The sequence below is a fragment of the Salmo salar genome, chromosome 05 (assembly GCF_965601325.2).
Source record: "Salmo salar chromosome 05, fSalSal1, whole genome shotgun sequence".
Taxonomy (NCBI): domain Eukaryota; kingdom Metazoa; phylum Chordata; class Actinopteri; order Salmoniformes; family Salmonidae; genus Salmo; species Salmo salar.
The window spans coordinates 35,733,227-35,963,015 of NC_138295.1; the positions used below are offsets into that span (position 1 = coordinate 35,733,227).

General features: G+C 44.3%; 3 protein-coding genes and 2 long non-coding RNA genes across 9 annotated transcripts; 4 read left to right on the forward strand and 1 right to left on the reverse strand.

Moving 5' to 3' along the window:
- Positions 1-8,995: 8,995 nt before the first annotated feature.
- LOC106604739 (uncharacterized) lies at positions 8,996-52,877 on the forward strand. Of its 2 annotated transcripts, XR_014392313.1 has the most exons (5): positions 8,996-9,307; positions 40,083-40,203; positions 47,861-48,103; positions 48,481-48,583; positions 52,284-52,877. It is a non-coding gene; the product is annotated as an uncharacterized LOC106604739 (long non-coding RNA). The 2 variants fall into 2 exon arrangements; XR_006769864.2 differs by lacking the exon at positions 48,481-48,583.
- On the forward strand, positions 24,201-26,026 carry LOC106604738 (transcription factor Sox-3). The gene has a single exon (XM_014199709.3). It carries the CDS (start codon positions 24,436-24,438, stop codon positions 25,336-25,338), a length of 903 nt encoding a protein of 300 aa, XP_014055184.1. The 5' UTR covers positions 24,201-24,435; the 3' UTR covers positions 25,339-26,026.
- A 49,748-nt stretch (positions 52,878-102,625) lies between the features above and the next one.
- Positions 102,626-169,285, forward strand: LOC106604740 (phospholipid-transporting ATPase 11C). Of its 4 annotated transcripts, XM_014199710.3 has the most exons (30): positions 102,626-103,164; positions 136,348-136,467; positions 137,833-137,922; positions 143,212-143,292; positions 143,935-144,042; positions 144,533-144,661; positions 146,011-146,099; positions 146,991-147,041; positions 147,473-147,537; positions 147,623-147,704; positions 150,971-151,121; positions 151,387-151,584; positions 152,902-153,072; positions 153,517-153,710; positions 153,846-153,917; positions 154,022-154,095; positions 154,197-154,300; positions 154,575-154,756; positions 155,319-155,585; positions 155,826-155,997; positions 156,251-156,353; positions 156,473-156,618; positions 157,829-157,888; positions 159,848-159,975; positions 160,212-160,413; positions 160,498-160,601; positions 160,757-160,913; positions 162,877-162,979; positions 165,754-165,785; positions 166,156-169,285. In XM_014199710.3, exons 1-28 carry the CDS (start codon positions 103,138-103,140, stop codon positions 162,973-162,975), a joined length of 3,426 nt encoding a protein of 1,141 aa, XP_014055185.1. In that variant the 5' UTR covers positions 102,626-103,137; the 3' UTR covers positions 162,976-162,979; positions 165,754-165,785; positions 166,156-169,285. The 4 variants fall into 4 exon arrangements, with proteins under 4 accessions (XP_014055185.1, XP_014055189.1, XP_014055190.1 ...); XM_014199714.3 differs by lacking the exon at positions 162,877-162,979; XM_014199715.3 differs by lacking the exons at positions 162,877-162,979; positions 165,754-165,785.
- A 3,588-nt stretch (positions 169,286-172,873) lies between these two features.
- Positions 172,874-202,341, forward strand: LOC106604741 (proto-oncogene DBL). Its single transcript, XM_014199718.3, has 30 exons — positions 172,874-173,599; positions 182,276-182,344; positions 182,603-182,717; positions 183,181-183,271; positions 185,069-185,188; positions 185,316-185,432; positions 185,650-185,799; positions 186,150-186,265; positions 186,601-186,715; positions 186,885-187,004; positions 187,285-187,476; positions 187,635-187,826; positions 188,118-188,289; positions 189,473-189,552; positions 189,928-190,013; positions 190,114-190,180; positions 190,264-190,379; positions 194,074-194,143; positions 195,161-195,253; positions 195,430-195,522; positions 195,917-196,045; positions 196,181-196,402; positions 196,722-196,814; positions 197,096-197,174; positions 197,369-197,432; positions 198,710-198,808; positions 199,102-199,214; positions 199,427-199,539; positions 199,879-199,964; positions 200,083-202,341. Exons 1-28 carry the CDS (start codon positions 173,485-173,487, stop codon positions 199,441-199,443), a joined length of 3,105 nt encoding a protein of 1,034 aa, XP_014055193.2. The 5' UTR covers positions 172,874-173,484; the 3' UTR covers positions 199,444-199,539; positions 199,879-199,964; positions 200,083-202,341.
- Positions 202,342-203,111: 770 nt separating this feature from the next.
- Positions 203,112-206,085, reverse strand: LOC106604806 (uncharacterized). Its single transcript, XR_001328735.3, has 6 exons — positions 205,962-206,085; positions 205,667-205,836; positions 205,162-205,269; positions 204,745-204,866; positions 204,300-204,406; positions 203,112-203,985 (listed from the first exon to the last, which is right to left on the reverse strand). It is a non-coding gene; the product is annotated as an uncharacterized LOC106604806 (long non-coding RNA).
- Positions 206,086-229,789: the final 23,704 nt, after the last annotated feature.

A 229,789-nucleotide genomic window follows, 5' to 3' on the forward strand; every position in this document is an offset into this window, starting at 1 on the left:
AGTTGATTCAAAACGTTTCAATATTATCTGAGCCGCCTCGTTCGTTGATACAATGTTGGCAGGATTGAAATAAACCCAACTCAATGGATACTGTTACTTACCCTATATTCTCGCAAATCGATACTGACTTTGTGACCAACATGATCATATTTACACTTTGTAGTTCATTTTGACACTAGAATAAATGTTTCTGACTCATATCGATACCACATAGACCGTTCTCGACTAAGAAGTTGTTTGTTTTTGGTTCAGTTGCCGTTTAAATATGTTTCGAACGGTCTGAAAAAACGTTGTCTTACAGACAGGGTATCAAGAAAGAAGCAGCAGGAGGCCTAAGAAATATTTCATTTGGCAAGTGACGAATATCATGTCTGTGCTCTTGAAATTAGGATGTACAGTTAGACCCATTTTAATTAATCTCCTATGAGACGGGCAAATCAGGAGACCGCCTGAAAAAAACGCGCCAAAACAGCAGAATTGAGGTAGGGCTAGCCCGTGCCCTCCAAATCCACTCACCCAAATCGTTGACATCATTTGTTGAATAATTTCACCATTGACTTTTGTTTTGTTTAATACTTTTGGAATTATACATGTTTAATGTTTATCAATTACAACCAATGTTCTTATAATTTGGTGCAGGGCGAGTTTGGCAGAGAAATTATACAAGCCATGAGTGTTGGAGAAGATAAGAAAACTGATGCATTGCTGAACAGAGGTCAGTCTTGGAGGTCGGTGTTTTGCCTAATATGGTTATTTGTTAGCCTACTAGAAAGCATAAAATGAACACTGGAGGCTATCTACCCTTTTTAGTTTTATTTAATGTATTTTCTAACCAAAAATGGTTTTTGAGTATTAGTATTAAGTAAATTAACTTGAGTTTATGTTTAGATTTCTAGGATTTTTATCAATATCCCATATAATAGGCCTATCGTATCTGTGGAGCTTCAAATCTCTTTCTCTCTCTCTCTCTGTCTGTGTTCTTGTTTGGAAGAACTATTTGGAAGAAATTCAAGATTTCAAGGACGCACGGATTTGAATTTAACTGGAGGGGCTGAGAGCTGAGGGGAAGAGTGACATAAAGAAGAGAGAAGTTCATTATCCAGCTGAAAAGGAAACCAATGGCTTTCACAGTCTCCATGGGAACCGGCCTTTCTTTTGCTGTCAAACCTATGATAAGGTACTTCACAGCATTAAGCACAAATGTTGCAAGGTAAAAAGAGGAAATATTGCTTTCAAATGCTAATAGATGTTAGATATTGATTGGCATGGTGATTCATGTAGAGCTGTGCCCTAAATGATCACCTGCTCTCCAGCCTTTTGGGAAATGGCGAGTTTTGGCATGAGTGGCTCGGAGGTTATCCATGATGGCTCTGTGAGGCACTGAGGGCCTAGACTGCCCCTGATAACTCTCTCTCTCTCACTGATAATAACATTTGGTAGGGAAAAACACAGACTAGCCACACTAAACTCACTGGAAAAGGCAAGCGAGTAGCATTGCCTTTGTGCATTTGTGTGGAAGCTGAATTTGAGCTGAAATTCATAAGCCAAGGATGATATCTGTTTACTTATTTTCTTTACTTGGTATGGTTAGGTACTTCCGCTCTTTCATCACTAACATTATGTAGACACAAATCTTAATTGGACAAGTACAGAGGCAGATATTCATAAACAACCAGACCCCCACCCCCCCCCCACCCCTCCATCTTCTCTCCTGTTTTAAAATGTAAAATCCCATAAATACCAAAAACAGGCTGCTCCGTGTCATCAGCATGAGTGGCCTTCAATGAGCTCCACAACACAATGGTGTTCATAGCCCCGGGAGCAGCAAGGTCAGGCCCAAGCACAAGGGCAGGCTGTGGAGGGTGGTGGAGGCCTAGTTAGTGGGGACCAGGGATTAGCATAGCAAGAGGGAGGCAGACAGGCAGAGGAGCCGACGGCGGGCTTGCTTGCTGAGGGGGCGGGTGGGCGAGAGGGGGCTGTGGCACTCCTGGCAAATAGTTTTAACCCCTATTATAGCAACGGTATGGTGCCTTGTCTTATCTGGGCCACTGCAGCCACCCATTAATATTCCGGACATATGGCAGCGCTATCTGTGTCATTGTCTATTAATGGGAGGGATAATCACTCATTCAATTATCAGCCAAAGAGCAATCCCGCCTGCCTACCCTTGGTTCTCACCAGCGCTGGAGCCAAAACAGAGATGCACCAGTGAGAAGGGGCGAGAGATAGTAGGGATTACACCATATTAGCAACTTTAATTAGACAGGTGGCAGGCAGCATGTGAACCAATAGGAGACTGACTCTGCCGGCGAACAAGAAGAACCTCTACTGAAATCAACAAAGGTCCCTGCATGAAATGATAAAGTGCCGTAGCTTAAAACAAAGTATTTCTTATGTTAATCTTGAAACTCTGCCATAGAGATGATCAATGTCTTCTTTGGCATTGGGCAGTGTATTGTTTTTGAGACAGCTCTACAGTCAGCTTTAGAAGCATCAAAGTAAGTCAGATCCTGGCTTTACCCCTGGTCAGAAGTGGAAGCTGATAGATACGACTCTTAATCGCTTCCTCTGTCTGCAGCCTGACCCTGGTCCCCGTGGACCAAAGGTTTGTGAAGTGATCCACTGCAGCATTCATCCCTGTTCATCTCTTTGGGGCCCCGGATCCTGCTCTGTCTGTCAGCCTGCTGTGGAATCCTGCTCTGTCTGTCAGCCTGCTGTGGGATCCTGCTCTGTCTGTCAGCCTGCTGTGGGATCCTGCTCTGTCTGTCAGCCTGCTGTGGGATCCTGCTCTGTCTGTCAGCCTGCTGTGGGATCCTGCTCTGTCTGTCAGCCTGCTGTGGGATCCTGCTCTGTCTGTCAGCCTGCTGTGGGATCCTGCTCTGTCTGTCAGCCTGCTGTGGGATCCTGCTCTGTCTGTCAGCCTGCTGTGGGATCCTGCTCTGTCTGTCAGCCTGCTGTGGGATCCTGCTCTGTCTGTCAGCCTGCTGTGGGATCCTGCTCTGTCTGTCAGCCTGCTGTGGGATCCTGCTCTGTCTGTCAGCCTGCTGTGGGATCCTGCTCTGTCTGTCAGCCTGCTGTGGGGCTCGTGGCCTGGATATGAGGGGCGACTAAGGGGCTACCACTATGATGACCTCTGGCCAGCTCCTGGCCTCTGGATGCACTCTGTTGCCTTTACCCACACAGGCATGCACTTAAACACACAAGAGGGCAAACACACGCACGCAGACACGTGGACTCTCTCTCTCTCACTCACACTATCGCAGTGAGTTTATTTCGTTCTCCTGTGTGCACCCATTCCCTTCAGGAGGTGGGTCATAAGATTGGGGTCACAGGGAAGCTGCAAGTAGGGAAGTTGTAGGGAGTGTAAGAAAGGTAGGAGGTGAAATGTTAACAAATTGTATAAAATCCAGAGTTTGATAAATTCTCACATTTTAAATTAACATAGGTGTCTGTGGCTGTGGAAGGCCTTTGTTGGAGGGCCCCTTTTTTCCACTGGAGTTGCGCTCTCACAGGGTCAGCAAAGTTACGAAAGTAATTAAAGCTCCATGATTCACCACTTGCTGCAGTGAAAAGAAAGCAAGCTGTCATTCTGATTTAGAAAAATAAATTACAATTTTAATAATGGTGTAGGGTGGGGGTACGAGGATGTCGGGAGTCTTGCTTGGTTGAGAGGAGGTGGGTAGTTACACATGGGGGGGGGGGGGGGTCCAGGGGTTGCTGGCAGCCTACTTATCAATAGTTGCAATTTTTTGAAACCGCATCCGTAGTACATTGCAGAGAGCACAAGTGCCCTTAAAAAAAGAAAATCCCGGAACATTAACATACTGATTTCATGTGCGTGGCAAAGGGCCTGAGCCAATATCAGAGAGGACTCAGCAGTCCTATTGTCTGCTGGGACTCTGGTCCCCTCTGATATGAAAATTCAATTATTTTATAACTAGATCTGGCGCTGCGTTTCGACAGTCGACGGTAGCGCCTTGCCAGCTGCATCAGTGTGGGGGACCACAGGCTCCTGATAGCGAGAGGGAGGCCTTTCACGCCATTGGTGTGTTTTTGGGGGACAAGATTACCTAAATGTGTTGCATTTAATGAATGAAAGTTAATTTAATGCCCTGCCATTATCTCACTCAGGTAATTCCAATACCGTCCCCAATCTATGTTTACACACACTCACTCATTCTTTAACACTTTGAATCTGATTCCCCTACACGCTGTCTGCCTCCAAATATGTTATGTATATATTTATTTTTCCCTGGTGTGTATATGCTTTGAAAGGTAGAAACTATATCACACTGAAGTCCTTTTCTATGAGATGTCAGTCATTTCCAGGAAGCAATTTCATTGGTTTAGAATAAATGCAATGTACAATATATTTATTTTGAAGGTGCATGAACATTGTTCAAAAATGCACACGTTTCCAGTTTGTCCACAAGGTGTCAAGGTATTTGTTTACGAGGTGATAAGGTTGTGCTTGCTTTTATTTAACGCATAAGGAAAAGGTTTTGGACCTTTACAAATCCAAATGTCCTTGAGAAAAGCAATATTGTAATAGGTGAAGTGTAGCGATTTACTATCTTGTGCGAGGCGGAAGTCTTTGTGACGTTACAGAGCTACAGAGCTGTATGTTGCTGCGTTCATTATCTAAAGACCGGCCTTGTCCTATATTTTCCCATCAGATACAGCAGTGTCGTCACCGTTACATATCCATGTTGTTGACTGAGGCTCCACTGTGCTGGCCCCCTCGACACCTACAGTCCTCTCCAGTTTGGGGGGGGTTCTGTTAGGAGCAAGGGGGACCGGAACCCCCCCCCCCCCCCCCCCATCTTTACCCAGCACTCCCCAAACCCTAACATGGACCTCCTTCTTTACCCACTTGGAACATGGTGAAGACAAACCTGCCTCCTGCCTCTGCTCATTAGGACATGGTGGAGTAGTGGAGTACATTCATACACACCCAGCAACATTAATTAGTATTCTCTGCAGGGGGACTGCCATTAGCACTTCATTAGCAGTAAGAGTACCATTCAGACAGGGGACAGTCAGTGTCCAACACAATATGTTCTGTCTCTGTCTCTGTGTGTCACGGCAAAATGCTCCAATGTGAAGAAAAAGGCCTCCTTTTGTTAGCACATGTGTGTTTGGTGTGTGTGTGTGCAAAGTACGCGTGTGCTACGCTTCCTTGCATATGCCTGCCTTCTTGTCTTCATGGTTAGCTGAGGGATAAGATTTTGTTTTAAATACCCAGGAACTCATATCCCCTCCAAACTACAGCCACGAAAGGGCTCATTTTTCCCATCCTTAAGAAAAGCTGGCCACACAGGTCTGTGCTGTGTAAGCGTGTGTTTATTTTAAGAATAACTCTCTCTGCCCTCTCCCTGCTCTGGTCTGCTGTAAGGCCAAGGGCTTTGCTATCAGCAGTGTGTAAGCTCAGATAGTGGGGCTGGTTGGTGTGTAAGCTTTTTACCTCCGGTCACAGGGAAGATCTGATGAGCAGGCATTCTGGTCCCCTTTTCTTTTCTCTCTACCTGCACACCAGAACTAGGGAACAGACATGGGGAAGAGACAGGAGAGTTCCAGCCCCCCCTCCTCACCCCTCGAACGTACCGCCCCCACCATCAGCTCCCCTGTTCCCCATGGCTCAGGCGGACGGTGGCGGTGGTACCTTTCACTTCCCTAAATCCTAGAGGCGGAGAGCTGTCATTTGCCAATTTGGCCTGAATGAGGTGGCGGCGGATTGAATGTCGTTTTCCCACCAGGCTTCGCCATCCAGCCCAGCAGGAGAGGGAGGGGGGCAGTGGGGAGGCGGGAGGGCGGCAGTGGGGAGGCGGGGAAGGGGTGTAATGCTAGAGTAAAATGAGCGCTTTATGGCATCTAATAGTATGTGATGGTGTCACTGATGTGGAACTTCCAGTAAAGACACCGCAGGTTGTTTGCCTTGCTTGCTCTCTCTCTCTCTCTCTCTCTCGCTCTCGCTCTACCGGCTGGGCGCTGACACACCTGTAAGATTATATGGGCCCAGCCTCTCCTCTAAGAGCTGTAATTTCTCCCTGATCAATATAATTATACATCTCCACATCACCCTCTCTAATGTCAATGGGCCACGACTGGTCCTGTTCCGTGTTGTTGATAAAGCCCCCTCAGTACACACACACACACACACACACTATATACATATATACACTACATAGCCAAAAGTATGTGGACACCTGTATTTCATATTCAGTGTATTGCATTGGGGCTATGTGGGGGGGAGTAAAAACATTTTATTCCAAACATCTCATTCCAAAATCATGGGCATTAATATGGAGTTGGTATCCCCTTTGCTGAAATAACAGCCTCCACTCTTCTGGGAAGGCTTTCCACTAGATGTTGAAACATTGCTGCAGGGACTTTCTTCCATTCAGCCACAAGAGCATTAGTGAGGTTGGGCACTGATGTTGGGCGATTAAGCCTGGCTCACTGTCAGCGTTCCTATTCATCTCAAAGGTGTTCGATGGGGTTGAGATCAGGGCTCTGTGCAGGCAAGTCAATTTCTTCCACACCGATCTTGACAGACCAATTTTGTATGGACATCGCTTTGTGCATGGGAACATTGTCATGCTGAAACAGGAAAGGGCCTTCCCCAAACTGTTGCCACAAAGTTGGAAGTACAGAATCCTCGAGAATGTCATTGTATGCTAAGATTTCCCTCCACTGGAACTAAGCCCTAGCCCGAACCATGAAAGACAGCCCTAGACTATTATTTCTCCTTCACCAAACTTTACCGTTGGCACTATCCATTGGGGCAGGTAGCGCTCTCCTGTCATCCGCCAAACCCAGATTCGCTGTCGGACTGCCAGATAGTGAAGTGTGATTCATCACTCTAGAGAACGCGTTTCCACTGCTCCAGAGTCCAATGGCGGCGAGCTTTACACTACTACAGCCGACACTTGGCATTGTGCATGTTGATATTAGGCTTGTGTGTGGCTGCTCGGCCATAAGAAACCATTTCACGAAGCTCCCGATGAACAGTTCTTGTGCTGAAGTTTCCAGAGGCAGTATGAAACTCGGTAGTGGGTGTTGTAACCGAGGACAGACGCTACGCGCTTCAGCACTTGGCGGTCCTGTTCTCTGAGCTTGTGCAGCCTACCACTTTGAGGCTAAGCCGTTGTTGCTCCTAGACGTTTCCACTTCACAATAACGGGATTTACAGTTGACCGAGGCAGCTCTAGCAAGGCAGAAATTTGACGAACTGACTTGTTGGAAAGGTGGCATCCTATGACGGTGCCACGATGACAGTCACTGAGCTCTTCACTAAGGCCATTCTACTGGCAATGTTTGTCTATGGAGGTTGCATGGCTGTGTGCTTGATTTTATACACCTGTCAGCAACGGGTGTGGCTGAAATAGCCAAATCCACTAATTTGAAGGGGTGTCCACATACTTGTGGCCATGTAGTAGGTTTGTGTTGTACTGGTTGTATAAAGCACACAGGGAAAGGGAGGGGTCACAGGAAGTAAAGGGGTTTCCTTTAGGGTTATTGTAATCTTCATTAATCCCAGGTAGACTGGGAGCTTTGAATGTCCTCCTCTCGCACTCCACTCCAACCTAGAGATACGGGGAAGATGAAACTTAACACTGGGACATGGCTCAAGGCTACGAGCCTCCCCTCACCCCCAACACACACACACAGCCTACCTCTCTTCACACACACACACACACACACACACACACACAGACACACACACACACACACACACACACACACACACACACACACACAGACACACACGCCCAAACACAGACACACACACACGCACACACACACACACACACACACACCCACACAGTCAGACACACACACACACACACACACAGTCAGACACACACACCCAAACACAGACACACACACGCGCACACACACACTCAGACACACACACACACACACACACACACACACACACACACACACACACACACACACACACACACACACTCAGACACACACACACACTCAGACACACACACACACACACACAGAGTCAGACACACGCACCCAAACACAGACACACACACCCAAACACAGACACACGCACACACGCACACACACACACACACACACCCACACAGTCAGACACACACAAACACAGACACACATACACCAACACACACGCACACACACACACACCAACACAGACATACACACAGAAACACACAATCAAGCATTTCACTGACTGCCTTATCGATTGCTAGCATGTTAGTCTAAAGCCTCATTGGGCACTCATGCTCTGACAGATGGGAGGTTAAAGGCTTCTTAAATGTCTATATCAATCTGCAGGGTTGTCACGGTGACAAAGACTGGAAACAGAACATCATTAGCTGTCAGCACGTGTCACGCAGGATCATCAGAACAACATCCTAGAAGTGGATGGATGGCCCTCACTGTCACTATCTCTATGGACATTAGGGCTAGATCAGCTTCTAATGGTATTGCTGTAAATACCGTTTCTGACCCCAAATGGTTTTATAGTTTGAACTCAAATGATCACTAATGTATTTGTACTTAGTTAACCTGCTCAGATGACATGAGTACGTCTTAGAAATCCAGAAATGCAATATCCAGTATTACAGTGGATCTAATAGCACTGGATTACATTGTTTTTCTTAATACAATCTGTTGAATACTAACATGCTTTTGACCCAGTGAGGGTATTGTCCTTTCTCAGCCACACAACGAGCATTGTAGTCCATTCTCCTGGGATAGGAGACATTTTGTTTTCGTGCTCTTTTCACACCAGCACTCCCTTTTCCCACAGAAACCCTCTCCTTTCTTCCGTTCCAAGGCAGCCCTTTTCAAACCGGGAAGCTCCAGGTCAGTTTCCCTTTCCAAGTTTTACGGCCTGCCATGTTGTCTATTCTGCTCAGCTATTTAAAAAATGTTGAATATCAACAATGGCTTTCACTGGTGTATTGTCAACTTTTGTATGAAGCAATCTTGGCTGAATGAGATGGGTCCCAGAGCAGGGAGGGCTTGGCTGCGGCATGCACCGCAACACCACTGGCGCCTGCCTGGCTCTCTCTCTCTCTCTCTCTCTCTCTCTGCTGCAGGCAGGATCAGGGAGGCAGGAGCAGCCGTCCCTCTAGTCCCTGTCTCAGCCCAGCCGTTGGGGTCTGCATGGGGCTGGGAAAGCCACCCCCTCGTCAGTCCACTCCGCGAACCCATCCTCATCCTCCCCCTGCCTCTGGCCCTGTCGTCTGGGAGCCCCCGAAGGTGTGACACCTCACACAGGGATCGGAGAGCAGGAGCCCCGGGGGTCAGTCAGAGCTGGGTGAGTGTTTGTGCGTGAGCTAGTAGTGGTTGGGAGTTGTGAGGGAGGGAAGTGGGGGGGTGGTGTAGGGAGAGCTGGTGTGTGTCGCTCTGTTCTGTTCTCTGAGTTCGGTTCTCTATAGCTCTATGCAGTTCGGAGGTGGCAAAAAAGCTAAGGGCAACACGTTTTTGGCCTTCATGATTCACAATGTTTTTATTTGCAAATTCATCGAGTAGGAATGCATTTATTGTACGATAAATCATGGAAACATTGTCACGTCCTGTCTGGCAAAAATATCAGCTGACTACAGATATCTAATTCTCTGTAAAGGTATTATCTGTTGGTCCTGATGCCATCATTGTGTATTGTGTGCCTATTGAGTGACAAAGTTAGTAAAAATTGTCGGGCAAAAATTCAAGTCACATGGTGGACACGGACAACAGAAGAGGTAATGTGATAAGTATGGCCTTCAGAGCAGGTGTGTTGCTTTAGATCAGAGCTCAAACTAATGGCCAGTTGGTGATATTCCTAATAAATACAAAGGTTTGACAGACACAATACAGCTTGCTGACTGTAATGTACTGCATTGTATTCATACACAAATTACGTTAGCCTAACTCACATGGATTCAATCGGTACCACTTTTAGAGGACTCTAAATCGAACTTCAAAACAACTCCAAAGACAACCCTCGTAACAGTTTATGTAATGCATGGCATGATTCACTATTCCCTTCATACTGAATACCTTTATGCGTTTATGCTGCTGATCATGTGTTTGTACAAGCACGTGCGTCCGTGTTTTGAGTGAGTGAGTGAAGGAAAGAAAATATAAAAGTGAGAGTGCTCCAGTGTTGCTGTCAGTGAGGAGTGCAGTGAGTCTGTGAGATCTCCTCTCCACTGGAGCAGCAGCTTGTATCTGTCATTGACATGTCAGTCTCCGGGGCATTGAGCTGTCCTCATCTCACCCCTGTTGTGGGACACTTGCGTGCGGGCACTATGATTCAAGTCAGCACCGTATGCAAGTACAGTTGAAGTCAGAAGTTTGCATACACCTTAGCCAAATACATTTAAACTCAGTTTTTCACAATTCCTGGCATTTAATCCTAGTACAAATTCCCTGTTTTAGGTCAGTTAGGATCACCACTTTATTTTAAGAACGTGAAATGTCAGAATAATAGTAGAGAATGATTTATTCAGCTTTTATTTCATTAATCACATTCCCAGTGGGTCAGAAGTTTACATACACTCAATTAGTATTTGGTAGCATTGCCTTTAAATTGTTTAACTTGGGTCAAACGTTTCAGGAAGCCTTCCACAAGCTTCCCACAATAAGTTGGGTGAATTTTGGCCATTACTCCTGACAGACCTGGTGTAACTGAGTCAGGTTTGTAGGCCTCCTTGCTCGCACACACACTTTCAGTTCTGCCCACAAATCTTCTATAGGACTGAGGTCAGGGCTTTGTGATGGCCACTCCAATACCTTGACTTTGTTGTCCTTAAGCCATTTTGCCACAACTTTTGAAGTATGCTTGGGGTCATTGTCCATTTGGAAGACCCATTTGCGATCAAACTTTAACTTCCTGACTGATGTCTTGAGCTGTTACTTCAATATATCCACATAATTTTCCTCCCTCATGATGCCATCTATTTTGTGAAGTTCACCAGTCCCTCCAGCAGCAAAGCACCCCACAACATGATGCTGCCACCCCCGTGCTTCACGGTTGGGATGGTGTTCTTCGGCTTGGAAGCCTCCCCCTTTTTCCTGCAAACATAACGATGGTCATTATGGCCAAACAGTTCTATTTTTGTTTCATCAGACCAGAGGACATTTCTCCAAAAAGTACGATCTTGGTCCCCATGTGCAGTTGCAAACCGTAGTCTGGCTTTTTTATGGCGGTTTTGGACCAGTGGCTTCTTCCTTGCTGAGCGGCCTTTCAGGTTATGTCGATATAGGACTCGTTTTACTGTGGATATAGATACTTTTGTACCTGTTTCCTCCAGCATCTTCACAAGGTCCTTTTCTGTTGTTCTGGGATTGATTTGCACTTTTCGCACCATAGTGCGTTCATCTCTAGGAGACAGAACGCTTCTCCTTCTTGAGCGGTATGACGGCTGCATGGTCCCATGGTGTTTATACTTGCTTCCTATTGTTTGTACTGATGAACGTGGTACCTTCAGGCGTTTGGAAATTGCTCCCAAGGATGAATCAGACTTGTGGAGGTCTACACATTTTTTTTCTGAGGTCTTGGCTGATTTCTTTTGATTTTCCCATGATGTCAAGTGAAGAGGCACTGAGTGTGAAGGTAGGCCTTGAAATACATCCACAGGTACACCTCCAATTGACTCTATTCCTATATTGTTAGTACTGCTAAAAGCATATTACCCTCGGTCAGTAATGTTCAGAACCTAATGTCCTGTAAGTGTGATGCCATACTGTCTGTTTTATTTTCCAGAATGGTGTCAGTTCTGATTTAGTGCTTGTGTGGTGGGAAGTGTCTTTTTGAGGGGGTAGCTGTATTTTCTAATATAGGTTCCATGTTGACCTCTCCCAAAAACATTTGTCCTCATTCCAGATATGCAGAAAAGTTTATGTAGACCACAGGAGGCTGCTGAGGGGAGGACAGCTCATAATAATATCTGGAACGGCGCGAATGGAATGGCATCATACACATGGAAACCATGTTTGATGTATTTGATATCAGTCCACCTGTTCCACTCCAGCCATTACCACGAGCCCGTGCTCCCCAATTAAGATGCCACCAACCTCCTGTGGTGTAGACTATGCACACGTTCATGTGCTATTGCTTGTATTGTACATGTTGCCAAATGTTTTTATAAACTCTGTAGTTTGGGTCCTGGATGCTGATTGGCTTAAAGCCGTGGTATATCAGACATGATAAACTGGGTGGTTCGAGCCCTGAATACTGACTGGCTGACAGCCATTGTATATTAGACCATATACCACGGGTATGACAAAACATTTATTTTTACCGTTCTAATTACGTTGGTAACCAGTTTATAATAGCAATAAGGCACCTTGGGGTTTGTTATATACAGCGCCTTAGGAAAGTATTCAGACCCCTTGACTTTTTCCACATTTTATTACACTACAGCCTTATTCTAAAATGGATTAAATAAATGAAAATCCTCACTAATCTACACACGGTATACCATTATGACAAAGTGAAAACAGGTTTTTTGACATTTTTGCAAATTTATGAAAATTTGTAAAAATTATTACCTGATTTACTTAAGTATTCAGACCCTTTGCTATGAGATTAGAAATTGCGATCAGGTGCATCCTGTTAAGTTGATCATCCTTGAGATGTTTCTACAACTTGATTGAAGTCCACCGGTGGTAAATTCAATTGATTGGACATGATTTGGATAGGCCCACACCTGTCTATATAAGGTTCCACAGTTGACAGTGCATGTCAAAGCAAAAACCAAGCCATGAGGTCGAAGGAATTGTCCGTAGAGCTCAGAGGCAGGATTGTGTCGAGGCACAGATCTGGAGAAGAGTACTAAAACATTTCTGCAGCATTGAAGGTCCCCAAGAACACAGTGGCCTCCATCATTCTTAAATTGAAGAGGTTTGGAACCACCAAGTCTCTTAGAGCTGGCCGCCTGGCCAAACTGAGCAATCAGGAGAGATGACCAAGAACCCAATGGTCACTCTGACATAGCTCTAGAGTTCCTCTGTGGAGATGGTAGAACCTTCCAGAAAGACAACCATCTCTGCAGCCTTTATGGTAGAGTGGCCAGATGGAAGCCACTCTTCAGTAAACGACACATGACAGCCTGCTTGGAGTTTGCCAAAAGGCACCTAAAGACTCTCAGACCATGAGAAACAAGATTCTCTGGTCTGATAAAACCAAGATTTAACTATTTGACCTGAATGACAAGCGTCACGTATGGAGGAAACCTGGCACCATCCCTACGATGAAGCATGGTGGTGGCAGCATCATGCTGTGGGGATGTTTTTCAGCGGCAAGGACTGGGAGACCAGTCAGGATAGATGGCAAAGATGAAAGTACAGAGAGATCCTTGATGAAACCCCAGACCTCAGGTTAACTTTCCAACTGTACAACAACCCTAAGCACACAGCCAAGACAATGCAGGACTGGCTTTGGGACAAGTCTCTGAATCTCCTTGAGTGGCCCAGCCAGTGCCCGGACTTGAACCATGATCGAACATCTCTGAAGAGACCTGAAAATAGCTGTGCAGCAACGCTCCCCATCCAACCTGAAAGAGCTTGAGAAGATCTGCAGAGAAGAATGGGAGAAACTCCCCAAATACAGGTGTACCAAGCTTGTAGCTTCTTACTCAAGAAAACTCGAGGCTGTAATCGCTGTCAAAGGTGCTTCAACAAAGTACTGAGTAAAGGGTCTGAATACTTATGTAAATGTCACATTTCAGTTTTTTATTTTTAATACATTTGCAAAAGATTCTAAAAATCCGTTTTTGCTTTGTCATTATGGGGTATTGTGCATACATTGATGAGGGGATTTTTTTTTTTAAACATTCTAGAAGACTATAAACTAACAAAATATGGAAAAAGTGAAGGAGTCTGAATGGTTTCCGAATGCACTGTTGGGCCAATGCACATTGTGTCGTGCTTAAGAACAGCCCTTAACCGTGGTATATTGGCCATATACCACAAGCCCTCGAGCATTAATGTTTAAATATATCACGGTATGACGCAAAATTACTTGTTTACTGTTCTAATTATGTTGGTAACTAGTTTATAGTAGCAATAAGGCACCTTGGGGGTTTGTGGTATATGGCCAATATAGCACAGCTAAGGGCTCCATCCAGTCACTCTGCGTTGCATCGTGCATAAGAACAGTCCTTAGCCGTGGTATGTTGGCCATATACCACAACGCCTCTGGCTTTATTGCTTAACCTCCCTGGGCAAGGTCACAACAGCCAGTGGAATCGCGTGGCGCGAAATACAAATACCTCATAAATGCTATAACTTCAATTTCTCAAACATATGACTATTTTACACCATTTTAAAGACAAGACTCGTTAATCTAACCACACTGTCCGATTTCAAAAAGGCTTTACAGCGAAAGCAAAACATTAGATTGTCAGGAGAGTACCCTGACAAAAATAATCACACAGCCATTTTCAAAGCAAGCATATATGTCACAAAAACCAAAACCACAGCTAAATGCAGCACTAACCTTTGATGATCTTCATCAGATGACACTCCTAGGACATTATGTTATACAATACATGCATGTTTTGTTCAATCAAGTTCATATTTATATCAAAACCAGCTTTTTACATTAGCATGTGATGTTCAGAACTAGGATACCGACCGCAAACTTCCGGTGAATTTACTTAATTTCTCACGATTAACGTTTACAAAATACATAACAATTATTTTAAGAATTATAGATACAGAACTCCTTTATGCAATCGCGGTGTCAGATTTTAAAATAGCTTTTCGGCGAAAGCACATTTTGCAATATTCTGAGTAGATAGCCCGGCCATCACGGCTAGCTAATTTGACACCCACCAAGTTTGGCCCTCACCAAACTCAGATTTACTATAAGAAAAATTGGATTACCTTTGCTGTTCTTCGTCAGAATGCACTCCCAGGACTTCTACTTCAACAACAAATGTTGTTTTGGTTCGAAATAATCCATAGTTATATCCAAATACCTCCGTTTTGTTTGTGCGTTCAGGTCAGTATCCAAAGGGTGACGCGCGAGCGCATTTCGTGACACAAAATTTCAAAATATTCCATTACCGTACTTCGAAGCATGTCAAACGCTGTTTAAAATCAATTTTTATGCGATTTTTCTCGTAAAATAGCGATAATATTCCAACCGGGCGACGTTGTATTCATTCAAAGAGAAAAAGAAAAACATGGAGAATTCACATGAATCTCTAGTGTCATTGTTCTCAGCCTGACCACTCACAAAATCTCCTGCTGTTTTTCGCCCAGAGACTGGAGAGACGTCATTCCACTTTCTGGCGCCTTCTGAGAGCCAATGGAAGCCTTATAAAATGTCACGTTACAGTAGAAATGCTGTATTTTCGATAGAGATGCCACAGAAGGAGAACAAATTGTCAGACAGGGCACTTCCTGTATGGAATCTTCTCAGGTTTTGGCCTGCCATATGAGTTCTGTTATACTCACAGACACCATTCAAACAGTTTTAGAAACGTTGGAGTGTTTTCTATCCAAATCTACTAATTATATGCATATTCTCGTTTCTGGGCAAGAGTAGTAACCAGTTTAAATAGGTACGTTTTTTATCCGGCCATGCAAATACTGCCCCCTAGCCCCAACAGGTTTTAAATAGACCCTGGTTAAGTTGTGAGTTGATGTGTTGCTACCTCTGGAGGTCCAGCAGGGAGCACAATCTCCTGTTTCACCTCTCAAATTGAGCTAAACTCACCCCTCCTTACCACAGACAAGGTGACCACCAGCAGCACCCTCCTCTGAGGCCAGCCCATCCATTATCCTGTCAACATGCCCACTTCCACACCTTACTTTGGGCTCCGCACAGAACAATGGCTGTAATGAAATCATCAGTAATCCCCCAAAATCATCTCGTCACGCTCAAGGTAATTAATGTATTTGGAGGGCGATGGCTAACTCTTAATTAAATTGTGCCCTTTTTTAATGAGACCATGACTGAGACAAAATGTATGGTCACTATCTCCATTATCAAATGCTTGGCGTGCAACAGAGATTTGTCATATTCACCCAAATTATGCACAGATTAGGCATAATGACGCTAATGATTAATATATCAATTTATACTTGTTTGTTTCTCTCTTAAAGATTTGTTAAATTACCTTTTGTAATTACCTCAGCCAGCTCTGGCTACTGTAAAAGCCTCCATTTCTGCAATTAATGCACAAGGTATTCCTATTCCGCATTTATTTTTGGGGAAAATACAGATAACTTCATGGTATTAATCATATTACAACATTGGGTTTATTTAATTAATTAAAGATACACTCTGCAAATTAATTTTGCATTCTCACAATATTATCTTAAACTAATGAAGGCTTGACAAAGAGACTGTTTCATTTTTTTAAAAGGTGCTAGATTAGTGGTATCTCAATTATGGCTAAAACAAAAAGCAGCCGCGTGCTGGCGCATGACGCGAAGCAAGAAAGTGACGATTCAGCACTTTCTCCCAAACAATAAAGGAGAAAGTTTCTATTGTTTTGGGAGAACTGTAGAACATGCCAATGACTCAAAAGATACATGGGAAATAATGAGTGCTGTAATTAGCCATGAAGCAGGCAATAAGAGTCTTTAAATTGATAATGCAGAGTAGACAGAGGTGGTTCATAAAATGTGATTTACAGGTGGCAACATCACTAAACAGGAAGGCATCATCAGCCTGCAGACAGACAGGGTATTGTTTTATAAAGCCAGCACCCTAAGTTAGAACAATGACATTAAGCATACCGTACCCAGAGTCATATACACTCTCTATGGCTCTGACTGTACTTACCCCTCCGTCTCAGCACACATCTTTTGTGCTGACTGCATAGTATTCACCACATAACACATATAGTGAAGGCATCCACAAGACTAATAGACCACCACAGATACAGGGCTACAGTTCATCCAGAGAGGAGATGGCTGGATATGATTTGCCCATAGGGTCAATTGAGATGACAGAGATTACAACAGATTATAATCTAAAGGGTTTTTTTTCAATTGAGGAAATTGTCAACTACAGAATCTGCTCTGAACAAACATAGAAGTAGTCATGATAGGTCCTCATTCTAAAACAATGGGTTGTTAGAACCCCCGGCTTGACTCACTAGCTCAGAAGCAATGAGCATATTTATAGAAATGTTCTGCTTAATTAAAACTTAATCGAAATTAGCTTTCAATGGTCGTGATCTTATAATGCAGGGTAATTCTTCATTTAACGCACCATATACCAAATGTGTTCTTATGGCTGTTTTTTTAAATCATCCATACTAAAAGTAAGGAATTATTGTTTTAAAATGTGCTCCAGGGAGGAAAAATAATTGAAATGCTTCTTCTCTAATGCCCTTTTTGTGCCCTTTTTTTATGACATATGTTAATTATAACTTTGAGTTTCATTGGTTAATAACCCTTATATGAAATGCATATTTTGCTTAAAGGCCCAGTGCAGTCAAAAATGTGATTTTCCTGTGTTTTATATATATTTCCACACTATGAGGTTGGAATAAGGCTGTGAAATTGTGAAAATTAGAATAATGCCCTTTTAGTTTAAGATATGTTTGAAAAGACTGCCTGAAATTTCAGCCTGTTTTGGTGGGATGGTGTTTGCCTTCTATGGTGACATCAACCATGCGGTAAATTAGTTAACAGACCAATAAGAAGGAGAGTTCCAAACCTCTTTCCCAATAAAAGCTCATTTTCAGTTTCCCCCTCCCCACACAAACTACTCCCAGACAGTCCTAGCAAAATTCTTGCTTGAGAAATGTCCCTTTGCTTAGAGGCCATTTTAGTTTTTGACCCTTTTTAACCATTTAACAGTAAGGTAATTGTTACCCAGAAATTATATTGAGATAAAAACAGCTGCATTGGACCTTTAAGGAGTCCTTCAGGAGTGACTAAATGATTGCCTAAACTGTCTATTCAACTTAGTCACACATTAAGTGTGTTATTTATTCTAAAACACAAGTAAACAACCCATTACACTTTAGTGTTCAGGATATTCATTTGAAATAACCTTTTCTGGAGAGGGAGAAGCTATTGCTACAGTCCATTTAGGCCTGAGAGTTGTAGCTCAAAGGTGACTGTATCTTATGTCTGTAAGGTGAATGCTGTCTCCTCAGTGCATGTGTGCGTGCGTGTTCACACGTGTATAGGTGAGTAAGCGAGTCTGTGGGTGTGCTTGAGAAAATGTGTTTATGTATGCAGCCACGAATACGACACCAAGTAAGACAGATAAACCCAGAAGTGACTAGCCTCAGGACACTCTATTGGCTAATTGAGATGGAGCAGAGAGAGTGCTGGGTGGTCACGCCTTGTCTGCTGATGACAGTGGTGGGTTAAAGAGATTACACCAGGGTCTGTGTGTGTCAGCAGCCATGGCCCGGCCTTGCTCACACTGGAACATAATGAGCAACGACATGCTTGGGCTGCTGGGAAAAAAACAAGCCTCCATTTCAGGCATTCCTCACAGACAGCTACAGGAGGGACATAACATGTTGCATGTTGTCTTTGCGTCCCAGCTCAATTGAGATGGTTACATTCCAGAGGGCCCAACAAAATCAAATCACATTTTATTTGTCACATGCGCAGTTAAGAAAAATATTTACTAAATAAACTAAAGTAAAAAATAAAAGGGCAACAATAAAATAACAATAACGAGGCTATATACAGGGGTACAGGTTAGTCGAGGTAATTTGGGTAATATGTTCATGTAGGTAGGTGTAACGTGACTATGCATAGATAAACAGTGAATAGCAGTAGTGTAAAAAAAAAGGGGGGGGGGGGGGGGGGGGTCATTGCAAATTGTCCAGGTAGCCATTTGATTAGCTGTTCAGCAGGCTTATGGCTCGGGGGTAGAAGCTGTTAAGAAGCCTCTTGGACTTAGATTTGACGCTCCAGTACCACTTGCCGTGCGGTAGAAGAGAACAGTCTATGACTAGGGTGGCTGGAGTCTTCCTTTCCTCTAGAGGTCCTGGATGGCAGGAAGCTTGGACCCAGTGATGTACTGGGCCGTACTCACTACCCAAGGTGCAATTTGGGTGGTGGTGGTGAACGTAGGCATAATGCCTCAGAGCTGAGCCTCACCGGTGCAATGAAAACACAACAAGTGACTTTTCTGCAGCAGTGAAAAAAAAATGCACCTCTCTCCATTAGCTCCAACAGACATATGAAACACCACTAAAGGTCATTGGCCCCCTGTGAAAAGGGGAAGTTAGTAATGTTCTAAGTGTTGGTTTTGTTTATTTTTGAAGGTGTGATGGACAGTCCCTCCATCGAATGACTGACTGGGTCATGGACATGGCTTTCAATGACATGATGCTCTAACAGTCACACACTGCCTCTCATCCTCTGGTTCATGAAAACCACTTCCCCCAGCCCTCCTTTACACCCACTATGTGATGCATTGGGAGCAGTGATGCTATACATACAGGCATCTCTTGCATCTTTAGCCTATGGAATGACCAAATGTTGAGGAGTTGTTAGATCTGTCTGTTCTCTGCAATGTGTTAACAAAATCTGGGCATTATATTGTTTTCGAGAGAGAGAACAGTCTTTTGTTTCTTTTGGAAATTGACCCTCACATATTTCCCAAATATGTATTTATAGATGGCATACAATCCTTGACATAGACTGTTTTTCGAAATGTTGCTATTGTGACAGATAAATCCTTAAAGATGCCAGCTAAATGAACCGTGGACAAATTAATCACGGCTGCTCACTGTCGGCTACTACTTGATATGCTTGGCTACAACAGTGACGTAGGAGTTGCCGCGCACATGATGCAAACTGGTGTGATATCGTTAGGATTAATAAACAGCCAGTAATTCCCGTCTGCTGCACTGATGCTGTTGCTCGTTAGTAAAATAATAATAATAATGATACGCACAATTGAGGAATATTGTCTGACACTGGCACACAGTTCGTGATAACCTTTGGTGTTCCATCGACTATTATGCATGGCACATTATGACATTTTTAAAGGGTCTATAGACAGCAGACTGAAAACATACTGTACAAAAATATGGAAATAGGAATACTAAACCGGCTAAATGTAAATTAATTAACAATAATGTACGCCCTTTAGTTTTATTCATAGACATACGGAGTATGTATCCTGGTTATTTAACTTTGCAAAAATCTTTAATTTGGAGGATTCAAAGTTGTGGTAATTTTGCCAATGCAATTAGTACATTATGTAATCTCTGGTGAAATGTGATTAGAAGCTAAAATGACCCTGCATTACATCCAGACATTAAACACATGAAAATATAGCCTATATGCAGCAACGCATGCGGTTAATAACATTAAACATCTACAGTAGCATGACTTCGTACAAATGTTATGACTTTTACAATAAACGAGGGTAATAATCCCACTGTCCTCCTCTTCCTTGAAGTGACCCATGCATATTATTTTAGGACTCAGCCGTTCACACTGGCACAATGGGAACAGCAGACCGTACGTTAATTGCATCTTCATTTGCATTCCTGGTCCAAAAAATCATGCAAATCTTAATGAGACAGTCTCTATTGTGGTTGTAATTGAAAACCCATTCTTTATTAATTACTGTTTCTCAAAGGCCTTGTCCGCAGTCACTGAGCTGAAACAAAAAAGTTATTGATTCCAGAGGCCGTGGGGTTTAAATGGACATCTAATGCAATGGTTTATAGTCCGTTTGAGGGAATATCCATATTTTCGCAGGCCAAATGTAGAGTTTTCCCTTATGGATTAAATAGAGAACTGGCGGATCAGTTTCACATTTATAACACATTTCTTTTCACTTTCATTGTATGCCAAGCAACAAACCCAGCAACTAAAACCACCACAATGATTTATTTACAGGTATATTGATAAGGCTAGTTAAATACCACAGATACACCTCTCTATTCAGTTTAGGGGGTTTAAATCAGCCAAAAGTCTTTATTTAAAATGATAAACGCATAAACGGACACGTCTAATATATTTATTTCAGTGGGGATATTATGTTTTTCATGCGCCTTGCAGCACTGCTCCAGCACATTGTCCGTCCTGAATTCAATTTCTCTGACCAAAAGCTTTATTCAGTCAGTTACGCTAAGCTTGCATAGGGAACTGCGTCTCCTTTCAATGGGGGAATTAATGCAGCTTTTGTGTCAATTAGACCGAAGTAGAATGAATTTTAATTAGCCTAAAGCCCTGCGCAAATATCGTTGTTCATTATATACTATTTAGTATATCTACCCCCTTATCATATTGTGCGGATATGCGATAGCGGGGCTTTCTGCCATTTCGATATTGTTTATTTACTGCTCATTAACCAGATTCAGATAATCACTGAAATAGAGATTATACATGAACGGTTGCAAAAGTATTAGTGTAGGCTATAGTGTTTTATCCTGAATTCACCATCTGGGGAATATGCTTTTACGCAATACATTTTATTAAAAAAAGATTTTTGTATACATTGGGCTATAAAAAAAAACAGGCTTGGTTGGCCAATGAATGGGAGCTCTTGGCCAATTGTTGATGAGAGGGCTTTTGTTGGTGCTGGGGCAGGTTATCAAACGAGGCTTTAGTTGGATATTTCACAGAAAATATCTGTGTGTGTCTTGGATGATATACTATATTGAAGACATTTTTATAAAATAGGCTTTTTTATTTGCCACTCAATTGCTGCATCTATTGGTGATGCATGACAAGTTGATCAAATTAAAATGAAGTTTATTTCTGAACAGGACCTTATCAGATATGGCTACTATTGTTTGCATGCTCGTTGCAGATGACTCTGCACACTTGAACATTCACAAATGTACTTCAAATACTTTCAACCGTGTGATTCTGAAAGCCGTGACGCTCAGGGGCCTGAGGGGCATGGAGCTCGCTGAGGCCGAACACTGGCAGGCTTTGCTGGTGGTCCTCCTCGCCCTCCGCTGTCCTTAATTAGGAAATGAGGTGCACATCATAGGTCCTCCTTACTGAGCCCGGAGTTTTTATTTTCCCGTTGTCTGGTCGATTTCCATAAAACGATTACAAGCGGATCAGTTTTTGAATCTTCCCAGATAAACAAATGACTGGTTTCTGAGAATTAGATGGGTTAACTCAAACACAGAGGTCCAGCGACATGTCCTGTGCTCTGTTAATGGCGGACCAATCAACACAGCTTTTCACTGAAATGCGCGGGGTGATGATTAACGTCGAGGCAAATCAATATTTTTTGTATCTATGAGCTGGATAGCAAGTGTAGAACTGCGTTTCTATGGCTATTAATTTATTTTGTCTTCAACTAAATGAAATGTACTCTTTCTCTGACGGACTTGATTTAAATGTGGATTCCATTCAATATCCCCTATAGACACATGTTCAATGTTCGCCATCGTCAGATGTCATGTTGTTATTATGTGGTAGGCCTATATGGACTATGGATACATTATTTCATGTCAGGCCTGTGTATTTTCAAGCCTTGATAATAATTATGTTGAAAAAAGGTTACAATATTTAACGTTTTGATATCGAACTATCTAACTTCTCGATTTTGAAATCCAATTCATAAGCATAAATATGCTTACACAACTCCAATATGTTAATGTGAATTGAGATTTTGAACTTCTTTAGGTGAAATAGTGAAGTTATTAGTGTGGAGAATTCCTTTTCGTGAATATTTGAAACCCTAGATTGCTCACAGATCTGTGGTACTCAATATTGAGTGGCGGAGATGTTAATTGAGGACGTTTTCGACTGGCGAAGGCTTGTAGTCATTAGCAGGTGTAAAGTTTGCCTGAGGGCTGCAAGAGAATGTCATATCGGTTTAAACTGCTCAACAGGAGCGGTGTTTCAGGTCGTTTGTAAAGCAACACATGTAAATCAATGACTCTCCGCGGTGACCATTTTAATAACCATTAGCACTACAGAGCGAAAACGTTTTACGCACACGAGCTGTCGAATTTTACGACAAGGTAAATCGAAATATTAATTTTCTCAGGGCACCATCAACCCTTCAAAATAAACTTTTCGAGGAGGTACTTTGTTCGAGCTGTAGGCAGTCCTCTCACCACAAGAGGTCGTTGATGTATCAAGGTTTTGTCTCTCGCCGGTGTGCCAGTCCCAATGTTGGCTGTTTTTAGAACTGGCTACTGAGATAAACCAAAACTAGTGGAGAAATAGCAAGTGAAGTAGCACTTGCAAATATAAACGGACACGGTAAACTGACATTTTAATCCAGTCTATTGTGACAATTACGCACACTTACTGTGCAGTTTATTCCAAGTAACCCACATTTATATTTCCAAAATGTTCAAGTTGATGCTTTTTTGATTAATCAGAATTTGTCAACATATTAACAATTGAATAAATGAATTTTAATTAAATTCATGACAAATCCCCATTTTGAAAATGATAATCAGACACATTTTCAATAGGCCTTTTTTTTTTTTAACAGATTGGCGTTTGAAATTGGCTGCAATTGAAATGGTATTGACACAAACCCTTCCGTATGAGGGAGCACGATAACCTCAAATTCTATAGATGCCAGTCCAACACAATAGTATTATCTTGATATTTAAAGGACGTGAGAGAATTCATGAATGAAGGGAGAGAATACCACTTTTCTGCCTCGATATTTGCCTTGCACTCATTTAGGCCCTTTGGAACCCCGCCTCCATGTCGCCACTTGAATGGGATTATTTGATTTCCACCTTTTTCTTTACCAAGACCGTTTACAAATTAAGAAGTTACGCCTGGCGTATTTGCTCTATATATAGACAGGGTGTGCCATAATTAATTTATAATAAAGTTTTATACGCAAGTGTTACGTGTAAAATTGTATAGCACTTACAAATGCAATTTACAAACTCCAACCTATATATTGAACCATTAGGCTAATATATTTGATGATCAACTTAAATTGTCGACGTGATCCGTTCCATCAAATGTATTCGTTTTATTTTAAAACGCTACAGGCTAAGATTCCGTTTGTTTCAGTCAGGTTTCAGACATATTCTACAACTTTTCATGCATGTAACTTACATTTTAACATGTCGAAATACAGATATACATTTAGAGTACACTTTGATTACTTTGATGAACTAAAATAGAATTTAACTGCCTTATAACGTGTTCTTTATGTATAAAGTTGAATATATCTCTAACTCTGCCCAAAACAGAGCGCTGTGATTGGTCGAGAGCCACTTATTGTTACACTGTCAATCCAAATCACATGGCCCAGGCACTAATAACAGCTGAGGTTGGCGGACAAGTTTGCAGAGTTCTGTTTTAGAGCGGTGGTGAACAGAGCTTGCTGACGAGAAGTGAGACATTGGAAGCACCTGGCAAACTAGCAATACCTAAGCTTCTTTTGACAACTTTTTTTCCTCACATGAGACTGGTGGTCAGTACTATTTCTACCTCTCTTTTAGTCTGAGGGTATTTTGTTATACATTTTCCGCGCCTGAGAGTGAACATTTTAAAGCCGTTTGAATGTATAACATGATGGAAACCGAGATCAAGAGCCCGCTCCCGCAGTCCAATTCGGGCTCCGCTGCGGGCAACAAGAACAACAGTGCCAACGACCAGGACCGGGTGAAGAGGCCTATGAACGCTTTCATGGTGTGGTCCCGTGGACAGCGGAGAAAGATGGCACAAGAGAACCCTAAAATGCACAACTCTGAGATCAGCAAGCGGCTCGGTGCAGACTGGAAACTTTTGACCGACGCGGAGAAGAGACCCTTCATCGACGAGGCCAAGCGTCTGCGCGCCATGCACATGAAGGAGCATCCGGATTACAAATACCGTCCCCGCAGGAAGACCAAAACCCTGCTCAAGAAAGACAAGTATTCTTTGCCAGGAGGACTTCTGGCGCCAGGTGCCAACGCTGTTAACAACGGCGTCTCGGTGGGACAGCGGATGGACAGTTACGCTCACATGAATGGCTGGACAAACAGTGCGTACTCCCTCATGCAGGACCAGTTGGCCTACCCTCCGCATCACAGCATGAACAGCCCTCAGATCCAGCAGATGCACCGGTATGAGATGGCAGGGCTTCAGTACCCCATGATGTCCTCGGCACAGACCTACATGAACGCAGCGTCCACGTACAGCATGTCCCCAGCATACACACAGCAGACCTCCAACGCCATGGGCTTGGGCTCCATGGCCTCCGTGTGCAAGACCGAGCCGAGCTCACCTCCACCGGCGATTACCTCCCACTCCCAGAGAGCGTGTTTGGGGGATCTGAGGGATATGATCAGCATGTACCTGCCTCCGGGTGGAGACGGCGCGGATCACTCTTCTCTTCAGACCAGTCGGTTACACAGTGTACATCCGCACTATCAGACCGCGGGGACTGGCGTGAACGGAACGCTACCCCTAACCCACATTTGAAAAAATGACTAAACTTAAGTACTTCGGATACTTGAACATTTTGATTGCTAAAAGAGTCGACGTTCAGTAGTTTTGTTTAAAACAATGAAATTGTATTTTTTATCTCAATGAGTTGTCTATGTTAAAAGCATTTTTAAAACTACATATCCTGGACTGAAGTTGAATGTTGAGCCCACCAGAGTAAATTGCATTGCAAAGAGTCTTTTATCATGAGTATACGCAATCAAATTCTGTAGGAGAAATGGACTTCTATATTTTAATGCCATTTTTTTTTTCTCTATGAAAAAGGCTTGTGGCCTCATGAAGACGCCATTGTATTTCAGAAAAGCTGGATGGAGAGTTGGATCATAAATGTTTACACTTAATTTGTAGAATGTCCGTTTGTGTCGGCTGTGTCCAAATCTTTGTAGTCTTTTTCTTTATGACCTAGGTTTTAATGAAATGTAAGACTGTGCGGGGTCGCAAGCGCTAGTTTATTTATAGTACGTTGTTTTTTAAGCTTGTGAACCCTCTGTAGGCCTACGTCATGTTCCACTTTTTTGTTTTGTGACAATTTCCCTTTCTGTGATGTTTTGACAGTGTCAGGTTAACCCATATCATGGGCCAAGAGGTTTTATTTAAAACTGACGTTTCTACTTTAAGACCATCCTCTATTCTTAAATGATGAATAAATTTGTACGAAACAAGATTACTGACTCATGTTTTTTTGGTGATTTGTGTGGGGTATGAGCCACCTGTGTTGTACTTGTCTATAGGGGATATGACGTGAGTTTGATGGGTGAAATCTGTCAAGTATCCTAGGAGATGCCGCCTCAGAATGAAATGAGCATAACATTGAACAGCAAGTGATTTATCTTAGACGATGGGTGTAACGAAGTGTGACTAATAAACTCAAACATGCTGGATGAACGCGCTCTATAACTCAAGTTTTCCTCAAAAAGGCCTACTGTAAACAAAATGTGAAATCTAGGTCTAAAGTAGCGCGTAGCCCAATATTTTGGGTAATTCTGTTAAATTTAATGACTAGTCAAATCTCTTCCAATTATCGAAATATACACCTATTTTAATTAACTTTGGTTGCAGAGTACATTTTTTTTGACTCCATGAATATCTAGGCCTATTCCTAAATAAGGGGTATCAATGATTAGCCTACTGACTTGTACAATTTTGTTGGGACATAGGAAAACAACGCGGCACCTTTTCAATATCTCAATGTAAAAGATAATGGCCCTATAAAAAGTATGCCTAACCATTCCAAGTTATTGCTGACATTTTTCCATACTTATCTGAGACGGGAAATTGTTTAATTTACTCTGTCCTGAATTTAACTTCTTACTGATTTGCTTCTAGGCCTATTGGACAGCTTTAATCAATAGTATAACTTTAGTTTCTTACCAAACCATGCAGGCTACTCAATATAGTTTTCATTTCGAAAGGGAATGTTTGTAAGTTATATTTACTGTGGTCTATAGTTTATTTTATGGAATGTGCCTCTGAATGATTCAATCAGATAAGTTATGGTGACAACTGCCAAGCTGGTGACCTATGAAAGTTGTGTTGACTTTCTTTTATAATGTAATTGTTTATACCGCTCATTTTTACACCTTGGAATTCAGCAGTCTTTCTCAAGTCTTTCCAATATTGACTTTGGATCAATGTATATCAACATTTTACATTCATACATATTATAGTGGAGAGTGGGATAAGTTGAGTCGTTTTTACATTCAGCATCACTCTGACAAGGCAGAGATAGTATTCTTTCTAACAAAGATATCTATGTGTATTCCTGGAAATAATCAGAATTCATGTAAACATTACAGTTTTGAAAACTGGTCTCTTGGCACAGGGTAAATTAAGCTGCCTTAAAATTTCTGTACAGAATTAACTATTACCACTACCTTTTAAAAACCATGTCAATCTTTATTTCCAAAAAATAATTCAACACAATCACAATCTCTTTTTTTGTATTTTTATAAGTTTAAGCTTAAAACAGGCTTATCACCTAACATATTTTACTTTTTAAAACACGTTTAACATAGGCCCTGTTGTTACTTCATATCCCTACGATAATGCATTGCATTACGCCTGGGAAGAAAACTCAACTCAACTTGCCATTGGCTCAACCGTTGGCTCAATTTTCCCCATGGGCATTTGCTCAACTTACCCCAAGGCAAACATTTTGATTAGCCCACACAGCTGCAACAAGGATGCACTTTCATGCTAGGTTTAGGACCTCATATTGAGGCTTATAGAGACCCCCAGCTGATATATAGAAACATCTTAAAAGTATCTCCTTTGGTTCAGATACAAGCATAATGAAACATCTAACACTAAATTAATTTGATTTGGTGAAAATTACAAATATTTGGTCACATTATTAAGTTTCTGTATGGTTTCCTAGAAACAAATTTACCCCTTTGGCTCAACTTACCCCACTCTCCCCTACAATAGTAGCAGATACAATGTGGATATAGGCCTATACCTGTAAATCCATTCCTTTATTGCATACGGTTTATCATCAACATGTTCAATTGGTTGGATAATGAGTGTGAATGGTCATATATTAGTCAATACTATTTGAATAAATGAATTAACAAGCAAAATATACAATTCATGTAGGAATTCATTGGTCTATACATTTTATTGACAAAGTATAAGCTTCATTAAGCTTTTTCAAATACTTCATTTCCAGACACAATTATTTTTGTTTTTTTGTCAGAATATTCAAAAGCAGAAAAGTATTAGATTAAATAAAATAATTTAAATATGATGTAATTTAATTAGTCATCCTTGTTTTGAATGTGACTTGACAAACTGAATAAAACGCTTGACTGTGAAACCGACTCGTACTCATACACAGAAAAGGTTTCCTTCAGGTTTCTGCTTAGGAATTGCTGCTGTTAGGAAGTAAAATACTTAAAGAAGGGATAGAGACCATTTGGATGCAATTCCTTACTACTTATAACACACACACACACACACACACACACACACACACACACACACACACACACACACACACACACACACAAAACAATCTGAGACCCTGTTTCTTGGCATTCCAGCACACTCCTTCTGTCCAACACCCTTACAGCAGAGGTATGGAGCAAGCAGGCAGGTCTATACTGGTGCAAAGCACCCTGGGATAGGCCACCCTGGCCACCAAGAGGGCCGGAGCGTTGGCTGTCCCGCTGGCCTTCCCACACTCCCTGTAGGATTTGATCCACAGCTCAGCAAAGCGGCCTGGATTAGCCCCACGCACCTTTGTGGAGGGAAAGATTATCCAGACCTCCCTGCATTCACTGAAAGGGTCTTAAATCACTCTAGTGCGCTAGCGGCCGGCCGTCAGCTAATCACCCTCTTCAAGTAATTTTTTTGCAATTAAGCAGCTTTTCCCTCCCCGGTCGGCCATGTCGGAGGTGTTTGCACTGAGCCGGAGTCAGAGAGAATGGTGGTTCTGTGCCATCTGTCAAAATGTGCTAGATCAGTCAGTTGGTATGTGATCCCCGAGCGGAGCGGCCTCCAGCCCTCATAGTTTGTTTGATAACCGGGGAGGATTCAGTTCTGTTGTACTTTTCCATTAGGATAGCAAGGCCCTACAGGAAATATGATGCAAGAGTTATCAAAGATCTACTGCTTCATTTGATGTAAGAGTTATCAAAGTTTTTCTGGTGCATTTGGGTGTAATGCATTGTTTTCCCATCGGAGTTCTTTGAAAACCGTATACAGTACATTTAGCTAAGTAGCCAAACTATTATCTGTATTGTTTCTCCTGAGGACACTTATAACATGGCTAATCCTGATTTAGTTCTGAAATGAGATCTTGGAAAACCGTATACAGTACATGTAGCTAAGTAGCCAAACCCTGATCTATTGACTGGGTGTGAATGTTCTGGCAGTGAGAACATCGGTGGTGTGCTGTTGGCCACCGTCAGCCCCCCCCCCCCCCCCCACCCACCCGCTGATCGCCCACAGGGCCTCTCTCAGGGCCTGTCATGTGGAGCACTGTGCACACTCAGCAAGTGCAGGCATATCCCCACTTCCATCTGCCTATGACCTCACTGGGCCTGTTTGTTTAACCCCCCCCCCCCCCTCCAAAAACTAACCTAATTATACCCCTGTAGAACACGGATTCAGCGGATTCCCAGAGGATTCTATCTACTGCTGTGTGGTGCTTGTTCTGGTTTGTGATAATGCGTGTTTAACTGTTTGTGTGTGTCGTCATGCTTGAATATCATTTTTTTTTTCTGGGCATTTTTTATTCTCTTCCACTTACGTACATGTATTACATTTTTGTATTACAGAGCTTCAGTGTCATATTTGAATTTCTATCAGTTTTTCCTGTTGTCTTTTCATTCAGTTGTGATAAGGCATGACACACTTATATGGGTGTCATAGTATGTTAACTAGGTGTTGTGAGGGAATATGAGTAGGTCTTTTAGAGGGTTCCGTCTACATCAATATCATAAATGGAAAAGTCATTCTTAAAGTCTGTGACAGGTCGACTGACTGATGTTGGTGACATCACACGCCTACTATGTGGCATGAACCTGCTCAGCAAGTCTATATCAGGACACACCTCGTTCCAAAAATGAACACACTTTTACATACCTAAATCACGCTCTTACTCTTCAAACAGTCACTATGTGCGTCATCCAACATGGAAAAGGGGTTGATACTGATTTGTGCCATATAGTGTAGGTGACAGTTGTAGTGAGACAGAAACTCAGATGAGATGTTAGACTTAGTCTGTCTATCAGGCCTCATTCCAGTCCAGAAGCAGACTTGGGCTGTATTGGTATTGATCTGCTATGGCTGGGATCTTCAGGAGGTCCTTCCCTCTGATCTCAGCTGGCCTGGCCTGGAGCGCCCTGCGTGTCCAGCTTGGGGCAGGCTTGTCCGGAGAGGTGACCCTCGTGTGGGACCGGCAAGACTGACAGCCAGCAGAGGGGTGTGTTTGTGTGTGTCAGTCTGTGTGTGTATGTGTGTGGAGGTGTGGGGGTTGGGGCGATGTGGTGGGGGTTAATCTTCCTGAACTGGGGCAGATGTTGTTAACAAGCTCCTCTCAGGTTGGCTCCCTGCGTGGGAAAATGGCATCAAATCCTCCTGGGGTCAGGGCTTTGGGGCTGACCCTCTGAGAGCCATCCATCCAACCAACCCTCTCTCCTCTCCTGTCCAGACACTCACACTCACTTACTCACAATGGTCCGAACTGACTGATAGACAGCCCTCAGTCAATAAACAGAAAATGAAATTGGACATTTTCTCTGTTCTCTCTCTCGGCCCTCCCTGTGGCTCAGTTGGTAGAGCATGGTGTTTGCAATGCCAGCATGGTGTGTGCAACGCCAGGGTTGTGGGTTCAATTCCCATGGGGGGCCAGTACAAAAAAAAAAGAAGAAATGTATGAAATGTATGCACTCACTACTGTAAGTCGCTCTGGATAAGAGCGTCTGCTAAATGACTAAAATGTAAAAAATGTCAAATGTCTTTTCTCCTCAGATTTTATTTTATCACCTTAGTTTAGAATTTTAGTCCTACCCTCCCTGGGTGGATATTCAGTGCGTTCGGAAAGTATTCATACCCCTTGACTTTTGCTACATTTTGTTACGTTACAACCTTATTCTAAGTAGCTTTCCCCCCCCCCCTCATCAATCTACACACAATACCCCATAATGACAAATCAAAAACAGGTTTTTAGAAAATTTTGCAAATGTATAAAACAATAAAAAAAAATTACATTTACATAAGTATTCAGACCCTTTACTCTGCACTGTGTTGAAGCACCTTTGGCAGCGATTACAGCCTCGAGTCTTCTTGGGTATGTCACTACAAGCTTGGCACACCTGTATTTCGGGAGTTTCTCCCATTCTTCTCTGCAGATCCTCTCAAGCTCTGTCAGGTTGGATGGGGATCGTCGCTGCACAGCTATTTTCAGGTTTCTCCAGAGATGTTCGATCGGGTTCAAGTCCAGGCTCTGACTTGGCCACTCAAGGGCATTCAGAGACTTGTCCCGAAGCCTCTCCTGCGTTGTCTTTGCTGTGTGCTTAGGGTCATTGTCCTGTTGGAAGGTAAACCTTCACCCCAGTCTGAGGTCCTGAGTGCTCTGGAGCAGGTTTTCATCAAGAATGTCTCTGTACTTTGCTCCATTCATCTTTCCCCCAATCCTGACTAGTCTTCCAGTCCCTGCTGCTGAAAAACATCCCAACAGCATGATGTTTCTACCACCATGCTTCACCGTAGGGATGGTTTCATCAGACCAGAGAAAATTGTTTCTCATGGTCTGAGAGTCCTTTAGGTGTCTTTTGACAAACTCCAAGCGCCTTTTACTGAGGAGTGGCTTCCGTCTGGCCACTCTACCATAAAGGCCTGATTGGTGGAGTGCTGCAGAGATGGTTGTCCTTCTGGAAGGTTCTTCCATCTCCACAGAGGAACTCTGGAGCTCTTTCAGAGTGACCATTGGTTTCTTGTTCGCCTCCCTGACCAAGGCCCTTCTCCCCGATTGCTCAGTTTGGCCGGGCGTCCAGCCCTAGGAAGAGTCTTGAAGGTTCCAAACTTCTTCCATTTAAGAATGATGGAGGCCACTGTGTTCTTGGGGACCTTCAATGCTGCAGAAATGTTTTGGTACCCTTCCCTTGGTCTGTGCCTCGACACAATCCTGTCTTTGAGCTCTACGAACAATTCCTTCGACCCTATGGCTTGGTTTTTGCTCTGACATACACTGTCAACTGTGGGACCTCATATAGACAGGCGTGTGCCTTTCCAAATCATGTCCAACCAATTTAATTTACTACAGGTGGACTCCACTCAAGTTGTAGAAACATCTCAAGGATGATCAATTGAAACAGGATGCACCTGAGCTCAATTTCAAGTCTCATATTAAAGGGTCTGAATACTTATGTAAATAAGTTACTTCTGTTTTTGCTTTGTCATTATGCGGTATTGTGTGTAGATTGATGAGGGAAAAAATGTACGTAATCCATTTTAGAAATAGGCTGTAACGTAACAAAATGTGGAAAAAGTGAAATGGTCTGAATAGTTTCTGAACTCACTGTAAGCACCAAGCCACCAACAGACGTGCTCCGTGATGCAGATGTCTCTTGTTAATTATAGCTTATGGTTGCATTGCCGTGCATTACACAAACACAAAGAATGCAGATTGGGAGACGCTTGAAAGGCAAAGCCACCGCCACTCCAGAATCAGAGTAGAGCCTTAGGACCAAATTACTTCCATTGATGTCAGTAGGTAAAATGATTAAAATGAAAGGTTTATAGACGTTGGACAGCAATCAGGTGTAAATGTCAAGACATGCGTGTTAGGGAATGGTTCTTTGAATTAATTCAATTAAAAATAATGGTTTTATTTGTTTTTCAATCAAACATACACACTGTGTATATTCTTTCTAGGCCTGTACCATTTTCTTACTGTGATATTCTGTTATCAGGGCGAAAACAGTTGGCAGTCTTTCAGAGTGTTAATCTAGGATTGTTGCCCAACAGCTTCGATTGAGACTCCTGATAAGGCGTGAGGAATCTCAGAATGAAGACATACTGTCTCTGGCTTAGAGTGACTAATAATATCCAGTCATTCAGGGTTGGGGTAAATGTCAATTCTATTCAGGAAAAATATGAATGAAAATAAAAACGAGGAAATTGACATTCTGATAGACAACATGTGCAAACTTTATTTATAAATTTAATTTTAATTAATATCTTCAATTGGCATGCTTTACTCAGCATAGTCCTGCCCACTCAGACATAGTTGGAAGGCAGGCCAGAGTATCTCCTCTTCACTCATGTCTTTATGCATGCCTCACCCATGACTCACCAGTGTAGGGGCGTGCCATGCTACCAGCCAGATTACCTTACAGATGCCTCAGATGTCACTAGAGTTACCTTTCCTCAACAACACCCAGCTCCCAATTTCAATATTTCATTATTTAGGAACCTAATTTGTCCAAACACTTTTTTGTTGTTGCAATTTCACTTGTGATTTACTTCCTGAACCTTATTCTAGAGTTCCAGGGCGTCCAAAAAACATGAACAAAGACTCCAAAAACAACCAGAAAGAAGTGAGAATGTCACAACTTCACGTGTACAACATCTAAAGACCTGCATCACTATACTGAAAGCTTTGCTGTTTGTAAAAGGATGCATTTGGGTGTTTTTGGAGTCTTTGTTCATGTTTTTTGATGCCCAGGAACACCAGAGTGAGGCTGGTATGTGTGACTATGAGACTCATCAAACACGAGACAGGCTTTACAGTCCCTTTGTCCACAAAGATAACAAACACAAATCATACCCAGGGCTGGAAGGTAGAATTCGCTAGGGGTGGTTGGTATAGTGAGGTGATATTTTTAAAGGGTTCTCCCTACAGGGATTCTTTGGTTTGTGTCCCAGAATGCCCTGTTGTTGACATTCACTTGAACTTATTTGGGAGGATGACTGTATGTAATTGGTGGATGACACACATACACAGCCGATTGGGAAACAGGGTTAGGGAGCTACGTTAGCCTATATACACTATATATACAAAAGTATGTGGACATCCCTTCAAATGAATGGATTCGGCTATTTCAGCCACACCTGTTTCTCACATGTGTATAATATCGAGCACACAGCCATGCTATCTCCATAGACAAATATTGGTAGTAGAATGGACTTACTGAAGAGCTCAGTGACTTTCAACGTGGTACTGTCATAGAATGCCACCTTTCCAACGAGTCAGTTCGTATAATTTCTGCCCTGCTAGAGCTGTCCCTGTCAACTGCAAGTGCTGTTATTGTGAAGTGGAAACTTCTAGGAGCAACAAAGGCTCAGCTGCAAAGTGGTAGACCGCACAAGCTCACAGAATGGGACCACCAAGTGCTGAAGCGCGTAGCGCGTAAAAAAACGTCTGTCCTCGGTTGCAACAATCACTACTGAGTTAAAAAATACCTCTGGAAGCAACCGTCAGCACAAGAACTGTTCGTCAGGAGCGTCATGAAATGGGTTTCCATGGCCGAGCAGCTGCTCACAAGCCTAAGATCACCATGCGCAATGCCAAGCATCGGCTGGAGTGGTGTAAAGCTCACTACCATTGGACTCTGGAGCTGTGGAAATGCGTTCTCTGGAGTGATGAATCACGCTTCACTATCTGTCAGTCCGACGGATGAATCTGGGTTTGACGGATGCCACGAGAATGCTACCTGCCCCAATGCATAGTGCCAACTGTAATGTTTGGGGGAGGAGGAATAATGGTCTGGGGCTGGTTTTCATGGTTCGGGCTAGGCCCCTTAGTCACAGTGAAGGGAAATCTTAACGCTCCAACATACAATGACATTCTAGACGATTCTGTGCTTCCAACTTTGTGGCAACAGTTTGGGGAAGGCCCTTGCCTCGTTTCAGCATGACAATGCCCCTGTACACAAAGTGAGGTCCATACAGAAATGGTTTGTTGAAATTGGTGTGGAAGAACTTGACTCGCCTGAACACCTTTTGGATGAATTGGAAGACTGACTGCGAGTCAGGCTTAATGCCCAATATCACTGCCCGACCTCACTAATGCTATTGTGGCTGAAACAAAGCGAGTCCCCGCAGCAATGTTACAACATCTAGTGGAAAGCCTTCCCAGAAGAGCGGAGGCTGTTATAGCAGCAAAGGGGGGACCAACTCCATATTAATGCCCATGATTTTGGAATGAGATGTTTGACGAGCAGGATGTCCACATCCTTATTTATTTATTTATTACCCCTTTTTCTCCCCAATTTCGTGGCATCTAATTGGTAGTTACAGTCTTATCCCATAACTGCAACTCCCGTACTGACTCGGGAGAGGCAAAGGTCGAGCACCGTGCGTCCTCCGAAACACAATCCAGCCAAGCTGCACTGCTTCTTGACACAATGCCTGCTTAACCCGGAAGCCAGCTGCACCAATGTGTCGGAGGAAACACTATACACCTGGTGACCGTGTCAGCGTGTACTGCGCCCAGCCCGCCACAGGAGTCGATAGTGCGCAATGGGACAAGGACATCCCTGCCGGCCAAACCCTCCCCTAACCCGGACCACGCTGGGCGAATTGTGCGATGGCCCATGGGTCTCCCAGTCGCGGCCGGCTGCGACAGAGCCTGGTCTCGAACCAGGATCTCTAGTGGCATAGCTAGCACTGCGATGCAGTGCCTTAGACCACTGCGCCACTCGGGAGGCCCCCCGGTGACCACATACTTTTGACCATGTAGTGGTCCAATAACACATAGTAGTAGTGAGTTGGTAAAATCACCGGGGAAGCCAGGAAAAAAATGCCATATTACAACCCATGTGTTGTGATAATTGCGATGTTTGCTCTATAGCCTGTTAGTTCATATGCCTTGCCACTGTGATATATAGGCCTAAGGCAGAGACAATAAGAACACAGTGGCAGAATAAATTCAACCGCACCTTTGTTTCACCACAAAACCGGAAAGCAACATCTGTCCGGTGGATTCCAGAAAGCACATTGCGTGTAACAAACCGTTACATGACCAATGGGCGGCAACAATGTCATACTCTTTTTGACCAGACCTATTGTGCGTGACCTAATATGTCCTATTTCACATTGTCTACGAACACTGGAGCATGTACCATGATTTCACCTAATTTGCAAAGAGCAGTGGTATTTATCTGACCCTAGTTGACCCCGTCTTGAGAGCCTAGAAAACGGGGCCAAGTGTGTGTGTGTGTGTGTGTGTGTGTGTGTGTGTGTGTGTGTGAGTTAGGCCCGAGGTACATATGCGATATGTCCAGTGACAGCGATCTGATTACGGGATTCTATAGCGACGATACAGTTACAATGCAGCGATTGGGGCGCGGGGGTTGATGGAGGTAGGGGGCGACGCAAGGGGCAGATTAGGCCTCTCATCTAGGCCACAGATATTGATTAGTGATGGTTGGGGGACAGTGAGAAGGAACACAGATTGACAGACACACGATTGGCGCGCGGTGCCTTAGACCCGTCAGATGGCTCCTGATCGTATTCGTATTGTCACGATCTGTGTTCATTAAGCTCCTGGCTGTAACCTGTCTCAAACTCAATACCCATGCCGCCCCTCCATTCAACACCCTCCCCCACACACACACACACACACACACACACACACACGTGTGCAAACGCACACTCAAATCCCCCCCACACAACCCATACACATACAAAGCCCCCCCAAACATATATATATATACACACACACACATACATCACACATCACCCCTCCACAAACACCCCACCACCACACTAAGTCTTGTGCAGTGGGGGATAAAATTCCCTCCCTGATCTGTGAGGGGTTTATGGGGGTCCCCTCCTGCCCTGTCCTACGGAGGAGGGGAGCTTTGGTTACCCTGGGAACGTGGGGGGAGGTGGGACAAGCTCAGCCGCGGCTCAGTTCTGACTGACTCTGTCACCTATTGATTAGTTGCCATGGTGAGTTAGTCAGTGCTCTCTCCCTCCCGGACGGAGATGTGTCTTGGAGAGTCAGGCAGTGCTACCCAGATGAGCCTCATTCTGCCCAGGCTTTGTCTGGAGGGAGCTGTGACCTCTCTCCTTCTCTCCACCTACTCCCTTTTGTTTTCTCTCACTTGTTTCTAGGACCGTGTCATTAGGCGAGTGTCTCTCCCGAGCTTGGTTCAGTTCATCTGCACTAGAGCCCTGTCCATCTCCTCCATCTTGGTTACAATATGCCAGTCTCATGGGGACGGATTATAATATAGATTGTAATTAAATACTCTTAAGTTATTGAGCTGTGAAATCCCCCTGCACCACAGGGTTGCTATCTTGTATGATCCCTCTTCACTTATCAATGTACTGTCCTTGTTATGGTCATAAGTGGGGCCATGAGTTTTTCTTGACTATGCGACGTAACCAGAAAAACTCTGGGCCGTAGCTTTAGGCAATGACTAGGGTCCAGAGTTTTTTCCCCCAGGCAAGGTAATTTGAGATCAGGAAAAACTCCTGTCCCTGGTCATTAGTTCTGAGGTATGGTAGACCCATTGGAGGAGAGGGTCCCTGTGGTGTCAGGGTTCCACCTGCAGTAGCTAAAACCTACACAGTAGCTGACAGCCCGGTTGGAGCCCAGAGGCCGTCATCCACCAAGGGCCAATCTGCACTTCACACCTCAGGGGCCATTAGCATGCAGCAGGGACTTGAAGGGAGGCCTGCTATGGACATCCAGGGCCGAGGGCCCACAGGTGGGGAGCAGGAGACAAGAGACATGAAGGAAGATGGAGAGTATAAGACAGAAGATAAGGAAAGCCAAAGCGCAGCTTGGCCACTCTGGAGTGTTTATAGTGCATTAGATCTTCCTATCACCTTCCTTGGCTCCTCTTTCTTCAAGACTGCCATGAGTGCGTTAATGTGGGCTTGGCCTGGAGGCCTCACCTGTCAAAGCGATGAAGTGTAGTCTGCTTTATTTCCATTTTAGGAAAAAAAGTCATGGGGAAAAAATCTGTTTAGTAGGAGGCTGTTTTTTCTTCCTTATAAAAATCTTGGCAGCCTGTATTTAACTTTTTGGTTGTTCAAGAAATGCTCACTCTTCTCTCTATTTTGGAGCTGTGCACAGTTCATCAAGTTTAACCTGAAGCTTGTCCTCCCCAATATCACACCTCAGACGCATAAACATGCTAGTGCTCCCCATCTCACCCCACCCAGGGGGCCTCCCAGGGGGCCTGCATGGTTTTAGTGCCTGAGCTGTGACACCAATCAGGAGAGATGGCGGGCTCCTTTGTCATGCTAACACCAATCGCCTCTAGTTTCTTATTCAAATGCCCCCCTCCTTTTCTCCTCTCCCTTGCTCTCGCCCCGCTCCCCACCCTTCTCTCCCTTCCTCTCTCTCTCAAGTCCAAGTAAATCCACTACTGAGCGAGGGGGAGAGAGAGAGCAATAGAGAGATAGATAAGGGATGACAGAGAGAGAGGGAGAATGCCTGGCTACTGAGCTGATCTGATCTGCGGGAGACCCTCTCTCCTGGGGACCAGCCCGTGTCTCAGTAGTCTCAGAGCATGGGGCTGTTACCATGCCCAACGGAGGCCAGCCATTTCATATTCAAACGCTACACTCAGGCCTATGACCCACGGGGGGCTCTTTATGGCCTAGGCCCTAGGTCAGGGGTCAAGATGGTGATTTAATAGCCCAGGCTAAAGAAGGGAAAGAGCGGGGGAGCAGAGTGATTTAGGGGCTGAATGAGTATTAAAAAAGCATTTTTCCTAAGTTGTCATGTAAATTGGAATCCCTCTCTCCTCGCTTTCCTCCTTGCTTGCATAACTCCTCTGTGTTCAGCCGAGGACTTACCCTTTGAAAAAAAAGTCAACTTTCGCCAGTCTAGACGCCATTCCCGCCCGACTTGTCAGACCTGTAAAACAGTAGCTGTGGAGGAGGAGAAGTTGATGGTAGTGAAATGGATGAAGATTATAGATGGAGATAAAGAGATGTTAGCTAGGGCTTTTTAACACATCTGCTCTGTGCGGTGCCACTCAAGTGTCCGATGTGCTGCAGCTGCAGTGGCCTGTTATTCCAGTCCCTCTGGGTGTGTTCTCCTCTGCACTGGGAGAGGCTCCAGTGACATAGGACAGGTGTGTGTGTGTGTGTGTGTGTGTGTGTGTATGTTGTAACGGGGAATACAGGTGACTAATACAATTTTTCTGGCAGAGTTCCTGACTTGCAGATGTAATTAACATGCTGACTACACCAGGCACGCGAGCATGCTGATTTTGTTCATTCACACCAGACGCGATCAAGACACACAGGTTGAAATTCAAAACAAACTCTGAACCAACTATATTCATTTGGGGACGGGTTGAAACACATTAAACATTCATGGGCATTTAGTTAGCTAGCTTGTTGTTGCCAGCTCATTTGTCCTGGGATATAACATTGGGTTGTTTTTTACATGGAATGCACATTGTCTTTTTTTTTTTTTATGGATCATTGTAGAACAAAATCATGTGTTCTCTACTCCGACAATTAATCCACAGATAAAAGGGGAAACCTAGTTAGTTTCTAGTAATCTCTCGCAGTCTTCTTCTTCTGTGGACTTTATATGGTGGTTTGCAACCACCTTTAAGGTGCATTACCACCAACTGGACCTCAGTTCATCTTTCAATCACCCAGGTGGCTATATGCTCCTGAAAACCAATGAGGAGATGGGAGAGGCGGGACTTGCAGTGCATCAAGCATCAAAAATAGAACCAAGTTCTATTTTAGCGCCTGGCTACGCAGACTTGCACGAGCAGTTAGGATGAAATGATTGAATAACATTTACGTGTACATTTATTTTGCAAGGCTTGCGCATGCAACGCGGGCAGTGTGGTCAGCATGTAAGCCACCTCTGTTATCCTTTACCAAAACGAAATATCTTGTTTTAACCCTTTCTAGTTACTGCTCCCTCCTCTGTGGCTCCATACTGTCTAAGCATTTGTGACTCATACAGCTTTCCTTCCACCAGATGCAAAGGCCTTCCTTCATTATTTGACTCCTCAAAACTACAACACCATATCAGCTTATAAGTAGTGCTGCAGATGAGGCTTTGATGGTGAGTGGATGTGAGGGAAGCTAGCAGAGGATAGATGCTGTCCTGAAAGACTTTGGTCACATAGGAACTGTGGTATTTCTGTCTACCTCGGCCTAGTACTCTTTTGAGGTTGTGGACAAGGCAATGACGTCTAGCTTTTGTGCATACATCCTTTTTTTCATGAAACGTTGTGTTTATTGCTACATTAACAGGATATTGTGTAATCTGTTTACAGGTAGCCATGCCAACCCCATTGGAGATGTATGTTTGAAGATAATCATAGGAAATCCTCCACCTAACCCAGAGAAACCCTCTCCAGGTCAGCAGCAACCCTGGAGTACCCTACTACCTGACAGGTGGGTTGTACAGGCCCACTCAGGCTCTGACATGGGCTTTGGTGGACTTCTCGTTCTAACTCCCACACCATAGCTAGGGTCAAGGCCATCTAAATTCCTGCCAATTGAGGAACGGACTTACACTCCTATGATAAAATTGACTCCAACTCTGATGACACAATGATCCTATCATGGTGGTCTGGGGTCAGGGGGGTCAGGGAGCTCACGGTTGTTGAGTGGTGTGTGTGAGGCAGGACCAGGGGTAGGGGAGTTTGTGTTGGGAGTGTGGTGAGGTGCACAGCTGCAGCCACACTGTCATTACTGATCCTCTGGTGGCTGGGAAGAAAGGGGCTCCTTGGCACATTGGCCGCCCTCCCCTTGTCCATGCCTGCCTACCCGCCCAGCGCCAGGCGGCACCACTCACAGTTCACACTCTGTCACGTGTTGCAGCAGGGAGGTATGGAGGGAGGGGGGGGTTAAAGGGTAAAGGAGGAGGGATGGGGTGTAGGGGTGGGCTCCCTCTCCTCTCCCCTCTGACCATTCTGTTTCCCACCCTTCACCCCTCTCTTTCTCCTTTCTCCTTTCTCCTCTTCCCTCAACCCGCTCCTCTCCATTCTCTCCCATGCACCTGCAGCACTTGTGTCCAGGCCGTAGAGCTGAAGGATTGGGGTGTTCTGAGGGTTTGGAGGGGGACACCGTCAAACAGCATGGGGAAGACATTTCTAACTGCTGCTTTTTGATATGGGACAGTGTAATATCACATTGTTTAGACTATATGTAATGTAGTTAGACAGAGAGGGAAGAAGTTTACAGTATTTGTATGGCAGGTCTTTCTAGCTGTCCCATAAAGTAACCTTTATGGGTTAGTGTCAATACTCATCTTTATGAAGTGACTGCTAACAACTGATTAACCCTAAACATGCCTGTTCTCTATGCAATCTGGTGTTGCAGCTCAGGTCTGTTTAGCTTATAGCTAATAATACGGTAACTTGATCAGATATGTACTGTAGATAGGACAGGTATGTATGACAGTGGTCCTTACAGTACTGAAACATTCCTTATTTTTGAGCAGATTTTCACAGGGTAACCCAGTGGTTTAATGAATCACATTATTAATTTACGGTACATTGTGTTTTATTACCTTGAACCCCGTGTTTGGATTTCAGCCTCACAACTTAAACACATGTAAATCATATCAAGTCATGATATTCCCGTTGATCATCATATGTAGCGTTGCTCTCTGTCTATTCCCCACCTGTTGTAATGTTCAGCCATGGAGAACTTTTCACTCCCTCCCCATGCACACCAGACCCCCCACACTACAATACAGCTATTTGGAAGAAGGAGGGAAAAAAAATCTTCTTTTCGAAAGGAAAAACCACGAAGGCTGATGAAATCACTTTAAACGGCCCTAATTCTGCCATTAGGCGAGCAGCAACGAGAGGCAGCACTGAGGCGATTGGCTGGGCCTGCACTCCATATTCACAGGCCCAGGATGAAGCTGGGCGGCCTGCTGAGAAAATGGTGTCGTAATCAGGAGCCGCATGTTCTGCCTGATCCTGTACGCCAGCCCCCACCCCCGTGCCTCCCTTTCCTTCCCTCTTTCTGGCTAGTAAGGAGATCCTAATGAGAGTTTGGATGTACTGAGCTCCTCATATGTGAGGAACTTGGCAGGAGGGAAGGGAGATGGGGCCTGAGGTGAGGGCGGGAGCTGGAGGTAGAGACTTTGGGAGTTGGAGGGTGGGAAGGTGTTTTTTTTTGTTCCCACATTTGATTATTCAGGTTGGCTGAATTAAATTCTAGACCCATAAAATTCGTATCCCCTCTGGGATCTATTTGCATATCTTTCAACACCCCCCACTTCCCTATTCCCCTTTTTACCCCAGAAAGTGAAAGAGATGGCGAAGCAACCAGGCCTGGCTTTAAGACGTCACCATGGTGTGAAATATGGGTGAACAAGCAGGGGCTTTGAAACTCAAACTGACCCCTCTTAGACCTTTTTACACACACACACACACACACACACACACGCACAAACTTTTATTCAAATGATCATTTACAACATTCAACAGTTATGTGCTTTGCAGTTTTTACACAATGGCTATAAATAATCACTCAGGGGAATAGTTGGTAAGGGGTACATTATGCCAAAAACACTTGTTTGAATCACAATGTAACAAATGCTTGTGATACGGAACAGTGGTGTAACTTGACGTGACATCATTGAGGTAAACCTACAGGAACATTATACAAGGGACATATTTCATAAATATGTCTAAAGTCCATTTTATTTGTCCCAATTTAACACTCAGTGGAGAAAGTTGGGGATTAATTTTCAGACAAATGTTTTGACGCCAGGTCTTAAAATTCCATTTGGGATGTGTGCCCAATAGCGTATATAAGATGAGGGGAACACACAGGTAGCTAGGCAATGGGCACATGTTCTGTCTGAGAAGCTAGCTGGTTATAACAACAACAACAACACAAAGCCATGCAGATAGCCAGCCATAGGAGACACCTGTTAGTTTGGATAGCTGAGTTGAGCTTTTTGTTGTGCCCCGTGCCATGCTCTGGCCTAATGGCACTTGTTTTATGGCCCATCTGTGTGGAACTGTGATGGGGCATGAGGGCTGAAGTTGGATGGTTATGGCGGCGTAATTGATGGCATTTAGTCACATGGGGTGTGCTGTTGCTGTAAGCCCCCCCCCCGCCCCCTTGCCCGCACCCCGGTGCACAGGCAGAATGCAGTGTCAGGAGGCTGAGCACTGAGCGGCCATTGTGTGCGCTAACCAAAGCGGAATGGCCGGGTGACAAAAGGGGGAGGAGTGGGCTCAGGGCGCACAAAGCCAGGGGGAGGAGAGGAGAGGGTTAGTAGAGGAGAAGGAGGAGGTGTGGAGGGGCGTACTGCTGGAGGCTAAATAGACCCACTCAGTCCCAGAAACTCCATGCACCCCCAAAACTCCCTACAACCCCTCTCAACCCCCTCTGTACCCCTCTCTCTCCTCCTATGGTGTGTGTTGCCTGGTTAGGTTGCCCACTTGTTCAGAAAGAAAGTGGAAGGGGGAAATACAACACCTGAAACGGCAAACTCGTTGCTGTTTTGACATTCATGAATCATGTCTTCAAACGGGCTAAAATACGTAGACAGCACGTAGTAGTCATCATTGACCTGAATCCTTATCAAACTGTCCAGTGAGCATTTTTTCTCACTAGCAGGTGTTGCTGGTATCCAAAAATAGACTCAATGACTTGCTGCTCAGTTCACCCACGTTCAACATATACTGTAAGTTTGGAGTAAAAAGGTAACTGATAAACTGATCATTCAACATCTGAGATCCAATCTGACATCTGACCCTAGGTTAGTTTGAGGAACTTGTTCTATATCCTCCTTTTATAACTTCCCCCCCAACACAGCCATGTGGATGTGATTGATTGCTGAGGGCCTGTGGTGTTTGAGAGAGAGAGAGATGGAGAGGGGTCTGTGAATCTGTCTAAACCAACCAGTAACCCTCACCAACCCTTCATAGAGATACTTGAGAGAAGAGACCACTCTAAAACACACAACACCAAACCCCTACCCAAATACCATCATCCACCCCAACCAGAGTTCTATTAGTAATATCCCTCTCTGGCCTACGTCAATTGGCTTATTTGGATTCAACTAGATATCCCTCCGTCTGTCCAAAAGTGAGTGTGGGGACAGCTAGCCAGTGAGATGTCTGCGTTAGATCCCTGTCTTTGTGTTACCATGGAGATAACCTCAGATGGCCTCCAGTCATGGATATCCCCTGTCCCACCCCTTGGCTGGTCACCAAACCCACAAAGGGCCACAGGGCCACTTTGAAGAGGCCCCTCTTCCTTGTCGGGCCCTTCCTCTCCCCTCTCAGATGCAAGGTGGACTCAGGAACATCAAAGGGATGCTCTATAGAAACTCCCCTCCCTCCTTACCATTTGAAAACCTTCTTTATTGCTGCGAGCCTCACTCTTTTCTGTCTATTTACAAACCCCACTGTAGGGCCCAATCGTAGATTCCCTTTTTACTGGTTGTTTGCGGCCGAGTTAGGAAGTAGCTTGCTGGGTTGTTTTGCTTTATCTTTTGTGATGTAACTAGAGGGTCAAACCCAGGGGCATGCATAGGTCATATAGCAGTAGTGAACTGGTCGGGTCAACCCTGGAACGCCACAGCACACATCCTTCCCCTACAGGTGTGTGTGTTGTGCCCAGAGCTAGTACATACAGGTTGTCTTGGCCCTCCCTCACCTCCAGCACTGCAGTCAGAGCCCTCTCCATCAGAGCCATGACCTCCCCAGCCATTATCCCCATGCAGCCTGTAAATCAGCCTGCAATCAGGGCCCCTTGGCTCCTGGAGCCCTCACCTCGCCACTCCAGATGATTCCCCTGGCTGATTGGGCTAACTGGACTCCTGTCTGTGGAGACATTAGCATGGATTGTTTTCTGGATGGCACACAGATGGAGCTGCGTTAGCATTCACACCTCACCTCCGCCACCGCTGAGCGACTGAGACTGATACAAGGGAGACATTTCTGTCATTTTTATTTACAATTCCATCTTATCAAAGCAGGTGTGACTGCAACCCTACTATAGTAATGATATAGTTCACCCCCCAACCCTGTGTCTCACCCACGAGGGCCCCATAGGTCCTCGGCAGCAATCAGAAACTGACCCATGGCATGTCTTACTGTCATGCCCGAGGAGAAGACCTGATAGACTCCGTGTCTGTGGTATTAGATAGGTAGGGATGATAAAATGGGTTTGTGAGTGAGAACATCATCTAGCTTTCATACAGGCTGTCTTGGCCCTCCCTCACCTCCAGCACTGCAGTCAGAGCCCTCTCCATTGAGTTGGTTTCCATTCGTGAGAGTGTGGATCTGTGAGAAGGAATCAGAGAGTGAGTGGTTGAGTGAGTCTGTTTGGCTTGTGATTAGTAGCCCTCCACACAGGTCCAAGAGGCTTCTAAACAGCTTCTACCCCCAAGCCATAAGACTCCTGAACAGCTAATCAAATGGCTACCCAGACTATATGCATTGCCCCCCCCCCCCCCCCCTTCTACGCTGCTGCTACTCTCAGTTATTATCTATGCATAGTCACTTTAATAACTCTACCTGCATGTACATATTACTTCAATTACCTCGACACTGGTGCCCCTGCACATTGACTCTGTACCGGTACCCCCTGTATGTAGCCCCGCTATTGTTATTTCCTGCTGCTCTTTAATTAGTTGCTATTCTTATCTCTTACTTTTTGGGGGGGTATTTTCTTAAAACTGCATTGTTGGTTAAGGGCTGTAAGTAAGCATTTCACTGTAAGGTCTACACCTGTTATATTTGGCACATGTGACAAATACAATTTGATATGATTTGATTTGACACACACACACACACCAACCCCCTTCTCCCTGGATAAATTATGTCCGGCGACAGCCATTGTCTATAGCCTCGTGGAATCCTGACGACATCACAGTTGCCCAGGCTCTACTGCGCTTAGTGACCACTCAGCTCTGGACAGGCCTCATGTCTGGCCCGAGAGAGAGAGAGAGAGAGGGTGGGGAGAGATGAGAGGTGGGAGGAGTGGAGAGAGGGGAGGGATGGGTGGGGCAGACAGGGGGATGGGGAGGGAGGGAAATATATAGAGAGGGATAGTTTGAGAGGTGGAGTATTGGAGAAAGAGGGGGCCGATGGGGGTGTATTTTGTATGGTATGTGCTGTATGGAGGGAGTTAGGGTTCTCATAGTCAGCAAAATCATTCCACAATGTACAGACATCCAGCAGATTTGTCTCCCATGTGGAAGACACCAAAAGCTACATGTAGGGCAAAATGGAAAAAAAACGAACTTTCTGTATTTAAAACCAAATCACCTTATTCAGCTGGTAAAAGTTCTGTCACTTACTCTTCCATTCTCATTCTCATCAGAAAAAAGACTAGCACTTTAGAAATGGAATAAACCACTTTTTTTAACAGCCACTATCAGACATATCTGGTTAATCAATGACGGGAAACTAGAAGGGAAGCTGGTCTCATGTTCTACCTGACCGTAGAAAGAGAGGAGATACTCAAAGTATATCATTTATTTTCACAAATAGGAATCACACACAGATCCTCTCTAGGAATTACTGCGTGCGTGTGAGAGAGACTAGAGAGAGACTAGAGAGAGACTAGAGAGAGACTAGAGAGAGACGGCTAGAGAGAGACGGATAGAGAGAGACAGCTAGAGAGAGACGGATAAAGAACAACAGAGAGAGACTAGAGAGAGACGGCTAGAGAGAGACTGGCGGAGAGAGACTGGCGGAGAGAGACTGGCGGAGAGAGACGGCCGGAGAGAGACGGCCGGAGAGAGACGGCCGGAGAGAGACGGCCGGAGAGAGACGGCCGGAGAGAGACGGCCGGAGAGAGACGGCCGGAGAGAGACGGCCGGAGAGAGACGGCCGGAGAGAGACGGCCAGAGAGAGACGGCTAGAGAGTGACGGATAGATGGATAGAGAGAGATGGATAGAGAGACGGATAGAGAAATATAGAGAGAGACGGATAGAGAAATATAGAGAGAGACGGATAGAGAAAGACAGAGACGGCCGGAGAGAGACGGCCGGAGAGAGACGGCCGGAGAGAGACGGCCGGAGAGAGACGGCCGGAGAGAGACGGCCGGAGAGAGACGGCCGGAGAGAGACAGTGAGGGAGAGAGCAGAAATGTGGCTCTGGTGTCTGAGCTGGTCTCTTTTTACGCTTGTTAGAACTGTCTCTGATAGTAATTATGGTAAAGTGTACTGCCTGTTTACACCATTACATGTCACAGAGTTGTATGTTTCTGAGGGGAAAAGGATGAGAGTCAGAATTTACAGCAAAAAAGTGGAAAATATTTATAATTGTGTGGTTATAATTTATAGTGAGCGTATGTGACTGCTGGTATATTTGTATAACAGGAGGCTGCTGAGGGGAGGACAGCTCATAATAATGTCCGGACAGAGCAGTGGAATGGCATCAAGCACATGGAAACCATGTGTTTGATGTATTTGATACCATTCCACTGATTCCGCTCCAGCCATTACCACAAGCCCGTCCTCCCCAATAAAGGTGCCACCAACCTCCTGTGATTTGTGTGTGTGTGTGTGTTTATTTATCTGTATGTCTGTTTTGCTGTGTGCGTCAGAGAGAGAGAGAGAGAGTGTGTGTGTATTGTGGGGCATGGAGTGTGGGATGCCAGCTCCAGGAAGCTCAGCACTATAGAAACCTGAGCCAGCAACTCCTGAGACAATGAGAGAAACATGTGAGGTTCTGGCACATGGTGGCTTGGATTACCTACCTGTCCTGCCTCACTCTCACTCACTCTGCCTGCCTGCCTGCCCCCCTCCCACACTGAACTTTTGGCCCAGGGAGCACAGCTGCTGTTAACTCCCCGCAACACTCTATCTTATTTACTATTTTCATACTTTCCTTCATTACATCCCTCTCATCTCCCCAACTCTTCCTTTCCCTTGTTATCTCTCTTTCCCTATATCTCCCCCTCCTCTTTTTTCTTCCACTCACTCACTCTCTCTCTCTCTCTCTCTCTCTCTCTCTCTCTCTCTCTCTCTCTCTCTCTCTCTCTCTGTTTTCCATCGTTCTCTCTCTCTCTTTCTCTCTCTCTCTCTCTCTCTCTCTCTCTCTCTCTCTCTCTTCCATGCAGGTGGATCTGTCAGCACCCTATACACTGTGCTGTGCTCTGGGTCTTCCCTCCCTCCCAGTCCTGATCCTCAGGTGTCTGGCTGACTGGGTCTCTGGGTCTTCCCTCCCTCCCAGTCCTGATCCTCAGGTGTCTGGCTGACTGGGTCTCTGGGTCATCCCTCCCTCCCAGTCCTGATCCTCAGGTGTCTGGCTAACTGGGTCTCCAGACAAAGGGTGTCCCCCACCATCCATTCACAAGCCACAGGTGAACTCTCATACACGGGCAAACCTGACTTTCAAGTCTCCCACAGACATTTACACCTACATATTGGGCCGGTCTCCTCTCACCTGTGCAAATAGAACTGGTTAGGGTGAGAGAGAAAGAGAGAGAGAAAAGAGAGGGGGATGACAGGCAGTGTGAGGTAGGGATATATACACTGCTCAAAAAAATAAAGGGAACACCCGGCATCACAGGGCTAGCTATTTAGACACCCAGCAAGTTTAGCCTTCACCAAACTCCGATTTACTATTAGAAAAGTTTGATTACCTTTGGTGTTCTTCGTCAGAATGCACTCCCAGGACTGCTACTTCAATAACAAATGTTGCTTTGGTCCCAAATAATCCATTGTTATATCCAAACAGCGGCTCTGGACACTACACTACGCTGACAGACACAGCAAACCTTCTTGCCACAGCTCGCATTGATGTGCCATCCTGGATGAGCTGCACTACCTGAGCCACTTGGGTGGGTTGTAGACTCCGTCTCATGCTACCACTAGAGTGAAAGCACCGCCAGCATTCAAAAGGGACCAAAACATCAGCCAGGAAGCATAGGAACTGAGAAGTGGTCTGTGGTCACCACCTGCCTAACCACTCCTTTATTGGGGGTGTCTTGCTTATTGCCTATAATTTCCACCTGTTGTCTATTCCATTTGCACAACAGCATGTGAAATGTATTGTCATTCAGTGTTGCTTCCTAAGTGGACAGTTTGATTTCACAGAAGTGTGATTGACTTGGAGTTACATTGTGTTGTTTAAGTGTTCCCTTTATTTTTTTGAGCAGTGCATATATATATAAGGGTAGAAGTTGAACAAAACAGAGAGAGAGGAGAGGGGGAATGAGAGAGAGAGAAATGGTGATAAGAAGAGGTCTGCTGAGTTTTAGTTAGAGGGTGGGGCCCAGAATACCTCACAGCTAAGCAAACCTCCAGTACCACAACACCTCACCTAGGCTCTCCTCTACCGTTCACTCTGTTTTCTCCCTCAATTTCTACAACCATCCGTACTCTCATTAGAGAGTGGGAGAGAAACTTCCATGAACCCTCAAAAGAGTTTCTTTTTGAGGTTCAAGAGTTCATACATTTAAAGTCACTTTTTTGTAATCTTCAGAGTCTTAATTAACCTCTTACATCTAGATGTTCCGCTAGCGGAACACCTGCTCCAATATCCAATGATAGGCGTGGCGCGAATTACAAATTCCTCAAAAATACAAAAACTTCAATTTTTCAAACATATGACTATTTCACAGCATTTTAAAGACAAGACTCTCCTTTATCTAACCACACTGTCCGATTTCAAAAAGGCTTTACAACGAAAGCAAAACATTAGATTATGTCAGCAGAGTACCAAGCCAGAAATAATCAGACACCCATTTTTCAAGCTAGCATATAATGTCACAAAAACCCAGAAGACAGCTAAATGCAGCACTAACCTTTGATGATCTTCATCAGATGACACACCTAGGACATTATGTTATACAATACATGCATGTTTTGTTCAATCAAGTTCATATTTATATCAAAAAACAGCTTTTTACATTAGCATGTGACGTTCAGAACTAGCATACCCCCCGCAAACTTCCGGGAATTCGCTAACAATTTACTAAATTACTCACGATAAACGTTCACAAAAAGCATAACAATTATTTTAAGAATTATAGATACAGAACTCCTCTATGCACTCGATATGTCCGATTTTAAAATAGCTTTTTGGTGAAAGCACATTTTGCAATATTCTAAGTACATAGCCAAGCCATCACGGGCTAGCTATTTAGACACCCGGCAAGTTTAGCACTCACCAATATCAGATTTACTATTATAAAAGTTTGATTACCTTTTGTTGTCTTCGTCAGAATGCACTCCCAGGACTGCTACTTCAATAACAAATGTTGGTTTGGTCCAAAATAATCCATCGTTATATCCGAATAGCGGCGTTTTGTTCGTGCGTCCCAGACACTATCCGAAATGGTAAATCAGGGTCGCGCGCATGGCGCAATTCGTGACAAAAAAATCTAAATATTCCATTACCGTACTTCGAAGCATGTCAACCGCTGTTTAAAATCCATTTTTATGCCATTTTTCTCATAAAAAAGCGATAATATTCCGACCGGGAATGTCCATTTAGCTAAACAGAGGAAAGAAAACAAAGCTTTCGGTCGACGCGGGCACGAGCCTGAGTCTCACAGTACTGTAACCAGCCACTACCCAAACGCGCTACTTTGTTTCAGCCAGAGCCTGCAAAGCCACGATTCAGCGTTTTGCCGCCTTCTGAGAGCCTATGGCATCCGTAGGAAGTGTCACGGGACAGCTAAGATCCTCACTCTTCAATAAACAGAGACAAGAAGAACGACACCTTGTCAGACAGGCCACTTCCTGCATGAAATCTTCTCAGGTTTTTGCCTGCCATATGAGTTCTGTTATACTCACAGACACCATTCAAACAGTTTTAGAAACTTTAGGGTGTTTTCTATCCAAAGCCAATAATTATATGCATATTCTAGTTACTGGGCAGGAGTAGTAACCAGATTAAATCGGGTACGTTTTTTATCCAGCCGTGAAAATACTGCCCCCTAGCCATAACAGGTTAACCTGAGAAGTAGTGAGAAGTAGTGTTTCATCTTGGCTCTTTTTATTGAAGACTCAGGATCTGTGCAATAACGTGACACTTCCTACGGCTTCCATAGGGTCTCAGAGCCCGGGAAAAAGTTGAACGATATCGAGGCAGGCTCTGGCTGAAACACTTTATCGCTTTTGGCAAGTGGCCACTCAGAGTACTATGGGCTTAGGCGCGTGCCCGCTTCGACCGAATGCTTTCTTTTCCTTTGTCTGTTTATCTAAACGCAGATTCCCGGTCGGAATATTATCGCTTTTTTACGAGAAAAATGGCATAAAAATAGATTTTAAACAGCGGTTGACATGCTTCGAAGTACGGTAATGGAATATTTAGAATTTTTTTGTCACGAAATGCACCATGCTCGCCACCCTTATTTACCCTTTAGGATAGTGTCTAGAACGCACGAACAAAACGCCGCTGTTTGGATATAACGATGGATTATTTTGGACCAAACCAACATTTGTTATTGAAGTAGAAGTCCTGGGAGTGCATTCTGACGAAGACAACAAAGGTAATAACATTTTTCTTATAGTAAATCTGACTTTGATGAGTGCTAAACTTGCTGGGTGTCTAAATAGCTAGCCCTGTGATGCCGGGCTATCTACTGAGAATATTGCAAAATGTGCTTTCACCGAAAAGCTATTTTAAAACCGGACATATCGAGTGCATAGAGGAGTTCTGTATCTATAATTCTTAAAATAATTGTTATGCTTTTTGTGAACGTTTATCGTGAGTAATTTAGTAAATTCACCGGAAGTGTTCGGTGGGAATGCTAGTCACATGCTAATGTAAAAAGCTGTTTTTTGATATAAATATGAACTTGATTGAACAAAACATGCATGTATTGTATAACATAATGTCCTAGGGTTGTCATCTGATGAAGATCATCAAAGGTTAGTGCTACATTTAGCTGTGGTTTGGGTTTATGTGACATTATATGCTAGCTTGAAAAATGGGTGTCTGATTATTTCTGGCTTGGTACTCTGCTGACATAATCTAATGTTTTGCTTTCGTTGTAAAGCCTTTTTGAAATCGGACAGTGTGGTTAGATTAACGAGAGTCTTATCTTTAAAATGGTGTAAAATAGTCATATTTTTGAAAAATTGAAGTAATATCATATCTAAGGTATTTGAATAACGCGCCACAGGATTCAACTGGCTGTTGAGTAGGTGGGACGCAAGCGTCCCACCTAGCCCATAGAGGTTAACAATGTCGATCGACTGATGTGGAGTGATGCCTAAAGGGGGGCCGTGGTGCCTTGGGCATTGCTATTCTAGGTAGTAAGACTGTGTAGCAGTTGAAATGAATCATATCAAATGCAAAATTTCACCTCTCCCTCTGTGTCTGTCTGTCTGTCTGTCTGTCTGTCTGTCTGTCTGTCTGTCTGTCTGTCTGTCTGTCTGTCTGTCTGTCTGTCTGTCTGTCTGTCTGTCTGTCTGTCTGTCTGTCTGTCTGTCTGTCTGTCTGTCTGTCTGTCTGTCTGTCTGTCTGTCTGTCTGTCTGTCTGTTTGTTCTGTTCTGTCTGTCTGTCTGTTCTGTCTGTCTGCGTGCAGGTCGGGGCCTGAAAGATGTGCCAGACCTGCCAAACATTGGCCTCCACCTCGCCCTGCAGACATGGCTAAACTCAAAACACACAGATCATACACACACACACACACCACGCGCACCTTTCAACAAACATACCGTAGTTGATCGTACAGACACACACCGTTTCACAATCACACCCATGTTCACATGCATGCAAGAACACACATTCTTTACATTGACATTTTTTGTCATTTAGCAGATGCTCTTAGTCAGCAATTAGGGTTAAGCGCCTTGCTCAATGGCACATCAAAAGATTTTTCGCCTAGTTGACTGGCCCAACACTCTGAACCACTAGGCTACGTTCCGCCCACACACACGCACACCAGGTGCGCCACTTTCGCTGGGGACGAAAGTTGCATTTTTGAAATTATATTTTTGTCCCTGACAGTTTTATCATTAGAATGTGATACAAAACAAGGCAACAGTGTGCTTTAGGACCATGCGGACGCCTCCGAGCGGTCGGGTACACATGCACGTACGTACGCACACACACACACACACACACACACACACACACACACACACACACACACACACACACACACACACACACACACACACACACACACTCTTTCAACATTCAAGAGAGACATGGACACTAATTCCCATTCACACCCATGTAAACACACTGTCACTCCTTAACAGTTAATCTCCCACAGTCACATGCCACATCTTTCAGGCACAAACACACAAACATGCTGCATTTGTCTGCATTCACACGGTCCCCCACACACCCAAACATAAACGCTAAACATGCACTCAGCCTCTCACACATAGCTTGGCCCTATATTTGAACACCAACACACTATACACACATTCTTCCATGCTCCAACACACCCACAGGGGCCCTGCCTTAGTCGTAGACACTCCTACCCAATAATGATGAAGCGAAAATTCCAAAAACCTGTTTTGGGCCAATTTATAAAAAATAAGGAACAGAAATACCTTACTTACATAAGTATTCAGACCCTTTGCTATGACACTTGAAATTGAGCTCAGGTGCATCCTGTTTCCATTGATCATTCTTGATGTTTCTACAACTTCATCGGAGTCCACCTGTGGTAAATTCAATTGACTGGACATGATTTGGAAAGGCACACACCTGTCTATATAAGGTCCCACAGTTGACAGTGCATGTCAGAGCAAAAACCAAGCCATGAGATTGAAGGAAGTGGAGCTCCAAGACAGGATTGTGTCGAGGCACAGATCTGGGGAAGGGTACCAAAAAATGTCTGCAGCATTGAAGGTCCCCAAGAACATAGTGGCCTCCATCATCCTTAAATGGAAGAAGTTTGGAACCACCAAGACTCTTCCTAGAGCTGGCCACCCGGCCAAATCGGGCAATCGGGGGAGTAGGGCCTTGGTTACTACATGATTCCATATGTGTTATTTCGTTGTTTTGATGTCTTCACTATTATTCTACAATTTAGAAAAAAGTAAAAAATAAAGAAAAACTCTTGAATGAGTAGGTGTGTCCAAACTTTTGACTGGTACTGTATGTATCCTGAACCTTCTTATATCTCCTGGATATAGGAAAGACACTTCAAAACCTTATTCCTTATGATTCATTTTTGTTGACTTTTTTTTTTTTTTTTTTGCCATTGATGAATGTGTTATTCAATGCGTTTCTATGGGATTTGGTACTAAAGGCCAAATTCAATATTTTATCAAATATATATTTTTAATGTCTTTTTTTATACCTAAAGGGGTCCTAAAATTCAACATCAAATAGCTAAATGATCCATTGTATGTACATCTTAAAACAATTCCATATGTCAGTTTATAACCCCCCTCACATCTTAGACTCTAGAGAATTAAAAACATATACACTTCATTCTCAGCATCAACAACACTCTCTCTATCCTCTATCTTGTTAAGTGTGTTAAGATGTAGTAGCCGCACCCACTTATCGACCACACTTGATCTTAATGAGTGCTTGTTTCCTTTGAAACGGGGTCTGTTTGGCATGGTAGCTCTGTCCTGGTGGCGCAGTGGACTAATTCCATGAATAGAGAATGGAAGATCATAGGTTCAAATCTCACTGATGCTGTCACAATAAAAAAATACATGTGTTTGCATGATCAATTCCTTAGGAAATGAGCCTACCTGCAACCTACCAAAAAATGTCAACTCTTGGTCGTTTTTTCATTAGTCCACTGTTGATATGGTCCCAAAATGCTGCATCATCATGTTGATGTGGCCGGTGACACTGTGGTTCTTGAAAGTCCAATATCTTGAAAACCTGACTGCTGACATGCAAAACATTTTGGGACTGTATCAACAGCGGACTAATAAAAAAAAATATGATTGATTTTTTTTTTCTCCCCCACTTACCTTCCTTTCTGCATTACTAAGTGCTAGTAACATCAGCATTTCGCTGCACCCGCTATAACACTAACTAAACTGTGTATGCAACCAATAAACTTTGATTTGATTAAGCTGGATGCTTTTGGGAGACGTAAAGTGGTAAGCCTTGTAAGCTATGGTGTTTTGTGTGCCTGTGTCTGTTTGTGTTGGTATAGCAGACTGGGTGTAGTGACACGGCTTGTTTTGATACTACTCAAACAATGTTTATGATAGTATTTCTATGAATGGGTCTCTCTGAGTGTGGTTGTGGGTGCAGCATCTGAGGTTATGTTGTCAGCTGTGTTTGTGAGGTTGTTATGTAGTGGTTATGAGATAGCTAAGGCGGTTGTGAGGCGGTTGTTGTTTTTCCACGGCCTCTGGGCCTTCCTGTGTGACAGTAACGTGAGGTAAACCCCAGTAAATATGTCTTAGACCTCCTTCCTCCCATCTAATTCCTCATTACCTCACAGTAGGCTGTCTCAGGGGAGATTTAGAACGCCCCCAAGGCTGTGGTGTGTTTGGCTATGTTTTAATGAGTGTGTGTTAACCCATGCGGTGAGTGTGTTGGACCACAGAGATTCACTGCGGGAAGCAGGTAGCCCTGCAGCCAGGTGTGTGACCGTTGACCACATGGGTCATGCAGGTGACACACTCTCTGGGGTCTTCTGCATATGTGTGTGTGTGTGTGTGTGTGTGTGTGTGTGTGTGTGTGTGCTCTCTCTCTCTGTGTGTGGTTTCACAGCATGTTCGTTACACTGGCTTTCGTAGGTCCACTGTGTCTCTGTCCTGTTCTATATAGAAAGAGCTATAGAAAGACTTCATCCAGAAAGAAAAACGCACTGACTTAAGCCAACTCACCAATCACGCCACATGACAGTGTTAGATACAGATGAGTTAGTCTCAGATCTTATCCACACTAACAATCTTTGTTCAACGTTTAGAGAGGACCAAAAGAGGTGCGAGTCGGAGACACACTTGTGTGCTCTGTTGATTTGTTGATTTGATATTAGTGCATTTGTCGGTGGACTCGGGGGTTTGCTCATCCTTTCAGCGTTTATCAGCGTAACTGAACACCCAGCCTCATCAATCTACCCTCTCCACTTGTCTACCTGACTGTCTGTGTCTTAACCTTGGTCAACCCTTGTCTTTAAACAAAGTCATAAAAATCACAGTTTGTTCCCAACACTGTTCAAACAAGGCCTAGGAAAAGCCAGAGGGAAGTCTGTCAGCCATGTTCACCAGCCCCCATCAGTGGAAGGACGAAGTACTGCAGGATGGGTGTTTTGATATTTTGAAGGAGAGAGAGGATCTACATTTTCATGTGCGTAGTTGTTTTACAATCGTTGATATTTTTGTTATTATCAAATGTTTGCTTGTTGTTCAATCTCGCAGGCTGATTCCCACCTTTGGAGGGGACGAACTACATGTTCAAGCTCAGCTTTGAACTGCATTACAATAGCCAATGTTATCTATAGCCAATGTTTTCAATAGCTAATATTATCCAAAAGATAGTCTTCCCGAACATCAAAATTGTATTCCTTAGTGCATACCACGATACTACAACCAAAATAAATGTTCTGTTAATTCATATCATTAACATTCCTTGTAACAAGAGCCATCAAGTTTTCCCTGAAAAGTCTTTCTAATGATGTTCTGTAGTCTGACAGAGCCAGCCACGCTGTGTAAGCAACTATAGGCACGAACTAGTGGTGTTGAATTGAATCCGTTTGCGATATGTGTGATTTCTCCTCTGGCATTGTGTCTTCTACGACAGTGTTTACTGATAATTGAGTAATTAGGTGTAAAAGATAGCACTCCCATGGCTCAGTACAGCTAATCTTACCTGCCCGGGTTCCACTGCAGATCAGGTTTCATCACCTCAAGAGGCTAAACACAGCAGCACCTCATCGCTTCCCTAAACGTGTGTGTGTTAGCGGCTTTAAAAATGCTTAACTGTCCTTATGCTATTCACCAAACAGGCCTCAGAGATGAGGCAATCAGCAACAACAAAGTGTTTAGAACTCATTTTCCCCTGAGAAAAGATGATTGTTTGCCTCCACAATTGCAAAAAAAAAAGGGAGTTTCAAAATCGCATCCTGAAAGGAAAGTTGTCGGGCACACTTCATATAGCTAGCATCCTCACCCGCGTAGCTATTCCAAAGACAAACAACAATGTGTGCTCTTGGCCACAGACAGAGAAAGTGGTCATTCTTTTTTAGTTACAGTGGCCATTGAGGTTGTAAAAGATGTTCAACATAATGTGCATGTCATTACAGAGTAAAGAGACTTTTGTAAGTCACTCTACTCCCCTTCCTGCGTTCGTTAGGCTCTCAGTTGAAGGGCTATCACACACACACACACACACACACACACACACACACACACACACACACACACACACACACACACACACACACACACACACATTTACCAAACAGATCAGGCTCTCTCACACCTCTGGCATGGGCAGCCATTACAGCACCATTACAGCAAACCCACAGAGTTATATGCTGCAGCGTCCTGCACTCCGCTAGCCTACTTTCTCTTCCTCTTTTTTTACTTTCTTCACCAAATACCAAACTCCACCCGGGCCTCCAACCAGAAGTGGATCCGTTTACCGATGCATTTCCATTTGATTGTCCCAAAAGGGGACTCGAAGCAGTAAGCGGTATGACTGACTACGGGGGATCATATTTATGTAACACACACACACACAGTAATCCCACAGGACTTCCATTCCAAGCCACACCCAGGAGTAGTGGTAACAGGAGAACGAACACCATTCACAGGGTCAGATTGGAAGAGGTGGGAAAAACAGGAAGGCAGAAAGGTGCACAAAGATTAGTTTCACCTATCCATACCTGCTAGCCTCCTGTCTGTCTGTCTGTCTGTCTGTCTGTCTGTCTGTCTGTCTGTCTGTCTGTCCCACCTTTTCTTTCTCACTTTCTCTCTAAAGTTAAGGCTGCTGCAACATATCTGATCCATTTGAATATTCGTATCTGCTGTTAATTTGTGGTGTCTTTCTTCTCCCCCCTCCCGTAGTGTTTGCCTAAGAGTTGGCTCCTCTCAAAGGGGACAGTAATATCCACTGATGTAATGAGTGAGATAGGGATCTTTTGTGCACAGCGTTATAAATTGTCACCGTAATGTGAGTGAGTGGGGAGAGCGGGAGAGAGGGGAGGGAGAGAGGGGTGGAGGGAGGGTTGGATAAAGCAGTACGGCTGGAATCCACAGTGTTGTGAGAGCCCATACCTTTCAGCTTCATTAAACCAATTTCACGCCGAGGTGAGCTACGAGAGGAAGCTCCGAGTCTCAGCGGCAGCAACAATGGCGCATTGAAGGGATGAGGCGAAAGTAAATTAGGTACCACTTCACAGACGGCAAATTAAAATCTGAAAGTTGGATAGGAAAAGTTGAGGGGAGATGATTATGTCTTTATTGTGCCCCCCAATCTGAGAAAAAAAACTTCCTTTTACCAACATCCTTTGCCCCCCCACCTCCCCAACCCAATCCTCAGAGAAAAAATGATCTATTTCTTGTCTGATAATTGGTTTTGAAGATGCCCCCACTCAAAGCCTTAGTAAATCTCAAACAGCAAGCTGCGTGTGGACCTCCTTTCAGACACTTAATTTGCTTGAGCTTAACAGTAACATTTCATATCCAGGAAAATCCTATCAATTGAACTTTAATGTGCTGCTTATTTCTGTGCAATCATTGACCTCCTGTGGCCAGTGAGCTGTTCTATTGGGCAGGGGGCTGGCTGTTTCTCAGTCAGCCCCCTCAGGGTGCAGGTTTTAGCCTACTCTCTGACACAGACACAGTCCTCTCTGCTTATGGAGTTAGTATTACTATTTACCATGGCATTACATGGAAATCCATATTTGTTTGTGCCAGATGTTGATTTGATACATGTACAAAGTATATCTCTTAAATTCCATTGACTCTAATCTGATATGTAAAGTTCTATGTTTTGACACTGTTTTTCAGAAGTGTGGTGAGGGAGAGGAGCGTCAGAAACATGAAACTTAAGATAGCAGAGTGGAAGAAGAGAACAAGTCGTTAGCACTTTGAAACCAGACACCGGGAAGGTAGCAGATCCATTGGGTGGCTAAGGATCATGTGTGTGTGTGTGTGTGTGTGTGTGTGTGTGTGTGTGTGTGTGTGTGTGTGTGTGTGTGTGTGTGTGTGTGTGTGTGTGTGCGTGAATGCATGTGTGTGTGTGTATGGGGAGGTGGATGCTGACAGGGTCTCTTTCTCTCTCTCTCTCTGGTTGACTGGGTCACTCGGGGGGCCCCGGACCCCACACAATGCCCTGGCAGCAGTGTGGGCTTTACTGGGCCTCTACAGAGCAGCGCTGAGCTGCTAGCTTTACGAGAGTCAGACTGATGGATCCCTTCACCTCGCGCCATAAAGCCACCAGTCGGGGATAAAAGAGGGCAGGTGCGAGGGGAAGCATTGAGAGCTCACCTGCACCCAGCAGGGAACAGCCTCTATCCAGCCAACCCAAGAGGGCCTCCACATTCAGCCTCCTCTCACTAACACCACTAATGGGGAGCAGGGACACTGTCAAAGAAGAGGAGAATCCTTCCTTGTTTTGGATGGCCTGGGATCCTTATTAGCTATTAGTGCTAGAACACAGCTATAATGGTGAAGAGTTCAGTGCATTTAACACAGATGTTGACAGTGCAGTGCAGAGCAGGCTGCAACAGGTTGCTGCTAAAAGCTGTAATTACAGTATGATCTGGAGACTCTAGTTACTGGGAGAGTGAGAGTGGTGGGATCCTTGTGAAAAGGGCCAATACTGAATCTATTTTTAAGAGGCACTTGTTGGAGGGAGAACATGGTTAGGTAACAGGTTGATCAGTAGTCTGACAGGGAACGGGACATACAGACAGACTAACTGACAGAGGGTCAGGATTGGAGACAGGAGGCAGGCAAGGTGGCAGATGGGCTAAGCGACAGACAGAGACAGGTAGGCATGGAGTCATGGAGCCAGGCAGTCAGGGAGGCAGGCTGTCGGCGAGGGCAGACCCACCCTGGGTAGCTTCTTCCTTCCCTGTTGAAGTGACAGATGTGTGGCGAATCTTTAGCTCTCCTCACAGCTCCTCACTCCCCGCTGTCACCGCATCTGTCCCTGGCGATGTCCCCTCCTCAGTCCCCCTTGGCTCAACCCCCTCCTGTGTAAATGCAGGACAACAAAAATGAGTTCAGTGGACTTATTGATTAGTCCAGCCTGCACCGGCTAGCTTCATTTAATGACCTCTGGGACTCATTATTGACAAGGCTTTGTTTTTGTGATGAGTTCAAAATTTCACTGGGCGTATGGGAACCCTGTGTCTCACTCAGTAAGACAATTTAAACAGAACATCTGATCTGTTTATGTTGATCTACAGTGCAGAATTATGAGCATATTTCAATATGTTGACATGGATCAAGCAGATAAACAAACATTTGGACAATGGTAAGTGGGTCATGTTTGTGGGACAACAGAAAAGAAGAGGTCATCGTATGCTCTCAACCGAACACAACGTCCTGTCTAATTGTTTGCCTTAAACCCCACTGTAAAAAACATATACTGCCTCGGCCATAGTAGATGGTAAGTAGCATTTTATCCTCATCAGTCTAATCTTCTCAGACGCCTCAATGTTAAAGGGTCTGGACTCGCTGTCCCCCATCCCCTGTCCCTCTCTCCCACTCAGCTCAGCTCAGCCTGGCCCTGGCGAGAGATGGTTTATTTAAATTGAAAATTAGCAAAACAAAACAAGGGCAAGAGGATCCCTGAATGGGGCCCCTTTCTCTGGGAGCTCCTGTGTCGTTGAATAATGCATATGGGAGAAAGTAAACAGCAGCCTCGGGCTCCGTCCAGGGAACAATGGGCCGCACACAGCCCAACCACGGCGCCTGATTTTATTACGGGCCCTGTCAGTCCCTCCCTCCCTCCCTCCCTCCATCCCTCCCTCCAGTATCTCCTCTAGCCTGGGAATCGTGGGACGCAGGCCAGGCAGCAGCTGCTGACCGCTCCACACTGACCCAACACACTCCGCGACCTGCAGGATAACTCCAAACACACGCCCTCCCAGCCAGCACACACCACCACTGCATACCTCCACTGTCACAGCCTGCATGCCTGCCTACCACCACTACAGTGCATACATATACACAGTCACACCAGGCAGCAACTGGTTGGCCACATCCAGATGGTGTCTTGCGAGGAAATGTTTGAATGCGCTGAATGTTCGAAACATATGGAATTTATGTTTTGGTTCTTGTCATGAATGACTGACTCATTTAGACTCAGGAAAATATCAGACTTTACCAACTCCAACCCCTATTTCTGAGATCTTGGCTTGGACAGTGACAGGAACTTTTCTCTCCATTAGAACATTCTGTGTGTGTGTGTTCTCTCTCTCTCTCTCTCTCCGATCAGGCTGGCATTGAGATTCCGGTCTTGCTTCTGGCTTCAGCCTGGGCCGGTTGCCATGCCGACAGGCAAATTGGCTAGCAGGATGAGTAGTGATGTGATGTGGCTGTGGCTTTAAAGTCCCAACAAAGACTGTATTACAACCCAATCTTTGCATAACACTACTATTGTTGTCACGTGCTACTGATATTAATCCTCCTCCTGCATCTGGAGACGCGTGTGTCTCTCTGTGGAAAGGTGTTGTGTGTGTCTATGTGCATGCACGTGTGTGTGTGTGTGTGTGTGTGTGTGTCTATGTGCATGCACGTGTGTGTGTGTGTGGCTGGCTGGACACCAGAAGTCACACTAAAGATTATCTACAGTCACAACGACTGAAGATGCATACTGAATAAAATAAAGGATTTTGATAGTGAAGTTAATGTTTTAGTCAGTTTGCTGACATTGCTCTCTCTTTCTCTCTCTCTCTCTCTCTCTCTCTCTCTCTCTCTCATACTGTTGTAGTCCAGGTCTGTGTCTTTAGTCTGGCTTGAAAAAACTCAACAATGTTCATGAAACCTCCATACTCCCCACCTCACCTCAGCAAACATCCCTGGGCCCTAGGCCTGAGACGAGTCTATAGCAGCCTGGCCTTATAGCCTAGTCCCTGAGTGTGAAGAGAGGGGGGGAGGGGGGGGGGGTCCCTGTAGCAGGAGCCCATGACACCGGGTGGCTGCAGGATGTTTGAGTTGGTTGTGTTTGAGTTGGTTTAACAACATCCTCTGACAGTGAGGGGACAGGCGTGATCCAGGTCTTCACCTCTAGTCCATTGTTCCCCTTATCTCATCTACTGCTATCTGGGGAGGGGATGGAATGAGGGAGGGGGGGGGGAGGAATATTGGAGCATGGCCACTGATAATGAAGAAACACCACTTTTGTGTTTAGTGTGACACGCACACACATGCACACACAGACACACACTTCAGCAGCCAGTAGTGAACACGGTGGTATGGGTCAGTGGTCAGCTAAGCTAGGATTGTGCTGAGTCAGTCAGTCGTTGGATGTTCCACTACTTTACACATCAAAAACAACACGGAGCCATGACTTGGCAAATATCCCAGCCTTGGCAGAGAACCTGAGATTTCAATGAAACAGGATTTATCCATCTGAAAACCAAACGAAATATGATTCCTGTCAGTGTCACCTATGTCAAGCAGTACGCGTGTGTTATTTGTTGTGTGCAGGAGCTCTTAAATGGATTGTAGTGATGGAGCTCCCTGTCTCAGGCTGATGAGGCGTACACTCAGGTGTAGAACACAGGATGTCTTGTCTTGTGTTTCTCTGGCCCCGTCCTGGCGGTCAGGAGAGAAGTGCTCCATGGGGGTTATCAGCCTGCAATCCCCACCCCACTCCAGACTCTGGTGCGTGGGATGGGGAGAGGGACCTGCACCCCTGCGATACATCACTGTCGCTGTGGGATTCCACATCTATCAAATAAAGTTAGGCATTTGCCTGTGTGGCTCAGGTGACGGTGTGGGGGGTGGGGGGCTGAGAGGGGTTGGGGTAGTGGGGTGGAAGCCCAGGGGTGACAGAGGCGGGGTGGAGGAACCAGAGAGTTAGCCAGCCCGGCGGAGGGAGGGGGAGGGAGGCCTCGGCCCCATGGCCTGGCCCCCTGCCTGGTCCCTCTGTCCTGGAGGCAGACTGAGACTGTGGGAATGTTTCCTCTCTAACAGGGCCAGCTGGTCCCAGGGGAGCAGTTCCCCTTCCGGGAGCGACAGCAGCAGCTCTCCCACCCTCCTCACCTCAACACAGCATCACATGCCTGGAAGAACCGGTTCAATCACCATCCAGATCACAATCACCATTGACTACGGGTCATTCTTGAATTGCGGGGGCATTACATTTTTCTAGAAAAAAATATATATATATTTGGTTACTTCTTCCCATTCCAAATGAACTAATATGACAGCTTAATTACTTTAAATAGTCTTTATCATTATGATAATATCAGTGCCACCAGTAGGTGTAGTAACACCGATGACTGTAACACCAATGATAAATTGGTAATTGAGGATTTTCTTAAATGGAGGCCACATATGCTCAAATCTAAGGTCATGAACCCTTTAAAGGTAATTTACAAAAGTTGGGATTAATCATTTTGTTCACAATTTCATTTCCCTTCATTTAAATTGGGTAACACCAATTACACTTTTTATTTAGAGACACCAAATTATCAATGGACTCCTCAAATGTATGACATACTAAAAGGGTGTAAAAAGCTAATACTTTTCTTTAAAGACCCGATAACAGTTTGCCACTGCAGGGAATGCTCAAGGTCCTTGTATATATTCATAATGACTGATTTTCAAGGTGGTAACACCAATGACATAAAATGTAAGGGATACAGTACATATTATATTTGTAAAAAAATGAAATAAATATAAGGTATTTTAATAGCCTTCTTTGTTTTTATTGATCTATACAATATATTAAATACTTTGTTTACTTTCTAGCATTACAAATAATAGATAGCTAACTTTAAATCTCCAAAACATGTAATTACAACTCAAGTACTTTAAACAATGCATACACATACAGTTTTGCATTAAGAAGGACTTGATAAACAGTTCAGTATAAACAAAAACATATAATGTGTAGCTATTTGTCATTTTAAAGTGTTTTTCATGGTTGCAATGGTGAGGGACACAAATGCCACCGCAAGTCAAGAATGACCCCTACAGCACAAGGATGGGATAGGGCTACAGGTATTTGTCTGTTGGTATGACTTGTAACTTATGTATTCATGTGTGTGCGCGGGCGCACACGCACACACACACACACACACACACACACACACACACACACACACACACACACACACACACACACACACACACACACACACACACACATAGTACTGTTGTGGTTGATGACAAATTCATCAGGAGTGTTTTTGTTCTTGTTTCAGATCAAATATCTCTGGTTCCCACCAATGACAAACTCAAAAAGATGAGACAATGAACGCAATGCATTTTGTTATTGTTGTTGTGAGAAACCCCAACTCATCTCCACATCTAAAGGGGAAGTCTCACTCTTGTGCCACTGGTGTCGATCTCCCCTCACAGAGACGAGAGACGGACATGGCATCACTCAGTTTCCCCCTCGGACTGGACAACAGGTCTTATGTAAAGGAGCAGAGTGGTAGTTTTTCTGAGTGTGTGTGTGTTTGCTTATGTGTGTGTGTGTGTGTGTGTGTGTGTGTGTGTGTGTGTGTGTGTCTGCATACACGGTGGGGGTAAGAGGTTTGTAAGCTGATCAGGCTGTGTAATGATGTGCTGTGATCATCAACTTTGTCTCATTTCAGAGCGAGAGAGAGAGAGAGAGAGAGAGAGGGGGAGAGGGAGAGAACTCCTGTCTTACTACTCTGTAGGAAATATTTCACATATGAATCACCTACCGCCCCCACATTTATTATCCACATCAGGATAGATAGAATAATTAATTACACTCTAAAGCCATTAAACATACAGAACAGTTACGCATTTTAATTATCATCACCTTTTAAAAAATCACATTTTAATTGATTTAGTTTCCATTACTTAAGTGTAGAAATACTTTTCTTTTAAAAATACTTCCAGGTTTTGAACATTTCTGTCACATAAGACGTATGATGTGTATTGAAACCCCACTCCCATAACTCATTGCGGTGACAATGCAAAACAGAGCCGAAGACACCACGGCTTGATAAGCAGGATATACGGTTACACCTGCTGATATGTAGATAAGATTACATTTAAGACAGAGGGATGAGTGGTGGAGGTGTAGGAGCTGGGTAAGAATGGGGGGATGGGGCTCCTCAGTGATGCATGAAGAACAACATCCAGGCTAGGGTAAGGTTGGGGTTGGGGCCGGGGCTGGGCGGATGGCCACGGGGTCGCGGGGTTGTGTTTACCTGTGGTAGGTATTTCCTCTGGGAGCTGATAAGACCGACGGAGGGGAAGTGCTGCGTTCCAGGTGAGTGCAGAGGGTCCTGCAAAACGACACCAAACACCACCAACCCCAAACCTATACCTATACCTACCTCTCAGACTCCACCCCTACACACACCCACACACAGATCCCGCCACTCCTCGACATTCTGACGCACACCTCACGCTCTGGCACGTTCTCTCACTCACCAAGACACATTAAACACACACGCCGGGCATGGTTTCTCGCAGTCATTCACACACATAGGCCACTCATGTTTAGCTAGCCATGTTATACTATGTCATACTGTAGCAACGGTAAAAAGGCAATGCAATGGGATTGCATCTGTATAAGATGTCCCATAGAATTCATAATATCGTATAATAAAGGTCGAATAGCTTATAGGTAAAATCCACCCTTGCTACTTTCATTCTGGACTCATAAAGGGATTATATACTGTATACCCATTGATTGTTGAAGAATATAACTTATTAAGGCCTAATGAGCTAGTTCAACTGTTGTACCCCATCAGAACCCAAAATAGAAGCTTGTTTTACTCCAATGTTTGGAAACAAAGAAAATGTAAACAAACACTGTATAGTCTAAAAACATGGTTACAACTATAATTTTGATACCACAGATGGTCAGTCCTTGTATCAATAACTTTGTCTATGAATTTGAGAGTGGTTACATTTCTCCAGCCCCATCCCTCAGCTTTTACCAAAACAGTGGTGGGGTGGACACTTTGTTATTGTTTCAACTGCGGATTGGTCTTTTAAAACTGCATGAGAAAACTTCAGCAATTCACAGTCTGACCTGTCGATTGAATAAAATACGTAGACATAAATTATGAATTCTTCCACCCTGCAGGAGTGTCATAGGATTAGGCAGCTGTGATATGGAGTCCCTCTTAGTTTGTTTGTTATGATTCTGTCTTCCCCTTCCTCACCTGGCCCAGCTATGAGGCCCTCCCCCAGGGTGCTGAGAGGAGTCAATGAGCTAGAACATGTTAACAAGGGAAGCCTAGACCAATGTACTGACAGTCATACAGAAAGGGCAGGGAGGAGGAAAGGGCCACAATGACAAAGCATGGTGCAAGAAATTATGCAAGAAATGATAGGGCTGCCCTTTTAGAAGTTGAATGGTAATCAAATGGTCCATTAAGTGTTGTGTACCTGTCCTTTGTTGTTGATGGAAACCACACAGTGCTGGCAACCTGGTGTTTGTTTTTGCAGAGCTTGGTAACAGGACTGGAAGCTCAGGTTCCCATAATAAACCGTTCTACCTGACTATGACTAAACTTGTCTACATTTAATTTCCTTGTTGTACCTCATATACTAGAATAGAAAACATGAGCTGGCGCACACCCAGATTTTTTGTTGTTGTTGTGGAGGTGCTGACTAACGGCGAATAAACCCTAAACTACAAAAATAAAGAGAGTCGCACACTCCATATATAAACTCCCAGTAATTTATTGGGTAAATCACCAACGTTTCGGCATCACGGTGCCTTCTTAAGGAGTTTATATATGGAGTGTGCGACTCTATTTATTTAATAATAAAAAAATATATAGTTTATAGTACATCATATACTACACACAGCAAATTGGCCAATGTTGATATTTTTCAGTGTAAAATTTCCTGTGTTGATTCTGGAGTTACATTCACTCTGTAATATTTAAATTAACACTTAGTGGTGTATAAGAACCCCCAGGTTTGGTGTTAATAACCAGAGTTATCGTTTTACACTGTGGAGAGTAAAACAGCCCCATCAAAACCACACCCATTATTATCATATTTCGCAGCACGCAGCACGCAGCTGCAGGTAGATTGTTTTGGGTTGTTTTTAATATCTGTGCGTGTACATTGATTGATTAATTAATCTCGCAATACACAAAGATAAATAACATAAAAAAAATTTAAACGAATCCAATCATTTAGTTACATTTATTGCACCCGTTACTGAAATGGTTGTTCTGGTTTAAATGGTTTAGGTAGTGGGTTTTATGACGTCTCACTACCCTGACAGTCATTCTGAATGCAGGTTGTGGGTAAATAAAACAATCCAACTCTTGGATATTCTAACTCTGGCTGGATTCCAATAGGAATTACACATCACTTTGCAAGCCAGCCTAATGTTATTTGCAGGCCTATTGTGGCCTGTAAACCAGGAGTTTCCTAACACCACTGGGTTAGGGTTAAACTAAGCCATCAACTAGGTCAATAAGTAAGACCTTATTATATATGTAATGTATTGTAATAGCGTTTAATTTTAATGATAACATTTACCCAGGAACTCATTTGGTGAATGCCACAGGCCTTTAAAAGGAAAAAATTGAACAACCATATCTCTGTCACTAACAAATACAGTCATTGGTGTTAACTCTATAAAATTACTCAAAAAGAAAAGGCACCCTGGGAAATATGCAAATTAGGCTTTATACCATACAGTTTTAAAACAACACCCAAAAATGATTTACTGTAACACTACAGGTGTTAATTTCTTACACTAAGAAAGTGTGTCCAGTTTACTCTAAATCAAGTGTTGTGTTTTACACTGTATTACTCTACAATAGAGCTATGCAAACACCACAATCAAGTTCATTTGAACACTTTAAGAGTAAAATGGGGAACACTGCAACAAAGTTACATCTTTAACACTTTCAAAAGTATTACTTTTACACCCGTACAGTGGGACTCATATGTTCACTGAAAACAGTGTACATTTTACACTTTCAGAGTTGAATGTACACCATTGACTTTGCCATGCACCATCATTATAATACATTGTTCAAAGCAGTATGTTTTCAACTTAGATTTCAAATGTTACGATATTGAGAATGAAATGAAAGTAGGCCCACACTCATGCCATATGTGAAATGTTTTGTAAAAAAAAAATATATATATATTTCTGGATTTTGGAGGCGTCGTGTGGGTTTATACGCTGGTGTGCCTGTGTGTTACTGTGTGTGTCAGAGTAGCGTGACTGTTTTCTGCTAAGGAGATTAAAGTAGTGTATGAGGTAGGTGTGTAGTGGCACCCCCCACTCCTCTCCTCCTCCACTCCTCCTCTCATCCTCCTGCGCTGCAGAAAGCCTCATTACTCTTAAGGAGCTGGTGAGGTAGCACACGGCTGCCATTGTAGCCAACCCAAACACGGGGCCCTATCCAATCCCTCTCCATCCTCCAGGCCCCCCACTTCAGCTCAGCCCCCCGGACCAAATCCCATTTTCAGGCTCCACAGCTGCCCCTGTTCCCCTAGACCAGTTAGCCATGTCATTCTATGCGGCCCTTCAGGGTCGGGCGGGGAGGAAACAGGCCCGTTTTGTTGCTTCGCTGTCTCTGATATGACTCCAGAAATGGAAATGAAGCCATGGATCTTCATTAGGAGAGGCAGGTGTCCACATGAAGCGGGCCCAGGTGAAGAAGGAGCAGGGAGGGCTGTGGAGGAGGGAGGCGTGGGTGGGGGGGTGTGTGTGTACGTGGATGGGGGGGGGGGGGGTCCTTAGACCGCCAGGCTGTCCCCCATACCCCTCCATCCCCCCCACACCGGGTCTCCGTAATGTACGTAATGCACCACCGCCTCTCTACCACCCCACCGCCCCCACCCAGCACTTAATTGCCCTTGTAATGAGCTGCAGTGAATGGGATTACTTGTGTGGAAGCACTTGAGGAGCCTGTGCATTGGGGCACCTCCTGCAGGCCCTTAATCTCCAGGGAATACATTGAGGAGGAGGATGCTCTGTGTGTGTGTGTGTGTGTGTGTGTGTGTGTGTGTGTATAGATGGATGGATCACAGGGCTAAAAGCTTACCTCCTCCTATGCATCTGGCCTGTTTGCCTTGGTCTGCCTCTCCTCCCCCCTGAGCCTTTGTTTCCTAATTATTCACCTAGAGAGACGGCCTTCATTTGAAACCTGTGGAGGCGGATGATGAGGCTCGTTGCTGACCCACGAATCACACAGAAGCATCTTAGAGCCTGAGAAGCCCTTGTGATGGGACACCTGTTCTTTTACCATCTCTACCCTGTTGTCTTGATCAAATCTTATTACCAACAGGAAATATATCACATTTTATTTGTGTGGACCACTGTTGGTGATATCAAGGTTCCAGAGTTTCATTTACCTCATTGTGTACAGCTATATATATATATATACATGCTGTTGTGCGTGCGTATGTATGAAATGTACGCATTCACTACTGTAAGTCGCTCTGGATAAGAGCGTCTGCTAAATGACTAAAATGTAAATGTAAATATATATATAAATAAAAGTGGCCTATGAATGGAGTCTTTTTTTAAATTATAAGACTTGACTGGAATTAATGTTTGCTAGCGGTTGAATGGACAAACTTTTTAAATGTGCTTTTCTCCAGATGGATGTCTTTGTGGAGGTGTGGTGCTGTTTATGTGTGGGTCCCATTAACAATGATTCCATCCTGCAAATGATGTGAGTAAATGATTGTAAATCCCTACTCTCCTCTTCTCCGTCATCCCTCCTCTCCATGGAGTCCCGGCCAACTCCACTTCTCACGCTGTTTGGTGGTAAAATATTAGCCCCCTCAGTCCCGGTGTGGGGCGGCTGACAAATAGAGGGCCGTTGTCCCCCTTCTCTCTCAGGGCTTGGGGTTAATGATTGTTGTTCCGGGGGGTTAGAGCCTGGTGATAGGCCCTTTCTCCTGCACCCCAACAGATGTTGCTGGGATTTTAATGTGGTTATCAAATCAGAGTGCCCTCTGAGCCCTGGGAGTCTATTGTGTGCTGGTCGCATTCCGGGGCCCTGCCGTGGCAACAGGGCATCCTAGGGGCCAAGCGGGGCTCCCGCTGAGTCTTCCAGCAGCCTTCAGCTCTGACAGGTCAGGGCAGCCCCTCTCCCACACCATGCCAGCTCCTCTACCCCCCCCCCCCCAACCCTCTGTGTCATAAAGAGCCCCACACATCCACCCTCTCTCCCACACTATCCCCTCTGTCACAGTAGTGATGAGTCTTTCTCACAAACAGCCCCACTCACTCACATTACCCCACCCACTGACACTCACAGCCCCTTCACGCACATACGCCCATTCCCAAAATCTATCATCCCCTCACAAACACATTACTACTACAATGCTACACCACTACCCAAACATATACAGATTTTTTTCTCTCACAGCTTCACACTCCCCCATTCTCATAGTATGCCAGTCACATAATAATTAAACAATCACTCAGTGCAATACCCAACCTCACATCTATTAAGGCTATCCTAAAAGTGGAGATAGCCTGAATACAATATACTGTAATCTTGGGGGAACAAACCTCCAGGCCTCTCCTGTTAGAGGACCTCTCCTCTACCTGATGCTGCTGTTGTTAATGTGAGATTTCCTTCTCCGGGGCCTATCATCTCTTAAGGAAGTGTCCCGTTACAACAGTGAATAGCAGATTTGGGGCAAGTGGGAGTTTACACTGAAGCTACAGCTAAAAAAGGGCTGTATACCCTCGGCACCTAGCCACGTCTCCTGGGCTTTTTGCATAATGAAACAGACCTTTACCCAACATTCTATGTCAACAATGAGCACACTCTGTTGCCAGTATATGACAGTTCATTTGAAATTGTAAACAGGTTCAGTGTTCCGAGGTGTCACAGATACCTCACTGTGATGAATAGAGGCACGGCACCCATCTCACAGGCGATACTGGGGCCCTGGAGGGCGACCTGGGCTTTCAATCTCCTGCACTGCATCTACAGTATCAATGCCAGCAGCTGTGGGATTGTTTGTACACAGATGCGGGGATGCTTGATGATAATTGCCTCGCAGCTGCACTCCAGGCCTGGAGTCGGCTGGGTTTTTTCACACAGGCTCAGGCTCGTATTGTGTTTGGAGGCGTCCTTGCTCACGAGCAGGAATGTTGGAAACTGCCATAATTAAAGTATTCTGTAACCCAATTAAGGGCCCTGCCCTTGAGCACCACAGTCTCAACGCCAGTCACAGTCCTACCTAGCCCCAGCAAGTGACTCGATGCTGGGAGAGCTTTTAACCCTCTCCGTTGCCTCTAGTTTCCCAGCCACTCTCTTAGACCAGGGACTAAAGTGTTTAACTGAACTGGTTAGACTGAGAAAGGGGGGATTTTGGGGGTTGAATGTAAAGGTGTAAGGGGTTTGAGGTGGAGAGAGAAAGAGGAGGACAGTGAGGTGGAATAAATGGGAATGGATGCTCTGTGGTGCAGGGCTGTGAACCAGGCTTCTATTCTGAGGTGACGGAGACACTCATTAGACCTATGATTTATTTGTCACAGAGTGTTATCGCCTCACAGTGCACAGAAGATGGATGGCTGACTATTACTTTGGTGAAAACCTCATATGCCCTCATCATTGGAAGATAAAGAACAGTTTCGTAGTGTAAAATTGCATCAACAATTTCAAACACCCAAATATAGATTGAGTTTCTGAATTCGCTATTATCGAGGAAACCTCATTTTGAGTTATACATGTAGCCACATTTCTAAATCTATTTCCAAAAGTCAAAATGGCCTTGTTGACATTCTCAATAGTATGACTAATATATTTGGCAAAGAATATACATTTGTTTGGTTATTTATGGGAATGGGAAACACAACTCAAATCTTTTGTCCAAACCCACCCAAAGACTTGGGCCGGTTGCTGGGCAGTGTATCTGAGCACCAGGAACAATGAAAGGCTACAATAGATGTGCTCAATTAACTGTAGAACACTGCCATCAATTAAGACATCAATTACTAAATTGATTGATGAGGCCAAATGATCCGATTCATTTTCTCCATCCAGCGTAAAAATTGGAAGCACCAATATGGGGAAATTAGTTGATGAATGTATTTAAGTACATGGAAATCTTTTGAGCACAGCGAATGGTAATGTATACTGCTCTCTCTCTCTCTCTCTCTCTCTCTCAATTTTCTCAGCTCACAGTTCTGTAGGAAATTAGTTCTTGATAAAAACAACTCACAAATTATTTTCTAGCTCTCACACACACAGTAAGTTCCATAAGAGTTGCATTTCTAGGTGGTATTTGTTGAATTACACTATAATTTTTTAAAAACTATTCTTCATTAAATTATACAAAAGTGTTCCAGCACACAGCTGTTTGAGAAGGTTTGAATCCTAAGCAACCTACCTACACATTGTTTGAAGTACAATAGACCAACATAGCTACTGTAGTAGGTCAAAGCTGTGTGCTGGAAAACTTTGGTAGAGCATGGGTGGAGTAGGCATTGTGATGCTCATGTGAATTTACTTTATTTTTTGGCTTCAAACCAATGCCTACTTCTCACTTAAAACATAGTTTTTCCTTTTAATTTCCATGGTTTTTACACCGGAAGGTGATTTTTTGTTGAAGGCGCATTATACAATATTTCCACATACAAAGCCAATTTTTTTGGGAGCAACCAAAAGTCTGTCATTGGCAGTGTTATTGTAACCTTTAATTCGGCCTCTACCAAAAGGTCTGGGCCTTAATGGCACAGGTGGTATGCTTGCATAACTGTAAGGGTTGCTGGTTTAAACTCTGGTCTGCTGGCTGTTGTCCTCTAATAGCTCAAATCAGTTTTGAACTAACTATTAAAGTATGTAAAGAATTTATCATGGACAGTCAAAAGTCATTGTCTGTGGTTTTCAGAAGGTCAATTGATTGCAACAGTCTTACATTGTAAAATATGACTACATTCCCATTGAAAGCAACGTAAAAGAAAACAGTTTTAAGCCATTGATTTTGAAGGTCGTATAGACTAAACAAAGATACCCCAATGTACAGTAGAGCTGCATCTTTCTTGTGCCTTTTACAGCTTGTTTCTAGTCTAAAGCATTGCGGAGTTATGCATCCTATACATTTCTATAATACCGTTTTGGGGGGGGGGGGGGGGGGAGTAGCCCCCTCCCCCCACTCTAGCAAGCATGGATTTGCACACTGCAGTCAGTGCACAACTGAGGCGCTGTTACACATTTGAATTGTGTCCTGTCTGACAGTGAAAGGTGGCTAGCTCTTACCGTAGCTTGGACTATGGAGTAGCTAGCTAGCTAGTGTTGTAAAAGCCCATTGCATGTATTGTAAAGGTAGCAGCATGACAATTTACTCAAAGTTTAGTATTGGTTTTGAACTGATGTAGCTAACTAGCTACGTTTTGTGGGAAAACTTAGGACTGGCATTTGGACATGAGCTTGCTAACATTAGCTATCTTCTGTGTCAAGGTCAGCTGTATTTGTCTGGCTCTAGGTAGCTATTGGTTTAAGTAATTTGTGTAAAAACCTTCCATGACCAAACCTATGTAGCTACCTTTCTTTGCCTGTTAGTTAGCTAGCTAGCTTTCAGCTGACTGGTGTTAGCTAGCTATAGAGGCTAGCTGCTGGACTCTGGATAAGAAAGCTACCATTAGCTATCTAACCTTAGCTAACTTTGCAGTTTTACGTTGGCTAACTTTACCTAGCTAACTAACGTTTACTGGCTATCGTAGCAGCCAAGGATGTTTGCTCACTTATTTGTGCATATTTGTTTGTTCTCTGGTTACACAAGTGTTTAGGTTATCTAGCTACCTAGCTAATCAAAACAAAACCACATTCATTGGCTTATCAAATCGGAAACAGCTCACTAATAACAATCAACCAATTTTTTTCATGTCAGACAATTATCTGTATGCATTTATTGATTAACCTCAGCTTGACTCCAGTAGCTTAGGTTTGTTCTCAACCACTTCTTATGCTTGGTGCAGGTGGCCAGCTGTGTTATTGAGTTGCTGAGCAACCGAGTTGATGGGCCCGGTTTTAGATAGAACCCTGAGATTCGGCTGAAAAAATGTTAGCATTATCAGAAATGCTGCAAAAAGGTAGCACATCGTTGGTTCTCTCATCATTGTTTACCTCCAAGTTGATTTGCGAAGTTTAATCAACATTGCTGTCATATTAGCTTAGATGTGATGGTAGGAAGATTGTAATTTAACATTGAGCTTCAACCTTAGTCTACTATAGTCACGAGCGTGTAATTTAACTGAAAAGGTAACCAGTTCAAATTCTCATCTGCATTTATGTTACTCAGTTCTGTAACAATGGTCAGAACAATGTAGAAAATAAGTCTTGAGCAGCAGCTTGGACTAAGGCTTGTGTTTTATTCACTCCATGTTGTTAGTGTGTAGAGGGATAATTGAACCGGCCTGCCACTATAGGACCTTTTTATACTCAGCATAATTCCGTCTGTATTCAGGCATTATCATGGTGTCAGGGACGGGACAATAGCACAATAAGGTCAATATAATGAAACTTAAAAACAATATGGTGTCATTCTTTTAATAAAATAGTGAGACACTCCCAGTTCTTCTGTCTTATTTCAGAGGCGGTGATATATGGAGTGTCTTTCAAAAAGTAATTATAAACAGTAACTATTGCTAACATGCTATTAGTGAAGGCGATGTTTGCAGAATTGTTTATCTTTATTCATTAAGAGTATTTGCCAATTAATCTACATATTTGTTAGAACAGCTTAAATTGAATCTCATCAAGTTTGGTTTTAAAAAGTAAAGAATTTAATTGAATGTGTACAGCAATTTTTTATTCAAAAACATGTACCCTGAAGTTTGCAAATTAATGTTTGCAGATTTAAAATAAATAATGTGAAAAAATACATTTACATAGCTAATAACACCAACATAACAACACAATAACCTAAAATGTTTATGAAGTAAGTTCATAATTTTATATTTGCCATTAGTATTTGGTAATTCCAGCCCAGACCTATTAATTACATTTGCTGGGAAGACTTCATTGATGTGTTATTTTTAATTTGCTGTTATTCTCACCACCAAACTGTGCCAAAATGTCATCCGCTTTTTTTTTTTACCATTAGCAATTTGACAAATACCCCTTTTACAACACCCCCATATCATTCTGCTTGACTTTCCCCAGGGCCTGAATTCAGTTATTGATTGCCTGTTCAGTTTCACTTGGAAAAGGTTGATAAAAGGCAGTTTTCACTTTCTCTATTCGATCTGACAGCTCCCTAACAGGAATAATGGAAAGCTCCTATTCACAGGCAAATCAAGCTAATTCAGCGTGCCCCTCCACTCTCAATGGAGAAGTCACAGTCCTTCCCGGCCCATTCCATCACAAGCCTTTTCTTCACAAGAAGAAGCACTACTCATGCTCTTTCTTAGCCTCTTTACCCCCACCATCAAATGAATAAATAGGTTGATTAATGTACACAAAGTCAGAAAGGAAACAAAATAGAAGCAGAAAAATCGGTTTGTTTTTACGTGTAATCTACTCTCACCGATTCAGCCTGCTCTTTCTGTTGGTTTTCAAGAGCAAGGTAGAGTGGAAAGTGTTATTCTCACACTTAACCTGGAAAATGTATTCACATTCCATTGACGTTAATTAAAAGCAATGCAATAGCTTCAGATGAGGTTAACTTTATAAAAAACACTATTGGGCCGGAAAATGTAATGTCTCATTTGAGCTGCTGTCAGACAGACTCCCTGTGTGGGATGGAGGTTAATCTAGGCCCATTCTTCGCCTTCAGTGTAATAAACTTTAATCCCTCTGTACAGTGCCTAGGTGACAACACACAGGTGTGCATGGTGTGTGAGTGAGTGTCTGTGTATGGACATGAGCATATTTGTGTGAGTATGTGTATATATGTGCATGTCTGTGTATGTGTGTGTGTGTGTGTGTGTGTGTGTGTGTGTGTGTGTGTGTGTGTGTTTACGTCCTCACATATGTGTGCGTATGGCGCCTAAATCAACAGGGAAAGGTGAATCCTAACCCCAGACAGACCCTGGCACAGTGGAGTTAGTGTTGGGAGAAGATTAAATGTATCACAGGAAACTGGTTTAATCTCACACTCTAAGGTTCCTCTGAGCTCCACACAGGGGCAGCTCTGTGTGTTGCCATGCAGCATTATCCTGCCAGGAGGGCTGGGACAGGGACAGGGACAAACTTTGAGAACACACAATATTCTGTCTTATCTAGAAAACCCAGAAACTGAAATAATGTTGAACTGTACCAGACAAATATACATTTAAATACATCTGTATTATATATCGAATCATCCAGTGATTGATGTCTATTTCAATACATTATCAGAGGGATAGTGGTCAGTGGCAACATGACGACTTGACAAGGAAAACCAAATGTTTCCAGACAGGACAGCTCTAATTCACAACTGAACAAAGTGGACATAAGATTACCCTATGACCTAGGAAGAGGACATTGGAAGTGGATCAGGTTTATACCCATTTTACCCTTACATGAGAGAAAGAGGAGATGAACATGATTTACCTTTATCCAACACATACAGACTGTGATTTATCTGCCAGAATCCATAAAAAACAACCCAAGGGCTTCAACGTCCAGCTCTGAATGCGCACTTGTTCCTGCTCTCAATTCGCCTTTCAGCCCCCACTAAAGAGACAAGGCCCAATCACAATATTGTCAAGGCTCTGTTGGTTTTCTGGTTCAAATCCTTGTTCACGCTGTTTGCTGAGTACTCATCTGCTGTGACAGCCTTCAGACAAACAGAGAGTCCTGAAAGAGGTCTTCCACGACCAGATCTTTCCTGCTGGGCAGCGGCTGAAACAGCCCTTTCTCTCTCCATCAAGTGGAACCCGGCCTATTGAGTTGGCCCCTGGGATTCCCCCATTGAGGCGGGCTATGGGACAGTGGTTTGCCCCTCCGTGCCCCGGGCCGCCCGAGTTCTCCCAGAACACCTGTACACCTCAACCACCTCGTGGGAACCTCCATCTCAGCCTGTTACACCTGAGCATACACGGGAAGACAGTACTCGTTAAATGTGGCAATGCTAAATGTTAATTAAGTTAAGCACAGAGGGTTTGGAGATGGGTTGTGTATGGCAATGTGATTTTTGAAGTTGAGGTTGTTGTTTTTAGCACAGATGTAGTACTACATTTGGATAGTCCTACTTAGACCGTGTGCAGTCACCGTTTACCGTTGTTAACGCAACAACAACCAAACACCCTGAACCAACGTCAGAACTCTCTCCCTCCCACACACCCTCCCCAGTCCCCATGCACCCCGTCCCTCTAAATCTCCATGGCACACTGCAGAGAAATGGCATCAATTAATCAGCATTCATAAACCGTTTACTTGAGCTCTCCTTTGTGTGCTGCAGCCAGGCAGGGTCTAATCCAGACAGAGACCAGGCTGTTCTGCAGCTCTGCAGACAGCGCCACTCCACCCACTGTGGGAGAGAGATGGCCGGCTCCAGGCATAAGTGACATAAGCGGTCGCTCAGGGCCCCCGATCGCTAGGTGTCCCCCGACCCCCCAAAAAACATATTTTTAGGAAATCTTACTGTTGAGAGTTAGAATAGTAGAATATACAAGGTGCAATTTCGAAATTTGGTTGTGCATCAGCAGTTTTTCTCTTGCTATGTCAGTCACTGACAGTCACTCAATTAAGATAACACTTTTTAGATTGGTAAGTTAGTAAACTAGTCATCATGGTTGAATATCGACTAGGCATGCAGGGCATGTGCCCAGGGGACCTGACCTTCAGGGGGCCCCCATTGATCACTCTCACTCAGATATAATTAACATGGCTTGGCAAAAGTCTTGGCAAAATGTGTAGAATTGCAGGAAATTTGCTTTAAAACTGAACCAATTTCTCTACACTCCATGGCAAAATGGGCAGAATTGGAGGAAATTATCTTTAAAGCGCCAATGTTTCTCTCTCCCGTCAAGAGGGGGGCCACTAAAATGTTTTGCTGGCAAGGTGGGGGGGGGGGGGGGACCGACGACAACTGTCCCTTCACTGACAGTTTAAACCTTCCACCTCTCTTCTTTTCTCTTCTCCTCTTTTCTCTTCTCTACTCTCCTCTCTCACCATCTCCTTCCTGTGCCCTCTCACCACTCAGGAAGCACCATCTCCTAGAGAAGGGCTCTATCCTTCCATTTCCATCACACCCTCTCCATAACCCCCCGCATCACATGCACTGTATGAAGACATCTGTCCATATTTATATCACATTTTCCATTTTGGTGCAAATGATCCCACCCCCACCCGTTACCCCTTAACTCTGAAGGAGGCAGCATTTAAATCATGGCAATGCTTCTTGCCATAATTCCCTGCCAATTCTTTGCCTTTCAGAAGAAGCAAGTTTAATTGGGAGATGCATTTAGACAGCTATTTTACAATTATACAATTACAGCCAAGATGCATTTCTGCATGTTACTCTGTTTGTCCCAATTTACTGCACTGTTCCTGCAGTTTACCTCTAGTTTCCTTTTCATACGATGCAAATTTGCCTCACTCAGCTCCAAATGAAGCATAATTGCTCATAGCGAAGCGCACACCTTTCTATAAGAGGTTCCTGCCAGTTAGCGCACATTAAATCTTAGGAGAACAAAAATCTCCAATTCCATTTGCGCACGTGGCAGCTGTATCATTTGGGTGGTAAAAGCAAGGAAATGGGTGATGAAATGGATGCTGAACACTGTGACTGTATAACAACCACTCAATTCTGGGTAATGGCACTGTAGGATAACACTGTTATTTGGGGGCCATACACACTGTAACTTGCTTTCCCTATACTGTAGGCCTATAGCTTTACAGATACCAAGACTTCATGCTTTAAAACATATTTTTGAATACATCGTTTGAATAGTACATTAGTAGATAACTATTTCAAAGATGAATAAAAAAATCTATTTTAAATATTTAATTTTGTGGACAATTAGTGTTGTTAAACCTTGAAAAAGCATTCAATTAAATGCAGCCTAATTAGTTCAAATATGGACCCATTATCTTTGTACGTAAAACAAAACAAAAGTGCTGTATCCCCCTGACATCTGATCATGGTCAAACTATTTCCCACTCCTTCCTTTCTTTTATTTCCTTTACTCTGGAAAGTTCTAGAACAACTCATTATCTACCAGCCCCTCAGTGTCTGAAGTGGCGGCCTGTGCCCACAACAAACAATGGCTTACAAGATACTGTTTTAATTCATATATGTTCTCCCTTTCTTAAAGGGGGACAACACAACACACCGTTGACCCACTGATACACAATTAGAAGTGATGCGGCAGTTAAGGCTACAAGCAACTCTGTTGAACAGTCTGTCTTTGACCCTCCACCATTGAATAAATATAATGCTCCGAGTGAGAGTAAGACACAGAGAGGAGAGAAAGGGGAGCCAGGGGGAGATTTTAAGCCACAGATTAGTAGCTAAAGACCTTTATAGACTATAACACCATTATCCCTGCTGAATAAAAATAGGATTGAGTGTTTTTTCCACTTAATTTAAATCAAAAGAGTCCCCACCTTACATATTGCACTGGTAATGTAATGGAGAGAGAGCCACAAAAAAGGCTTTGTGGCTCTGACACCTCCTATAGTGGGAGTGTGTTGTCCTGGGACCAAAAGGGAGAGAAAGGGTTTTCCTTCTACGCTATCTGCTAACACATTCTAATTGATGCTGCTGCATTCCTGCACTGGATGCATTCAGTGAATAACGAGGCCTGAACTGAATGCCTATGAATTGGTCCCCTTTAAGCAAAGCAGTCACCCCGCCACCCCACCACCACCCCCCGCCCTCCATCCATCAATCCACCGCACCACAACCACCACCCCGAAACAACCACCACCTCTCCTCAACCCTTCCCCAAAGCTCTAATATAGCTTTACTGCCCATTAAAGCACCACCATTGTGTGGAGACGCAGCCCACAAAAGCTGTCAATCTCGCGGGGTCCACCAAAGCTTGGACTCACACAGACTGGAGTGACAGACCCCCCCCCCCCCCCCCCCGCTTCCCCTAACCCTCTCCCCCAAACTTCTCAGCTAGCTAACTAAACTACTTCCCCCCCACCACCACGCACACACACACAGAGACACAGACACACACGCACACTAACACACACCCACTCTTGCCTCAACGCACAAAGCATCAATCTGTCTTCAGGCCCAGCACCCTTGGCCCTTTGTCCCATCTGCAGGTGCGTGTGAAAGCACCCACGGTCACCCCAGCCTCCGTGCACACCACGCCTAGTCCAGGGACAGGAAATGCTGACAAAGGCCCAGTGTGGGAATGAGGGATGCGCGGAGGGAGGGGGGGGGCAGCTCTAGGACAGATGGCTGGGGAAGTTTCCCAACTCCACCAAGCCAAGGCTCCTCCATGGGGACTGTCAGTTCAGATTCACAAGTAGGACTGACACACACAGTGGATGAGCCAGTGGAGGAATGCCCTCTAAACTGTGGAGGGAAGGGAGGCACTATAATCACTACTGTAAATACTTCCCTCTCGGGATTACATATGAGGAGTATGGCAGTGCTTTAAATATAACTAATATCATTACTGCAAAAATCATCCCCATACGATTCTTCCCCAAAATGTTGATCAACATTACAAAAAGGGTTATTTGGATCCATACAACGTATACCAAATAGCCTACAGGTTATGATAAAATGGTAGCAGAGAAACAGACGTTTCTTTAAAAGTGCTATTAACATTTTTCTAGAAGTATTACTCTGTCCCAATACTAAGCCTAGTCACACTACTATTACAAATATGTTGAAAATAAAATAAGAACATTAGCACCCCTCTCTGTATTGTTTCAGGATTATTAAAGTAAAATATTCAAAACCATGTGGAAATATCGTCAAATCAAAAGTAAAGTTTCAAAAAGAGAGTAAACAATAGCCTATTCCTCTACAAATGTTACTTATAAGGCTAACTGATTCATGGGTTAGGTTTTGTATATGCAAACTGGTACATTACACACAAACAATCAATTGCTGTGTCAACAGAAACACACCTAATCTCGGCTACATGCCTACATTTTTTTTTTATTTAACCTTTATTTAACTAGGCAAGTCATGCCTACATCATATGGAACACAGTGTGAAGAGAGAAAACATTATTTGCTACTTCATTAAAAAAAAAATATGAAGCTCTTCTAGTTTGATTGCTTGTTTGATAGCTGCATACATTATTAGTTAGCCTACTCCTTCAGCTCCATGGAGTCAATAAAGTGAGGCAACTTTACCTCTTGATAGCCGTGCGTGCCTCCACCCAATAGCCGTTCCATTGCCTTCATTGGGCTGCCATCGTGTGGAAATCTTTTGAACGACAGAAACTCCATTTTAATTCGTTCATTTTTAGGCTCCTCGAGTATCCGCCAAGCATATTATAAAATGATGTCGACACAGTCCAAACATTGTGATTTGTGTGCTCTCAAACGTTTGGGTTTATGGCTACATTAGATGTACCTAATTTTGTAGTGTTTGGTCTAGTGTTGAAACACAATATCATACTCAATTCGTACAAAAAGTACTTCAGCAGATTTCGTGCATTTTTGTGTGGCTTAATTCGTGTGAAAATACACATTTTTTGTGCGACTTAATTCGTAGAAAAAGACAACAAAAAAATCACAGGAAAATACATTTTTGTTGTAGGAAAACTTCGAAAAAATCTTTTGAAAGTTATTGAAGCAATGCATTATGGGCAATGACGTTCTACGCTGCCTTTTTTGAGTCCCGCATTTATTTATGTGAAAAAATAAACGTGTTAACAATCAACCAAGTTGTCAACGAAATAATATAATACTAGCCTTACGATGTTATTGTTTTTATTAATGTTGTTTTATACATTTATTTGTATTAATACCAATGCTGTTTTCTATGCTTGCTTTTGCTTAATAGTTTGGGATACTGGTGCTAAATTTTCATGATGGGAAATTAATTAATAATGTGGTGCAAATGCATGGTATTTGGACAATGACCAATTAAGTAATATCAATGCAGTTAAACAGGTTATATGAGCCCTAGTTAGAGTCCCTGTTGCAGCTTTCACTTTCTTCCGCTACATCGGTGGCAGCATTGGGATCACATCCAGCTCACGTGATCTAGTGGTGGGAAGCATTCTGTTTTTCAACATTGTGTTGGGTATAAATACATTGATACATCTATTGAACAATGGTTACGCAACAATGGGCGTGACAGATAGAAGTAGTCACTACAGGTGTGATCAAGCCTTACATCAAAGTTGCCTAAAGCTGAATGGAAAGTGCTATGCCCTGATCAGTTATTCAGAAGAAAATCCTCTGTATGTCTAATTTACATAAGTTAACTTACCAGTGTGGAAACAAAACAAACACATTCTACACATTTATAAACTACCTGTTTAAAGTGTTATTACAACCATGGTGTTCTGTTGTTACTGAAGCTCATATATCAAATAACATGACAATGATCCAGATCATATGGGTAGACAAATAATGTAAGTGTGTTATGCAGCAAAACACAACTATGTTTTTTTAGGATGCAAACCAGTAATATGTATATCTGTTGATCCATCCTGTTTTGATCTAATGACATGGATGTAGAATTTTCTACGGTCTAGCATTGAGGCCCCTGTTGGTTTTCATTGGCGAAGACAACTCAAGTTAGGGGTTATATGTCGGACTCTCCTATACCACTTTGCCCAACATATTATACCCAAGAGGTTGTAAGTAAACCATTTTTAAGGTGCTATAACTTGTATCATTATTATAGGGTTGTGAAACCCATAGCCGAATGGCTTCAGACTGAGCATTTCGCACCATTTATTTACCGAGCGTAATTTCCGTTTTATAGCAGGTACTGTCCATTTATTTAAAGTAGTGTGTTGATTAATTATTGCTTTCTTCAGTGGAAATACAGAATATGTATGGAAATGGCAAATATACCAAAAGCTAAATCAAGCAGAGATTTGCGACTATTTAACCATGTTAATCCTTACTGAAACATACAAACTACAATCATTTAACTAGTTAAAGATAATGAATACATGACAAATAGACACAAATATTTTATAAAAGATAATTCATACAAAGTCAAGTCGGCTATAACAGTACGAAAAAGTAAGTGTGTGTATATTTTTGTAAGTGTTTGTGTGGGAGTGTGTATTATGGTGTGTATTATAATTTCAAATCGTAAACATATATCCCCATTCCCCAATCAAATACCTTCATCGATACCACATAGAAATATATATATATATATATATATATATATATATATATATATATATATATATATACATATATACACACACTGCTCAAAAAAATTAAGGGAACACTAAAATAACACATCCTAGATCTGAATGAATGAAATAATCTTATTAAATACTTTTTCTTTACATAGTTGAATGTGCTGACAACAAAATCACACAAAAATAATCAATGTAAATCCAATTTATCAACCCATGGAGGTCTGGATTTGGAGTCACACTCAAAATTAAAGTGGAAAACCACACTACAGGCTGATCCAACTTTGATGTAATGTCCTTAAAACAAGTCAAAATGAGGCTCAGTAGTGTGTGTGGCCTCCACGTGCCTGTATGACCTCCCTACAACACCTGGGCATGCTCCTGATGAGGTGGCGGATGGTCTCCTGAGGGATCTCCTCCCAGACCTGGACTAAAGCATCCCCCAACTCCTGGACAGTCTGTGGTGCAACGTGGCGTTGGTGGATGGAGCGAGACATGATGTCCCAGATGTGTTCAATTGGATTCAGGTCTGGGGAACGGGCGGGCCAGTCCATAGCATCAATGCCTTCCTCTTGCAGGAACTGCTGACACACTCCAGCCACATGAGGTCTAGCATTGTCTTGCATTAGGAGGAACCCAGGGCCAACCGCACCAGCATATGGTCTCACAAGGGGTCTGAGGATCTCATCTCGGTACCTAATGGCAGTCAGGCTACCTCTGGCGAGCACATGGTGCCACCCCACACCATGACTGACCCACTGCCAAACCGGTCATGCTGGAGGATGTTGCAGGCAGCAGAACGTTCTCCACGGCGTCTCCAGACTCTGTCACGTCTGTCACATGTGCTCAGTGTGAACCTGCTTTCATCTGTGAAGAGCACAGGGCGCCAGTGGCGAATTTGCCAATCTTGGTGTTCTCTGGCAAATGCCAAACGTCCTGCACTGTGTTGGGCTGTAAGCACAACCCCCACCTGTGGACGTCGGGCCCTCATACCACCCTCATGGAGTCTGTTTCAGACCGTTTGAGCAGACACATGCACATTTGTGGCCTGCTGGAGGTAATTTTGCAGGGCTCTGGCAGTGCTCCTCCTGCTCCTCCTTGCACAAAGGCGGAGGTAGCGGTCCTGCTGCTGGGTTGTTGCCCTCCTACGGCCTCCTCCACGTCTCCTGATGTACTGGCCTGTCTCCTGGTAGCGCCTCCATGCTCTGGACACTACGCTGACAGACACAGCAAGCCTTCTTGCCACAGCTCGCATTGATGTGCCATCCTGGATGAGCTGCACTACCTGAGCCACTTATGTGGGTTGTAGACTCCGTCTCATGCTACCACTAGAGTGAAAGCACCGCCAGCATTCAAGTGACCAAAACATCAGCCAGGAAGCATAGGAACTGAGAAGTGGTCTATGGTCACCACCTGCAGAACCACTCCTTTATTGGGGGTGTCTTGCTAATTGCCTATAATTTCCACCTGTTGTCTATTCCATTTGCACAACAGCATGTGCAATTTATTGTCAATCAGTGTTGCTTCCTAAGTGGACAGTTTGATTTCACAGAAGTGTGATTGACTTGGAGTTACATTGTGTTGTTTAAGTGTTTCCTTTATTTTTTTGAACAGTGTATATGTATTTTTTCTCCAATCTGGCAACCCTCATAACATTCGACATAGCCTTGTATTAAATGCATTATGAAATAAATGGTGTAATGTACATGACAAAGTGGAGCCTTGTATTAAATGCATTATTAAGAAAATTGTGCAATGTAGGCTCCACGAAATATGAAATGCGCCATGAAGAAAATCGTGTAGGCCTACTGTTGCCTAGACGAAAAAAGGGCCTTTCTGACTACAAGTTCACCAGTATCCCAATGTGAAGTGAAAACAAGCATAGAAAACCGTTTTGGAATTAATAAGGCTACTATTATATTATAATTATTTGGTGACAACCTGGATGATTAACAATATTGGGTTGTTAACACGTATTTTTTACCCTATAAATAAATGTGGGACACAAACAAAGGCCGTGTTGAACACCATTGCCCATCATGCATTGCTCTAATAACGTTCAAAAGATTGTTCCGAAATTTGCCCCCCACAAATGTATTTTCCTATGAATTTGACCAATATTGGACACATTTATCTAAAGAAAAATATAGAAATTGTTGAATTCATGTGACGCATAATGACATATTTGGCACAACGGTTAATTTAATTAGTCCATTATTTTTGCAAATACATATATATTATTCAATTGATTAATTGACAATACACTTTATTGATGAGCTTCGGTAATTTTACAGAAATGTTCCTTTGCAAACACATTAATGTACGTTTTAGCCTACTCTACAACTAAGGTGATAGACCTAGATTAGACGATGAGTGCAGATCCACACGGGGGCGCAAGAGTCAAGCAGACGGATCTCACCATTATGAACAGCCCACGGTTTTGTGACCAGAATTTGAATTATATTTCCAATGGTGTGACAATGTATTATTTATTTATATAATGTGCAAACCACAAATTGACATCTGCGCCTCGGAAGAAGAGAAGATGTCAGATCTGACATAATTCGATTTGGTGACATAAGCAGCAGCAGCAGTAGGACCTACTCTCAGTGTTCTGTAATAATTAACTCCTGGGTTAGATGATAGAATATACTCATGAATTCATTACAGCCATTGTGAAATTAAGTGTTCCTGTAAAAAAAAAAAAAAATCTGACTTTTCAACAGTTGATGCAGTTGATACTCAACAAAATTATAAACGCAACATGCACCAATATCAAAGATTTTACAGTTACAGTTCATATAAGGAAATCAGTCAATTGAAATAAATTCATTAGCCCCTAATCTATGGATTTCACATGATTGGGAATACAGATATCTCCTCTTCAATGGCTGTGTGAAGTTGCTGGATATTGGCGGGAACTGGAACAGGCTGTCGTACACATCGATCCAGAACATCCCAAACAAGCTTAATGGGTGATATGTCTGGTGAGTACGCAGGCCATGGAAGAACTGGGACATTTTCAGCTTCCAGGAATTGTGTACAGATCCTTGCGACATGGGGCTGTGCATTACCATGCTGAAACATGAGGTGATGGCGGCGGATTAATGGCACAACAATGGGCCTCAGGGTCTCGTCAAGGGATCTCTGTTCATTCAAATTGCATCAATAAAATGCAATTGTGTTCGTTGTCCGTAGCTTATGCCTGCAAATACCATAACCCCACCACCACCATGGGAAGCTCTGTTCACAATGTTGACATCAGCAAACCGCTCGCCCACACAACACCATGAAAGTGGTCTGTGGTTGTGAGGCCAGTTGGAGGAATTCTCTAAAACAGCGTTGGAGGCGGCTTACGGTAAATAAATTAACATTCAATTCTTTGCCAACAATTCTGGTGGACATTCCTGCAGAACATTAACATTACATGGGGGATATTAGCCTATGTCTAGAATTATAAACTGGGTGGTTCGAGCCCTGAATGCTGATTGGCTGATTGGCTGAAAAAACATGTATTTTTACTGGTCTAATTACTTTGGTAACCAGTTTATAATAGCAATAAGGCACCTCAGGGGTTTGTGGTATATGACCAAAATACCACGGCTAAGGGATGTATCCAGGCACTCGGCATTGCGTTGTGCATAAGAACAGCCATTAGCTGTGGTATATTGGCCATATACCACACCCTCTCGGGCCTTATTGCTTAATTAGAACACTATTGTCTAAATATATGGCTCTGTCATATTGTGACCTTATTGGCAGGGTAACAGTGAAATGTGTATCCGTAAGAGGATTCTATGTATCACTGATTGTGGTGTCATAAACTAACATGATGACATCAACATTATAATCAATCCTCAACCCTCTAAATACAGACAGAACCTGTCAGAATCTTCTACACCTTGAAGAAACTACTTCAGATATGAACTTATAGACTAACTGTTGGTGACTTTGAAATTCAAGATGGATAGAGTATGCCAGGAGAGAGGTCAGGGAGAGCTTGATGAGCCATGTTGTAGTTGGTGTCCAGTCCAGGCCGCTTATTCTTCTCCAGGCCAATTCCCAAGCTCAAAACCAGGCACAGATTCAGACTGAGGCTAAGAAACTTGCAAAGATAAGAAATTGGAAACAGGCTAAGAGACCGGTTAAGCATTTCTCTACGGCTGGCCATTCTCTCCACCTGGCTACCCCAACCTCGGACAACAGCTCTGCACCCCCCCGCAGCAACTGGCCCAAGCCCCCCCCCCCCGCTTCTCCTTCACCCAAATCCAGACACCTTATGTTCTCATAGAGCTGCAAAATCTGGATCCCTACACATCAGCTGGGCCAGACAATCTGGACCCTCTCTTCCTAAAATGATCCGCCGCCATTGTTGCAACCCCTATTACTAGTCTGTTCAACATTTCTTTCGTATCGTCTGAGATTCCTAAAGATTGGAAAGAGGCCACGGTCATCCCCCTCTTCAAAGGGGGAGACACTCTAGACCCAAACTGTTACAGACCTATATCCATCCTGCCCTGCCTTTCTAAAGTCTTCGAAAGTAAAGTGAACAAACAGATCCCCGACCATTTCGAATCCCACCGTACCTTCTCCGCTACGCAATCCGGTTTCCGAGCTGGTCACGGGTGCACCTCAGCCACAGTCAAGGTCCTAAACGATATCATAACCGCCATCGATAAAAGACGGTACTGTGCAGCTGTCTTCATCAACCTGGCCAAGGCTTTCGACTCTGTAAATCACCACATTCTTATCGGCAAACTCAACAGCCTTGGTTTCTCTAATGACTGCCTCGCCTGGTTCACTAACAACTTCTCAGATAGAGGTCAGTGTCAAATCGGAGGGCCCGTTGTCCGTACCTCTGGCAGTCTCTATGGGGGTGCCACAGGGTTAAATTCTCGGGCCGACTCTTTTGTCTGTAAATATCAATGATGTCGGTCTTGCTGCGGGTGATTCTTTGATTCACCTCTACGCAGTCGACACCATTCTGTATACATCTGGCCCTTCTTTGGACACTGTGTTAACAAACCTCCAAATGAGCTTCAATGCCATACAACACTTCTTCCGTGGCTTCCAACTGCTCTTAAATGCATGAAAAAACGAAATGCATGCTCTTCAACCGATTGCTGCCAGCACCCGCCCGCCTGACTAGCATCACTACTCTGGAAGGTTCTGACTTAGAATATGTGGACAACTATAAATACCTAGGTGTCTGGCTAGACTGTAAACTCTCCTTCCAGACTCTTAAGTATCTCCAATCCAAAATTAAATCTAGAGTCGGCTTCCTATTTTGCTACAAAGCCTTCACTCATGCTGCTAAACATACCCTCGTAAAACTGACTATCCTACCGATCCTTGACTTCAGCGATGTCATTTACAAAATAGCCTCCAACACTCTACTCAGCAAATTGGATGCAGTCTATCACAGTGCCATCCGTTTTTTTCACCAAAGCCCCATATACTACCCACCACTGTATGCTCTCGTTGGCTGGCCCTCGCTACATATTCGTCGCCAAACCCACTGGCTCTAGGTCATCTATAAGTCTTTGCTGGGTAAAGCTCTGCCTTATCTTAGCTCACTGGTCACCATAGCAACACCCACCCGTAGCATGCACTCCAGCAGGTATATTTCACTGGTCATCCCCAAAGCCAACACCTCCTGTGGCCGTCTGCTGCCAATGACTGGAACAAATTGCAAAAATCACTGAAGTTGGAGACTTATATTTCCCTCACTAACTTTAAGCATCAGCTGTCAGAGCAGCTTACCAATCGCTGCAGCTGTACACAGCCCATCTGTAAATAGCTGATCCAACCAACTACCTACCTCATCCCCATATTTGTTGTTTTTCTGAGCTTTTGCACACTAGTATTTCTACTTGCCATCCTCATCTGCACATCTATCACTCCAGTGTTAATTGCTAAATTGTAATTACTTCGCCACTATGGCCTATTTATTGCCCTACCTCCTTACTTCATTTGCACACACTGTATATAGATTTTTCTATTGTGTTATTGACTGTACGTTTGTTTATCCCATGTGTAACTCCGTGTTGTTTGTGTCGTACTGCTTTGCTTTATCTTGGCCAGGTCGCAGTTGTAAATGAGAACTTATTCCCAACTGGCCTACCTGGTTAAATAAAGGTTAAATATATATATTTTTTTAATAAAATAAACTACAGGTTAAGGAACTAGCCGATGCTCAGGCTCAAGAAGAGGACATAGCACGTCAAATGACTGATCTTCGCAATAAGCCACAGGAACTGGCTGACTGGGAGAAAGTGGTACATGCACTGGTATATGAGCTGGCGCAGGCTAAGGCTGTGTGTCAGGGATGGGTACCGAATGTTGCAGTTCTAAACGGACTGACAACAAAGGCTAAGATGAAGAAAGTAGAAGAGAAATATCCACAGACTTTGGCTTAGTATATGAAACGCTGGGAGAGACGGGCACCGGCTGAGAGACAGAAGTACGCACAGGAAGGGGCATAGCTAAAGCAGAATTTGGATGCAATGGGAAAGAGATGAGAGGAATAATACAACCGTCACTGTGCTGTCAAGCTGTTTTAATAAGGGATGTGGACCCAGAGCAGTGTGAGTATTACCTGAGGCCTGTAAATGCTATTCCTGGATGGCCCAGAGTACCTGACCCTCTGGCTCACCCCTCATGGGCCAAAGGTGTCTAGGAAGAGGACTAGGGATTCCAGATCTGTGAGATGCCAGGATAGCTCACTTTCAGAGAGAACCTCTTGTCTAGGCCCAGCTCATACATTTAGGCCTATATGTTTAGATGTAAAATAAACCTAAAATAAGCTACGTACGTAGCTATTGAAGCTACGTACTGAATTATCCTTGTTTCATTATAATCACTTGATTTCTATCAGCGTGTTAAATGTGCAACCAGAGGGAAAGAAACTCTAGGCCACCTTTACTCTACACATGGAGACATGTACAAAGCTCTCCCTCGCCCTCCATTTGGCAAATCTGACCATAATTCTATCCTCCCGTTTCCTGCTTACAAGCAAAAACTAAAGCAGGAAGCACCAGTGACTCGGTCAATAAGAAAGTGGTCAGATTAAGCAGATGCTAAGCTACAGGACTGTTTTGCTAGCACAGTCTGGAATATGTTCCGGGATTCTTCCGGTGGCATTGAGGAGTACACCACATCAGTCACTGGCTTCATCAATAAGTGCATCGATGACATTGTCCCCACAGTGACTGTACGTACATACCCCAACCAGAAGCCATGGATTACAGGCAACATCCACACTGAGCTAAAGGGTAGAGCTGCAGCTTTCAAGGAGTGGGACTCTAACCCTGAAGCTTATAAGAAATCCCACTATGCCCTCCGACGAACCATCAAACAGGCAAAGCGTCAATACAGGACTAAGATTGAATCGTACTACACCGGCTCTGATGCTCGTCGGATGTGGCAGGGCTTGCAAACTATTACAGACTACAAAGGGAAGCCGCGAGCTGCCCAGTGACACAAGCCTACCAGACAAGCTAAATTACTTCTATGCTCGCTTCGAGGCAAGTAACACTGAAGCATGCATGAGAGCATCAGCTGTTCCGGATGACTGTGTGATCACGCTCTCCATAGTCGATGTGAGTTATACCTTTAAACAGTTCAACATTCACAAGGCCGCAGGACCAGGCGGATTACCAGGACATGCACTCTGAGCATGCACTGACCAACTGGCAAGTGTCTTCACTGACATTTTCAACCTGTCCCTGACTGAGTCTGTAATACCAACATGTTTGAAGCAGACCACCATAGTCCCTGTGCCCAAGAACACTAAGGTAACCTGCCTAAATGACTACCGACCCGTAGCACTCACATCTGTATCCATGAAGTGCTTTGAAAGGCTGGATATGGCTCACATCAACACCATTATCTCAGAAACCCTAGATCCACTCCAATTTGCATAACGCCCCAATAGATCCGCAGATGATGCAATCTCTATTGCACTCCACAATGTTCTTTCCCACCTGGACAAAAGGAACACCTACGTCTCCAACACCCTCATCAAGTTTTCCAATGACACAACAGTGGTAGGCCTGATCACCAACAATGACGAGACAGCCTATAGGGAGGATGTCAGAGACCTGGCCATGAGGTGCCAGGACAACAACCTCTCCCTCAACATGATCAAGACTAAGGAGATGATTGTGGACTACAGGAAAAGGAGGACCGAGCACGCCCTCATTCTCATCGACGAGGCTGCGGTGGAGCAGTTTGAGAGCTTCAAGTTCCTTGGTGTCCAACAACAAATGATCATGGTCCAAACAAACTAAGACAGTCGTGAAGAGGGCACGACAAAGCCTATTCCCCATCAGGAGACTGAAAAGATTTGGCATGGGTCAGTCTCCGACTGCAAGGCACAACAGAGGGTAGTGCGTACGGCCCAGTACATCACTGGGGCCAAGCTTCCTGCCATCCAGGACCTCTTCACCAGGCGGTGTCAGAGGAAGGCCCTAAAAATTGTCAAAGACATCAGCCACCCTAGTCATGGACTGTTCTCTCTGCTACCGCATGGCAAGTGGTACCGGAGTACCAAGTCGAGGTCCAAAAGGCTTGTTAACAGCTTCTACCCCCAAGCCATAAGACTCCTGAACAGCTAATCAAAGGGCTACCCAGACCCCTCTTTTACGCTGCTGCTACTCTCTGTTTATTATCTATGCATAGTCACCTTAACACTACCTACATGTACATATTACCTCAATTACCTCGACTAACCAGTGCCCCCGCACATTGATTCTGTACCAGTACCGCCTGTATATAGCCTCGCTATTGTTATTTTACTGCTGCTGTTTAATTATTTGTTACTTTATTTTATTTTCAATTTTTTACTTAACACTTTTTTCTTTAAACTTCTTAAAGCATTGTTGGTTAAGGGCTTGTAAAGAAACATTTAACTGTAAGGTCTACACCTGTTGTATTTGGCGCATGTGACAAATAACATTTGATTTGAATACATTTCTCTTTCATTGTATATTTAGAATTCCATTGTATCAATCTATGAAATAATAATATTTGCTGATATTTACATACGTTTACAGTGTCATTACTATATTGACATGGTAGTTAGATCAGACTGTAAAGGCAGTTACATTTTGAAAATCGGTTTTGCAGTGTGGCTCAGTTGGTAGAGCATGGTGTTTGCAACGCCAGCGTTGTGGGTTCGATTCCCACGGGGGACCAGTACGGAGAAAAAATGTATGAAATGTATGCATTCACTACTGTAAGTCGCTCTGGACAAGAGCATCTGCTAAATGACTAAAATGTAAATGATTTGTAAAGCTCACATCTTGAATCAGCTGTTTAGGAAATCAACAGCATTGTTTTAAGAAACACTTTCAAGCTATTGAGAAAAACTGCAACACGATCAGAAGCGAGAATTAAAGGAAGTATATTTGATTGCAGTCCACTATAAAGCCACACGGGGAGATAGAGTCAAGCATAGGTTTTGTGAGCATGGAGAGGTCAGAGATAGCCAGACTAGTAAACTTGGGCTAAGGAACAGATATTGGGCATTGGAGAAAGGCCATCAGTGCGTTTTCTGCAAAACAATACAACAGATGAAGGCGTGGCATGAGCATGGTGAATGGATCGACGTGGTTATGGACAGAGGAAGAAAAAGAGCATTGCGCTGAGGGAAGATGTGTGTGGAGGAAGAATGGTGCCAAGTACTAAATCGTACTCTGCTGTCTCAGAAATGTAACCTGACGAGAGGGAGGATGAATTACCTGGCAGGTGTGGTGAAGACCTCAGAGTCCAAAACTTGCAAATGCAAATTATGATTCTGTCCCAGTGGGAGGGATGTTTTTAGAGAAAGTGGATCACTGCCATTTAGGGTGATGTTTTTATCTTTATGAAATAGTAGTACATAGGCGTAGGGTTAGTTGGTGGTGCAATTTTTCCTTTCCCCCTTCCTTTCTATTTGTTGTATCACAAAATGTAACGTGATCGACCACACACTACTGCAAAGTAGGTGGCGGAATGCTCAAACAAAATGTGCGAACGCCAAGGAAGAAAAAGAAGGGTCAAGCGTATGATCAGCTAATCGACAGCAGCCCACAAGAACGTCAGTCTACAGCTAGTTACACAAACGGAGGGAGGCTGTTTTGGGATAAAAACATAGCTAATTCACTAGAACATGTTTTCTACCTAAACCGTGTGTTGAAATCACAGTGTAAATACAGTTTTAAAGCCTCAAATTATAAAATAATCCACCCCCCAAAAAATAAATGTTGGGCTGTTTTGTGCACACTCACTAATTATTTTGTAAGCAAACTAGCTAACAAGCTAGTGAGCACACCATCTACTCGATCTGTCAACAGAATAGCAAACAAGCAACAATATATGCCAAATAACAGACTATAGGTAGCTAACTCTTCTAACAGTGGGTTTCAACCAGAGGCTCCTTTTGACAACGCTTCGCTCCAATACTTTGCTTCGCTTGAAATTTGCATGAAGAAGAGCAGAGCTCAACTTTTTCTTCTGCTCCGCTAGCAGGGTTCTGCCACTCACCTTCCCACAATCCCCGGCACATTTCTCTGCTTGCCCGCGTTGAAAATGAATGGGGATGGGACATCTCTTGCTGAATTCGGTGTTGGTGATACCCTGTGGAGTGCAGACTGCAATCACTCCGCGGTGAAAAATTCACAACAAAAGCTGACAAGAAAAGTTGATTTTCTCTAAGTAGCTATCACTAGTCTGGGTACCAGTCGTTTAAACTAACATTCCCCTCCTTGCCAATCTTGTCATTTGCCAAATGACACAGAGTACAAGGAGTGGAATGAAATAGAGGCCTGACCACACACCGACCATTAACAAAAGAAAGTACAGTAGGAGACAAATATACATCACAATAAATCCAAATAAACAATTAAGAAAGTAAGCTTTTTATTAAACGTGTATAAACTCTTAAACTTAAAACGGAGGTATTGCTAGTTTAGCCTGGAGCTCAGAGAGGACTTCCCTCATAATTTGTATTATATTTTTTTAATTTCATCTTTATTTAACCAGGTAGGCTAGTTGAGAACAAGTTCTCATTTACAACTGCGACCTGGCCAAGATAAAGCAAAGCAGTTCGACACATACAACAACACAGAGTTGCACATGGAATAAACAAACATACAGTCAATAATACAGTAGAAAAAGTCTATATACAGTGTGTGCAAATGAGGTAGGATAAGGGAGGTAAGGCAATAAATAGGCCATGGTGGTGAAGTAATTACAATATAGCAAGTAGAGATACTGGGGTGCAAAGGAGCAAGATAAATAAAAAAAGACATACAGTATGGGGATGAGGTAGTTATATGGACTATTTACAGATGGGCTATGTACAGGTGCAGTGATCTGTGAGCTGCTCTGACAGCTGGTGTTTAAAGCTAGTGAGGGAGATATGAGTCTCCAGCTTCAGTGATTTTTGCAGTTCGTTCCAGTCATTGGCAGCAAAAAAATGGAACGTAAGGCGGCCAAAGGAGGAATTGGCTTTGGGGGTGACCAGTGAAATATACCTGCTGGAGCGCGTGCTACGGGTGGGTGCTGCTATGGTGACCAGTGAGCTGAGATAAGGCGGGGCTTTACCTAACAAAGACTTGTAGATGACCTGGAGCCAGTGGGTTTGGCGACGAATATGAAGCGAGGGCCAGCCAACGAGAGCGTACAGGTCGCAGTGGTGGGTAGTATATGGGGCTTTGGTGACAAAACGGATGGCACTGCAATAGACTGCATCCAATTTGTTGAGTAGAGTGTTAGAGGCTATTTTGTACATGACATCGCCGAAGTCGAGGATCGGTAGGATGCTCAGTTTTACGAGGGTATGTTTGGCAGCATGAGTGAAGGATGCTTTGTTGCAAAATAGGAAGCTGATTCTAGATTTAATTTTGGATTGGAGATGCTTAATGTGAGTCTAGAAGGAGAGTTTACAGTCTAACCAGACACCTAGGTATTTATAGTTGTCCACATATTCTAAGTCAGAACCGTCCAGAGTAGTGATGCTGGACGGGCGGGCAGGTGCGGGCAGCGATCGGTTGAAGAGCATGCATTTCATTTTACTTGCGTTTAAGAGCAGTTGTAGGCCACGGAAGGAGAGTTGTATGGCATTGAAGCTTGTCTGGAGGTTTGTTAACACAGTGTCCAAAGAAGGGCCAGAAGTATACAGAATGGTATCGTCTCCGTAGAGGTGGATCAGAGAATCACCCGCAGCAAGAGCGACATCATTGATATATACAGAGAATAGAGTCGACCCGAGAATTGAACCCTGTGGCACCCCCATAGAGACTGCCAGAGGTCTGGACAATGGGCCCTCCGATTTGACACACTGAACTCTATCGGAGAAGTAGTTGGTGTACCAGGCGAGGCAATCATTTAAGAAACCAAGGCTGTTGAGTTTGCCGATAAGAATGTGGTGATTGACGGAGTCGTGTATATTGGTTCCTAACTTCCCTGAAAAGTTGCATATCACGGGGGCTATTTGATGCTAATGCAGAATGCCACAGGATGTTATATCTGTTCCTGGTTCAACATTTTTTGAATGGGGCATGCTTATTTAAGATGGTGAGGAAGGCACTTTTAAAGAATAACCAGGCATCCTCTACTGACGGGATGAGGTCAATATCCTTCCAGGATACCCGGGCCAGGTTGATTAGAAAGGCCTGCTTGCTGAAGTGTTTTAGGGAGCATTTGACAGTGATGAGGGGTGGTCGTTTGATCGCAGACCAATTACGGATGCAGGCAATGAGGCAGTGATCGCTGAGATCTTGGTTGAAAACAGCAGAGGTGTATTTGGAGGGCAAGTTGGTTAGGATGATATCTATGAGGGTGCCCGTGTTTACGGATTTGGGGTTGACCCTGGTGGGTTCATTGATAATTTGTGTGAGATTGAGGGCATCAAACTTAGATTATAGGATGGCCGGGGTGTTAAGCATGTCCCAGTTTAAGTCACCTAACAGCACAAGCTCTGAAGATACATGGGGTGCAATCAATTCACATATGGTGTCCAGGGCACAGCAAGCGGCAACGGTGAGAGACTTGTTTCTGGAAAGGTGGATTTTTAAAAGTAGAAGCTCACATTGTTTGGGTACAGACCTGGATAGTAAGACAGAACTCTGCAGGCTATCTCTGCAGTAGATTGCAACACCGCCCCCTTTGGCAGTTCTATCTTGTCGGAAGATGTTATAGTTAGGGATGGACATTTCAGGGTTTTTGGTGGTCTTCCTAAGGCAGGATTCAGACACGGTTAGGACATCCGGGTTGGCAGAGTGTGCTAAAGCAGTGAATAAAACAAACTTAGGGAGGAGGCTTCTAATGTCAACATGCATGAAACCAAGGCTTTTACGGTTACAGAAGTCAACAAATGAGAGCACCTGGGGAGTAGGAGTGGAGCTAGGCACTGCAGGGCCTGGATTAATCTCTACATCATCAGAGAAACAGAGGAGGAGTAGGCTAAGGGTACGGCTAAAGGCTATCAGAACTGGTCGTCTAGTACGTTCGGAACAGAGAGTAAAAGGAGCAGGTTTCTGGGCGCGATGGAATAGATTCAAGGAATAATGTACAGACAAAGGTATGGTAGGATGTGAGTACATTGGAGGTAAACCTAGGCATTGAGTAATGATGAGAGAGATATTGTCTCTAGAGATGTTTAAACCAGGTGATGTCACCGCATATGTGGGAGGTGGAACTAAATGGTTGGTTAAGGCATATTGAGCAGGACTAGAGGCTCTACAGTGAAATAAGACAATAATCACTAACCCGGACAGTAATGGACAAGGCATATTGATATTGGAGAGGAATGCGTAGCTGAGTGATCATAGGGGTCCAGTGAGTGGTTGGGCTGGCTGGAGACACGGCGATTCAGACAGCTAGCAGGCCTGGGCTAGCAAGCAAGCAGAAGGACCTTAGAGGGACGTCACGACGGAGGAAAGTCTGTTTTAGCCTCGTGTGCAGTGACGTCGATAGACCAGTCATGATGGATTAGTAGGGTTCCGAGTAGCAGAGGGGTCCAAGTCCAATTGGCAAAATAGGTATAGTGGCCCAAGAAATTGGCCAATGGGTCTATTCAGCTAACAGTCCAATTGTTCTAGACAGCTAGCGGGCCGCGGCTAGCAGGCCAGCAGATGGGCATTCAGGGGACGTCGCAACGGAGGGGCCTGTTGGAAAAAAACCCTTGTGCAGATTACGTTGGTAGTCCAGTCGTGATGGATAAGCAGGGCTTTGTTGAGTAAAAGGGGCCCAGGCCAATTGGCAAAATAGGTATAGTGGTCTGAGAAATTGGCTGATGGGCCTATTAGCTAACAGTCCGATATGCTCTAGACAGCTAGCAGGCTAGCAGATGGGCATTCAGGGGAAGTCGCGACGTAGGAGCCAGTTGAGTACCCCCTTGAGCAGATTACGTCGGTAGTCCAGTCATAAAGGATCGGCGGGGTTCTGTGCCCGGTACCAACAGTAGAAGGGGTCCGGGTATTGTAGCCCAGGAGTGGCTGATGGGCCGCTTCAGCTAGCCGGGAGAATGGGCCTAGCATGGGTTAGCTCCAGGCTAATTGGTGCTTTCTTCGGGACAGACGTTAGCCAAGAGTAGTCACTCGGATTGCAGCTAGCTAGCTGCGATGATCCAGGTGAAAAGGTTCAGAGCTTGCGGTAGGAATCCGGGGATATGGAGAGAAAATAGGTCCGTTATGCTCTGGTTTGAATCGCGTTGTACAAACTGGCAAGAGCTTTCCGAGATAAAGGTTAGCTGATGACCGCTAGCAGTGGTTAGCTGACTACTAGCTAGTAGCTAGTGAGCTGGCTAGCTTCTGTTGGGGGATTCAGGTTCAGAGGTAAATAAAAATACTTTAGACAAACAGATCTACACCACATTGGGTGAGGCGGGTTGCAGGAGAGGATTTTGAAGTTGAGGTTTAGAAAAATATAAAAAAGATATGCGAAGAAAAATATATATACATGGGACACGACAAGACGAAGGACAAAGACATCTGACTGCTACGCCATCTTGGATTAGTACAATGAGGGCTGCGGGGGTGTGTCCTGAACATTTCATTAGGAAGTGGAAGGTAATAGGATCTAGAATTGAATACAATCTCCAAGCCTCTTTCAGTTATTATTTTCATCATGATCACTTTGATTGAATATGAAATATACACTGAATGTACAAAACATTATGAAAACTTGCTCTTTCCATGACATAGACTGGTGAATACAGGTGAAAGCTATGATCCCTTATGGATGTCACCTGTTAAATCCACTTCAATCAGTGTAGATGAAGGGGATGAGACAGGTTAAAGAATACTTTTCCAGCCTTGAGACATGGATTGTGTACAGTACTGTATGTAAACGATTTAAGTGCCTTTGAATGGGGTATGGTAGATGCCATGCGTACCAGTTTGAGAGTGTCAAGAACTGCAACACTGCTGGGTTTTTCCACAATTAGCAGTTTCCGTAGAAAAAATAAATACTGAAATATCACATTTACATAAGTATTCAGACCCTTTACTCAATACTTTGTTAAGGAATCCTTGGCAGCGATTACAACATTGAGTCTTCTTGGGTATGACACTACAAGCTTGGCACACCTGTATTTGGGGAGTTTCTCCCATTCTTCTCTGCAGATCCTCTCAAGTTCCTTCAGGTTTAATGGGGAGCATTGCTGCACAGCTATTTTCAGGTCTCTCCAGAGACGTTAGATCGGATTCAAGTCCGGGCTCTGGCTGGGCCACTTCAGGATATTCAGAGACTTGACCGCTGCCCCAGTCGGAGGTCCTGAGCACTCTGGAGCAGGTTTTCATCAAGAATCTGTCTGTACTTTGCTCTGTCCATCTTTCCCTCAAACCTGACTAGTCTCCCAGTCCCTGCCGTTGAAAAACATCCCCACAGCAAGATGCTCCCACCACCATGCCAGGTTTCCTCCAGACGTGACGTTTGGCATTCAGGCCAAAGAGTTCAGTCTTGGTTTCATCAGACCAGAGAATCTTGTTTCCCATGGTCTGAGAGTCCTTTAGGTGACTTTTGGCAAACGGCTGTCATATGCCTTTTTCCTGAGGACTGGCTTCCGTCTGGCCACTACCATAAAGGCCTACTTGGTGGAGTGCTGCAGAGATGGTTTTCCTTCTGGAAGGTTCTCCCATCTCCACAGAGGAACTCTGGAGCTCTGTCAGAGTAACCATCGTGTTCTTGGTCACCTCCCTGACAAAGGCCCTTCCCCGATTGCTCAGTTTGGCCAGGCAGCCATCTCTAGGAAGAGTCTTGGTGTTTCCAAACTTTTTCCATTTCAGAATGATGGAGGCCACTGTGTTCTTGGGGACCTTCAGTGCTGCAGAATTGTTTTGTTACCCTTCCCCAGGCCTGTTGTCCGGGCCTCTGGCAGTCTCTATGCGTGTGCCACAGGGTTCAATTCTTGGGCCGACTCTCTTCTCTGTATATATCAATAATGTCGCTCTTGCAGCTGGTGAGTCTCTGATCCACCTCTACGCAGACGACACCATTCTGTATACTTCTAGCCCTTCTTTGGACACTGTGTTAACAACCCTCCAGACGAGCTTCAATGCCATACAACTCTCCTTGCGTGGCCTACAACTGCTCTTAAATACAAGTAAAACTAAATGCATGCTCTTCAACCGATCGCTGCCTGCACCTGCCCGCCCGTCCAGCATCACTACTCTGGACGGTTCTGACTTAGAATATGTGGACAACTACAAATACCTAGGTGTCTGGTTAGACTGTAAACTCTCCTTCCAGACTCACATAAAACATCTCCAATCCAAAGTTAAATCTAGAATCGGCTTCCTATTTCGCAACAAAGCATCCTTCACTCATGCTGCCAAACATACCCTCGTAAAACTGACCATCTTACCGATCCTCGACTTTGGCGATGTCATTTACAAAATAGCCTCCAACACCCTACTCAACAAATTAGATGCAGTCTATCACAGTGCCATCCGTTTTGTCACCAAAGCCCCATATACTACCCACCACTGCGACCTGTATGCTCTCGTTGGCTGGCCCTCGCTTCATACTTGTCGCCAAACCCACTGGGCCCAGGTCATCTACAAGACCCTGCTAGGTAAAGTCCCGCCTGATCTCTGCTCGCTGGTCACCATAGCTGCACCCACCCGTAGCACACGTTCCAGCAGGTATATCTCACTTGTCACCCCCAAAGCCAATTCCTCCTTTGGCCGCCTCTCCTTCCAGTTCTCTGCTGCCAATGACTGGAATGAACTACAAAAATCTCTGAAACTGGAAACACTTATCTCCCTCACTAGCTTTAAGCACCAGCTGTCAGAGCAGCTCACAGATCACTGCACCTGTACATAGCCCATCTATAAATAGCCTAAACAACTACCTCTTCTCCTACTGTATTTATTTATTTATTTATAACCTTTGCACCCCAGTATCTCTACTTTGCACACTCATCTACTGTCAAATGTAACATTCCAGTGTTTTAATTGCTATATTGTATTTACTTCGCCACCATGGCCTATTTATTGCCTTTACCTCCCTTATCTCACCTCATTTGCTCACATTGTATATAGACTTATTTTTATACTGTATTATTGACTGTATGTTTGTTTTACTCCATGTGTAACTCTGTGTTGGTATATGTGTCGAACTGCCTTGCTTTCTTGGCCAGGTCGCAGTTGTAAATGAGAACTTGTTCTCCACTTGCCTACCTGGTTAAATAAAGGTTAAATAAAAAATATATATATAAAAAAATCTGTGCCTCGACCTAATTCTGTCTCTGAGCTCTACGGACAATTCCTTCAATCTCATGGCTTGGTTTTTGCTCTGACATGCACTGTCAACGGTAGGACCCTATATAGACAGGTGTGTACCTTTCCAAATCATGTCCAATCAACTGAATTTACCACAGGTTGACTCCAATCAAGTTGTATGAACATCTCAAGGATGATCAATGGAAACAGGATGCACCTGAGCTCAATTTTGAGTCTCATAGCAAAGGGTCTGAATACTTATGTAAATAAGGTATTTGTTTTAATTTGTAATATATTTGCTCACGTTTCTAAAAACCTGTTTTCACTTTGTCATTATGGTGTATTGTGTGTAGATTGATGAGGATTGTTTGTATTATATCCATTTTAGAATAAAGCTGTAATGTAACAAAACGTGGAAAAGGGGAAGGGGTCTGAATACTTTCCGAATGCACTGTATGTAATAATGTAATTTTTTATATATAAAAAGTGACCCATCTTTATTGTTGACACTGGTATAGGATAGACCAGACTGTAAAAAAAAAAGAAGTAGCTAATGTCGTTCCCCAACAGGCCTATAATGACAACAAATCCCAGCGCAACACCTCCTATGCCATGTTCATGACAACTGGGATCTCGGAAAAAATACCAAGTAAAATCATGACATCAGCGATCTTCAGGTCGGAAAGTTGGAGCTCTAGAAAGAGGCTCGAGTTCCAGAGTTAGAATTCCTAGTTGGATGACTATTCAAATAGTTTTTTCCACAGTCGGAGCTTGTTTTTTTCAGAGTTCCCAGTTATTTTGAACGCTCGGATGTCGGAAATGTCTGGGTACCGAGTTCCCAGTTGTTTGGAACCCGGCAATAATCACTGCATCTTCAACGGGCGGAGTTTATAAACGTGGGAGCGTTGAGGGGATTAAGATTAGTTTCACGGCAGTAACACCAGCTGGATCATATCCACATTAAGACATCCGGTTTTCGGATTTTGCTTTCAAAATAAAGGTCTGTGGTAAAACACTGATATGAAATCAATATTTTTTGCATCTTTGCAAGTGCATAATGTTTAAATTATGTAAATCTAAGAATATTATAAAGAAATATTATAAAGAAATATAAAGAATATTATAAAATGGAGCACATTGAGAAATGATTGGAGCTTAAGTTAATGAATGTCACGAACATAATTAAAGCCTACTTATAAGAAGTATACAATGAAAAAGAAAAAAGAAACATTTATTTTTCTCTATACTATGATTTGAATTGTGACCAGTGTAATAGGTGGAGTAAAAGTCCAGCAACACCCCGTATTACTCAGAGACCCATGAATTGACACCATACATACTTTCTACAGACCCTAGTGAGTATTCTCTACAACAATTTTCCTGAGGCACCTAGAATATGTTTTGCTCTATAAACCAATATGAATTCCCATACACAATGATTTACATTGTGGCCGATGGAATGGGTGGAGTAAAAGTCCAGCAACAGTCTATATTATTCAGAGCCACATGAAATGACACCATATATACATTCTACAGACCCTACTGACTATTCCCTACAATACTTTTACCTCGGCACCTAGAATAGTTTTTGCTCCATAAGCCAATAGATATTTAATATACAGTGATTTGCATTGAGGTCATTTATTTGAACTTGGAACATGTTTTAATACCCAAATATGAATCATTGTTCATGTTTAGATAATTGTTTTTTTACCATATTATCATGAATGAATACAGGTTGTTGACACTTTTCTTCTATTACGTAGAGAACTCTTATTTAAAACATTTCCGAAATTCCATGACCCGGAAGTTCATTTTTAGTGCTGCTGACGAGTCGTTCATATTATACCGTCAATGTACGAGACGCTGATGACGCTAGTGGGGGCGGGGCGGGGGCGGGGGGGTTGGAGTAGAAAATATATATTTGACAGGGGTTTGACTGACGGAAGATAAGGGGGCAGTAGTAGGCGAGAAAGACCTGCGTATGAATCGAAATTGAAGTTACTTTTTGTATGTCGGTCACATTTTTTTTTGTGACTGGTGCCGCGAGTGGAATCGTATGTGATGATTAATTCGGAAAGACACAGCAACAGGGCATAGAACTACAGGATGTCGCGGACAGTTTCAGTTTTTTGGATGGGGAAGCACGACTAGAACAGTAAAACGCAACGCGGAAAATATTTAAAAGGGATAATGCGAATGGTTAGAAGAGATCGAATTCAAACAAAATGGAAACAATGTAGCATCGCTGCGGCATTCCATATAGCTATAAGCACTACTAGAGTAGAAAATAGAGAGCTAGTTAACAAATATAAAGGCAACGTTACTTATTTATCAGAAAAGCTCAAACAGAGTATAGTAAACTGGTTTAAATAAAAATAGTTCGTTGGTGTCCCCAGCTACCAAAGAAGAAAAAACTCAAATATGCTACGGAGAAGACTGAACCGTTTGGTATGTATGCAATACACATGGCTAGCCTGCCACCCGGCACTCAAGTTTAAGCAGCATTTGATAGCTATAGCCAGGGGTATATTCACTAGGAACGAAACGGGGAGGGTCCTACCTGAATTTGTCCAGTAGAAACGTTTTTCGTTTGGAGTAAACGGTTTCCGTTGCAAAACGTTTTGGACTAATGATTATACCCCTTCCAACGTTAGCGGATTATCGCTAGTTGAGTATATAGACAGTCTCATTTTGTTCATCTGTCAAGCAATTATCAAGATAGCTGAAAGCACATTGGCTATGAGAGATGCCACTTGCTACCAATGAAACCATGCTTGCTGGCAGTATTACCAACGTGCTAACTATCATTTGTGTAACTAGACTGTTAAAGGTACAGTAGCTTATTGGCTACACTTACTATCATGGCATTGACACTATCATCATGTTTTACATATCATTGTAACAAAATTTAACCTTTTTTAGCTGAACAACACAAGCATTCTTTGTAGCCTACAGGATTTGTAGTTATGAGTCACTGTTGTCAATTGAAGTAAAACATTGCCTGATTTGAACAATTTTTGCCTTTAGTGGAAATTGAAAGCTGAAGTTTTCAATGCCTTGTATTGAAGCTGGATCTGCAAAGTTTCCCTCTTTGCATGGACCTTTCTCACCCAGAGTGAACAGTAGTTCACTCTGGGCACAAGCTATCAACTTTCTGGTAAATTAGTCTTCTCAGATGGTCAGTTAAAAACAATTGATCTTGGAGAACAGGTTGTCATTGCCTTTCCACTTGAATGTGATATTAAATGTTAATTTACAGTAATTCAATTACTGTTACTCTGTTTATTTTGGTCCTGTATTTAAAGTAGCCAATCCATCATTGGTTTCTGTTTAACTAAAAGCTGCTCTTCTGTCTTGGTTGAATTTCAGTTGTCAGTGAATTTCAACCATATGTTTCATTCTGCACATTACGGGTTTTATAGTCCTTAAATTATCGGTGGTTGATGGTCCTCATCAAAGATGAAGCATGGATCAAGTCCTTATCCACAGGCACAGTCACAAGCTTCAGTCAATGAACACATTTTTACTGCCTTTTTATAGTCCTACCCTCCAATAACCTGTTGTCACTATTAGGTTTTATCCCCCAGATTCAATGTGAGCAGTATAGATACTGGCGGTGAAGGAAGAAAAGCAATATTATAATTATGCAGCCTGACCCTCTTCCCAGCCTTTTTAAGTGTTGCCAGGTCAGCTTATTTTTTTTCTGCCTCCTGAGCTGTGTGCTCCTGTAATTTCATTTTTGTGTGAGCTGTAAATAACGTTTTGTGTGGAGCTGCCAGCCACGCTGTCATTGATGCGCATTGTTCTGTTATATCAAGCTCTGGTTTTCTGCCTCCTAATTCACTCCTCACTCCCGTTCGCTCAGGGGGAGGGAGGACTGGAAAAATACATTTTGAATGGTCATCCAACTTGGAATTCCAAGACGGAACTTGGGCCTCTTTCTAGAGCTCCGACCTGAAGATCACTGACGTTGTGATTCGACCTTGTTTTTTTCCCGAGTTCCCAGTTGACTTGAAAGCACCATAAATCCAGAGAATGCCAGACTTTGACAAAGTTTGACAAAATGTGCCCACAAGAAGGCCACCTTCCTGTTCAAGTGAGCACAGCACAAGGTAAATCCCCAAATGTCTGCTGCATAAATTATGTAATATGCCAGGGAGATACGTTTTCTTTAGCTAAGAGAGTAATACTAAGTGTAGGTTGTGTAGTAAGCTGTTAGTAGTCCATGTGCCTCACCTTAATAATTTGGTCCCTTTCCCTCATAACTTAGCCTACTGTTCTGACTTGGTGGTGCGCATGTAGCCTAAAGCCTGTTTTAGAGAAATGTAGTAATCTAATATTGTAAGTAGTGATCGACCGATTAATCAGCGTTTTTGGATGCCGATTACGTTGCAATCCACGAGGAGACTGCATGGCAGGCTGACCACCTGTTACACGAGTGCAGCATCAAAAGGACCTTGTGGCTGCAAAGAGCCAAGGTAAGTTGCTAGATAGCATTAAACTTAGTTTTTTTTTTTTAATAAGATATCTTCACATAATCACTAGTTAACTACACATGGTCAATGATATTACTAGGTTAACTAGCTTGTTCGTCGTTGCATATAATCAATGCGGTGCCTGTAAATTTATCATCGAATCACAGCCTACTTCAACTTCGCCAAACAGGTGATGATTTAACAAAAGCGCATTTGTGAAAAAAGCACAATGGTTGCAATGTACCTAACCATAAACATCAATACCTTTTCTTAAAATCAATACACAAGTATATTTTTTAAACCTGCATATGTAGTTAAAAAAGAAATTCATGTTAGCAGGCAATATTAACTAGGGAAATTGTCACTTCTCTTGCGTTCAGTGCAAGCAGAGTCAGGGTATATGTAGCAGTTTGGGCCGCCCGGCTCGTTGCGAATTGTGTGAAGACCATTTCTTCCTAACAAAGATCGTAATTAATTTGCCAGAGTTTTACATAATGATGACATAACATTGAAGGTTGTGCAATGTAACAGCAATATTTACACTTAGGGTTGCCACCCGTTCGATAAAATACGGAACGGTTCTGTATTTCACTGAAAGAATAAACGTTTTTTTTTTCAAAATGATAGTTTCCGGATTTGACCACATAAATGACCATAGGCTCGTATTTCTGTGTGTTTTATTATAATTAAGTATATGATTAGATAGAGAAGTCTGACTGAGTGGTGGAAGGCAGCAGCAGGCTCGTAAGCATTCATTCAAACAGCAGCTCTTATAAACAGCGCTGTGCTTCAAGCATTGTAACTTCAAGCCTATCAACTCCCGAGATTAGGCTGGCAATACTAAAGTGCCTTTAAGAACATCCAATAGTCAAAGGTATATGAAATACAAATGGTATAGAGAGAAATAGTCCTATAATTCTTATAACTATACCCTAAAACTTCGTAACTGGGAATATTGAAGACTCATGTTAAAAGGAACCACTATTTTTCATATGTTCTGAGCAAGGAACTTAAATGTTTTTACATGGCACATTTCCTTTTCCAACACTGTTTTCCATTATTTAAACCAAAATGAACATGTTTCATTATTTATTTGAGACTAACTAATATAATACATAAATTAAATCTAAGTTAAAATAAGTGTTCATTTTTCACTCAGTATTGTTGTAATTGTCAATATTACAACATTTTTATTTTATATAAATTGCAGATTTTAATCGCTATCTGGTTTTTTTGGTCCTCCAATAATAGGTATTGTTAACGGCGTTAAAATCATAATCGGTCAACGTCTAATTATAAGAGCTTTCATTGTCTGCTTATATGCCTCCTTTATTTATCCTACGGTTCTGACTTGGTGTACAGGGAGAATACTGTAAGAACGGCCCATGTTCTGAATTCTGTCGCTGTACATTTAAAAAATGCTGAACAAATAGTTATATTGACTACGTCCATCCTAGCTCGCGCATTGTCTTAATAGAAATTACGCATTGCCTCTTATCCGTTCGTCGTCCCCTTATGCCATAGTTTGTAGATCAATTGTCAGTAGAAACTACATTTGTTTAAGCAAGTCAGCCATATCAACTATGTTTGTAAAAAAAAAAAAAAAGGCAGTAAATAAGGCTGAATGAACTGTTTCGCTGACAGACAAGGCTCCGCTGATAGCCTGGTGTAGCAGTGGTAAGAATTCACTTTATGGTGGCAAAAAAAATAAACTGCTGTTGGAACAGCTTTATGTAGGCCATAACAAATTGTGGTCACCTTTTTTATAGTGGAATTCATGTGTTGTGTCGTGGCTTTGCTGGCATGCATCTAAAACATATTTTTTGTTTACCCCACCAAGATTTACATACTAAAATCGCCACTGTCGTCAAGGTATTCCATCACCCAGTCTCTGTTCCCAAGTACTTTAGCTAGCAATCCTCAGTAGTCAGTGCTACTAACCACCACCAGGGTAACTGGAGCGGACAATGATGCTGTCTACGCAGTCAGGTCTCTCAATTCAAGTACATACAGTTGAAGTCGGAAGTTTACATACACCTTAGCCAAATAATTTAAACTCAGTTTCACAATTCCTGACACTTAATCCTAGTAGTGGGTCAGGAGTTTACATGTACTCAATTAGTATTTGGTAGCATTGCCTTTAAATTGTTAAACTTGGGGTGAACGTTTTGGGTAGCCTTCCACAAGCTTCCCATAATAAGTTGGTTGAATTTTGGCCCATTCCTCCTGACAGAGCTGGTGTAACTGAGTCAGGTTTGTAGGCCTCCTTGCTCGCACACGCTTTTTCAGTTCTGACCACTAATTTTCAAGCCTCCCTGTTTTTCCTCCAAACATAACGAGGGTAATTATGGCCAAACAGTTCTATTTTTGTTTCATCAGACTAGAGGACATTTCACCAAAAAGAACTATCTTTGTCCCCATGTGCAGTTGCAAACCGTAGTCTGGATTTTTTATGGCGGTTGTGGAGCAGTGGCTTCTTCCTTGCTGAGCGGCCTTTCAGGTTATGTCAATATAGGACTCATTTTACTGTGGATATAGATAGTTTTGTACCTGTTTCCTCCAGCATCTTCACAAGGTCCTTTGCTGCTGTTCTGGGATTGATTTGCACTTTTTGCACCCAAGTACGTTCATCTCTAGGAGACAGAACGTGTCTCCTTCCTGAGCGGTGTGAAGGCTGCGTGGTCCCATGGTGTTTATATTTGCGTTCTATTGTTTATACAGATGAACGTGGTACCTTCAGGCGTTTGGAAATTGCTCCCAAGGATGAACCAGACTTGTGGAGGTCTACAATATTTTTTTCTGAGGTCTTGGCTGATTTCTTTTGATTTTCCCATGATGTCAAGCAAAAGAGGCACTGAGTGTGAAGGTAGGTCTTGAAATACATCCACAGGTACACCTCCAATTGACTCAAATGATGTAAATTAGCCTATCAGAAGCTTCTAAAGCCATGGCATCATTTTCTGGAATTTTCCAAGCGGTTTAAAGGCACAATCAACTTAGTATATGTAAACTTCTGACCCACTGGAATTGTGATACAGTGAAATAATCTGTCTAAACAATTGTTTGAAAAATTACTTGTAATGCAGAAAGTAGATGTCCTAACCGACTTGCCAAAGCTATAGTTTAACAAGAAATTTGTGGAGTGGTTGAAAAACGAGTTTTAATGACCCCAACCTAAGTGTATGTAAACTTCCGACTTCAACTGTAGCTTACATAAGGACATCTGTTTTGCTGTTTATTTGTACAAGGACTTCAAAGGACAGCACAGCAGAAGTGCGTTCAGGATAATGTGCAGGCTTTTGTCACAATGGTGCTTTCAAAAGGCATTATCCTTCATGCCCTCGGCTGATTTTCATTTTCTATTTGTAAAACACATATTTCTAGCAATTATGAAATGAAGTGCTTGTTATTCTGGAGAATTCTATGCTTTCATTCTGGACTTTTTTTTAAATGTATTTTTTTTCTGTCCTTCATTCCTTCCAGATGTGAAAACTTTAATACTTTCTACCCTAGATGCAGTATGACAATTTCCCCCCCCAAATAGTTCAAAATAGAAAATGGACTTAAGCTTGTGTTCATCATGCTTCCTTAGAAAATGTCAGGTGACGCAGACCTCTGCGATCTAGTAGTGGAGATGGTGGGGCTCACTGAGTGGTTGTTTCAACCAACAGTGGTTCCTGAAGTGTGAGGGCCTGGGCATTTTGTCAGTTTTGTTCCCCCTGCTGCGCATCTCTCTCTCTGTTGTGGTGTGAGGTCCATCTAACTGGCTGGGCTGCTGCAGTATCAGGTTTTTTCAGCAGGCTTGGCTGCCCATCCTGCTGTAGGTGGACATACTGACTGTTCTTGGGCCTGGCCCATCTCGGCCCTGCTGCCTCCACGCTGCTGGGACCCAAGCGCTAATAAGCAGGCCCTTGCCTGGCAGGGGATGTTGTCTTGTATCAGGGCTTTCCAGGCGTGCATGTCAAACAGAATGTGGGAGCCTCTACTGGGATGCATTTTACACAGCCAGTTAGAAGCTGCACATGTTCCTCACTGATGCATAGTTTCTCGGCTGAGGAGGAGCCTGACTGGATGATTCCAGATGCTCACTTTCTTGCACAGCCAGCCAACTCAATGTTTACTGTTCACTACACTATTTAGCAGTCTCTTTTCCAACTTTTTCATTGGACTATGTGTTGTGGCATTTAGACATTACTCATGGTCCACACAGACACAGTGTATACCATTTAGCATAAGCTTTTATCCAGTCTTGCAGTCATGCGTGCATACATTTTAGGTATGGATGGTTCGGGAATCCAATCCACTATCCTCTATACCACATCACTTGTTGGGAAAGAGGGGGATAGTTGGTCCAGTGATGAGTGAGAACTGGCTGTTGTGACTGGGGCCAGCCTTGGGAGGAGTTCTGGGGGGGTAATGGAAGGAGTGCTCAAGGAGGGTAAGAGTGCACAGAGAGGCCAAAGGCCTGGGCAGCCGTGGTGTGATTTAAAAAAAAAGAAAAGTTCTGGCCTTTTTTCATCAGGAGAGCGTATTGAATAGAGCTGTGCTTTGTTTTGCCGCCATCAGTCTTGGGCTCCATACTTGCTGATGGACAGAAGTGCTTACGCCAGATGTATTTTTCTCTGTTCTCCCTGCTCCGTTCTCCACCCTATAATGAAAACCCAGCCACTGGAGCTCGTCTGCACCACACAGCAGAATAAAAAAAGTATATTTAGGTTGATGGAGCACAGAGAGCCTGGCCCTGCGTGACTGAACCTGAGGAAATGAAGGGGAATACAGTGGGTTTTCCTGTTGTAACCCCTGCACTCCCTGTCTCACTGCACCTAATGGACAGGCTTTCAGGGGGCTGAGGGCAACAGGGGGAGATAAGGGAGCTACGGGTGCACCGTTGCTTTTTGTGGCGGTTTTCCATCTGCAGTCTAAAAGCAAGTTTCAATTCTCAGTTTGTACCTTTAAATAATTCACTCCACTTCATTTATTTTAAATTATCCTCAACTCTCCTCTCCTGGCCTGCGTATCGTCGTCGGGGTAGCGACACTTAAAATGCATTCTCGTCATCCATATATTTATGAAGGTTCATCCAGAGAATCCCTCTGTCGTGCTGCAGCGCCATCATTACCCCAGAGAGCGTTCGCAGTGCCATGCGAAGAATATTCTGAAATATGTGTGTGGGGCAGGGTTTCCAGACATTTGACCGGCAACATTTTAATTTACCGGATCCATATGCATTGGTTGCGTAATGTGATTAGGACAACGACCAACGGTTCTTAGAATGTGAAATCGCATTGTTTATGGTTAATCTTAACAGAACATCCAACTCGGATGCAACGGCTTGCATCATTCTTATAGAATTTTGAAAACGTTAAAATGCATAGTCCATAAGGCTAGGGGAAGCTTTCCCTAAAGTCAATTAAATTGCCAAAATTATACAGGCTAATTAGCTTACTCGTTTCTATAAATAAAATCATTCTAAATAGGATACTACACCAGAAAGAATAATTTGGCCACAGAGGATCTTTAGCTTCATTTAACACTTTTTTTTTGGGGGGGGGGGGGGGTTTAGTTCCGACTCAGTGAAAAGCAGAGACACCCAGCCAGAAATAGCGCAATATTTCAACACACAATCGTGGAAAAAGTTAGGAAAACAAATGGCTATTGCTGTAAAGAAAAGACAATGAACAATTCTCAACTTAATTGAGCGAAAAGTAGCCCATCTTATTGGCACCAGTGGGGAACATCGGCCATATCTCTGAGTGTGCATATTAACTGTCTTAAGCATTGGGTCAGTACCATTTTTATTTTTGGACGACAATTTCCTCCTCCAGGTTAGATGGACGTCATTTTGTCTCCCCTTCTCGTAGGTCTACTATATGGATAAGACGACGTAGTTTTTAATGATTTCTGTGTCAGCAGAGTAGGCTACTGTATAATTTGTCAAATAAAAAAAATATTCTGCTAATGTCTGTGTAGTATAATTGCATGAAATGTGCTTATAAAAGGCCAACATTTTCCTGTACAAAGAGAGCCTACACGCTGCATTAAAGTATTGTTTTTGCGAAGAGTGATTGCATTTATATTAGCCTAAACTATAACTATCCAATCTAAGCCTACTATTCCAAATGTGATCTTTTACATAAGTCTGCAAATGCAAGGATGCATGGAATGATGTATTATAAAGTTGAATTTTTATGGTGAAAATTAGCTTCCCCAAACGTAAAACCCACATGCCGCCTATGTTAGAATAACCGCCAACATGTATTTTCCTCAGCCAACAACACGATTAACGAACAGAAAAATCCCTACCCTATGTCAATCTACTATCCCCCGTAGTAGAAAAGTTTACCTATTCTATTGGTCAGTTAGGCCATTTATTTCTCGCAAAGAATGACTATTTCAAACACTCTGGGACAGTTGTGGGATAGACCCCACATTTATACAACCAGTTGGCCTAGGCTACATCATTGTTTTTTTTCAAGCTATGAGGCTCATGACAGATCAGAACGTTTAGGCGTAAAATGTTGCCAAACTATTTCTTGACACTATAAGCGCAACACTGCCTGTTGGGAGATGTAAATATGCTCCAACTAGCATGGGTTACTAATATGACTAGGATTGTGCCTTTTGGCTACTGGACAAAGAAAGTTGATTTGAAAACCAATAGAACATGAGATTTAAAAGGCTACTGGTTTCAATGGCATATGGGAAGTCTTTATAAAATAATTGCCTGTACGTTGGCTAGGCAGCTTTGAAGCAAGGTAAGACATGCCTACATAATGTCGTAAAACGTCCAGGTTTCAAACAATTAAGTGTGTTTTCAAAATGCATACCGCCTCCAGCTCATTGCAAAGTGGTGTGACGTGCTGAAGCCTGCTTAGTTGCCTATGCACTTGCGTGCTTCAATGACCAGCCATTTGAGAACTAAAAATAGTACCTCTTTTTAATCGTGGCCATTCGTTTTATTTCTTCTTTCACGATTGCCTTTGGAATTGTTGCTCAATGATTGGTCTTATTAAAGCACATGTTTCACTCCAGCAGCAACAGACAGCTGTTTGAGCTGCGTTAGCAACTCTCGCGCTACGTCCACTGGTATTTTGAATCGATGAACAGGCTCAAATGCATTATTTTACAAAGGGATTTTTTTTTTTTTAGGTGGCGCCAATTTCTTATTTATCGGCTTTTAAAATGTATGGCCCAAAAGCGGGAACCGTGGTGTGTGAATACACTACCTGGACAAAAGTATATCTGGACACCTGCTCCTCGAACATATCATTCCCGAAATCATGGGCATTAATATGGAGTTGGTCCCACCCCTTTGCTGCTATAACAGCCTCCACTCTTCTGGGAAGGATTTCCACTAGATGTTGGAATATTGCTGCAGGGACTCGCTTCCATTCAGCCACAAAAGCATTAGTGATGTTGGGCGATTAGGCCTGGCTCGCAGTCTGCGGTCCAATTCATCCCAAAGGTGTTTGATGGGGCGGAGATCAGTGCTCTATGCAGGCCAGTCAAGTTCTTCCACACCGATCTTGACAAACCATTTCTGTATGGACCTTGCTTTGTGCACGGGGGCATTGTCATGCTGAAACAGGAAAGGGCCTTCCCCAAACTGTTGCCCCAAATTTGGAAGCACAGAATCGTCTAGAATGTCATTGTATGCTGTAGTGTTTTCTCTTCAATTGAACTAAGGGGCCTAGCACAAACCATGAAAAACAGGCTCAGACCATTATTCCTCCTCCACCAAACTTTACAGTTGGCACTATGCATTCGGGCAGGTAGCGTTCTCGTGGCATTCACCAAACCCAGATTCGTCCGTTGGACTGCCAGATGGCGACGCGTGATTCATCACTCCAGAGATCCAATGGTGAGGAGCTTTACATCACTCCAGCCGACACTTGGCATTGCACATGGTGATCTTAGGCTTGTGTTCAGCTGCTCGGCCATGGAAACCCATTTCATGATGCTCCTGACGAACAGTTCTTCTGCTGACGTTGCATCCAGAAGCAGTTTGGAACTCGGTAGGGAGTGTTGCAACCGAGGACAGACGATTTTTACATGATACATTTCAGCACTCGACGGTCCCGTTCTGTGAGCTTGTGTGGCCTACCACTTCGTGGCTGAGCGCAGCCCCCCAGTTCTATAACCGCACAATGATTTACTTTCAGAGCAAACTCTCATGCCGACACAGCCAGCATCATTCGGCCACAGGGAGAAAAACGAGTCTTTGGTCATGAAGGAGTGGAAGGAGCGGCCCCACTAAAAGCATGGCCTGTAGTACAGAGAAAGGAAGGAGCCACATACAGTACCTGTCAGAAGTTTGGACACCAACTCATTCCAAGGTTTTTTTTTTTCTTCTTTTGACTATTTTCTACATTGTAGACTTTTATAGGGATGACATTAAAACTATGAAATAACACATGGAATCATGTAGTTACCAAAAAGTGTTGAACAAATCAAAATATATTTATATATGAGATTCTTCGAGGTACCCACCCTTTGCCTTGATGGCAGATTTGCAGGCTCTTGGCATTCTCTCAACCAGCTTCACCTGGAATGCATTTTAATTAACATGTGTGCCTTGTTAAATGTTAATTTGTGGAATTTCTTTCCTCAATGCGTTTCAGCCAATCAATTGTGTTGTGACAAGGTATGGGTGGTATACAGGGCCATCTTCTATTTGGTAAAAGACCAAGTCAATATTATGGCAAGAACAGCTCAAATAAGCAAAGACAAACAACAGTCTATTACTTTAAGACATTAAGGTGTCAGTCAATGCGGGACATTTTAAGAACTTCTGCAGTCGCAAAATCCATCAAGCTCTGTGATGAAACTGGCTCTCATGAGGACTGCCACAGGAAAGGAAGACCCAGAGTTACCTCTGCTGCAGAGGATAAGTTCATTAGAGTTCCCGGCCTCAGAAATTGCAGCCCAAATAAATGCTTCATAGAGTTCAAGTAACAGACAGATCTCAACATCAACTGTTCAAAGGAGACTGTGTTAATCAGGCCTATATGGTCAGGTTGCTTTAAAGAAACCACTACTAAAGGACACCAATAAGAAGAAACTTGCTTTGGCCAAGAAACACGAGCAATGGACCTTAGACCGGTGGAAATCTGTCCTTTGGTCTGAGTCCAAATTTGAGCCTTTTGGTTCCAACCGCCGTGTCTGTGTGAGATGCAGAGTAGGTGACCGGATGATCTCTTCATGGTGGGAACCACACATGCAGCATGGAGGAGATGTGGGGGTACTTTGCTGGTGACACTGTCTGATTTATTTAGAATTCAAGGCACACTTAACCAGCATGGCTACCACAAGCAGCAATACGCCATTCCCGTCTGGGTTGCGGCACTATCATTTGTTTTTCAAAATGACAATGATCGAACACAACTCCAGGCTGTGTAAGTGATATTTGACCATGAAGGAGAGGGATGGAGTGCTGCATCAGATGACCTGGCCTCCACAATCACCCAACCGCAATCCAATTGATATGGTTTGGGATGAGTTGGACCGCAGAGTGAAGGAAAAGCAGCCAACAAGTGCTAAGCATATGTGGGAACTCATGACTGTTGGAAAAGCATTCCAGGTGAAGCTGGTTGAGAGAATGCCAAGAGTGCATTTCTTTCATCAAGGCAAAGGTTGGCTACTTTAAAGAATATCTTTCTCTTTTTTTTGGTTATAACATGATTCCATATTTGTTACTATATAGTTTTGATTATTCTACAATGTAACAAAAATAAACCTTGAATGAGTACAGTTGAAGTCGGAAGTTGACATACACCTTAGCCAAATACATTTTAAACTCAGGTTTTCACAATTCCTGACAGTTAATCCTAGTAAAAATTCACTGTCTTAGGTCAGTTAGGATCACCACTTTACTTTAAGAATGTGAAATGCCAGAATAATAGAGTGATTTATTTCAGCTTTTATTTCTTTCATCACATTCCCAGTGGGTCAGAAGTTTACATACACTCAATTAGTATTTGGCAGCATTGCATTTAAATTTAACTTGGGTCAAACGTTTTGGGTAGCATTCCACAATCTTTCCACAATAAGTTGGGTGAATTTTGGCCCATTCCTCCTGACAGAGTTGGTGTAACTGAGTCAGGTTTGTAGGCCTCCTTGCTCGCACACGCTTTTTCAATTCTGCCGACACATTTTCTATAGGATTGAGGTCAGGGCTTTGTGATGGCCACTCCAATACCTTGACCTTGTTGTCCTTAAGCCATTTTGCCACAACTTTGGAAGTATGCTTGGGGTCATTGTCCATTTGGAAGACCCATTTGCGACCAAGCTTTAACTTCCTGACTGATGTCTTGAGATGTTGCTTGAATATATCCACAATTTTCCTCCCTCATGATGCCATCTATTTTGAAGTGCACCAGTCCCTCCTGCAGCAAAGCACCCCCACAACATGATGCTGCCACCCCCGTGCTTCACGGTTGGTCATTATGGCCAAACGGTTCTATTTTTGTTTCATCAGACCAGTGGACATTTCTTCAAAAAGTACCGTCTTTGTTCCCATGTGCAGTTGCAAACCGTAGTCTGGCTTTATGGTGGTTTTGGAGCAGTGGCTTCTTCCTTGTTGAGCGGCCTTTCAGGTTATGTCGATACAGGACTCGTTTTACTGTGGATATGGATACTTTTGTACCTGCTTCCTCCAGCATCTTCACAAGTTCCTTTGCTGCTGTTCTGGGATTGATTTGCACTTTTCGCACCATAGTACGTTCATCTCTAGGAGACAGAACCCGTCTCCTTCCTGAGCGGTATGTCGGCTGCGTGGTCCCATGGTGTTTATACTTGCGTACTATTGTTTATACAGATGAACGTGGTACCTTCAGGCGTTTGGAAATTGCTCCCAAGGATGAACCAGACTTGTGGAGGTCTACAATATTTTTTCTGAGGTCTTGGCTGATTTCATTTGATTTTTCCCATGATGTCAAGCAAAAGAGGCACCGAGTGTGAAGGTAGGCCTTGAAATACATCCACAGGTACACCTCCAATTGACTCAAATGATGTAAATTAGCCCATCAGAAGCTTCTAAAGCCAATGCATCATTTTCTGTAATTTTCCAAGCGGTTTAAAGGCACAGTCAACTTAGTGTATGTAAACTTCTGACCCACTGGAATTGTGATACAGTGAAATAATCTGTCTAAACAATTGTTGGGAAAATGACTTGTAATGCAGAAAGTAGATGTCCTAACCGACTTGCCAAAGCTATAGTTTGTTAACAAGAAATTTGTGGAGTGGTTGAAAAACGAGTTTTAATGACCCCAACGTAAGTGTATGTAAACTTCCGACTTCACCTGTAGGTGTCTAAACTTTTGACTGGTACTGTTGATGTTTGCTGTTTTTGGCTGCATGATGAAGTAAGCTGACCCCACTCACTTCAAGTACATAGCTTACATAAGGATATTTGTTTTGCTGTTGTACAAGCGTTTCAAAGGACAGCACAGCAGAAGTGAATTCAGGATAAGATCACTTTTTTTTGTTTTTTTTATATTACTTTTTATTTTTTGTATTTGTTTTTTACAATGGTCCATTCAGTAGCCAATATCCTTTGTGCGCTCGCTGTCTGGTTTCAGTTTCTATTCATTAAACATGCATTTCTAGCAATGATGTAATGAAGTGCTTTTTATTATGGAGATTTCTATGCTTCCATTCTGGAGAGTTGTCTCCTTCATTCCTTCCAGAGTATGTGAAAACTGTAATACTTATGGTTCTCCCGAGTGGCACAGCTGTCCGAGGCACTGCATCGCAGTGCTTGAGGCGTCACTACAGACCCGGGTTCGATCCCAGGCTGTGTTACAGCTGGTCATGACCGTGAGACGCATGAGGCGATTCACTATTGGGTTAGGGGAGGGTTTGGCCAGCCGGGATTTCCTTGTCCCATCGCGCTTTAGCGACGCCAAAATGGCGGCCAAGGCGGCTGCAAGCTGACCCCTGTCGCCAGCTGGATAGCGTTTTTTTTCTGACACATTGGTGCGGCTGGCTTCTGAGTTAAGTGAGCAGTGCGGCTTGGCAGGGTCGTGTTTTGGAGGACGCATGGCTCGCGACTTTCACCTCTCCCGAGACTGTAGGGGAGTTGCGGCAATGGGACAAGACTGTAACTACCAATTGTATACCACGAAATTGGGGAGAAAAAGGGGTCAAAATAAAAACGTTAATACTTTCTACCCTAGATATACAGTGTGACCCCCCCCCCCTTCCCCCAAATGCAACTTAGGATAATTGCGCTTGGTGCATTATAAAAGATGGACATCTGAATTGCTTTAGCTGAGATGCAGATAGTTTTTTTTTTTTTTTTTTTAAGCTCGTCAGCATTAAGATGCAAATATCTCCCGCCATATCAGATGGCTCCCTGCGCCTGACGTGGCGACGGGATGAAAGCCACCGCGCAGCACATTCGAGTCAGCCTATACAATACGCTTACGGCAACAGCATCAGACACCTTAACCAGGCATTTTAATGTCTGCTGCTCCTAACCCCCCCCCCCCCCACTCTCCTTGTACGCACTTGGTTGAGGGAAAATCATATTCCAGTAATGGCTGTGCTACTCTAAATTCACACTTTTTAATTATAGATTAGTGTGACTGGTGCTGCTTGAAATATGCTTCAGTTTTCCCGGTCTTTAAATATGAAGTGCAGAGAATTTCATCCAAGACCCTGGAGAATAATTCATTAGTCACCCCTTCCAGTACTGACTGAGTCAGGCTACAGCAGGGCTGGGAGACCAGAAAGTTGTGGACTCGGGTTCAAGCTGAATAAAGGTTGAGTCATTTTCCTCTTCTAAACAGGACGGTCTTGTGAATAACAGTGGAGATCTGTAAACTAGGCCTAGTTACAGAATAAATTGACGCTCAAAATTGAACTGGACAGCTGAACGAACACACCTGCACTAGAAAAGGCGGACTTGGAGCCATCCCATTCTGAGCCAATGTTGCTGTAGGCTAGATGTAAAAAATAAAAAGAGGGAAAACCACGAACGCCACAATTCGAGTGTTAAATCATCAGAGAAATCCATTCTTTCGTTTTGGCAGGTCTTAAACATTTATGAATCCAAGATAATTTTTTTCTCAAAAGAACATTGCATATTTTCAGTTTTATATTTCTAATCTGTAATTAGTAGCCTATGCTGTGGAACCACGGTTATCCTTGGAAAAAGTGATATTTTTAAGCAGAGCCCATCCGCTAAGTGTCTGTGTGTTGGCTATATGTAGTCTGTGCTGCATACTAGGATTGGGCTATATACAGGGATACTTAGACATACCAATGGTTTTGGGTTGGGGGCCACCCCACCTTGTGACGGTGTGTGTGCTACGCCACTGCTTAGAACTATCTAAGATGTTCCAAATTATATTCAGCATTTGGTTTGATAACATGCTGGCTAAGTGGCTAGATGGCAGACTCAAGCTTCTTGGTTATAAAATACACAATTAATCCCCTCCTGGGTCAAGATCCATGTTACCTAAATATTAAATATTTTTATAACTAAAAATAGTGCCCCTTGTGTGCACTTCTGGTAATACCGTATGGTTTCGAAACGGTTTGAAAAACTTGATACCGCCCAACCCTACTGCATGCTCTTGGACACATTTTTGAGGAACAATATGTCCCCAGTGCAGACTGGACTACCACAGCCTTTGGTCAGCATTGTACAAAAGCGCTTATGCATTTCCTGCTTTTTTTTTATAAAAACAAATGTAACACTTGTCCCTAGTTTTTCCCTAAACATTTTCATGTCCCTCCTTATTCAGTTTCATCAGGAGTAGCGCTCGAGGCAGGAGACTGCATTGCTTTTATACAGTGGCACTTGAATTTCTCAGCTTCTCATTAGTATTTACTAGGGATGTGCGTCTCTCCCTTTTTTCAAGACGATTCGATACGTATGTAGATGCATGGGTGCCGATATGATACTGGAATGATATGTTTTTGTATGAAACGCTTCGGTTTGATTAGAGGAGCGAATCGATTTGGGTTCGACGCGATACAAGTTGATGCACTAACATTTTGTTGCATGAGCACATTCATAATCCATAGCTGCGCTGTGTGTGTGTGTAAATGATGTGTATGTAGGCACCTGAACTGAGCCATAAAGGAACCTGGGCATGTACCACCCCACTATCGGTTAGGGGGGTGATGGTGCTCTGAGCATCGCCCACTAATACATTTGTACAGATTTAAAAGTATTACAGCTAGTGATGTATCAATATTTATCTTAAATTAGCTATGACATTAGCCAATGAATATGTAGCTCAACTTTCCATTTCAGCTTTACTCTGTGTATAAAAAAAATGACCATTTATGGCTACTGATTGTTTCAAGCAAAACTATTGCTGACGCTGAACCTGAACAAACGAAGTAAGATGTAGTGTTGGCTAAGCCCTGATCAGCATGTATAGCCAGATGAGTTGTCTGGCTGTAGCTTAGGGTACATTTTTATTCCATTAAAGCCTAATATTGCCCAAGCCATTTTATGAACATTTGAATGCTGACGGTGACGTGCAGATGTGGACAGATCAGGAATAGGCCTACCTCTCGTTGGTCAGCACAGTTTGACTAGGCTATTGATTGCCTAGGATTGTTCGGCATGCAAAATTACTTGTAGATCAATTACATGCTTAGTTAAACACTAAAGGAGAGGACGCAGTTGTCACTCAAGTTTTAGAGTGTAAAAATAAATGAATTTTGGCAACAACAAAAAATTGGAACTGGCGATTCGTCACGTCTTGAATCGATTTCCTGAGTATGCATGCTACATTTGGATTGGTTTTGGGTCCCATAGACCGACGCACTCATACCTTATGCATACAGTTGAAGTCGGAAGTTTACAAACACCTTAGCCAAATACATTTAAACACAGTTTTTCACAATTCCTGACAATTTAATCCTAGTAAAATTTCCCTGTATTAGGTCAGTTAGGATCACCACTTTATTTTAAGAATGCGAAATGTCAGAATAATAGGAGAGTGATTTTATTTCAGCTTTTATTTCATTCATCACATTCCCAGTGGGTCAGAGGTTTACATACACTCAATTAGTATTTGGTAGCATTGCCTTTAAATTGTTTCTTGGGTCAAATGTTTCGGGTAGCCTTCCACAAGCTTCCCACAATAAGTTGGGTGAATTTTGGCCAATTCCTCCTGACAGAGCTGGTGTAACTGAGTCAGGTTTGTAGGCCTCCTTGCTCGCACATGCTTTTTCAGTTCTGCCCACACATTTTCTATAGGATTGTTGTCACAGGGCTTTGTGATGGCCACTCAATACCTTGACCTTGTTGTCCTTAAGCCATTTTGCCACAACTTTGGAAGTATGCTTGGGGTCATTGTCCATTTGGAAGACCCATTTGCGACCAAGCTTGAACTTCCTGACTGATGTCTTGATGTTGCTTCAATATTTCCACATAATTTTCCTCCCTCATGATGCCATCTATTTTGTGAAGTGCACCAGTCCCTCCTGCAGCAAAGCACCCCCACAACATGATGCTGTCAACCCCGTGCTTCACGGATGGGATGGTGTTCTTTGGCTTGCAAGCCTCCCCCTTTTTCCTCCAAACATAACGATGGTCATTATGGCCAAACAGTTCTATTTTTGTTTCATCAGACCAGAGGACATTTCTCCAAAAAGTACGATCTTTGTCCCCATGTGTAGTTGCAAACCATAGTCTGGCTTTATGGTAGTTTTGGAGCAGTGGCTTCTTTCTTGCTGAGCGGCCTTTCAGCTTATGTCGATATAGGACACATTTTACTGTGGATATAGAGACTTTTGTACCGGTTTCCTCCAGCATCTTCACAAGGTTCTTTGCCGTTGTTCTGGAATTGATTTGCACTTTTCGCACCGTAGTACGTTCATCTCTAGGAGACAGAACCCGTCTCCTTCCTGAGCGGTATGGCGGCTGCGTGGTCCCATGGTGATTATACTTGCGTACTATTGTTTATACAGATGAACGTGGTAACTTCAGGCGTTTGGAAATTGCTCCCAAGGATGAACCAGACTTGTGGATCTCTACAATATTTTTTCTGAGGTCTTGGCTGAGTTCTTTTGATTTTCCCATGATGTCAAGCAAAGAGGCACTGAGTTTGAAGGTAGGCCTTGAAATACATCCACAGGTACACCTCCAATTGACTCAAATGATGTCAATTAGTATATCAGAAATTTCTAAAGCCATGGCATAATTTTCTGGAATTTTCCAAGCTGTTTAAAGGCAGTCAACTTAGTGTATGTAAACTTCTGACCCACTGGAATTGTGAAATAATCTGTCTAAGCAATTGTTGGAAAATTGACTTGTCATGCAGAAAGTAGATGTCTTAACCGACTTGCCAAAACTATAGTTTGTTAACAAGCAATTTGTGGGGTGTTTGAAAAACTAGTTTTAATGACTCCAACGTAAGTGTATGTAAACTTCCGACTTCAACTGTAGGTCCCCAGTTAAAATGGTTCTGTGAATCTTTACACCCCTAGTACGCACATCCTGTGTGATTCACTTGTCAATCTCCCTTTTCAAGAAAAATCATTTATTTCTTATGGCCAGCTGTTAGGCCTATTGTCTCACAACAGGGATGTCTAAGGTCTTGGAAAAACATTCCCCCCCATAGTCAGCAGCACAACATCTGTCAATAGCTTACTAGACTGCTCTAGGTGGATCCCAAAGTGATGTCTTGCATAGTTTCCTTCCCCTCCGGTGTAATGCAGGCCAGTCCACAATACACGTACAGTTCACTGTCCGCTTGCTGCAGTTTGCTGTGACGCTACTGGAACAATGGGCCTTTTCCATTCAACAGCAGCTCCTTAGGACGAACCGGTCCTTCAATTTCAAATTTCCATTGTCCTAATAATAAACTGTGGTGCTACTCAGCACTGTCTGCGAATGGCAGTCAGGAGAGGCATAGGAACTACAATGGCCCTTTTGTGGGTGAACCAGTGATGCCGGTGACACCATAGTGTCATGATGGTACGACGTCTCTAAGCCACATAGTCTAAACTGTAGGCTAATCATAGACGCAAGGTTTGAAGTCTGTTGGAAACCATTGGCTGGAGCCTGTAAATGAATCAAATCCAATGTTTATTTGTCACATGCGCCCAATACAACAGGTGTAGACCTTACAGTGAAATGCTCTTAACATATTTTTCTTAACTGCATTGTTGGTTAATTTGTTAACTTTAGTTTAGTAAATACTATAAAGAAAATAACTAAGGACCAGATGAGTAGGTGAATGTGTGATTTTTGAAACTGATTGAATAGGTGAAAGCAAGTGCAAGAGGTAGTCAGATGGTGAAGGTGGAAGTGCGTGAGAGAGGAGTGCCAGCACAAGTACTGCAGTGAATAGCAGCGTTGGTGCCTCGTGTTGCCTGTTTTCAAACATTATGCACTCACTGTTACCTAGCAGATTTGCTTTATAATTGAGCAGATTTGCTTTATAATTGAGCAGTTTTCGCACTTACAGTGAGGGGGAAAAAAGTATTTGATCCCCTGCTGATTTTGTATGTTTGCCCACTGACAAAGAAATGATCAGTCTATAATTTTAATAGTAGGTTTATTTGAACAGTGAGAGACAGAATAACAACAAAAACATCCAGAAAAACGCATGTCAAATATGTTATAAATTGATTTGCATTTTAATGAGGGGAAATAACTATTTGACCCCTCTGCAAGACATGACTTAGTACTTGGTGGCAAAACCCTTGTTGGCAATCAGAGGTCAGACGTTTCTTGTAGTTGGCCACCAGGTTTGCACACATCTCAGGACGGATTTTGTCCCACTCCTCTTTGCAGATCTTCTCCAAGTCATTAAGGTTTTGAGGCTGACGTTTGGCAACTCGAACCTTCAGCTCCCTCCACAGATTTTCTATGGGATTAAGGTCTGGAGACTGGCTAGGCCACTCCGGGACCTTAATGTGCTTCTTCTTGAGCCACTCCTTTGTTGCCTTGGCCGTGTGTTTTGGGTCATTGTCATGCTGGAATACCCATTTTCAATGCCCTGGCTGAGGGAAGGAGGTTCTCACCCAAGATTTGACGGTACATGGCCCCGTCCATCGTCCCTTGGATGCGGTGAAGTTGTCCTGTCCCCTTAGCAGAAAAACATCCCCAAAGCATAATGTTTCCATCTCCATGTTTGACGGTGGGGGTGGTGTTCTTGGGGTCATAGGCAGCATTCCTCCTCCTCCAAACACGGCGAGTTGAGTTGATACCAAAGAGCTCCATTTTGGTCTCATCTGACCACAACACTTTCACCCAGTTGTCATTTGAATCATTCAGATGTTCATTGGCAAACTTCAGACGGGCATGTATATGTGCTTTCTTGAGCAGGGGGCCCTTGCGGGCGCTGCAGGATTTCAGTCGTTCATGCGTAGTGTGTTACCAATTGTTTTCTTGGTGACTATGGTCCCAGCTGCCTTGAGATCATTGACAAGATCCTTCCGTGTAGTTCTGGGCTGATTACTCACCGTTCTCATGATCATTGCAACTCCACGAGGTGAGATCTTGCATGGAGCCCCAGGCCGAGGGAGATTTACAGTTCTTTTGTGTTTCTTCCATTTGCGAATAATCGCACCAACTGTTGTCACCTTCTCACCAAGCTGCTTAGCGATGGTCTTGTAGCCCATTCCAGCCTTTTGTGGGCCTACAATCTTGTCCCTGACATCCTTGGAGAGCTCTTTGGTCTTGGCCATGGTGGAGAGTTTGGAATCTGATTGCTTCTGTGGACAGGTCTTTTATACAGGTAACAAGCTGAGATTAGGCGCACTCCCTTTTAAGAGTGTGCTCCTAATCTCAGCTCGTTACCTGTATAAAAGACACCTGGGAGCCAGAAATCTTTCTGATTGAGAGGGGGTCAAATACTTATTCCCTCATTAAAATGCAAATGAATTTATAACATTTCTGACATGCGTTTTTCTGGATTTTTTTATTGTTGTTATTCTGTCTCTCACTATTCAAATAAACCTACAATTAAATTTATAGACTGATCATTTCTTTGTCAGTGGGCAAACGTACAAAATCAGCAGGGGATCGAATACTTTTTTTCCCTCACTGTAGTCATCCCCATCTCTTGATGAATTCCGTTTGCATTACAGCCGCCACATTTGAAATGGGCTACTTGTGTTTTGACTATGTATTGTTCACTAAACACGGTTGTTAAGCAAAACGTAGTTCAGTCAGTTTGTATATTCTTGGCTGTCTGTTTTTTATTTTATTTTTTTTCCTTCATGTTATCCTTGTGTACTCATTGCACCATTTCAATCTGCTTTCTTGTTCCGGGGTTTCCTCTCTCCCGTTTCCCTGTGGCTGATTGCAAGTTGTGTACTAGCCTAAATGGCAGGTGAGCTAGCCTTGTAGTGACCTAGTCTCCTACTCCCTTGGAAGTAACCGCTGTAATATAGAGTAGGACACCTTGTCTAGATAAGTGGCTGTTTAGTCAGACCAGGCCTAAACAAGTTAATCATAAATCGAGACCTGGTGACGCCCTACACACACACACACACACACACACACACACACACACACACACACACACACACACACACACACAGGCCTACGTGAGTGTTGTTTCCTGTGGGGCTAACAATGAAGCTGCTGTACTGGTGTTTACATTGGCGGTCCTCTATTTCCTCTGTATGAGGAAGTTGCTTCCTTTAATCTACTTTTTTTTTGTTCCGTCTGGAACTATTTGAAATAGATGCTCTGATTTTAAATATTAACACTGCTATGGTTCAGCGCTGCTACCTTTGCACTCCGAGTAGTCAAACGCGGGTGTCGTTGGGGCACGTGCAGGACATAAAGAAGTACACTAGTTGGTCTCCAGTGTTCCCTCTCTCCATGGCCTGCACTTCACACGTCATTAGACGTGCAAGTAAGAGATTGTGACATTCCTTATGAGGCTTATACAGTATCAGCAACAAGCTTATGATTGCATTTTACAATAGAGGGCTTTGAGGGGACTGGCCATGTTTTGTTCTCTTGTATTTAGTTTACACAACCAACAAGGAATACATCCTAGACTACATTTAATTCCTGATGTTTTTTACCTTAAACATTAAGTGTCATTGCTAACTTTTTTAAAATTGACTTTGTCTTAGAATTCTTATTTCTTAATTTTTTGAATTGCTGCAACAGACCTGTTTATGTAGCAACCAACAGCTGATTTGCTCACAATCATTCACCATATCCAGGCAAATAACATGCAAAACAAATCCAGAGACACCCTCTGTTCTACAGAATATACACTGCTCAAAAAAATAAAGGGAACACTAAAATAACACATCCTAGATCTGAATGAATGAATGAAATAATCTTATTGAATTCTTTTTTCTTTACATAGTTGAATGTGCTGACAACAAAATCACACAAAAATAATCAATGGAAATTCAATTTATCAACCCATGGAGGTCTGGATTTGGAGTCCCACTCAAAATTAAAGTGGAAAACCACACTACAGGCTGATCCAACTTTGATGTAATGTCCTTAAAACAAGTCAAAATGAGGCTCAGTTGTGTGTGTGTGTGTGGCCTCCACGTGCCTGTATGACCTCCCTACAACGCCTGGGCATGCTCCTGATGAGGTGGCGGATGGTCTCCTGAGGGATCTCCTCCCAGACCTGGACTAAAGCATCCCCCAACTCCTGGACAGTCTGTGGTGCAACGTGGCGTTGGTGGATGGAGCGAGACATGATGTCCCAGATGTGCTCAATTGGATTCAGGTCTGGGGAACGGGCGGGCCAGTCCATAGCATCAATGCCTTCCTCTTGCAGGAACTGCTGACACACTCCAGCCACATGAGGTCTAGCATTGTCTTGCATTAGGAGGAACCCAGGGCCAACCGCACCAGCATATGGTCTCACAAGGGGTCTGAGGATCTCATCTCGGTACCTAATGGCAGTCAGGCTACCTCTGGCGAGCACATGGTGCCACCCCACACCATGACTGACCCACTGCCAAACCGGTCATGCTGGAGGATGTTGCAGGCAGCAGAACGTTCTCCACGGCGTCTCCAGACTGTCACGTGCTCAGTGTGAACCTGCTTTCATCTGTGAAGAGCACAGGGCGCCAGTGGCGAATTTGCCAATCTTGGTGTTCTCTGGCAAATGCCAAACGTCCTGCACGGTGTTGGGCTGTAAGCACAACCCCCACCTGTGGATGTCGGGCCCTCATACCACCCTCATGGAGTCTGTTTCTGACCGTTTGAGCAGACACATGCACATTTGTGGCCTGCTGGAGGTCATTTTGCAGGGCTCTGGCAGTGCTCCTCCTTGCACAAAGGCGGAGGTAGCGGTCCTGCTGCTGGGTTGTTGCCCTCCTACGGCCTCCTCCACGTCTCCTGATGTACTGGCCTGTCTCCTGGTGTCGCCTCCATGCTCTGGACACTACGCTGACAGACATAGCAAACCTTCTTGCCACAGCTCACATTGCTGTGCCATCCTGGATGAGCTGCACTACCTGAGCCACTTGTGTGGGTTGTAGACTCCGTCTCATGCTACCACTAGAGTGAAAGCACCGCCAGCATTCAAAAGTGACCAAAACATCAGCCAGGAAGCATAGGAACTGAGAAGTGGTCTGTGGTCCCCACCTGCAGAACCACTCCTTTATTGGGGGTGTCTTGCTAATTGCCTATAATTTCCACCTGTTGTCTATTCCATTTGCACAACAGCATGTGAAATGTATTGTCAATCAGTGTTGCTTCCTTAGTGGACAGTTTGATTTCACAGAAGTGTGATTGACTTGGAGTTACATTGTGTTGTTTAAGTGTTCCCTTTATTTTTTTGAGCAGTATAATTTTTTCTGACCTCCAATAGCACCTGCAGTCACAGGCTTTTTATACTGTTAGAGTACATCATGATATCAGGGCCCACTCTTCCTAGGTCTCCACAAGCCACTTGTCATGTGCACTCACTCACAGAGACCAAGTGACAACAGCCTGTATCCACTTTAGGAATGTGTTCAGGAGCTCATAGCTGCTTCTGCTCTCTCTTCCCCCTACTTGACCTGAGCAACCCCGCACCCCCAGCTAGCCTTCTGTCAATTTCACTTGGACATTCAGGCGTCGGAAGCAGCAAGCCCGTCTATTTCTCAGGGCAGCTGATTACATCATTTTAAAGTGTGTCCTAACGCGCTTGCTTGTTTTTTTTTTTTTTTTGTGTGAGAGAGGGTAACTGTGTGCCTGTGTGTTTGTGTTGTCAGTTGGCCATAAAGAGTGCTACTCTTCTCCTTCGCTGAGTGGACCCAGGTTAGTTTTGTCAGTGTGGATTGCAGTGTGGCTGTGATAAAAGCACCATGCCGTTGTCATCTGCTGGTCTCCAGGAGTAGTTATCTGCTGTGCGTTTCGCATCGTGGTGGCCGACTGCCAAGCAGGCATGGCTTTTCAGGAAGGGGAGGAGCGCTCTGCTCAAAGTTAAACCATGCACACTACACTGCCAGAAGCATAATCAGTAGAGGCTTATCTTGAGTGCAGACAATGTACTATATTATACACCTATAGGCTAAGCAGCAATATGAAGGTCAAGGAAATTCAGACGAAACGCTTGATGCAAGCCATTAGGCTGTGCTTGAATTTGTCTTGTTTGCAGCACCATAACCGCACTGCATTTAATGACAGCAGAGTCAGAAACAAGTTAGTCTCGGAACCCAGGCCAGAACCAAATCTCGCATGTAAATAATATTAAGTTTATCACGGGTGACTAGACGCGTTGGTACGTTAGTGAGGCATCAAAACAACTCAAGCTGCCCTTGTACACTATCTCGCCAGTTCATGTATTGAGAAATTAATTAACCAAAATTCGAAACTAGTCTGTAAAGACATTTAACCTATTCTAGGTATTTGGGGGGGGGGAGAAAGGCCTTTATGTATTTTTTGTTGTTGTTGTCCGTAACAGGAACGTTGTGATTTCACTGGTCAGTTACTGGTGAGATGTTGTGACAGGGCACGGTGTTGTCAGACTGAAGACATCATCCGGGGTTTGGCAACGGCTGAATACAGCATTCTGTTGCCTCTGTTTAGAATGGCTTGCGTTTTTCTTTCCGTACCAGCCCGTGCCCGTTTTACAATGTGTCCCTAATTTCCTTTTTAAAGCATCATCTAATGATGTTAAATTGGGAGCTCTACCCAATCCTCTAATGCACTGTTTATTTCCCAGCAGTTGTGTCTCGGCTCAATTGAACGTTCCATGCTTGTTTTATTGATCTCGTCTACATATTGTAACTAATGCGTTTTCATCTACTGTCGAACATTGACGCCCTGGCAAATTTTACTATAGGCTTGCTTTTGCAGCCTTGCATTATTGGCTTTGAACTGCCTTGTCTGCCTATAATTCCATCAATTTGTCTTTTTCCTTACATTAGCCGTCCCATATGCAGTTGAACTTTACATACACCTTAGCCAAATACTTTTAAACTCAGTTTTTCACAATTCCTGACATTTAATCTTAGAAAAAAAATCCTTGTCTTAGGTCAGTTAGGATCACCACTTTATTTTAAGAATGTGAAATATCAGAATAATAGTAGAGAATAATTTATTTCCGCTTTTATTTCTTTCATCACATTCCCAGTGGGTCAGAAGTTTACATACACTCAATTAGTATTTGGTAGCATTCATTCCCTTTAAATTGTTTAACTTGCGTCAAACGTTTCGGGAGCCTTCATCAAGCTTCCCACAATAAGTTGGGTGAATTTTGGCCCATTCCTCCTGACAGAGCGGGTGAAAGAATCTGTCTGTAAACAATTGTTGGAAAAATTACTTGTGTCGTGCACAAAGTAGTTGTACTAACCAACTTGCCAAAACTACAGTTTGTTAACAAGACATTTGTGGAGTGTTTGAAAAACGAGTTTTAATGACTCCGACTTCAACTGTATGTATGTATAAGGAATAGATATATAGATAGCGTGGCCTCAGGTGCACTGTTTTTTGGAGATGAGTATTGCGATCACATAACAATGCAAAAATGTATTTGGCCCCATGGTCATTGACTTAATTTCAGTTAAAACATTCAAAGCAGCTGTCCTTATCTAGCAGACCCTTGGGGCTTCTCACTGGACCTGTCCTTTTTATAAGAATCCATTTCATTTTATTAAGACATGATTTGTATTCTCTGAAGTGTCTTTATGTGTTGGTCTACGTCCAGGAAATCCAGTTTGGCTGTTTCAGTAACTTCTTCATTTGAACTTTAAATCCCCAGTCTGTGTTTACATACTGTGGCCGTAACCTTGGGGCAGCGTTTGCAACAACTTTGCTCTCGTGGTTAATTACTCCCAGAGAGACGGATGCAGATAGAAACATTTTTTTTTTTTAAATAGGATATCGATAACTAACCCACAGAGGTCTCTGGCTGACTGGCTCAGTGGCTCTACAATCGAAGCTGAGCTCACTGGGATTCTCCGCTTCAAGGCTAATTTGTTTTGTAAATTGTTCCTTTTATTTGCAGCGAGACATTTGCATTGTCCAGGGAGGGTAGTTGTGTGTGTGTGTGTGTGTGTGTGTGTGATTTAGTTTCTGTGCTGCCCTTTACCCCAGTGTTCTGTCTATAGGGATATGTTGTCTTCACTTGTGTTGTCAATCTTTAGTGGTGTTATTAGGATGGAAGAAGCCATTTTGAAGTGTACTTCACTGAGTAACTGGAGGATCCCTCAGAGGGGGAACTGTTAAGAATAAGATGAGCTTTGGCTCCCTAATCCGTAGTGTGGTCTACATAAGGTTTGAGTTACTAGGCCTATTTCCTGTTTACTAAAAAACCTGGATGTGTTTTTGTCCCTGGATCCGGTTGTGCTTCCTCCCTCCCTCCCCTCATTTCCCTGCCACCCGGGTCTGTCCTGGTGGCTGTTGGAGGAGCGGTATGCTATGCCTGTTGTGCAGTGGATTACAGGTTTGACGGACACACTGGGGTGCGAACAACACTGCCTGTCTCTCATGCCTGACAGAGCATTATGTAATCTCTTGGTTCTTCCCGGACTGGGAAGCAGAAGTAATGTCTGCATCAGAATTTCTCCACAGGGAGAGATTTGCTTTGGGGAATTTCACTCAACTTTTTAATGAGAAGCAAGTGACTGCATAAGCGTCTGTCTTAGGTAGGCTATTTTTCCTCATATGCATAGCTAATGAGGCTCCACAGACTCAAGTCTGTGCTTTGATCTAACCTGCCCCCAGTATAGTCGGTGGACGGCTCTGTATCCAGATGGCCTTTGTTCACACTTCCAAGGTACCGTGGCACTGGTCCAGGATGAGATCAGCTGTCTGTCAGTGGCGGCTGTGAACAGCACACATGGCCCTGGCCCCAGTGCATTAGAGATCCTGGAGCTGGATAGCCTTAATAATTCCCTCCATCTGGAATAGCTGTGGAGCTCGTGCTTTTAGCCACCACAATGTATGGTCTGGGGCTTTGGGTGGGTGGGGGGGGGGCTGTTGTTGAGTGGAGGTGCTATAAGAGTCAGTGGTTGGGAAATCATTGGCCAGAGGTAAAGACGGGGTGTCGTCTCCAGTTAAGTGGAGAAAGGAGGGTGGATGGAGGAGTACTAGCACACCCTGTCTCATCTGTTCCCCTGAGAAGGAGGTGGCTGCTCAGCCCAAGCCCATGGTAAAGAGAGCGAACGAATGCCCTTGATAAGTTGGTTCTCCCACGTGGCCTGCCTGCATAGTCCCTGGTTGGCTGGGGGGGAGAAGAGTTTTCCTTACACTCTCGCTCTTGCCTTGTTTTTCACCCAGGCTGTCATTTTAAGGAAGATGAATTACCGGTTTACCAGTGACCTTGTGCTGGGGGAAACGGGAAGGCTGGTGTTCTGCCTGCTGACCCTGTGTACCGAGGTCTCCCACCCTGACTCTGTCTTCTCTCTGACATGTGAGCAGTCATGTGGCCTTGGTCAACAGAGCACAGTGGGTTGGTGTCATGGCTCATCCTACATAACTACTGCTGTACACCTTTTCTATTCACATACTGTCCATAGTGTGTGTGTGTGAGCTAATTTGACACAATTCTTAAAATTTTGCCGTGGGGTTTTGTACTGTGTATTTAAATGCTGTATTCGCCACATCTCATTCTAATATCTATACTACTGTACATCACATTTCAGTACAGAAAAAAAAAAAAAAATGTATGCATTCACGACTAAGTCGCTCTGGATAAGCGTGTCTGCTAAATGACTAAAATGTAAATGTAAGTTACTGTTTATAGATATACAGTTGAAGTCGGACGTTTACATGCACTTAGGTTGGAGTTATTAAAACACCTTTTTCAACCACTCCACAAATTTCTTGTTAACAAACTATAGTTTTGTCAAGTCGGTTAAGACCTCTACTTTGTGCATGACACAAGTCATTTTTCCAACAATTGTTTGGACAGATTATTTCACTTAATTCACTGTATCACAATTCTAGTGGGTCAGAAGTTTACATACACTAAGTTGACTGAGCCTTTAAAGAGCTTGGAAAATTCCAGAAAATGATGTTATGGCTTTAGAAGCTTCTGATAGGTCAATTGGAGGTGTACCTATGGATACATTTTCAAGGCCTACCTTCAAACTCGGTGCCTCTTTGCTTGACATGGAAAAATCAAAAGAAATCAGCCAAGACCTCAAAGAAATTGTAGACCTCCACAAGTCTGGTTCATTCTTGGGAGAAATTTCCAAACGCCTGAAGGTACCACATTCATCTGTACAAACAATAGTATGCAAGTATAAACACCATGGGACCATGCAGCCGTCGTACCGCTCAGGAAGGAGACGCGTTCTGTCAACTAGAGATGAACGTACTACGGTGCGAAAAGTGCAAATCAATCCCACAACAGCGGCAAAGGACCTTGTGAAGATGCTGGCGGAAACAGGTACAAAAGTCTCTATATCCACAGTAAAACGTGTCCTATATCGACATAACCTGAAAGGTCGCTCAGCAAGGAAGCCACTGCTCCAAAACCGCCATTAAAAAAGCAAGACTACGGTTTGCAACTTCACATGGGGACAAAGATTGTACTTTTTGGAGAAATGTCCTCTGGTCTGATGAAATAAAAATAGAACTGTTTGGCCATAATGACCATCGTTATATTTTGGAGGAAAAAGGGGGAGGCTTGCAAGCCGAAAAACACCATCCCAACCGTGAAGCACGGGGGTGGCAGCATCATGTTGTGGGGGTGCTTTGCTGCAGGAGGGACTGGTGCACTTCACAAACTAGATGGCATCATGAGGGAGGAAAATTGGATATGTTGAAGCAACATCTCAAGACATCAGTCAGGAAGTTAAAGCTTGGTTACAAATGGATCTTCCAAATGGACAATGACTCCAAGCATACTTCCAAAGTTGTGGCAAAATGGCTTAAGGACAACAAGGTCAAGGCATTGGAGTGGCCATCACAAAGCCTTGACCTCAATCCCATAGACAATTTGTGGGCCGAACTGAAAAGCATGTACGAGCAAGGAGGCCTACAAACCTGACTCAGTTACACCAGCTCTGTCAGGAGGAATGGGCCAAAATTCACCCAACTTATTGTGGGAAGCTTGTGGAAGGCTACTTGAAACGTTTGACACAATTTAAAGGCAATGCAACCAAATACTAATTGAGTGTATGTAAACTTCTGACCAACTGGGAATTTGATGAATGAAATAAAAGCTGAAATTATTCTCTCTTATTTTGACATTTTTAAAATAAAGTGGTGATCCTAACTGATCTAAGACAGGGGATTTTTACTACGATTAAATGTCAGGAATTGTGAAAAACTGAGTTACCTTATTTGGCTAAGGTGTATGTAAACGTCCGACTTCAACTGTATTTATATACTGAATTCTTGGCAAAGCTCTGTCTAATACAGTGCATTGGGAAAGTATGCAGACCCCTTGACTTTTTCCACGTTTTGTTATGTTAGTGCCTTATTCAAAAATATAGTAAATAAAATGTTTTCCTCATCAATCTACACCAATACCCCACAATGACAAATCTAAAATGGGTTTTTGTACATTTTTGCAAATGTTTATTTTTTTAGTATTTATATATATATATATTTTTTTTACATAAGTATTCAGACCCTTTGCTATGAAACTTGAAATTGAGCTCAGGAGCATCCTGTTTCCATTGATCATCCTTGATGTTTCTACAACTTGATTGGCATCCAACTGTGGTAAATTCAATTGATTGGACATGATTTGGAAAGGCACACACCTGTCTATACACTGTCAACTGTGGGACCTTATATGTCAGCAGAAAATATTGTGGACCTGGGTCCTTCCCTGTGGCTCAGTTGGTAGAGCATGGTGTTTGCAACGCCAGCATGGTGTGTGCAACGCCAGGGTTGTGGGTTCGATTCCCATGGGGGGGCAGTACAAAGAAATGCATGAAATGAAATGTATGCATTCACTACTGTAAGTCGCTCTGGATAAGAGCATCTGCTAACTGACTTAAATGTAAAAATAAATAAATGTAAAAGAGCAAAAACCAAGCCATGAGGTCGAGGGAATTGTCTGTAGTGCTCTGAGAAAGGATTGTGTCAAGGCACAGATCTGGGGAAAGTTACCAAAATATTTATGTATTGAAGGTCCCCAAGAGCGCAGTGGCATCCATCATTCTTAAGTGGAAGAAGTTTAGAACCACTAAGACTGTTCTTAGAGCTGGCTGCCTGGCCAAACTGAGCAATCTGGGGAGAAGGGCCTTGGTCAGGGAGGTGACCAAGAACCCGATGGGCACTCTGACAGAGCTCCACAGAGCTTTTTTTTGCTTTGTCATTATGGGGTATTGTGTATAGATTTGTGTGGGGGGGGAAACAATGGTATCCATTTTAGAGTAAGGCTGTAACGTAACAAAATGTGGAAAAAGTCACGGGGGCTGAATCCTTCCGAATTCGCTGTACAAAATGTATGTGGATTTGGCTATTTCAGCCAAACCCTTGGCTGACAAGTGTATACAATCGAGGATGCCACCTTTCCAACAATACAGTTAGTAAAATGTCTGCCCAACTAGAGCTGCACCAGTCAACTAAGTGCTGTTATTGTTATTTGGAATCGTCTAGGAGAAACAACGGCTCAGCCGTGAAGTGGTAGGTCACACAAGATCACAGAACAGGACCGCAGAGTGCCGTAGCATGTAAAAATTGTCTGTCCTTGGTTGAAACACTCACTACCAAGTTCCAAACTGTCTCTGGAAGTAACATCCTCACAACTGTTTGTTGGGCACTTCATGAAATGGGTTTCCGTGGCCGAGCAGCAGCAGATGAGCCTAACATCACCATGCACAATGCCAAGTGTCGGCAGGAGTGGTGTTAAGCTCACCGCCATTGGACTCCGGAGCAGTGGAAACGCGTTCTCAGGAGTGATGAATCACGCTTCACCATCTGGCAGTCCAACGGCTGAATCTGAGTTTGGCGGGTGCCAGGAGAACACTTCCTGCCCGAATGCGTAGTGCCAACTGTATAGTCATGGTTCGGGCTAGGCCCTCTAGCTCCATTGAAGAGATCTTGACGCTACAGCATACAATGACATTCTAGACGATTCTGTGCTTCCAAGTTTGGGGAACAGTTTGGAGAATGCCCTTGTGCAAAAAGCTAGGTCCATACAGAAATGGTTTGGGGAGATCGGTGAAAGAACTTGACTGGCCTGCACAGAGCCCTGACCTCAACTCCACCGAACAACTTTGGGATTAATTTGAATGCCAGCTGTGAGCCAGGCCTAATCGCCCAACATCAGTGCCCATCACTAATGCTTGTGGCTGAATGGAAGCAATTCCCCGGAGTAATGTTCCAAAATCTAGTGGAAAGCCTTCCCAGAAGAGTGGAGGCTGTTATAGCAGCAATGCAGGGACTAACTCATATTAATGCCCATGATTTTGGAATGAGAAGTTTGACGAGCAGGTGTAATTTCTACTGCACCGTTCTTAGTATATCTTGTGTAAATTCATCCTGTATTTATTTATTTATTTTATATATACGTGTGTAGATTGCATTTGGATTACTGTTATTTGGGTTGTTAATTGGATTTGTTTCCTGACATTTCTTCATTATAATTATTTTTTTTTAATGTAATTTATTTATTTTTTTTACCTCCTTTTCTCCCCAATTTCATGATTTACGATCTTGTCTCATCGCTGCAGCTCCCCAGCGGGCTCAGGAGAGGCAACGGTCGAGTCGTGGGTCTTCTGAAACATGACCCACCAAACCACGCTTTTTAACACGCGCTCGCTTAACCCGGAAAGCCAGCTGCACCGACGTGTTGGAGGAAACACCGTTCGACTGACAACCAAAGTCAGCCTGCAGCCAACCGGCCCGAACCCCAGGCTGTAGTGACGCTGCAACTGCGATGCAGTGCCTTTAGAACGACGCCTCACTCGGGAGGCTGATCTTATTTTTTGTTTGTTAATGAAATGTTTGATTATTTGTGTACAGTTTGATGTTTTACTGTATTGTTAGGTGCTAGTGACATAAGCTTTTCGCTGCACCCGCTATAACATCTGCTGAAATGTGTACATGACCAATAGTTTGATTTTGAAATGAGGCACCGCCTCCTCCTCAGTCTATATCTGCGCTGGAGATGACTGCGCTCATAAATCTGGTGTGAGCAGTCGCTTCTCCCCAGGGGGCAGCGCTTTATAACTTGCTAATCATCAATAACTCTCCACCTTAGAGGGAAGAAATGAAACTCATTACAGGACTAGTGCACCCTCCATTTTGGCCAATTGACCCATGTCATACTTGCCGTTGTCCCCTGTGAGACCTTGGCTTGTGTTAAACAGCCTTTTTGGTGCTCCACTGCATTTTGAAGTTTGGAAAGAGCCTTTGTAATTATTTCTGCACCTCCGTCTGGTTAATATTATATTTTGGTTCATGGCCTTGATTTGAATTTATATTAAAGACTAGAAAGACTAAGCAAGACTTGCATGTTAAGGAAAGAAATTCTTCCTGGTTTGTGGTATCGTAGAGGTGAGCGCGGTATCACTGTTTTCATTTTTGTTTTGTTTTCCTCCCCATGTGTTAATGTGGACTACATCTTCATTTACCAACCTTGGAAGTGATGCGCAAGACCTCTTTGTGTTGAACTTGATGCACATTTCCCCCAGTGTTTAGTCTACTGGCTCATTGTATTAGGAGACTGTATACAATATACATTTCTAGCCTCTATGTTCCAGTGTTGAGTCTAAATATCTGCTGAAGCAATATATTTACTGTGTGTGTGGCTTTGAATTTGTCTTCTAATTCTGTCTCTCCATCTCTGTACAGTTTGGTAGGGACGAGAGGAGGGTAGACAGCAGGACCATCTACGTAGGCCACCGGCCCTGTCCCGCCACCGACGCTTTCATCCCCCCAAAGTTCTGTGACAACAGGATTGTCTCTTCCAAGGTAAGATATACTTACACCATCGACCTGCGGTCTGCACAACACCGTAAAACGGACAAGTAGATGCTTGTCTGCGTTTTGACGTTTCGGCACATGCTTGAATATTTTCACCTGTCCCACTCTCACCTATGCACCACCGACTCTCCCTCCACGTCATGAATTCCAATGGCAGTCTTCTCTAGCTCCCTCTCCACATGCTCGTCTTCCTCCCCAAATGGAAGGCCGTTATTTGTCTCGGGAGAGCTCTGTCTGTGGCCGTGAAATGCACTGCTACTATTTAATGTACCAGGAGGCAGGGTGGGCGATTCAATATGAGCCCCCCCTCCCCCCAAATCAGGGCTAGGGGTGTGAGTCGGAGGAGGGCTGGCTGGGGGTTTAGAATCATGTAGAGGAGGGGGAGGAAGGACTGGGGGGAGAGTGGGATTTATAGTAGCGCAGAGGGTCCCACTGGGAATGGGCCAATCAATGTCTCTCGTCCTCCTGTGTTACCCTGGCTGTAGTGTTTACACTTCTACCATGCGCCTGCCTTTCATCATTCTGTTCCTTACAGCTCCTTCTTTCTCCTTTCCCCTCCTCTACTCACTCTGCGCCATCTCTCGCTCGCTTTATATTCTCTCCCTCCCTGCCCTCTCACTCATGCCCCCCCCTCTGATTACTTTCCCCTCACTCTTTTCTCTCTGGCAAAATGAGATGGTCTCTTTCTGCTACTGCTGCATTTAAGCACTGTCTCTATGCAAAGACATTCCTCTACATTCCCCTCTCAACACTGTGTGTGTGTGTGTGTGTGTGTGTGTGTGTGTGTGTGCACATGTTTTAGTCCGGCGTGTTAGTTACTACCGGGGCATTGTTGGGCCGTCTCATGGATTTGGCAAGATAAGTGTTGCGTCAGCTTCTGTGTTGAATATCAACTGTTATGCCCACTTAAAAAATGTTTTTTTTTAAAAACCATCTGCCACCAACTCGATAAGGTAATCTGCTCTCTATTCAGCGCTGGGTGAATTAAGGAGATAAATCTCTAATCCGAATCAACGGAATACCTGCAGGCCCCCGAGGGCTGAGAGGAGGACTGGGTCACAGGCAGTTTAGAAAGGCAGCACTAGCGCCGTCTCACTGAGTACAGAGACCGAGCCGGAGTGGAAGGAACTGATGAATATTGAATGCCGCTAATCCTTTTCCTAGCTTAGCCTTTCTTCCTATAGCCTACTAGTCCTCTACCCTGACAAGAGGTTGATGTCAAAGAACAGAAAAGTATTGGTTTGCAGAGACCGGGGATTCACCGGGTAGGCCTATGTTGTGTTTGGAACTTGTGCTTTTCATTCTCATGTCATTTCACTGGTGCACTCTCTCACTCCCTCCTTGTCTTTCCAGTACACGGTGTGGAACTTCCTGCCAAAGAATCTGTTTGAACAGTTCAGAAGAATCGCCAATTTCTACTTCCTCATCATCTTTTTGGTGCAGGTGAGTTGTGCGTGTCTGGGACTTCCAGTCAACTATGTGTGAGTTGACTGGAAGTGTCTCTGTGTGGCAAGTGTGAAATGGTTCCAATGTGTGCGTGCTATCTGGGTGTAACTGACTGTTTATGGCATGTGGGGAAACAGTCAGCCTGTGGTCAGGCCTGTGTGTGCTTTGAGAGTGAGCCTCTGTTTGCCTGTGTAACCTATTTGTGGCAGTTGTGAAACGGGGACTGCGTGTGTCTGTGTGGCCAGAGCTGTACATGGTTTGTGTGTATCTAGCCCTCTTCTCCTCTGCTGAGTGGAAAGTGAGAGTGGGCTGAGCTAAAGCACTGGGTGACGTGTTTATCCCTCGGCTTGGCGCTCACGGCCGCTCCACTCTGTTCCTCCACCTCTGCGCTATCAGGCCCAGAGATCTGCCCAGCGATGTTCCTCCCCCTCATCAATCTGCTCTTCCTCCCCCCCTCGCTTTCTTTTTCTTTCTCTCTCTCTCGCTCTCTTTCTCTTCCCCCTCCTGACCTGAGGAGATGGAAACTAACCACCTCTCTCTCTAGCAGCTGTAACTTAAACTAAAGGTCTAAACAGCCCATCCCCAGTGTAAACAGGCTCAGCATACAGAGGGCTGGCTGGTATAAATACAGTAGCCTACCGGTAGTCACTGATGTTCCTGTCAGACAACTGGCATGGCAATTCCACTGGAACCCCCATGGGGACTGTTTTGGCTCAATTCCACTGGACGAACCAGAAGGAACTAGGACTAATGGGATCTGGGAAGCAGCAGGCACAGGGTTGGCGAGATGCTGTAGTCCTGAAGTCTGAGCTTGTTAGTCAGTTGACAACAGTTCATCGCCTCTGCTGTCTTTAGCGGAATCATCAAATTTTATGATTTATATACAACAACTTACAGTGAAATGCTTACTTACGAGCCCCTAACCATTAATGCAGTAAAAAAAAAAAAAAATACAGATAAGAATAAGAAATAAAAGTAAGAAGTAATTAAAGAGCAGCAGTCAAATAACAATAGCGAGACTATATACAGGGGGGTACGGGTACAGAGTCAATGTGCGGGGGCACCGGTTAGTTGAGGTAATATTTACATGTAGGTAAAGTTATTAAAGTGACTATGCATAGATGGTAACAACAGAGAGTAGCAGCAGTGTAAAGGGGGGGGGGGGTCTCAATACATAGTCTGGGTAGCCATTTGATTAGATGTTCAGGAGTCTTATGGCTTGGGGGTTGAAGCTGTTTAGAAGCCTCTTGGACCTAGAACTCTCTGCTACCGCTAGCAGAGAGAACAGTCTATGACTAAGGTGGCTGGAGTCTTTGACAATTTTTAGGGCCTTCCTCTGACACCGCCTGGTATAGAGGTCCTGGATGGCAGGAACCAGTCAGGATGCTCTCGATGGTGCAGCTGTAGAACCTTTTGAGGATCTGAGGACCCATGCCAAATCTTTTCAGTCTCCTGAGGGGGGAAATAGGTTTTGTCGTGCCCTCTCCACGACTGTCTTGCTGTGCTTGGACCATGTTAGTTTGTTGGTGATGTGGACACCAAGGAACTTGAAGCTCTCAACCTGCTCCACTACAGCCCCGTCGATGAGAATGGGGGTGTGCTCGGTCCTCTTTTTCCTGTAGTCCACAATCATCATCTCCTCCTCAGCCGCTTCCTGCTCTTTTATTCACTGACCTTTACCTGTTTGAGTAGTGTATCAGAGGGTTCATCTCGGTGTGCAGTAGATGTACTGGAGTGTGTGGTAAATCAGTGTAGTGTGTACACGTTAGATTTGAAGGAGCATTTGCAACGTAAATGTGCAAACGCGTGAGTCATGATTTTGTAAGAAGTTGTTTGCATGTGTATGTGGCCGTCTATGTGTGTGTGTGTGCGCGCACTCGCGTTGTTTACGCAGCCTGGTATGTGGTTGTCTTCTACTAATCCAGCCTTATCCTTACCGTCCAGTTCCCCCCCACACACAGCCTACCATTGTCACTTGGGGGGGAAAAAGGGAGACGCACACATACGATACATGCACGCACACACACTTTCACACCTGCGCCTTTCAATTCCCCAGAGGCTTCATGCAAATGAGCCAACAGAATCCAAACACACAACCCCCCCCCCCCCTTTCCTTTTATCTCTATCTAACATGCTGACCAGACCGCTCGCGCCCAACCAACTATACTAATTTGGGGACAGGATGAAAATCATAAATGTATGGCAATTTAGCTAGCTTGCTTTTGCTAGCTAATTTATCCTGGGATATAAACATTGGGTTGTTATTTTACCTGAAATGCACAAGGTCCTCTACTAACAATTAATCCACAGAAAAAAAGGGTAAACGAAGTTAGTTTCTAGTAAACTCTCCTCCTTCAGGCAACTTCGTCTTCTCTGGACTTTATATGGTGGTTGGTAACCAACTTTAAAGTACGTTACCACCACCAACTAGACTGGAGTGTGGACCTCAGTTCATCATTCAATCACCCACGTGGGCACATGCTCGTAAAGAAACGAGGAGATGGGAGAGGCAGCACTTGCAGCAAGTCTCTGACTCGTTGAAACGCTTGCGCACGCGTCAAGAGCGATGTGGTCAGCATGTTAGTGAGTCGCTCTTCTCTCTGTGCGTGCCTGCGTGCGCGCAAGTCTCTCTCCATTAGCAAGTGTCTCTCTCTCTCTCTCCATTAGCAAGTGTCTCTCTCTCTCGGCCCCTCGGCAAGTGTCGGGGTTTTCTCCTCGTGGCAGTGTTTCGCTGTCAGCGCAGACTGCAAGTGGACGAGGGAGAAACCTGCCCCGGTCGCGAGTGTGTGAGTGTCTCTCGCTCTCGGCAAGTCTCTCTCCTTTGGCAAGAAGTCTCTCACTCTCTCCACGTTACTGATTGTCTATCTCTCTGCGCTGCTGACTTAAGCAGCCAGGAAGCCCTCCTGTAAGCCCTCCTGTACTTATGAGAGCCTCAAATAGACTCTGGCTCCCTGATTTAAAAATAAATGTTTAAAAAAATTAAAAAAGCACCACTGTCCTATAAATAGCTCTGCATGCCTTTGCTGCCTGCCTCCTGATGGAATGGGAGCGGGGTTGGAGAGATGGATGGAGAGAAGGCCCCTGCCTCCCCTGCCCTGGGACCTGAGGGACTGTCACTCACTCTGACACACTTCTTCCCTGTTCAGATGTAGGGCTCTTTATCAGTGTCAGAGATCTAACCGACCCGTCAGTTCGGTGGAGGTGTCCTCCTATAGCAGAATGCTTGTTCCTATTAAATGACTAGGTTTTGGTGCTGTGTGTGTGTGTGTGTGTGTATATGGAGGTACGGGTGTATCAACATTTGAGGAATGGGCCTGTTATTTAGTGGTTATTTGCAGGAGTATGGTCTGTAGTTGTGATTAATGTGTGACATTCAAGTTTGGTGGAGTGTAGAAAATGTACGAGGGAGGGGAAGGGAACAACGCTCAGGTGGTGGGGGGGCTATGGGTGTGGAGTGTTTGTGTGATATAGTGCACTCTGTAGTGGCCACTCTGCAGTATTGTGGCGCGACCTAAATCATGCCTTGCGGTCGGGTGGGACTGACCCTGTCGGACGTACATCCCCCGGCACTTTCAGCTGCAATACAGCCAGTCACACTTTTAATATCATTAATTGGCCTGGACTGGCCACGTCTAGCCCACTCCCAGCCCACTCCCTACCTCCAGATGGGCTTTTATTACATCGAAAAACGACATGCGCTTTCGACCGCTCCCACCATCTATCACCTGCCTGGGGGGGCAGCATTAGTTACAGCTGCATAGTCTTGCTGATGGTGGAGAGGGTCCGGGCTGGGCCTGGAGAGGCGAGAGGGGAGAAGTATTCAATAAAACTCCTGCATCACACGAGGGAACCGGCTGGTCCACTGAGGAGTCTCTAACACTGAGACCTGCCACCTGGGTCAACCCAGCTCCACACATTATATTAAAGTCTTCTCGCTGCCTCTATTTCTGGCTGGGAACACCTGGAGCCACAGAAGAAGAGGAGAGGACGGTTTCACTCTCACATTCGCCCTCCTTTCTTTGACTGACTCCCAGGGAAAGAAACAATGGAGAGTCTGTTCCCTGATTCTGCATTCTGGCTGAAGGTTCAATGTGCACCAGTCCATTTCGGCCTTCTAATTGAATTATTAACTGTAATCACAGCAGTCGGCACTCAAGTGTGTGTGTGTGTGTGGAAAGATGTGTTGCTGAGGGAGCAGCGAGTTCTCTTTCACTTCCTCATTGTCAGTCCGCTCACAGGCTCACAGGGAAACACCTGAGAGAGGGGCTCACATCACATCTCCTGCCTCAGCTGATACCCATCTGACATCTTGTACAGCTCATGCTCTGAATGCCAAATACGCGTGTGTGTGCACAACTCTGTGTGTGTGTTTCGTAACAAGCGCCACTTGCTCAGTGGGAGCCGCTGTCGCCTGCTGAAAGCCTCTGGCGTGCTGCAGGATCAGGGGAGCGGGGGTAAATCCGCCTTGTGACAGCATTAAGCGGGAACTTACACAATGGCTGTGTGTTGTTGGGGGCTGTTTTTGCAAGGTCAAGCTTTTCTCTGTGCTCCTGAGCTGCTAGTTGTTTGGGATTACCTGAGTGGCCCTGTTCAGGCACCCTCTCTCTCTCTCTCTCGGCTCCAGGCTCATTAGTGGCCAGATTCCTGTACGTGAGCGCACACACACACAAGATTTCTGTAGTGCCCCTGGCCTGCTGTCCAGCACGGCTCTCAGCAGCCCAGCAGGACAGGGCCTGCTCCGTGTTCTGTTGGCACCAGGCAGGCAGCAGGAACCAGCCCCCGTGTGGTTTTAGATTAAAGACCACTGTTGCCCTGGCCCACTTAATTAGGTGTCCTGCAGGTCCAAGCTGCTTGGGTTCTTCTCCTACTCTGTCTCGGTACAAAATGTCTCTCTGTTGGACGGAGAGAGGAGAGATTAGGTGCTGTGGAGCCGAGACTGGCACACACACACACACACACACACACACACACACACGTGCGCGCGCATGCGTATACTCAGGCCGACATGCACTACAACCTGTATTTATGTGGGAGTGCCCCGCCCGTGTGCTCGACGCATCTGTTGTAACCTGTCCAATGTTATTCTTTTTCCATACAATGTATTCTCGTCTAAGAAATGGCCTTGGAAATGACTCTTTCACTGCACCACTCCTGAGACATCTCCTCTCTCTTTTTTAAAAAACAAAGCGTTATTAGACCTATTAGTAGAAAAGTATCTTGTCTTATCATAAGGCTTTATTATCTGAATGGTATAGTCCATAATGAGTCTGTTATTCTTTTCTACAGGTGATTGTAGACACCCCCACCAGCCCAGTCACTAGTGGCCTGCCATTGTTCTTCGTCATCACAGTAACAGCCATTAAACAGGTAAGACATGACACTGTCGCCATTTTGAATTCACTACCCCCGACCCCACTTAGAAATATAACAATTACTAGAATGAACATACCCATTCTAAACGGGCTTTTCACATTCTACAAATTACATTTCTATGGTCCCTTTTATAGCCCCTCTATGCATCTCTCCGCCGCCTCTCTCCCACGGTTTTAATTAAATACCTTTCCCTTTAAATGCGTATATTTTGGCGGGGTGAAATATTGAATCATTTCAAATGCTTTGTTCTTTTTTTCTGTCACAGCCAAAGTAATGCTGGCTGTGCAGGTCAATGCCAGTTGTCTGGAGAACATGACCAAATGGTGTGACAGTCTCTAGTATATTGTCTCTTTGTCTGCTGCAGCTGTGTTCCAGCTTTTTAGATGTATTGTTTTAGGGATTGGCTTTTCTGGTGGCCTGCTGCTAGGGCTTTTTGAAATGCACAATGGAGGGTGGACTTCCTATATGGGACACATTGATGGCAGCTAGCGATGCTGCTACCTTTATCCAGGCTTTGAAGTGGGACACCAGGGGAGGCTCTCTGTAGACTGGGCGAGGTGAACACAGACCTGCAGTCAGTTCCGTACTAAAAAGACGGTGTGTGTCGCTCTCCCTCCCGTCCTCCATCTCTCTCAGGGTTATGAGGACTGGCTGCGGCACAAGGCAGACAATGAGGTGAATAAGTACCCGGTGACGGTGCTGGAGGACGGCCGGAGAGCACGCAAGGAGAGCGAGAAGATCAAGGTACCTTTTCAGCAAGTCCCCTGGAAATAAATATCCCCTTGGGGACGCGGGACGGGGTGGAGGGGAAGGAGAGGTAGTTGGCATCTTGGCATGTTCCAGTGTTTTTCATAGTGTTGCTGCACTGTACCATATGGTAACCTTAAGTAGGTAATTGTGAATGAAGGAAGGTGGATGGTATTTCAGTCATGTATAGATTTACAATGCTCTTATGCCCCAGGTATTTCAGTCGTTTAGATTTACAATGCTTTTATGGCCCAATCCCAAATTGACCTCTAGACCTCCCTATGCACATTGGAACTGTGTAGATCTGTGTGGATTTGACAGGTATAAGCAATTTGGAAACGGCTCCACCTTTCCCTCGTAGGCTAGGACGGTGGAAGTTTCACCATTGCGTATACCAAGCCAATCCTCTCAGACCTTCACATGTGCATAGGGGACTATTGGTGGATTTGGGATGGGCCTCGCCTCTACGTGTTCTATGTTCCACTAGGTCGGGGATGTGGTGGAGGTGGTGGAGGATGAGACCTTTCCCTGTGACCTCATCCTGCTGCAGTCCAGCCGGGAGGACGACACCTGCTTTGTCACCACGGCCAGTCTGGACGGGGAGTCCAACCATAAGGTGGAGTGCTGCTGCAGGAACACCAGTGTCATGGTGCTGTTGAGACGTGTGGTCTGTAGGGGCATGACATCGCTTTCAGTCTGCCATCACTCCGTTCCTCTCCTCTTCCAAATCCAGGCATTTGTCACGTGCTTCGTAAACAACAGGTGTAGACGAACAGTGACATTTTTACTTATGGTACATTGCCAACAATGCAGAGTAAAAAATAGATTATAGACAGTGTATGTCTCAGCATATGTGAAAGTGTATGTTGGCGCGTCGGTGTCAGTATGTGTGGTGTTACGAAATGGCTCGTAGCCTGTAACAAAGAGGGAGGCAATGCGGAGATAAAGAAATAACAAACATATTTAGGAAATAAAGTGAACTATATCCAAGTAAAAATATGTGTGTGTAGTCAGTAGTGTAAGTGAGTGGATGTGTGCGTAGATGGTGATAATGAGGGGTGTTGAGGTACCAAAACAAATTAACACAAAAGCCCCAAAATGCCACAACCAAAAAACGGTGTGTCTGGGTGGAGAGAGTCCCAGGTGTGTCCCATTTTACTGATGACCCTCCCAGTTCCGCCCACCGACATCCTATTAAGCAAAACAAGAGCAGAGAGAAAGAATACGGCCGTCACTGTGGGAGGGCCGTCACTGTGGGAGGGCCGTCACTGTGGGTAGAGTCCAGTGTGTGTGTGTGTGTACATAGTCAGTGCAGAACAAGGTCAATGCAGGTCATCTGGGTAGACCTCTGATTAGCAGTCTTGTTCAGAGCAGTCTTATGGCTTGGTGGTAGAAACTGATCAGGGTCCTGCTACTTCCAGACTTGGTGCACTGGTACCGCTTGTCGTGCAGTAGCAGAGAGAATGGTCTGTGGCTGTAGTCTTTAACAGTTTTTAGGGCATTCCTCTGACACCGCCTGGTATAGACGTTCTGGATGGCAGGGAGCTCGGACCCCAGTGATGTACTGGGCCGTACGCACTACCCTCTGCACTGCCTTGCGGTCGGATGCCAGTTGCCGTACCAACCGGTGACACGGCCGGTAAAGATGCTCTCGAAGGTGTAGCTGTAGAACGTTTTGAGGATCTGAGGGCCCATGCCAAATCTTTGCAGCCTCCTGAGGGGGAAGAGGTGTCGTTGTGCCCTCGTCACAACTGTGTGGGTGTGTGTGGACCATGATAATTCCTTAGTGATGTGGACACCGAGAAACTTGAAGCTCTCGACCCACTCCACTACAGCCCCGTCGATGTGTGTTAGTGTGCGTGACTGTGTGTGTGTGTGTGTGTGTGTGTGTGTTGCAATGATGACCTGAAATAGTCAGCACTCACTCTCTCTCTCTCGGTCTCTCTCTCTCTCGGTCTCTCTCAGACACACTACACAGTGCCAGACACAGAGAAGGGCCTGGAGTCTCTCAGCGCCACCGTGGAGTGCGAGCAGCCGCAGCCTGACCTCTACAAGTAGGCTCTGTCCTCCTCGCGTGTTCCTCACGCAGAGCTCTGAGTAGCAGTGCTGATATCGGATCAGTTCTCCCCCCAGTCTATACAATGATCTGAAAGCCAATACTGATCATAGATCAGCACTTCTACTCCGAGAGGCTTTGTGAAAACTGTCCCTGGACTGTAAAAACATGTGCACACTGATTTGTTAGGTGTAGGGTTTTAATCAACTGTCAATCGGGAATGTCCCGATGACATTTTAATAGCAACAGTGTCATTAGGTAGAGTGTTGGCACGCTATACGCTTTCTAGCTCTCTGACAGGTTCTTATTAGCGGTGTTGGACTGTTAGTAAACCTGATTTGTGGAAGAGACTGGCCAGGAATTGAAGGGAAAGTTCAGTTAGATTTGGCCCGTGCTGCATAGAGGAACAGACCCAGTCATTTGAACAGCTGTAGTCTCTCCAGAGACTTAGTGGTTTGGCGCCACCTATGGCCAAGGAGCGGCCGTTACAGTACAATTTTGGCGCCATAAATACATCAGTGACGTTTCAGACAGCCTAAGGAACTGAAGACACCAGATGCTGCTCCTTTTCACAATCAATAAAACAGAGTTGCAGTCCCAGCGTGCTGTCGGACAAACCACCCATCATATTAGCTCGCTCTTAATTGGTGCAGTCTATGCAAAGTCCTGGTGATCAGCATATGGCGTTGTGATAGTTTTACATCTGACTAGTCCCTGTGCTGCAGATAGTATTAGTTATCAGTGTGTTTCTTTCTGATAACAGAAAATATTCAAATTGACCATTTCTAGCCCATTACACAGTTGCTTCAGTTCAGGTCCATCGTGAGATGAGATCAAATAGAGCATCTGCCATTGGGTAGTGCATTAATGAGGGTCTGTGTTTCTACAGGTTTGTGGGGCGTATGCACATCTACAAGAATGACCAGGAGCCTGCTGTGAGGTAAGCGTGCTGGCCAGTCCCCTCCCTAGTTACCCCCTCCTCCCTAGTTACCCCCTCCTCCGGTACCGCAGTCAAAAAAAAAAGGAATGAAAGCGTAGTCGTTTAAGCACTCTTGTCTTTTCCCTTTTGTATAACCACCAAATCATTATTTCATTGATCCATAACTCCAAACGAGCATGAAAGTAATATTGGACCTGGCCCAGACTCAGGGCAGCGCTTCCAAAGTGCTCTCTGAAGCGTTTGTCAACGGGCCGCTTTGTAATGATCTTATAAAAGATGTCGTTCTGTGTCCTTCACAAGAACATTTGGGGCAGAGTAGACGTCAACTCAAGACTGCACTTATCCATTGATAGTATTAGGCAAGGGCAAGGGAGGGGTCTTGGTATTTTTGGAGAAGGTTTGTGACTTTCTCTTTGTGTGGTGTTCCTCAGGTCTTTGGGTCCTGAGAATCTCCTCCTGAAAGGCGCTACCTTGAAGAATACTCAGAAGATTTATGGTGACTCAATTGTTTAATGCAAATGAGGGTCTGAATGATGGTCACCGTGTGAGCCTGTCCTGACCAACTCTCCTTCTTCTTCTAGGAGTTGCAGTGTACTCTGGCATGGAAACCAAAATGGCTCTGAACTACCAGGGGAAGTCCCAGAAGCGATCTGTGGTGGAGAAGTAAGGGCGGGCAAAGATAATTAGAGAAAAGGACAATCGGATGTATCAATGAGGGGCTATAATTGGGGTTTAACCACAGGGGAACAAAGCCGTGTTGTAATACTCTAGACCGGTCTCAAGACCACATGTTGAGTGTCTCGGTCTTGTGTCGGATACGTTTGTACTTGGTTTTAACTCGATCTCGGACAGTGAGGACTCTTAATTTCTTCCAGAGACCAGCTGAGTAAAAAAATTATCAGCTTCCATTCAGTCAGCGCATAAAACTGCTTTGCCAGGCCAAATATATATATTATATACTCCTTTCTTCAAACATGAATACAGTGTCTTAACAGCTTTTATATCTATTATAGACATGTTACAGCAGTGGTGAACTTATAGGCTTTCAGTGTGTGACGACAGGTTAGTACAGTGGAGAACCTATAGACCGTGATTCTGAAAGGACATCGAGCGTAATACTAGCTCACTCATGTAGGAGTGCACTTTTTGTAAAACACAAAAGGCCAGCCGTGTAGTGGAGGGTATACTCCGGTATAAGCTGTCTACCCACAGTTCAATGCAACTATTACTTCCCTTTTTTTTCAGTGGGTATTGCATATACTCACTTCTTAATCCCTGCTGATGCGTAACAAAGTAGTGGATGTATACGGCTTATCGCTTATGTAGTACAATAGAGAAATCCTGCACAAAGTAGCCTAAACAATCGCAAAGCACGTGACATATATTCACACGCGTGCCGCATATCATCTGCAGGCAGCAAGTGTGCAGCTCTCAACTGGTTTTGGCACGGAGCAGTTCACAGAAGAATGATGCGAGTAGGGAAGACGTTTCAACTTTATATCGACCAGTAAATGCTAATTAAGGCAACAATGGGTATGCGAACCAGGTTTTTAAAAAGTTTAGTCCGAAGTGTTGATTAGAAGACTATTTGTAATGTGCATTTGTCATCATGCGCTGTTTGCATCAGGGGGCGTAGACATGGATGGGCCTGGGTGGACAGAGGCCCACCCATTTGGGAGCCAGGCCCTGACAAGCCCACCCAATCAGATTGATGTGGTTCAAGCATTGTTGTGGACTTAGACCGTTAAAGTTTAGTATTTTTCTATTAAAACAAATTGTGATTTTTGAGAGTGAAAATCTGAAAAATGGATAGGAAAACTCATTAAAAAAACAGGAGAACACAGGATATTTCACACAAGGTGTCTTTCCTTCGTTAGGTGGGCCGTTTGAGAACATTTTTGGCAAGATCTGAGTGTACCTGGCACCACTATACCACTGCATAGGGCCGATGGAATGAGAGCAGTCACATATAGCATGATGTTAAAGGATAAGCAGTCCATAAACTCTGACATAGTAGGTCCCAATCAGAATACAAAAACACAACCATTAAGCATTTCCCAATTGAATTGTACAACTATTACTTCACGTAAAGCACACAAAGTAACGTTTTAACTACTTTGCAGATATGAAAAGGACAATCATATTATCAGCCACAAATATCAAATTCCCAGTTTATGCTACAAAATCAACTTTATAAGCGTTTTTAAAAATAGGTTCTATTTGATTCAGCGTTCCATAACGTACACTAAGGCATTGTTGGCAGAATACATGGATGCAGTTCAAGGCACGATTGATATAATTCACCATTAGTTGATCTTGTTGTTGATGTGCATAACTGATGGGGAGAGGGCCTACCTTTTTTCATGGTTGTTTGATCAACGGGACTGTAAAGTTCTCAATTGAAAGAGGACTCCCGTGGTGTTTACATATTTACACGAATCCATTCAGATGCTTTTTGTGGCTTTTGGCGAATGCGTTCTAATGGTCTGAAGTCGCGCTGTTGTAACGGCCTGTAAATACACAGTCCTGTTCCAAGTGAATGATGGCAGCCCGTGTGGCTTGTTTGTATAAAGGCCTACTGTAGTTCTGATTGGCTATAGCGCACTGGTCTGTGTAGACTGCAGTGTCTATTAATTGTCCAAACGCACGGCCACTTTCCCACTCTATATTGCTATAGAATTTTCACAAATGCCTTTAGTACACGTAATTCCCAAACGTTATAAGAATTTATGAAAATTACCATATCTACAGTGATTTGGTCGCTTGTCAGAAAATGTAATTAAAAAAATAATAATAATAGTCATTCTTCCTAAAATGTCATGTTGCTAAAATGCTGTTAGTTCCACTGTAAATGCAACGATGTTTCTTTCACACAAGTTATTTTCAAAGAGATGGCTGACAACAGCAGGCTGCAATAAACACAGTTCCACTCACTAGATGATCATTTGAAACTTAACTTCTTGTTGAAAGTTATTCTTGAAAAGGGAGAAGCTAATAAACTAAAAAACAACATCCTCCTTGATAACACCTGCTGCAGCCGCTGCACACTAAACTGTTGGATTTCAAGGCAGACGTTTTTGTAAAAACGGTCCCGCGCATTAAGTCAAAATGTGATAGGTTGATTCCACTGTCACTCCAAAATGTTGTCCTAATACAGTTGAATGGCAGATGCCTTTATCTAGCTTCTGATAGCTGACTTAGCTAGATTTATCTCTCCCCGGAGACCAACAAAGAAAAATCCTGATTCAATCTTTTTTTTCCTCTTCAGTGTTAACTCTTTCCTTTACAACAAAATCTCACAAGATTAAATCAGAACATCATTGAAAATAATAATATAATTGTCATTATATGAATAATTATTTTATAAATCCTTAGGCCTTCTCTGAAGGCGTAGGAGGGCTCGTTCCCCACTGTGTTTAGGTTAGTAATCATTTGTGACTGTTTTCCATCAGCATGCATTTTTTCACTATTTTGAATGTCTAAAGAATCTGTATGTTCTGAAAGATGAACACAGAAATGCTGGACATTTTGAACTTTATGGTGGTGATTTGACAAAGTTTACTCGTGGTCTTGAATTGGACTTATATTTTTCTGGTCTTGACTCGGTCTCGGACCCCTTGTGTCCCCCCTCCGCCAGTCTTGGTTTCGACCCACCAGACTTGATTTGCTCCGGTCTTGGTCTTGAATTGGTCTCGCTTTAGGTGGTCTCAAACACAACACTGGAACAAAGATCAATTGAAGGAAGCTGGGGCAGTTAGAAAGTTGATTAGGTGTCCCTTCACACAAATATCAGAGGTGTGTGTGTGTATATATATCTACATATATAGATATAGATATAGATATAGATAGATATATGGAGTAGATATATATGGAGTAGATGTTTCACAAAGTGGATGTATATTTTCAGGTTGTTAATACTCGTGTTTCAGATCTATCAATGCCTTCCTGCTGGTGTACCTGTGTATCCTGGTGAGCAAGGCCCTGGTGTGCACCACGCTCAAATACGTGTGGCAGAGCCAACCAGGCCAGGAAGAGCCCTGGTACAACCAGAAGACGCAGAAGGAGAAAGATGCCAACCTGGTGAGGCCTTCACGCAGCTAAAAATACTTTACACAGACAAATATAGTTTAATACCGAATAATGCACTCTGCTGACTGTAGTCAGTCTCAAATGCAACTTAATGCCTTATGGTGAGCCTTTTAGGCACATTTCATTGACCCAGAGTCACATTACACCGATGGCTTCTAGCACTGCATTATACGAGTGTGTTTTTTTCTACAAAGGGCACTTCAGTTTGTGGAAGTGTTTTAACACTGTTCCCTGTGTTCACCCCTCTCTCCCCCAGTACCTGAATATGTTTACTGACTTCCTGTCGTTCATGGTGCTGTTCAACTTCATCATCCCCGTGTCCATGTACGTGACGGTGGAGATGCAAAAGTTCCTGGGCTCCTTCTTCATCTCCTGGGACAAGGACTTCTTCGACCCCGAGATCCAGGAAGGGGCTCTGGTCAACACCTCTGACCTCAACGAGGAGCTAGGACAGGTCAGGAGTTAAAGATATGGAACCAATTTAGCGTTGATAAGACCCAAAACCACTCTTCCAAAGGAGGTAGTTATCATTGCAGATTCCCACCAAATTTCTGTAGCTAGTTGGCCAGATATCCACCCTGTTTGAATACTTTGATGCATCATTCCTTTCTCCTTTTCTTGAAGTAATCACTTATCTTAAATGACTGGATTTGTGAAAAGCTAGCTATATACTGCAATGGAACTCTCAGTTACCCAGTCATGTTAGATCAGTGATTACCTCAAAGGGAAGAGGGTAAGTGGAGATGCATTTCAGTATTCAAACGAGACCGTAGGTTTATTAGAGATCTAGGGCCTCTCTGCTCTCGGCCCCAGTCTTTGGTGGAATGATGACCCTAAACCCACATGAACAACATTCTTCAAATGGTCTAACTGGTCTTAATATGCCTTGATTGGCTGTGCCTTCCCAACTCCAACCTCCGACTCAAACAGGGGTGTTGCAGATCAGTCACGGTTGGTTTGCCCGATGATTACTTCAATTAAAGATGATGCTTGGTCAACGAGATTTATGCGGTGTAACTCTCAGGGATTAATTGCCCATTCTTATTGTTCACAGCCGTTAATTGCGCAAAGTTTTATTTATTTTTTTTATTTATTTTTTTACAACCCTGGAAGAGTCTCACATGCCTGTCCATTACGCCAATTCTGTTGCAAAATTGTTTTTTTCCCCAATAGAAACCCTCGTTTTAGTTACAAAACGTTCTGTTTTGCAACTGTTTGGACTAATGAGTACACCCCTGATTCTCACTATAGGTCCGAACCTGAAATGTACTGTGCTGGTGCAGATATTTTCTATTCACATTGTCCTCTCCAGCATGGTTCCAGGAACTATGGTAGATGCCTATCCAAGCCAGCCCAGTACAGATTGACTTGGCTTGGTTTGGCTCCGTAGTGTGGCTCTCTGAAAAGCCAACTTACATTTACTCCTGAGACGCTGACCTGTTGCACCCACTGTGATTATTATTTGACCCTGCTGGTCATCTATGAACCTCTAGAAGAACGATCTGGCCTTAATGGCCATGAACTCTTATCTCCACCCGGCACAGCCAGAAGAGGACTGGGCACCCCTCAGAGCCTGGTTTCTTCCTAGCTTCCTGACTTTCTAGAGTATTTCCTAACCACCTTGCTTCTACATCTTGCTGTTTGGGGTTTTAGGCTGGGTTTCTGTATAAGCACTTTGTGACATCTGATGTAGAAAGGGCTTGATTAAAACATTTTGATTGTGTGAAAATGGTATTTGTCTGACCCTGCAGTTTCCCATTGTGTCCTCTAGGTGGAGTATGTGTTCACGGACAAGACGGGCACTCTGACCCAGAACAGCATGGAGTTCATCGAGTGCTGCATCGACGGCTTCCAGTACAAGAATCGTGACTCGAGTACCGAGCTGGACGGCTTCTGTGTCACAGATGGACCCGTGAGCATGCTGCAGCAGAAGGCTGGCAGGGTGGGTGAAGGACTAGTTATCTGCCCTCCCCCTCATCACTGTGCCAGTCAGGCATGCCAACATAGGGGCATCAAATGGCCCAGTGTGCTGGTGGAATCACAGAGGTCACCTGACAGAATAACAAGCATCACATGTGACCTAACATAACCTGTGACAGATCCAGTGTGATTAATGGCCAGTAGTTTGAACTCTGCAGCCCATAGACACAGAAGTTGTTAGGTCGTGAAATAATGTAAACTGTTACTGTGCCATATAAAAGTACATACCAAATGGTGTATTCATTCTAACATTCATTTGCACACTGTAGAAAAAAAACGTTTTGCAACAAAAACAATAGTTTCTTATTGGACAAGTTCAGCCCATTTTGCGTTTTGGTTCTTAATGAATGCACCTCTGGTAAATGGCACACAGTACAATAAGTAACGTGCGTCTGTGTGTTTTCAGGAGGAGGAGGAGCTGTTCCTGCGGGCTCTGTGTTTGTGCCACACGGTGCAGGTCAAGGAGTCTACGGGTCAGGAGGACGGCGTTGGGGACCGGGTGGACGGCGTGCTGGACGGAGAGATGGTCCACCCTGCAGAGCTCAGGGGCTTCATCGCCTCCTCACCCGACGAGGTGGCACTGGTCAAGGGAGCCATGAAGTAAGGGACAGGGCCTGTGCCACTGTTATTCATCAATCAATCCATCACACAAATGAACTTCCATGTGGATTTGGTTTGATTAGTGTGTTGTGTAATCAGTGCGGCTCACTTTCTTGTCTTTGTCGCCATCTATAGGTATGGTTTCACGTTCTTAGGTATGGAGAGCAAGAACATGAGAGTGATGAACAGAGAGAAAGATGTTGAAACGTAAGTCAACAAGTGATGAGTTTTGATTCATGTTATTAACGGATTTAATTTATCATTCAACATTCTCCTTTTGATTGACATGGCCATCTGATTTCCCCTCGCAGGTACGAGCTGCTTCATGTGTTGAACTTTGACCCCGTGAGAAGGCGTATGAGCGTAATAGTCCGATCCAAATGCGGTGAGATTGAAATGAACCGACAGCTTTTTTAGTCTATTAGCTTTTAGTTTTGTGTGTTGTAACCCCAGTCCTGACGTGTCCTGGCTGTGTTGGTTGCTCAGGGGACATCATGCTGTTCTGTAAGGGGGCCGACTCCTCCATCTTCCCCCGTGTCAGGCAGGAGGAGGTGGACAGGATACACATGCACGTGGAGCGCAACGCTACGGTGGGTCTCTGCCCCATTCGCTTCACTAACTTCATGTTTATACAGTGACTTTGTACGTCTGTGCATTTGTCTAAGGTCTCCCAGGAAGGCTACCATTTTTTGTTTGTGTACATTGATTTAAGACGAACGTTTTACGGTCCTAATTTATTTACCAGATGCAACAGGTACATTGAAAGTCTAGATTTCGCACATTTATAAAACGCACAGCTAGAGTGTTTGCTCGTGTTGACTGGTAACTTACGACTTGTGTGTGTGTGTTTGTGCCATATCTCAGGAAGGCTACCGGACGCTGTGTGTGGCCTACAAGCTGCTGAGTTCTGAAGAGTACGCCCAGGCAGACGCAGGGCTGAGGGAAGCCAGGCTGGCCCTGGATGACCGAGAGGAGAAACTCATGGCTGTCTACAACCAGGTGGAGACTGGGATGAGCCTGATCGGAGCTACCGCTGTGGAGGACAGGTGGGTGGACACAGTCAGCTCAGGGTTAACTCTCAGGCTGTGTCCCAGATGGCACCCTATGGGCCCTGGTCACAAGTAGTGCACTAAATGTGTGGCTCAGTTGGTAGAGCATGGTGTTTGCAACGCCAGGGTTGTGGGTTCGATTCCCACGGGGGACCAGTATGAAAAAAATGAATGAAATGTATGCATTCACTACTGTAAGTCGCTCTGGATAAGAGCGTCTGCTAAATGACTAAAATGTAAATGTAAATAGGGGAATAGGAGCCATTTTGGACACAGCCATTCTTTAGAGGCAAACGGATCATTCATGTGCGGAGGTAAAATTGTGGGTGCGGTGGGAGTTGGGTGCATTTGTTTTCTGTTCTATATGTATTCAGTCATTCTGTCAGACAGACACGTGCATTCACTGACTGTCTCACACACCGGCTCTCACACTGCCTCATATTTCTGTCTCACTTAGTCATCACTCATTCTCTCTGACGCACCCCTTCTGTTATCTTTTCACTGCAAACTGCCACTCATCATTCACGCTCCCTCTTCCTCTTCCTCCCTCTGTGGCCAGGTTGCAGGAGGAGGCAGCAGAGACAATGGAGGCCCTGCAGAGGGCTGGCATGAAGGTGTGGGTTCTTACGGGGGACAAGATGGAGACGGCCAAGTCCACGTGCTACGCCTGCCGGCTGTTCCAGAGGGGCACGGAGCTGCTGGAACTGACGGTGCGAACCCTGGAGGACGGCGGGAGGAGGAGAGAAGAGCGCCTGCATGAGGTGCTGTTAGACTACCACAAGAGGGCAGTGCAGGACGCTCCACCGGTTAAGACTGGGGTCACCAGGTCAGTGCCAAGTCTAGGGTTGGAGGTTTTGAAGGAGGGTCGTTGGAGTTACTTACAGTTCAATGTTACTACTTTTGATCATTTTATTGGTAGTAAATTGATAATCATTGGTAGTAAATTGATGATAATTTGGCGTAAAATGATAACAATTGGGAGCAAATTATGTCTTGGAACTATTAAATAGTTTTGCTCTCATTTCGATTAGTCACAAGAAAGCTCTGCGTTCTCTTTCCCTCCCAGGAGCTGGTCTTCAGCTAAGCAGGACTACGGCTTCATCATAGACGGAGCCACTCTGTCCTTAGTGTTCAACGCCTCTCCTGACTCCAGCCACTACAAGAGTCTGTTACTCCAGATCTGTCAGAACTGTACCACTGTTCTGTGCTGCCGTATGGCTCCCCTACAGAAGGCCCAGGTGAGGCGTTGTCATGGGCGCTTGCTGATAGATTAAGTAGATTTAACTCTATATGGCTACAGTAGTTAAAGGTAAACCAGTTTGAAGTCTCACAACAACAAAAAATCTGTATTTACCCACATTACACCTGGTAATGATATTACAAATGGCTGAATACGTTTGCATCTAGGCGTCTTGTTCTGAATGCAGAACCAAGTGGGATTTAATCAACTTTTTTTCCTCACTCTCTTTCCGCTCTGTTGTTCCTATATAGATCGTGAACATGGTGAAGAACTCTAAAGGCAGCCCTATTACCCTCTCCATCGGAGATGGAGCCAACGATGTCAGTATGATCCTGGAGGCACACATTGGCATCGGTGAGACGCTGTGATATCGCCATAGATTCAAATTATGAGTTGTTTAATATTGGAATGGTTTCCAATTAAATTCAGTGAGATGTAAAAGTGTGTATTTTCCCTGGTCTTCCGTGTCTCAGGTATAAAAGGTAAAGAGGGTCGCCAGGCAGTGAGGAACAGTGACTATGCCATCCCTAAACTCAAGCACCTGAAGAAACTGTTACTAGGACACGGGCACCTCTACTACGTTCGGATCGCCCACCTGGTGCAATACTTCTTCTACAAGGTAGGGGGCAGCACCGACATGTAGGCACCATAACTTACTGTGCTTATGTTAACTGAGGATCATGACTATTGGTCACATCAGATGAGGTACAGGTTCGGTCATTGTTTGGAGCTATAAAACCTAATCCTGTGTTGCCGCCAAAAGAAAAAGCATTAGATATGAGGATTATGTGGGAGTAATATGCAGTGATTTGTCTGCCATTTAAATCCTTGGGCGGGCCGCCTAAGCGTTTTTTTCGGTAAGCCTAAATCCAGAGTGTAAAATAAAAAATGTTAATTTTCAGGATGGAAAAACACTTTGTCAAATGAAACAACTAAAACAGATATAAAGTATGTATAAAAGATAATGGAACTATATATTTTTGAATAATATAATCTTTGAGAACAAACAATTACCAAAATAAAAGCTAGACAGTCAGGGTGAATTGCAAATTCCATAAACAATGAATTTAGCAGTACTGATTTTATTAACTTTGAGCAAAAGAACACAGAATTAGCCATGGCGAATTGCAGAAAGTAGCTTTAAAACGGCAATATTTTCTCTCCGCTCCATGGAGAACTGTGTAGAATTGCATGACATTGGCTTAAACATGCTAATATTTTTCTACTCTACCATGATGGGGGCCTCTAAAATGTTATCTTAAATTCAGCTGAATAGAGGATGTGAGCAGAGTGGAGTGTGTAATTTGAATGGAGCAGATTTAAAAAATATTGGCGCGTCAGTCTTCTTTCTTGCTCCAATTTCACCATGGTACTACTCAGCCACGAACTCGGGGCATGCTCTGCCCAGCATTTTCCATTTCCTTCATCACTGTTTTTAATTAGGTCTATTCTGTTGTATTTATTTATCCTACCCCACCGCTAATGTGTAGAGATGAGTCGACCGAGAAATAGATCACACAGTCTGTGTAATTTGATAGCAAGGCAACGAATGAGCCCAGCAGCAGCACCGGACACGTTTAGATCTTTATATAGGCTATTGTAAAAAATAAAGAGTAGGTTTTTGTAACTGTGCCAAAGTTGTCTATCAACTGTAAAATGTTAGCTCAACAGAGCCACAGTTGTACAGAGTAAATCTTCTGATGTTGATAAAGGACACTGCTCAAGCCCATGTGGTTTAGATGACACCCAAGTTCTCCACCACCAAAGAACATGTCCATTACCTTTTGTGTCTAACCTCAGGCTCCTTTACCCCTCTCACTTGCTTACAGAACCTCTGCTTCATCTTACCTCAGTTCTTGTACCAGTTTTTCTGTGGATCTTCCCAGCAAGTGAGTACTGCACCGCGTCCTGCTGAGGCCCCTCTCCCATCTCTGAGATTCAAAGATGCTCTAAACATGAAATAGCAGAGTGTCCCATTTGAATCCCCGCACCTTCTCCAGTCTATGCCCATATTCTTTCCCTCTGGTTGACCTGACACTCCCTCTCTCCTGGATTGCCTGCAGTCTTGTGTGTGTGTGTGTACAGTACCAGTCAAAGGTTTGGACCCACCTACTCATTCCAGGGTTTTTCTTTTTTACTATTTTCTACATTGTAGAATAATAGTGAATACATCAAAAATATGGAATCATGTAGTAACCAAAAAAGTTTGAAACATTATTTATTCTTCAATGTAGCCACCCTTTGCCTTGATGACAGCTTTGCATAATCTTGGCATTCTCTCAACCAGCTTCATGAGGTAGTCACATGGAATGCATTTCAATTAACTCTCTTGTTAGGTTGTGGAATGTGTTTGAGCCAATCAGTTGTGTTGTGACAAGGTAGGGGTGGTATATAGAAGATAGCTCTATTTGGTAAAAGTCCAAGTCCATGTTATGGCAAGAACAGCTCAAATAAGCAAAGAGAAACTACAGTCCATCATTACTTTAAGACATGAAGGTCAGTCAATCCGGAAAATGTGAAGAACTTTTAAAGTTTCTTCAAATGCAGTCGCAAAAACCATCAAGTGCTACCAGCCTCAGAAATTACAGCCCAAAAAAATGCTTCAGAGTTCAGACACATCTCAACATCAACTGTTTAGAGGAGACTGCGTGAATCAGGCCATCATGGTCGAATTGCTGCAAGGAAACCACTACTGAAGGACACAATAAGAAGTAGAGACTTTCTTGAGCCAAGAAAACGAGCAATGGACATTAGACCGGTGGAAATCTGTCCTTTGGTCTGATGAGTCCAAATTTTGGATTCTAACCGCCGTGTCTTTGTGAGACGCAGAGTAGGTGAACTGATGATCTCCGCATGTGTGGTTCCCACTGTGAAGCATGGAGGAGGAGTTGTGATGGTATGAAGGTGCTTTGCTGGTGACACTGTCTGTAATTTATTTCGAATTCAAGGCACACTTAACCAGCGTGGCTACCACAGCATTCTGCAGCGATACACCATCCCATCTGGTTTGCGCTTAGTGGGACTATCAATTGTTTTTCTACAGGAAATTTACCCAACACACCTCCAGGCTGTGGTAGTACTATTTGACCAAGAAGGAGAGTGATGGAGTGCTGCATCAGATGACCTGGCCTCCACAATCACCCAACTTCAACACAATCGTAATGGTTTGGGATAAGTTGGACCGCGGAGTGAAGGAAAAGCAGCCAACAAGTATATGTGGGAACTCCTTTAAGACTGTTGGAAAAGCATTCCAGGTGAAGCTGGTTGAGGGAATGCAAAGCTGTCATCAAGGCAAAGGGTTGCTACTTTGAAGAATCTAAAATATATTTGGATTTGTTTAACACTTTTTTTTGGTTACTACATGAAACCCTTGAATGTGTGTGAGAATATATGGCGTTCATATTACATGCACGTTATGTATACAATATGACTAGTACATTACATAGTACATCCCTTGGTTACATCAAGTAAGTCTTCGCCATTTTAGGCAATGTATTCATTCCTTTGGCACATGTTTAGGTCTCGCAGGAGAGGGTACACATCTCTTAGTATACACGGCTAACTTCTGATATGTAAACTCGGTCTAAGCATCTCCGTTTAAAAGATGCCCCCCAGCTTAGACCTGCTCTCTCAGAACCATCTGTGTGCATATATCAAAGGATGTCTTCGACATGTAGCCACACAGCAACAGGCTCGACGCTATAGAGCCCTCTTCCTGTGTTAGGTGTTTGTGTTTGTCAACGCGTGTGCGCGAGAGTGAGCTCTCTCTCTCTCCTCTCCGTGTAATTAACCCCTGGGTTCCCAATCCCTCCTGTCCCCCCCCCCCTTCCTTCCCCCGTCCTCCCCAGCCCCTCTACGACGCAGCCTATCTGACGATGTACAACATCTGTTTCACCTCAATGCCTATCCTGGCCTACAGCCTCTTGGAGCAGCACATCTGCATGGAGGTCCTGATGAGCAACGCCACCCTCTACAGGTAGATCCGGGAACTACACTATGTATTCTGCACCTACATAGAAAATGCACTAGCTATGCTTCTAGTGTGATAATGACGACACAAGCAAGTGGTTTCAACCCTCCGTCTTTGTGTTCTTGTGGTCCTCCCTTCCTACCCTCCTCTCTCTCTCTCTCTCTCTCTCTCTCTCTCTCTCTCTCTCTCTCTCTCTCTCTCTCTCTCTCTCTCTCTCTCTCTCTCTCCTTTTCTCTCCTTAGGGACGTAGCAAAGAACGCCATGTTGCGTTGGGGCCCCTTCCTGTACTGGACCCTACTTGGGGTCTACCAGGGCCTCCTGTTCTTCTTTGGGGTCCGCTTTCTCTTTAGTAACCCCGCCCTGCAGGACAATGGCCAGGTGTTTGGGAATTGGACGTATGGAACAATTGTTTTTACTGTCCTCGTCTTCACCGTTACGCTAAAGGTAAAGGACATTTGAACTTAATAGTGTTACTGAAATACATTTTCAGACCAGTGATACCACTTTTTCTTCTGTTTGTGGTTTTAGCTGGCTATGGACACGCGCCATTGGACGTGGATCAATCACTTTGTCATCTGGGGCTCGCTGGCGTTCTACATGGTCTTCAGCTTCTTCTGGGGTGGGATCATATGGTGAGGACGGGATCATCTGAAACATACGTCAATCAGTGTTCGTGGTGGGCTGGAGCAAAAGCCTGCTCGCCATGTAGTGCTCCAGAACCGTGGTCGGTGACCGCTCTATTTGGACTGACCTGTGTGAATGTTGTTAACTCTCTCCCTCCCGTCAGGCCCTTCCTTCGGCAGCAGCGTCTCTACTTTGTGTTTGCTAACATGCTGCGCTCTGTGTCGGCCTGGCTGGTCATCATCCTCCTCATCCTGCTCAGCCTGCTGCCTGAGATCCTGCTGCTGGTCCTCCGCAAGCCGCGCTGGCCCCGTTCACGACAGGTACTATACACACACACACACACACATCTAGCTCTCGATCTGTATATCGTTTTGATGTTCAAGGGAAAAACAACTGTTCAAAACACTTCATAGTAGTTTTCCTGTGTTCGTGTCCTTCATCATTTCTATGGGCTATGTGTGTCTGATGCTTAGATATTTCTGTTTATGCATTATAACAGTCTCATAATAGACATTTTGTCCTTGCAAGTAGCCGTTTGTGTCTTCTTGAAGATTCGGGCATGCTTGACGGAGCCCGTCGCTCGAAACGTACATTAAAGAGCTCCTCCATAGAGGTCTGATTTGTGTTGTTGATATGGATGGAGATCAGAGGAATGATCTCATTTTCCCCTCTTCTCCCCTGGTATAATGTGTCCCTTAACTCCCCAAGAGGTAAATTAGTTTCCATTCAAAGTATTAGTAATGGTGTGATGACTCATAATTTGGTTATTCATTTCACAAGTTATATGATATTATCACTCGATAGATTTTCAAACCCACATATCCTCATACAAATCCTTTTTTTTTGTATGGCCGATTTATATGTAAATGTTTTACATTTACCAATGAACGATACTGAACAAAAATGTAAGCTTTACATGCGACAATTTCAAAGTTTTTGCTGAGTGACATTTTATATAAGGAAATAAGTCAATTGAAATGTATTCATTATGCCCTAATCTATAGATGTCACATAACAGGGCAGGGGCACAGCCATGGGTGAGCCTGGAAGGGTTTAGGCCCACCCACTTGAGTCAGGCCCACCCACTGGGGAGCCAGGCCCAGCCAATCAGAATACATTTTTCTCCACAAAAGGGATTTATTACAGACAGACATTTCTGGGATCTTTTTATTTCAGCTCATGAAACATGGGACCAACTATATATATATGCTGGGTGCTCTGTTATTTGTGCTGGTTTTTGCTAGCAAGTAAAATAAGTTAACATTTCATTTAATTCAGACCAAGAAAAGTTACATTTAACCCACTATACCAATACACGTCTAACAGCAAGAGTCTAACCTGATACCAATGAGGAACAGTGTTGAAAGTTCTAGGGCCTCGGCAGAAAAGGCCAACCCTCTTGCCCCACTTATCTCCAATGCTCTGTTTTAATACATTCGTTCTACTCTTTCTCCCTCCCATTTTTTTATCGCCTCTTCTGTTTCTCTCTTTCTATCCTGCCTGCTTTGCCGCAGATCAAGCAACGACTTCCTTCGTCGGGAACGTCCACTATCTTCATGCTGTCGCAGACCGCCAGCACTCACAGCTACTCCTGGAGTGACTGAGGTCTCTCTCTCTGTATGCAGTTTACCTCCTTTCTCTCCTCCTATCTATCCTGTCCTGCTTGTCAGATTCCTCCCTCTTCCTGCCTGACTCAGGTGGCATCCTATAACATCCAGCTTCCACCCTCCCTTGACAGGTTAGGCCTGATCCTCACACTGATGCCCATTCTAGAGGTTCCCAGTTTAGATCATAGTGATGTTGAAGGTTCTAACCACTGTGACCGAGTGCATCGGTCATTGTCTTAGCTGCCTGTGTTGCCCCTGTGCCTGCTGTCTCTGCATGCCTGTCCAGTTGAATGCGGCACGCCAACACATGAGGTTAACCTGCATGCCAGTGTGCCCCAGACAACCCCATACCCTGGACCCCGCCCCACAACGGGCCACTACAGAGATGCGTGTTGCTCTAAATGTGTCAGAAGTATTTGGAAGGCTGTACCAATAATGTGTATAAGTCCGTTAAGATAGCTTAGTTTGGCCTTTATAGAATAGAGATTAACAACACTTAAACAGTCAGATCTTCCTAAACATTGACTTGTCCCTCCTGACAAACATTGGGTTGTGGAGAGCGTATTCGCCAGGGAGAGTATGTGTGTTTTAAACTACATTACATTGTCCACTTGCTGTCTTGTAAGTCTCTGTCAGCACCGAGGTGTCATTAGTGTGTCTTGCCTGATCCTTCCAGAAGAAGCCGTTGGTTCAGTCCGGCGAGGGGGAAACCCGCTCTTCAGCCAGGCCCTTGCTAATGAGAACCTTTTCAGACGAGTCCAATACTATCCTATGAACAGGTACCAGCCCCAACTCTGCGGCCTAGTTAAACCAATCAGATAACCCCCAAAACACACCCTTTAGCAGCCTATATCTGCCGGGGACCATTACCCCTTAACTGTAACCAAAATCCAGTATTCTACTCCAAATCCTGCTTTCTGTGCCTTCAAGATGGAAGATCCTTTTTTTAAGAGCTCGGTTCAGCCCTCTATCACTTACCATAACACATACTTCCTGTGTGGTGAACTCTTATTGGTTGGCTGAAAAGTGTGTTCGTCATAATGTCTGCTTCATATTTTGCTTGTGATATGTGTACATACAGGTAACTGCCAAAATAAAGGAATCACTTGAGTAAATGAGGGATACAAAGTATATTGAAAGCTGGTGCTTCCGCACAGGTGTGGTTCCTGAGTTAATTAAGCAATTAACATCCCATCATGCTTAGGGTCAGGTATATCAATTCCCAGTTAACCATTATTTTTGCTACCATGGCCAGGAGAGATCTCAGTGACTTTTTAAAGATGGGTCTCAAAGGAGCGTAGGGGGTTTACACACAGGTCTCGTTAGATTAAATCATTTCGGTTTCAATCATTTTATTTTTCCCTGAAATGCATTGTGGGTTGAATGCTTTAACAACACAGAAGAAAACAATTAATCAATGTCCCATGATGGTAGTGACTGTCCATTACAGTTTTAACCATTTATTCACATTACTTTAATATACAACAGAAATATTTTATTTGACTTTATTATTTCATTCCAAGTCATCTTATCTCCAAAGAGCTACTGCCTATGCTGTCTGACAAAATAACTATTTAGTAGTTCTTCAAAGTAAATAAGGCAAACTTATATGACTGCTGAATACCAACTTATCACACTTGAATCATATATTTTCAGGTAGACACCTCGCAAAGCAACTGCTCTCAATCCCTCTCAATCAAACATTCTTCTATCTCTTCTCAATGTCTGCCCCTCACTATTTTAATTTTACCTTTATTTAACTAGGCAAGTCAGCTAAGAACAAATTTGTTATTTTCAATGACGGCCTAGGAACAGTGGGTTAACTGCCTTATTCAGGGGCAGAACGACATGTTTTTACCTTGTCAGCTTGGGGATTTGATCTTACAACCTTTCGGTTACTAGTCCAATGCTCTAACCACTAGCCTACCTGCCGCCCCTAACCTAATGTAGCAGGTGTAAAATAAACACAGACCGGACAAATGGATTGTGGTCATTGTAGTTAATTATCACGTTTTTTTGCTCTAAACTATTTAGAATATTGGCTTGTTGGAAACTACAACTCCCTACTACGTCACACAGTTTGGGCTTGATCTGATTCATCTCTAGAGAAACTACAAAATCTGGACATTGAGCTCACTGGAATATCATCATTTAACTGGCATTAGTCAATTAGTTTGAAAACCCAAAAATAACCAACATTTCAGATAATCGCTCAGCATGTCTGTCACCATATCTCAACCCAATTGAACATTTCTGGAAGATTCAGGAGTGGCGCCTGAGACAGTGTTTTCCACCATCAACAAAACCTCAAATTATAGAGTTTCTCATGGAAGAATGGTGTCCCATCCCTCCAATCGATTCTAAAGTGTCTGGAACTCTATGCCAGGGGTGGAACTGTGTCGGGGTCTCAGCTTACTGTTGCGAGTTAGAATAGTAGAAAACACAAGGTGCAATTTCAAAATGTGGTTGCGCATCAGCAGTAAGTCCCTGATTAGTCAGTCAATTAGCCCATGTCAGCAATTTTGGGGGGGGGGGATTGCTAAATTGGTTTTGTGGCCAGCTACCTAAACTTGTTATCGTGGTTGAATTACCTGCTGGGGGGGACCCCATTTGATTTTGTTAGTCAGTCTCACTCAGATATAATATTAAAAACTGCAAACATTTCTCACTAAAATGTTTTGCTCACAGTGGGGGTGTATGGATTTGAGGTCACAGACCCACGAGCAACCGCGACCCCTCTTGATGAGTTTATATTTTTTGGTGTCCCCCGCCCCATGAAAGTTGCCCATCCCTGATCTGTATCAAGGCCCATTGAAGCTGTTCTGATGGCTCGTAGTGGCCCAATGCCATATGATGACAGTATGGTGTATCCTTTATTGCATGTGTACACGCTGTACGTCCTTATGGACAAAGTTAAGTCAAAAGATTTCGATAAACATTCAACTGACTGAATGTTGAAATTGGTGTCAGAAGTTGGCGCTTTTTCAATATGACCCACTAAAGGCGTCGCCAGGACAATGATGAATGCTCCTTTCAGCCTCCAAGTAGACCAACTGCTCATTGTGTCCTTGCATGTGCCCTTTTTAATGATTTCATGTTACCTTTTTGAAAAGAATACTCTCCCGTGGCTGGGGATTCGTCTGTCATCAGTTTGTGTGCATGTTAAAAGGGTGAATGTGAGTAAGTCTGTTTTGGTGTTTCTTTCGGCTCAATATATGTAATTAAACATTGCAGACCTCGTCATCTGCCACTTTTTGTTAAAAAAATGTTACCCCTGGTTGCATGTGCAATAACATGCTTGTGTGTCATTGGCGCCTCGTGTTTATTCATTTGCAAGTACTTCATTTTAAGTGGCGACTATCGAGCTTAGCTGACTGCATGTTATGCCGTTGCTTTGCCAGGTATATTAAATGTTGAGCTTTACTACGTCAACGAACTGACCGTCATCTGAGGGGTTGGGTTCCATTTATTGGAATGGCAGTGAAGTGTTAACACCAGGCTTTACGCTCCCATCCCTCATCTTCGTTTAACCTGTTTTATCTGTTCTTCCCAGCCTTCAGAGGACGGACTCCTACAGACATCCAGGTAAAGCAAGGGGCTAATCTCGCATGTCTAACCCCTCGGTTATTGCTCATGGTCATGGGTTTCTTGGGCTCCACACACTTCTCTAGAATCCTGGTTGATGATCACGTTCAATCAGAGCAATAGACATTCAATGATAGATTCCAGCTGATCTCTGTTTTCAGGGGAGGTGTCCAATCGATTTTGTCTGGGGGTATGTTGTCAATTCTACCCGGGGGGGGGGGGGGGGGCTGCATCCTATCCTTTTAATGCTGTCGGTGTCATGGTGTGGCTGGGTCTTGCCACCATCCAGTGGTTGGCAATTGGCAGGAGCAGGTTTCCGTTTATAGAGGTGGACTGACTTCTGTGTGTGTGTTTTGTATGTCCTCTCCAGATCGCTGCCGTCACGCCCTTGTCCTACAAGCATCTGAAGGAGCGGGAGTAAAGGGCACAAAGGAGGATCAACTACCCTGCGGCCAGCGTCTTTCAGGAGCCCATGGCACTCTGGCTGCCTGAACTTTTGCCTGATCTTAAATGGAAAACAACTCAAAGAAAACAACATAATAGAAATGATAAAAGACCCAGGGATGACTCCAGCAGTGTTTTGAGTACCTCTGTTCCACTGCTCCCTCCGTCCTTCCCCCTCTTCCTGTTTCCCTCTGCATGTCTGCAGTGCAGATTGCTGCACCAACGGCCCACGCAGCACAAGCCATTTTTACCACGTTTTTACTGGACTGTTCAAACATGAGAGGCATGAGTTTCCGGAGTTTATTTTTCTTTCCTTTTTTGAATACCACGATAGCGGGGGGAAAAAATGCGTACACGGCTGCCTTGTCAGAAGTACTCCTACGGTCGGCTGTGTTCTAACATGCAGCCACACCTCCACTGTCCCAGAATGATTCATCTGCATGAAACTAAGAAGGCTTCATGAATGCCACATTCCACTTGTTATTTGTATTTTTCTGGCAGCTTTGTATAATTTTTTTTTTTCAAGCAAATGTCACTAACTTTCTGAAACAAAAATTCCAGTGCACCAGATCCAAATCATAGTTTATAAGTTACATGATTCCAATCCAGTCAAGTCCAACGCAAAGAGAGCATATTCACTCAGTGCAGACTGCACTGAACACAGGTTACTGGATATCTTCAAAGTGTCTTTGCCTTGAATACTGAGTGTTTAGAGCACAACCCCCTACTGGGTTAAGTCTCTATTTTCCCATCTCCCCAAAGTGTGTGATGAATCAAAATGACTGGTAATGAGTTGTGCTTGCCAACATTTCTACCTGGTTCGAAGTTTGTAGCATGACTTGAATCTTCCCACCTTAAGGCCGGTGATCGTTTAAGAAAATCCCAATTGTATTGAAAGGTAATATATGTGCCGTATATCGCTTAACCTGTTTGAATATCTAAAGCTTGATGCCAAAAATGTGTCTGAGCTGGGGAGATGCAAGTGTCATGCCCAGCGCCGTCCAAATGATTGCAAGCTATGTTGCTGAGAGTGTGTGTGTGTGTATCTGTGCCCAACAGCACAATTGTACTGGATGGGAATCATGGCCTCAAAGCAGCCTGTGTGTGTGTTACATTGAGACACTTACAGCGTTTAACCAGAATACCTGGGTCTACCTTGTACATTTAGCATCTGGTTGTCATGACCTGTCCTCTAAAGGACTTCAGGAGTTCTGTGGACTTTCCTTTGGGCAGGTGGTCACAAAGGCACATTGGTATATGCCCACACACACACACACACACACACACACACACACACACACACACGAATGTGCACACACCTATGGATCCAAACATGCACTAAAAGCCTAAAATGAGTGATATATGTCCCATTACCAGTTAGTGTTGTTTGTCAAAGGTGTGCTGATGTTGGTGGGTAAAGATCCCAACTTCAGACTTCCTCTTTCTTGTCACCATAGGTAATGCCACTGTGAGGCTTTCTACCCACCTGCTACCATAGATGTTCATGTATCTCCATTTACGATATCTGAGATGGGTTTCAGAAAGTAGGTTCTGACTTCTAGCGTTAGTGCTTCATACATTCCATTTCTACATGCCATGATTTGAATCACTTTTAGACACTATATGGGAAGATGTTTTGGAACATGTAAAAATCTATTTGACATATTTATTATTCTGTGTAATTTCTCACAAATTTCTATATTTTTATTACATGAATCTTTTTTGTTGTTGTAGCGAATGATCAGCTTTGTGCTTCTTCAGTATGCCTGTGTTACTTCAGACCAGATGTGTGCCCAGTGCTATCCCATATCATCTGTATCTCACACACACACACACACACACACACCCTGCAGGTATATCCTACCTTACACCTCTACTATACCCTCTCCCTCCACCGGTCTGGTCGCAGGTCAGATCACAGAGCACTGGTTAGATCAGTTCAGTCATATCCAGGCTTGGAATGGAGCTTCTTCTATGTTTGCCACAGAGGGATATGCCTGGGAGTAGGTGCTCTATTGGCACCTCTTTAGTCTCTTTTTTTTTTTTAAATGCCATAACAGGTCATGTACAGCCCTCATGTAGCTACTATTACAGTATCTCCTCATATGATTAGCATCACTGATGGTTGTAGTTCTTAAGTTGTAGTTCCTTAGTCCAGATGGGCTCCATTCCAGCTCCTTAGTGGTTGGAGATGCTGTAATAGCTACATGAGGGCTGTTCATGACCTGTGACATACTGAGCATGTGCAGCCTGGTGCCCCCTCCCCTCTATCACACTTGGCAGAATTCAAGACATGGCTCCCATGCCAAATGTTATGTACTGTACTTCCATCAGCCTCATATTTTTTTTAATCTTTACCTTTTATTTAACTAGGCAAGTCAGTTAAGGACAAATTCTTATTTTCAATAACTGCCTGCATCACATACTGTACCATCTTGTGGAGGAGAAAATGATATATTTACCTTGACTTCAAGGGTCTAGAGTTTCCAGAGGGTTGTCTACACCAGATAGCTGTAATCCAGGGAACTCCTTGTAACGTTTCCTTTTGAAACACTAAAGCTATGAGGAGTATGGACTGTGCTCAGACCAACGTGAAGACGCCGTTGGACTTTCGCCTACCTGGGCTCTGTGTCCTAGGTCAGCGGGTAGGAGGAGGACTTTCTGTATGTTTTAAAAAAACAAAAACAAACCTTTAACATTTACATCAGAGATGCTATTTTAAAATGCTTTAAAGTATTGGATACTCATGTTTTGCCTCACAAAATAAGTAAAATAATTGATTGTATTTTAAATGCAACCTTTTTCCAGCCACTTTTGTAAGAATAATCAAAACGTCCCAAAAAAGCACGAGGCTGGGTGAATGTGGGGAATGACCCTGTCCGCGGGTGACTGCTGTGGTGGGGTGCCTTAGTTTCAGACAGGCACAAAATGGGCACTTCACATCTGGCCCCTCAGTCTCCAGCCTCGGCACTCTGAACCTCCGATCTGAATGTACCACTTTAAGACCAGTATGTTCAACACAGTTTTTCTGCAATAAAACACTGTTTTGAAGAAAACTTGTTCTGTTTTTATTAATGAATTTGTGGTATGTTAGTCAGCTTGTATCAGCAAGCATACTAAGCTAGGTCTGTTGGTGGGTGGGGGGGGGGGGGGGGTGCATGGCCAGATTAAGCAGATGCTCTGTGGTAATGAGGTAGATGAGAGGCTTAACTGGAACAACCGTGGTGCGGCTGAAGGCTAGAGCTCCACGGTAGAGTTCAGACCACCGCCAACTGCAACCTGCCACCACAGCACCACCCGGCACACCACAGCCTCTGTGAGTGACCTACTCTGTGGGTTTGTTTTGTATAATTGTGTGTACTCTCTGGAGTGACCTCCTCTGTGGGTTTGTTTTGTATAATTGTGTGTACTGTACTCCCTCTGTGTACATTGTGTGCCTGAGTCCTGATCGGTTGAGGGGAGATGGAGGGATGAGTGAAGCGCTGTCATTATGTGCACAATGACACCTGTTCATGTTCCTCTGTCTTTGGTTTGAATGTGTCTGTTGTGTGCACTTGCATGAGCAGAACAATTTGTTGGCCTAGAGCAATGGAGAATAATGTGCTGTTTACAATGCCTCGATTGACGCGTCAACGTGTGTGTGTGTGTGTGTCAGAAGGTTAAGTAGGAGGTTCCACATCAAAAGCAGGAGAGGATTTGACATCTGCCATCTCGGATTGTTCTGAAATCGTTTGTTTAACATTCCTGCAACATTATTTTGTTGAAATACAGCATTATTTAATTTATGATAAATTAAGCTAATTGACTGCATCCAAATTGGCCATTTACATTTATAGGAATTGTATAATAGTCAATAAGTATACAGTTGAAGTCGGATGTTTACATACACCTTAGCCAAATACATTTCAACTCCGTTTTTCACAATTCATGAAATTTAATCATAGTAAAAATTCCCTGTCTTAGGTCAATTAGGATCACCACTTTATTTTAAGAATGTGAAATGTCAGAATAATAGTAGTGATTTATTTCAACTTTTATTTCTTTCATCACATTCCCAGTGGGTCAGAAGTGGACATACTAATTTAGTGTATTTGTTAGCATTGCCTTTAAATTGTTTAACTTGGGTCAAATGTTTCGGGTAGCCTTCCACAAGCTTCCCACAATAAGTTGGGTGAATTTTGGCCCATTCCTCCTGACAGAGCTGATGTAACTGAGTCAGGTTTGTAGGCCTCCTTGCTCGCACATGCTTCTTCAGTTCTGCACACAAGTTTTATATAGGATTGAGGTCAGGGCTTTATGATGGCCACCCCAAGCCGTTGACTTTGTTGTCCTTAAACAATTTTGTCACAACTTTGGAAGTATGCTTGGGGTCATTGTCCATTTGGAAGACACATTTGCAACCAAGCTTTAACTTCCTGACTGATGTCTTGATGTTGCTTCAATATTTCCACATAATTTTCATACCTCATGATGCCATCTATTTTGTGAAGTGCACCAGTCCCTCCTGCAGCAAAGCACCCCCACAACATGATGCTGTCACCCCCGTGCTTCACGGATGGGATGGTGTTCTTTGGCTTGCAAGCATCCCCCTTTTTTCCTCCAAACATAACGATGGTCATTATGGCCAAACAGTTCTATTTTTGTTTCATCAGACCAGAGGACATTTCTCCAAAAAGTACAATCTTTGTCCCCATGTGTAGTTGCAAACCGTAGTCTGGCTTTTTATGGTGGTTTTGGAGCAATGGCTTCTTCCTTGTCTAGCGGCCTTTCAGGTTTTGTCGATATAGGACTCGTTTTACTGTGTATATAGATACCTTTGTACCCGTTTCCTCCAGCATCTTTACAAGGTCCTTTGCTGCTGTTCTGGGATTGATTTGCACCGAAGTACATTAATCTCTAGGAGACAGAACCCGTCTCCTTCCTGAGCAGTATGATGGCTGCGTGGTCCCATGGTGTTTATACTTGCATACTATTTTTTTGTTCAGATGAACGTGGTACCTTCAGGCATTTGGAAATTGCTCCCAAGGATGTGGACTTGTGGAGGTTTTTCTGAGGTCTTGGCTGATTTCTTTTGATTTTCCCATGATATCAAGCGAAGAGGCACTGAGTTTGAAGGTAGGCCTTGAAATACATCCACAGGTACACCTCCAATTGACTCAAATGATGTCAATTAGTCTATCAGAAGCTTCTAAAGCCATGATATCTTCTGGAATTTTCCAAGCTGTTTAAAGGCCCAGTCAACTTAGTGTATCCAAACTTCTGATCCACTGGAATTGTGATATAGTGAATTATAAGTGAAATAATCTCTAAACAATTGTTGGAAAAATTACTTGCGTCATGCACAAAGTAGATGTCCTAACTGACTTGCCAAAACTATAGTTCGTTAACAAGAAAGTTGTGGAGTGGTTGAAAAACGAGTTTTAATGACTCCAACCTAAGTGGATGTAAACTTCCGACTTCAACTGTAGTACTTGACATCAGATATGGGACCAAACTTTTTACTAACAATGAGTTAGACATGAGGAATTCAAAGGAATGGTCAAAAGCCACCAACGAACCCCCCCCCCCAACATCCCACCCCAACAATGAGTTTATTTCATATCAGTTCTCTGTCTGACAAGTAGTATTTATTTAACTAGGCAAGTCAGTTAAGAACAATGATGGCCTACTTGTGAAGCCCCCCCTCCAAACCCTCCCATAACCCAGACGATGCTGGGCCAATTGTGCGCCGCCCTATGGAGCGTGGAGCTGTTCAGAGTATTGCTTTTTCATCCTATGTAATGTATTCCCAGTGAATTTGGTAAAAAAAAAGTTAGATTTGCTGTCATATCTTGCCAATAGACTGTTTACATGGTAAGAGAACCAATATGTAATTTGGGTGACTTATCCCTTTAACATTGAGGGGGGATTCTTAAAATGTATCACTTAATAGCAAGAACACTACCATCTAGTGGTCAGAACCTGGTATGATCAGGATGTAGGATGGGACATAAACCTAACAGCAATGACTAATTTCTCTGAACAGTGGGGAGGGAAAAACATCACCGAGAATACATTGCATAGGATGAAGAAACAATGCTCTGAGCCGCAGCTCCATACTACTTGTCAACCAGAGAGAACAGATACTGTATACTCGTTGTTGGGATGGGTGTGGGGGGTACGGACCACCCACGGGGGTGGTGTTTGACCATTTGTTTTGGATTCCTCATGTCTTACTCATTGTTAGGAAAAAGTTCAGTGAAAATCGGATGTAAGGTACTATATTTATTCAATAAATGAGTCAATTACATTTAAAATTGCCAATTTGGTTACAATCAATTAGCTTGATGTTTCAGAGATCAAATTATATTTGAACAAAATAATGTTGCAGAAATGCTAATGTTTCTAACCATAGAAGACAATTTCAGAACAATCTGGGATGGTGGGTGTCATGGCTTGCTGAAATGACATGGAATGACCTAGTGTCCGATAGCCCAGCATGATACTGTATGCATTAAGTCAGCTATTCAGTGTTGTGCGGCATCAGCCCGCAATCTGCTTCAGGAATCTAATGGCCACTAAGATGAGGAAAACAGAAAGGATGAGTCTTAAGTGAGTGAGGAAGTTGGGAGGGAGTTGGCAGTGTGTCAGGACTGGAGCCACTGTGCCTCCGCAGCGGCAGAGCTGACGCACTAAAACCCAGGCGGAGAGGGATAAGGGGAGGGCACACGGAGAGAGCGGGCGAGAAACCCCAGTGGCCATACAGATGGGGCAGTGTTTATTTTGACGTGGCAGACTGGATTTCACTACGGGTTAGTGGCTGCAGTTTAGAACAAGGCACTCCCCCACTGGACTGGATGTGAGTGTGTATTTCTCTCTCTCTCTCTCTCTCTCTCTGTGTGTGTGTGTGAGGGAGAAGTGCTTCATTGCAGCAGGAGTCTGCCATGTACACAGTAGCCAGAAAACCTACCATAGATTTGTCTGTGTGGTCTTCCCCACTTCCTTCTCTGTGCGGTTCTGTGGATGCGCTCGATGCGGCTCAAGGTGACTCAGGATTCCCGAGCCAGCCCCAGGGAGCATCCGGACTGGATCCCTAGATCTCCAGGGACAAGTGGGCTGAAGCTTCCTCTCTACCTCCACCTGGAAGTGGAGTTGGACTGCGGAGAGGACCGTAGGATAGTCGGGAAGATGTGAGGCCTTGACACAAGCCGTTATCCACCACCAGACCTACTAGTGTCCAGTCCAGCCCTGTGGGGGGGGGGGGGGGCGCAAGGGAATGGGCCCAGTTTCACTGCAGGTGGAGACTGAACAGGAGCAGAAGCCAGAGGGAGAAATGGAGTGCTACCATAGCCTTCTGCAGGCTGGCTCTCAGCTGGAGAACACACTGCAGCGTGAGTACCTGTACTGCCCTTACATCACCCCCTCTCACTGGCATACATATCGTGGTATATGGAAACATATAATGCAATGTTAAGTATGGTATATGGAGACATAACGGCGTCATAATAGAAACTATTTCAAGCATAATGGCAGTTTAAGGTCTATATTGTGTGTTATTGATTGGATGGTTTCTGCTGCATTCCAGCAGTGGGTCCCAACGTAGCTATGCAGGGATTAATGTGCTGTTTTTAAACCCTGGGGGGATAGTTTTCATCCATAGCGATCATACGTAGAGGAGATATTTGGAAGTACACTCCACATCTGGGTGTGTTTGGAGAAATGCCAAACAAACCGTTCCGTCAGTGAAATGTAATAAAAAAATAGATGTATTGTGTGACTGAATTGATTAGGGAAACTATCAAGGTAGAGTTCTGTATGGTTGCTCACAGCTTTTTGAAGTCTAGTCATGAACAATACATTCCTCTATTGGGGGATGAATCCTGTAAGGGCAGCCAGATTGACAGATTGGAAAATGAAATCATGAAAACGAGTGGCACTGCATCTCTGCCATGGCCCAGATTCTACAGAAGACAGACAAGGTGATAAACAGTGCCCAGGGAACCATGTCTTTTACACCATTCTCTATCCTTTAGTTTCTATTGGAATCAAGTACATTTATTTTATTTCACCTTTATTTAACCAGGTAGGCTAGTTGAGAACAAGTTCTCATTTGCAACTGCGACCTGGCTAAGATAAAGCATAGCAATTCGACACATACAACAACACAGAGTTACACATGGAATAAACAAAACATACAGTCAATAATACAGTAGAACAAAAGAAAACAAAAAGTCTATATACAGTGAGTGCAAATGAGGTAAGTTAAGGCAATAAATAGACCATGGTGGCGAAGTAATTACAATATAGCAATTAAACACTGGAATGGTAGATGTGCAAAAGATGAATCTGCAAGTAGAGATACTGGGGTGCAAAGGAGCAAGATAAATAAATAAATACAGTATGGGGATGAGGTAGTTGGATAGATGGGCTGTCTACAGATGGGCTATGTGCAGTGATCTGTGAGCTGCTCTGACAGCTGGTGCTTAAAGCTAGTGAGGGAGATATGAGCTTCAGAGATTTTTGCAGTTCGTTCCAGTCATTGGCAGCAGAGAACTGGAAGGAAAGATGACCAAAGGAGGTATTGGCTTTGGGGGTGACCAGTGAGATATACCTGCTGGAGCGCGTGCTACGGGTGGGTGCTGCTATGGTGACCAGTGAGCTGAGATAAGGCAGGGCTTTACCTAGCAAAGACTTGCAGATGACCTGGAGCCAGTGGGTTTGGCGACGAGTATGAAGCGAGGGCCAACCAACGAAAGCGTACAGGTCACAATGGTGGGTAGTGTATGGGGCTTTGGTGACAAAACGGATGGCACTGTGATAGACTGCATCCAGTTTGTTGAGTAGAGCGTTGGAGGCTATTTTATAGATGACTTCATCAAAGTCGAGGATCGGTACGATGGTCAGTTTTACGAGGGTATGTTTGGCAGCATGAGTGAAGGATGCTTTGTTGCGATATAGGAAGCCAATTCAAGATTTTATTTTGGATTGGAGATGCTTAATGTGAGTCTAGAAGGAGAGTTTACAGTCTAACCAGACACCTAGGTATTTGTAGTTGTCCACGTATTCTAAGTCAGAGCCATCCAGACTAGTGATGCTGGACGGGCGGGCAGGTGCGGGCAGTGATTGATTGAATAGCATGCATTTCGTTTTACTTGCGTTTAAGAGCAGTTGGACGCCATGGAAGGAGAGTTGTATGACATTGAAGCTCGTCTGGACGTTAGTTAACAGTGTCCAAAGAGGTGCCAGAAGTATACAGAATGGTGTCGTCTGCATAGAGGTGGATCAGAGAATCACCAGCAGCAAGAGCAACATCATTGATGTTTACAGAGAAGAGAGTCGGCCTGAGAATTGAACCCTGTGGCACACGCCAGAGACTGCCAGAGGTCCGGACAACAGGCCCTCCGATTTGACACACTGAACTCTATCAGAGAAGTAGTTGGTAAACCAGGCGAGGCAATCATTTGAGAAACCAAGGCTGTCGAATCTGCCAATAAGAATGTGGTGATTGACAGTCGAAAGCCTTGGCCAGGTCGATGGATACGGCTGCACAGTAATGTCTCTTATCGATGGCGGTTATGATGTTGTTTAGGACCTTGAGCGTGGCTGAGGTGCACCCATGACCAGCTCTGAAACCAGATTGCATAGCAGAGAAGGTACGGTGGGATTCGAAATGGTCGGTAATCTGTTTGTTAACTTGGCTTTCGAAGACTTTAGAAAGACAGGGTAGGATAGATATAGGTCTGTAGCAGTTTGGGTCTAGAGTGTCACCCCCTTTGAAGAGGGGGATGACCGCGGCAGCTTTCCAATCTTTGGGAATCTCAGACGATACGAAGAGAGGTCGAACAGGCTAGTAATAGGGGTTGCAACAATTTCGGCAGATAATTTTAGAAAGAGAGGGTCCAGATTGTCTAGCCCAGCTGATTTGTATGGGTCCAGGTTTGCAGCTCTTTCAGAACATCAGCAATCTGGATTTGGGTGAAGGAGAAAAGATGGGGGGCTTTGGCGGGTTGCTGTGGAGTGTGCCGGGCAGTTGACCGGGGTAGGGGTAGTGTTAAAGTTGCGTCAATTCGTTTCTGGTATCAGAACAAAATAGTCAGCACATAGTAACTTCAGATTTATGTGTACTTTAATTAATGCAAACACGTGTGTGGTAAATGGGTGGTTCGTATATATACGGTCTCACTGTTATACCTCGCAGGGCAAACAGAGAAGAGAACGACACATCCTATTGTTCTCGCTTTTACACTCTGACAGAGATAGTTCCCGCTCAATGCTGGCCTGTCAGAGGGAGGAGGAGCGTGGTTTAAACTTGCTCCTCCTAACGTCGGCGTGCAGGCAGGTCCCAGCCTAGTGACGCACTTCCTGTTGCCGGGTGTCGTTCTTCCTGTCTTCAGCAGTTGATTTATCCGTAGTTTATATACTTAATATTGTAGCATAGCTTCCCCGGTATATTATAAAGTTATGCAAACAAATAGCCAGTTCAACCCTAACAGTAGCCAGGTGGAAAGCATGGCCAGCCGTAGAGAGATGCTTATTGAAATTCTCAATTATAGTGGATTTATCGGTGGTAACATTGTTTCCTAGCCTCAGAGCAGTGGGCAGCTGGGAGGAGGTGCTCTTATTCTCCATGGACTTCAGTGTCCCAGAACTTTTTTGAGTTAGTACTACAGGATGCAAATTTCTGTTTGAAAAAGCTAGCCTTAGCTTTCCTAACTGCCTGTGTATATTTGTTCCTAACTTCCCTGAAAAGTTGCATATCATGGGGGCTATTCGATGCTAATGCAGAACGCCACAGGATGTTTTTGTGCTGGTCAAGGGCAGACGGGTCTGGAGTGAACCAAGGACCAAATCTATTCCTAGTTCTACATTTTTTTTGCGTGGGGCATGCTTATTTAAGATGGTGAGGAAGGCACTTTTAAAGAATAGCCAGGCGGAGGAAAGGGCTATTTTCTTTGGAGATGTAGTGACAGTTTGTTGGACTCAGTCTGGAGACTGCTCCTGGATGGTGGTGATTTGTAGCTGTAGTAAACTGGATTCTCTACTCTGTAGAGGACTAGTAGGATTGTGTTGGTAAACCCTCTTTGGCACTGCTTTGTTGTTGTGGAGCCCTGCTAGCTTGTTTACTGACCCTGTACTTCCCCTGGGAAGCGGGGCTGTCCCCGACCCTGTCCGTGTACTTTCCCTGTGTGGTGGTGTTGTCCCTGTGTAGTGGTGGTGTTGTCCCTGTCCCCCGTGGGAGTGTTGGCTGTGTGTGAAGGTAATGGGGGCATTGGGGGGAAAAGGCCATCCTCCAGAGGTTCTATTTTTACCAGGTGGAGTTTGCTGGAGGCACTGCAGTACATTTTATATCTGACCATGGAAAAACCTGCAGACGGACACAATCTCACTCTCACACACAGACACACACACAACTGATCAGTTACCTGTAAGTTTAAATCTTCACCTCCCTCCACCTGGTGGTATTTTAACCTGTCTAATTTACTTCTCTGTGTGTGTGTGTGAAGAAACAAGGCATACAAGGTTTCCTATGAGTTGTGTGAAAAATGTGTACTTTTAAAGACCTAGAATGCTTCCTGCAGTTAATCCTGAACCTTCACAGTGAGTCATGTGGTCTTCAGGCTGAGAGACTGAGGTCCATAGCAACGCAATAACACACCGCTTCAACGATACCTGTCGGCACATGATAAACAGACTGCAGTTGGTAAGAGGTATGTTTCATATAAAAAGTAAGCTCTATCTGTGCAGATGTTGAGCTATAAAAATTTATCTGTCCAAGTTCACAGCAGAATATTACATTTCATTTCCACCCACATTAGCTTTGCTGCATATTGATGCTAGGGCAAAAAGAGCAGCTTGAAACCTAAATGATAAGTCAGACAAATCATGTTCACATGAGCCCAGATGGTCGTGTGAGGAATTTCCTTCAAAGTTTTCCCTCTCCCTAACCCACCACTAAGATCCCCTTAAACGCTGAAAGCCCTGGTTGGTTAAAAATATCTGCTGACTTCAAAACAGCCCTTGTAAATATGTGTGCGGTGTGTGTGAACCTGAGAGAGTTCAATGTGTGTGCCGGTCTCCCTGTGTCTCAAGAGCTGTGGACAGTGTATGCAGTATATTGCGCTCTCTCTCTCTCCTCTCTCTCTCTCTCTCTCTGTCTCTCTCTCTCTGTGTCTGCCTCTCTCTCTCTCTGTGTCTGTCTCCCTCTCTCTCTGTGTCCTGTCCTCTCTCTCTCTGTGTCTGTCTCTCTCTCTCTGTGTCTGCCTCTCTCTCTCTCTGTGTCTCTCTCTCTCTCTCTCTCTCTCTCTCTCTCTTCTCTCTCTCTCTCTCTCTCTCTCTCTCTCTGTCTCTCTCTCTCTGTCTGTATATAGAATGTAGCCTCTGAGACATCAGTGACTGTTGGCTGAAGGAGGAAGTCTATGCCCGCCCAGTATGCCCACAACCTGGCCTCATGGCATGAGCAGTGCCAGTCATGTGTGATGGCACTGAAATTGACTGGCTGTGTGGCACCCTTCTTGTCAGGGTCTTACCTAGGCAAAATGTGTCCCATTCACGTCTAAATGACTCAATCCTTTTGCAGAGAACAACTATTTAAATTCTGTTGAGGATCATCTATTTGGGGGGGGTTCTTGAGTAAATGAGCACGGGAATAGAGGGAGGAAAAGAACCACAATCTTGTTGGGCAACTACAAGCAAGTTGTGCCAGCTACCGCAGGTTGGCTAATTCTCAGCAAACGACACAGGACTATCACAGATCAACCACCACAGTATGTCATCAGGACGGACAGGATGCCTGGCCACAGCCTGGCCAGCCCTGCTTTACTCTGGGCCTTTAATCTGTCTGGATGTCTGTCTCAGGACCCACTTATGCTTAATGGGGAATATCATTTTCTGGGCCAGGGCAGAACAAACACAGGTTGTTTGCGTTTTGAAGCAGCAAACACTACTCAGTCTGACTAGGCTTTGGTGCTTGGATGCTTTGATGAATCAAGGCAGCGGGAATAATTATTTACTAGCTGTGTGGCTGCAAAATAGAAGGCGTGATTTGGAGGCTGGGTGTGTTGTGCAGACATCTTGTTTAGCATGCCAGGCAGAGACCGAGTGGTTTACACCATGTGATGAGTGGTGCAGAGTGCTGATTGGAGAGGGGCCGTGGCGGAGTCTCATCCTGGGATCACAGACTAGCATGCATATTAAAAACACTGCAGCCATCCTGCCTGCAGCACAAGCATTCTCCCGCGGCTCTTCTGTATAGTATGTCTACAGTAAGGAGCAGGCAAGGTGGCTGCAGTGTGTGTGCTGTTAAGTCTCTCAGTATTGTTTTGGTTGCCTATTATCATAAAGTATTCAGACCCCATGACATTTTCCACATTTTGTTACGTTACAGCCTTATTCTAAAATTGATTAAATTGTCAATCTACAAACAATAGCCCATAATGACAAAGCAAAACCAGTAAAAAAAAAATTAAAAAATGAAATATGACATTTGCATAAGTATTCAGACCCTTTACTCAGAACTTTGTTGGCAGCGATTACAACCTCAAGTCTTCTTGGGTATGATGCTACAAGCTTGGCACACCTGTATTTGGGGAGTTTCTCCCATTCTTCTCTGCAGATCCTCTCAAGCTCTGTCAGATTGGATGGGGAGCGTTGCTACACAGCTATTTTCAGGTCTCTCCAGAGATGTTCGATTAGGTTCAGGTCTGGGCTCTGGCTGGGCCACTCAAGGACATTCAGAGACTTGTCCTGAAGCCACTCCTGTGTTCTTGGCTGTGTGCTTAGGGTCGTTGTCCTGTTGGAAGGTAAACTTTCACCTCAGTCTGAGGTCCTGAGCACTCTGGAGCAGGTTTTCATCAAGGACCTCTCTGTACTATGCTCCGTTCATCTTTCCCCCAATCCTGCCTAGTCTCCCAGTCCCTGCCACTGAAAAACATCCCCAAAGCATGATGCTGCCACCATCATGCTTCACCGTAGGGATGGTGCCAGGTTTCCTCCAGACGTGACACTTGGCATTCAGGCCATAGAGTTCAATCTTGGTTTCATCAGATTTAATTCCGCTGCTCTATCGATTGCTACATACATTGTCTAAATCTGCCTTCCTGGAACTAATTTGTGTGACGTCAAAATGAGGGGCGATGTACAAAACAAATTCATCAGCGATTGGATCGTCTCCAACGAATCTAACCAATCAAAGTTGATAACGTCATCATGTAGGCTGGCTCTGGCCCAACCCATCGCTTTCAGGGACCAATCAGAACGTTCAGAATGTGTTTGCGTTCCAAAAGACGTTGGGGAAGGGGGGCAAATCCAGACTCATCGTGGAGAAGAATCTTGAGTGGGCGTGGCGTTTTGCCGGAGTGATATGGATGGGTTGCCAGACAAGGATATTTCACCTTTTTCTCATTAAATTGCGTCTTCATTACAGTCACAAATCGTATCTTCTGTCATATGCTGTGGCGCAGTAAGGGATGACAAAATGATTGGTTGTGAAGCTGCATAGTAGACATTGTTGACGTCCGCTGTACAGGAGATGCAGTGTGTCCAGTAGTACATTCACTATCTACCCCCCATGAACTATTTAGAAACTGCCTGTGAGTACTACATGTGGCCTTAGTAAGCTCTCTGATACACTCGAGCCATGGAAACATGAACTATTACAGAACCAGTCAAGGATATCCATCTTCAACCTGTCACTAACCAGTACCTGGCAGTCACCCTATACGCCATGGCTGTGTGTGAATGGCCCAGCCCAGTACAGCCCATGGCTGTGTGTGAATGGCCCAGCCCAGTACAGCCCATGGCTGTGTGTGAATGGCCCAGCCCAGTACAGCCCATGGCTGTGTGTGTGTCAAGTCACACTCATTAAATGTTCACCATCTGCGGAGCTCATTACCCCTCCACTCGCTGACTCCCCGCCAGACACTGTTACCCTCGACGACATCGGTGTGGAAAAGGACACTCTCTCCCTCTCTCGACACGGTCTCCCCCCTCTTTCTCTCTCTCTCTCTACCCTGCATATCTCTCTCTTTCTCACTCTCCCTACACAACTCTCTCTCTCTCTCTCTCCTTACACTGCATCTCTCTGCGTGTATGAAATCCTATTCATATTTACTAATACTGTGTATTATTCACAAGGAAGACTGAGTGTATGTGAATCAAGTGATCGGTTGCATAAACTAGTCGACCACAGAGCATTATACATGACTATATACGACTTTTACTTTAGAGTTATATAATGCCTTGATAGTGGAGTTTAAACTCAATCTTCAGTGTGGCTTCCATCATCCCACTATATCATTGTATATTTATGTTACATGCAGTGTAGAGTCCTTTCAACATTGTTGAATGTGGAATGAGGAGTGAGTCAGTGCTGCCTGCCACCACAGCTTGGTGTACACCACAGGAGGCTGGTGAGGGGAGGACAGCTCATACCATGTGTTTGACGTATTCGATACCATTCCACTCCAGCCGTTACCACGAGCCCGTCCTCCCCAATTTAGGTGCCATCAGCCTCCTGTGGTGTAAACAGTATATACAGTATATTATATATGTAACTCCCTGCTGCCTCACCTGGTGATGGGTGGCTCCCGCGTGGCTCAGTTGGTAGATCATGGTGTTTGCAACGCCAGGGTTGTGGGTTCGATTCCCACGGGGGGCCAGTACGGAGGAAAAATGTATGAAATGTATGTATTCACTACTGTAAGTTGCTCTGGATAAGAGCGTCTGCTAAATGACTAAAATGTAAAAATGTAAGGGCCTGGCGAGGTATAGTGACTACCTCCTGCTGTGCTAGCCTGGGTGACACAGTGGATAGAAGGGCTCCAGACCCACCTCAGAACGATTGACTGACTTGAACCAAACAGCTGACAGTCTGATACCTTTCTTACCACTGTAATGTTGTTTTACATATGACCACGAGAGGTAGTAATTCTGTCTGCTATTTCATCATTCTTATGGGACAAGTTATGAATGATAACCGCTGTGTGACAGGTTGAAAGAGGCCTCATTGGGACCTGTTATTCTAATCGCTCTCTCTCTCTCTCTCTCTCCCCCCACCCCCCTTCCCACAGAAGTGTCAGTCTCTATGAGTATGAAGGAGGTGGACGGCTACATTGAGAAGCAGGTGGCCTACCTGTCAGGTGGGGGCTCTTTACTTAGTTTTGTCCCACTACTAAGGGTTCATAACCTCTGACCTGTGTTTACATTGGTTGTGTAGCTTCAGGTGGCGTCTACGAGCTGTAAAAGTACTAGTGACATGTTGAAACGGACACGGCTGTGCTCAGTTAATCCAACGTGTGTAGACTGTTTGAATGAGCCATCCGCAAAGAACATGATGTCATTGTTTAATACATTGTCGAGTGCGATTTGTTCATATGAAAAATCATTTTTCTTCGCAGGGGGGCGTGGTGAGGACTCTAGCGTGATCGTCACCCTCCCAGAATACTCTGCTTTCAGCGACATTCCGGAGGAATCTTTAGCCAAGGTCTTAACGTACCTCACCCTCATACCTCGGTGGGTGAACCACCATATTACACTCCCTCCTAAAATGAATCTCTGAAACCCTCCCTCTCTCTTCTCACAACGCTCTCTTTCTCTGCAGTGCAGTGTGTGCCTGCTTTAGTCCAGAGTTAGCATTCTTTGCACAGATGACACTAGATGATCCCTGTCCCTCATCTATTTCGATGCCCTAGTGATGTCCTCTGTGCCAGCTCAGAGCAGGTATACCCTAGGGAGGAGGGATCATATCATTGGATGAGTACAGGTCACAAGAGTTGATGAATGTCCCTGTAAACATATCTAATGTATTCACTCTGCAGTCCTTCTTTCTATACCCCCAAAAATATAATTTGTTGTCAAATGAACTTTTCGGTACTATCCCTGTACATTTTACCAGTAAAAGTATACATTTGTTCAGTGAAAGGTACATATGTGAAATGTACATGTGTTCAAATACGTTTGGTGCTTGTGTTTGCAGAGCAAGACAGCCAGGTGTAAAATTCATCATCATTTTAGACAGAAGACTGGATACATGGACCTCTATCAAAACAGCACTTGCCAGAATTGCGGTGAGCCAGTTAAGTCATGGCATTTTCTCGCGTGCATACATGCGCATGTGGAAATGAAATCAAACGTTATTGGTCGCATACACAGTTTAGCAGATGTTATAGTAGGGTGCTGCGAAATTCCTGTGTTACTAGCTCTTAATAATGCCAAACATGTCAAACAAGTACACTAAATAATCTTTTTTTTTTTTAAACACAAGAAATCAAGAAAGGTCGGAACGAAACCAAATCTACTGTGGAAGTACGGTAACGATACTAGTTTAGGCCTGGCCCTATCCTACTAAAGAACGGGTGATTTGCTGCTGTGGAAAAAAACAAAAAACTGTTCAGGATATCAGTACTGTCAGACGACGTCAGTGGGGAGCTGTCCATGGTGCTGAATTATCCCCACTCAGTTCCTGCTGTTTTGGGGATGGTCTCTTGTGCGGTTTTGTTCATTAAAATACTTGATCGTGCCAATATCTGTCAAATACTGCAGTTGTTTTGTCACCGTTTATTATTGCGCATACCTAATTTTCTAATAAATTGTTCTGTATTCACTGTATGAAAATAAAGTCCCGTTGTGAGGGAATCGAAATGCATGGGCCAGCACTCCGCTACATGGATATTTACCTGATGACGCTATACTTCGGCGGAAAATGAGGGAGAGCGGGAAGTCGAGAAGGCTAGAGGAAGGGAGAGCTTGCAGACAGCGCTGCCACCCTCCTCGTGGCAGCAACGTTGATGCAGCGGAGTAGAGGGGCCAATAAATAACTTGGCACCAATTTGTTAGCTACGGGACGGGCGAGATTTTAGCGTTATCGCATAAATGGCTGTTAACACGATGGCTGAGAGTTACCAGCGCCGAGGATTGCACAGGACACGGAAGAGCCCGGTAACGCGATTATTACATAGTTTGATTTCGTGCTAAAATAGTTGTGCTAGAGTTTGGGTGGGCAGAGTGAATGCGGCATCGCTAACTGACAGCAGCTTGCTGAGCGTAGCACTGCAGTGCAGAGCCTGATTTGAGTTTAGAATTACAATTGAGGCAGTGAGACCGAGAAAGATAACTTGCTTATATGAATGCAAACCGGGCAGTGATATTTTTTTTAGCATGTTGAGCTTGAAGGGCAGAGTTTGTTGGCGGTAGTCTGAAGCTAGATTTAGATAGTGAGGACAAATGAATGTCAAAGAGCTATATAAGCGAATGCATCGGTCTTTTTGGGATAATCCATTTCCCACTGTTTTATGTCGATGTTCTGTGGTGCACATGTTCACGCTTTAACAGCTGGCAACTTCAATTGAACCAAACCCATTTGTTAGTTAGCAGACCTTCACCACCGCAGTCGTGTGATTTAAAAATGGTTGTGAGCATTATTTTTCAGATTTAGCTAATGAGATTGTCATCCTTAGCCTACTGCTTTACTTGTGATCTGATGCTGGGAATCACTCTGAAAATCACCTCATCCCTAAATAAAATAGACTACCTACGATCTGTTCTTGTTTAGTGAATCCATTTGATATTGACTGCAACTTAAATACACCTGTGATCGGCACCAGCTAGCAGGATATGTCTGCCTTTCCTTATCTGATTGACAGTGGGTGAGCCTGAGGCTTTGTCTGACTGCGGATGATTGCTTGTTAATGCAGTCAATATGTCCTGTCAGTGACAGATGCTGGCTAGTGCCTATCCCTCTATGCATCCAGAAGTGTGAACAGACTCTGGCCTAGTGTTGGGTAAAGACATGGTCCAGGAATTGTCAAAGGTAAGAGCTCACTGTCCAACCCCAGGGGTGTGATTGTGTCTCTCCCCGTCTCCAGGCCTCCTTCCCTGGGAACCTCCACCTGGTGCTGGTGCTGAGACCCACCAGCTTCTTCCAGCGCACCGTCACAGACCTGGGCTTCCGTTTCAGCCAGGAGGACTTCATGCTCAAGATGCCAGTAAGGCAGATCAGAGGCCAAATCCAACACTTCATCCACACGGCATCGGCATCTCATGTTTGAAGAAGCGTGCGTAGTACTACACACAGTCGATTATGTGCAGCTTATTCTAGCTCTCCTTTATTAGGTGGTGATGCTGAGCTCTGTGACAGACCTACTGAGATACATTGATGAGAACCAACTGACCTCTGAGTTTGGTGGAACCCTGGACTACTGCCACAGTGACTGGATCGTCCTAAGAACAGTACATACTTTACACTTACGTAACATCAACCATGCAGCCACTCAGAACCCCCAACACTTATATTACAACATATCGGATGCAGAGAGACACATTCAAACTTGGCCTGTATGTTTGCACAGTTCTGAATGATGACATCAGAGTATACATTTAGAAACACTGTGACGACTTCCCTGTGTTGTGTGTGTGTGTGTGTGTGCGCTCTCTGGCTCCCCTCCAGGCCATAGAGAGCTTTGCGGTGACAGTTAAGGACATAGCTCAGATGCTGCAGGGGTTTGGCACAGAGCTGGCTGAGACCAAACTGCCAGACGAGGGCACCGCCATCATGCGCCTCCTCTCAGCCCACACTGACAAGTACAGGAAACTCAAGGTATACTGCAACCCTTTTACACCATAGAGATAGATAGAGGACTCATATTTGTATCTGTGCTGTTTTAGCGTCTGTGGGCAGTGCCATCGAAGTAATAGATTTTCCTCTTCTTCATTGGCTGATTTGCTCCCAACTAATAGAAATCCCCACCCAGTTGACTACCTTAAAATGGAGGAAGCCCTCAATGGCCATGCTAAAATGGGTTATATCTATGATGAGGCCTCTATCACTATGTTTTACACTAGACTCTATCATAATGTGTTACAATTCTATATCAGTGGCAGACTAACTGACAGCTTGTCTACATGTTCACCCTGATATGTTATAACCATTTTGTCTGTCTTGTACAGGAGGCGATACGGTCAGTATCAAAGGAGGGTCGTCACCTGCTGGCTAGCCTGGAGGCCTCGGGGAGAGAGGAGGATTCACTTTGGGATGTCAGGCTGGACTGGGAGACTGTGCAGAGGTGTGTGTGTGTGTGTGTATATAACCTCAGAGATAATCATGCTAAGGTCTGCCTAAAGAGTGGCCACGGGGCTCCTGAGTGGCGCAGTGGTCTGAGGCACTGCATCTCAGTGCTAGAGGCGTCACTACAGACCCTGGTTCAAACCCGGGCTGTATCACAGCTGGCCGTGATCGGGAGTCCCATAGGGCGGCGCACAATTTGCACAGCATCGTCCGGGTTAGGGGAGGGTTTGGCTGGGGTAGGCCATCATTGTAAAATAAGAATTTGTTCTTAACTAACTTGCCTATTTAAATAAAGGTACATTTTTCATTATAACCTCTCTCACTGGTCTTCAGGCTACTAGCCCAGCTGAGGGGCATGGAGTCAGCCTTTGACGGCTTCTTTGAGAAGCATCATCTAAAACTGCAACAGTACTTACAGCTGCTCAGATACGAACATCGCTTCAAGGAGGTGAGACTGATCAATTGCATAGTTGATGATGGTTGATTTGTTGTCGAGAGGCAACTCTTAGAACAGGGAGGACACGAGGCGTACAGTTCAATTTGAGATCGGATGGGACGTTTTGAAGTTGGGAGGGGTATATGTCTCTCTCTAATGTGTCTCTCTCTCTTTTCGTCAGATGGAGTTGTCTCTGGAGCGTCTGGCGTCCCAGGAGAGGGAGGTGTCGTCGTCAGGGGAGACGCTGACTCAGACAGAGCAGACTCTCAGAGACCTGGACAGCCTGGAGGCTCACGCACAGGTCAGTGTTTACTAGGGGACACTTCCCTCATCAGATCAACGGACCAGGGTTACACATACTGTATAGTGTGGTTGGCAGAGATTGTCTTCTCTGGGACTCGTGCTTTTGGTAATAGCATAGGTTGTGTAGCTAGGATTGAAGTGTATTTGCCATTGTGGTGTTGTGTGTATGTAGGCCTCCTGCATGCCGTGTCTTGTTGCGGTGTTGTGTGTATGTAGGCCTCCTGCATGCCGTGTCTTGTTGTATGTAACTGACTGTGGTGTCCTGGTTGTGTTGCTAGGAGGAGATGGGCCATGCCCAGATCATCATCCTCCATGGGCACCAGCTGGCAGCCAGTCACCACTATGCCATGGCCCTGATCGTGCAGCGCGGCAACGAGCTACGTCACCGCTGTGACACGCTCAGTAATGCTCTGAGGGTGAAGCGCACACACCTCTCCCAGGCCCACCGGCTGCTGCTACGCCTCGGCCAGGTAGAGGACACACACACACACACTGTTTACACTATTGCACACAGATGAGTACAAATCTAACATCATACACAAACAACCAGGCTAATACTCTGTCAAGTGCTACCGTATATCCGAATATGACTGGTCAGTGTGACACCGTTGTCTTGTCCCCTCCATAGGCCCAGAGTTGGTGTGACGACGGGGCCTACCTGTTGGCCCAGCAGCTGGTGGGTAAGTTCCAGTCTAAGGAGGGGGCCCAGGCTGCTCTGAAGGACATAGACAGATTCCTGGAAGGGGCTCCGTCTCTCCTCAGCTCAGGACATGACCTCCTGGCCGTGGAGTTTGAGTCTGTCCTCACCCCAGAGATACAGGTCCAACACCAAGCCAGTGTCTCCCATTGACAAACAGCCTTATGGTTTAAAGAGTAACCCCCTCTGTAATGCTTCTCATGACCCATCTGTGTCTAATCCATTCTCTATGTTTTCTCTCACCCCCGTAATATAGTTAATATTACAGGACTTATACAAGCATTCATTTCTGGTTATGGTACCTTCAGGCAACCTTCAAGACTGCATAAAGGCTATAAACAGCTGTTTAACTAACACTCCATACAGGTTTTGGGTCGATATAAATGTCCTAAGCTCCTCTTCCATCCTCCACAGGTCCAGATAGGGAAGACGTTTGAGAAGCACACGGTGGTGCAGGAGATGATCCACAACAGGCAGGTCTGTCTGAGGAAGCTGGCTGATAAACATGTCCGTCCCATCCAACTAGTGGCCCCCAGGGCAGAGAGCCCGCCCCGCTCCAAGTCCCCACTCTTTTCCCCCAAACATGGTAAGAGGAGGCAGTGGAGTATATACACACACACACACACACACACACACACACACAATCACACACTTATTCAATCACACTTGATACAGTACATTAGCATTTATCACAGTAGATTAAAGAACATCAGACTACAGTTGACTGTTTGTAATGCGGTTATAGAGGCTTACAGCACACTTTAATTATCCAGCTCCGCTAGGCCTCCACCCAGGGCTCTGCTGTTTCCCAGACCCTGTGAATGCAGCCCTCCTCTGGCCTGACAGCCGCCCCTCTCCCCTGGGTACTGGGTGTCGTCCGTGTCCTCAGCCTAGGGCTTCACACACCTTCCTCCAGGCCACAAAGCAGCGATCAAAACAGCAAACCACAGGCTCCAGTAATGAGGAAGGCCCAGGGTCTTTGCGCTCGACCTGAGTTAGAGGTCCACCTTTACCGATGAGCTAGCTGTTCGGGCCCAGCACTATAATCAGTCCTTAGGGGATACTCTGTTAGCCGTGATGCTAGCTGGGTACTGTATGGTAATAATGTATATGAACCACGTACGGCAAAGACCCTTTCATCTCCCACTCGCCTCCAGGCAGGGCTGAACAAAGCTAGCCATACCGCACCCAATTAATAATGAGGTGCGACGTGTGGGTGTGTTTCTCACACACAGAAGGAAACCCCTTTTTTAAGAGGGGAGATGAAGATAAATGTGCTGGCTCTGATTTAGTGTGATCATGCGGACGCGCGCACACACGCTGATCTTAGGGTATGTGAGGAGCGCATGATCAAACGGATACAGTCAGTCTTTTACACCAGACAGTGCTTTGGGTGACATGTTCTTGGAGTATATAGTAGTACTGGAGTTCCACTGCAAGCTGCTTATTACCAATGATTAACTAGCCGTCCGTCAGAAGAGAAGTATCAAGTGTAAACCCAGGACCAACAGTCATCCCAGGGTCAAAGACCGGACAACCTGGTCCCACAGGACATTTCAAACATACTGTCATCGTCAAATCGCCGCAAGCAGCTACTCATTGTAATGATGGCTCTATCAGGTGATGTTAGTGTTAACTACTGTGCCGTAATCCACGTCACGGCTTCATCAAAGCATTGTTAACATGTTGTCCAGACAGGTCTTGTGTTTCATCAAACGCATAGAAACCTACAGTGTCATCGAGTTCAGCTGAGAGGTCGTGTGTTGCAGGTGTCGACAGTTTGAAGTTCTCCTTCGATCTGTCACTCCCTGGGAAGAGGACGTCCCGGAAAAGCCCCGCCTCCAGAAAGGTGAGATGGTCAGAGAAGGACGTGAAAGATGAAAGTCCAGTATAGCGCAGAACAGTTCACACACGTCACTGTGGCTGTGATGATGTACGGTAGGAATGCTATGGCAACTGAAAATGCTTGAGGTGGATTCCCTCCATGTAGGGGCGGCAAGTAGCCTAGTGGTTAGAGCGTTTGTCCACTAACCGAAAGGTTGCTAGATCGAATCCCCGAGCTGGCAAGGTAAAAATCTGTCGTTCTGCCCCTGAACAAGGCAGTTAACCCACTGTTCCTAGGCCATCATTGTAAATAAGAATTTGTTCTCAACTGAATTGCCTAGTTAAATAAAGGTTAAATAAAATGTAAATCCTGGTTGTCTGTGTGTCCTGGCCGTCTCAGATCGAGGTGATGCATGACTACCAGGAGAATAGGAGCTCCCTGCGCTCCAGCCTGGAGGGAGAGGACAGCCCAGACCTTCTCAAACGGTCTGTCTTCTCACCCTCTACATATTCCTGCTGTGGTCTTCCTGATTCCTTATGTTCAGACAGAAGACTAATGAGGCCCTCTGGCCCTGTGTCTCCACAGTCATGTGATGAGGGAGCTTATTGAGACAGAGAGGGTCTATGTGGAGGAGCTGCTGTCAGTGCTGCTGGTGAGAACACAGCAGTGTTTTCCTCAGCTATTACTGGATTACTACAGTGAGTTTTGTATACTGATTATGTGTGTATTGTGTAGGGTTACAGGGGAGAGATGGAGAACCCGGCCCTCGCGGGGCTCTTGCCCCCCACCCTGCGCAGTAAGAGGAACGTCCTGTTTGGCAACATGCCTGAAATCTACAACTTCCACAGCAGGCAAGGAAACATCAGTTGGCAAGGGCAAACATGCATGCTTACACACATACATGCATGCTTACACACATACATGCATGCTTACACACATACATGCATGCTTACACACATACATGCATGCTTACACACATACATGCATGCTTACACACTTGCATGCATGCTTACATGCATGCTTACATGCATACATACAGTGCATTTGGAAAGTATTCAGACCCCTTGACTTTACTACATTTTGTTAACGTTACGGCCTTATTCTAAAATGGATTCAATTGTTTTTCTTCCTCATCAATCTACAAAGTACTCCATAATGAGTATTTACTCCATAAAATCATAATGATTTTTTTGCTAATTTATTAAAATTAAAAAACTGGGCCTCCCGAGTGGTGCAGCGGTCTAAGGCACTGCGTCACAGTACTAGAGACGTCACTACAGACCCGGGTTTGATCCCAGGCTGTGTCGCAGCCGGGATGTCCTTGTCCCATTGCGCTCTAGTGACTCCTTGTGGCGGGCCAGGCGCATGCACGCTGGCTTTGGTCGCCAGCTGTACGGTGTTTCCTCCGACACATTGGTGCGACTGGCTTCGGTGTTAAGCGAGCAGTGTGTCAAAAAGCAGTGCTGCTTTTTGTTTCATAGGACGCGTGGCTCTTGACCTCTGCCTCTCCCGAGTCTGCACAGCAGTTGCAGCAATGGGACAAGACTAACTACCAATTGGATATCACAAAATTGGGAAGAAATGGGGGTAACCCCCCCACCCAAAAGGCAGAAATACCATGCTTCACCATTGGGATGGTGACAGGTTTCCTCCAGAAATGATGCTTGGCATTCAGGCCAAAGAGTTCTATCTTGGTTTCATCAGACCAGAGAATCTTGTTTCTCGTGGTCTGAGAGTCTTTCTAGGTGCCTTTTGGCAAACTCCAAGTGGGCTGTCATGTACCTTTTACTGAGGAGTGGCTTCCGTATGGCCACTCTACCATAAAGGCCTGATTGGTGGAGTGCTGCAGAGATTGTTGTCCTTCTGGAAGGTTCTCCCATCTCCACAGAGGAACACTGGAGCTCTGTCAGAATGATCATTGGGTTCTTGGTCACCTCCCTGACCAAGGCAATTCTCCCCCTGATTGCTCAGTTTGGCCGGGCGGCCAGCTCTAGGAAGTGTCTTGGTGGTTTCACACTTCTTCCATTTAAGAGTTATGGATCAAATCAAATTGTAGCAACATCTTAAGGATGATCAATGGAAACAGGATGCACCTGAGCTCAAGGGTGTGAATACTTATGTAAATAAGGTAATTCTGTTTTTTATTTTTAATAAATTTGCTGACATTTCTAAAAACCTGTTTTCACTTTGTCATTATGGGGTGTTGTGTGTAGATTGAGGATACATTTATTTATTTTTTATTTTTTTAGAATAGAGCTGAAATGTGGAAAAAGTCAAGGGGTCTGAATCCTTTCTGAAGGCACTCTCGGTGTGTGTGTGTGTGTGTGTGTGTGTGTGTGTGTGTGTGTGTGTGTGTGTGTGTGTATTGCGCAAAAAAATAAAGGGAACACTTAAACAACACAATGTAACTCCAAGTCAATCACACTTCTGTGAAATCAAACTGTCCACTTAGGAAGCAACACTGATTGACAATAAATTTCACATGCTGTTGTGCAAATGGAATAGACAACAGGTGGAAATTATAGGCAATTAGCAAGACACCCCCAATAAAGGAGTGGTTCTGCAGGTGGTGACCACAGACCACTTCTCAGTTCCTATGCTTCCTGGCTGATGTTTTGGTCACTTTTGAATGCTGGCAGTGCTTTCACTCTAGTGGTAGCATGAGACGGAGTCTACAACCCACACAAGTGGCTCAGGTAGTGCAGCTCATCCAGGATGGCACATCAATGCGAGCTGTGGCAAGAAGGTTTGCTGTGTCTGTCAGCGTAGTGTCCAGAGCATGGAGGCGCTACCAGGAGACAGACCAGTACATCAGGAGATGTGGAGGAGGCCGTAGGAGGGAAACAACCCAGCAGCAGGACCGCTACCTCCGCCTTTGTGCAAGGAGGAGCAGGAGGAGCACTGCCAGAGCCCTGCAAAATGACCTCCAGCAGGCCACAAATGTGCATGTTTGCTCAAACGGTCAGAAACAGACTCCATGAGGGTGGTATGAGAGCCCGACGTCCACAGGTGGGGGTTGTGCTTACAGCCCAACACCGTGCAGGACGTTTGGCATTTGCCAGAGAACACCAAGATTGGCAAATTCGCCACTGGCGCCCTGTGCTCTTCACAGATGAAAGCAGGTTCACACTGAGCACATGTGACAGACGTGACAGAGTCTGGAGACGCCGTGGAGAACTTTCTGCTGCCTGCAACATCCTCCAGCATGACCGGTTTGGCGGTGGGTCAGTCATGGTGTGGGGTGGCATTTCTTTGGGGGGCCGCACAGCCCTCCATGTGCTCGCCAGAGGTAGCCTGACTGCTATTAGGTACCGAGATGAGATCCTCAGACCCATTGTGAGACCATATGCTGGTGCGGTTGGCCCTGGGGTCCTCCTAATACAAGACAATGCTAGACCTCATGTGGCTGGAGTGTGTCAGCAGTTCCTGCAAGAGGAAGGCATTGATGCTATGGACTGGCCCGCCCGTTCCCCAGACCTGAATCCAATTGAGCACATCTGGGACATCATGTCTCGCTCCATCCACCAACGCCACGTTGCACCACAGACTGTCCAGGAGTTGGCGGATGCTTTAGTCCAGGTCTGGGAGGAGATCCCTCAGGAGACCATCCGCCACCTCATCAGGAGCATGCCTAGGCGTTGTAGGGAGGTCATACAGGCATGTGGAGGCCACACACACTACTGAGCCTCATTTTGACTTGTTTTAAGGACATTACATCAAAGTTGGATCAGCCTGTAGTGTGGTTTTCCACTTTAATTTTGAGTGTGACTCCAAATCCAGACCTCCATGGGTTGATAAATTGGATTTCCATTGATTATTTTTGTGTGATTTTGTTGTCAGCACATTCAACTATGTAAAGAAAAAAGTATTTAATAAGAATATTTCATTCATTCAGATCTAGGATGTGTTATTTTAGTGTTGCCTTTATTTTTTTTGAGCAGTGTATGTGTATATATATAGAGATATCTATCTATCTATCTCCTGTAGTTTAAAGGAAAGATCAGCACTGTCATTGACTTGTGAGAAGTCAGTCATGTTTTCTGTAGGCATTTGGAGTCTCAAAGAACTGTACGATTAAAGCAGTAATTGCATCATCATAACCTCTTTGAACTACTGCTCCATCTTAAAAACAACCTTCTCTCCAGTACTGTAGCTACTAGGCTGTTTCCTCTAGCCAGCTGTGTGACTTAATGTACAACTGTTTGAGTGGCTCTGCCTGCATCCTATATCTCCTGCCTGCTGGGATTGCTCCCCTGCTGGGCTGAAAGGCAAAACTGGATGACTGCATGAGGCCCTAAGCCAATTAGAGCCTCTCTAACTAGTGTTAAATGCCAGTTGCTCTAACAAGCGTTTGATTATGCCAACGAGAGAGGAGACTGGCAGACACTGGGGGCTCAGTGGCATGGCTGTGTGGGTGGCTAGTCATTAACTATGGAGGAGTGCTGGATAGGGGCCTGTGTGGGGATGGTGTTTGCTGCTCTGTGTGGTTAGGGTGTGACCTTATCTGTCTTTGACCCCTGACTCATGACCTCATGGGTTCTACAGGGTGTTCCTCCATGACCTGGAGGGCTGCCTAGAGACCCCAGAGGGAGTAGGGGCCTGTTTTCTGGAGCGGGTGAGGAACGTCTACATGCCCTCAAACTCATCTCTGGACCTCGAAGCCAGTTCCACCGCATTTTTTCCATTGTTCCCCTCTAATCAGGTACTGATTTAGACCTGGGACACCAGGTGGGTGCAATGAATTATCAGGTTGAACAGAACCAGCAGGATCCGGACCAAGTAGGGTGAGAGTTAAATACCCCTGGTAGTTTGTCTGTGGTTGTTTCTGAAGAATGTCTTTACCTATATCAGCTGAGAATTCTCAACTCCACGATACTCAAGAGTTCTGTGGCGATGAGTTTTGGCGGAGTGTACCTCCGACTACATCGAGTCGGTGTCAGGTGATACTTCAGCATAAAATGTCCATTTAAGGTGTACCTTTTACCTACGTTTGTCCTGTGTAAAGGCAGTATTTTGTTTGTGTGCCGCAATCCGTAATTTTTTATACCAACGTGCTTCTATGTAATCCAATCCTATGTAATTCTTCCGAGTAATCCACTGTTTTCCAAAGGAGTATGGAACGGCTCGTGCACACCACGCTATACTTTTATAAATATCAGTTGTTTAATGTTACCTGTCCTGATTGTTAGAGAGTTGCTAGGGGGAGTTGGAATCGCTAGTTTTTTTTAATTAAAAAATTGCATTCTATGTGTCACCTGCCAAAACAAAAAGCTCTGCCGTTAACAAACACTGCTAACCTTGGCAGAGGCTGCGTAAAATGCCATGTTTTATAAAAAAAACAACGGATTGTAGCACCCAAAGAAAACAACGGCTTTACACAGGACAGACATAGGTACAAGGTACGCATTAAAGGATTTGGGAAAGTTACGCTGATTCTAGATCTGTGGCTAAGGGGAACTTCTACCTGGAACATGTCTGAGGTTAGGGAGTACAGAGTTAATTCATTGTGTCGTGTTGTCGCTCTCCACGTGGAAATCGTTCTGACACCGAGTCGAAGTAATCGGCATAGCACATGTGTTTCACAGCCTTGCATGGGTGGTGTGTCATTGGAAATGTATGTGTGTATTTCCAGAAGGAGAATTTCAAGGTGTATGCGTGCTACTGTCAGAATAAGCCTCGCTCCGAGTCCCTATGGAGGCAGTACTCAGACTGTGCCTTTTTCCAGGTCATGCTTATTTTTTCTATTCGTGCCCAATGTTTGTACTCAGCGATACTACTACGCCACAATACCAGACATATTCGTTATTTTAATCGCACAAAATGATAGATTATTTATGTTAGATTCACTGTTGTTATAACCGTAACAAACGCGTCCCAATATCTCCTTGCCATATTCTACAGGAGTGTCAGAAGAAGCTGGAACACAAACTGGGCCTGGACTCTTACCTGCTGAAACCAGTACAACGCCTTACCAAGTACCAGCTACTACTGAAGGTCAGGCTTTAGTGAAACCAGCCGACGTACACGCCTCTACGCAGCATTCATATTAGCTTTACCTGTGCTGAAACTTTATCATAATTCAACGTCCCCAAAGTCCTGTCAGTGCTAACAGCACTATGACATAACCTTGCCTTACCTAGGGACATTTATTTCAACGAGTTGAATGTAAGGACGTGAAGGATTACAGATGAAACTACAGAGAAATCCTGTCTGATTTAATAGGGATTGCTCCCCCTTTTCTGTCCCCCGATTCTCTGTTGTTATATGACAAAATAAGGAACATCTTACATGCAACACAAGGACTATTATTTTATAGTACAGCTGGAGAATTTCAGGATTTCTTTGTTACCAGACATGAATTGGTGTGTTGTGTGCTTGCGTGCTGTAGGAGCTACTGAAGTACAGTGCAGGAGGCTGTGAGGGGACCTCCGAGCTACAGGCGGCGCTAGCAGCCATGCTCCACCTCCTCAAGTCAGTCAACGACTCCATGCATCAGATAGCCATCACAGGCTACCAGGTGACTTGTCCTGTGTGTGTGATTGGTTGTGTGTGACACAGTGTGCTGTCCTATGTGTGACAGCGTGCCACCCTGTATCTCTGACCCTGTGTGTTGTCCGTCCGTCCGTCCGTCCCCCCGTCCGTCCCCCCCCAGGGAGAGTTGTGTGACCTGGGCCGGGTGCTGATGCAGGGTTCCTTCAGTGTGTGGATCAGCCATAAGAAAGGCCCCACCCGTGTGAAGGAGCTGGCACGCTTCCAGCCCACGCAGAGACACCTGTTCCTGTACGAGAGAGCCCTGCTTTTCTGCAAGCGCAGGGAGGAGCATGGAGAGGGAGCAGACAAGACCCCCTCCTACAGCTTCAAGCACTGTCTGAAGGTGTGTGTGTGTGTAGGCGGCACACTGACACATGCTCCCTGTCGCAAGGATGCTTGTTTTGGTTTGCGTGTCAAGGCGTCAGTGGGTGTGTGTGTCAGGGTGTGTGTCTGTGTATGTTTATGGAGCGTGACGGATGGCGTCACCACCCGCTGCTCCTCTTGATGTACGCTTGAGCTTCCTGCCTTCACACAGCGGAGGAGTGTGTGTCGGCGGGCCGGCCATGTGGAATGAAGCTGAAGTGTCCCCGACGTGACGCGTGGCATTTCCTTGTAGGCCCCAGGTGCAGACTGTGTGTGTGTGTGTGTGTGTGTCCTGGCAGATGAGTGCGGTGGGGATTACAGAGAACGTCAAGGGAGATGTGAAGAAGTTTGAGATCTGGTACAGTGGCAGGGAGGAGGTGTACGTCGTTCAGGTAAGGATCATCCCTGCTGTGAAGTGACTGTTGATGCTGTTCATGCAGCATTATGTCCTCCGAACAAGGACCAGGACAATAACTACCACCCACTGGCTTGTTCATTGTCTGTGCGTTGTTCTGTTCATTGTTGTGACAACTTCATGCCATGTAATGTATTTCTACAGTACAGTATGTGTTAAGCAACTGTAGTGCCATTTTGAAATCATGCCTGGAAGATGCAAAGAAAAGTGTGTTTCCTACTCTACGTTGACTGCGTTCTGATCTTGTCCGTCTCCCAGGCTCCCACAGTGGAGGTTAAGACGGCTTGGCTCGGGGAGCTGCGGAGGATCCTCACCAACCAGCAGAAACTCCTCAAAGGTTTGGACGTCGCTCACATCACTCTCCAAAGCGCACTCCGCAAAGAGCTGGTTTAATTCATCTCATGTCAGATCAATAGTCCTAGCCTGCACCTAACCTGCACCTAACAGTTGGACAACTGACTAGGTATCTCCCTTTCCCTCTCTTGTTTCAAACGATCCTTTTGCCTCTTCCTCTTCTGCCCTTTTTCTCAGATGAGCGTTGTGTGGACATCCAGATGCCAGACCACATCCGACGGTCTCCGCCCGTGTCTGAGAGGTCAGTCTCGTTGGGTGTTGTAGGACACCCCTCAGTTGTCACAGCAGCTCCCCACTTGATGGTGTGAGTGTGGCAGGCAGTTCAGTGAGCTGTTCAGGTGGTTATGATATGTGGTGTTGGGGGAGCATATCAACAAGCAGGTATAAAGCTGGGAAATGAGAAGGAGGAGTAGGAGGTTGAGGAGGAGAAGGTGGTGTGTGTGTGAAGAGAAGATGTGTGAGTGAAGGCCCCGCTTTCTCCTTTGCTGTCTGGTTGCTGTCCTCCCCTCCCTCCCCCCTGCAGGGGTGTGCGGCCGTCCGGAGGGGCTCCTACGGGCTGTCTTTCGGGGCTGGACTTTGTCTCGCTGTCCTCCGATGTCTTTATGTGTCTGCGTTCCCGGAGTCCCCGCCCTCGAAGCCCCCGGCAACGCCCCCGGCCACGCCCCCCCAACAGACCCCGCCCCCAGCGCCACTGACCCGTCCTGACGCTCAGTGGTAAACTCAGCCCAGCTCCGCATGCCCCGGCCCGGCTTGGCACGGCTCAGCTGACCTAAACCACCCACAAGGCTGCTGTGTTTGCATACTGACCGTCATCTGCAACTCCTTTACTTGGCGACTCCATTCGGCTCATACATTCTCCAGACGCACTTTTCATCATCTCTTTTGATGTCCCAGCAGACCTTCCATCTCAGACATGCTACCCAAAATGACTACACCCATCTTTGCATGGGATTGGCAATTTTGCATGGAATGCCCCAAAAAAATCAAAAAAGGTTTGGATGTTTTTAACATATATATTTTTTAAATCTTGATTTCCTCATGCTTTCAGCACGACAACTGCTTCTTAAATGGGGCTCGCTTTTTGAGAGGTTATTAAATTAAAATGATCCTAAGTTATTTGGCTTGTAAAATGTAGACAAAGTAATACATTGATGAACCAGGAACTTGATAAATCGAGACCATATCTTTCCATGCGCCGGCACGTGTCTGCTGTGTACCAGGCCAGAGCCCACACTGTCTTTGTGTCAGCTTGGTTTGCACTTGGTCACGTTGTTGCTTGGTGTGGGGCCTTTTGGCTGGCGTCTGAAAGATCAACATTGTGGTGCGAGATGAGTTTGAGGTCGAAATTGTCCTTAACCACAGATCTAAGGTCAGTTTTGCAGTTCCCCTTTAAATGGTTAAAGGTTAGAATGTGGGAACGTTAAGCTGATCTGTGGCTATGGGCAGCTTCTACTTGGAGCATGTCTGATGAGGTTGGGGAGTACAGAGTTAGTTTGTTCATTGTGTCGCTCCCCACAGCAAACAGCAGAGGGCGTCGTTCAGCTCAGAGGACACAGTCAGGGAGGAGCAGTACAGACCCACAGTCCCTCTCCCCAAATCACCAGTGCAACCAACACAGTGAGTACACCACTCCCTCATACATATACCCATAAAATAATCATGTAGGTACCTGGTAACTACATGTTATAATGGTGACCGGGTCATGAGAGATGGTACATGAAACTCCCTTGACTTGATATTGGATTTATTTTGGTATATATTGCGATCCCTATTCCCTAAAGACTCTTCACATGAAAGAGCACCGGATGTATGGAGGAGTATTTACCTTGGTTATTTCTGGCACCATATAAGAGGAACAAGACCCAAAAAAATGTGACTCAAAACAAACGTGTGTTTTTGTCCATCTCCAGGCTGGCCCGGCACGCCTCACTCAATGGACATCTGTCTGGGTCTGGAGGAGTGGGGTGGAGGTCAGGTCCCCTCTCACCCGTCACACACCGAGGAGGAGGACACTGCTCAGCTGGTGCGACGGGTTCTCCACAACACCAGTACAACCACTCTCTCTTAGTGCACACTGTGTGGCCTCGTTCCTCACCCACAGCCTTTTAGATATGCTTATCAGAATATCGAATGGAACCTCTTGAGGCTCCAAAATGTTTTAAAGGCGTCCTCTGGTAGGATACAGCGCTACAACATCCTTCGTCCAGTCTGACAGAGGTGTTTCTGTCCTCCCAGGCTTCAGGCAGATATAAGGCCTTGGCTGAATGTCCACGAGACGGCCCAGATGACCTCGCCATCGAGAGCGGTGACGTCATCCAGCTGCAGCACGTGGACAGCGAAGGCCACTGGTGAGTGTGTCGTCTCATATGCCTGGTGGTAAAGTTGGTTGCCGATGGCAGAACCCTATTTGACATGGCTTTTATATGGGCTCTGTGCCGATTTTGTAAACTTAGGGAACCTAATATTGCCGGTGTAAAGACATAAGGACAAAATTGACCGTGCAGGAAAATCCTATCGGCTGTCATTGTCTTTTAATTTCTAAGCAATTCTGCATGTTGAATCACCAATGTTCATTAACACCCAGCAGGTAATCTGCCACACAAAGCCGCCGTGAACGGCCAATGTTCATTAGTGTGTCCCGTCCTTCACCTTAACCTCTTTTATACCCTCCCTCACACCATCTCCAGGCTGGTGAAGAACCTGAGTCGCAGGCAGAAGAGCCTCATCCCAGTCCCCATCCTGCATGTGGTTCTGGGACACAGCAGACTAGGCGGTATGGTTACAGTACAGGGGAAGAGGTTTCTAAAGCCATTTGTACTCTCGATCCTCCTCTCTGACATGTAGCTCATTTGATGGGTTTGCTTGAATAATTTGTCTCCTCTCTCATGCAGATCCAGGGAATCTGAAGGCCAGAAAGCTCTGCTCCCCTTAGAGGACAAATGCTGCCTTCAATGCTTGTGGGAACTGGGAAACTTTACAGAATGAAGTTGTAACTCTGGAACAATTCTTCAACCAATGGCAAGCTAGAGGATCTATCTAATGATCCAGTTAGCTAGCGTGATTAAAGTTGACAAGATGGTAAAACTATCTACATTATACACATTGATACATTTGACAATGTCAAAAATGGATTTGCTTTAACATCTTTTGGTTGAAAAGGTGAAAGGTCAGTGATGAAAAGTCACAACTTGGAAACTCTGGTATCAAACCCTATCTCTGACTTTCCCACTTGGAATTCCGACTTGGGAGGGTCATTCAAGTGGTAATTTCCCAGTCGGGTATTTCCCACTACAGAGGAGCATTTGAAGGCAGCAATAGAACAACTTTTGTGGGACCTTTGCACAGATTCACAGTCTGACCAGACGGACTGTTATACATTAGACACTGTGAGGTCATGACTGATAGAATATCTTAAAATCTGCTTTCTCAAAGTCCTCTGATTGGCCATGATGAGAGACAACTATCCAATTGAAGAAGGACACAGGAGCTTACATTTTGGATTATTGATTAACATTTTTCTGGGCCAATAACATGAAGACCTGCTTTTGCCCACCGCGATGGACAGTGGACAAACTTAATGAATGTTACCTTACCTTTGGACAGCACAGGGCTCCACCAGCACACATGCACAAGGTTTTGAGGAAGGACAAGGGACATGTGAAAAGATTTGGCACTTAAAGTTCATTCACTCACTTCCTCTTCGAACCAGCCAATGGCCTTTTCTGTTAGGTTGCTGTAGCTGGTTTGGGACTGTTATACACCCTTGGACTCTGCCTCTCGACTGAGGGATTCTTAACCATTATTGCTATTCAGTGGGAATGCAGTTGGTGGGTGTTTGTGTGTGTGTGTTTTTATGGATCATTATAATCCAGGTTTCGCCTGAAACATTTCTTTAAAATATACTTTTTTTACATTTTTGATGTGTATACTTGAATGTTGGCCTATTGTTTGGTTACATGTTCATTTATTCTACATGCTCATGTTGTTTAGGAATCCATGCTGTCTTGTTCCTTAAGGCACCCTTCTCTTACGCTCTCCAAGAGTTGAAATGCCAGAACGTGCCGTGCCATAATGCCTTTTTATTCCTGCTATTTTGGAATCGGTCTCTTCAATAAATGTTTGCTCAGCAATAACAAAACACAGTTTTGCTTCTACCTCACCTCAGACCTATACACAACTGTCACTTTATTGGGGTGGAAGGTCTACAAGAGAAAATGCATGCTGAAAGAAAACACAACGCTTTACTATATTTTCAAAGGCTCTATAGAAATTGAGCTATCTGTGAACGCAATACCTGCTTCATATTTTCCTGCTTCATACCTATGATTCATTTCCCATTTTATTTCCTAAACTCATTGTTTGTCAGTGGAGGTAAGATGGCTGTTGAGATCCCAGTGAATGATGTAAGTGTGTTAACCAGGTCTTCAGATGTGTCTTTGGAGGTATGGGGAGGAGCTGCTGCCAGCATGGAGCCAGCAAATAGAGACTGCTGTAATTCTCCCCAGGATTTCACGCTCTCTGTCTCCCTCAGCCCTCTTTGAGAGAGTTCCTCTCCTCCATCGCCTCACACTTAATCTTGGGTTTCCCATTAAACAGGATCATACAGGATCATACAGCGAACATGAAATATACCCACTGTGTCGAACACTTAATTAAATATTGATTGCGGACTTATATGAATTTACCACGTCAAGTCGGAGGCCTGCGTTTGATGTGGAAATTAGCTTGGAAAGCAGCACATTTCTTGTGTTATTTAAGTTCCATCTCTGTGTGAGGCAGCTATGCATCACCATGAAATGATGTCTATATACCCTTAGAGTCCTGTTTGACTGCCGTGCATTGCATCAAGGGGGTTCTTTCATCTTAATATGGCAAAATTTTACTTTTTTTTCTTTTGAGCTATTTCAGTCTAAAACACTACACATTTTGCACTCTGATGTAAAAAAAATATATATACACTGAACAAAAATATAAACGCAACATGTAAATTGTTGGTTTCATGAGCTGAAATAAAAGATCCCAGAAATTTTCCATAAGCACAAATTTGTTTACATCCCTGTTATTGAGCATTTCTCCTTTGAAAAGATAATCCATCCACCTGACAGGTGTGGCATATTAAGGTGATTAAAGAGCATGATCATTACACAGGTGCACCTTGTGCTGGGGGCAATTAAAGGCCACTCTAAAATGTGCAGTTTTGTCACACAATTCCACAGATGTCTCAAGTTTTGAGGGAGCATGCAATTGGCATGCTGACTGCAGGAATGTCCACCAGAACTGTTGCCAGAGAATTGAATGTTAATTTCTCTTCCATAAGCCGCCTCCAACGTCGTTTTAGAGAATTTGTCAGTACGTCCAACTGGCCTCTGAACCATAGATCACGTGAATTGGAACTTGTGGGAGAGCGGTTTGCTGATGTCAATGTTGTGAACAGAGTGCCACATGGTGTCAGTGGAGTTATGGTATGGGCAGGCATAACCTACGGACCACAAACACAATTGCACTTTATCGATGGCAAATTGAATGCCCAGAAATACCGCAATGAGATCCTGAGGCCCATTGTGAGGCCCATTTTTTTTTTTTATGCATCTGTGACCAACTGATGCATATCTGAATTCCCAGTCATGTGAAATTCATAGATTAGGCCCTAATAAATATATTTAAATTGACTGATTTCCTTATATGAACTGTAACACAGTAAAACCTTGAAATTGTTGCATGTTGAATTTATTTTTGTTTAGTATATGCTTAAATGCTGTGCGTCTTTGACAAGCGCTGTAAGCTTGTTGCTGAATGTTTCTCAATAGAGAAATTGCATGGCAAACTGAATATTGACTGAACATGGCAGGTTTCAGGTTGTTTTACAGTCATTGTTATTGTTTGGCTGCATTTTGTATATAGACCAAATAAAGTATTTATTAAAATAATACATTTGTTCTGCACCTTGTTTTAATCTGTGCTACTCTATAGCAAAATACCATAAAGCAATTGTTGTTTGCAGACAGCCATTTGCCTTCATCCGTCAGTAAATTACTCTTATTGTTTTATGAATAACCATGATGTGCAGTAGGCACCTGTTGGACATACAGGTATCTGTCTTGTAAAACGTGTTCTCACCAGCATATTGGAGGAAGACGATGCAAGAATACAAAATTGACATTTTATGAATTGAACCCTGAAAATGAGACCTGAAACAAGACAGAGGACCCTGAGGGTCAAAGGTCAAGCGTTAGTTGTCCAGGTCATCATGCAGCATGTCCTTGGTCACCGCCATAACGTGACGTATCCATCTATAGTAATGCTAGTCTGGTGTACACTCTGGTGTACACCCCATACTTCCCCCCTTGGCACACTCCTCCCCCCAGTTCACAATCCCAGTCAGGAACCAGGTGTCATGGTAACGGTTGGTATGGGGACCTCCGCTCTCCCCCGGCGCAAGTCTTTGGCCACGTCAGCATAGCCGGCACGGAAATACGTACTTGGTGATGCGGGCACTACTGCTATCCTTACACTGCGTCCTCTCTGTAAATGGCACCTCTACCTTCTGTAATGTGTGCGACCCCAGCCGCTGATTGTAGCCGGGGACTCATCCTTCACCAAGTCTTCGGTGAATACCTTGGGCCCCAGGAAGATGGGTCTGGCGTGGGAGGAGAAGAGGATGGGGGTGTGGAGGCGCAGCAGGGCGATTATCATGATTGTACAGACTCCGCTAAGAGTTGTAGAGGGTGTTTTGTACTGCTTCAAAACCTTATGGTCCTGCTCCGTGCCCTCTTTGGCATAGATGTTATGCTCCCCTGGAGGGGTACAATAAATGAAACAATCTAGTAATCCATCTGTAATCAATCAAAATGTATCATCCTAGAATTTAGTTGTCGATTAGGGATTTGTCATGAATACAATTTACAAATTCTACACAAAGAACATTTTGTAAAAGTAGTGACAACTTAGCTGAGAAAATAAATAAAATAAAAACACGCTGCAGCAGAGGTAAGTCTAGGTCTTCCTTTCCTGTGGCGCTCCTCATGAGAGGCACTTTCATCATAGCGCTTGGTTTAAGGAAACTCATTAAGGAAAGAAAGCCCACAAATTAACTTTTAAGAAGGCACACCTGTTAATTGAAATGCATTCCAGGTGACTACCTCATGAAGCTGGTTGAGAGAATGCCAAGAGTGTGCAAAGCTGTCATCGAGGCAATGGGTGGCTACTTTGAAGAATCTGAAATATAAAATATATTCAGATTTTTTTAACACTTTTTTGGGGTGATTCCATATGTATTATTTCATAGTTGTGATGTATTCACTATTATTCTACAATGTAGAAATAAAGAAAAAACCCTGGAATGAGTAGGTGTGTCCAAACTGATGATTGGTACTGTATGTATACATGCAAATCCGAAGTTAGAAAGGATGGTGGTTGCTAACACTTGACATCAAGTTCCTCTATACACTAATGTAGTAACATTGTAGTCACACTACTGTAATAACATGTTGCTACACAGTACTTCAGTAAGATTCTGGTAAATGTGCATCCAGATGTGTCGATATTGTGGTTACCTTCAGGTTTAAAGTTGACTCCATTCTGAGGCAGCTTGTAGCCCCTCTGCACAGCTACATTGTGCCCCATAGGTGCCACAGAATACATTCTCCGTTATTCACCTTACACTGCCTGGCTGTTACTGCGAAGAGAAACATGCGTCCTCAACCCACGTCTAAAGAGACATGTTAATATGTGATGAGACATGTTAATATGTGATGGGTTCAAATTGTTATGATTGACATCCTGGTTTCCCAACAGTGTTATTACAATGTTATAGGAGAAACGTCCAGGCAGAGATGGCAGAGCGACCTTAACTGCTGTGACCTGGAAAAACTTGCCCTGAACCAAGTGAAACGGAGGACATTCGTCAAGGCCTGTGCTCCTTATAAGGGCTTAAGTCAAGTAAGTGTGCGGTGTGTTTAGGACTCTCCTACCTCCCAGTTCATCCCCGTGAAGCCTGATAGACCGGTACAAGTGTAGGAGCCCAGCTAGTCATCACAGGACGACTGGTTCAGACGGGGGCGACTTACACTGGTCCTCATCTGAGACATGACACTCATCATTATTGACATATTACACAATTGAGATGGTATACCAAGATTCATAGTGCTAAACGCTACAGTTTGTTGCCCACAAAGCACACACACACACACACACACACACACACACACACACCACACACACACACACACAGCTCTGTGTCACATCTTAGTCCTCTCTGTTCGCGCCAACACGACAGTTAATCATTAAGCAAAGACTTGCCATCATAACCGACCCAAAACTCAATCTGAAAAATCCATACAGAATCTTTAAAATATCATAAATATCATACACAATCATAACACACTACCGTATTCAAGGAGGACTCTAACCCCCATAGGCCCACCCCCACCACACACACACACACACACACACACACATGTCCACACACACACTCACTGTTTTCTCATCGTTCTCGAATGCCTCCCTGGCCTCCTCCAGGTCACAGCCTTCCTCCAGACACACACTCTCCAGGTTCACCAATAACATATCCTGGAACACCCCAGTGTTGTGGCGCCGCTGTCTCTTCAGCACACTGTCTGTTGCCTGGCCCGACAGGAACACTGGGGCTGGAGGGCCAGAGAGAGAGATGGTAAGGCTGCAGCAGATACTGCTGGTGTATAACTGTGAGAGTGGTATGCTTGTTACTAGTGAGAAACCTACTAAAACCATCAGCAGAGAGAGCAGGACTTACCTCCCTAGCACAGCCGGCAGTCCAGCAGCATCACGCACCATAGAAGAGATGGGTAAACTGTTGCCATCCCTGTCTGATTCTCTGGTATCACTATCACTAAAAAAACGACACTCTTCTACCATGGACACGCACCCACATTCCAAAGTACAGCGGTCTGTTTACTTTTCAACGACAGAGACGCAGAGTAGATATGCTACTTGTTATTTTAAAGGCAAAGCTTGAGGTACTCTGGTGGAAGTTCCCATGTGTGTAAATAATTTTGTAACTGATTGTTTTAAGGTTTTTTTCTTTGAGGACTGTTATTTTTGAATCTCTGTCTTCCTCTAAGTTTGGAATGGAATCAGAAACACACACTTTAGCAGAGAGCTCCACCGTCTACAAAAAAACCCAACATGCATTTTAAATAATATACCACTAGATGGCGCACACGTCTATAAAACTATGTCTACCAATGCTTTGACCGAACATCACATAATTCTCTCTCACCCACACACACACACCGATGAAATGGCTAAGGCCCAGAGTTTTCACTGATCAGCTCACATGGCCAATACACACTCCTGGTCCTAAGGTTAACCATAGACTCACAACAGGGTAATGCAGCTTTCCTGGGTTCTGTGAGGATATTGCGGATTAGGGTTGTAAAATTCCATGAGCGTTCAATAAATTCCCTAGTTTTCAATAAATTCTGGTTGGAGGATTCTGGATTTTCCTGCTTATTCCTTATTGAAAGTTCCTGGAATTTTGCAACTTTAATGAGGACAAATATCCAATGGTAGAGCGTGGCACGAAATACAAAAACCTTAAATGCTATAACGTCAATTTCTCAAACATATGACTATTTTACACCATTTGAAAGATAAGACTCTCGTTAATCCAACCACATTGTCCGATTTCAAAAAGGCTTTACAGCGAAAGCAAAACATTAGATTATGTCAGGAGAGTACCCAGCCAAAAATAATCACACAGCCATTTTCAAAGCAAGCATATATGTCACAAAAACCAAAACCACAGCTAAATGCAGCACTAACCTTTGATCTTCATCAGATGACACTCCTAGGACATTGTTATACAATACATGCATGTTTTGTTCAATCAAGTTCATATTTATATCAAAAACCAGCTTTTTACATTAGCATGTGATGTTCAGAACTAGCATACCCACCGAAAACTTCCGGTGAATTTACTAAATTACTCATCATAAACGTTGACAAAATACATAACAATTATTTTAAGAATTATAGATACAGAACTCTTTTATGCAAACGCTATGTCAGATTTAAAAATAGCTTTTCGGCAAAAGCACATTTCGCAATATTCTGAGTACATAGCTCAGCCAACCTAAACTCAGAATTACTATTACAAAAATTGGATTACCTTTGCTGTTCTTCATCAGAATGCACAAAACATGTCAAAATATTCCATTACCGTACTTAGAAGCATGTCAAACGCTGTTTAAAATCAATTTTTATGCTATTTTTCTCGTAAAATAGCGATAATATTCCAACCGGTCAACGTTGTATTCATTCAAAGAGGGAAAGAAAAAAATGGCGAGGTCTCGTGAACGCGCATCTCCATTCTCTCTGTCCCCAGGCAGACCACTTACAAACTCTGCTCCTGTTATCTGCCCAGATTCAGGAGACGCGTCATTCCGCTTTCTGAAGGCTTTAGAGAGCCAATGGAAGCCTTAGAAAGTGTCACGTAACAGCACAGATGCTGTAATTTTGATAGAGATGCAACAGAAGGACTACAAATTGTCATACAGGCCACTTCCTGCATGGAATCTTCTCAGGTTTTTGCCTGCCATATGAGTTCTGTTATACTCACAGACACCATTCAAACAGTTTTAGAATCTATTGAGGGTTTTCTATCCAAATCTACTAATTATATGCATATTCTGGGCAAGAGTAGTAACCAGATTAAATCGGGTACGTTTTTTATCCGGCCGTGAAAATACTGCCCCCTATCCACAACAGGTTAATGCCGATGCAGCGTATTGCTGAGGGTCAGTGTCTGTGGAGCCCCAGTGTCATTATGTGGCCTGGTCTGGAAAATACAAGCCCTGCCCTGGCCCCATCTCCCTCTCCCCATGGGAGTCCCCAGGCCGCTCTGATGGAGTGCTGTATTGACCCAGACCATTTATATTTCATTGAGTCGTTAAAATGCTAAATAATTCATACTTAAGTAATTAACACTGGGCCTTTTTAATATACAGTCGATTCATCTCATGTCATAAAATCAAAATACAGTGTTTAGGGCTTTATAAGAGAGGTTAGGGTAGTTCAAACATGATGACTTTTTGATAGCCATCAAAACTCAACACAGCTGCTGTTGCTGCAGCTACACCTTCTTGAGTTGTTTGCGTTCTTTTGACAATGTTATTCAAATGCAACATGCACTGGGGGGTTGCGCTCTTGCATTTATCCATGTAATCGCCTCAGACCTGTGAGAGAACAGGCATTTCCGGGCCAACGACAGCATTTAAATCAAACCCATAATGTACATTCTCAACAGTGAATATGCCTACTCCCTCTGTCCTAGCCGTCTGATTCACAGCCCTGTTGGTCACACTCAGTTGAGTATGAATGGTCTGGGGGAGACATCCAAACAAGGCTGTGTTAGATCAGTGGTTCCCAACCAGAGGTACTAGGCCCCCGGGGGGGACTTGGCCTATCCACATGGGGGACTTGAGAAAACTCATGAGACCTTACTGGTGATATGCACATGAGGGGGTATTCCAGAGCAAAATTCAGCTGGTGGTACAGTGACAGACAAAGGTTGGGAAACACTGTGTTAGATGGGGCAGCAGGGATGGAGGAGGGGAGGACAGAGAAGCAGTGTGATTTATAAAGCCAGGACATTGATTTCCTTGACGTGCCTCTCTCGGCGTCCAGGGCACAGTTGGGAAATGGTTGCCTGCTCCAATTAGATTGTTCACTACAATTGGGGATCAGAGCCGGGCCTAGCAGATAATACAAACTGATGCCTGAGCAGTGTCATCGATTGTACAGTAGCTCTTGGGGAAGGCAAGGTTGGTTGGGAGGGAGGGATGGTGTGGCAGATTGAGGTCCTGTGTTTATAGATCACACACGCACAGCCTTTTCATCTCTTGGTGACTGTCAATACACTCAGAATGCTTTCCAAGGAATTCAACCATGTACAAACATGGGATCAGATAATGCTTGGAGTTTGAACGTTTACACTCTCCTCCAGCTCTGTTAGTCAATAGATCAAATCAAAAAACATCAAATCAAAGTGTATTGATCGGGTACACAACGCTGTCAAATGTCAAACAAGTACACAAATAATAAATACAATTCATTAAAAAAAATAGAAATCAAGAAATGGCGCAACTAATGCAATTAACAACCCAAATATCCTTGTAACAGTAATCCTAATGTGTTACTAACAGGTAATGAGTGTGGATCACCTAGTAGACGGCTAATGATCGCTGTTCAACAGTCTGATGGCCTGGTGATCAAGTTGTCTCTCGGTCCCGGCTCTGATGCACCTGTACTGTCTCTGTCTGCTAGACGGTAGTGGTGTAAACAGTCAGCGGCTCGGGTGACTGAGGTCCTTAATGATCTTCTTGGCCTTTGACAGAGTGCTGTAAATGTCCTGTAGGGCAGGCAGCTGGCCCCTGGTGATGCGTTGGGCTGACCGTCCCACCCTCTAGAGTGCAATGCGGTTGAGGGAGGTGCAGTTGCCGTACCAGGCGTTGATGCAGCCCCTCTCTGCCAAACCCCAAACAGCAAGCAATGCAGGTGTAGAAGCACGGTGGCTAGGAAAAACTCCCTAGAAAGGTCAAAACCTAGGAAGAAACCTAGAGAGGAACCAGGCTATGAGGGATGGCCAGTCCTCTTCTGGCAGTGCCGGGTGGAGATTATAACAGAACATGGCCAAGATGTTCAAATGTTCATAAATGACCAGCATGGTCAAATAATAATAATCACAGTAGTTGTCGAGGGTGCAACAAGTCAGCACCTCAGGAGTAAATGTCAGTTGGCTTTTCATAGCCGATCAGTGAGAGTATCTCTATTGCTCCTGCTGTCTCTAGAGAGTTGAAAACAGCAGGTCTGGGACATGTAGCACGTCCGTGAACAGGTCAGGGTTCCATAGCCGCAGGCAGAACAGTTGAAACTGGAGCAGCAGCATGGCCAGGTGGACTGGGGACAGCAAGGAGTCATCATGCCAGGTAGTCCTGAGGCATGGTCCTAGGGCTCAGGTCCTCCGAGAGAGAGAAAGAAAGAAAGAGAAAATTAGAGAGAGCATACTTAAATTAACTAAGGACACCGGATAAGGCAGGAGAAATACTCCAGATATAACAGACTGACCTTAGCCCCCTGACACATAAACTACTGCAGCATAAATACTGGAGGCTGAGACAGGAGGGGTCAGGAGACACTGTGGCCCCATCCGATGATACCCCCGGACAGGGCCAAACAGGCAGGATATAACCCCACCCACTTTGCCAAAGCACAGCCCCCACAACACTAGAGGGATATCTTCAACCACCAACATACCATCCTGAGACAAGGCCGAGTATAGCCCACAAAGATCTCCGCCACGGCACAACCCAAAGGGGGGCGCCAACCCAGACAGGAAGACCACGTCAATGACTCAACCCACTCAAGTGATGCACCCCTCCTAGGGACGGCATGGGAGAGCACCAGTAAGTCAGTGATTCAGCCCCTGTAATAGGGTTAGAGGCAGAGAATCCCAGTGGAGAGAGGGGAACCGGCCAGGCAGAGACAGCAAGGGTGGTTCGTTGCTCCAGAGCCTTTCCATTCACCTTCACACTCCTGGGCCAGACTACACTCAATCATATGACCTACTGAAGAGATGAGTCTTCAGTAAAGACTTAAAGGTTGAGACCGAGTCTGCGTCTCTCACATGGGTAGGCAGATCATTCCATAAAAATGGAGCTCTATAGGAGACCTGCCTCCAGCTGTTTGCTTAGAAATTCTAGGGACAATTAGGAGGCCTGCGTCTTGAGACCGTAGCGTACGTGTAGGTATGTACAGCAGGACCAAATTGGAAAGATAGGTAGGAGCAAGCCCATGTAATGCTTTGTAGGTTAGCAGTAAAACCTTTAAATCAGCCCTTGCCTTAACAGGAATCCAGTGTAGGGAGGCTAGAACTGGAGTAATATGATCAAATATTTTGGTTCTAGTCAGGATTCTAGCAGCCGTATGTAGCACTAACTGAAGTTAATTTAGTGCTTTATCCGGGTAGCTGGAAAGTAGAGCATTGCAGTAGTCTTGACCTTGATAATTTATTGTTAAAACGAGAGGCTGCCTGGATCTTTAATTTAAAGACCCTTGCTCCCTTCGGTCTCAACATAGACTTTGATCTGAAGCCATTCTTGTGATTATTGTGATTTTGCCATTGTAATTCTTTGTTAGATACATTTCAGACTACAAATGCTATGATCGTATGCTATCCATTTGTTTGTCTTTTTGTATGTTCTTTGTATGCCATTTTTTTAAATATTTGAGTTAAGCAATGATATTAGACCACACTTGGCCATGATTACAAACACCTGTGTGTTTCTTGACACTATATAAATGACTCATCTCGCAGTGTTTGTGATGATACCCTGATGAAGACAGCTTTGCTGTCGAAACGTTGGTTATTACATTTTTGCATCTGAGCTCTTAGAGTGTGCGGCTTTCCCTTATTTTCCATTGCAGTAGTCTAACCTAGAAGTAACAAAAGCAGGATACATTTTTCTACATCATTTTTGGACAAAGTTTCTGATTTTTGCAATGTTACGTAGATGGAAAAAAGCTGTCCTTGAAACAGTCTTGATATGTTCGTCAAAAGAGAGATCAGGGTCCAGAGTAACACCGAGGTCCTTCACAGTTTTATTTGAGACAACTGTACAACCATCAAGATTAATTGTCAGATTCAACAGAAGATCTCTTTGTTTCTTGGGACCTAGAACAAGCATCTCTGTTTTGTCCGAGTTTAAAAGTAGAAAGTTTGCAGCCATCCACTTCCTTATGTCTGAAACACAGGCTTCTAGAGAGGGCAATTTTGGGGCTTCACCATGTTTCATTGAAATGTACAGCTGTGTGTCATCCGCATAGCAGTGAAAGTTAACATTATGTTTTCGAATGATATTCCCAAGAGGTAAAATATATAGTGAAAACAATAGTGGTCCTAAAACGGAACCTTGAGGAACACCGAAATTTACAGTTGATTTGTCAGAGGACAAACCATTCACAGAGACAAACTGATATCTTTCCGACAGATAAGATCTAAACCAGGCCAGAACTTGTCCGTGTAGACCAATTTGGGTTTCCAATCTCTCCAAAAGAATGTGGTGATCGATGGTATCAAAAGCAGCACTAAGGTCTAGGAGCACGAGGACAGATGCAGAGCCTCGGTCTGACGCCATTTAAAGGTCATTTACCACCTTCACAAGTGCAGTCTCAGTGCTATGATGGGGTCTAAAACCAGACTGAAGCATTTCGTATACATTGTGTGTCTTCAGGAAGGCAGTGAGTTGCTGCGCAACAGCTTTTTCTAAAATGTTTGAGAGGAATGGAAGATTCGATATAGGGCGATTCGTTTTTTATATTTTCTGGGTCAAGGTTTGGCTTTTTCAAGAGAGGCTTTATTACTGCCACTTTTAGTGAGTTTGGTACACATCCGGTGGATAGAGAGCCGTTTATTATGTTCAACATAGGAGGGCCAAGCACAGGAAGCAGCTCCTTCAGTAGTTTAGTTGGAATAGGATCCAGTATGCAGATTGAAGGTTTAGAGGCCATGATTATTTTCATAATTGTGTCGAGATATAGTACTAAAACACTTGAGTGTCTCCCTTGATCCTAGGTCCTGGCAGAGTTGTGCAGACTCAGGACAACAGAGCTTTGGAGGAATACGCAGATTTAAAGAGGAGTCCGTAATTTGCTTTCTAATGATCATGATCTTTTCCTCAAAGAAGTTCATGAATTTATTACTGCTGAAGTGAAAGCCATACTCTCTTGGGGAATGCTGCTTTTTAGTTAGCTTTGCGACAGTATCAATTAAGTTGGAAAAATTGGATGATCGAGCAGCAGTGAGGGCTTTCGATACTGCACGGTACTCTTTCCAAGCTAGTCGGAAGACTTCCAGTTTGGTGTGGTGCCATTTCCGTTCCAATTTTCTGGAAGCTTGCTTCAGAGCTCGGGTATTTTCTGTATACCAGGGAGCTAGTTTCTTATGACAAATGTTTTTAGTTTTTAGGGGTGCAACTGCATCTAGGGTATTGCACAAGGTTAAATTGAGTTCCTCAGTTAGGCGGTTAACTGATTTTTGTCCTTGGGTAGGCAGAGGGAGTCTGGAAAGGCATCAAGGAATCTTTGTGTTGTCTGAGAATTTATAGCACGACTTTTGATGCTCCTTGTTTGGGGTCTGAGCAGATTATTTGTTGCGATTGCAAACGTAATAGAATGGTGGTCCGATAGTCCAGGATTATGAGGAAAAACATTTATTCCAAAACTAGGTCCAGAGTATGACTGTGGCAGTGAGTAGGTCCAAAGACATGTTGGACAAAACCCACTGAGTCGATGATGGCTCCGAAAGCCTTTTGGAGTGGGTCTGTGGACTTTTCCATGTGAATATTAAAGTCACCAAACATTGGAATATTATCTGCTATGACTACAAGGTCCGATAGGAATTCAGGGAACTGTATATGTCCCAGGAGGCCTGTAAACAGTAGCTATAAAAAGTGATTGAGTAGGCTGCATAGATTTCATGACTAGAAGCTCAAAAGATGAAAACGTTGTTTTATTTTTTGTAAATTGAAATTTGCTATCGTAAATGTTAGCAACACCTCCGCCTTTGCGGGATGCACGGGGGATATGGTCACTACTGTAACCAGGAGGTGAGGCCTCATTTAACACAGTAAATTCATCAGGCTTAAGCCATGTTTCAGTCAGGCCAATCACATCAAGATTATGATCAGTGATTAGTTCATTGACTATAATTGCCTTTGAACTGAGGGATCTAACATTAAGTAGCCCTATTTTGAGATGTGAGGTATCACAATCTCTTTCAATAATGGCAGGAATGGAGGAGGTCTTTATTCTAGTGAGATTGCTACACTGCACTGCCATGTTTAGTTTTGCCCAACCTAGGTTGAGGCACAGACACGGTCTCAATGGGGATAGCTGAGCTGACTGCACTGACTGTGCTAGTGGTAGACTCCACTAAGCTGGCAGGCTGGCTAACAGCCTGATGCCTGGCCTGCACCCTATTTCATTGTGGAGCTAGGGGAGTTAGAGCCCTGTCTATGTTCGTAGATAAGATGAGAGCACCCCTCCAGCTAGGATGGAGTCCGTCACTCCTCAACAGGCCAGGCTTGGTCCTGTTTGTGGGTGAGTCCCAGAAAGAGGGCCAATTATCTACAAATTCTATCTTTTGGGAGGGGCAGAAAACAGTTTTCAACCAGCGATTGAGTTGTGAGACTCTGCTGTAGAGCACATCACTCCCCCTAACTGGGAGGGGGCCAGAGACAATTACTCGATGCCGACACATCTTTCTAGCTGATTTACATGCTGAAGCTATGTTGCGCTTGGTGACCTCTGACTGTTTCATCCTAACATCGTTAGGATAGTCATAGGTAATAGGTGAACAGGAAATACAAGAGGGGGCTGAGCACACAACCCTGGGGGGCCCACTTGTTGAGGATCAGCGTGGAGGAGGTGTTGTTGCCTTCCCTCACCAACTGGTGTCGGCCCATCAGGAAATGTAGGACCCAGTTGCACAGGGAGTAGTTCAGACCTAAGAGAGGTTGAAAATGTCCATAAACACTCCTGCCGAACTGCGCATGCTTTGAGAACATGGCTTGGGATGTTGTCCAGGCTGGCAGCCTTGCGGGCGTTAACACGCTTGAAGGTCCTACTCACATCGGCGACAGAGATCTGGAGCCTGCAGTCCTCAGGAGCAGCAGGGGTTTACGACTGCGGCTCTGTGTTTTCCTCGAAGCGGGCGAAAAAGGGATTTAGCTTGTCTGGGAGGTAGGCATCTGTGTCTTCAACGTGGCTGGTTTTCGTTTTATAATCCGTGATTGTCTGAAATCCCTGCCACATGCGTCTCGTGTCTGAGCTGTTGAATTACAACTCCACTTTGTCCCTGTATTGTCTTTTTGCCTCTTCGATTATCTTGCTTAGGTTATAGGTGTTCTGTTTGTACTCATCCATGTTTCCAGTCACCTTTCCCTTGTGGTGGTTTGTGCTTTCAGTTTTGAGAAAATGCTGACATCTATCCATGTTTTTGGTTTATGTATGTTCTAAATGTCACTGTAGGAACAACATCCTCTATGCACATCCTGATGAACCCAGAGACAGTCAGTGTATTCATTGATGTTATGTCCAAAGGCGGCCTCGAACATATTCCAAGTCCGCGTGTTCAAAACAGCCCTGTAGCATGCATTCCGATTGGTCGGACCAGCGATGAACAGACCTTACCACAGGTGCATCCTGTTTTAATGTCTGCCTGTAGGTGGGGAGGACCAGAATGGCGGCGTGATCTGATTTGCCAAAGGGCAGCCAAGTAGGGCTTTGTATCCGTCTCGGAACGGAGAATAAAAATGGTCTAACGTATTTTTTCCACGAGTGGGGCAAGAGATTTGTTGGTGGAATTTCGGGAGAATTTTCCTTATTTCCTTTGTTAATGCCAATGAATGTGGCCTCTGCTGTTTCCAATTTGATCAAAGTCCTGTGTAATTCCTTGAGTACCAGCGTGGTGTCGTCTTGTGGAGGGATGTGCACAGCCGTCATACGAACACCTGTGATTTCTATCGGGAGATAATGGGGTCGGCATTTGATCGTGAGGTATTCCAGGTCAGGGGAACAGATTCTTAAGGGTTTATACAGTCCTTCAATCACACCATAAGTTGTTCATCATGAAACATACTCCTCCGCCTTTGTTTTTCCCGTAAAGTAATTTTTGCCTGTACGTGCAATGTATGGAAAACCCCCTAGGCTGTATAGCCTGGTCAAGCACCTCCCCCCAGTCAGCCAGAGTCTCTCTGTAAGGCAGATTATCTTAGTCTCTCATATCTCTCTGGTGGGAAATCTGCTCTCTGTTCTCGCAAAGTTTATTGTCCAGACACTGTAAATTAGCAAGTAATATACTAGGAAGCAGAGGGTGGTTTGCCCTTTTCCTTGTTTAGATTGGAACGCCAGCTCACACTCCCGTTCTCTAGTGGCTTCTTTTTGGAAAATTGGCTCCCATGATGAATGGAACTGCTTCTGGTAATTCAAGGATCCAGCTCCTGAAAACCCAGTTTGTGGTGATTCATCTCCGATCTGATGTCCAGAAGTGCTTGTCGGTCATAGGAAATAATACTAGAAACTTTCTGAGCAAATAAAGTAGAAAATAACAAAAAAATAACAAAAGACTGCAAAGTTGGCTGGGAGCTAGCAACAGGGCGACCATCATCCATGCCATCTTGTTCTTCCACCATCTTGTTCTTAGATGTAAAATAGTTATAGAGTGACCAAAGCCAAGGGACTAAATTACAAGTAACATCAATGAGTATTAATTGTATTTAATTGCATTTCCTTAGTTCAATTATCAGTATCTGATCAGTAACTGAGTACCACCACCAGGGGGGAGTACTAACGACCGTTCCTGTCAGAGGCGGCAGTCTGTCTAGGGGAGATCTCAATTGCGTACTCCTCACGTCCTCTTTCCTCGCCTCCTTCTCAAAATCCATTGGAAGAGAAGGTCTGAGGTGAGGGACCTCTGGCTTTCTCATCCTATGGGTTTTGAGAAGGCGACGGAGAGAGGAGTGCAATTGAGATCTCCCCTAGTAGTGTCTACCCTCCTATCGAGCCATATCACCCAGGAGAGGGGAGCCGACTTGGGGAAGCCAGGAGTCATCGGTTGGAGACCATTGGTACTTGCCCACGAAGCAGCAAGAGGAACTGCCCCTCCCTACCTTCAGACTATGCTCAAACCCTACACCCCAACCCGAGCACTCTGTTCTGCTACCTCTGGTCTCTTGGCCCTCCCGCTCAGCCCAGGCCAAGTTCTTCTCTGTCCTGACACCCCAATGGAGGAATCAGGAACCAGCTTCCCCTGAAGCTAGGACAGCAGAGTCCCTGCCCATCTTCTGAAAAAATCTGAAACCCTACCTCTTCAAAGAGTATCTTAAGTAATCCCACAGCACCCCCACTCGCACCCCGAGCAACTGTTAAATGATTCAAATGTCAATGTAAAATGTTGGAGCCTCTGCTGTCCTGTACAATCCAATATGTTTGCCTGTTTGCGCTGTGTCGATTAGAGTATAGACTTCTGAAACTGAATTACGCTTCTCAAGGCTCCTCTCCAGACTCTCTGTTCAGTGTAAAGGTCTTAGGTCTGGCAGAGCTTTGTTGCTATCACTTTGTCTGTCTGGGAGTAACTTCTCCTCTCTGTAAATCCTCTCCCCGAGTCCTCAAAGCGCCCACATCTCTCTTTGTGTTAAAGTATTAATCTGAGCAGGCTCTGTATCTGAGGTACTGCTTCCGTCTACAATCTCATTCATACCATAGAATTATATATGATTTCTAAACGTGACTTATCTGTCCTCATCTGACTGGTGTAGGAGGAATCAGAGCTTTGTGTTGGTGCCAAAGTAATGGACTTGAGGGCAAGAGGAAACATTTTTATTTCAAAGAGTTGAGGAACGTGTTGACATTGGACAAGGGTGGCATTTGATGGCTTTCTGGTTGGCATTGTGACATTGAATAGGACAGAGATTCCCTGGAGGGAAATAGCCAGGACTTAACATTAGGGGCATCTCTGATTCATAATACCTGACATTGCTCTGCCTGGGTCTCTTAAAATATAGTAACTCACAAGCATACAGCCTATTTAGGTTAGTTTCCACTGCTGATCCTCCGTCCTCCTCCGCAAGACAGACAGGCCTTACATAATCAGCCCAGGAGGACAGCCAAGATGACAAGGTTATGCCTGTCAGTGTGTATTATAGCAAATGTCTGAGTGGGGAGAGTACTCTGCTGTGCTGTGCTTCTTAGTGATTAGATCAGATTTTTCTGATCTAATCAATGCCAAGAGTGTCCAAAGCTGTCATGAAGGCAAAGGGTGGCTACTTTGAAGAATCTGAATTATAAAATATATTTTGATTTGTTTAACACTTTTATGGTTACTATGTGATTTAATATGTTATTTCAGAGTTGTGATGTCTTCACTGTTATTCTACAATGTAGAAAATAGTAAAAAATTAAGAAAAACCCTTGAATGAGTAGGTGTGTCCAAACTTTTGACGTGTGTGTGTGTGTGTGTCTGTGTGTGTGTGTGTGTGTGTATACTCAGCAAAAACAAGAAATGTCCTCTCACTGTCAACTGCGTTTATTTATCCGACCATCGCCCCTGGCGAGACAAAACTGCGACTCGTCAGTGAAGAGCACTTTTTGCCAGTCCTGTCTGGTCCAGCGACGGTGGGTTTGTGCCCATTGGCAACGTTGTTGCCGGTGATGTCTAGTGAGGACCTGCCTTAAAACAGGCCTACAAGCCCTCAATCCAGCCTCTCTCAGCCTGTTGCGGACAGTCTGAGCACTGATGGAGGGATTGTGCGTTCCTGGTGTAACTCTGGCAGTTGTTGCCATCCTGTACCTGTCCCGCAGGTGTGATGTTCGGATGTACCGATCCTGTGCCGGTGTTGTTACACGTGGTCTGCCACTGCGAGGACGATCATTTTAGCAAAATCTTTATAAACTAAAAATCAAATCTCTTAAAGGTTTCATTCATTTTGGTTCTATTGTCTATACAATAAGCTATCATTGATTTTGGCCCAACAGGCCTGACATATTATCTCTTTCATGGAGCTTGCTGTTTTGATAGGGTTATTTTTCCTAAAAACCTTTAGGCCTACCTATAGAAAAATAAAAATCAACTCCACATCCCTGCCCAGCCTGGCAGGAGTGGCCCAAAGGGTGTTTAGCATCCCCAGTGGCTCTGCAAGCGCAGAGAGGATATTCTCCATTGCTGGCCTGCTCCCCATCACATGAGCCTGAAGACATAGACTCTGGCCAAATGTTTAAAAGTGAATTCAAAGGCACTGTAGACTAAGCTAATAAGGTATTTTTCATTTAATTGTTATTGAATTCTAGGTGAGTCACAGCCTATATGCACAATTTATAGAATATACTGTAATGATTTAATACAACTAAATGTTGTTTAAATGTTGAGTGCTTAATGTCCCTGCCAGCCTAGTGTCACACTCGCAAATGCTTCCAAATTAATTTATTTGTAGGCTATAGCCTTGAAATACCTGAAATAATAGGCTTAGAAATATGTAGCGTATTTGAAATTTTAAGCACTTATTACAGTAACCTTTTCATGTTGTTTATTAAAATACCTTTGATTAAAATCATATGGCTTGGTTTCAATACTTCAATAGGTCCAAGTACTCACAAAAAATAGATTGGTGTTGGTTAAATTGTGATTTTAATGAATGGAGTAAATTTGGAGCTTCAATTTTTTACATTTTTGTGAGCGAGGAGTGGTTTTTAGCAGAGCGGTTGGAAAGGAAGTGGAGCGCTCCGGGGCAATGGGCGGGATTTTCTGAACTTTTTGACCGCCTCCATGGTGGCCCATTGATGAGGATGGAGCGTGCTCAGCCTAATTCTTTCTGAAGTCCAAAATCAGCTCTTTTGTTTTGCAGATGTTGAGGGAGCAGCTGTTTACCTGGCGCCACGCCGTCAGAGTGCATACCTCCTCTCTGTAGGCCGTCTCGTCGTTGTTGGTAATCAGGCCTAATACTGTTGTGTCATTAGTGAACTTGATGATGGAGTTGGAACTGTGTGAGACCCCCCCCAGTCATGGGAATACTTGAAGTACAGGAGGGGACTGAGGACACACCCTTGTGGGGCCCCCATGTTGAGGATCAGTGTGGAGAAGGTAATGTTGCCTTCCTTCACCACCTGGAGGTCCAGGGCTCAGTTGCATGGAGATGAGTTCAGTCCCAGGGCCGTGAGCTTTGTGGTGAGCTTAGAGGGCACTATGGTATTGTAGGTCAATGAACAGGATCTGTCAGGGCGGTAGGTGAATTGGAGAGGGTCGACTGTGTCAAGGAGGGAGGAGGTGATGTGGTATTTGACTAGCTTCTTGAAGCACTTCATGATAATGGAAGTGTGTGCCAAGTGTCGGTAGTTACTTTCTCTATTTGGGGCACGGGGATGATAGTGGACATCTTGAAGCAGGTGGGGATAACGGCCTGAGCTAGAGAGAGATTGAAAATGTCAGAAAAGACAACAGCTAGCTGGTCTGCAAATGCTCTGAGGGCACGACAAGGGATACCGTCTGGGCCGGCAGCCTTGTGAGCGTTAACGCGATTGGATGACTCACAAGCACATAGACCTCATTGTCCTCAGGGGCTCTCTTTGGGTCTTTCTTTAGTAGAACCTGGTAGCTGGAGAAGGACTATATCATGCCCATGTTGCTGAACAGAGGCATGGGTCTCTTCACCTCAACCTAGTCTCAGAGCATTTCATATTATTCTGTATGTAAATCTGAGACAATCCATTTAGTATGATGTTTCGTATGGTATATATTAATTTGTTGATGTCCATCACTCATTTTGTATGATTATGCTACAAATTATAATTCGTATTATATGTTACAAATATGCAAAATGTATATGTTACAAATTCTAGCTAGGTTGCTAACGTTAGCTAGCTTGTACAGTTAGCTAGGGGTTGGGGTTGGGGTTAGGGTTAAGTTTAGGAGTTAGGTTAAAGGGTTAAGGTTAGGTCAAGGTTTAGCTAAAAGGGTTAAGGTTAGGATTAGGGGAAGGGCTAAGTAGTTGCAAAGTAGATAAAAAGTAGTAAGTAGTTGAAAAGTTGCTAATTAGCTGCTGAACTCGCAACCTTAGATTGCTACTTAAGTCAACCCAATCTTATGTAACCATACCAAACATAACATACCATACTAATTTGAGTGTTCCGGATTTACTTTTACTATGTTACATCTAGTCTATGAGACCAGGCTGTTCACCCATATACACTCCTCCCTAGACACAACCGTTCAACACAGAATTAGCAATGAGTTAGTCTTGCAATGCCATCCTTCTAATTGTTGTTATTCACTCGGCTACTGGAGGAAACCTGGAAATCGAGGATAGCATTGAATTCAACACTTATTGTACAGTAGTAACAAGGGCAGATGAAACAGTGGATGCAATGCTACTCAGGCCTCACCACTCTTTCTCTGTGTAGCGGATGGAGTAGTAGGACTGTTTGTAGAAAGCCACAGAGCTGGGGCCCAGGAAGAGGTTACGATAGGGCAGAAGGGCAGCATAAAACTGAGATACAAAAACACAAATGCTGTTGAAAAAACACAACTTTATGCACTGTGAATTTATGAAAGATGTGCATTTAATTTTTTTTCTCATGTTTTCTACAGTGAATAGAATGATACGTTTTCACTGTTTATGGCTAATACAAGTTTAGAGAATAGAATAGAGTGTGTGGTAGCAGTCTCCATATTGGATCTCCATGGTACAGTATAGTTGAGTGGAGTGAGACAGCCTTTAAGCTGCAGGATCCTATGGGCTTCCTGGAGGAACCGCGTCTGGTCAAACCAGTGGAATGCAGACATGGCCGTCACTAGGTCCACTGAGCTGTCTGGGAAGGGCAGCTCCTCAGCCGGACACTGTCTATAGACCGAGACGAGCGACGCAATGATTGAGAGACACACAGATTGAGGCTACATAATACAGGCTATACTCAAGTTATTTGCTGGTGTCAGATCTGTAAAGATATTTTCTAGCTTGGTGCCAGATCTGTTTCTGCTCTCTTCCCAACTCCTATGGTAATTGACACTATAGGAGTTGGCAAAACCACTCTTTACCATATAACTGTCCCTGGTCTCCTTGCCGTGGTTTTAAGTAGCATCTCTCTCCTTCAGTTTCCAGACAAGGCTGCCATCAATCCACGTTTTTTGATTTGGGTATGTTTTAAAAGACACCATAGGTATCACATCATCTATGCATTTATTTTTTTTCCATTTGGTGACTGAGTCTGTGTATTCGTTGACGCTATCCCCAGAGGCGCCCCGGAACATATTCCAATCCATGTGATCTATACAGTCTTGGAGCATGGCTTCTAATTGGTCTGACCAGCATTGTACATACCTGACCACCGGAGCTTCCCTCTAGAAGTAGCTACTGTAGTGTATTTATCACGGGAGACAACGGTACGACACACTCCCGCTCTTAAGAAGGTAGAGGCAAATTAATCGAGAGAGATGCGGGAACACACTGCGACGTCAGTCATCAGAAGACTGCAGTCCTCTCACAGAGCTGGATGAAATGAAGATTAGAGTCAAGCGGGTGTTGAGGGAGATGCTATAATTATGTTCACTCATGTTTGAAAGTGAATATTTTGGGAGACAAGGTAAAGAGAGGAGTGTCAAAAAATAGAAGTCTACATCACTCAGTGAGAATAGCAAATAGTGTGAGAACGACCTTGAAGGAACTTTTGGATTATTTTGTTTCTCAGGTTTTAGGAGTGAAAAGTCATTGATCTTCCACAAAGTACTTTTTTTTTCCCTCCCTAAAACTACAAGGGAATTAACAGATGCTTTTCTGGTGGGGCCACGGTGTGTTCTGTCACCGCAAAACGATTCAAGGGTGGTAACAGTGTTATACTGCTCACTTGCTACCCTACATGACTGCAACACCAGGGCTGTGGTGGTATCAGGCGACACGGGTTTGGAACGTACTGTAAGGTACAGGCCAGCATATGCCTATGAATGAGCAATCTTCTATTGCAAGGACACACGACATAACCTTACAACTACTGAGCTTGTAATATCCACAGGGATACAGCTCTTCTGATCTCAAACTAGGGACTGTAGCCTTCAAAGCTTAGCCCCCTCCTTCCTGCCCGCTGGATATGGTCACTGACATTAATGTGATATTTGAGAAAGTATAGCTCTGTTAATTAGCTACAGTCATTCTTGAGTCTGAAAGGGTAATGTTTCACACCCACACCCCTTATATCCACCCCCTACCCACTTCTCTGCCAAAGCCAACACTCTGACATTTAAACAAGCTGCTTGTTATTTTAAGACAGAAAAAAAGGGAACGCTTGGCACACAACAGTGATCACAATCCATTTGACTTCAATAGACTCTGTTGGAAATGTTTTCAGAGGAAGTTCCACTTGCACAAATGCTCTCTTTATGCGACGGGTTACAGTCTTCATTAATGCTGAGATTCTCCATTAAGAAAGCTATTAGTTTGGTCTGGAAGATAAAAACCGGGGGTGTTCCTAATGTTTGGTGTTTAGTATACGCCGTGTAGTTCTTCACTGTTATGTGGCCAACTTTACATTATTGATGTGAAATGGCTAGTTAGTTAGTGGTGGTGCGCGCTAATAGCGTTTCAGTCAGTGACGTCACTCGCTCTGAGACTTGAAGTAGGGTTTCCCCTTGCGTTGCAAGGGCCGCGGCTTTTGTGGCGCGATGGGTAACGATGCTTCGTGGGGTGTCAGTTGTTGATGTGTGCAGAGGGTCCCTGGTTCGAGCCCGGGTTGGGGCGAAGAGAGGGACGGAACCTACACTGTTACATTGATGCTGTTGACCCGGATCATTGGTTGCTGCGGAAAAGGAGGAGGTCAAAGGGGGGGTGAGTGTAACCGATGTGAAATGGCTAGTTAGTGGTGGTGCGCGCTAATAGAGTTTCAATCAGTGACGTCACTCGCTCTAAGACTTGAAGTAGGGTTTCCCCTTGCGTTGCAAGGGCCGCGGCTTTTGAGGCGCGATGGGTAACGATGCTTCGTGGGTGTCAGTTGTTGATGTGTGCAGAGGGTCCCTGGTTCGAGCCCGGGTTGGGGCGAAGAGAGGGACGGAACCTACACTGTTACAGATGCACGGTGTTGAAGGGCTGTTTTGCTCCACTGACTCCTTTCTTGTGGTTCCTCAGCTGTTTCGCCGTGTTGCTGCAGCCCTACCTGGGATGGATAGCACACCAGAGAAGAGCAAAGAGGACAGTATTCTTTCACAAAGGGATTAGACCTGAGGCAGAATGGTTTGGAGCATGTTTGAGCTCAACATCTAATCAACACTTCAGAAATGCTTCAGTAGCTAGGTTTCCAACCAATTGGAGACCAATTTTCATGCGACTATGACAAAATCCAGATAAAAACAATATGCTCATTTTCCCACGAGATGTTTCCAGCAAATGGACTTGTTGCAGATAAAAAGATGTGCGTGATGATGTAGTAGTGCACAGAAAAATATATTTTGTGGTTAAATTCCCGTGTACCAAATAAAAAATACAAGTTAAATGGGTTTCCATCGCATTTTCAACTCTAGTGATGGTTTTGTCACAAATTGCCTTATATAGCGATTTTGCCCACTGGTCTTGGCACGTGCATTCTAGCCAACAGCTTGCAGATACTGTGCGGATAGCCTACTACATGATGAGATTATTATGGACAAAAGAGCAAGACTATTTTTATTTGTCAAACGGCAGCCAAGAATCATCATGTCACCAGAATAAGACCCTCAATAATTATTGGAAAGGATAAATTGGTTTATTTTGGAGGTAAAGGGACAAGAGCAGTTGTACAACTGAACGTCTTCAACTGAAATGTGTATTTGACCCAGTTGTGTTAGAAACATGAATACTTAAACACATTTTGTCAATCTGAATTGCTCAATTCAAGTAAATTAAGTAAATCTGTAATAATAATTTTCAATAAAAATAATCTGTTTCCATCAGGTGTAACTTCTGTTCAATGTTGAATTAAGTAGATCCCAATACTCTTTTGTTGTTGTGCATAAGCGCATCACCTTCCACTGTCACATGGTTTCCCAAGTCATACTGGGAGGACCATATGCCATATCATCGCTTGGTTATTATATCAATATTTGTGCACAAAGGCGTTTCCACCACCATTTCTCACAAAATACATTTTACAGAGACAAAAAGATCTGACCATGTGGAACAAGCAAATGATCTGTCTGCATTTATAAAATTATACCAAAACTACCTGTTTCCATCACACCTGTAGTAATTTATTTTTTATTTTTTATACACATGACTTTACTAGCAAAGAAACTGTGGATGAAATACATGGTTACTGACAGACATTTATTAGATGTTTTGAAGAGTTTTATTGGCTCCTGACCTATCCTTCCATTTTGTGTGTTTTTTTTAACTGAACTTTTTTTGGTACCAAATGCTTCCGCCATGGTTTCCTATGGCCAAAAAGAGCTTCTGGACATCAGAACAGCGATCACTAACCCGGATTTGGATTCCTACTTCAACGAGTCGGAGGCGCAGGACATACTGCTCACCACAGGGGGAGAGAGAAATAAATAAATAAATAAATAAATAATGAAGTCCCCAACCAAGGAGGGCCTACAGCAGCACCTAGATCTTCTGCACAGATTCTGCCAGACCTGGGCCCTGACAGTAAATCTCATAAAGGCAAAAATAATGGTGTTCCAAAAAAGGTCCAGTTGCCAAGACTACAAATTCCATCTAGACACTGTTGCCCTACAGCACACAAAAAATTATACATACCTTGGCCTAAACATCAGCGCCACAGGTAACTTCCACAAAGCTGTGAACGAGCTAAGAGACGAGGCAAGAAGGGCCTTCTATGCCATCAAAAGGAACATAAAATTCGACATACCAATTAGGATTTGGCAAAAAAATACTTGAACCATTTAGAGAACCCATTGCCCTTTATGGTTGTGAGGTCTGGGTTCTTCTCATCAACCAAGAATTCACAAAATGTGACACACCAATTTAAGACTCCGCATGCAGAATTCTGCAAAAATATCCTCAGTGTACAACGTAAAATACCAAATAATGCATGCAGATCAGAATTAGTTTCAAAATCCAAAAAAGAGCAGTTAAATTCTACAACCACCAAAAAGGAAGCGATTTCAAAACTTTCCATAACAAAGCCATCCCCTATGGAGAGATGAACCTGGAGAACAGTCCCCTAAGCAAGCTGGTCCTGGGTCTCTGTTCACAAACACATACCGACCCCACAGAGCCCCAGGACAGCAACACAATTAGACCCAAACAAATCATGAGAAAACAAAAAGATAATTACATGACACATTGGAAAGAATTAAGAAAAAAGAGCAAACTAGAATGCTATTTGGCCCTAAACAGAGAGTACACAGTGGCAGAATACCTGACCACTGTGACTGACCCTAACTTAAGGAAAGCTTTGACTATGTACAGACTCAGTGAGCATAGCCTTGCTTTTGAGTAAGGCCGCCGTAGGCAGACCTGGCTCTCAAGAGAAGACCGTATATGTGCACACTGCCTACAAAATGAGATGGAAACTGAGCTGCTTCCTAACCTCCTGCCAAATGTATGACTATATTAGAGACACATGTTTCCCTCAGATTATACAGACCCACAAAGAATACGAAAACAAACCTAATTTTGATTAACGCCCATATCTACTGGGTGAAATACCATAGTGTGCCATCACAGCAGCAAGATTTGTGACCTGTTGTCAAAAGGGCAACCAGTGAAGAACAAACACCATTGTAAATACAACCCATATTTGTTTATTTTCCATTTTGTACTTTTTGCACATCGTTACAACACTGTAAATAGACATAATGACATTTTAAATGTCTCTATTATTTTGGAACTTTGTGAGTAATATTTACAGTTCACTTTTGATGTAACGGTTGTCGTCGGATAAAGCGGACCAAGACGCAGCGGGGAAATGTGCACTCATCTTTTTTATTTAGTTGGCAAAGAAGGTGAACCAAAAATAAACACGTACACAAAAAAAGAAACGACGAATAACAGTCCTGTAAGGCTTGGCGCTATACACAGAAACAATCTCCCACAAAACACAAACAAAACGCATACCTATATATAGGACTCTCAATCAAAGGCAACTACAAACACCTGCCTCCAATTGAGAGTCCAACACCCAATTACCTAACATAGAAATACTAAACTAGAGAGAACATAGAAATACAAAAAACATAACCCGGAAATAATAAATCCAACACCCTTCTGAACAAACCACCACCCCGAACCACATAAAACAAATACCCTCTGCCACGTCCTGACCAAACTACAATAACAAATAACCCCTATTACTGGTCAGGACGTGACATTTGATTGTTTATTTCACTTTTGTTTATCCATTTCACTTGCTTTGGCAATGTAAACATATGTTTCCCATGCCAATAAAGCCCATTGAATTGAGAGAGGAAAGGAAAGGCTGTGCAACCACTGCACAGCAGCAGAATCTGACAGAGCTGCATTTCCTGACAAAATGTAAAAAATATAAAACAATTAGTGTCATTTCCCCAAATTTGAAACCCTTATTCAAGGTTTCAAAGACCTCTCTGATGAGAATAGGCTACCCGTCCTGTTGGGGGAGGACGCAGAGAGTTTTGGGTTGGCAGCGCACTACATTGCTGCCTGCCATAAGATGAGGGACAGTGCCTGAAAGACAAACCAACCTGCACATGTCCTTTACTGTATGCTTATTGTTATTGTTCAATGTATGGCTATTATGACCCTTGGTCATTGTTGTTACTGTTGTCCCGTTGACAATTTTGATTCTTATTATTTTAATATTGTAAATATCCAAAGTAAGCTTTGGCAATATGTACATTGTTACGTCATGCCAATAAAACAAATTGAACAGAGAGAGAGAGACAGAGGGCAACACACAGAGAGAGAGGGCGCGCAGCACACAGAGAGAGAGAGGGCGCGCAACACACAGAGAGAGAGAGGGCGCGCAACACACAGAGAGAGAGAGAGCGCAACAGAGAGAGAGAGACACTTGCCGAAAGAGAGAGAGAGAGAGAGAGCGCACGAGAGAGCGCAACACAGAAAGTGAGAGGGAGAGAGCAACAGAGAGAGTGAGCGCAACAGAGAGAGAGAGTGAGTGCGCGCTTGGAGATGTTCTTGATCTGTGTCACTGAGTGCCATCTTTCCCTGGAGACTAAATTCCAGGTTCACAAGTTTTGATCAAGGCAATTTAATCTTAAAACAATTAAGTGTAGTAAGCCAGGCCTAACGAAGACTTCATCACCAGAGGTAAACGGGAGCCTGTCATCCTCTGTGATTTCCATACACCAAATGCCTATAGATGACATTCCCTGGGGCCAGAGTATACCGCTTGTTCCCTGACACAGGAGGTATGCAAATGTCATTTAGAGCAGCTGCAGAGTCACTTGCGGTGACGCTGAAGGGGATGATGTGGCAGAAAGTGTCATTTCACGTGCTTTGACCCTGACCTCTACTGACAGAAACAACTGGCTGACCCAGCGTGACCTGTAGGACTGGGGTCATGTGCCCTGCTCATGTAACGAACGGGATTGTACAAAACATTAAGGACACTGTACTAATACTGAGTTGCCATCAGAACAGCCTTAATTCGTTTGGGGCATGGCCTTTACAAGGTGTCGAAAGCGTTCCAAATGGATGCTGGCCCATGTTGACTCCAATGCTTCCCACAGTTGTGTCAAGTCGGCAGGATGTCCTTCGGGTGGTGGACCTTTCTTGATAAACACGGGGGAAACTGTTGAGCGTGAAAACACCCAGCCACGGCGCAGTTCTTGACACAAACTGATGCGCCGGGCACCTAATATCATACCCCGTTTAAAGGCACTTCAATATTTTGTCTTGCCCATTCACCCTCTGAATGGCCCATTCACCCTCTGAATGGCCCATTCACCCTCTGAATGGTGAATTCACCCTCTGAATGGCCCATTCACCCTCTGAATGGCCCCATTCACCCTCTGAATGGCCCATTCACCCTCTGAATGGCCCCATTCACCCTCTGAATGGTGAATTCACCCTCTGAATGGTGAATTCACATGTCTTTTTTTGTATTTATTTTTTTAACATGTCTCTTCCCCTTCATCTACACTGATTGAAGGTGACATCAATAAGGGACCAAAACTTTCACCTGGATTCACCTGGTCAGTCTATGTCATGGAAAGAGCAGGTGTTTCTAATGTTTCGTGCATACTAGTGTATACTAGCAGGTGGAATAGTGTTACGTGTATGGGGAGTTCTGAATAGTACAGTGGTGAGACAACGATTTCTACACACTACACAACGACATACTTTCCTGGAGCTTATCTGAGCTCCATCCCTAGAGCACGGTAAACCTGATATAGCCTATGTCACCTGGCCACAAGGGATCGCTGCAACTTTATTACAATGGCTGCAAAAACAATAGCACGTGGCGTAGCCTAATTCTATCCTACCGTACGGTACAACAAAACACAATGTACCGGACACAGTTTTCTCTGGAACAAAAGCCCAACCAAAGTATATGCACAGATTGCGCACAGTCCCACGTAATATGTTGACATCATTAGCACCACTGTAGTGGAAGCGATGTTGTGGATTCTCTTAGCAGCCTTTCCCAGAGCACGGCTCAAGCCAACAGCAGTGAACAACGGCATCTGACTAAGAACTCCAGTGCAGTGCAACGCCGGGGCCACAAAACGCCATAAATCTCCCACCGTCGTCCCTCTCTCCCCCTCTCCCCTCCCATCCCTGACTGTCCCAGAAATGTATTTTAAGACTGATCCCTCATAGCTCTAATACTGTCTCCCCCAAACATCACGACGGGTGATTTTCAGTGCGCTGATTTTGAATTGATTGCCGTGGTAAATAAACACCACGGGGGTGGGTGCGCCGAAGGCAATAGGAACTCACGACTGCACGTACAGTATACACGCACACACATACACACACACACGGAATTGGAATGCCTTTATCGAAACGAGATAAGACCATGACATTTTAATATGATTACGGCGGTTTTCCTTTCATGTCAACACAACGATTTCCTGAATGGGAC

Coding starts and splice junctions, on each gene's coding strand:
- LOC106604741 (XM_014199718.3), top strand. CDS start 173,485: ATGGGCCCAGTTTCACTGCAGGTGGAGACTGAACAGGAGCAGAAGCCA. Junction 186,266..186,600: donor GACTGGGAGACTGTGCAGAG/GTGTGTGTGTGT, acceptor ACTGGTCTTCAG/GCTACTAGCCCAGCTGAGGG. Junction 195,254..195,429: donor CAGACTGTGCCTTTTTCCAG/GTCATGCTTATT, acceptor CATATTCTACAG/GAGTGTCAGAAGAAGCTGGA.
- LOC106604740 (XM_014199710.3), top strand. CDS start 103,138: ATGCTACGGAGAAGACTGAACCGTTTG. Junction 144,662..146,010: donor ACGGGGAGTCCAACCATAAG/GTGGAGTGCTGC, acceptor GGTCTCTCTCAG/ACACACTACACAGTGCCAGA. Junction 147,538..147,622: donor GAATACTCAGAAGATTTATG/GTGACTCAATTG, acceptor TTCTTCTTCTAG/GAGTTGCAGTGTACTCTGGC.
- LOC106604738 (XM_014199709.3), top strand. CDS start 24,436: ATGTATAACATGATGGAAACCGAGATCAAGAGCCCGCTCCCGCAGTCC.